This window comes from Gouania willdenowi, chromosome 7 (assembly GCF_900634775.1).
Source record: "Gouania willdenowi chromosome 7, fGouWil2.1, whole genome shotgun sequence".
NCBI classification, from domain to species: domain Eukaryota; kingdom Metazoa; phylum Chordata; class Actinopteri; order Blenniiformes; family Gobiesocidae; genus Gouania; species Gouania willdenowi.
In genome coordinates, this window is record NC_041050.1 from 11,036,756 (window position 1) to 11,311,755 (window position 275,000).

General features: G+C 37.8%; 6 protein-coding genes across 22 annotated transcripts; 2 read left to right on the forward strand and 4 right to left on the reverse strand.

Annotated features, from left to right (window-relative positions):
• Window positions 1-658: 658 nt before the first annotated feature.
• Window positions 659-53,491, reverse strand: dvl1a (dishevelled segment polarity protein 1a). Its single transcript, XM_028452929.1, has 15 exons — window positions 53,039-53,491; window positions 38,934-39,003; window positions 34,434-34,555; window positions 25,796-25,914; window positions 16,141-16,279; window positions 14,853-14,946; window positions 14,633-14,702; window positions 13,440-13,579; window positions 12,959-13,035; window positions 11,363-11,430; window positions 11,164-11,241; window positions 10,093-10,227; window positions 9,314-9,481; window positions 9,021-9,233; window positions 659-1,923 (listed from the first exon to the last, which is right to left on the reverse strand). The coding sequence occupies exons 1-15, from the start codon at window positions 53,206-53,208 to the stop codon at window positions 1,415-1,417; spliced, it is 2,172 nt and encodes a 723-aa protein (XP_028308730.1). The 5' UTR covers window positions 53,209-53,491; the 3' UTR covers window positions 659-1,414.
• A 3,930-nt stretch (window positions 53,492-57,421) lies between these two features.
• LOC114467150 (matrix remodeling-associated protein 8-like) lies at window positions 57,422-74,590 on the reverse strand. Of its 2 annotated transcripts, none has more exons than XM_028453230.1 (10): window positions 74,458-74,590; window positions 68,369-68,395; window positions 67,948-68,256; window positions 65,607-65,708; window positions 65,059-65,520; window positions 59,743-59,901; window positions 58,565-58,595; window positions 58,409-58,488; window positions 58,267-58,329; window positions 57,422-58,176 (listed from the first exon to the last, which is right to left on the reverse strand). In XM_028453230.1, the coding sequence occupies exons 1-10, from the start codon at window positions 74,483-74,485 to the stop codon at window positions 58,151-58,153; spliced, it is 1,287 nt and encodes a 428-aa protein (XP_028309031.1). In that variant the 5' UTR covers window positions 74,486-74,590; the 3' UTR covers window positions 57,422-58,150. The 2 variants fall into 2 exon arrangements, with proteins under 2 accessions (XP_028309031.1, XP_028309030.1); XM_028453229.1 differs by having other exon boundaries at window positions 58,565-58,598.
• A 2,419-nt stretch (window positions 74,591-77,009) lies between these two features.
• Window positions 77,010-82,766, reverse strand: aurkaip1 (aurora kinase A interacting protein 1). Its single transcript, XM_028453416.1, has 4 exons — window positions 82,677-82,766; window positions 79,321-79,425; window positions 78,763-79,226; window positions 77,010-77,291 (listed from the first exon to the last, which is right to left on the reverse strand). Exons 2-4 carry the CDS (start codon window positions 79,370-79,372, stop codon window positions 77,178-77,180), a joined length of 630 nt encoding a protein of 209 aa, XP_028309217.1. The 5' UTR covers window positions 79,373-79,425; window positions 82,677-82,766; the 3' UTR covers window positions 77,010-77,177.
• A 2,439-nt stretch (window positions 82,767-85,205) lies between these two features.
• On the reverse strand, window positions 85,206-166,369 carry LOC114466650 (rap1 GTPase-activating protein 1-like). Of its 15 annotated transcripts, none has more exons than XM_028452252.1 (26): window positions 166,218-166,369; window positions 150,622-150,657; window positions 121,952-122,045; window positions 110,962-110,997; window positions 107,618-107,665; window positions 106,076-106,114; window positions 105,799-105,990; window positions 103,648-103,751; window positions 103,128-103,206; window positions 102,988-103,041; window positions 101,377-101,460; window positions 98,621-98,721; window positions 98,315-98,444; window positions 96,002-96,157; window positions 95,845-95,916; window positions 95,666-95,752; window positions 95,430-95,570; window positions 93,838-93,969; window positions 91,221-91,298; window positions 90,320-90,429; window positions 89,769-89,891; window positions 89,523-89,640; window positions 89,338-89,449; window positions 87,435-87,502; window positions 87,240-87,287; window positions 85,206-85,844 (listed from the first exon to the last, which is right to left on the reverse strand). In XM_028452252.1, the coding sequence occupies exons 1-25, from the start codon at window positions 166,259-166,261 to the stop codon at window positions 87,279-87,281; spliced, it is 2,247 nt and encodes a 748-aa protein (XP_028308053.1). In that variant the 5' UTR covers window positions 166,262-166,369; the 3' UTR covers window positions 85,206-85,844; window positions 87,240-87,278. The 15 variants fall into 15 exon arrangements, 13 of the variants coding, with proteins under 13 accessions (XP_028308053.1, XP_028308051.1, XP_028308052.1 ...); XM_028452250.1 differs by having other exon boundaries at window positions 89,523-89,658; window positions 166,218-166,367; XM_028452251.1 differs by having other exon boundaries at window positions 89,523-89,658; window positions 89,769-89,888; window positions 166,218-166,364.
• Window positions 166,370-179,930: 13,561 nt separating this feature from the next.
• LOC114466651 (YTH domain-containing family protein 1-like) lies at window positions 179,931-192,727 on the forward strand. Of its 2 annotated transcripts, none has more exons than XM_028452264.1 (6): window positions 179,931-180,394; window positions 181,636-181,660; window positions 184,238-184,317; window positions 184,426-186,069; window positions 189,612-189,656; window positions 189,779-192,727. In XM_028452264.1, the coding sequence occupies exons 1-6, from the start codon at window positions 180,368-180,370 to the stop codon at window positions 189,803-189,805; spliced, it is 1,848 nt and encodes a 615-aa protein (XP_028308065.1). In that variant the 5' UTR covers window positions 179,931-180,367; the 3' UTR covers window positions 189,806-192,727. The 2 variants fall into 2 exon arrangements, with proteins under 2 accessions (XP_028308065.1, XP_028308064.1); XM_028452263.1 differs by lacking the exon at window positions 179,931-180,394 and adding an exon at window positions 180,406-181,160.
• Window positions 192,728-260,221: 67,494 nt separating this feature from the next.
• On the forward strand, window positions 260,222-262,751 carry bhlhe23 (basic helix-loop-helix family, member e23). Its single transcript, XM_028452278.1, has one exon. The coding sequence runs from the start codon at window positions 260,726-260,728 to the stop codon at window positions 261,407-261,409; it is 684 nt and encodes a 227-aa protein (XP_028308079.1). The 5' UTR covers window positions 260,222-260,725; the 3' UTR covers window positions 261,410-262,751.
• Window positions 262,752-275,000: the final 12,249 nt, after the last annotated feature.

Consider the following 275,000-nt stretch of genomic DNA (forward strand, 5'->3'; position numbering starts at 1 on the left):
TGTAGATTTATTCACTTTAACACATTAGAACTAATGTGCTATTTAATGTCAAGGTTTGATCACAGACGAGGATATGATACATTTAACATGACACAGCTAAAGCAGTGGAAGGAGACCACTGGTTCACAAATGCATGGATGTATATGTATGATGCCTGATTGTCTGTCAGTCAACCATCGTAGACAAAATATGACACTATCAATGCAACATGACCACATAAATAACATCACATAAACAAAAAAAAAATCATCCAGTGTACGGTTTCCACCTTTAAAACATTGGCAATAGGTAACGTCCTCGCCCATCACATGGCAACGCTCCAAACTAAAGGTTTTTAATAAAATTACTTTAAAGCAGCTGAGACAGTCATGCAACACGTCGCTTTTAAAAAGGTAGTTACAGGGCTTCCCTTGTCAAGAAAATCCCAAACTATTTGAGGTTAGCGTTTTAGTCGATGGCTGGTAAGACCTAAACAAAGGTAAAGGTTGAGCCACAGCGTTAAAGAAATGGGGGGTGGGGAAGGGTTTTGTTGTGAGAGTTTCATTAAAACACAAACATTAAAAAATAGTTCCAGCGAGATTCATTTTGTCTTTTTGAATAGTATGTTAAGTTGAGGTTTTGTTTATTCAGACAAGGTTTTTCAGAAAGATTTTGTCTCCCGACATGTTTCAACTGTCAACTGCCAGTCTTCGTCAAATCGCCTTTGATGGTTCCTTTGAAGTTTCACTTGACTTCTGTGTAATAATTCCAGTGAGATTCATTTTGTCTTTTTTTTTTAAAGTATGTCACTGGCAGCTGACAGTCGTAACATGTCAGGAGATAAACATTTTGTTAATTCAGACAAGGTTTTTCAGAAAAATCTTATCTCCTGACATGTTATGACTGTCAGCTGCCAGTCTTCATCAGATCGGCTTTGATGGTTCCTTTGAAGTTTCCTGAAAAACCTTGTCTGAATAAACAAAACCACTACTTAACAAAAAATTATCCAGTCGCATTCCCAGGTAAAGTTTTCAAAGTGTTGGGGTTGTAGTCGTCAGTCTGGGTCTGGGGGATTGAGATCCAGGCCCAGTCAGCAGAAAGGTTCAGCAGAACAGAAAAAAAAGTCCAAGGTTTGAGGTTACGCACTCCTAGGAACAGATGAGTGGTAACCGGAAGAAATCACCACACAAATTACCACTTAACAAACTGTACACACACGAAACGAGGAACTGAGCTCGAGTGTGAGACGACTGGCTCCGGTCCGTCCTCAGAGAGACTGATGGACGGACGGTAGAGCAACGTGGAAAGGACCCGCGCGGCTCCGTGTCTACATTCTCGTAGAAAGCGTAAAAAGACTCAGAGGAAAAAAGAAAGGAGCAAGAAGGAGTTTAGGGCGAGTTACTTGTGCTCACTGAGATTTAAAGGCACTGTCCTGTCACATGATGTCAACAAAGAACTCACAGGGGTTGCCCATAGCGTGCTGGAAGGACTGGCGACTGGCGGTGAGCTCCGGAGGAATCAAAGCTAACTCCCTCCCGGGAGGCGCTCCAGGGGGCGTGCTACTGCTGACTGAGGTCTTGGGGGCCAAATGTGCCAAACAATAAGGAGGGGGCAGACCTGGGGGGCCGTAGGAGGAGGCGTGGCTTCGCTCGCTCTGGCCACAGGAGCCCGGCCCCGGCTGGGGGAGGGGGATGTGTTTGTAGGTGAAGGAGGGGGCGTTCTTCTGGGACAGAGAGTGGCTCCTGTGACTGAGACTGGATCGGGCGTGGCTCTGACTGGAGATGGCGTGGCTGTGGTGACTCATTTGGCTGGTGGATCTATCACCTCGCCTTCCTCCCCGCAGGCCTTGCTCTGATTCACTGCACGTTGACCTTTGAGGCTTCTCCTGTGGGGATGAGCGTCTACCTTTGCCTGCACTGGGGTTGGATCCACTGCTTCGACTTCCTGGGGAAATAAAATACCACTTGAGTTCAGTTGAGGCATGGAATATTATCTTTGCTCTCTGATGCACAGTGAGTCGATGCGAACAAAGTACAGACTGAACCAGGCAAGAAAACATTTGGGTTTCAAGCTCCCAATGACGAGAATCAAAATCTGAAATTCAACCAAAAAACAGGGACAGAGTTTGAAGCCCTGGATAAATATCTGCAGTCTATCATGACTGTGTGCAAGTATTTTATTCTTGTTAATTGTGTATTGTTTTCATTACCTCTGCCAAGGACATTATGATTTTTCTGGTAATATTTTATTTATTTGTCTGTGAACAATCTAACTAAAACAAACAATGGACATATTTTGATGATATGTTCAGGGAGTATCTTGGGAATGATTCGGATGAATATCCCAAATCTGGATCAGTTTAACCATTTTTTAATGAATCCCTATGTTCAGCTGCTTGAGCTAGTACTACGACACATCCTGCTGGTGACTTTGCACATTACATGTCACATGTCCATTTCACTTTCTGTTGTGAGCATAAAACAGCACAGTCATGTGTTGGAAATGACTTACAAGCCTTTGAATTGTAAATGATCTAGGGTTCTCACCAGGAATTTTTCACAGCGTAAGGGGATCGCAAGGTGCGTGAGTGAGCGCCGCCGGCTCGAGTGTTGTAAGAGGGTCCGGACGCATCCCCCCCAGAAAATTTGGAAATGTATAACTCTCTGAAGGCCAAATGTTATGAAGTAAAGCTAAAGTGGTTGTTTTTAAAACTTTGTTACTGCCTCACTTTAAAGCCAAAAGCTATTTATTGAATTGGTGAAGGGTCATGATGAATGTAGTTACAGAGTTACTCATGCTTGGTATAGATCCTCTGCTAATAAATACTCACAGACATTGTATAGACAAGAAATAACATTTTATTTAAAAAATGATTCAAAGACACACTGTTTATATTGGATGGTGATAATGGGTTACAAAGCGAAGGATGCACACAGTAGTTTTAATCGGGCCAATAAAAGACCTCACCTGAGCCCAACAGAACACGGACCAAACCCGTCAGACCCGATTGAAGCCACTGTCTCTTGAATCCTGAATTTGTGCTCGCATGTAGAATGATCCATTGCGAGTTATAAACAAACATGCATGACGAGCCGCTTCATCAAGGTTACCAAGCAGAAAAGAGAGACGCCTGGAAGTAGTGTTGGGGTGGTCAAGACCGGTCTTGGTCTCGAGACCGGTCTCGAGACCAAATTTTAAAGGTCTTGGTCTTGTCTCGGTCTCTGAAGCATTTTGACTCGGTCTTGTCTTGGACTCGGGCTGCCCGGACTCGGGATTTTCCGTCAAGACCGTTCGAGACCAGCACTAATTCCTGCTATTTTTAACCTTTTTTATAATGTGATAATAACACGGAGAAGAACGGGATAAAACAATCCTTTAGTCATTATTTAATCCACCCCGTATAATGACCGCAACCTTCCTTAATGTGACTGTGTGTGTGTGTGTGTGTGTGTGTGTGTGTGTGTGTGTGTGTGTGTGTGTGTGTGTGTGTGTGTGTGTGTGTGTGTGTGGCTGCGGTGTCAGTTTGGACCGCGGAGCAGAAGGGAGATATGAACTAATCACCGGTAAAAATCCCAGTAAAACTCCAGAAAACAATCACCAGTAATAAATATTATCTCCCTGGTAAAGACAGTAGCTCTAATAACTGGTAAAATGATAAACTGATGATATTACAGCCTGTGAAGGATGGATAGGTGACGCACTTACTCTGCTTCTGGGTCCTAGTGCCAGCCGAGCGGTGAAGCCTGTTCCTTTTACCGTGTTTACTGAGGTCCGTGTGTGTTTAATAAGTCCGTGTGTGTTTAATAAGATCTTGTGTGTCCGTGTGAAAGTCTGCATGTTTATGCATCTGTCCATCCACTCTTTTCATTATATCCATGTCTTTTAAGGCTTTATTACATAATATCGGCTGTAGTCCGGGCCGCCGCCATCTTGGATTATGTCGTCACCAGCGCGTCATCGCCGCGCATCACAGAATGAGTCAAATAACTGTAAAGAGGTCTTATATTAGTCTATTATCTTTTAAAGTGGTGTTTTTTTTTGTGTCTTTAGACTCCAATTACATGTATGTATACAATATGTTCCCCACAATATAAACAGGTTCACAATATAATTAATTTTTATAGTTTCTGTTTCCAGAATAATAATAATAATTCTCAACAAGAACAATTGATTAATTTGTCACATGACTGTTCCAGGGTTTGTTTGTTTTATTTAGTTTCACATCTACCTGTAGCTCTATGTTTTTTACACTGATGACAACTTGTTTGTAGTTTTATTTCAGAAAGTTTCACTTTTACAGTTACAGTTGGAAACCTTTGTTAATTGAATATCCTAGTTACATTACAGCAACCAAATTAAACTATATCAACTAAGTGAATTAATAAAAATAACCTGTGTAAAGGCTTTTTCAAACTAAAAAATTATCTTATGAAATCTGTGACCTGTTAAACCTGAACAACTCAAAGAATCAGAATCAAGAATCATTATTTCTTGGCAGAAATGCTTTTAAACACTTGCTGTACATTCAGCTGACATAAAAATCTTGTTTTCAAATATGTAGAATAATTGTGAATTTATCAGTAGCAGTAGTAGTTTTAATATTTTAGTTAATTTTTTGCAGGCACCTTTTTTGTCCGTCAAATGTATTTAAAATAAACTAAAATTAAAGAGAGATGTTATTTAACTGTTGAACCTTGTCATAATTTTATTTGTTTATATATTTTTTTAAATTGAAAAAAAAATGCTTATGGTCTTGGTCTTGGTCTTGGTCTCGGCTTGTCTCGGTCTTGGTCTTGACTCGGTCTCGGCTCCCGAAAGTCTTGGTCTTGTCTTGGTCTCGGTGCATTCTGGTCTCGGGCAAGTCTTGGTCTCGGATAGTGCGGTCTTGAACACAACACTACCTGGAAGTCCCTTTTGTGTCCAAGTGTGCAACAATTATTACGACGGTACCGATTAAAAAAGAAAAACGCAACAGAAACGCCCCCTACGCTGGTTGAAACACACTGTATGCAGTCCCTACGCTTAACAGCACTGGCGAGAACCCTGTGATCATGGTACCATGATCAGGATCACTGATCCAGATAAATGTCAATATCTGCCAAAAAGAATATTTAGCGCTTGGTGGAGGTTTGCGCTCACTAGGTGCTTTTGTTGTAACTGTGTTGTTGCCCTTTAGCTCAGGTTTTCCCTGTACGGGAGATCCTTTCATCTCAATGGGACTAACCTGGGCACATAGAGACTATGAATAAATAAAACCAGGCTAAAAGGTCACACATTAAACAACAGCTTAGTGAAGCAGGTTCAATTCCTTCATGTTTGTTGAATAAACTGTGCTTTGATGTGACTAGACATTTGCAATCTAGCAAAGAGTCAAGGACAAACATGATTATCTCGTAGATTTCACCCCCCACCAGTTTTCCTGCAGCAAGTAACATTATGGGCTTCATGTATGATTCCTAAAACACAGAAACATTCACAGTTTGTAAATGTAAACGTGAAACACCTGCATCAGACTGTTGTGGATATTAGGGAAGAACCTTTTGTTGTGTTGCAATAATCACCTCTTTACTGATGATATTCTGATGAAGGTATACCACAGTTACAAAATCAAACGTTCCACCCTTTGCATTGAGCCCAACAGTACTGGGTAAAGTGGTGCGTGACTGCCCCCTATTGAGGAAATGATAGCACAAGCCTGGGACTGATGAGCCTGCATCATGCACCTCCTCCCAAACTGACAAACACATGCCTAGAGGTGCAGATAGGGAGAGCCACACACAAGATACACATAAACAGAGGCACAGACACAAGATGGGTGGAGTTTAAATTAAAAAAAAAATAAATTAAAAAGGCCTTTAAGCTACAGTATGATCGGCAGAGAACGTTGAAGACAGAAAGAAGACTGAGTGTTTATGACGGAAAGAGTGAAAGGAGAGAGCGGTAGAGGAGGAGAGGGGGTGAGCAGGCTTACCGGTTCCCCCAGAGTCCTGGGACTACCTCCTCCTTCAGTCTACCGTTGCCCAGCAAAAACAGAGGAACAACAGGATTACACACACTGACCTTTCCTGCTCCACAAACCCAGCCCGCCTCCTACCATACTCCTAAGTTCTACTGCTGAAGTGTGGGAGACAAAGTGCTCCTGTATGCACACATGCACCCAAGCAAGCACATACATAAATACATATCCACTATGAGAGAAAGAACCAAAGGATGTCTCTGAAATCATCAGGAACATAAACAAAGCAAAACTAAGACAATGTCTGGATGAATGAGAGGAAATAATAATAGTCACACACACACACTGATCAGCCAAACCCTTATAACCACATGCCATGATGATGTGGAGGAAAGAGCACTAACTTATCAAAGCTAGAGGTGTGCTGTGGCACCTGTCAACTGATGTTTAGCACCATTATTCTGTTCTTGCATCATCTCCAGAAATACATCTTGGCCTGGACACACCTGAACCTGACTGTAGCAATGTCTTGGTCAAAATGGTAACTGAGTTGACTTGTGATTGATTTTTGCACCTCTGATTACAGGGACTGATGGTAAATGAATTGGTTTCATTTAATGTTGGCTCAAAATTGGTCACCAGTTGGACTGGAACTGCCTTACAATGAAATGTTCCAACAATCATAATTTGGAGATTTTTTTTCTGCTGGCACATCAAATTTGTGAAAACAGAGTTTACTTAGCACGGGGGAAGATAACTAGGTTTTGCCTTTGCAACTACGTCGTTTTGACAGTGTTACCTTTTTAAAAAATCACATAAAAGTAAAATAATTATTGAGACGAACAGCCTCAATTTCCAACTCTTGTTTATTGTCTCACTTCTTTCTCTTACTTGAAAGCTGTTCATGGATCCTGTTTACGATCAATGGATCTCATTTATCAACTGCGTTCGATCAAATTCATGAAAACTTTGGTATTTATAAATTTTGACACGAGTGCACGCTACAATCAGATCTCACGTCGAGTCTGAGGTTGTGTACGTGAATCTGATTGTGAGGATTTGTGGTTCAGCACAGCAAAATGTGAGTCTGAAAAAAAATATTAAACTAACCTCAGCTGTTATCTAAGCATAAGTAGACACAAAAACGGATTATTAAAACGAATTACAGTAGTCACTCGCTATATCACGGTTTGCCTTTCCGGACTCGGACCTCGAATTTTTTTACAGTGCAATTTTGGATGCATTTTTTTTTACAGTGTATGAACTCGCATTGTGTTCTGCGTCCTGATTGGCTAATGCTGCGTTCACCCACCAGTGACACATTGAACTCGGTGAGTTTCACTGCCTGCTGAAGCGAGGAGCTGTGCTCCTTTTTCTCTTCTCATAAACATAAACCACCAGTGAAAAAAGCTGGTGTAATTAGCGGCTAATGCTAACCTAGCTCAGTGTTGACTTTCAAAGATGAAAACTACGGAGAGAACTTTTACCTGCTACTACTGGCTCCTCGCTGATTCTCCTCCACGCCTAATCCTTCCTAGTCTGGTCCCAGTTATAAAGGCTGTGTCATACAGCTCCAGGTGGTCACACACAGCTTCTACTCCATGGTTGAATGGGTGAACGGACCGGTGTCTGTGTTGAAGTGACGTCATCTCAAACAAAGACTGAATGCGTTCGGCATCAATGTCTGATCGCTAGCAGTGTGACTGTGAAGTGCAGTATGTTTGAAAAAAGGTTAATGTTTTAAAATCTATGATTTTTCCTTCCACGGAATACCTGACAAACCAGCTGGTAAACTCTAATCCTAAACCTAATCTTAAACTTCTGCAAATGTGATGCAGTATTTAATCAGTAATGTGATGAATTAAAGGTGAAATTGGCTAAAGGCAAAATAAAAGGAACAACATTTACTCTTTTTTAAGGTATCTTTAAGGGTTTTGCTATTTTTATTTTTTCTAATGTGTTATTCATTACCTAAAGTGTTCGGACAACTGATGCTGATATAAACGGTATATTTCCATGTGACTCTCAGGAATCTCTGCTGTGAAGTTGTATGCAGCACGCACAGGGCGGCAAACGTCACCTATACGCGCCTTTATACAGTGGTTGACAGGGACAAACAGCAAAATGCTGCAAACATAGGAATTCGGAAAAATAACACCTTTCAATCCAGCTTTCAACACAGTCAAAAAGTACATCTTTGTTTTGCTCCACCTCAGAACTGAAGATTTCCTTTCTTTTCTTGGCAGAGTTTGTTTGACCTCAGTGGGCGGGGCCTCCAAACAGGAATCTTTAAGGGTGTAACACGTTAATGATGATCAAATTCAGCTGCCACATTTATCAACACCCTACCATCTGTACGATGGGATTGGTCAGATACGAATGTTTCATAAATCACATGTTGGTCCTGTCATACAACCATAAGTGCACTGGGATTTGCACCTGTTTTCACGCAAGGTTGATCAATGAGGGCCAACCAGTGCAACATTAATGTACTCAGCATTTTCCCCTCGTCTTAAGATTTTGCTCTAGAGTGTAATTCAACCCCACCAACAGGGTCACAACGTTACGACTGCTCAGACACGTACATATGCTGGATATAATCTGCTCTATGTGATCAAAATAGTAAACAGTGTCCCGATGAAAACCATCTGCTACTGTATGAACCCTCTTCTCTCTCCTCTTTCAGTCCACATATGAAAATCCATGCATCACCATCACACTTTAAAACAAAATAATAATCTTCCACGAACAGATGAAGACGAATGACTGATTGTTTCAAGCTGCTGATTGATTAACAGTAATAATCAGAGTTTAATTGGTTTAACGTACACACCCAGTACTGCAGAGATGTCCGCTGATTGACTCATGATGCTCATGATTGACCTTGACGATACAGGATGCATTTATTGAGAATAAATTAGAATAAACAACTTAAATAAGTTGATTTTAAAGCAAACCAATGTTATGTTTCCCTAAGAAAGCTAGCAATGCTAGGGCTAGAGATACTTGGGTTAATAATTAGCTGAATTAATAAAAGGTGGAAACAATTAGTAAAAGTCTGTCTGGCCAGTCTTGTTGTGCTTACCCTCACTGTGCTGACTGCCGGCGCTCCCACTGTGGAAACTGTGGCACGGGTCCGAATAGCCCGGTGGGAAAATTGGTGGGGCCGAGGGGAAAGGATATGGGAATGGCTGTCCCCCCAAAGGCCAGGGGTTGCTGGGAGGAGGTAGTGGTGCCAACGTGTCCTGCTCCGAGCCCCCGCCGCTAGACCCCTCGTTTAAATTGAGAGACGCCATATCTTGATAAAAAGGAAGCAGGAGTTGTTAAAGCAAACATTTTACCCACAAATCACTGTGAAAGTGTGAAAAGTGTGTGTACTTTGGCACAGGTCCCCAAACGTGTAGTAACATTGTTCAGAGAAGGTGATCTTGTTGACGGTGTGTCTCAGGTAGCCGTGCTTCAGTAGACTGCTCGCGTACTTCCTTGCATCGCGTCGATCCTTGAAGCCCTCGACTCTGGAGTAAAGCCAGTCCACCACATCAGCACCTGACACACACACACACATACACACACAAACACGCATGAAGTTGCTAACTGCTAATTACGCTAAACAATTTCAAGGTTTAAGGTTCAAAATTCAAATGAAATGTATTTTTGTACCATCTCCAGTATCAATAAAAAGGAATAAAATTATACATATACCTACAGAGAATAATATATATTCTATAGCAGTGGTTCTTAAACTTTTTCTGTTGTACCCCCCTTTTAAGAATGGAAAATGTTCAGCCCCTCCATAGCAAGAACAATCTAACATAATAGGTAAAAAACCTAACCTTTATTGAAAAAGGTTGAAATTGTGACTATTCTTCTTCAAAAATTCACAAAAATTACATAAACTGTGAAATGACATATTTTATCACAGTAATGATAAAGTATTTCTATTTTTCAAGCTCACTGGGGATGTAACTGAGTTTGTGACTAATTAAAATGCAGAAAAATCTTACATTTCTGTTTGATATTTCTACACCTTCATTTTCAGATGTAATAGCTGGCGATTAGCAGCAATCTCTAACTACAAACTGCATGTACTGTAAGTCCAGACCTAAGTCCATCTCCACAGGGTATCATTAGGTTTGGCTTTGTTACGTTTTCCTCACCTATTACCGCATTGGCAATTGTGATCTTAAGCCACATCCTGTCTTGGATTTCTAGGCCGGAGTCTGGCAGCTGCATGACCTTCACAATGGTCGCCATGTCAGTCTTACTTGCAGACAGTGGCAAGTCGTCAAACTCTGAAGAAAGCAGAACATAGCAACAAACTGTAATTACTGTAAATTGTTCTTGTTCAGGGTATATGCAGGGATCCTGAGGTTAATTTCAATACCTTTTTAAGACTTTTAAAAAAAAAAAAAAAACCTTTCAAAAAATGGAAACCTTGTCGTTACTTTAAGCCGTTAGCAACACATCTTTACCAGTTGTAGTTTGCTATTTAACAGATATCATGTAAGCTGAGAAGGAATACAACTTGAAAGAATAAATTAAACTATAGCAGGTTTATTGACATTCCCCTCAGGTCACAACAAGCAACAACACTTATTCAAAGGCCAACTGGCAGAAAACAAGAACTTATTACAACATGATCAAAATGTAAAATATGTGGCTGAGATTGTGTGATTTGCTTTCCATTAGCTTCTCTGTGTCCATCAGCTCTTTGACAAATTTGGCGAATTAACATAGGGACCATCCATACTGACAGAGACAAGCTGCCTCACATTCAGTTTTGACTTCAAAATATCAGAAATGCCTTTGTTTGAGTTCAATGAGTGGTGATTCACTGCTGTGTTGAGACACCAGATAACCTCTGCACACAGCGTTGTCGTGCCGCCCATAGCCACCCTTATGTCAGCAGACAATGAAGCAGAGGTCGCGGTTAATGCTGTGTTGGCTAGCTCACCTGTTGCTGGTGGACCCCAGAAAGATGCGATCAACGGCTAATGCTGTCTGCGGCCAACAGTCGTCTATCTCCCATTTTTGTTTTCTTCTCGTCTGTTTTAGCGCCAGAACATTCGCTGTCATGTGATTTTGCACCCGTACGCGTGCGGTCCCGAGGCAATCTAGCTCTGAGTACGCAACCGAGTCAAAGCTTGAATACCAATAAAATGTAATACCTCATAAAATTGTGACTGTTTTGTTGTTTTAAATGGAAATGTATAATTGTCTGCGTGTACCGTAGTGTGGGTAAGGTCCTGTCAGCGCTGTAGTGTGTGAGATCCAGGCTGCAGGGTCGATGGGTCGGACAGGCTCAGCTGAACAACATGAAACACAATTTATTAACAGCACAACATCAGTTCTGCTGCTAACATAAAAAAAATATTTAAAAAATAAGATCATCAGACATGATATGAAACATGTGAGTGTTTTTCTCACCACGAGGTATTGTGAAGTAGCTTCTTGGTGAGGGATCCCAACATTTGGCAACAGTAAGACTAATAGGACTGAAAAGTACAAATCAATAAATCAATAACAGCTAATATAACATTTGATCTTATTTAAGAGAAATAAGGTAATCAATAGAAAGCAACACTAACTTAAATTGGTAACACTTTATAATAAGGTGCTTGTAATAAGCAGTAATTAATCTCTTAATAAGGACTTGTTAAAAAATGCAACTACATAAGAGCATTAATGGTATGTTCATAGACATTAATAATACTTGGGTAATGGATATTAACTGTAATGGCTTATAATGGCTATTAAATCCTCATTAACATATAATTACTGCTTATTACAAGCAGCTTCAGCGTGATAATAACATATATACATATATTAATTAAGCTTTATATTAACACTTATCTGGCTTGATTAATGTTAAATTTAATAAATTAAAAGAATATGCTATATATATTATACCAACTTAATTTGGTAACACTTTATAATCAGGTGCGGCCTCTTAATAAGGACTTATTATAGAAATCAATTACTTGTCAACAATAATTATGTTTATTGACATTAAGAATACTGTGTAATTGATAGTAATGCCTTTTACATCCTCAATTACTGCTTATTACAAGCAGCTTCAGTGTGATGACATTAATACATATATTAATTAAGTTTTTTTTAATTAACATTCACCATTAAATAAAAAAGGCCTCATTAAGATATTAATCACTGCTTATAGATTAAAAAGCGTTATTTGTCTTCGTCCGGTAGAAAAAGTGTTGCTGCTATAAATGATGATGATAATAATTAGATCAGCGGTTCTTAACTGGTCTAACCCTGCGACCCAATTTTGCCACCGTCATTAAATCGTGACCCACTTTTTTAAGAATTCAAACAGCCAAATTTAATCTTATTAATCCATATAATCTTTTTTTTTTAAAACATAAATCTATATATTTGCCTGTGCAACAAGCATTTCACAGCAGGCCTGTCAAAAGAAAAGTTTCTTTCAAAATAAAAGACAAGTCCAAACCAACATGAGAGACATTAAGTATTTTTTTATTTTTGACCAGCTGTCCACGACCCACTTTTGGGTCCCGACCCACCAGTTGAGAATCACTGAATTAGATAATAATATAATATAATATTAGATTTAAAATAATAGCAGGACTGGACAAAATACAGGCTAACATGATTTACTGTATATAATGACTCTTAGTTACAAACAAATCAAATATAACATAATAATATCACTTGATCTGTTCACTGGCTCTTTCAAAACGAACATAAAATGTTCTAGGACAAAATACATTTTGTAAAGCATTGTACAATGTAATCAAAGTCTGTCCGCTTTAAATACACGTCAGTATAAAGACGTATCATTTCTTTTTAACCAGGTTATTCCTAATGAAGCTTTCAGGCTAAGCACTCGTGGACCGTTCCATCATTTTGCTTCACATTGATAAAACTAACAAATAACCTGATTTTGCTGCTGAAGCTTTTTGCACGCATTGCTATAAAGCGACTAAACAGTGTTTTTAAAATACATATAATAACTAATGAGAGAGACCTTAATGTTCCTACCCAGTTTTGGAGACAATCTCTCTCAGGATTCTCACCGCGTCGTCATTGCTCATGTTCTCAAAGTTGACGTCATTCACCTTTGTTGAAAAGCAACATAAACACATCACATTGTTTGGTGTCCTTGCAGTTTTATAATCCACTCACCTCTATACGCACACAATAAACTGCTCTCTAAGAGATACTAAAAACAGTTGTTTTAAAGCAAGCGTCAGTGTTTAGCGTGCTGTGATTAAAGAGGAAGAGGATGGAAAAGGAGCTGCAAATCTACAGCGACAGAGGATTACAGAGGAATGAGAAAAAAAGAGAGAATAAAATCCTAAAAGGTGGTTATTAAACATCTTAACAGGCTACAGAACAGCACAGAGCAATTTAGTTGTATCTGTCATTTGTGATTTGTTAAAGTTACAATGAAATGACAGACAATGAGCAACAAAAATACAGATTTAAACAATAACTATGGCACATAATAATGAACAAGTACCTGTAGTAGCATGTCTCCTGGTTCGATCCTTCCATCAGCAGCTACAGCTCCTCCCTTCATGATGGAGCCGATGTAAATCCCTCCGTCTCCTCGGTCATTACTCTGACCAACAATACTGATGCCAAGAAAGTTGTACTTTTCTGTAAAAGGACAGTGAGAGTAATAACAATATTTCTTTATTTAGGCTTAAAGTGATCAATCCTAATATTACGACCATCTGCATCATCCAGGTTTGAGGTCAATTGCATTTTTCAATTACAATTCTGTCTTCAATAATCCATGTTCAATTACAACTCAATTATGATTACGATGACCATAATTTTTTCCAATTGCAAAAAAATTACAATGATTATTTATCCCCTGAAAGTCAATTACAATTCTGTTCTCAATTACTGAAGTTCAATTAATTAAGTGCAATTATTGAATCATCCCATGAAACATAACCTTCCTCTTGTGTTAGCTTTCTGTTAGCATGTCTTATGATAACAAATCAGTTTTGACCCATGTCTTAAATCAGCTTTAAAATACACAGACACATTATCTATCATCCAATTTGTTTTATACTCTTCTTATCCATGAAAATATACACAGCAACAACACAATCATAAATGCATTAGCTTAGAATTAGCATTAGCTAGCATTAGCACAAACTTAGCATTAGCCTAACAATAGCATTAGCACAAACCTTGCATTACCCAAGAACTAGCACTAACATAGCATTAGCATTAACCTAGCATTAATGCTCCCTAACCTAGCATTGCCATTATCCTAGCATTAATACTAACCTAGCATTAACAATAGTTTAGCAATAGCATTAGCCTATCATCAACACTAACCTAGCATTAGCATTAGGCTAGCATTAACACTAATCTAACATTAACAATAGCATTAGCCGAACATTAGAATTAACCTAACAATAACACTAACCTAGCATTAGCACTAACCTACCATTAACACAAACCTAGCATTAACATTAGCCTAGCAATAACATAAGCCAAGCAATAGCATTAGCCTAGCAATAGCATTGGCCCGAGTACAACAACAATTGATCTTTTCAATTACAATTACATCATAATTGTAATTATTATCAACTATGCAATTACAATTATCCTGGGATCATCTGCTTATTTATTCTGGGAATTCACTTCTAATGGATCCAGGGGTGTGTGTGTGTGTGTGTGTTGAGCATTTACCCATGTTGAGCGTGACGGTAATAATGTTGAGGCTCATGGTTGAGTCTGTGATGCTGCTGAAGGATGAAGACTGGAAAACAATGGGCAGGTAAGAATGAGCACAGGCGTAAACTGAGGTGGCACAAATTCTATATTCATCCACACTCTCATTTGTCTCCAATACTCAGCGTCAGGGTCAATTACTGTTGTGGCAGTGACGCCGTGTCTTAGATGTACTCACCCGATCTATCTTGGCCACTTTGTGCCTCCGTCTGCGTCGCTTGTGTCTGCGCATCAGTTGTGATGAAGAACTCTGTTCTGTGGAACTGCTGAGTCTGAGATGGAGAAGGAGAAGGAGGGATGGAAGAGAAATAAAAAAGGTGATGTGTGCAAATAAGCATTTTTTTCTAACTAAGAACAGAAGAGCTGAAATGAAATAGTTAACTGCTGTCTCAGAAAACTTCACTGGTAGGAGGTCGCCAGATGCCTTTAAGACACTAAGCATATTTTCTGAACAATTTGGGCCCATTTTTGCTTATTTTTTACCCTGTTTCTGAAACTACACCATATTTTAGCCTATTTTGAACACTTAATTTTTGCTCCTTTTAATACATTTTTGCTACATTACTCGCATCTCTGTCACTTCAAATCACAAATTACAATCCACATTTTATAAACCCTTTCCACCACTTTTCCCACCTAATGTCATATGTTGACCCATTATTGTCACTTTTAACCTCTTTACACCACATTTCATGCTAAACCACATTTATGATTTGCCCATGCAAAATCCCATTTCACCATCTTTTCCACCTTTTTTTGTCACTTTTAACACATTTTAATTCTGATTAAACAAGGATTTACATCTTTAAGATGACTATATACAATGATACAAATAATGCTAAACCTCCTGGATAACAGTGGACATTATTCAGATAAATAAATAAATGTGGTTATCACAGATTTATAATAATGGATCATAATTTTGCTGACTTTATGGATGGGCCCCAAAAAGCCTCCCTTTTATTCCCTCTTATAGATGGCCCTGTCTCCACGACTGTTCTTCAATGTTCATGTGTGTTTTAAACTACCGTCAGGTACAGTGGGGGTACCCGGTCTCTGGCACCTTTATTTTGGGGGTCACGAGCTGAAAAGGTTAAGAACCACTGTTCTATGCTAAGATTTCTGTGCTTTAGAGAGGTGAAAGACTCCATATCTGTTTAAAGACTATCATAATCCTAATTTCCTCTGAACAGGCACCATCCTTCCTATCTGCTGTTGTATGGCATGTATACATAAATAAATCCTGGCTGGTAGGCAGTGTACCCTCACCACAGCGTTTACCAATTATTATTTTAAGTCTAAGGTTTATTTATCATGATATTAATGTACTAAATATTTATTTAGTTTTTTCTGTATGGCATGTTTTGCAAGTCTGCCTGTTCCAGGCAGTTAACCTGCTCTCCATAACCAGGATTTTATGTTTATACATTGTGGAAATAATATATATTATAGAGGAGGGAAGTTACCTGCTTGCATCTTCGTCTTCTTCACTGTCAACAAATGAGCTGGACTCCAGCTCGCTGCTCATCACAGAAGCACTGTCGTAACCCATGGCTGAGTCCCTGGCAGTGCGCTCGGATTTAGAATGACCGTTGATACGAGGGACTGAGAGAGAGAGAGAGAGAGAGAGAGAGAGAGAGAGAGAGAGAGAGAGTGAGAGAGAGAGAGAGAGAGAGAGAGAATAAAAGAAAACAGTGATAAAAAATGAGTCAGTTCTCATGTTTAATGATCCTCAGACACTGAATACGGCACAAACCTATCACCTTTTCCCTCTTCCTGTCAGTTCTCATGAGAATAATTTCATCATTAAAAAAAACGATTAAATCGAGGGTTATACTGACACAAAAAAGCACAGAAAAACCTATATTTTTATGGATAAGAAAGCCTAACAAGTTAACCAAGAGATGAAAAAGAAATGGTGATAGATAATATATTTTAGTGTATTTTACAGCTGATTTATGACATTTAACGGCTGATTACAAAAGAACAAAACGAGCCAGAAACAAATAATTTTTTTGATGGAAGTAGAGGCTTCAATCTTTCAGAATCTGGTGTCAGATTTCTTTTTTTGGTGTCAGATTTCAGATAGTCATAGTAGAAAATATTCTGTGGGTCTTTAAAATCAGTCAAAATGCTCAAAAACGGCTGGCACTGAGGGGGGTAGAAAATCTGAAAATGGCTGGCACTGAATGAGTTAATAAAAGCAATGCTTACCACTAAAACAAACGTAAATATGTCATTTGTATGAGGAAAAAATAGGTTTTAATTGACGGTTTCAGGTCGGGCATGGATATAAATACCTAAAGTCTGATGGACCTGTAGGTTTCACTTTTGCTTTGTTGGGTTCTGGTCAAAGCTTGAATAAGGTTCATATCATAAATGATCTGTGTTTGAAAGCAAATCGGCACCACAAAAAGCCTCATCCTCCTCTGCACCTGCTCATTCATTCTACATTTTTTTTTTTTTTTGGTCGACCAACCATTTCCTTGGTTGACTACAGCCCTAGTGCACACGCCTTGCTCGGTTCAACATACTGTAGCTTTGATTAATTGAAGAAATTCATATCAGTCCAGATCTGGATTTCTTTCGTGACATGATGATCCAGCTTGACTTGGAATAGAGCCCAGGAGTTACTCAATAACAGAAGAGACATTGTTTTGGATATTCCAGAAAGATACTCATTCAGAGACCTTGTTATAAACATAACAATTCAAAACTCTTAGATGTTAGTGTAATGTTAAAGAAAAATCATGAATTCAGAAGTAGAATTTTTTCAGTATAGCTCTATTGCACATATTTCTGTAACCTTTGTCCAATCATCTCCATACATACACAGCCAATGAGGAGGCGCTGTCTCGGGATAGCAGCGCAGTGGTTGGAATGGTCTCAAAAGCTGAAGTGAGCACGACGGCCACTGCGTTCGCCGGGAGCGAGAAAAACATTCCAGCATTGTCACGGTTCCCATTGCTGACTCCGCCCACAAGGTGCTCTTTGGAAAACTGAGCCACCGCTGCTGCACATAAACACTCCAACTGTCAGGATCTACTCAAACGTTATTCTTTCCTACACTACAAAGAAGTGCAGAACATCTTTGACGTCTCCCACTCAGTCTTCACTTAGTGGGAGTGGGCTTCACAGCTTATCTACAACAGATGTAGCGACAAAAACAAATAAGCATGGCCATAGTTGACAATGAGCATTATGAAATCATTGCTATGACACAATAGTGCAGCATTATCATAGATATGATTAAATAGGGATTAATACAGCCATTTTGACAAAGGAAACATTCATATTTCATTCAGTAGTAATAAACTGCACCTCAGCCCAACACGCTCAGCACAAAATATCTAAATATCTCTTTATAACAACAAAAATTAAATATTTCAGCTAAACTTACTCTGCATCAGTCCAACCTATTTGCCTCTCTTTATATAAAACACCAAAACAATCGCTCTCACCACAGCCTGCCCCGTCTCTCCATCCGACGCACAGAGTGAGTGAGCTCAGAGTGAAGGAGGGAGTATTGCCCCCCCTCCCTCTCCTCCACACCCACCACCAGCCTCTACCCCACCCCAGGACAAACTGTTGGACACTTAATCTGTTTCCAACAGACCACACACTACTAGCTTCCACCAAAACAGAGGATGTGTGACACTCTAATCACTCTCACTCAGGTGAAAACACTATCAGGTTATCAACTACCAAAACACTTTCTCCAATATCCCATCCATCCATCAACATGATCATATTTTGTTTGTTTTTTTCATGACAGATGGGAGTTCACAGCGGCTTTTCAGCTTCGTGTTAATGCTGATAGAAACAAAAACAACATTTCAGCTGAGCTACATCTGCTCTAACCTTGTCCTTCTTTGGGATAGAGGAAACATTTAAATGGAATTATTGCTAAAAGATGATATGACATAAACCTTTCCATGTAAGGATAATAATAGACCAGTAAAGTAAGATATACCATATATGGAAACAACTAGGGCTGGGTGACATATTGAGATTGAAGATACAGTATCTTGAGTTTTCTATTTTATGTAATATAGAAAAATTACAGTATTGCCTATAATAATAATAATCTCAAAGTATATATAAAAACAGTAAAAACAGCATATTGAAACAGTAAAAACAGCAGGAAAAATATTTTAAAAATGCAATACAAAATAAGTGGGTTTTTAGTTTGTTTTATTTTATAGCTTATTCTGAATAAAAATACTTCTTTTAGGAGTATTTAGGAGAATTCATGTTGGGTGTGGGATACATATGTATGTGCATATACGTATATATGCATATGTGTGTATCCATAAAATGAAGAGTCCGTCCTTAAGACTGCTCTACTGTAAAGTGTCTTGAGATACCATTGGTTATGATTTGGCGCTATACAAATAAAAGATTGATTGAGATTGATTGAGTCGCTGCTTTTGCTTCTTTTCAGAACAGCATGAAAACACAGTTAGATGGATTTCTGAGTGCATCCTAACCCAGACCTACCACTAAACAAGTCACACTACAGAACTCACTCACATGTGCTGTCCATTAGATGAAAAAAAGACTAAAGTGGCACATATTCTGCAATGGTTTGTTAATAAATGTGCCTGTCTGGCTTCAGCAAATGAAACTCTGAATTGTCTTTCTGGTCAGACTTCATTTGAATTCAAATGATCAATATTTATATTGTGTATCGCCATTTTGAGAAAAAATATTGAGTTTTGGCCCAGCCATAGAAACAACACAAATTCAAGTAAAGCCTAAAAATACTTTTAAAATTAAAATACTGTTTAAATCCCATTTTAAAAACACTCTAAATACATTTAAAAAAAAAAAAAAAAATATTCATTCTGGCTTTTTATGTATTGCAATATGATTTTTCTATTTTTATTGTTCTTATTTTAAATGTTTTTATGCTAATGTTAACGTTTTATGTAATCTTTGACTCTTTCATATTTGTATCATCTTTTTTAATAATTTTATTAAATTACTTCTGAGTGCATAAGCCTCTAAACATTTTTTTTTAAAATAATGTTTTACTTTTGTCAATCACATTAGCAAATTTCTGTGAAGCACTTTGATCTAAAAATGAATTTGTAAGAAAGGTGCTATATAAATAAAGTTTGATTGATTGATAACATCATACCTTGATAGAAATGTAATGTACAAACAAGAACAACTCATCAGCTGTCATATTTGGTCCGTTTGCTCTATAATAACAAAAGTTACTATGTTATCTTCAGTTAGTACAGTAAACCCCCCAAAGGATTCATGTTTGATAAATGAAACTAACATTGTTTGCAATTGTTTATGCATATAAGATTTTGAACGGGAACTACCAGTACGTGTTCTCCAGTTGTGTGCAGCAATAAAAAAAACACACACACACACACACAACACTCAAGTCTTGTTTTACAAAGAGGCAGAGCAGCAAAAACCCAGGAGCCATGAAACAGATCCCGTTCCATCATATCGCCATGTTTGCCCTCTGGGTCTCACACCTGTTCACCTTTCTAAAAAAACTCAACTGTTGCATTATTAAGACTCAAAAGTTGCAACATAGTCAGGGGGAAAAAACAGAGCGGTATCTTTACAATATTTAACTATTCACTGTAAAGCAGCCAGTGTTTGGACTGAGGCAGAATCATTGGAAGCGCGTGGATAAAATGACTGGGGAATTCCTGCTGCTGCTGCTGCGGGCTGCAAGAAACTAAAGCATAGCACTGACAAAGAGCCAACAAATCACATTTATTACTTTCTGGTTTCAGCTACTACCCTGAAAAATATACTGCATTATTGATTTGACCATATTATGGCTGACAATCTAGAACCTAATAAGAAGATCAGCAACAACAAAGGGATACTGTTTACAGTTCATAATTCATTCATCTTCTCTGTCCACATGTACAAGCTGGAAGCAAAAGATCACCGATATATCAGAAAGCCCACCTCACACGCACATTAACACACAGTTAAAGCTGCAGTATTAAAGATATTTTTTTGGCGTCCATAACAACTATAAGTAGGGATGTAACGATTCACTCAACTCCCGATACGATTCGATTCACGATACTAGGTTCACGATACGATTCTCTCACGATTTATTTTTTGGGAAAAAAACTAGAAAATACTGTACTATTTTCCTTTTATTTTTCATTGTCAAAAGAATTCCTTGATAAACAATTCAAAACAATGCAATTTAACTAAAAATAAATTCTGGTTCTATAATAAACAATGTAAAACTGCATAATATTTCTTTTTCTTTTAAAAGTGCAACTGAAAATGTATTTTGTGCCTTAACAATTGGACTTTAAAAAAAAAAAAAAAAAACCTGATTACACTGATTTACGTCATATTTGTTTGGACCAGCAGAGGGCGCTGGTAACCCAGTGGTCGGTTGGCATGCAGATATCTTGAAGAGAAGCTATGCTAGCAGACAGAGCTAATAGAAAAACGTGACTTTTACAGATATTGAAGTAATATTACAGATATTCTTTCGGTGCTTAAGGGGTAAAGAATCATTTATTAACATATTTAAGAGTAGAAGGCGGCCAGAAAGAAAGTATTAGCAGACTCCGCCCGTCGCCTACACTTGTGGACACAGCGACAACAAAAAAAGTACTGCGATTCAATTTTCAGAAAATCGATATCAACCGTGATACCTATGAATCGATTTTTAACTGCCTTACGATTAATCGTTACATCCCTAACTATAAGCATAATGTAATTCAAAGTGTTCTGAAAGGACACTGCACCTCTTGGCTCTGCATTGAAGCTGTAGAAAATAAGCGATAAACGATTCATTGCATTTGCGATATTATCGCGATATCATAAAGTGCAATTTTTTTTTTTTTCTTGTCCTGTCTTGTATTGTCCTGTTAAGTTCAGAGATTGTTTAAGAAGTTCAGTCCACATGTTTACATGTTTCATGAAACGTGAAGTTAGTTAGATATGTTGAAGAGGTAAAGCCACACATTTGTTTGCTTTATTTTTGTAATCTGTGCTTTAAATTTGGTATTTTTTTTAGCTTCTTAAAGTTTAAATAAATCTGAAATTGTTTATTATGAAACAGATTGATTTATTGCTTGTGTTCAGTGAAAAATACATGACAAGAGGTCCTTGAAAAAAATAATCGCATATTAAATCGTAATAGCAATATTGAGGAAAAAAATCGCAATAAGATTATTTTCCAAAATCGCTCAACCCCAGCACCGTGATTTTATCGTTCAGCCAATCAGAGATCTTTTTACAAACCAAGTACTCCATCAGCTCTTTTGGACGTTACTATTGGCTGCTTGACTAAAGCTGTAATGACAGGCGTCCCGGCAGGAAAAGACCGCCATCACAGCATTAGGCTGTTAGGCGTTAGGATGTTGATGAAAGACGAGTGGATTCGAAACAGGAAGGGGAGTGGGGAACGTGGTTGTTGCCATTCCCAGTATCACAGATTTTACAAACTGAAGCTTTAACATGCTCGTCTACCATTTTTACCATTTAAGTTCAGTTTAAAATAATCTTTGGCGGAGGTTATATTTTCATCTGCATTTATTTATTTGTCTGTTTGTCTGTTAACAGGATCAAACTTACTGAACAGATTTTTGACAACATTTTAACCAATGATGAACCTTACGCCATGGAAGATTCCATTAAATTTTGGAGACGACCCAGATTAATATACTAATTCTGGATCAGTCTTAATGATAAAAAATCCCTATCTCTCAACACTGGTGACATTTCAATAATTCATATCTCAGTTCGTAACTGACCAAACTTTATTAAATTTGACTTAGTTATGTTGAGTCCGTCCCTCAAATACCCCGCATTCAGATTGCGTATTTCATTGTGATTTTTCAAAATAAAAAAAAGTGGGTGCCTATTTTAAGCGCCTACTTAATGGAGATACAAATTTCTTCCAAGCCTTTAAAGTGTGAATGATTATTGTACCATGATCAGGATGACTGATCCAGAAAACTGCCAATATATGGCTAAACAGGAGGTTTGTGCTCACTGAGGGCTCTTGTTGGGATTAATATGTAATTTTTAAGGCAGTGTCCATGCAGTGTCCATAACCCTCTGAAATACAAAAAGATCATATTTTTTCCATAACTAAAAACAGCTAAAGTGCATTTTTCAATAAATACCTGAATAAAATATTGTCTTAATGTGAAAGAGTCAAGATGTAAATAATTGAAGTGGTTTTGTGATGAGATTGGCCATTGCTTTCACATGATGTATTAGGAATACTTTGTGTTCTCCGTATATGATACCTCTTAAATTTGGTATTTTAGCAAATTAAACATTATTATATTGAATAAAATCTATTTAGAAAAATAAGAACATTTTATCATAATGGCAAAATATTCAATGGGTAACCTCCACTTACCATATGTTAATCATATTCATCTGTCCTAACGTTCCTTATTAAGTTTATCTGTTAAATATTACCTGGAAATATACTGATATAATTTCATAGGTTTATTGTATATTGTTAAATGTTTTCCTTTCTGCATACAATATATATTGTATATTTTGCTTTTACTTTTTATCTTTTGCTGCTGTAAGAAGTGAAAATCAATCAATCCGTTATATAATAGTCAGGGATTTCAAAAGAAGTTTGTCTTTCAAAGAGTCTCATGTTTTTACTGCCTGATGACTTTCTCCATAAAATAAAAATGTGTGATAAAGCTGACGAACTCAGTGGTGCATTGAAAACACCATTTTGTGGTACTTCTGTCCCACTAAACAACAACTGTTCAGTTGGCTACAAATCAAGAGTGTGATCATAAGAAGTACCTGAAAAAAATCCAAATGTCCACAATGTGATAGATCCATTTTTAGTTTGTGAGACGTTGACAGCTCTCTCCACTATCTCAACACTAATTACAGCACATAAATAATGAGCGTTTGGTTAATGAGCCTGAAGCGCTGGATACAAACAGCCTGGCACGCTGTGAAGAGGGAAAGAGGAAGCAGAGGAATAGAGCTGGGTTTTTTATTTTATTTTTGCTTTGAGTGCAAACACACTGTGAGCATTTCCATAAGAGCAACTCATTTAGTTAAAAATATCTGCTTAACAGCAAGAGCCTCAAAATTCTTAAATCCCATGTGTTTACTGCAAAACCATTTTTCCAATATAACCATTTTTTACTGTTTATGCAATGCAAATAAAACGTAGTTAGGCAGCACACCTGAAAGCTACTAAAGCACGAGTCAAACTCATGGCTCGGGGGCCAAATCCGGCCCTTTGAAGAAAGTCAAAATTACAAAGAAAACATGAGTCATTGCGTAAATGAAACTTAACACTGCTTATATCGCATGATTGCAGATTCAGATTTCCTTTATTTGGCATTTTACACTGTGTATGCATAAATAACAAGAAGACAGTCATCAACATCCCTCGCCAGATTGGTTCTCATTATAACTCACAACCTTTTCCTAAATGTCCTAAATCTAACTTAGATGTATACATAAAGAAAATATTATCACATCAGAATATAAAATGACTATCTTAAAGCCTCAAACAGAGGTATCTTCAAAAAAACAGCACAAGGGCAGTAACTCCAAAAGAAATATCTGCACACTTCTCATTTTCGAACTCCATCAAGGTATTGATACCCTGAAGCCACACACCAAATTTGGTTATCCTATCTTAAAAGGTTTCTGAGAAAAGCTGTCCCCTTTGAAGATACCTTGAACAAAGTCAAAAAAACGGAACAAGGGCAATAACTCCGAAGAAAACAATTGCGCGCTTCTCATCTTCGAACTCCATCAAGGTATTGATGCCCTGAAGCCACACACCGAATTTGGTTATCTTAAACACTTTGTGAGAAAAGCTGCCGCCTTTAACTCGGACAGACGGAGCTCAAACCTATATCCCCCTTCCACACATTGTGGCAGGGAATAATAAAAACGAGATGAAGTTCTCACCAGCTGTGCAGTCATTGCACTCATTTTTCACTTTCCTCAAATTATTACATAATATTTCCCTCAATTTAATAGAAATTGGTCATAAAATCAAAGGCATTTAAAGTGAAGATCCTGTTGGGGCTGATAATGTCTGTTTCTTACATATTTTGTATTTTATGTATATGTATAAGTGCAAACTAGGGCACAATAATGTTTAAATTACTCATTTTCCTGCATGAAAGTCTGTGGCCCACTTGAGATCAAACTGCTCCGTATTTGGCCCTTGAACTAAAATCAGTTCGATACACCTGCACTAAAGGTTTTAATTTATCAGTACGACTACAGCACAGCACAGACAGGGATGTGTTGGTGGATGTGGGATTTGACATTAGATGTGTCTCAATGACTCAAAATATACAACAGGAACTAACAATATATATGATTAAGGAATCTATAACCATATGTATAAGTCAATCCATCAATTCCTATACAGTAACTAAATTATCATTATATATATATAAATTTAAAAACCAAAAACAATTTTTGTCTTCCCCCCAATAATGTTCAACATTTTTCTATTTACACATATTTTAACAGAACTCCTTCAAACTAACAGTTAGTGATGTCACTAATTGACTAATTGTTAAACTAATCAGTCACTAAGAAATAATGTTTAAATTAGGGCAGCCCAAGCCCAAAGTGTGTAACAGCAAACCACACAGGGCGACAAACTATGAGAAATAATGTGTAATCAGTCAATAGAGAGCTTGTAAAATCAACATTTTGACAAGCCTGTTCATACACACTCCAGATTGCTCCCGTCTTAGTTGAAGAATTGCTGAGATACTGTATTCTTCTGACAAGGTGTAATCATTCTACCAAATTTGGAGAGTGGAAGTGAAAAACACCACCAACTGTGAACCTGATCTCCCTTCAGGAAGAACGATTATTGAGCAATGCCTGGGATTTTAAGAAACTTTGACACATAGTCTACTAATTCACTGTGACTGATGGTTATATGATGACAACCGGAGCTTATTTTGCGCCATTTGATCCCCTGGGAGTCTTTCTCATGTGCCTTCAATCTGCTGCTTCACTTACGGAGCGTAGGTTTAACCATGATAGTAATGTAATGCAATAATTTAAAAAAAAACCCCAAAGCAGGATATTTACCTTTTTATGATGTTTGTCATATATACACAAGATTAAAATACTCACGCTCTGTCTCTCGAGCTCTCCGTCGTGCACGCTCACGCTCGCGCTCTCTGCGGTGGCTCAGAAGCGACTCCGTGCCCGTCTCCGTGTCCAGGCCGTCCCGACTGCTCACTGCGTTGGCACTGAGACACCAAAAAAAGTAAGGTCAGATTCATAAATGACACACACACATTGATTGACACTCACATACTCTAGTTAAAGGCACTCTTTCTCTACTGCGTATGACTGAGAGGGAGATTTAGAATCATGTTATTGTTGATTTAATGATTTTGCTGCTTATTTTAAATGTGTTTACTGCTGATTTTAATGTTCTCAACATTATTTTATTAATAAGTCTCAGTGTACAATTAAACAAGAGTAAAATTCTTGTGCTTTGGTTCCTCTGTCTTGCAGCAATACTAACAATGAGAATAAAAACTTGGAGCTTGGAAATTTAAAAACAGCACAACAGATGTATAAATATATATATACAGTGCCTATCATACGTATTCATATCCTTGGATGATTTACCCTTTTATTGCTTTAATAAATAAATCAGGGTAAAGGAAATTTGCTTTTTTTACTCAAAAATGTACACAAAAACAGAAATGTCAATCAAACAATATTTAAAGAAAACAAATTGTTATTTTACAAATAGGTGTGTAAAGTGCACGAAGGTGATTGACTGATTATTAAACAGTTGAATGTTTTGAATGAAATTCACGATAGAAATAAATGTACCTTTCCTTGCCTTGAATACAACAACCAGTATCATTGCACTACTTTAAAACCATTCAGTGTCTAAAAAAAGAAAACCTTTATTTATCTATTATCTTGCACTATTGGTGTGTTTTAACCGTCATTAATGAACAGATATCCTCCTGCAACGGAGCCCTTTTCTCAACAATGCTGCTTTTAATGAGAGCTACTGAAAGCACAGATGGTGCTTGAACTTCAATTGGGGGAAATAGAGGGAGAAAATACAGGCCGACAGATTTGCACAAGAAAAAAAAAAAAAATTAGGGAGGGAAGATCAGGTGTGGGATGAGCAATGAGATGAACTGTGTTCTTGAGGTCAAGGGAGGAGTCTGGTTTTTTTCTTCAGGGCAAATTGTTATTCTGTCAGAGAGCTGGAGAAGCTGTGGCCTCAGGCGCTCGGGTTAAGGGACACACACGCACACACACTGGGAGTCTGAGGAAACCTAAAGCTGGCGAGAACTTCACTGAACTCTGTCAGTTTCACGCACGCACACGCACACATGTGCAATTTGTAGCTCACACTTGCATAAATAATCACCCAAGCATTCAAGCGCATAGAGTATACACAAACAAAGTCATACCCATAATAGACAAGCAGAACGCAAAATATCAAAAAACAAAACCTTGTGGACAAAACATCCTCCTGCTCCAATGACAGCGTGCAGATTATACGTGCAGATTATACGTGCAAATTTAAATAAAAGGACCCAGTAGCAGCCTTAATACTGAGTCTGCTGTGTTCACTCAGCAGGATAAAGTGCTCAATGGGGCATGCTTACACACTTCTCTGTGTGTGTGTGTGTGGGTGTGTGTTAATGGTTGCATCTGGGCCCAGTATCACCAGCACAGGTCACTGCATGTATGCAAATATGACGTTGGCATACATAGAATACATTTGTATAATATACATCTCAAACATAATACAAATATATACAGTATATAACCCAGTGATTTTCAACCTTGGGTTTGCCTGGAATGTCTAGTAATTGGTAAAAAAAAAGAAAAGAAAAAAACATACTCTATTATTATTATTTTTCAAATACACATCACACATAATAAACATCAAATAACTGCATCCTATACTTAAAATATCTGAGGTGGCACACTTGTCACTTTGTGCACTAATCTTGGCTACTGTGTATTTGTGACACACTTTAATAAACGTGATCAAAAACTGATTCGAGAAAAAAAAATGTGATATGTGATTTGTGATATCAATGTTGGGAACCTCTGGTATAACCACTTTATTTAAATGTCAGATCATTTTTTTTTTTTTTTTTTTTAGATTGTCATTGAGTGCAGACATAAATTTTGGTCTGGCCAAACAAGTTCATAAGTTGATTTCAATTAATGACACATCAAGAGTGTCTTTAGTTCAACAATAGACACTCCCTAAAATTAAAAATAAGAAATACTTACAAATAAACCATGACACGTCTGAAAAAGTCTCAAAAGTGTTCCTTCGTTACACATAATTCTTGATTCAGTTTCATAAGTAATGCTGCAGTTTCCTCATCAAGTTTAGCTAGAGAAGAAAATGATGGGTGGACGCTTACAAACTAAATAATAATTTAAATAATTGAGGTGAATGTGAGATCATCTGATTACTGAATTAAACTATTCTACCCTTACATGCTTTGCTAAACCCAAAGAAATGTTTTAGGAAACATTTAAAAATAATTACTGGTAGTAAAATAAACAATAGATTAATATATATATAAAAAACACTTATCATGAAAATGTTTGTATTAAAAAAAAAGTAATACTAGCTTCATGTCTTGTTTTACAGCTGATTTCTTCAAATAAAGTCATTGTTATTCAAGAAAAGGATGAAAACAGTTGGTCAAAATCTTTCTTGTTGTAATCAGTGCTTTAAATGTTTTATTTTTTTAGCTTCTTAAAGTTTAAATAAATCTGAAATTTATTATGAAACAGATTGATTTATTGCTTGTGTTCAGTGATATTAAATCGTAATCGCAATATTGAGAGAAAAAAATCGCAATAAGATTATTTTCCAACCTTTCAATGGTTCAAAAAAACTGCAACTGGCTCAATACAGGAATACACTGAATACAGTACTAGAAAGTGAGAATGCTGATATCAATAGTAATTTATGTTAAGAAAAAAATTTTGCATAAAAATTTAAAGCGACAAGAAAAGACAACTTTATAATTAATAATTAATTAACAGCAGCAATGGTTAGAAAACAGGATGCTGAAAATTAGATTATTTGTTACTGTAATATAGAAAAAAGGGGTTGGACTAATAGGTTTATACTTCTACTCACTCCCTTTCAAACAAAAAAAAGTATGTGTATGCATGTATATGTATTAATATATAGTTTTGTTTTTCTTTTTTTATTGGAGGTAAGAGATCTTGTATCATATCTTTTGTTTTGTATTGTAATATTGTTTCTTGCATTATTACGTTTGCAAATTGTTCAAAATAAATGAAAAAAACAGTATATGTATAAATAAGATCAATGTGTCTATATAGAGCCTAGGTTTCCAAAGTAGGGTACGAGTACGCGCAAGGGCACACAAATTGTCTTAGGGGGTACATAAAAAAATAAAAAAAAATAAAATGGAAACTAGAATATAAACCAGCAGTCAGGAGCCTCCATGCATTGCCACAAATTACAAGTTTCATTACATTATTAGCCGATGTCAGACTACACATGGTTACAGGTTATTATACTTTTTTCTATTATTATATATTGTTCCTCAACAGGATATGTGTAATTCAGAGACATTTCTCACTGTAGGCCTACATTGTATACGACACCTAGAAATACGTCAATTTACTGTGTATCTTGACTCGTGTTTTATGCCTCTGAATTTATTTTGTATTTCAAATGTAGTTTTTATCTCATGTGAGAAGTTAGAAATATTATTTTTGTCTGTACAGCACTTTGGTTCAGCTGTGGTTGTTTTAAAGTGCCTAACAAATAAAGTTGGATTAAACTGACATTACATCAGTGGTTACCAACTTTTTTTTTTATGTCATAACCGCATTTTAATATCACAAATGTATTTTTCATTATTATTTTTTTTAATTTTAGCTTTTGATAATGTTTGTTGTTGCCAGGATTAGTGCACAAAGTGAAAGCTCAGGTATTTCTAAACTGCATTTGAGAAAGTGAAAGTACAGAATACAGTTGTTTAAGATTGTTGTGTGTGTGGTGTTATAATTTAAAAAAGAACAATATTTAAAACATTTAAAAATATATTTTTAATCAGTATTTTTTTTATTATTATAAATTATTAGACATTTCAGGGACCTCATTTGAATTCCAGGTGAGCCCACATGGGGTCATGACCCCAAGATTGAAAAAACCCTGCATTACATTATGTTTTATATGTGTGCAGCAGTAGAGGGTACATGGTTTCAGGTTAAATATCTGAAGGGGTACGGGAACGTGGAAAGTTTGGGAACCACTGGTATAAAGCAGGGGTCTGCAACCTGTGGCTCTGGAGCCTAATGAGGCTCTTTGACTCATTTGCAATGGCTCCCTGTAGCTTTAAAAAAAAATACTGAAATAAAAAGTTGTCATTTTCTTACAGAGGCTATTAATGATTAATGACAAATAAAATCATGATATAACAATTTGTCAACATAAAAACAAATCACGTGCAATGACTCAGCACCTTCCTACTTCACCTCATAAAACATCTACAGACCATCAACTTTTCCTGCACCTGTGACTAACCTTAAGTTTTAAATCCCCGGTAAGATAATTAAACCAACAAAAACACTATTCTGGAAGAAAATAGAGATTTCAATTGTGTGGGAACAGATTCATTTATCCACCAATGTGCCAGTTAAATATGCATGCTTTATGTGAGGCAAATTAGCAATTAGCATGAGTTGACCGACGTCAATGTTCTTTATATAACATTGTGTTCATGTAAACTGAGATGCATAAGAATTTGAAGATGCAAGATACTTCTTGATGTTAATTAATTTTATTTTATTTTATTTTGAACTGTTTTTAAGTTGCCATTTGCATGATCAATATACATCAAATCAAATCAAATTAAATCAAAAATTATTCTATATAATTTTAACTGTATAGAATTCAATTCACTGTATTGTTTTCATTGAGAAGGTGTTTTTTTCGGCTCCGGAGGGACTTTAATCCAGGTCAGATGAGGCAAAATGGCTCCTTTGAGAGTACAGTTTGGGAACCACTGGTATACAGTATATGTCCCAATAAATAGAATAGAATGCCTTATGATCCATTATTATGCTATAACTCCACATCTGCCTGTCTGTCACTCCAACAGTTTGATAACTGCTGAGCAGCCAAGCGATAGATTTCCCGACCCAGAGGGAGATTATCTAAGGCGCTGGCCTGCAGCTGTGAACAAATATACACCCCCACCCCACCCATCCACCCCCCACCCCCCTGTTCTTTTATTAAAGCCGAAACCTATCGCCTGCCCCTCGACGCCCCGATCTCCGCCCCTCCCTCTTGGGAAATGGAGATGGGTGCTTTTAATGTCTTTTAATCCGGATTAACACGAGTAGCACATCGGTCTTGTCCCTTCTGAGCCAAAAACAGCTATTCTGCAAGCTCATCAAATAGAGCCATTCACAGCGACCAACACATGAGACGCATGAATAAAGCACAAAGGGAAAATGAACTAGTTTTAACATTCTATTTATTTACAGAGAGCAGTGAAAAAAAAAAAGAGAGGCAGGGGTGAATTCATTTCAGAAAAAAAAGAGGAGGTTTGGCTGCAGGGAACACACCACCATGCTGCTTCTCTTTGGAGAAAGGACTGCCTGTCTGACTCAAAAGGATAGAGAAAGGGTGGGTGGGTGAGGGAGGGGGAGGGAGGGTGGGGTGGAAATGACGTGACCCACACTGTGGTTTGGCTCCACCAGGTGGCGATCTTAAAGGGCCGGATGGAAGCACCAGTAAAACCATCAACGTAAGCGAGTCAAAGACTGGATAAACAGATACAGCAAGGCATGACAGATTGCATGTTCTCAATCAGGGTTGGGTTCAATTACAATTCAATTACCATTACAGTGGCCAGCATTTTTCCCCAATTACAATTAAATTAGAATTTTTTTTTTATCCTCAAAAAGTTACAATTACCTTCTTAATTACCAAAGTTAAATTAAAATGAATCACAATTACCAAGCCTGAAATAAATAATCTAATAAAAGTTAACCTTCCTCTTGTGTTAGCTTTCTGTTAGCATCTCTTATGGTAATGGGTCCTAAATCAGCTGTAAAATACACTAAAAACATCTATCACCTAATTTATTTCTTATCTATTGGTTACCCACTTAATCAATGAAAATATAGATTTTCATATTTTTGGTGTGGGCGTCTGAACCTTTTTTGTGTCAGTATACCCCTCGTTTTTAAAATAGTAAAATGTTGGAAAGCTTGATATGAAACATATTTCAATAATTGTTAACTACATGCAGAATGTGTAGAACTGCACACAGAACTGTAACATAGGGCTGCACGAATACGGCCAAAATGATAATCAAGGTTATTTTGATCAATACTGTAATCACGATTATAATCACAATTATGAATCATGTTAATCTGTATTTATTTTGCACTACTTAAAAAAATAAAAAAAAATCGTAATCACAATTAAAATTCGATAAATTGTGCAGCCCTACTGTAACGTGTGAAATTATTCCCCAGTTTTGTGTTAAATTATAATTGCCAATTTTTATAATTGTTCATGGCAATTACAATTACAAAGTCAATTATCCAAACTCAATTGCAATTTAATTACGATTACGACATCAACACATTTTAAAAATTACAATTACAATCATAATTAAACCATAATTGTATTTAATTACCAGTTACAGCTATAATTGACCCCAACCCTGTTTTCCATATAGCTTCGGTTATTTTGCTCCCGTGCACTAATGGCAACAACTCCAACCCCCATTGCCCCCAGCCCTGACTGCTATATTTAGCTAAAGAACTTCTCAAGCAAGTGCAGCTACGTACTGTATACTGCTCACAATCTGTTTCCATGGCGTCCAGGTGAGTGTGGTCACTCTGTGGAGACAATCATCAGTCCAAAGCCTTTAAGCCCCTATATGTTTTTAAAGGCCACGTGCGCCTTTATTAGCCGCGTATGAATGAGTGCACTGACTGAACACAAAGGTTCTCTCTGAGCACCAGTGTTTGCCTGAAGACGTTGATGCGGCGTTGAGGCTATTTCAAGAATCAGCAGCGCTGGCAACACACGAATCATGTTTACATTGATGAGATGAATAACGCCTTACTCTATGGTTGTGAAAAAGGGGGGGGGGGACACATGTACACACACACACACACACACACACACACAAGTGGAAATTCCTGGCACCCATGCAAGGCCTGCACTCAAGCTTTCACACATACTTCATGCTATGCTCACACACAGTGGCGTAAAAAGCCGTGTTAGAGCCCGATGTGTAACAACGACCCAAATTGCTGTAAAACATTTTTTAAATAAAACCCAAATGTTACAACTGGTAAATTTGAATTTTATTTTGCCAGTCTTCAGAAAAAGAAAAAAAAAAAAAAAAAAAAAAACGGGACAAACAACATTCAATTATCACACTAATCAGCCGAAAGGGTGTAGGCTGAAGCAAAAGCTTATACACACCTATAACCCACTACACAAACTAAACAAGGCTCTCTAGAATTCAGTGGTTCTCAAACCTTTTTTGGCTCAAGTCCCCCCTTTGTCTGACTACAATTCTGTGAAAAAAACAACTATAGAGCAAAATGAAAGAATGAATGAGTGATAACACTTTTAAAATCATCTCATTTTGTAAATAAGTGTAATAAAACATATTCAGTTTTAGCTTTATAGTTTTTGTCATTTACGGTCATGTGGGATTAAGATTGACCCTTGTCTTTTCAGTTCATATTCTAATCAAGATCATTTCTATCATCATTTTGTGTAATTTGTTGTTGTTTGTTATTATTCTGTATATGTTTCTCCTATTTTGTGTGTTTTTTGTTGTCGTTTTTGTGTGTTTTTGGTATTATTTCAATTATTCTATCTCAGTGTGCGTATTTTTGGTGTCATTTTTTTGTTTCTCATGTGGTTTTCTATGTTTTTTCTTTTTTATATTTTTTGTCTATTTTGTTGTGATCTCGTGTAGTTTTCTCTCATTTAGTGTGTCTTTGTTGTCGTTTTGTGTGTTGCTGGTAATAGTAAGTAGTTTTCTCTCTTTATGTGTGTGTTTTTGAGGTCATTTTGTGTATTTTGCCGTTGTCCTTTTAATTTTTCAGTATATTGTTCTCTTATTTTGTGTGTTTTGTTGTTGTTTTGTGAGTTGCTAGAAATATTTATTCTTATCATTTTAAACTAAAAATAAACATTATAAAGCCATACATTTTTAATAAGTTAATTTGTTAAATTTCCTCTCTTCCACTCTCTCTCAAGTACTAACGTATCCCTAAGGCTACACATACCCCCATTTAATAAACACTGCTCTAGATAATATGAAATATATATAATAATACAGTAACTAGGAAACTAATATTACTAGTTTTACAATATATATTCTACACAAAATTCTATAGATACAGTTTATACATGCACATCAAACATATATACATATACGTTCACACATACATACATATATACATACATTTTGGGTTCAGCATCTTGTTAATTAGTCATTTTGTGTTTTATTACATTTTGTTTTATAACATCTTGGTTCATTGTTACATGTCGGGCTGTAACACACCACCTACACCTCCTGTATAAGGCTGCGATGAGGAGTCTCTTCATGTTGTGATTAACACATATGGCATGCTGTGAAATAAAAAGATCTCCTACTGCACGGGACTGCGTGCTTGAATACATCTGCCCGTGTGCCATTGTGCATATATAACGTGCAGCAATCAGCCTACTTACTGGAAGGAGGGGGGTCGCGAGTCTCCGATGCCCCCTGTTCTCTCCAGTGGAGGAGGGAGCTCTGGGTGGCTCTCTGTGCACTGAGAACCTCCATCAGAGTGAGCGCTCTCTGCTAGCACCAGCTGACAAGCAAATAAGAAGAAAATATCCATTAAATATCAGACATGTTAATCTCAGAGAGAATGTACTAACTCGTGAAACTCATGAAGGTTTTCTTATATGCAAAAATGCCTGTACCAAAAAAAAACAAAACATCAGAACAGATAATGTGAAATACACTTGTGCGCGCACACATCACATAAAAAAAGACTCCTTCTAAGCAAATAGGCACACAAAGTGAAGAATAAATTGAGATGCAGCCAAGAAAGCCTGCAGAAAACTGGCCGTCGCATTACCTTGAGAAACACTGAAGGCGACACAGAATCATTAAAGACCACTCTGCTTTCCTCAGCTGAGTGTCAGTACAAAGAACTACGGACAATCATCCATCCTTTCATCTCTGCCTGAATAATGAAAAGTTAAGGCAGACAGCCCCTTATACACTGGATTGATCTAATGGAAGGCATTGGATATATGAGACTCACTGTGGTGTCGCTATAATCTTAAAGACAGGGCTGCCTTTTTATTTTTTAGCATTATTTAACGACATAGAGGCAACAGCACACCCCCACTACCCCTGAAAAAAGGAGCGTAAGGGTAAGAAAATAGATAAATGGAAGTTTAACGACATTGACATTCTTGTATTTTGCCATTTAGCTCAGACTAATAAAAATATAAATATTTAGTATTATTATTATTATTATTATTATTATTATTATTATTATTATTATTATCTGGATTTAGGTTGTAAAACAGTTTCTTCCCTCGTGCTGTAGACAATTTGCTCAAAAAGGTTTAGGTGTATTAAAAATGTGCGCAAACATCACTCCACGTGCTAATAAGGTGTACAAACCATACAAATATGGAGTGTGCATCTTCTGTGCATCACAATGCAACCTCAATTCATTGAGTGCGTTTCCCTCTGACGAATATGTAAAGTAGGCGGATCTCATAAGGGGCGCAAAAAAATGGGAGGAGGAAATGCAAATAAATTAATGCAGCGGGCGCAATGCAATTCATCAAACAAGGAAATGTTTGCTGTGATTGTTTTAGCACTGGAAAATAGTACGACTGACAAACAGGTGCAAACACACACGCAGAGATCCGCTGCAGTAAATGTTGACACAAAACACAGTGGAGATTAAAAAAAATGCTCCAGTTAACCTTTCCAGGATAAGAAAATATTTTAAATAAAACAATAGTCAATATTAACAGCCACTGAATAAGAAAATACAGCGTATAGTGTGTGTGAGGGAGAGAAAAAGCTGCACACCCACGGCGGTGCGTGTGTTGAGTCTGGTCTGGCTGTGGTGGAGAGAGGCTATGGAAGCACCGCTCCAGTGATGTTTTGACTGTCAAACTCTCATGTCATGCTGATGGAAGGAGCATCAGGCCAGAATCAGCTGATCAGATGCGTAATTTACGCAGTGATGGCACAATGTTCACATATGATATTGTGGTGACACAGCGCTCCTCAGGAGCCAGACCTTCTGGATGATGGTCAGTAGATCATCTTCAAATGGTGCAGACTGATTGACAAATTGAGTTGCTGCATTAACTCAGATCAATGGCAGATCAATAGGACGGTTTCTGTCCAGATCTGCCTGTTTTTCATGGACTGATTAAAGCAAAGTTACAGGACCTGACGGAACAGCCACATCAAATGATAAAAAAAGAAATAAAAAACATTTTTATTTGTTTATTTAGTCCATCTGTCTCCAATTTAACTTCCTCAAAAGTCATTTTGTGCTTCTGTGCACTCACGTCTCCACATTGAAAGATCAAAGCGCTCATTTAAATAGGGCGGTCTGCACCACTTCTGCACGTGCACTAATCATTGCTGCAATCCTAGTGAATTTCTCACAGCAGGTGTGGAAACTGCGTCACCAAAAGATTTAGGGACGCAACTGGTTTACCACCCTTTATTTCAGATCTTAGTGAATCCGCCCCTGAGAGTGCAAGGACAAACGTATTGTTTTAACATGCTTGTGCCTTTAGCTGCTACTTTTAACACTTGTCTTTATTTATAACTATTTACTTATATTTATGACCACATATTTTTCTAGAGTATTTTAATATTTCTGCTGTTTGATGATTGACTGCTGCCAACAAGATTTCGTTGTATTGTTTTCAGATCATTGACAATAAAGCTTCTATATTTCTAAAGATAAACATTTTCTTTTCTAGTATCACCAAATACTAGACATTTTAGTTTACATTAAACAGTTCATTTCTTTATGTTGCTTGACCGTGAGTCTTCATTATCTCAGGTTCAAACGACTCCAATTATTTATTTGATAGATATTTTAGGAGTTAAAATGTTGCTCAAAGCTAAACCAGTTGAGAACCACTGATGTACATGATAAAGCAAGTACAGAAGCGAACGATGTTTAGAAAAATACAAAACCCTAAAACATTAATGGTCTAATCCAGCACTTAAAGGGCGCTAGGTGGGGGGTACAACCCAGACAACCACTCACACCTATGGGTAATCTGGAGACTCCATTTAATGGGATGATGGGAGGAAACCAGATTTCCCAGAGAAAACCCACGTAAGCTTGGGGAGAATTTCGTAAACGCCACACAGAAATGACCAAAGTGTCCAACCCGAAGGCAGATGTGCTACCCACTACATTTCTATTCACTACACAACAAACAGTTCACTTTTCTCCAAAACAAAACTAGCTTTTTCAAACTTCTATGTGTTTACTTGTGTGCTCAGTTGTTCTGGCCTGGTCACTTTCTAGTAGGTTGAAGCAATGTTGGGCGAAGCAAGTAAAAACTATTTTTTTCCATCGAATATGACCCAGATACACCCTGATCTGTTTGCCAAAAATTGTTCTCTATTCAAAAGTCAGCAAAGCAATGACAAAGAATCATTTTAAAGAACAACACAAACATTTTGAGGGTGCCACGTTTATATAAAATTAAGACATCAACTACAACTCAGTTGCAGGGGTCTACTGAAAACACAGATAAAACACTAGCAGCAAGACTTGAACACACAACATCTGCAGAAGCAAAGCTTACGATAGCAATGATGAGCCCATTTTCCAAAGTATTTCTGTTTTAATGCCTTTACTTCTTTCATAAGTTGCCACAAATATTGTCATTTCAGATGAACTTTTGCATATATGAAAATAGGTATTTATGAATATTATCTTACTATAAAGCATACATGGCACATAATCTTCAACACCATAATGAATAATAAGAATAATTCCTCACTGATTTGTTAATATTTTTGGACAATCTTATAGATTACAAGTAATAACCATTATTAGAATTGTGGTTAGGTCTTCATGCCACTGTTTCCCTTCTGTATCCACCCTGATTACGGTAAGTGACACTGAGGCACACAGGCTCTAACTAGCCTCTAGCCACCCTGTGCTCACCTCTGACCTCCTTAAGGAGAGCAGTAAGCAGGAGGATGACTTGATCAATATTATGTGTCCATACAGGCTATTGTGTGCATCTATCTGTGTGTGGGGAAACACAAAAACACCTAGTAGACTAAATATGCAGCTAATCAAACTAATTTATCTGCCTCTCTACTTAGCTTTTAGTCCATATTTATAGCCAGAGCTGTGACCTGTGTCCTCTGTCTCATATGACAGAGTAATGATTAAGATGTAAAGTACCCACTTGATTTATTTTACTGTCCCTCGAGGCCGAGTAACTTGTCCTCATGGAGCTATTTATGTTGTGTGAAGAGAAAACACTATATAGCTACAGAAGTCAATAGGGTAACTAGGGGTACATATTGCCATGGACCTGATACGATATTTCCAGATACTAACCAACACAATACAAGTACAAAATGGTATGAAATACTTGTTTTTTTAAACTAACAAGAACAAGTAAAATGTAAATCAAGTACAAAATAATTAAAAAAGTGGTATGGTTATCAAACTGTCAAATTCAATTTTTCAAAAAAGTTAAACTTTTTAACTTCCACAACATACTATGATTCTGTTAAATTCAACTTCCAAGCTAAAATGCATTGAGGAATGAGGAAATGTAGTTTCACAAGGTCTTTCGTGGTTGACTGACACCTAGTGACCGTACGTTTACGTGCTTTGCATATGTTAGCGCAATCAAATTATTTTTTTATGTAAAAAATATCTGATTAAAAAAATGTATTTGGACATTTTTTTTTGGATTGATAGGATAATCACGCAGTCAAATATTGTGATATACCACCGAATCAATTTTTTCTTACACCCTTAAGGGTACCTGACCATTAATTTGAGTAAAAAACTATATCCATTGTATGTGTAATATCCACTGGCGATGACACTCCTCTTTTTGTTTTGAGCTGAATTTGCAAAGCCAGAACAAAAAAAGTGTAGTAAAAAGTGTAGTTTTGCTTTGTGTTGTGTGTGACTCCATCTAACTTACCCAGGACACGACTCTACCGTTAAAGCACGGCAGCTTGGCGTTGTCGTCGGAAATCTCTTCTTTGACAACCCTGGGGAACAAACAGACCAACACGTTCAGAATAACGCTGCAGAAGAAGGACATAGGCACAGAAAACACTTCTGCTTTCCTCATTTATTTTTTCACCTGCTTTTGCAACCTTGCTAGCATTGGTGATTGTACACTTAAAGCTGCAGTATGTACTTTTTTTGGCATCATTTGGTCAAAAATCAATAGTATTCTTTGAGCACATTATAATTCAAAGTGTTCTGAGTGGAAATTAAAACTCTTCTCCTTCTCTTGGCTCTGTAAATGAGGTTTAGAAATCTCATTTCTGATTGGAATTCAGCCAATCAGAGATATTTCCACAGAGTGCTACATGAGCTGTTTTGGGCATTACTATCATCTACATTCATCATGAATCTTCACCAATTCAACAAATAACTTTAAAGTAGGGCAGTAAGTAACAAAGATTTTTCAAAAAACAAAAAACTTTAGCTTTACTTCACAAAATATGGCTGTCAAAGGGTTATATACATTTCTAAATTTCACCACGCAATCCCCCTATGCTACAAAAAAGTCCTGGTGAGAACCCTACCTCCCATTGTCCTAAATTCTCAAAAGAATATAAAATGCATAGTTAATAACAGTAGTTGACGCGATTAACTCTATTTAGCATAGCCAGTAAAGTCATTTAAATGGGGAAAGATGATGAAATGGCAACAAAATATAAGTGTAAACTGATGCAGAAATGGGTAAACCCTAAAACAGGATTGGGTGAATTTTGAAAAGGATAATTTCAGTCGCTACTGAAGTAAATATTACAAAAAACAAAATCACCGTTAAAAATTACAATGGTGACAGCTTTATTTAGCATTAGTCATCAGGGAAGCTGTTAATAATAGCAGATCTTGCTAGCATGGGTGATTGTACACTTAGCCTGTGCCAGAAACCAGTGTTTCTCAAATGGGGGTACGTGTACCTCTAGGGGTACGCGATGGCACTACAGGGGGTATTTGAGAGAGAGTGGAAAATTAACAGTGTCAGTCTAAATGATAAAAACTACAGAAATCAATCTATTCAGGAGCCACTAAATGTTCATTTAATGGGGTCGCCTGGAGTTTAAATGCCTGAAATTTCTGTAAAAATTGAAATACATTTTTGAAATGTAAAATTTTTCATGTATTTATTTTTTAATAAAAACACCACATAATCTTAAAAAAAAAAAACTGTATTTCTTTACTTTGACTTTGTGAATATATATATATATATATATATATATATATATATATGCATGTGTGTGACCTCAACCTCAACTGAGAACCACTTCTGTAGATGATGAGATCCAAGGGTAAAGTCAAACAAAAGCATTTTTCATTTTACAAGTGCATTTTTTTGGTCTTTTTCTCTTCCCAAAATTATTGTATTGTTATCGCGAGCCCATTATAGTCTACTGTATCGTAGGGATGTAACGATTCACTCAACTCCCGATACGATACGATTCTCTCACAATTTATTTTACAAAATGAGACTGTAGACAAATGATGACTGACTTCGAAAATAAAAATACTGAACTATTTTCTTTTATCTTTCGCTGTCAAAAGAATACCTTGATAAACTATGCAAAACAATGCAATTCAATTAAAAATACATCCTGAATGTAATAAATAAAAGAATAGAAATAAAGTAAGTAAATTCTGGCTCTACAGTAAACTATGCAAAACTGCATAATAGTTCCTTTTCTTTTTAAAAGTGCCACTGAAAATGTATTTTGTGGATTAACAATTGGACTTTAAAACAAATCCCATATCAAGGAAATAATATAAACAAACTATGGCTTTCATTCTCTCTCTCTTGTTTCTCCCTTTCCTCTCTGTGCCCCTCTTACCTTGGAATTCACATGTTTAAACATGATTTAAAAGACGGTGGTGCGTCCTGAAATTCAAATTCTAAATAGATAGAACCCTTTGCTGTAAAAAAAATAACAAAAATTAAAACGATGTTAACCGTGACACCTTTGAATCGATTTTTAATTGCCCCACGATCAACCTTTACATTCCACTGTATCGTATCGTTAAGTTAGTGTATCGTCCCACCCCAATAGATAGATAGATAGATAGATAGATGTGAGAAAAACACAGCATGTCAAAGGACTGTGTATAAATAGAGTGATCTAGGGTGAGTTTCTCACGCAAATGTCTTCATCACAGGCTGTAAATTCCCAACAAAAATACCTCCCAGTTACCCTTTGACCTGCCGGGACACAATTCAGCAGCAACCAATCACTACACCTGCTTGGCTCGTGTCACGCAGAACCAGAGTCTAAATCTCACTAAAGCATGTGCAAGATGGGCACATAAACACCCGACGAACCGACACAGTCGCAAAGCGTCCAGTCGTTTGAACCAGGTTTCACAACAGGTTTGTGTAAAGATAAGCCGACCAAAAATGATACATTCAACCACTGTCCACATCTGCTTGTTGATTATAAACGTGGTCCATAATGAGCAAAGGGTAGGATGCACAAGCAGCAGGAAATCCTAAGCAGATTTGATGCATGAGCTCAGTCTCACATTCACTAAAGGACGTTTTTTTTTCTTGTTTGGCAGAAGTTTTCACCCACTGCTGAATTCTGTGTGTAGCTGCTGCTGTAGGAGCCATATAGCTGGGAGTGGTTGACATAGATAACGAAGTCTTGTGGCTGGAACCGACAACCACAGAGTCTGCTGCGGCCGTGGCTGGGAGTGGGTTTCCACCTCAGGGAGGAAAGGGGAGGCACTGGGACGGCTGTTTTTGAGGTAGGAAGTAGTGTTTGCATCCTCTCACTGGAGCCTTGATCAGCACTAAGGTACGATAACTGGTGAGGGAGGATGTGGGAGTGGTTTGTACTAATAAAATTCTTCTTCCTAATGTTTAACAGAGCTGCTGTGTTAACAGAGTTCACCACTATACTTAAGGATCCTGGTCTCCTTGTGTTATCAGAAGAGAAATAATTCCAGTCATACCAAACTATGTTTTCAGAAGCATTTATCAGATATCAAAGACCAGTCTTCCTTTCACTTCAGTGCTTTATTTAAAATGGACACACACCAACTCAGAGAAACTATAAGCTCTGTTAATGTCTTGTGTCACAGATCAGACTCCTCAGGGTCAAAAGAATCAAATGGGTCTTAACAGATTTCCTTGAATAATACCACAAGATTTACTCTGGCAACTGCAGGGTATACCAATGTACTGTATGTTTGTGTAGCTGGGAAATATTAAATGTAGACAGGAGATGAATGTCCAATATGAATTTAAAGCCAAAGTTTAGAGGCATCATCCAGTCAGTGAAGGGTTTAGCAGAGGTGGTTCAGACAAATTTCCCGATCTGTTTCCAATACTGAAGTCTTGATTCGATTACAAACCTATTTTCGATAATTGACAGTTATCGATCTGAATTGTAACTATTGATCTTCCATTTAACAACAATATGCTGCTGAATTATTTGACTTCACTTTTGAGCAACACCTCACAGCACCTTCAATAGTGTATAGTGTAATTAAATATCAAATTTAAGAGGAATCATCTGGTTTATTATTACAAATTGAAAAATGTAATAAGAGATTTTTGGCAATTTAATAATCGATTCAATAATTAAAAATCAGGATGAATCAATTATCAATTTTTTTCACCAACCCTAGGGCTTCGGGGGGCGGATGTAGAGCCTCCAATTTTCCATGACCGCAGAAAACAAATGAAAAAAAGGTCATTAATAACGGTTTGAAATGAAAAAAAAGAATATCTGACCTGATTTAATCAAATTTCTCTCTCTTTATTAAAAAATGGATCCCAACATGACACAAAAATGCCTCACATGCATGTTATTTTGGGACAATACCACACATTTACATGTGATATACATCACCGGTAAATGGGTGAATGAATGTCTAGAAACAGATATGTCCAATTCCGCCCATAATCCAGTTCAAAATCTCAGCCATTATCGTGTGTCTGAGAATGAACGCAGAGCTTCAGCTGAAGTGTATTTTTAATGTGTTGTGATGAAACAAGCGATTCAGATTATTATGACAGCTTTCAAATCTAAAAAGGCACTGGTGCAAAGACTGCGTTAGCTGATGGTGTATTAGTTGAACTGGTGATCATTTTACCTGGTGACTGACACTTCACGGCAGAAGTATCTCCAATCACATGGCTGCACCGGATTTCGTGCAAAACGTGAAACTGATTTGCCAGTTAAATGCAATTTAAGGTTTTACAAATAATGTTTGGGTTTCTTTCTCTCTTTCTTACTACAGACTTTTTATTCTGTTAAGCGCTCGGAGAGGACTTTGTTGTAATTTGCGCTATATAAATAAAGTTGAGTTGAGTTTCATATCACACATTTGCATGGTATTTTTCTGGTAAAATGGGTAGCTGAGGGTCTAGCAGTGTCGCTAATGGTCGTGTTAAACTGTTAAGCCCATTGTCCTAAATTCTCTGAAGAACAGAAAATGCTTAATTTAAAATAGCTGTTGACTCTATTAACCATATTTAGCATGTTTAGTAAAATTTCAGGAATTTTAATAGCCAGTAAAGTCATTTAAATAGGGAAAGATGATGAAACCGCTATGAAATGTAAGTGTAAAGTGAAGCAGAAATGGATAAAGCATAAAACAGAACAGGGGGAATTTTGAAACAGATAATCGGAACCCCTACTTATGTAAATTATGTTTAAAAAAATATAAATATTTGTTACAAATTGCAATGGAGACTGAATGGACTGAATTCAGTAGACAGCTTTATTTAGCATTAGTCATCAGAGAGCTGTTAATAATATGTGATCACAACATTCAGGTGATTTTTTTCATTGAAAACATTTCGGGTTGCCGCTTTGGTTGTTTAGCCGATGCCATCGTGGTCGACCGAGATTTTCATTGGTCGACCAGCAATGGTATCAGTTTCAATACCGTTTAAAAAAAAAAATTAAATGCACTTATTTAGATGATAAGGATTAAATATCAAATATAATGTATTTAATGCCTAGACATGATTTTATGTCCAGCAACAGCTGTGTAAGTGAGTGCTGGCTGTGCAGTATGCTGTCCTCAGAGCAGAGAGGGAACGAATTAAAACAGGCTTGAAGCACAAGCATCCACTATTGAATCAATCCTGTTTCTGCACAAGAACATGGTCTTGGTCGACCAACCATTTCCTTGCTTGCCCTAAAAACATCATTGTTTGTTATATATTACAAAGTGGTAGTCATATCTCAAGTATTACTGTTGATGGTTTGGCCCCTGATTTAAGTGTTACTAGAAAACATGTCAGCCAACAAAAGGCAAGTGAGCACAAATAGCAGAGGACTGCAGCAAAAAGCAGCACATTTCCGTCCAGCGACTACAGAGAATCAGCTCCACTTTCTCAGCTCCACAGAGATTTCTTCCCCAACAGCTCCTCATTTTCCGAGGCACAAACAAGACTGTTCCTTTCAGTCCTCCAGCTTGGCTGCCTTCTCCGTTCCAGGGTGCATCTGTGACTTGCATTATAGTGAGGACATTTCCAACCTGCTCAGTACTCAGTGGCGACGACAAAATAACACCATATTGTCACCTTGAAATCTCACGGAAATTAGAACCCAGTGTTTTTTTGCTCTGCGTGAGTAAGGCACTATCAATTAGTGTTATGAATGATAATTAATGAACATTGCTGGGGGTAAAAAACAAGACACGTCTGGAAATATTTTCAAGAAATGAAATGCACCACAGCTCCCGAGTTACATCTATTCCAAAATGAAGCATTTCATAGAGAAATGTGTGAGAAAAGGTTTACCAAATGTGTGTTACTGTGCCTAAAGAGCAGATCTGTCCAGCTGAAATGTAGTCCAGAAATCTCAGAAGTAAATGGCGTGGTTTTTCTGCACAGCGGGGGTCTACTACAGAGGACCTTGCACTGACTGCTCATTTACATTTCAAACGCCGTCTATAACTGCGAGGGATTTGATGTTTTCTCTCTCTGCTCAGCAGTCTTATTCCTTCCAAGCTAATTCTCCAGCAGCCATACTGTCTGCGTATGCAGTAAAGCCAGCATGGCTACCACAAAGCCCTGTTTTTCCCTCTCTGCCTTTGACTAAGGTTTTCTTCCATACTGTGCCAGCACCATACGGCACTCGCTGAGCATAAATATTCCCCCTTAACTCAAGAAGCAGAAGAGCAGAGAAAGAAGCTTGTGTCCATCTAATTCACGTGTTAAACTCAAGGCCCAGGGGCCAAATCAGGCCCTTCAGGGCATCCGATTTGGCCTGCAGGAGAAAGTGAAAATGACAGAGAAAACATTAATGATTCTGTAAATTACTAAATAATTCAGTTGTAAATTGTTGTCAATTTTTTTCCAAAACCCTGCAAAACCCTGTTATTGGTATTAATAAATAACAATGATGATATGTTGCTGCTGCCGTTGGTATTAATAATAACAATAATGATGACAATAATAATAAATAAATAAAATATGTTGCTGCTGTTGTTGATATTAATAATAATGATGATGATTATGAGATAATAATAAATTATAATATATACAGTATATGGGAGATAGGCACCTGCAGACCCTCGCGACCCTGAAAAACAGGTCTGAAAATGGATGGATTGATATATATATTTATATATAATCATATCTTGTCGTTAATATTAATATTAACAATGATGATAATATTAATAATACTAATAATTAGGGGTGTGTATTGCCATTTATCTGACGATACGATTTACGCTTTGCATGTCACGATACGATATAAGATGTATCCTAATACTAAACAATACGATACACATCACGATATATCGCGGTATCAACAATTACTCATTTTCCCTTTCCAAGTACAAAATGACATGAGATACAATTTATTTAATTTTTGTTTAAGCTTGCGAGAAGTAAATGGTAACTAACTGTAATTCAAGTACGAATATCAAAAACAAGTGGTATGTTTATCAAACTGTTAAATTACTTTTTTCAAAAAGGTTTAACTTTTTGAAAGATTCAGATTCTGTTGAGTTGTTAAATTGTATTCTTTCTTTTTTCTAAAGAAATCACACACATCTATAAAAGTGCTATTAGTGAGTGTAGTGTTATTAATATGTCATTCTTATGTTATTAATATAAAGTGTAATCAACTTCTAAGCTAAAATGCATTGAGGAGTGAGATAGCTTAACAAAGTTTTATGTGGTTCATTAAATTACCAAATAATTCAGCTGTAAATTGTTGTTGAACAAACTCAATTTTTTTTCCCCAAAATCATGACATTTTTCTCAAATTATTACACAAAATCTCCCCAAATTAAATGAAATTTTGTCAAAAAATAAATTAATCAAATAACATTTAAGTATTTGTCACTTATTGCTTAGATATTGTTGATGCCTTCCATACTTTGTCAAATTTATAACTGGAAGAGCAAACTTGGGCACATTAATGTTGAAACTGTTCATTTTCCCACCTAAAACCTAAGGCCCACTTGTGATCGAACTGATCCGTATTTGGCCCCTGAAGATGATGAAATCTAAATTTGCAATGTTAAAGCAGTGGTGGAACTACGTAGCGGTGCACAAGGTGAAGAGAGCAAACACGCTATGTTTGTTTCCATAATCTGCTTGTCGATCACCTGAGGCCCACAGAGCGGCGGAGCAGCCTGCAGTGCAGAACAGGCAGGAAGCCAGAGCTGGGGACAAAAGCTCCGCACCGAGCCCCCGTTCACTCACCAGGAAGAGCCTGCTTCCCTCGTAAGGTCAAGCTACACTGGAAATGTATGACGTCTGGCTCCTTAGACACGGCCTCAGCACTTCCTCCAATCATGTTAGTCATTACAGTAGAGGGAATAATGTGTGTATGACTGTTCCGACTGGAATGAAAGCAGGCACTGACACAAATATGTCATATTCAGCAGAGGACTGATAAAAACAGACCTCACTGACCAAGACAACCGAGCCTGACCGAGCCTTGATCTACTTTCCCAAACAAGTACAGTGTTTTATTGACTTTACACACACAAACTATTTATATCCAGTAAGTACATGTGTCAAACTCAAGGCCTGGGGGCCAAATCTGGCCCTTTAGACCATCCATTTCGGCCCACAGGAGAAAGTGAAAAACAGAAAATTACCAAATAATTCAGTTGTAGATATCTTTGCCCTTCTAAATACACTAATTCAGGGGCGTCAAACCCATTTTTGTTCAGGGGCCAAATACGGAGCAGTTTGAACTCAAGAGGGTCAGAGATTTTATGCAGGACAATGAGAAATTTCAACATTATTGTTAGGAGTGTCCCTATCCGATATTGATATCGGATATCGGTCCGATATCAGCCAGAAAATGAATATTGGATTCTATCGGACTGCATCTAAAATCTCCAATATAAGCGCTCCGATAAGTTTTTGTTGTTTTTGTCCCCGCCCTCAGTTGTTCCCACCATATACTGACAGTAAAAAATAACTGAAGTGAACTTGAATTGTTGACTATTGTTCTCTGTTTGAGTAACACATCATTTGATCAAGCATTTTCTAACATTCCACACTACAAAACAAGTAATACAAGTATGTATGATTCGTGCCGATATCGTATCGGGCCGATATCGGGTCAATATCGGTATCGGGCCGATATCGGGTCAATATCGTTATCGTCCAACATGCAAAGCTGCAATATCGGTATCGTATCGGAAGTGAAAAAGTTGTATTGGGAAATTCCTAATTATTGTGCCCTAGTTTGCACTTACGTATACATAAAATTAGACTTTACACGACCAGGATTTTTGGGCCGACCACCGATAAGTGAGTTTAAAAAACACTATTACCGATCATATGAATGCAGGTTGTTTTTTTTTAGGTACCGACCAAGTACTACTTGATACTGATTCACGGATAATGAAACGGTACCATGTTTCGGGACCTAAATGCAGCCTTGTGACAAGGATGTTGCAATACGATACGTATCACCAATACTTGGGTCACGATACGATATTATTGCGATATATTGCAAAATTCAACCCAGTTAATATAAAGATTAAACGTAGAGATTTAACATCAAGTTGCTGTATTATGTATATGTATATTGATCATTCAGAGGACAAAATGAGTCAAAACTGTTTACTTCAAAACATCCTATTTATTATTATATCTACGGCGCCATCTACCGGAGTGGAGGTGAGGAAGTGGCACAATTATCAAGGAGCTGGTCAACATGCCCAGTAGTTAGGCTGCTCTGCTGAGAAGTGACAATGTCTCCAGCAGTAGAAAACACACGTCCACGAATATGTGAAAAATACAATAAAAATTTTTTTGATTAAATATTGGGAAAAAAAATAATTAAATTAAAAAAAAACATTTTAAATTTTAAAATCGATTTAAAATCAGCACCCAAAAAAATTGCAATATATCGTGAAGTCCGGCACTCAGCCGCTTTCACTCACATTTGTGCACAAAGGTTGACACGTAACGCAAACAACTCGTCGGTGTGAATGAGATGATGAAACAATGCAATGGGAGCATCTACAGAAAGCTTCATTACGACAATGATGTCATTGATCAGATCGGCCAATTAAGACATTACAGCCGATCACATTAATTGCATAAAATGCAAAATATCGGCCAATCCGATATAGCCGATCAGATCTGTGTAAAGCCTACATAAAATACAAAATATGTAAAACACCGACAATATCCATATCAGTCCCAACAGGATCATCACTTTAAATTTCCTAGATCTTGTGACCAATTTCTATATTATTAAGGAAACTATCATGTAATAGTTTGAGAAAAATTGAAGGATTTTATAAGAATTTTTAGTTTTTTTAACAGCTTAACATTAAAAATGACTGTAATCATGCGATATAACCACAGAAAAAACTAGGGATGTCCCAATTCAACTTTTTCATTTCCAATATGATACCATTATGGCAGCCTGGCATATAGGCCGATACTGATATTAATCCGGTATCCGCATGCATCATACATTTAAATTAGGGCTGGGCGATATGGCCTTTTATAAATACCGCGATATTTTTAGGCCATGTCACGATACACGATATATATCTCGATATTTTGCATTACCCTTGAATTAACACTTTGATGCACAAAATCACACCAGTATGATGATTCTATATGTCTACATTAAAACATTCTTGATCATACTGCATTAATATATGCCAATTTTAAACTTTCATGCAAAAAAGGGGATATCACAACTAAGTCAAAGTTGACATAACTGTATTTATTAAACAGTGAGTGGCTCAAACATAAAATTGTCAACAGAAAGTGCACGTTCTGTGCAAAATTGTCACAGAGACATTTCAAAACAAGACATTAGTGCAGGATGCAACTCACATGGCATTTCAAAACACAAAATTAAAGTGCACTTTTTAATGCCACTACAATATTTTAAAACAAATAGTGCCCTTTTGTGCATGTTGTCATTAAGATGACATTTCAAAACAACACTAAATTTAAGTGCACCTTTTGTGCATAATGCCACTAAGATATTTAAAAAAAATAAATAAAAAAAAATCAAAAAAAAAAAAAAAAAAGTCCGCGAGTTTAACGGTATGGTCATTTTCAACACCGCACAGACTACAAGCTGCGATATATCGAGTATATTCGATATATCGCCCAGCCCTAATTTAAATCTTTATTTTTTCTTTAATAAAAAAAACAATAGTTACTTATTTTGTAGTGTGGAATGTTAGAAAAGGCTTGATCAAGTGATGTCACTCAAACAGAGAACAATAGTCAGCAACAGTAGGTATGAGGAAAAACTGACACATTTATTATTAACCAATTGGTTACATACATTTTAACCTTCAACATAATATCTACAGTATTCTACAATTGAATAAAATAAATGAAAAATATATGTATATATATATATATATCCGGAAATTTAAATCCGATATTCGTTTTCAGGCTAATATCGGCCTGATATCAATATCGGACCGGGACACCCCTAGAGAAAACTGTGAGCCCCTGCAAATATTGTTGAGTTTCATTCACACAATAATTAATATTTTCTCTATCATTTTTTTTTTTTTAAACTTTGTTCTGCTGGCCGAATTGGATGCTTGAATGGTCCGAATTTGGCCCTCAGGCCATGAGTTTGACATAAGCACTATTTCAATGAAACCCCACAATATTTGGATGATTAGCAATTTTCCCATGCTCTTATCACATTAATGCTGTTTTAAATCTCAAATTGCTCAAAGGACTCAATTTTCCTGAAATTATTTGTCATATTTTCCCAAAATTAAATTAAAAATTAGTCATAAAATCACTTGTTGCTTGGATATAGTCTACACCTTACATACATACTATAGGTGTCATTTATTGTATACGTCAAAGTGCAACTTGGGGAAATTATTGTTGAAATTGCTCATATAAAAAAAAAATTCCAGAATCATGTTCAATAAATTAGTAAATATCATATTATCATATCATTATTCCTGTTTATGAACAGCAAAAAAGCAAAGTATATACTATACTATACTACACGAGGGGTCATCTAATATTGAATTATATTATCAAGCATATTAGAGTAATTACAGTTATATACTCAGTAAAAGCAGGCCTGAGAGTGGCAGTAAAGTTGATGTGGCCCTTGGTGAAAATAAAGGTGTAGTTCCCCCTTAATACACTTCATTAGGCATGACATGGTTTCCCTCCGCAAAGGACACAGACATATGTGAATAAACCACTGCAATTTAAAACTCACGATCATGCTGGGAATATATCCACTAGAAGGGCTATTTTAAAATAATCTAAATAAAACATTTTGGCCCTGATGTCACATTTGTGTGACTAATCAAGCTTTACCGTAACATGTGCTGCAGCAGCAGACTGGAATAAGCTCTCGTGCTCTAAACCTACAACAGGTTAAAGATGAGTGACCAAGTAGTGAGTAAACACATGACTTTAGAGCAGGGATGGGCCACTTTTATCACTGTGGGGGCCACAATAAGGTGCTGCATGATCCAGGGGCCACAAATATCAGAATTACCCTTTCAACATTCATAATAATGAACTATACAAAGAATATTACAAGTTGTTGTTAATATTTTAGTTTGTCATATTTCTCATTTTGTGTGTTATTGAAGTCATTATGAAATTTGTGTATTTTTGTTGTTGCTTTATATATATTTTTCTGTTATTCAGTGTATTTTTGTTTTTATGCATTTTATGAATCATTTCGTGTTTGGGAGTCATTTTTGTTACATTTTTTGTGTGTATATTCATAGCCGTCTCCTGTGTTTTTTTAGTACATTTGTGTATTATTGTTGCCCTTTTAAGTTTTGTGTCATTTAAAAAAAAACGTTTATTCTTGCTGTTCTTTTGAGCCATGTTTTGACATTTCTTATATAATTTGAGTGAAGTTGTTGTAATTCTGAGTTTTGGAATAATATGTGTTATTGAATATGAATTGTGTGTGTGTGTAATGGTATATATATTATATTGTCTTTTGTGTCCTTTTTGTAATTTTGTGTATTCTTGTTGGCCTTTTGTGTCATTTTTTTTGTAATTTTGCGTATTTTTGCTGTCCTTTTAAAAAATATTTTGTAATTTCTTATATCATTTGAGTTTTGTTATTATCATTTTGTGTTTTTAAGTCTTTTTTGTTCTCGTTTTGTTGAGTTGTGTCCGTGTGTGTGTAATTTCATAGTTGTCTTAAGTGTTTTTGGAGTAAATTTGTGTAATTTTGTGCATTCTTGTTGACTTTTTGTGCAATTATTTGCATTTTCACATGATTTTTTTGGACACATTTTGTGTCGAGTAATTAAACTATCTTATAGATCCTGCATCGGCTGGGCTATGTAACAAGCTCTATTAATGGATGATGATGATGCTGTTAGGGCTGGGCGATATATATCGAGATTCAAGATATATCGAGTTCTCTATTTTGGCGATCATCCACAATAAAGAACTCACTCACACGTGCTGTCCCTTACAGGAGAAAGAGCCACTGTTTGTTCATAAATGTGCCTGTGTGGCATTTTTCATCAGCATATTTAACTCTGAATTATCTTTCTGCTCAGATTTAATGTGAATTCAAATGATCAAAATTTATATCTTAGAGCTGGGTATCATGGCCAATTTCCTGAATCGATTCGATTCCAAATAAAAAGGATGTGAATCGATTAATCACGATTCGATTTCGATTCAGAATTGATCTTTCAAATTTGACTAGCATATTAATAAGATGGTTCCAAACTTGGGGTGTCTTACCAAGCAGAGCTTCGTCTATAATCTGCCATATTTGCACTGAATGCACTCCTGCGTAGCACAGGTGCAGTAGTCGAAATTACTAATGCAAGACTATAGTGCTTTAGAGTAAAAAATAAATAAATAAATAAGAAATTTCAGCACCTATGAATCGATTTTGAAAAATTCCAATGAAATCGATTTTTTTCTCAGCTCTCCTATATTGCCATTATGAAGAAAGAAATATCGAGATATGAGTTTTGGCCAATTATTGCCCTGCCCTAGATGTTGTCTCAATCACTGACATGTTTCCATTTTCCATCTGTAGTTCATCATTACAACAGCTGGTTATAGTACTACACAACTTTATTTGCAAAAATAATAAATAACAACATCCCCTCCCTCAAAAAAGTGTGGAAAATGCAGTGTAACCCCTGTTTTCTTATGAGATTTCTCCTTATATAAATAAATATTTATATGTATTTCAGAAAATGACATTAGTGGCATCATCTCAGGTCTGGTTCTGCGTCATTAGGGCTCTGGACGGATGTGGTATCACTTCAAACACTGTGTGTGTGTGTGTGTGTGTGTGTGTGTGTGTGTGTGTGTGTGTGTGTGTGTGTGTGTGTGTGTGTGTGTGTGTGTGTGGCCTGTAATAATGAGCAGGTGCCACACACACTTAGTAGTTTGCACACATGTAATAAAGCAGTATTATCTTCCTGTGGCATGTGTGTTGTGTGTTCATAGCTGTGTCTAATAATAATAATAATAATAATAATAATAATAATAATAATACATAATAAATAATGCAGGTCACACTAAACCAGATAATCAATATGATTATGAGCAGGTGTGATAAAGAACAGACGGTGGATGCTTACCCGAAATCCTGGTCCATGGATTTGAAGAAGAATTTGTAGCTGTTGACGGGCCGGTTGTTGAGGACATTTTTAAAATCCGCTAAGGTGACTTTCTCTGGAGACACACACAGCTTCACCAGATACGGAGTCTCCTCCTCGTCAATGTGATAGATAATTTTAGTTTCCGCCATGAGCGAGTGAGGGCAGGACAATCATTGACACGGGAAAGAACAAGGAGCTATCAAACAGGCCTGCTATGGTATCACCAGCTACCCGGAGAAACACATACCCGACACGGTGTGTCTAGGACAGAAACCCGGTCAGCCCGCGGTGGAACCAGCAGCTCCGCGTCGCTGTGAACCGCAGCGGTAATGCGGACATAATGCCCGTCCTGCTGCTGCCCCGGTGTGCGTAGCTACGGTGGCTCTGTCGGCACTAAAACAGGAAGGACTGAACACATCCTAGCGATATGGAGCTGGGAATATTGTTATTTATCACTGGCTAATTATTTAGACAGTGCTGTCATCTAGTGGTGTGTTGGAACTGTGCGGTGAGATGATAATAATAATAATAATAATAATAATAATAATAATAATAATAATAATAATAATAATAATAATAATAATAATAATAATAAATGAATAAAAATTATGCTTCTGTTGTTGATATTAATAATTATGATTATAATTATAGTTGTAATGCTATCTTGTTGTTAATAATAATAATAATAATAATAATTATTATTATTATTATAGTTATTATTATATCTTGTTGTTAATATTAATGATGCTGATGATGATGATAATAATTGTCACAATACCATATATCCCAATATTAAACAATACAATATGCATCACGAGACAGACACTTATTAATAATAATAATAATAATAATAATAATAATAATAATACCCAGGGGTGTGCATTGCCATGATTCTTTTTTTTTTTTTCTTCTTCTTCTTTCTTTCTTTTTGTTGTTTTTTTTTACAGCATCCAGAATTATTCTTCATCATACTCTTGTCCATGTTGGCTGGCTGGCAAATGCAGACTGTCAGAGTCCAGTTTTACCCCCACAATGTCACCGGCCTTGCGGGTGGGTCTGTTGAGTTTCAAACTTATTAAAGCTGCAGTATGTAGAATAATGAGGCGCTCCATCCTTCCCCCTTCCCCTCCTGAAGGAACTTCACCCGGTCTTCTTGTGCATGCTGACTGAAAGCGGCTCGCTCGCTGTCCACCGCACACACCGACCTTGCGGACTGTTTCTCCTGAATTTGTTTGTGCCCTTATTCTGTTGTTTCTCCACCTCGGTCTTCCTTTTTCCTCTTGCTTTGCAACCACTGTGCCAAAAGCCGCATTAGAGACTTCAGCTGGAATATAATGCCATGGGACTGTCCCTACTCTCAGATTGAGAACATGCATTGCAGCACAAACAGCCAATAGTAATGCTTAAAACAGCTCATGGGATCGCCGTGATTGGTAGAAAGATCTCTGATTGGCTGAAGTCCTGTTTTTCTAAAGGTACTTTACAGGACCAGGTGAAGAGTCACTGCCCACTCAGAACACTTTGGATCACAATATACAATACAATATAATAAGATGATTTTGGATTTTTGACCAAATGAAACGAAACAAAAAAACTTACAAACTGCAGCTTTAAGGTGGTATTTTGCAGGGTTCCACAATGTCATTAGCGATCTGCTGCCACCTAGTGTTATTACAAGAATGACAAGTTTCTTTTTAAAACATGAATGAAACATCTTTTTCAACTTGACTTCCTACATGTGCTTAAGATTTGATTATAGTATACTTTTATGGATTTTAAAATGATCAAATTTTTTTGTTTTTTAGGTTTTCTAGGAAATGTATGGAGTCCTACAGTCTGCAGATAGATGAACATTTTATTAATACTATTTAATAATATTTTGTAAATGCATCTTAATCACCCCCTTGTAATTTTATTTTAGAAATACAGTATATCTTGTTCATTGCCTGCAGGGTTTAGTTTTACTTTTATTTAAATTTGTTTCTTTGTTGTATACTGCTGCAGTGGGAAACAAAAAAGAGTTTTCCCAAATGTAGTTTGTCTTGCCTTATATACAAAATGCATTTTAAAAACTAATTTCTGCCTTTATTGTTCAAGAGTAAACAGGCTATTAAAGGCAAGGCAAATGTATTTGTATAGCGCATTTCATACACAAGGCAACTCAATGTGCTTTACATGATAAAACAATCAACAGCTTAAAATCAATAAGAACATTTAAAATCATCAGTAAAATCAATTAAAATCTTCAACAAACACATCAACAACATGACCAAAAATCTCCCTCTCAATCATACGCAGTAGAGAAAAAAAGTGCCTTTAACTTTGATTTAAAAATGTTAAAATTTTACGCTAACTTCAACTAACAACTAAACGCAGAATCACCATGTTTACTGTGAGCTCTGGGCTCCACTATTTGACCTGCCTCCATAGATCTGAGAGACCTGCTGGGTTCATACCTGACTAACATCTCACTGATGAATTCTGGACCAAACCTATTCACAGATTTATACACCAGAACTTTAAAGTCTATTCTGAGGCTGACTGGGAGCCAGTGTAAAAACTGGAGTAATGTGTTCTGATCTCTTTGTTCTGGTTAAGACCCGAGCTGCAGCGTTCTGAACCAGCTGTAGCTGTTTGATGCTCTTTTGGGGGATTCCTGTCTGAAGACCATTACAATAGTCCAGTCTGCTGGAGATAAAAGCATGGACCAGTTTCTCCTGATCTTTCTGAGTCATTAAACCTTTCACTCTGGAGATGTTCTTTAGATGGTAGAAGCTGTTTTTGTGATAGATTTGATCTGACTGCTGAATGTCAGAACTGAGTCAATCAGAACACCAAGGTTTTTGACTTGGTCTTTAGCTTTTAAAGATCGAGACTCAAGATAATTGCTGACAGCAGTCCTCTTGTTACCCTTGTTACCAAAGACAATCACCTCCATCTTGTCATGGTTTAGTTGAAGGAAGTTTTCACTCATCCAGCCGTTTACTTTTTCTAAGCAGTCACACAACACCTCAATGGGACCATAGTCATCTGGGTTCAGTGATACATATAGTTGTGTGTCATCTGAATAGCTCTGATAATCAACCTTACAGTTCTGTAAAATTTGTCCTAAAGGAAGCATATAAAGGCTAAACAGAAGGGGTCCAAGAACAGATCCCTGAGGAACCCCACAGGACATTGGTAATCTGTCAGATTCAAAGTTTCCAATGCTTACAAAATAACTTCGCTCCTCCAAGTAGGACTTAAACCATTGCATTAGTTTTCCATTTAGTCCAACCCATGTTTGCAATCTGTGCAACAAAATTGTATGATCTACAGTGTCAAATGCAGCACTTAGATCCAACAGAATGAGAACAGATACTTTTCCTGAATCAGTGTTCAACCTTATGTCACCGATCACTTCGATAAGAGCAGTTTCTGTGCTGTGATGAAAACGAAAGCCTGACTGAAATTTATCAAATATTTTGTTGAATGTTAAGAATTGATTCAGTTGGTTGAAGACCACCTTCTCAATGATCTTGGCTATGAATGGAAGGTTGCTGATTGGTCTATAGTTAGCCAGTATAGAGGCATCCAGTGTTCTCTTTTTTAACAGAGGTTTCAAAGCAGCTACGTTCAGGGGTTTAGGTACGGTGCTTGATTGGAATGAGCAGTTAATTATCTGACACAAATCAGTGACAATTGACTTTAAGACAGTTTTACAGAAGAAGTTTGAGGGTATTGTGTCAAGGCAACACGTTGATAGATTCAGCTGCTGAACAGTTTCCTCTTTTGTTTTTGGGTTCACTGTAATAAACTCTAACATTGTAGTTGACTTATCCCTCAGTGGTTTAAGCTGTTCAAGCTTTTTGTTATTTTGCTGGTTTGTTCTGATGTTTGACCTTATTGATTGTATTTTTTCATTGAAATATAAAACAAATTCATTGCATTTTCCAGTTGACAGTAATTCAGGAGCTATCTGATCTGGGGGGGGGGTTGTGAGCTTTTGAATTACAGAAAACAAACACACAAACACACACATTGTAGATCACTTTTGCTATAATTTCTTTTCTCACAATAATGGCCAAATCCATGAGTAAACAAACCCGTTGGGCAATGAAACGATCCCATAGGGAATAAGATAAAATTATCATTTTTTTTTTTTTACCCTTGAATAATAATTATTTGAGCACAATTTCAATGGTTTTGATTCAAATAACTGGGAAACAACTCACTGTAGTGTAAATCTAAAACACTCTTTACTTTGTTCATTAATGGGCTCACATATCTTTGAATAATCAAAAAAAAAAATTGCTAATATTCATAATAAGCTAATATTAAACACCTTAATTTGGGGGAAAAAGAAAAACAACAACAACAAAATAGAGCAACTGGTTTTGTGAACTTTATTAGATACAATGATACCAGGAAAGTGGACATTGCAGTGAGCAAAAGAGAGCAGGATACAAAGGCAGAGGAAAAACATTAAAAGTACTTTTTGTTATTTAACATTACTGATGCAGAACATATTCTGTTTTCAAGCAAAAAAAAAAAAAATCTCTTGACACTTTGCTACGTGGTAAGTTTTTAACCTGTATCTGACCAGCAAATGTATTTCAAAGAACTCAGTATTTTTCCATAGACTGAGTGTTTTGTTTAATATTAAATAACCTTTCACCTGATAAATCAATCCAGAATAACACAATAAAATGAAATGCCATACTTTTTCAATTCAATTTTACAGCAAGATTTGTGAAAAGTGAGTGATTTGAAAAACCATTTGCAACTTGCACAATTCAATAATAATGAACAGAATGTGGTTCATAAACCTTACTGAAGGATGACCAAACAGCCCAAAGTAATCAACACAAACTATGAATGCCACAGGTAAAGGAAATGTTCAGGGTTTGTGATAAAAGCTTGTTGTTAACGTCCATACAAATAGTGTATAATCAAAAAATAGAGCTTTCAGTGAAAAAGCTCAGTGTGCTAAGCTTACAGCAGAGGCAGTATTCCTCCTGTCCTCTCCTGGGGTTTCCTCTTCTCTCCTCTGTTATTCACTCCTTCCATGATTGCTCTGGGCCTGCCAGTAGCAACTCACAAAGATCATACTCACTTCCACATTTTCCCATCGAACTCTAAAGAAAGAAATCAACATCTTTGATATTCTGCTCCTGTGTGTCGTCACTTTGTTTTCTGAAATGCGTTTTCTCATGCTGTTGGCTCACCCTTATTGCAGTCTTTTGTCATGTCTCTCTCTCGCAGCAGGTTGTTTTTGTATTCTGCAAATTCTGATAAGAAATCAAAGATTATGAGACACAATTGAAGAATTAAAAAAACAAAAACATTGTTTTTAATAAAGTAGGTCACCTGAGTTTAAAGGATCTTGGTTGCAGGTCCTCAGCTCTGTGCATTCTAAAGCTATTTCATCACCGCTGATAGCATTTGCCCTGCAGGTAAAATTAAGTGCTGTTACAAATAAATTACAAGTTAAGGCATGACACTTAATAGATATCAATGTCTTACCGATCACATCTACCAAGTGGGTACTCTATTCCTGCTAAAAAAAAACAACAACAACAACAACAAAGTAACCATTAATAATGTATATATGTATGGTATAGGCCAGGGGTCTGCAACCAGCGACTCTGGAGCCTAATGTGGCTCTATTACTCTTTTGGAATGGCTCCATATAGCTTTCAAAAATATTGAAATAAATAATTAGTAATTAAATAATAATTAGTATTAATGATAAATCATTTTGACAGCAAATAAAATCACGATATAACAATTTGTCAACAAAGAAATAAATCACATTGTGCAATACCTCTGCCACCTTCCTACTTCACCTCCTGAAACATCTGGAGACCATCAACTTTCCCTGTACCTGTGGTTAACCTTACATTTTAAATCCCTGGTAAGATAACTAAACCAACTAAAACACTTTTCTGGAAGAAAATAGAAATTTGAATGGTGTGGGAACAGATTCATTTAACCACCAATGTGCCGGTTAAAAATGCATGCTTTATGTGTGGCAAGAAATTAGCAATTGGCATGTGTTGACCGACGTGATCATGTGTTATCAAATTGAAGTTACTTTTTGTAGCCTTTAAAATACATTAACTGAAAGGAAAAAAAATCTTCTTTATATAACATTGTGTTCATGTAAACTGAAGGCAGACTGACAGAAGTGAGGTTGCCATAGTGCGCCATCGGCCCCTCCGACCACAACCAACACTCACTCACTACATTCATACTAGGCAATGTGGGTGAAGTGTCTTGCCCAAGGACACAATGACAGATACCACTGGGGCGACTGCCCCCCACTGTGGCACCTGGAATTCTCAGGGGTCTACCGTCCACATACTAACCAGGCCCAGACCTGCTTAGCTTCCGAGATCTAACGGGATCGGGCAATGACAGGCTGGTATGTTGCAAGAAATTGACTGACATTACATTATCAAATTCAAGTTATTTTTTGTAGCCCTTCAAATACATTATCTAAAAAAATATTATTTACATAACATTATCCAATATAATTTTAACAGTATAGAATTTTATACACTATGTTGTCTTCATTAGAAAGGTATTTTTTTCGGCTCCAGAATGACTTTAATCCAGGTGAGATGAGGCAAAATGGCTCTTTTGAGAGTAAAGATTGCAGACCCCTGGTAGAGGCCAAAATCAAATGAATAAAATAATACCTCTCTTTCTGCGTCGTCGGGTCAAAATGATAACAGCAGCAACAATGAACGCCAGCAGTAAGAATGTGGCCAAGAAGTATCCTAAATGTTGCACAAAGTATCCTCGATGCTCAGGGAGGAAGACGTTCACCACATGAGGAGCATCCACTTCATCTGTTCCTGTAGGGAATATAGCATCACATTAGTTCAGGCAGGCACTGAAGTCAAGCTAGCCCTGTCCCATCAGCTAACAGTAGCTGTTAGCAACTGACAACATCCATCCTCTAATTCAGTTAATTATCCAGCTGATCATACTCCACACTTCCCATTGGTTAGAGATGGTCACGGTGCTGTATTTAAACCACTGCAACACGCCTCGTTCCACACACTTTGTCCGAAAATGCCTCGCAACCCACCCCCACCCCAGTCCTCCTCTTTCATCTAACATCTGTGATTCTGTTCTAGGGGGTCCTGCTGACCGCTCTCTCTACTTATGCCTTTCCAGCTGGGCAGAGAGGTTGCAGAACAGAGCCTTAACGCCAAATCTAATCTGCATGCTAATAAACAATTTGACTGAAGTGATCCTGACTTAAATAGAGAATTTAACTATGAATGCTTGAATATTTTCTCATCTAAAATCACAACTTATAGGAACTGTTTTTGATGCACATAAAATAAATGAAGAGCTGCCTGGTTCAGCCTCTCATCTTGAAGAACTGGATATAATTATTGTTTTCCATTACTATTATGATGATGATGATGATGATGATGATAAGTATTTTTTTTTTTTTTAAATTATATTGACTTTTATCCAATAACTGATTCATATGTCTATCTAGTTAGAACTGGATAATTGATTTTCATCAAAAAACATGTTTGTGCTTGTGATTATCTATCTTATGCTTTTTAACAATTAGTAACTGTTCCTGAGTTCAGTATTTAAAACTTTATTAAATATTTTCATATTTATAATTGCTGAACTTTGGTTGTTTTGCAGCACAGGTGTAGAACTCAAGGTCCGGGGGCCAAATCCGGCCCTTAAGAACATTTAATTTGACCTGCAGGAGTTTCCCCTGATGCTTATATCATATGATGGCAGTCATTATTCATCTCATATTATCTATTTCTACATACAATTAGAACAAATTACCTTTAAAGAGACAGGGAGATATTGGTGTATTAAGAGCAGGACATAAAGTCAAATACATTCATCTTTTTGTGGATCTTGTAGCAGGACACTGGTAAACACATGCCCGTGGCAGCAGAAAGAAAAAAAAAAACATTTTAATCACAATAATCTAAACAACAAAACCCTAAAAAATAGTAAGAGAACAATAATCAGCAGTAAGAAAAGGGTAGAAAAGTCAGCTAAAACTTAAAATTATGGTCAACTAAATTGACTAAAATCTACTTAAATTCTGGATTGAACTAAACTTGACAGAAACTTGTCTTTATTTTTTCTGGTGGAAATAAATTACATTTTCTGTCAGAAGACAAGACCTATAATACATCAAACTGTTGCTGACACTACTGATGTAGGTGAGCAGAATTACAAATATTTACACTCGTATTTATTGATGTGCATTGTCTCTCTGAGTAATCAGAATAAATTAAAAATGTCCCTAATGATATTCCCCTCATTTGTTACTGAAAGTATAAAGGGAATAGTTTATGTTTAAATGCTGCTCAGCAGTAAAGAGTCTAAGGACCAGACCTGACGACATCATGCAGCTGTTATTATTTTTCCTCCAGACTGACTAGACAAAAAAGGAGGGGAAATGTGAAGAAATTGTGGCAAAGTCACACGCTCTGTGTCTGTGTGTCTTTGCTAGTTTTCCATTCGGGACTGTTTTGAGGCCTTTAACAAACCTACTGTCACACTTCTGGGTTTCATCTGTAGCAGCTTTAGCAAAGCTCGTCAGTGAAGTTTAAATCAGTGTTTATTTTGGCAACAATTTTTAAAAAAAAATTTTCAGCCACAGTCTTGTGGCTAAAATGCCAAAATTTAGTCATTGAGACTATTTCCGTTATAGTCTAATTTTAGTCAACTTAATGAAATTTAGACTAAATCTATTTCAGATATAGTCAAATAAAACATCAAGCATTTTTTAAAGATAAAATTACCATTTCATCCTATATGACAAAGTTATAGTTTTGTTTTTTATAAGAATCAGAATCAGAATCAACTTTATTGACCAAGTAATGTATTGAATACACACGAGGAATTTGTCTTGCTGAAAAGTATGAATATTCTGATATACGTAGTATATCATATGTTGTATGTAGTATTTTTTTTAATTCAATTAGTCATAGTCTAGTTATTGTCACATGTAGTCGACAAAAACGAACACTGGTTTGAATATATGTACCTATCTACATCTATAACTATATTTATACAGATATGCTACTCGTCAAATTGTCTTTTAGTGAATCAAAAGTTATTACCTTCACCAAAGAAGTCATTTTTTCATTGATGTTTGTTTGTTTGTTTGTTTGTTAGCAGGATTACGTCAAAAGTACTTAAAAGATTTCGACAAAATGTTTATCTAAAATCAGGTCATGGAAGATTCCAGAACATTTTGGAGGGGATCCAGATCAATATATTAATTCTGGATCAGTTTTAAAAATGAAAAACTATGCCTAACCCTTGGAAAAAAATGTAAAAAATCATATCTCGGTTCGTCATTGACCAATCTTTATGTAATTATAACTCGGCTATATTGGTTGGTTCCTCAATTACTCCACCGAGTTTCATCTGAATCAGATCTGAATTGTGCATTTTAATGCGATTTTTCTAAAAAATAAAACAATGGGGTGCCCATGCATTTGGACCTACTGTATCATTATAACTGGAGATATAACTTTCTTCCAAGCCTTTAAAGTGTGAATGATGATGGTAACATTATCAGGATCACTGAAAATGACTCTTTCGTCATTGCTTGTTTGCAGATTTACAGTTGTAGTATATTCATCACATTTTGTGTATTCGTATTGTTAGTCATCAGACATTTGTTACTTTGTGATCTCTAATAAAGCAACCCAGCCCAAACAAGTCCATAGATTTAGGGGGCATGTTACGAAGCGAGATTACCTCTCTAACTTCTGTCATTCCTTTTCTGTAACAACAGTGTTGTCTTTGGTCTGGATTATGGATTTTAATTATTCATAATTTTAAACTTAAGTAACACCTAACCTGGTCGGGTCGAAGTTATGAAGTGGATCAGATCAGATCGAGTATAAAAACTTTAAAATATATATTCAATATATTTGTTTAAAATGATAAACTGTTCCTCCATTGTAAAGAAGTCGCTCTGCCAGTTTTCTCCATTGTAGTGATTGGTCAGATGCTGCAATCTCCTCCCCTTTTATGTGAACGTGCACGTACCAAGGCTGAAATCACTTGGATTAAATTAGCGTGTTTGGTTAGGTGAAGCCCACTAACAGAGATTAATCCAGGATATATTTATCTAGACTCGTAGCATAGGGCCTTAATGGAAAATGAGGAAAACATGCAAATTATTACCGTTGACTAACCTTTCATAAGTATACTTTTCAAAAAACACCCACTTCTACTTATCACTGTGCAGATTGGTACATAATAATCATCTGTCCCTGTATAATGCATAATGTATAATGTAATGATACCTAATGTGAATACAAATGCCAAGACATGTTGAAGGTCATAGTCTCTATAGCCCAACTGTCCAGTGTGAGTCCCATTACCATTTTCCTGACAGAGCTGACACACGCGTGTGCGTGCTTGTGTGCTGAAATGTATTTAAGCTTGAAAGAGATTACCATGTGGTACTTTTAACCCAGCAGGATGTACATCATTTGCAATTCAGTGACTTGAAGCAAAGCATCTTCATTTCTCCAAGATTAGGCTTTCAGACAGCAAAGAACTGATCCTCTTTTTATGCAGTGAATATTTATGTTATTCAGAATAAAATTTTGGCAACCGGTAGAAATTTTAGTTTTCTATCTGGTCCACTCAACGCAGGGCAGCAGGAAACATTTATCCATGCGTGTATACCTCTCGTGGTGATTTACAAGATTATTTAAGAGGCTGTCGTTTTTTTTCAAAAGCAGGAGGAGCATCAAAAGCCTGTGGATACCTCTTATCCTCCCCTTATTTGTGCTCTTTCATGTCACAGCTGGTCCAGATGTTGAACAGATGTATCAGACTTCCTGTAACCGCTGGCAAACATGCCTCTGACACAAACCAGCAAAGAAAGTGAGCAAAGACGGGTGGAAAGACAAATAAACGGAACAAAATAAATTCTGATTGCAATTTGGAGTCTCTTTGGGGAAAAAGGGATCAAATAAAGCCAAAAAAAAAGACACGACATGTGACCGTCCACTCCCAAGTTTATGAGACGTTGGAGCCAACTTCTTTACTCAGTGCAGTTAAAGTAAAAGAAAGCTATAAATGAGAGAAAATTGGCTGGGGAAATAAGAGCATTTCTGACTGTAACTAATTTACTGCTTTCTAAAGAAAGACATCCAAATAGTCAGTCTGACTGAGAAGGTTCTCTTTTTGTTTTTGTCCTTCTTTCTGTCTGCTTCACTGCTTCGTCTCCTATATTGAAAACACAGAAACTGTGGGGACCACGAAAGTTGGCAAGAGAAAGAACTGACTTCACTGACTAGCTATGTCTATAAAAGGAATGAAAAATCCAGAACAGCTTCTCTTCTTCTAAAAACAATAAAGCCAAAAAACCATATGGGGAAAAACATTTGCCACATCCATCTCCGGGAAAAACAGATATTTCAATCGTAACTCAACCCCCAAAACCACTTTTGTTTTTTTGCTGAAAATAAATGTATTTGGGTATGAAGTAATCTTGTTGATCGATTCTTGACCAACTCTTGACATTTTAGTCAAAGTATTTCCATTTAGCATATTTTGTTGTAAAAATGTAAGAGTGACTTCCCTCAATGGGTTGAAACCTGGCTATTACAAAATAATTTTGCTATTGGCTGAGAATGGTGGTTTGTGATGTTTTGGTGGCTTTTTATGTCACAAACAACCACTGTTGGCCCCGCCCCTCCTAAAAAAAAAAACTAGCACTCTGGAGTCAGGACTCTGCAATCTGTGGCAAGCAGGTTGCATTGAGAGTATTGTGAATAGAAAGTATAGTGAGTATTGAGTAGGTAATTAGCATTGCATAAATTGTTATTCAGAGATTTCATAGTATAGGCTGGGCGTGTCTTAACTGCTCCAAGAGCCCCGCCCATAATCAAGGCATTTTTTAGCTTTCCAGCCTTGATGCAGTTCAGCCAAAACCTCTAGGTTTAGTTACTCTTTAGGGAGAGGAATGATTATTTTTTTCTTACTTGGTTCAGGCTCATCATTCGGGAAAGATCTGGGTGCAGTGGTTGGGGTTAATGGAAGTGCAGGTCCCACAGCGAGCCTGAAGATTCTCCTTTCATGTAGACCACAGTAGTGGTGGTGCAAGTGGCAAGAGTAGAGACCTTTATCTGTGGGTTTCAAGTCAGAGATGGACAGCGAAAAGTCCCCCAAGGTGAAAGCATCCTCTTCGACGCTCATCGTGTTCTGGGAAAAACGTTGACCATAATCCCGACGTTCCCCAGATGCATACAGGTCCACCAGTCGGTCGGCCCTGTCAGGTCGCACTCCAGGGGGCTGGAAGTCCCAGTGAGCCACCTGCTGCTGATCTTCCTGGAGACCCTCTCTCCAAAGAAGGCGCCGATTCACACAAGGTAAAACCACTGAACTGCCCAACAAGACCACAAATACAGTCTTCTCTCCATCCCAGTAACGCTTCTCTTTCCGAGCTGAAATTTGTAGAACAAAACGTACTTCTGATTCAATCTGATTCTGCACATCAGTAACAAAGGTCTGTATATCGAGGTACACTCACCTGACTTGGTGACATTCAGTTGGACTTGGATAGATTGGTGAATCTGGCAGTAGTGATGGTGCAAATTGCAAGTGTAAACTCCTTTATCAGTTGTTCCCACATCTATAAAATATGAATAAAAAGGATAAATAAAGTGGTAGGAGTACAAAAAGTATTGTCTTTAGGAAACAGCTACAGATCAGTACTTACAGCAATAAGCAACAATGTTCTGCAAATGCACTTATTGTTAATTGTAGGGTTAAATGAAGGTTTAAATGTAAGTCTCTAAATAGGCTCGGTCCATCTTATTCACCCAATCTGCTGTAGACATTTATTCACAATTCAGACCTGCTGACCAGCATTTGCTTACCTTACAGTGCCATCACTGAGACTTAAACAAAAGCTCAACCAAGTATTTTCCATAGTAGGACAATTATTAAGCAACGATCCGCTTCTCCAAATAAAGTTTTGAGTCAAGTTAGGCCTTATACCAGGGGTGGCCAAAGGTGGGTCGGCTTGGTCAGGGGTCCATGTATTTGGATAGACAACTTGCACTTTGTAAACTAGGTACTAGACCACATTTTGAAGGTTTTGGTCTTGTCTCGGACTTCAGAGCATTTTTACTCGGTATCATCTTGGTCTCAGACTGGCCGGACTTGGAATTTTCCATTAAGACTAGTCAGAATCAGCACTTATCTGCTATTCTTCAACTTCATTAATGTGATAATAATGAGAAGCACTTTTGAAGTGTACCTAAATAATTATGTTGTAATTTGACTTTAAATATTTACCATTAGCTATTGTTCTGCCTCCTTACCGAGTGCCTTATGTGTCAAACTCCAACATCAGTCCATTTTATTTCTAGCCAGAAATACCTCAACACTTACTTTAGGCCTCATTCATCTGACAAATCTTATTTTCAGATATTCATACTGATTCTGGATTTCTCAATGGATTTTAAATACATACAAAGATTCATGTGTTGCAAGATTTTAGTTGAACACATTTGTCAAGTCTTGAGAATTTTGCATGCTGTGCTTTGAAAGAGTTGCAGACACCTTGTATTTGTCTGTCAGATGTATTTAAAAGAAAACTAAAATGAAAGAGTGAATGCTCTTTAACTGTTCAAACTTGTCATGGTCTTGGTCTTGGTCTTGTCTTGGTCATGGTGCATTCAGGTCTCAGCCAATTCTTGGTCTTGGACAGTGTGGTCTTGAGTACAACACTACCAGGTACTGAGTAAACATGTCACCATTATGAACCATAAGTATAACACAAAACTTTGATGTGGTTTCCTTATATTATACCATTCATTCAGTGCTTAGTAGCTTCAGGCAAACAATTATAAGGGCTAACAAGGCTATTAAGGTTAATAGTTATACTATATTGTTTTTTTTTTTTTTTTTTTTTTTTTTTTACCTTGTCTGCTCATGCTTTCGAAGGTTAACACTACAAGAAGTGCAATCTTTTGACAGCAATGCATATTTTATTATTGCAATTAAATAAATTTATTTATTTCATTGCATAATTGTGACCGTCACCAGCCCTCCCTAGGGAAGGGTAAGAAATACTTTATTAAAGGGAGGATGTAAAAAAGAGAGGGCAGTGTTACACCAAGGTGAGGGGTTGGAGGGGGGTGGGGAAGTTAGCAGGGAAGAGGGATACAAGATAGGATATGGAATGGGTGAGGAATAGTTTTAAGTGATGCGATGTGAAATTGTGGTTGTGTATATTGTGTTTATTGTTGTGTTGTCAAGCCAGTTTGGTGACCAGTGTGTGGTTTAGGAATAATGGTGGTGGCTGTGAACAGAGGAAGAGGTGAGTGGAAATTCCATAAAACAGGTATTTGGGAACAACGTGTCTAAGGTTGAGCCCAGTATGAGTGTTATCCCACAGCCCAAGGCCAGTGCATCCATGACAAATGTATTTCCAAGTACCGCCACTGCAAAACCCAAGAGCCGCCCCCGGGCCCGAAGAAGCAGTCGGGCCAGCAGCAAGAGCAGGCAGCCTAAGGGCCCCCGGCGACCACCCCACGGCCAAGCAGTCCCCCGAACGCCCCCAAGATCCCAAGCCGAGAGGCAGCCATCGCCCCCCCATACACACCCGAGAAAGCCCCAAGGAGCCAAGGACCCAGCGCACCACGCCACCGATCCCACCCCCAACCCCTACTATATTGTAAAAATATGTCCTATGTGCAGTATTTTTTGTTAATATGTTTTTTTTAATTATTTTATTATTATTCTTTTATTTATTTATAAAACCTGGCCGGTGACTCATTAGTTTTAAACATGTTCAAGAGTTCTGACAATAAGTTTTACTTTAGTACTTTTAGTGTGTATGTATTTAAGTAAGAAAGTCTTACTATTAATGATCAGAGAGAAGTTCCCATCACTGAAAGCAGAACCAGGAACAGAGATGCGTCCCTTGTTAAAGCTGTTGTAGACCCTTTGGCGTGCTCCAGGTGACATGTCCAAGATTCGCTCCACAGAATAATCCGGGGTGCTATGGACCACGTCCCAGTGCACCACCCTCTGACGGTCCTTCAGTCTGTCCTGCGTCCACACCATGCGGGGACTTTGGCATGGCAGCACAGCCTTGGAGCCTGCTGGGAGGGTGATGTTCTTGGCCTCCACTACAACACCAAAGCTGGTGCTGCTGCTCTGGGCCCAAACTGAATTAAATTGAGTGAATTTACATGGAAACAACAGAGAGGAAAGAAAACATGAGCCACATAATGTTTTCTACAGTTGTTAAGGCAAGACATTAAAACAGGGATGTCTTACCTCCTGGCAGGAAGAGCACAGTAAGAACTGAAAGAGACAAAGTTATGGGATATTAGAGCTGTATCCGTCAAGAACTTTTCACTAATAAACTGGATATAGAAAATGTTAAAGCATGTAAACATTACATATCTTACTGAATGATGAAACTCTATATTCAACAGAAGAAAAAAGTATCATCCACTAATTATTGCAAAGTTTATAAAACATGTATAATTGTATTTGGCAATTGAAAATTGCCAATTGAAAATTGCCAAATACATTGTTTTCGTGGGAGTTCTTATTATTTTTTTCTGCAACTCCTTCTAGGCCAGTAATGCAGCACTAATGACACATATGTCATCTCATATGTGTCATTAGTGCTGCATTACTGGACATCTCGCAATGTCAAAGATGTGCAGTCGACCTTTTTTGGAGCCAAAATGCCAAGGTCAAGGTCAAGGTCACGGCAGGTGTCAAAAAACAAAATTTTCCATATCTCTACGAATAAAAAATGTTGATGCTTACAAACGCTCATCAAGTGGAGTATTTTATTTCATTGGATTGAAGACCTACTAATAAAAATATTGCACAAGAAAAAAAAAAATCCCTATAACTTGGCCACAAATTGAGTTGCAGTGCTCAGACTGGTACCATTGAACAACATTTCCTTTCAATGTGTGACTTTGACCTTCGCTCAAGGTCGTATTTAAGGTCAAGGTCAGTCTTCTGCATTATTACTTTCAATTTAATTAGTAAAAAGATCAAAATTTTCAACTAATCCAGAATCAGGTTGTCATTATTGCCAATTTTTTAAATTTATTTTGCTTGACATGTAATTTCCGGTCATTTTAATGAGGTCCACGTGACATTTAAAAAATTGTCTATATGTTGAAATCTGAGTGAATGAGTTTTCCTTAGGGAGGGGCTGGTGATGATCACAATTATGCAATAAAATAAATTCATTTATTTAATTGCAATAAGACGACATGCATAGCTATCTCGAAAAGATTGCACTACATGTCGTGTTGACCTTGGATAGCATGTGCAGACAAGGTGGAAAAAAGAAAATAGGGAAAAAACCTTCAGAAAATGCATTAAAGGTTTCATTACTCTCATATTTGACACAAGTGAATTGAACCTGTTTTCAGTAGTATTGTAGAAACACAGTATGATATTCAATGGGGATGTTTGGAAAATAACTATCCATATACTTTGAAAATCGTATGGCATTGTCTGCAAGTTTAAGGTTTGATCGTTTGCATGTTTGCAGTTAAATATTACAGAGTAGGAGCAGATGTGGCTTTATTGAGAAGACTGTATCAGAGAAGCTTTAAAAAGCAAAACATCAATATACAGTGTTAACAACACACCCGAGAGCCATATTTTTAGGTGTTTGTTTTCTCACTTTGGATATTTTCCATTTACAGTTTTGGTACTCGTAATGGAGTTTTTCCCTCAGTGCAGTTTAGTTGTGTGTTTGCAGAAAGGCCAGCGGTGACGCTTGCATCCGGCCAACACTTTACAGAGCCTCTATTCATGCTGCCTCTTCTGGCTTTCTGCAAAGATCCAGAGGAAAGAGTGAACCGGAGGACACCTGTGTATTATTTGTTGGCAGATAGTCAAGTGTGGTAATCTGTTTTTTTCAAACTAAATATATATGATAGGTAGAAAAAAAGTTTGTCTGTTTGCAATCCAATGTGAAAATAGTTGTTTTGTTCCAGCAAATGCCACTTACACAGGTTTGAGTTTTAAAACTATACTTAGTAGTAAATAGCTAGAAATGTCTTTCTGGTTATCTAAAGTACTTTAGTAACTCCCTAAGGAGATCATTGAGGTGTAAAAGAGTTTAGATTTTGAGAGATCACCATCGCCACTTGACAGGGCGATGGTGGTGAATTGCACTCATCTTGAGACTCTTTGGGTTTTGACCTGAATAAACTGGATCTGCTCCTCAACCCTTCATGTCTCTGCATGAAGAAGCAACATCATTTTTCTCCTCATGTGTGTTTCAAATGTCAAGGCCAAAGTGAGGCTTTAACCTGTGACCTACTTCTATTATCTCTACACTTCATGGCTTTACTCAGCCTGCAACTACTGTGCTTCACCTTGATACCAATTTGCTTTAGTGAAATATTTGTCAAAGGCAGTTGTTATATGGATAGTATAGATTTTTTTTTTTTTAAATTTAAAGCTGCAGTACGTACATTTTTTGGCTTTTTTTGGTCTAAAATCCACAATCACCTTTGAGCATATTGTAATCCAAAGTGTTGTGAAAGGACAGTGCACTTTTACATCTTCTCTGGGCCGTATAGATGAAGTTTAGAAATCCAGGAGTGTGATGCAACCTTTCAGCCAATCACAGATCTTTTTACAAACAGAGTGCCTAATGACCGACATGGAAAAGCAACAGTCTAACGATCCAAACATACTCGTAAGGACTGGACATATGGAGTGCAGGGCAGGGTCGGCCCCAGATACTGATTTCAGAAAGATAGTGAGAACAAACGAGATAAATCCCATGTAAACCTAAGAGAAACATATCCAAGGTGAAGAGAATAGACGCAATTAATTTTGCAGTCTGGATGCGCGAGTGATGTGGGCCTGTGTGAGCTGTATGGCGGGGAAGGAGCTCATGACAGCACCCGCTGCTCGGGGTAGTAACTACAGTGATTCATGTCAAAGTCTCTAAAACATCAGAAAACTTTTCCAACAACACAAGATAAAGTCCCTACATTTGTCACTAGTCCCTATTGAGAAAAACGTCGCTGAGAACTCCACAGTTGTGCGCGTTCGCAAGGATACTGGTAAAGGACAACAGTTTTCGAAACAGGGAGGGGAGGCGGGAGCGTGGTTGTTTCTATACAAGTCTCACAATTCTACATACTGCAGCTTTAACTTGATGCACACATAGATTGATTGATTATACTTTATTAATCACCGAGGGAAAATTGATGCCTACTGAGAGCTTAGTATTACAGTTATATGTACAAAGAAATAAACTGGATTATCGGCACACTTTGTGTCAACATGTAAACTTAACTGCACTGAAACACAACATTTTTACTTTCCTACTGTTTGTCAATACTGCCTTTTTTGTTTTTGTCCCTGCGTCCCTGTTGTTGTGCTTGTTCATATGTTTTTTTTGTTTTGATTCTCTCTGAAAAGTGTCTTAATATTAAATGCATTTCAAAAAGCACATTATTATTTTTATCTATGTTTTGCCAGTTTAATGAATAGTGGTCAAGTGCTACAGTGTACATGAAATAATCATAATCATCATATGTAGAATCTATTTATTCATGCTAAAAATCATAATTTGCGACACATAATCAGATGGAAGACATATCACACGAGAAATTATTTTCTCTTGGAACTTGTTACTTATCACTATCCATCCAAAGATAATTTGTATTCTGATAACAGTCATGAATTACTTCAATTTAAAGATTTTGAAAAAAATAAAAATATAAATTAAAAAAATATTGTGTGGTCAGATTTCACAGATGAGCTATTACAGCTAACAACAAACGCCCAGGACATATAATTATTTAGGGCAACTAAATTATTGGTAAAGTTAACCTCAGATGGCATATAATTCATTAAATCTGAGACAGAATACATAATAACATAATGTACTTGAAGCACACACACTTTAGAGACCTCAGGCTGGAAAATTTCAGTGGCTTTTTGATTAAGGGGTATAAACTTTCCCCCAGACAGTAAAACAAAGTGCGCACACACACACACACACACACACACACACACACACACACACACACACAGCTGACTCATCAAGGTGGCTTAACAGTAAAACCTAACAATGTGCCATTAGATTACTCATGATAACAGTTATTTTACAAACGATCCGTTATCTGTATCTCCAGGGAATTACTCACCTGGACATCATCTAGTTCTGGGACAAACAAGTGCGACTCAAACCTTAAGCATGCATTTACTCAGCATATTGCTTGTGATTCACGGCTGCTGTGAGTGTGTGAAGTTTACTCACAGCTCCCTCACAGATTCAGAATAAATCAAACAGATGTTTGCAGCTGCACAGTCAGCTAAACATCCAAACACTGAGGCCTGTTCACTGCTCTGTAGACAGAGTTCACACTCAACAGTTTCCAAACGCATGCAGTTTACTCGCCTAAAAGCATTATTACCAGCGTTCAGATTGTTGACTAAAAATGTTCATCTACGATGTTTTTTTGTGACAAATAGACTATGACTAATCGGGAAAATAAATAAATTGATGAATACATGTGAACAAAAATATATGAATATGATCAACTAATAGAAACTAAACTTAAATGCTCACATGGGATTAAATCCAATCAGAACTATGTTGGGGTATTTTGGCAGCTATCCAACAGAACTACTGTTATTGCATGGAAGGCGAGACAATCCTTAATACCATCTTATATCAGGTTGATAAATGTAAATTAAAGCTTTTAAAAAATGCACAAACTCTTATCCTGTATAATTTAGTTGACTATATCTGTAACCAACCCAACCGTCATCCATCATCCATCATCTGACCCCTTTGTTCCTTTTTCCAGGGTCGTGGGGGTCTACTGGTGCCTATCTCCAGCACTCATTGGGCGTTAGGCGGGCATACACCCTGCAGGACAACACACGCATAGGCAACCACCACAATCACATTCACTCCTACGGGCATTTTAGAGACTCAAATCAACCCAGTAGTCATGATTGTGGAATGTGGGAGGAAACCAGAGTAGAAAATCATACACAAGCACAGGGAGAACATGCAAACTCCACACAGAAAGGACTCAAGTGTCCACCACAGGGCTGGAACCCAGTACCTTCTTGCTGTGAGGCAGACATGCAGCCTATGCATTAAACCAGACATGGGCAACTGGCGGCCTGAGGGCCACATGTGGCTCTCAGTCTAATTTTTTGTGGCCCCCAAATCAAATCATTTTCAAGCCCCATTTTCTAGTTCTAAATGCTGACATGGTTGATAATGTGGCCCTTGGATCAGATAACCACATTTTTCTGTCCCCACCGCTGTGATAGAGTTGCCCATCATGAAACTATTCTGTTTCTTTGTATTTGTGATTCAGATCCTTTCCATGCTCTGCTGTCTGTCTGAAACCCCACCTCCTCCTCCGCAGACCCACTAGTGGGGAAACACTCATTACTGACACATATAATGACTGGCTGCTGGATTGTGCTGACTCCTCCAGTAAAACCACAGCTAACTGGAAACACATGGGGCCACAAGCCATAGAAAAACCACATAGAGAACAATGTAAACAGGGAAAAGGTTTTTTAAATGGTCAGAATGGGTCACTGCCTACGTCTTGTGCATCTGGGTCAGACAACAAAAAGCAGGAGTGGGCAACACTGTCTTTGATTTTATGTTTATTATGTGTACTGAGGTTGGATTTATACCAATGCACTTTTGTGAGGAGTTTTTTTTTATTTTTTATTTAAAGTCTTTACTGAACACTGAAAGAAAAGGCATTGTTTTATGTTTGCACGTGTCACTGTTTGTGTCAGCTCTGTTATGAAACAGAAAAAGGATCAGTGTATTTAAGGTCGTGTGCTTTGATGGTCACTAGACGTGCAACAGGATGGGTGCAGAAGTTGGATAACAGGATGGAAGTAACCTTTCCTTCTAACTTGGGGCTATTTTGTATTTTTTAAAAATGTTTAAAAAAAAAAAACTAAAAACTCCTTAAGGCACATCTGTTATTGTAGACACAAGATAGATGCATACCTGAGTGTCAATGAGTACAACAGTTCTTTTTTAAACATATACAGTATATACACACAGTAAAAACCATCCTTTTATGTCACTTTATGTCTACAGTGTGCATATGATTATTATAATTCTAGCTTATCAAATGCAGTTAAAAACAACTAACAAATAATGAACAAATGACACTTCTGAATTCAGTCATTTATATTCATATCAATAGGACAAATGACATTTTACTGATATGCATTTACTTAAATGGTGAAGACATGACAAATGAGTTCTGCTTTGGTTTAAGAAGAAATCCCTGACCTGGATTCAGACAAAGAAAACTTCCCTGCTGATCATTCAACTTCCAAAAAGGCAACACAGGTTGAACACTTACTGTGTAAGAGACTCATATCTGGGTGCATCTTCTTCTCAGGGCTGGTCAGTGGTGTAGAAACCCGTCAGAGGGTTGGTGAGAGCATGAACTGATGAAGAGAAAGCTTCAACCAGCAGCAGCAACTGGACTTTGTTGTGATCTTGCAATTTTCAGCCCATTCTTGCTCCGCCTCTGTCAAAGTGAAACCCAACACCTCAACAGTCTGAGTAGTCTAGTACTGGACCAGTTACCATGTCACACCATGTTTATTGTTTAGACAACTTTAGGAAATTATGTGCAACTCAAAGAATTACCATTATCAAAGGTAAAGCAATATGGTCTAAACACAGAGAAATCCTGTGCATCTCTAAGGTCTTTATTATTAACAAATTTTTCTTTTTTTTTTTTTTTTTTTTTTTTAATTATTATTATTGCTTTAGTACCATTAGAGCAGTGATTCACAACCTTTTCTGCCAGCAGAGAGCTTTTTGGGGTCCATCCGTTAAGTCAGCAAAAATGATGGTCCATTGTTTTATGAAATTGTGAAAACCACATGTATTCATTTATCTGAATAATATCCACTGTTATCCAGGAAGTTTATTATTATTTGCACCATAGAATATAAACATCTTAAAAACAGAAATCCTTGTTTTAATCAGGAAAAAAAATGAGTTAAAAGCGTCTAAAATTGGTGGTGAAATGAGATACTGAAAACCACAGAAATTGAAAAAAGGTTGCAGAAAAAGTGAAAAAAATGGTTCAAAGTGTCAATATTGGCAGAAATAGGGTGGGGACTTTGGGCCATAAGGTGGGAAAAGTGGTGAAAGGGTTTAAAAGTGCTGAAAATGTCTTGAAAGTGGAAAGAATGTGCAGAAAAGGCATTAAAATTGGATGCTGAAGTGGCAGAAATGGGAGTAATGTAGCAAAAATGCATTGAAAGGAGCAAAAATATAGCAAGAAAAAGTGATGAAAATAGGTTATAATATAACAAGTTTGGTGTAGTGGCAGAAAAAGGGTGAAAATTAGCCAAAATGGGCTAAAATTGTTATATATATATATATATTCTTAGTTCCTTGAAGAAATCTTGCGACCCCATTGTTGAGAACACCTGCATTAGAGTAGTCTCAAAGCACTGTTAATGTTAATCACATTCACTGTTGGGAATGAAAGGCCATTATTACTACAATATAGAAATGAATATTTGTAAAATTTGATTAAAAATATTTTTGCAAAATCGTTTTAAATATATATATATAGCACCATATAGCTGTAATGTGTCTAAAGGCTTTTGTATTAATTTTCAATACATTATCCAGACACATACAAATTAGCTTGACCATAACTATATAATATTTCAAAGTTCATAATTAAAATGAATGAATTAAATTGAGAAAGTAAATGCATTTACCTAAAGTACCAGGTACGGGTATATAACAATAATGACAAATGTCCCTGTTCTATTAGAGCAGTGGACATTTCTCAGCATTTTGAAACCTAATGGACATCCATCAATAGTATGCATTTATTTGTGGAGACAATACTTTTAAAAATGTACATGACAAAATACATATCATGTAAGATTATGTCATATGTGTAACTAGGAATATTTTGCCATCAACTTAAAAATAAAAAAAGGTGTAAATGTACTTTTGGGATGTGTGTATCATCTTATTTTCAAGATTTTAAGCAGGAAAACTGAGTTGTTTGTGTTCACTCACTGTGACCAAAGTGCAAAGATACACATTTTATTGAGTTCTGCTGGTATGCACAAGATTTAATTGACACAACTATTAAAGTGCTGCTTTTATCAAGATAAAATAAAGTTTTCACGCTTGATTATTGTAATTGACAAGCCTACATTTAATTTTCCTAATTTTTCAGGTCAGGACATCTACTTTCAATGTCCTCCAAAACAGCTTTCTATTATGAGCTCATACATTAATGAGATAACTCACCTTTGGTGACAATGTAATAATAATAATACATCAATTTTATATAGCGCTTTATCATAGACAGTCGCTTTACAGAATTAAGGCATTATTTTTTCACTCCACACTAAGTGGTGGTAAGCTACTATTGTAGCCACAGCTGCCCTGGGGCAGACTGATGGAAGTGAGGCTGCCATAGTGCACCATCGGCCCGTCCGACCACCACCAACACTCACTCACACTACATTCATACAAGGCAATGTGAGTAAAGTGCCTTGCCCAAGAACACAATGTCAAATACCACTGAAGCGACTGCCCCCACTGTGGCACCTGGAATTCTCAGTGTTCTCCCATCCAACTACTAACCAGGCCCAGACCTGCTTAACTTCTGAGATCTAACGGGATCAGGCAATGACAGACTGGCATTTACCCAAAACATTATGCTGGGTTTAGCAAACAGGGGAAATACTGCCCCCTACAGGACGCAACGTAAACATGTTGTGCCACCAAATGGAGAAATCTGTTGCACAAACATGAATGAATGTGGACACTCTCAATAAAGGAAGTAAATAAATAAAATAAAACATTCTGACAAACATTAAAACCTGCTGTAATATCCAATAAAGAATAAAAAAACACTAGTCATTTTGGAATCACACAGCAAAAGAATTTTACTGGGTTTTGTAAATACCACAAACACAAGATAATAACATAAAGTCAGAGACAATATAGATTATTACATCAGCAGCTTGTGGACTGTGCTAAAACCAGTGTTCCGCATGGGATGGAAATACAGATGAATGGAAGTTTTCCTCAGTTCTGAGATCTTCCATGTTTGATGAAAATCTTGGGTGTGTTCCATCCTTCTGGAGCTTGCTTTAGTCCAGCCCGCCTCCAGATCCTTGTTAAATCTCGCTCAAACCGTTTCTGTGTCAGAAAAAAAAGGCAAAACAAGTTTTACGACAATAAAAATCTGTAAAAACCTAACGATGTAACGATTCATCCATGATTAGATCGATGAATCGATTTATATTTCTATGATCCAACCACATTGATCTGTACTTGGCTAGTTGGCCTTCAAAATTACACATATCAATGTAAAGTAGATCGACATGAGTCGATTGTATCGATACAAAGAAATAACGCTTTGGATTTAAGCATGGCAGCCATTATATATATATATATATATATATATATATATATAAATATATGGATTCACTGCAGCAGCAGCACATGTAGCGTTAGCTCTGCAGAAGCTTTAGGACTTACAATCATGTTAAAATAATATTATATTGTAATTACATTAATATTGCATTACTTTTTCATAGAAAAAAACAAGCAGAAGAATGAGGTAAACCTAATATGTATTTTTATTGAAAATGAGAGAAGAAAATGTTAACATCCTGTTAATTTAAACTGAAGTGTTGATTGGAATTTAATCAAATAAAATGTGAAAACATTTGCCATTCAATGTTGTTTATGTCCATAATTAATGTGTAGATGATAACCTTACAAGAAACAACAGCAATCTAGGAAACCTTACCTGCATTGTCCACTATCCCAGTATTTATTTCATAATCACACTGGTTGAATTATTATTTTGGCTATAAAGTTACTGAATCGTTTTGGGGTCAAATCGTTCTAAATGAACCAATATCATCCATTAATCTGAGTCAAATTGTTGTTAAACCCGACAAAAACTGAATTCCTTCTTCTATAATATGCATACCTAAATTAATTAGGGTCCATCGCTTCATTGAAAACTTTATTTTATTAACTCACTTTTCTTTACTATGACAGTAACAAATCTCTGCATCCTATTTATGCACTTTTATTTACTGTACGTCTATTTTTTCATGAAATATGTATGCATTTGCTGTTTGAGCTTAATTCCCTGAAAATGATCATTAAAATTTCTATCAATGCATTGGAATGAAAACACTATTCTTCTTCTTCATCTTCTTTCTTGGTTATTAACGTGTTGCAACCAACTAGAATAGGTGCATATTGCCAGCTACTGTATAGGTTTTACATCATTACTCTTTTGGAAACTGTAGTTTTCTAACTTGTTCTTTAAATAAAGCATGACTAAACTCTAAAAACAATGCAAAAAGCTGCTCTAAACTTTCACATATTTAGACCTGAACAGTCTTCATCTGGATTGTCTTACTTTTCCCATTAATGATGGATCCATTATCCAATAAAAAAAATAGTAAAATGCTTTCTTTAACTTCCTCTTTTTGATAGATGCACACATACTGTACATATATATTTTTGTGAAAACTAAAGTATAAAATCAGAGTTTTTTAATATTTTCAGAAAATTTGAGGCTGATAATTAATTAAGTCTAGTAAAAAAAAAAAAAAAAAAAACAATGACAAAAAAGAGTTAAACTCACCTGTTTCTTCTTCCCTCTGCTCTCCAGCACCCTCCTCTTCAAGAACTTTGTCCTTTTTTGCAGCTTTCTGTATTTATGTCGATTCATTTTCCTGCGGCGGATTCGAAGAACATTCTTACACTGCAGAGGCGTCGTCGAACCTTCCCCATCTTCCAGAACAGGAACAGCCACTGGGGGCAACATCTTCTCCTCTAGCAGCTCCAGGTCCTCACAGGGCTGAGGCACCTCCAGCGTCGTGGGGAGGGAGTAGCGCAGCGAGAGCCAACTCTCCAGGGGACTAACGGACAGCTTCCGGGGCACGAGAGCCTCGTCTAGTTCTGGCTCGAGCTGTAGCCATTGTGGAGGAGACGCGTTGTCTGCTGCTGTGGAGTAGTTTCTAGGTTTTGGTTGAAGTGTAGAGCAGTGAGCAGGAATGACAGGGAGTAGACGACTAACGAAAACTTCTGCATGTGCTTGAATAGCACCTAATGAACGAAAGAAGAGTAAAACACATCAAAACATTTAAATATATATATAAAAAACTCAAGATAAATGCATAAATGTGCCACTCATACTTACATGATGCTTTCCGTAATACACCAAGACGAGGGACAAACTTTGAGACAAACATCGTTATTGATCATCCAAGAAAACCATGAGGATTAGTTTAACTGGTCACTGGTTCTGTTGGTGTTAAAGAAGGACAGTGAATTATTCCAAATTTTAAATTTTATCCCAATCTTCTTAACAGCCGTTCTTCAATGACAATCAAGATCATTAACTAGGGATGTAACGATTAATCGTAAGGCAGTTAAAAATTCATATCAATACACTGAAAATTGAATCGCAGTACTTTTTTTTAAACAGCAGAGGGCGCTATCTATTTATCCTTCTCTTGTCCAGAAGTGAAGGCGTCGGGCGGAATCGTCTACTACTCTTAATCATGTTCATAAATGATTTCTTACCCCGTTAGCACCGAAAGAATATCTGTAATATCACATGAATATCTGTAAAAGTCAAGTTTTTCTATTAGCTCTGTCTGCTAGCATAGCATCTCTTCTTCACCGCTAGATTAGCTGCATGCCAACCGACCACTGGGTTACCAGCACCCTCTGCTGGTCCAAACAAATATCTGGTGTAAATATAGTACAATGAAAGAGCTTTAAAAAGCTTCTTCTTCATTTGTATTATTCATTTTTAGTTAAATTGCATTGTTTTGAATAGTTTATCAAGGGATTCTTTTGACAATGAAAAATAAAAGGAAAATAAAGGAATATTTTTCAGTCATCATTTGTCTACAGTCTCATTTTGTAGAATAAATCGTGAGAGAATCGTATTGTGAATCGTTACATCCCTATCATTAACACAAAACAACATGCCTACACAAAAATAAAGCAATAATAATGAGAAGCCTAAAAATATAGTGAGCATTAAATTATTAGACTGCATTAGATATGAGACCAGGAACAAAATGTAACGTTGAATTAAAGCGCAAAAATAATGATTGAGGTCAGCATTTGACATGGAGTGGAACAGTAAACAAACTTTCAACAGTTGACTTAAAAAATGTATTTAGTTTTCTGTTTTCTTAAGCTTTTTTGGCAGCCTGCAAACTGTTTCTTTATTTCCTGTATTTTTGACTACTGCGTTTGTTTTTTAATGCAGGTGATTAGTTTGATTTATCTTTTGAGTTTTGATTTATTTATGAAATATGTTACTTGCAGTATGAAACATGTTACTTTTTCCCTGTTAGTAGACTTCATAAGTACCGTGCACTAAATTTCCACGTTTTATTTTCTAAAGGATTTTGGCACAGATTACAAACAATGTTTTGATATTAGCAACATTTTTAAATGTATTTTCTATGCAGGCGATTGGTTTAACAATAATAATAATAATAATAATTAAAGCCGCAAGCAGCGTCGTAGGGTCTGAAGAAGTGGCCGAGGTCGGTAACCTGAGGTCGCGTATCCCAATGTTGGAGATTTGGGTTTGACATAAGCAAATTTGGTGGACAACCATCATTCTGGCCTTTGGACCCTAATAATTCATTTCATTTATAAGCGCTTTTAAAAAAAACTCAGACACTTTACAGTTAAAACAATTACACAAGTACAAAAACAAACTAACAACAACAAAGGTAAATACAGAAAATAAGTAACAATCATAAGTTAAAAGCTATGGTAGTTTAAAAAGGTGAGTTTTGATGAGTGATTTCAAAGATGGAGGGTCAGTACAGTGTTAAATGTGTGCAGGGAGTGTGTTCCAGAGGGAGGGGGCCGCTATAGAGAAGGCTCTGTCCCCCCAGGGTCAGCGCTTGGTTTAATCAAGTTTTTGATTCATTATGAAACACAGTTTGTTGTTTAATACATTTGAAAATGTGTTATTTATTTGTCAGGATTATTAAGGGCTTGAAAGTTCACCTTTGTTCAAAGTGGAGAATACACAATAAAGTTTGAGAAGCACTGAATCAGTCCCAGACTTTCATATTGGTAATAAATACAAATATGGTACTTATTAGGGGTGTGTATCGCCTGGCATCTGGCGATACGAGTCCTATCCCGATATTAAAGTATAAGGCAATTTCTGCAACTTTTTTTTTTTTTTTTAGATATACAGTATGACTTACGAAACAACTAATCCGTAAATGTGTACACCTTCATGAGAACATTGTGTATGAAATATATTTTAATGGCATATTTTACACACAAAAATATTGGCTTTAACATGTCATGTGCCAACAACTTAAAATTAAAAAAAAATAATATACAATCTGCCTGTGGCTTTTAAACCAACTTTGCCTTTAGTGCAACTTAACTGAGGTATATGCCTGGAACAACAAATCAATGCAAAAAATTTGTACTTTGTTTTTTAGATTTCATTGAAAAAACACAAGCTGGTCAACATGCCCAGGTTTCAGCACACTTCTTTGTGCAGTTAAAATGTTACTGCAGTGGAAAAGACTTTCCTGGTTAAATAAAGGTAAAAAAAAAAAAAGGAAGATCTGCGAATCGAGCAACATAATATCACGATATATCGCAGAGTCTATTTTTTTTTTTTTTTTTAACATCCCTGGTAGTTGTTTCATTGAATTCTATTTCTTGGATTCAACAGCCCCTCTTCCTGGAGTCCACTGTGTTTGATTATTAAACATCTTACTACATGGTCAGTTTCACAGAGATACTTGGTTATTCACAGGAGACAAACAATACATAAGACTTGAGGTAAACAACAAGTAATATCACATCCAACACCAGTTCAGATATAATAGTCTATACAAGTGAGAAAAATGTGCAAGTGGGAGTATGTGCACACCAACATTATTTCCAAAATCTTCATCAGGATGATTTATTGCTATAAAAGTTATGGCGGAAGGAAATAAACCCAGTGTGGGGACATTAGCTTTTAGCTTTGGGGCTAATTACCTAACGTGTTACAATGTTGAGGAAGGGAACCAATGTTGCAGTAAAATACACGTATTAAACATAAAATAATGTGTACCAGCAGGTTATTGTCTAAAGCCTCATATTTTCCCTTTTAGTTGACCAGGCTTTCTAGATCATATTTCTGTAATTGGTCTAAGAAATGCCTCATACAAGCTAACGACAGATATATTTGCCATCTTTGAGTAACTGCCCATGATCATGTTATGATTGATCTTAAAAACGTCACGATATCTGCAACAGCTCGTGTAATTCACCGATATTATGAACACAACACTAGCAACAAACTGGTTTTTGTTTAGTTAGAAGTATAAAATACTTAATATGCTTGGATTTCGCTGAATGACTCGACACGGGGCAGCCGCTACACGACGCTCGTCACTCCGCTTAAATGTATAAAGCCGCACATAAATTTGAACGCAAAGGGTTTTTCTATTATTCTAAAATGAAGATATTTACCCATAAAAAAATCAACGAGTTGCCATTATTTACCTGGTAATGATCTGACCGTATTTGGAATCCTCAATGTGACTTTAGAACACCAGCTTCCGGCCCGTGCAACTTAAACTAGAATCATTTCCGGTTTCACGGAGCGACAAAGGTTCCGCTATTGCAATGTATTAAAAATAAATAAATGAATAAATAAATAAATAAATGAATAAAACAAGATAAAATAAAATAAACTCCACCTCCACTACAAAAAAAAAAAAAAAAAAAAAAAAACAGAAAACCTGACATCAACTGATGCAAAATGAGTGTGGTTTCCCCATGCAAATGTTAATAGCTTTATCGGATAATTGTGACAGGAGACGAATAGTTATCACAGATAATCATAAATCACAATTTGTAGAAATGCAGTTTTAATCTCATTTATAAATTGATAACAATATATTACATTCGTGACTATGCTAAGGAAAAGCCTTTGTCCAGGTTTATTTAGTTTTGAAAGACAAGAAAATGAAAACTGCCTGTTTCTTTTCCTGTTTTATGTTTTAATTTGTTTTATTGTTTTAATTTTAATTTTTTTTTTATTTATTAATTTTTTTAAATCTATTTTTGTTTTATTTATTTCATCTTTTTTATTTTTATTTTTTTGGGGGGGGGGTGGGGTGGGGGGCGGAGTGTTCACAGTCTGCTTTTTGGGGAATAACGTTACTTAATGAAATTATTTAAACTATAATGACCTGACGTGATAAAATATAGGTAGTGGAAGAACTAGAATTCAAGTATTGAACTGTAGGTAAATTTAGAATAATGACCAATCTGAGCATTGACACAGGATTGAAGAAAGGGTTTCTGTATGGTTTTGGAGGAATTTTGTGCATTTTTCTCTCATTTGTGTTTTGTGGTGTCATCTTGTGGGTTTTTTGAGCCATTTCATGTATTTATCTTGTCGATGGTATATTTTTCTTTGTTCTTGTGTTTTGTTTTCATATTGTGTTGTTGGAGTCCTTTATGTACATTCAAAAATAAGTTTTTTTTCCTTCATGTTGTTTTAATGTTGATTTTAGGGTAATTTTGTGTATTTTTCGTCGTCAGTTTGTATGTTTGTCATTTTTTGTTTTGTTTTGTTTACTTACACAATAACATTTCTTAGAGAAGGATGAAACCTAAAAATGACCTGGTCTTGCACATCTAAAAAAAACATTTCTCTCTTTCTCTCTCACAATGAGGTCATAGACATTCTAGAGCAGGTTATTATACTTTTCTTTTTCCCCCGCTTTGTGTTTATAAATTATTTCCATATGACAGCAGATTTTTCGATTGCATAAGTAAAGGCCTTTGTATAAAAAACAAAACAAAAAAAATTATCCTTTTGTTGCTAATTGTTCGTTCAATCTTTTTTCTGCGTATATGTGGATATGAGGCTTCCATGTGACAGTTGTATAATAGGGAATCCTAGACTGTCAAGTTGTCCTAGTTTTGCAGATGTGTGCGCTGTAACATCAAATCATTTATTCATGGGGTTTTCCCTCTCTGCTTTTATTAGATCGGACAAAAATGGAGCATTTAGAAGCTAAAACACACACTGTGGCTTTAACATTATTGCTTTTCTTTGAAAATACATAACGAAAGAACGACATGGAGGTTAACAAAGAAAGAAGGAATACACAATAAGGTCTAAAGTTCTTCAGGCCTTTATTTACAATGACAAAACCAAACCAAAAAAAAAACCAAAAACATTCATTTGAATGTGAATCCTTCAGGCTTTACGTCGCGTACACCATCCTTTTGTGAACTAAGGCAACAGAAATAATTAACTGGATGTACTGGTGAGATTTTCCCTTTTAAAAGAACAGTCTGAAGAGCTTTTAAAATAACTTACAAAACCTTTTAAATATAAGACCTCAAATTAAAAGTTAAAGAAATATAACAACACACCGTTATTGTCAATCTTCTCAAGGTGCTACCCAAGCTTATTTTCAATCAAATCTATACACAATAAACTCTTTACTCCAGCAAGTATCTATTTACAAAATCAGCAGTTTCTTTTTGAAAGGAAATAAATATTCAGTGTTTTTATTTTTTTTACCTTTGCTCTGAAAAAGATCTGATCCCTGAATGAAACCGAACGTAACCGGTGACAACACTTTGACTTACATCAAAGAAACACCTACAACATAAGCATACAGTATGACAGGATGCTGACAGTAGTACACTTGTAGTATCTTTGTAATTTGGACAGCGTTTATGAAAAACATTGAAGTAAAAAGCAGGCCAGGAACATTCCAACATCGTGACGCCTGCTTTCACTCCTCTTTCTTATCTCCTTCATTGCTCAAGTCAAAAGCCTGCACTTTTCTGTTGGCCCACAAAAATTGGGACATATGGGATTTTGTAGGCATATTTATAATTTAGCAGACTTTTTAGCACTACTCCCACAATAAAGCACAAGTGTGTTTAAAATGACTGCACATTAGTTTTATACTTCGCTCTTACTCAAAGGAAATTGATGTAAAGCTGAGAGAAAATATTTTTGTGTATAATGAAGTTAATTTTAAATGTTTACTTGTGACCTGCGTTGTATTGCAAAGATGTTTTAAGATTTTTTACAAAGACAATAATCATACAGGAACATCTGGAAGTGACATTTGAGATCAATGTTGATTAATTTTTTTTTTTTTTTTGTGAATAACATGTTTTGAATGATCTATTACAGTGTTTTTATTGGAGAAATGCATAAAGCCGAGACTTTGGTTCATTCAGTAAAACTATTCAGGTGAGTTTCTGACGCGTTTAGCTGCAACAGTCCCCACAGAGCACAATGGCACCATCCTCACCTCCTCTTATCAGCCATTCTATAACCAAAGCTCCAACAAGACATCGAAGACATGTAGACGTCGCTCACAGTTAAAACACGTACGGTACATTTGTTGATAGAATTTTCACTTCTGAACAAAGACTCAGGTAGAAAAAACAAGTAGGTAATAAAAGTGTGAAGAGGCAAAGACAAAAAAAAAAAGAAATGGAAGGAAGGAAACAATCCTGTGCAAAAGTTGGCCCCTGTTTTTTGGGCGTCATCCGCTCCAGTGTCCTTCAGGTTTGCTCAGGCCTCTGAGCTTTATGGACACGAGGGCTCCGCCCGCTGACTCCTCTTCCTCTTCTTCATCATTGAACAACAGAGATCTGCAGTCGTTTCTTCTCCCAGAGGGATAATGGCTTTTGGGAATGATTGAAATGTAAAATACCCATTAAAAACAGATACAATTCTTTTTGTTTTTTTAAAGGGATCCTTTACTGTTTTTACAAGTTTGGCCTAAAATATTTGTAATGTTCTTATTAAAAGATCTTTGCCGAACAAAATACATAATGATGCACTATATTATTTTAAAAATGGGGCAACTTTACAGATTAAGAGTCTGTGTTTCGCCATCTCGAAATCATGTGATTGATGATGTCACACAACCCCACTGCCTGTAAATATTCCTATGTTTTTTTTATTGGAGTAAAACATCCAGCCTGTTTTCTTAGATCAGTTAGCAGCTTTTTTGGTCAAAATGTCCACTTGTGCTACTTTGGATAACTCTAAATTAGGGGTTCTCAACCTGGGACCCACATTTTGCCACGGTCAATAAATCGTAACCCACTTTTTTTTTTTTTTTGAGAATTCAACCAATTATATTATTTTTTCAAAAATAGCTGTTGAGAACACACACATATATATATTATCTTTTTTAAAACATAAATCTATGTATTTTCCCATGTAACAATCATTTCACAGCATGCCTGTCAAAAGAAAAGTTTCTTTCTAAATAAAAGACATGTCCAACATGAGAGACATTAAGCAGGCTATTTATTTATTTTTGACCAGCTGTCCGTGACCCACCTAGTACAGGTCCGCGACCCACTTTTGGGTCCTGAACCACCAGTTGAGAATCGCTGCTCTTAATCAGGGCTGCCAGAGTCCAGTCCTCAGGGAGACATATAAACATCTCAGGAATCCGGCCCTCGAGGACTGGAGTCCCGGCACACCTGCTCTAAATAATCATGCACTGTTTAAGTTAGAGTAAAGGCCCTTTGGAGAGCTCTTCTTCTCTGCTTCATTGTCTACTACAAGACCGAATAGTTGTAACTGTTGTCCCCTGCGGTTACAGATTTTTTTTCGGGTCACAACTGTTTTTATTCTCTTTCAATAAACAAAAGAGGTTTACATTGGCATCTTTAGCATTTCCTGATTATTTAGAGCAACCAAAAGTAGCACAAATTGTCATTTTGACCAAAACAGCTGGCTAAACGATCGAAAAAGCAGGCTGAATGTCATCAATCACGTGGTTCAAGATGGCGGAACACATGCTCTAAAACTGTAAAGTAGTCCCATTTTTAAAAGGCAATAAAATGAATATGGTGCATAATAATGTGTTTTGTTAGACATAGATCTGATAAGTACATTTTAAAGATTTTAGGCCAAACTTAAAAAAACAGTGGAGGTCCTCTTTAAGAAATTGTACTTAAATGTATTAAATATTTGCATATACTGAATATTCCATGCGTATGTTATTATTATAACTAACTACAAATGTTAAAATTATAAAAGGGTTGAAAGAAAAATCCCACCTGTAGACTCAGTCTCAGGAATCCACCAGGTGAGGAGAGCTAACAATTCTGCAAAGAAATGCAAAGTTAGCAATAAAAAGGGATTAGAAACTATTTGTTTGTAGTGAAATAAATATATTGTGGACAGCTCAGTAAGATGCAATATTGTAGGTTAAACATTATTCAGATGTAATTTCATTATTTTGTCGTCCTTACTGATGTGGAGTGATGATCCATTTTGATACGAATATCTGGACCCTTCCCTTGGTCGGGCTTACTGGACCCTGGGAGGAAAAAGATCCGCATTGAGTTAAACACACGAACAGACTATAAAGTACTTCTCAATACCCATTTACACAGATTTAGTTGACTAACATGTAAAGCATAAGAACTTATGCATTTAAAAAAAAAAATTTGTTAACATTGATCAACCTGATATGAGATGATATTAATGTGTGTAAATATACACATATCGATTAGTTGAGGAAAGTATCAGTATACTATGATACAGTCATACATGTATTTTTTTTTCTAAAATTAGTCACAGTTATTGTCACTTAAAAAAATGACGAGGGATCAGGCTCCCTCCTGTTTTGCATTCAGGTGTGCATAATATATAATTGTATTAACTGTAGTTCATCTTTATTTATAGGCAGTCTCAAATAGCAGACACAGAACACAGTACTGGTATTACGGACGCTGCTCCCGTCTGCTGCTTCTCTCTGCACCAGGCTCCGCCCCAATGCACTGAATTACCACGTTTAATTGTTTTTGTCACTTCTAGTGACGCACAATATTATCAGCTGGAGATGTGTATTGCCTGGCATCTGGCGATACGATTCGTATCCCGATACATAGGTCACGATACAATACGGTATGATATATCCCGATATTCAAGTATACGGCAATTATTGCGATTTTATATATATATATATATGACTTAAGAAACAACTAATCTGTGAATTTGTACACCTTCATGATAACATTATGTATGAAATGTGTTTTATTGGCATATTTTACACTCAAAACATTGGCATGCCATGTGCCAACAACTTAAAATATAAAAATAACATACAATCTGCCTGTGGCTTTTAAACCAACTTTGGCTTTAGTGCAACTTAACTGAGGTACAGTATTTGCCTAGAACAACAAATAAATGCAGAAAGTTAGTACTTACTTTTAGATTTTATTGAAAAAACACAAGCTGGTCAATGTGCCCAGGTTTCAGAGCACTTCTTTGTGCAGTTACAATGTCTCCTGCAGTGGAAAAGACTTTCCTGGTTCAATAAAGTTAAAAATAAAAATAAAAACTTATTTTAAAAAAAAAGAAAAAAAAAAAATTCGAGAATTTGCGACGTAATATCGTGATATATCGCTGAATTGATTTTTTTCAACACCCCTATTATTGGCCTATCATCAGTATCAGGCGGTATCTGCCTTAAAATGAGGTATCGGATATCGGCCATTCTGCTGATACTGTATATCGGTTTGATATATCGGCTTCCTTCCTTGATCAACCCGTAGACATCACATAAGCAGACTGTGGGAGTGCTTGTAAATCATCAGAGGTAAGACTAGAATTATTCACTGAATTTATTGATTTCCAAACAATTAGACATTTCCTCATATATACTGTAGCTGTGACTTATAAAAATGCTGTTTTTACCATTCAAATACAACATTTAAGTAGGGAAGTAGGTAGTAAATGTTTTAAGTATGATATGCTGCAAGTACCTTCATTGTTAAATATGACATGTTTTACAGAACAAGTCAAAGTATTTCTCCTATTTTGCACAAGGACTGATTACTGTTACATAATTATCAGCTCCGTCTTATGTCGGCATTTGACAATGGTCCAACATAGTAAAAATATGAAGAATAATTTGGTATGTTAATTCCACTACAGAAACTAGATGATCTCTGCAATTAAGTGCAAGGGAAAAAATGTAGGTATCAGCATCAGTTATCAGTCAAAAAAGTGGCAAAATATCGGCCAAAAATCCAATATCGTGAATTCCTGTGTGTGCTTCTCATAAACAATTTTGCCTTACATAATGCAAAAGCAGTGGGAGTGTTTTTACACAGCTGTAGACAATGATGAATAATTAACTGAGGTCACCTGGGGAGCTACCACGGCTAGTGGCGCTAGCGCTGCTAATGCTGTCCTCCAGCCACGTGCTGTAGGAGAGGGGGTCCCGCTTGTGTGGCGTCCCAGCAGAGGACACGCTCTCCTGGAAGAGGAATTAAAACCTTTGTGTGTTATTATTCATAACTTTAATTCCCTGTCAGAATAATTTCTCCTACCATTCCAGTGTCATAGTCCTCTGTGGCTTCAGTCTCGTTCTCCTCCACCACGCTGGCGAAGCTGCTGGCGTTGGAGGACGAGCGAGAGAGATCTCTACCCTCAGGGATGGACGGAGCCCTGCCAACAAGATGAGAACTACACTTTGGGTTATTCAGCCGCCACACATCATTTCTGATTATATGCTAGTACAAACAGGTAAAGATACAAAAACCAGCATCCACGTGAAGCAGTAGATTTATACACACCTGTTCTTGGTGGTGGCGAGCACCTCAGGAGAGCTTTGATTGGACGAGTTGTCAGACTTGGGGTCTTGAGAGACGTGGCCACTGTCAGGAGTCTTCTGTGTGTTTGGGGAGGTATCTCTACTGCAAGGGATCATAACATACAACCAAGGTGAAGTCAGAGGCTGTGTTTGAAATCACATACTAACGTACTATACACTACAAACTCAATGAGTATATAATGTCTATTATATACTATAAGTAAACCTGAAGCACGCTGAGGCTAAAAATCTCTGTTGTTTCGCCACCTTTAAAAGTTCTGAAAGCATTTCAAGTGAGAAAGTGACCAAGTAGAATATCAACATGTGATCATTTGATCCATAAAACACACATTTCATGCCAACATTTCGTAGATTTTCTGAGACCTGCCATTGTATGACTAGTGTGCCCAACGTGCATACGTCAGACTTAGTATGAGTAGTACGTTATTATATGATTTCGATAACAGCCAGAGATGGAATAATCACAGCTAACACGTCCATAGGTGGATACAAATATCTTCATGCACTGCAGACCTTTTTTCCTGGACTTCTTGAATGTTTTCAATGCCAATGGCACTGCTTCTCCTTGAGCTGAAAGGACCCGACTTTTTCCTGGTTGGGCTTTTCCCTGGGATGATCAATGACTGGTAGGAAAAGGAAAGAAATATTTAAGTGTAAAAGTCCATTTAAATGGACTATTCATGAAATCTGTTGCTTTTACTGAGGTCATTCATTTGTTTATCTAATATTAAGCTATTGGTTAAATAGAGAAAAAATATTCAAAATTGTTCGAGAACTAGAATTAATGTCTATTATATCATTCCACTTTAAATAAACACACTTAGGTGCTTAATAACAAATGCTTAGGAGCTGATATTCCTTCTAAAGCTCAGACAACTTAAAAAAGCTTTTTTGTACAGCTTTAAAAAGCAGCTTTTATTCTATATGTTCTTCTGCAGAGGGTTCATTAATCTATTCATATTTAACATTCATCATTTTAAATAAATGTGGAATAAAAAAAATAGAGATTTAATCATGAAAAAAATGACGGAACATTCTAAAGGGTGAAGCCACATTTAAGTGAAGCAGAAAAGATAAGAATAAAAATGAAGACAGTTACACCATTAGCGTCATTTAGCTTTACTTCACTGTCAGGTCATTCAAAAGTCAAGTATGGCGATTTGTAAAAATGTAAGTTCTGCAGAGCAGCTTATCTTTTAATGATAATACCTCCATGGTGGGATATAAAAAAGCCCACGAATGCAGGAGCGATTAAGTCACTGAAAATGTGCACATGAATATCTACAGTATATTTGCACGACATTATGTGAGGTTATGATGTCGGAGAAACATGTTTAGCCACGATGCAATGAAGCCACAAACACACACAGAAAGGCCGGAAAAGTGAGTAGTTAGAGAGAATTAAGACATGAACCTCTTCTACTGTTCCTATCCCTATGGCACTGCCTCGCCGTCCATATTTACTGGGACTTTTACCTGGGACAAGTAACGACTGAGCAGTCAAACATGGGAAGAGAAAAGGAGTAGGGGGAGGTGAAGAAAAAGAGGGAGAGAGCAAATGAAGAGAAAAACATGAGAGAAATACAAATACATGAGTTTCCACGTTGTAAGTTGTGTTGGTCAAACCAAATGCAACGCATGTGTTAACTGCTGAGAGAGGGAGAGGCACGTTGGCTCCAGCAGCTGAATGGGAGAGAGACATGATAAACCAGTTATGTGAGCTGGGATGCCTGAGGAAAAAGGAGGTGAAGAGGTCAACACAGCAGAAAAAAAGACATACAGCATGTTATACATCAATAACCACGTCAAGACAAGGCTGTGGGCTCAAGCTTCAACCAGAAACGTAGCTTGTTACATTACACTGATCAGCCATAACATTATGCCGAACTGCCTATTGTGTGGCAGCATATACTTTAGATATTTGGTCATTTCTTTAGTGGCCGCAGTAGCCTGCGAGTAAAGATGACAGTTAATGATTCACATCTGCAGCCGTTGTGTAAAAAGATGAGAGCTTCACTTCTCAGGTGAAATATTACTTGGACACGACAAGCTGATGCCAACACCTGTTGCAGATACACACATACCGGCCCTCATTTATCAATCTTGCGTGAAAACGGGTGCAAATCTGAGTGCACATTTGGTCGTACGACCAACGTGTGATTTATGAAACGTTGGTATTTGACCAATCCCAGCGTACAAATGATTGGGTGTTTGTAAATGCGGCGGCTGAATTCGATCGTCATTAACATGTTTCACCCTTAAATCTTCCTGGTTCGGAGGCTCGCCCACTGAGGTCAAACGAACACTGGCAAGAAAAAAAAGGAAATCCTCACATCTGAGGCAGAGCAAAACAAAAATGTGCTTTTTGGCAGTGTGAAAGCTGGATTTAAAGGTATAGTTTTGCAGCATTTTGCTGAGAATTAGCTTCTGTCGGCCAGGGCATAAAGGAGCTCATAAGTGACGTCCGCCCCCCTGTGTGCGCTGCATACAACTTCACAGCAGAGATCCTGGAGAGACTCACGGAAATATACTATTTATATCAGCATCATTTGTCTGCACGCCTTAGGCAATAAATAACACCTTAAAAGAAATGAACAAAATACGTTAAAGACAAATTGTTGTCCCTTGTCTGTGTTTATTATGCCTTTAGCCAATTTCACCTATACTTCATCATATTACTGATGAAGTTTAAGGTATACTTTACATTTTAAAAGCATGAATGATTATTTATTTTATTTATTTTGTTTAATTTGTTTTAATAATCCATTTAGATTGGTTCTGAATGCGTGTCTGCTTATGCTCCAATGACAGCTGAAGCTTGCTTAATACTTTATTAGTCATATTTATTCAGTCATAATAGATTGTGCTGCACCACAAATCCACACACTGAGATTTGCGTACACGAGGTTAGACCTACCATGAGATCTGATCTTAGCGTACGCTCACGCCAAAATTGATAAATACCGAGGTTTTAATTAAATTAAATTCAACTTTATTTATATAGCGCAGAATACAACAAAGTAATCTCAAAGCGCTTAACAATATAGAATTTATAGTAAGAAAGAAAAAAACCCAACAAGATCCACGTGAACAAGTAAATATGGTATAATGCACGTAGTACGCTCAGATCTGAACATGCGAACAGTTGATAAATGATGGCCATCGTGTGTGCAATCTGCAGCAGACCCTGCCTACGATGTAAAACACCCGTTTACATAGAGCTAAATCAGTTTTCTAATTCCAGGTCACCGAAAAAGGGGTCAAACTATGTTTAAACAAAGCGGGTCAATGTTGTTTATGGCTCCGTGGTCCTTTTTTATTGATCACTTCCCCATTATTGGCACAATGGGCTATAAACGGGTCAGTATGTCTACTGCTGAGCATGAACACTCCAGAAAAGCTGCAGTTCTAACTTGAACAATAGGATCACTTAAAAACAAGCTCAGATCTTTACACTTAAGTCCCACTTACTGGCATGTGCCATGATGAGGAGATATTTGGTGCTAATCACTTGAGCTCAGTGGTGATAATGTTATGGCTGAATAGTGTAAATAAGTTCTACATGCATTCAGTCATGAATTATTACTTTTTTGAGCTTGAAAGGAACTCAAGACTGTGGGGGGAAAAAAAAAAAATCTTTAAAAAAAAATAAATAATGACATCACAGTGTTCATCCTGGAACACATTTGGGTTACACATTCACACAAAGAAAACTCACCCTAAAGTGAAGTAGATATTTATGTAGGACGCATTAGAAGAGGCTTTAACATATAGGATGGATTATTCTGCATGTTCCCGCGTCTATAAGTGCCTTGTAGTGGAGGAGACTTGCGTGCAGCCATCGCAGTGTGTGACCTGGGTATAAAAGCCTTCATCGGCTGAGTGTGCAGCCCCTCTGTGAGATGTTAGTGCAGCAGGCAAGTGAGGGAAATTGGGCCAGGAACACTATCTGCAGGGAGGGGGGAGGAGGAGGCAGAGGCGGCGAGGCTGGCCTCGTCAAATTAGACCACGACGAGCGGGACTGTACTTACTGTCCCTGGAAATTTGGGGCTCTCTGCGTGGTTGTGGTTAAAGGTGCTGCTCAGGCTAGTGGAGACAGTGTTTGGCTTCTTGAGAAAAAGACCCATGGCATCCATAGACTGGCTCCTGCTGCGGATCACCCGCTATGGAGAGAGACGAGGAGGAGACACTTTGAGAAGGTGCTAACCCTTTTAAAGCCTGTCTGTCAGCATCACTTTGGGGTTTTCAGGCTGACTGGGGGCCTCGGGGTCGGCCCATGAACACTGACCACTATAGGCAGAGAGCACAGGCCTGATGCTAATCCTGACATACAAGGAAGTGACGCTATTGCCTAAACAGGGCTCAGATGAGTCATTAGGTTTAGGTGGGTGGTAGGAGAGGAAAGAGGAAGTAGAAAAGCAAAGTGTCTCTCAGATATCTGACTGAACTAAGTATAAACCCAGCCAGGAGAAGTTTAAGGCCCAGTGCACCTCTCACCTTGCAGGATAAACTGAAGTGACGACCAGGTAGACAAAAAGACAGTAAAAGAAAGATTAAAATGTACATATAACCAGTGATGCTGATGCATGCAGAGAAGGAGCATGAGCAGCAAGGAAGCTGCAAAGCAGAGTGGTGAGTTCCAGCCACACAGGGCAGAAAAGCTTCTCTTCAGTCGGACTGATACAGATCGAGATATAGCTGTTAAAGACCAGCCTGCAGGTAGACAAAGAAGGCCTCAGAAATAGATACAAAGTCATCTGTTTTACATTCATGCTATAGGAAAAACTCCTACAGAGACTGCAGTGATAGTGTTCATAAGTGGTCCTGTTATGTCTCTTTACAGTATTACAAACTGTAAGCAGTGCAAAAACATTTGCAGAGATCCTAGATTTGAAATCTGAGTGTTCATCCATCCATACATCCATCTATCCATCCATCCCAGTGTAAGCTTTCTGGTTCTGAATAAATAATTAAGGAGAACGATATATCGTGCAACAAAATATTAAACATCTGTCTTTAGCATGAATAAGGTGTCATTAAGTGTCATTTGTTATCCTAACCCTTTGTTATGCAAACCCTAACCATATGTCACGATGGGGTGACATATGCTCCGCCTCCATCCCTGCATTTGGGTCTACACCTGCACATGACACCATAACCATAACCCTTCCTCACCCCACTAGGTCCTTCCACCTAACCCAAAAAATGGCAACAGATCCAAAGGTGTCATAATTTAGCCAAAGGTATCGTGATTTATTGAACGACACTTAATGACAGCCTTCATGACACCTTATTCATGCTAATGACAGGGTAACATCAGCCTTATGTATAAAACTTCATGCTTTTCATGCTGTTCTGAGAAGTAGTAAAAGCAGTGACTCCTATAACAAGTATTCTAATACAAAATAAGCTATACATATTGTAATTTTCAATATTGCCAAAATAGAAAACTCAATATATTTTGAATCTCGATTTATCGCCCAGCATCAGTGTATCGTCCCACCCCTAAAAAGGGGTGGGACGATACGAACTACTACAAATTTGACTATCCAACTTGTCAAAACACTTAGCACAAGAACAATCAGAAGGAAATGTGGGCCTCTGCTCCTTTCCCTCCTGTTACCTTAAAGGACTCAAATAAGCCCCCGCCTCCCGCATTTCCATTTTCCAATTTCTCCTCCTCTCCCCCAACACCCATGATGGCCTGGCTGTTTGCATGAAGCTCTTCGTATAGAGTCTCCAACAAGGCTGATCTTGTTCGTTCCTATGATAGGCAAAAGGTGAAAGACAAATGAAAATATATTTTGTTCATTCTTTGTTTAAAAGAAAAAAAGTGTTTTGAAAAGTTACTTCACTCACCTCCAATTTGGCAAATTTCTCAGCTTTGTAGCATGCATACTCAGCATTAATTAGCTTAGTGAAAAGAAATTCATGGAATTCAGGGCCCTGGATGAAAGGATAAGAGTGAGATATAAACTTAAAGGTTCCAAAACCAACGTATCCTGACTAGACAGTCCAAGACTTCATCTTTTTCTTACTTTTCTAAAAACAGCTGGGTTTGGAAGGGATGGACCAAAGAAGGGTACATCATCTCGTGCTGTCACTGATACCTGAAATAACAGGGAGAGTCGGTGGGTCACTAACTACAATATCCAGACTGAGCAATGCAAGTGGATGCTGGTGCAGACAGGATACCTTATAGAGAACGTTATCAGAGCAGGGGTTGACCACCTGGACCACAATGTAAGCATGAAGAAAGTTGGAAGCAATCATGTCCGGCACAAATGGAGTGTTTTCTTCTTGGAATACAATTGCGACAATGTCATTTCCTATGTGCCTTTTTCTCTGTAACTGCAACACAAGAACCCAAAAGTATATTAGATATTTCAGTTTCTAGATGGAAGAATGAACAATAGTTTTAGTAAAGAGGACAGGATGACTAAAAAAACGCTTTCTAATTTATGCACGAGATTTGTAAATAATGGGCCTGTACTACGAAGCTGGATTTCTAAGCTGGCAAGAGCCAGATTAATGTGTACCCTCCCTTTAACTCGACTTCTCCACATCGATCTGGGTCTGTGTCTGGTGATTCCTTTTGGAACCAGGGAGGGACATGAACAGAATGCTTGAAGCTGATTGGGCGAAGCGCCTGTGCACCATGATTAGCTTTAGCCAATCACACGTCAGAGACGCTGCTACGGCTACAACAACAACAAGGCTCCGCTGGTGAAAACATACGTCTTTGCCGTCCAAAAATGCACAAAGCGCTCTCGCTTCTTTTAAAACTGAGTTTATAGCAGCTTCCACACGTTCATCCTCCTGCGTCGGCATCGTTCAGTTTTGATTCAGAGCTATGCTAATAGCGGTAGCCAAGCTAGTTCCTCTCCCAGCAACTGCGCATGCGCCAGTTGTGCTTCAACGCTTCTGCCTTCGTCACACCCATATCCCGCCCTAAACCACAACACTGCCTCATGATTGGTTCTAACTGGTTTGCTTCGCTTACGGAAGGTAAAGGCTGGAGCAGCACAAGATGGATTCTCCTGGTGTTTGTGAACACCAGGAGGTTACAGGATTTCCTCTTATCGTGCTAACCTCCAGGATTTGTTCTGTGTGTGCTGTACTACGATGCTGGTTAACTTCTTACGGGGCTAAATCACTGTGGAAACTTAGGCTGACAGGAGTGAGAGAATATATAAACATTGATGAAATCCTTTCATTTGCCCAATAGGACACACATAGATTTTTATTTGATGGACTGACCTATAATAATCAGCTGATAAAGCCTGGGTGCGTCAGGCGCTTTCAGACCGATTAATTAATCATTCATTCATGTATTCTGTGGCGACAAATAGTGTCCATTAGTGTTATGATGTAGGCTGAGCTGTATGAACGCAGCATCAGAGCCACAGACAAGGTGAAACTGATTACAGTGTCTCCCATGGATTGATATTGTATAATCTCACAAATGTATGCAATAACAGTCATCAATTCCTGCATTTGTTTCTTCCTGCTTATGCTGCAGCAACAGTGTTGTTTTTGGTCTAAATTATAGATTTTAAATCTTCATATTTTTCAAGATTTATTCCTCATTTGTGACCTAAATTGCTGTGCACCGTTTCTCCGTGTTTGTGATTGGTCTGATGCGGCAATCTCCACCCTTTTTCGTGGGAGTCACATGCACGTAAACAGCATTGTATCACCTGGGTTAAGTGAACGTGTTGATATGCTGCTTAGTAGTACAGCTGCTCTGTGATGGAGAATGTTTGGTAAAGTGAAGGCCGCTAAGGGATATACTTATCCAGCTTCATAGTACAGGCCCAATATGATATGATGAATAATGAAATGTTTAAAGCCAAGCCTATCACATCTCAAATGGATGATTTTGATTACAAAACTGGCCAAAATAAATAGATAAATGTGAATAATAAAAAAAAAAAAAGACAGTTGACAAAATCCAACAGATTTCTTTATTGACTTATCTGTTAATTTGCTAATCAATTATTATTATTAACGCTAATTTTGACAAAAAGTTACATTTTACATGTTGAATCTTTGTCTTTATTTGTTGAGATTGCATGTTCTCCATGCATTTAGCTAATTTATCTTCTTTGGATTAGTAGGTTTGTTTTAAAATGCTAATTTTTCCCAAGCTCCAAGGAAAATGAATGGACACCTGCGGTAATATCCGCTGTATGGTTCAGTAGAGCATGCATACACACATCCTGAGATGACTCAACATTATTAGTACGTGGTGCTTGGTTCATGTTGTTAAACCTATGATCCAGTGTTTGGAAGAAATGACACAGCCAGTGATTGATGTCAGAGTGGTGCAGCATCTGAGCCTTAAATCACAGCAGGGTGGTGTGCTGGTGCCAGCGCTCAAACATACAGATATAAAGAGTATGTGTATATTTCATTCATGTACTGCACTGTAATAGCATGACATCTATGAACATATGTGTTTTGTGTGACATTTACGCAGCATGCATGAATAATGTGTTGCTCTACCTGCTGCGTGTCTCCCTCTGTGTAAGGCAGCTTCGTGGACACATGGAACATGACCTCCTTGTTGCGGTAGTTGCAATAGACCGACTCTGTGCCCGTCTGCCCGTGAGTCACATCCAACCCCCCACGGAAACTGCAGGCGAGCAACACACAACCATGTCTAACAGGATACTGCCCTGTCATCACAGCAAGGCCGTGACCATGGTTCCTGTAGCTTCTCTGATGTGATGCAAATTGCACATGGCATCACGTATAAAAACGCATAGCGCCGATATATTTATTACTTTCCATCTGCTGGGAGTCTCTTACCCTTTAAAGTTGTGAAGTTCAATTTTTTCTCCAAGAAACTCAAGAAATTCTACAAAAGCTGGACCCTCGTCACTGTTGCCAAAAAGCTCCTCCTCTGAAGTCTGGAATCAGTGAAGGCAAAGTAAATACTTTACAGTCATAAAAAAAGGACAGCAATTTAACAGCAGTTCCTGTTCATTTCATAAATTCTGAGTGGATCAAACTTTATTGTCCATCATATCCCATGTGACACTTCACATCTATTATTGTGTACAAAGTTTGCTTAAAGGTGCAGTCCGTAACTCTTATAAAAGTGACTTTTTGTCATATTTGCGAAAGCTGTCACTATGTAAGGATAGCCTTGCATGAAACTAGTAGTTTGTGTGAAAAAAACATTGAGTCCCCCCTGCTGCTGCATTTGGCAGATTGCCACAATGCACCGCAACCGAGCAAAAAGAACCAATCAGAGCCAGGATTGTGTTTGATGGGCTGTCTGACAGCAGTTGCTCACAGCAACCACCCCTCTCCGCCGGGGTCAAAACACAGCAATGCTCATAGCAAGGTAGTGCCTGGAGCGCCAACTTTTTTACAGTGTATGGTCTGGAGGAGTAGAAGATAGAATTAGTGACTTTTCTGCTTGAAAGGTAATTACTGCTCTTGATTTATATTATGTTTGATTTGTAATTGTTACACTAGAACTCTGTAGTGCATGTGTTGTTCATGTGCGCGCTCCATGTGGGCTGCTGTGAGTGACACTGTGCTGTTACGCTTGTTATGCTGCTAGATTGGTGTGTGCACATGTGATGTTGCTGACGGGCTAACGTTAGCTTGTTGGCTTCTCTGAGGGAGAGACTTTGAAAAGTTTGGAGGCAGGGCAAGAGATCAGCGGGGAGAGAGGGATCTGAAAGTTACGGACTGCACCTTTAATGGCAAAGCATGCTACTGTGCTAAATTGGATCGTATTGGATCATAATATTTTAAGGTTTCATTTATTCAGCCAACTTTTTTTCAGGCATCTAGTGATTGCTTTGATGTATTCCACTAGATGCCTCTGAAAAAGACTGAAAGTTGGCAGTCGAAACATGTCAGTTGTCTGAATCAATGAAACCACATTATCCAAAAAAAAAAAAAAGAAGAACCTGCTGGAATTCTTATTGGATCATATCTGTCTGCACCTAAAACCTTATCATTAATTTTATTCAATAGTAGAATAATCTTAAGTGTAAGGTTAAAATGTCTATCACTTCATCCAACCAACATTCAACACTACAAAAAAACGAATCATACATACTGTATGACTCGTGCTGATCTTGTATTGGGTCAAAATTGATATCGGCCAACACGAAAGCCTGCAATATCGGTATCATCTAGGAAGTTTTGTAAAAAACCAAATGGTGGTACTTTATTTGAAGTTTTATACATAAGGCTGACATTACGCTGTCATTTTTATTACACAACACCTGTCATTAGCATGAATAAGATGTCATGAATCGCAGTACTTCAGGACGCACCACCGTGTTTTAAATCAGAAGTGTGGAAGCATTTTGGCTTCCCCAAGACAAAATGAAAGAGTTGAGGAAAAAAGAACACGTGAAATCCAAGGTAAGAGGGGCACAGAGAGGAAAGGGAGAAACAAGAGAGAGAGAATGAAAGCCATAGTTTGTTTATTTAGATTATTTATTTGATATTGGATTTGTTTTAAAGTCCAATTTTTAATCCACAAAATACATTTTCAGTTGAAACTATTATGCAGTTTTGCATAGTTTACTGTAGAGCCAGAATTTAATTGAATAGGCGTCTTCTTCATTTGTACTAGTTCTTTATTTATTTAATTCAGGATTTATTCTTAATTAAATTGCATTGTTTTGCATAGTTTATCAAGGGATTTTTCGAAGAAAAAAAAACCGTATCCTGAACCCAGTATCGTGAATCGAATCGTATCGGGAGTTGAGTGACTCGTTACAACCCTACTAATGACATAATGACAGCGTAATGTCAGCCTTATGTATAAAACTTCAAGTTAAGTGTTACTAACCAAACTATAAAGATAAAAAAATATATATATTTTGGCATTGGAAATATTTTTTTCAGGCATGTGAATGTGTGACAGATTTTGTTTAGCAATGCTTTTTATTTAACACAGACAGATATGATATGTAATCTTGCTTTGATCTAATAAGTTTGTTCAGCCCTGCAGGTGTAACGTGAGACTTTCAGACATATGCTTTAGTAAAGCTCATCATTAGGATTAGTTATGATAGACAGTTGATCATTTATTCCCAATACACAGTCAGCCACTAGACAAACACATGAAAACAAAGCCTGGTGAGCTCCATTCACTCAGTGTGAATTTTTTCCTTTGTTGTCTTTGTGTCATATGCCCACTTGATCATCACGCCTTACTCCACTCGGCAAACTATCTGCACAGAATCCAGTACGTGTTGTGTGTCTCCGTGAATCTGCTCGATTTGGCTCATTTGCTTTGCATTTAACAATACATGTAAATTAATGCATGTGTACATCTAGATGTGGTAATTCAGATGTACGAGCACACACAAAGCATTCAGAAAAAAGCCTCCTCTGCCCACTACAAAGTTAACAAGAGGGTGGTGATTGTCTCAGTAAATGAGAGTGTGTGTGCTGGACACAATGACTATGCTTGAATGAAAGCCATAATTAGCGGCTGAGGAGAAATGAGCACAAGCAACTTACAAGTGAAAATCAGAAATGAGAGTATAGAGCGGAAGCAGCTTCATCACAAGGCCTTTGTAGCTCACCTGTCCAAACTTGTGATAGATTACGCCAAACTTGAAATTGTTGCTTATCACGTGTTCGTCAAAAGTGACAATAAGTCTTGATGCCTGAAACATATTTTTTAATATTCAGAGTCAATCAAGGGGGGCGGTGTCAAGTAAATGAAAACAAACAAAGAAATGAAAAAGGCTTTCTGGCAGGAGAGCTGTTTAAAGACCACTGTTAGATTAAAGTCGGCTTTTATTGAGAGAGTGTAAAAGCTTATTAGTCTCAGTGATCTCTGGTGTGGTTTAATTACATCATGTAAACAGATGATCCAGGGAATGGAGAGGAGCTGAACCAAAGAGAAGGTGATATTACATTTGGGTGACCCAGTCGCTTGTCTTTCTTACTGCTTTTTGGATACTAGATATTTTTGTGTAAGTATTAAAACACCAATGAAAGCCAACTTTTGATTAAAATGCTTTTTTTCAGGTTTAAATGGTGTGCAGTTGTAGCTACAATGTGGCTTTCTAAGGCGCAGTGTGAAAGAGAATCAATCAAATGACGAGATGATGTTTTCTAGCGTTCTTTGCTTGCAAATACCACAACAAATTTACATTTTTGAGCAAATCACTTTTACAAATGCCACAACAAATTTACAATTTGGAAACAAATTTACATAATTTGCTAAAAAAAAAACAAAAAAAAACAAAAAGCGACTTTTACAGATGTTGAAACGGATTAACAAAAGTTCACTCTAAGTGTAAAAGTGTTTTCATATTTGTTAATTTGTTTTGATTTTGTAAAAAGTGTTGCTGTAATTTGTAAATGTGATTTGCACTCGCATTATCGAAACTGGTGTGAAAATGTCACTAAACACGTTGGACTACCATGCTTTTAATAGTAATATATATATTTTTTTTTAAATCAGATTAAGACATCGTATAGGCCATATTGATCAATAAAACAAAGATCTCTTATTGACGTTGTAGTAAAAGTTTCATGCATTGCATTGCATTGTGGGAAGTGGAGTTTTTCCGCAACTTTCAGTCAGCGAAAACACCATTAATGTGTTGGGAATTCAATTCGACAGAGTTTTTTGCAGGCAAACGCAAGAAATCAGGGTAAGAATGAAAACTTTTATGCAGCCGTGGGCGGGACTCCACTTCCCACAATGCAATGCGCAAAACTCAAGAGCTCCTAGTTTTCCCACAGCATTAACTGTCACTGATCTCCTCCCATATCACGTTTCTCCTGGTAACACTGAGATGTATTTGCTGTAAGTCAATCATGTGTTTAATTGCTTCTTCTACCAACACCTGCAGTTCTGCTGCTTCAACTTTCATATTTTGCGTCTGTGCACTCAGCTCTTCTTCACCCTCCACTTTCAAAATAAGATGCACTAAACACTCCTTTAAATAGGGCGGTCTCAACTGCTTCTACACCTGCACAAATATTGCTGCAATCTTAATGACTTTGTCGCAGCAGGTAAGGAAACTGCGTCACCAAAGGATTTAGGGGTTTACCACCCTTTATTTCAGATCAAATAACTGAATAAATTAATATAACTGATCGTCTCCAGCAGCTTTTAATTGTAATAGGTCCAGCTTAAGAGAGTTACAAATAAAAATACTGTATAAATCAGAACTCACTTTTGGGTAAAGGACAGGGAAAAAGCGGTCCACATTGACTTCTTCACAGACAAGCTTTAGTATAGAAAAAAAAGAAGAAAGTTGTATCACATCTGCATCCTTTTATCTGCACTTGAGTTAAAAACACACGCTTCTCTCACCTTGGCCATTTGCACGACATTGGGGAACTCTGTGAGACAGGAAATGGGGATCACGTCTTGGCAGGTCTTCAGTTTGGTCCTGGTGAAGCCATAAAGCCGTCAGTTGTGCGCGTTTCAAGCCACATAACATGACACAGCATTTCTGGGAACTTATCCGATGGAAAAGCTATGATCCGATCAGGACCATTATCAAGCTTCCCCGCCTTCGTCTGTCTCTGCTAACTCCCCCCCCCCCCCCCCCCCACTCACTGGCCTAGATGGTCCATCTGTTACTCTGCTATATGGACATGACAGCGCTGTTGACACTCTCTCCTGCTTTACAACTCTTGTGATAACACCAGCGGACGATGTGTTTATCCTGTCAACACTGAGCATTTTACAAAGGAAAAAAAAAAAACCATTGTCCACATCCCTCGCTTATCGTAAATGATGCACATCTGTTACTCTACATGCTGATGTGTGAAGCGCGTATGTGTCGTCGTAGTAGTGGCTCATTTATTACAAAACTGGCATTATATACCTGAGCATTAGACGAAGATGTTCCTGGTCGCCGATCACGTCGTATTTCAGGGAGAACACCAGATGTCCGAGGGCAGCGTCTACTGAATAGTAATTAAAGTGCTCCTGAGGGCAGTGTGAAGAAACAAACGTTAGGATGGGTTTCAATCAGACATGCAGGACACATGGTGGGGGGGGGGCTCCAGCCTGTTCCAACCTGTTCCATCACAGCAACCTTTTCTCATCATGCCCTCCAACAAAAAAAAGCACATCAAATTTGTTCATATTATGTCTGCCTAGGAACAGATGGCAGAGTCCCATGTATCTTCATTAGCATTGGTGAGGCAGGCTGCTACAGTAATGGTGCACTCTGCTGGGAATTGGTTTATGTCTTATTATTCTAAATAGCATAAATAGGCAATGAGGTAAAAGTGACTGTGGATATATACAGAGGTGTAGAGAGTACTGATATCAGGGTTGGGGGCAATTACATTTTTCAATTACATTTATATATTCAATTATCCGTGTTCACTTACAAATACATTATGAATAGGGTAACCAGCATTTTTTTCCCCATTATTTCCACTCCACTCAAAGTCAATTACATTTACGTTCTCAATTACTAAAGTTCAAATTCAATTAATCACAATTACTGAGCCTGAAATAAAAAAAACCCATAAAACGTAATCATTAGCATCTCAGGTCAGTGTGACCCATGTCTTAAATCAGCTGTAAAATACAAAAACAATTATTATCTTTCATCCAATTTGTTTGTCATCTCTTGGTTACCTTGTTAGGCTTGATATAAACATAGTTTAATAATATTTAACTACATATGTAGTTAAATATTATATTAAGCAATAGAACGCCAACATGGTTCCCCAATTTTGTGTTTTAATTACATTGTAGTTTTTATATAATTTCCATGCCAATTACAATTACAAAGTCAATTATCTGAACTCAATTACAATCTAATTACAGTGACAGATGTTTTCAATTACAGTTAAAATTATAACTAGACCGCATTCCCTGAAGAAACTGCAAGTGAGGATGCAGGTGCTGGCCTGCGTTGCACTGCATTAGCATAGCATAGAATTCTGACATCATCACTGTCGATGACCATAATTGTAATTCATTATCAATTACGCAATTACAATTATAATAAACCCCAACTCTGACTGATAAATCATACTCCAGTAGAAGTACTGTTACTTGATTGAAATCGTACTTAAGTATAAATACAAGTAAGTCATGCATAAAATACTCAAGTACAAGTAAAAAGTAGCTGAATTAAATAGTACTCAAAGTAAAAGTTACTAGTTACTTTCACCCTCATGTTTATTTTTAAATCTTTCCACGGTTCCCTTACAGACAGTAATCATCTCACGTATAAACTTAAAAAAGAAGAGACCAAATCTTGCACAATTAATTTATTTTCCACAAAAGCATCTGTATAAAATAGAAAGTTTGTCAAAATGTCAAATAACACCAATTAATTCAATTCAAAATAAACAAATTCTATGAACTCTATAACTGAAAAAACAACCGGCATATAATGTCGTTTTGGTGCGGTGCATTACATTTAATCTGATTGGTCGGCTATGACGTGGTGCATTTGATTGATGTCCTGGTCATTTCATTTTTTTGGAGTTTCACAATGTCCTTTCATCATTTTAAAACAAAAAAAAAATTATTTACTCAGTAACAATTGGGTGTAGAAATGCTAAAAATGACTGTACTTCTTTAAAATAGTAAAATACACTCAAAAAAGCAACTCAGTTAAAGCAAGGTGAGTACGTAATCTGTTACTTTCACCTCTGGATATATATTATGTTGACAAAACAAAAACAGCAAACAATTCAAATCAACTTGATACATTTATAGTGAAAAGAAGCATTTTTTTAAACTATTCATGCAGATATAATTTAGGGTATAGTAAGAAGATGGTGGGTACTGACCCCTAAAGGCCAGATGTCAGAAGAAGAAGAAAACGGAGATGTAATATAAAATCAAATCATTGGAAAGGATTATAAGATTTTAGGGAAGATTAAGTTTGAATTCAAATGAAAAACAAAATCTGTTTAATAATCAGTGACATCCCAATAATTTTCAGGACACACATATGCACTAAAACTAAAACTAACACTAAATGTAAAAAGAAACTCTGGCTCACCTTCCCCAGGAAGTGTTTCCTAAACAGTGTGGCGGTTGTGTTACATTCCAGCTTGGTGCGAGTGTTTGGGGACGGCGGTCGGAGTTGCTCCGTGTCTGACGTGTCACTAAGTTTGTGGTTCGTTCCCTCAATCCAGTAACCCCCAAACTGTGGAAGGAGGATTAAAGGAAAGGAGCCTTTTCTGCCCAACACCTGTTTGAAAAACGCATACAAGTGTGAAGACTTTAGAGAAATGCTGAGAAAACAAATTCCTTCAAACTAAAATATAGCTTCCTACCTCATGAACACTTGGGTATGGAATGTAATCCTCTTCAGTCTGAGAAACAACAAAAGAGAAACCAATGTTTTTAGAGCAAAAGAATAAATTATGCACTTCATCCAGCTTTGTAATCCCAATGGATGCCGTTTTCTTGCATAACACTTATGCAATGAAAATCTGCTTAGTGAAGACATATGGGTCAGTCATTAATGTACAGCTTGATCAAGGAAATGCAATGGATTTGTGTGTTAACTGGTGTTATGGTAAACTACGTGTTGCTCTAGACATTTTTGCGGTTTTCATGCATGCATTAGAGCAGGACTGTCAAACTCAGTTTAGTTCAGGGGCCAAATTTGGACCAGTTTGACCTCATGTGGGCCGTAGATTTTAGGTGGGAAAAAAACCAACCACTGTAATCTTATTGTGCCCTAATTTTCTATATCAAACTTCAATTCACGTCAAACGTTCTTGAATTTGTTACCAATTTTTATGTATTTTTGAGAAATTTTGTGGAATTGTTTAAGAGAAATGGTAAGATTTGTGGAAAAACTATTTGCAAATAAAAATGACTGCATTCATGTGATATAAACAAAGGAAAAATGCAAGCCCCTAAATATATTGTGGAGTTGGTGAATTTGAGTTATCTACAACTGAATTATTTGGTCATTTACACAATAATTCATGTTTTCTCAGTCATTTTTACTTTCTCCTGCAGGCCGAATTGGATGCTCAAAAGCAGAGATGGGCAACTTTGTTTGTTTGATCAAAGGGCCACATTTTCAAATTTCATGTCAGCATTTCGTATAATGACCAATCTGGGCATTAACACAAGAAAAAACAAATAGTTTTTATAGTAATTTTGTGTGTTTTTCTGTAGTTCTGTGTGTTTTCATTGTTGTCTTGCTTGTTATGAGGCATTTTTGTTTATTTATGTTGTCCTTTTCTGTATTTTTCCTGCAAAATATATGTTTGTTAGAGTCATATTGTGTATTTGTGTTGTCTTTTTGCGTTTTTGGAGTCATTTTTGTGTATTTCCGTTGTCATTTTGCTTGTTTGTTAGTACTGTGGGTTTTCTTGTCTTTTAGTGTGCTTTTGCTGTCATTTTCTGTTATTTTAATTTTTGTGAGTCATTTTATGTATTTTTATTAATGTTTCACAGTATTTAGCATACTTTTGTTTATTACTGCTGTTGTCTTGATTAATTTTGTAGTATCGGTAGTTTTGTTTGTTTTTGGAGCATTTTCTGTGTTTTTCATGTCTTTTACTGTACTTTCCTGCAATGTTGCAATTCTTTGTATTTTTTTTAAGGTATTCTTGCTGTTTTGTGTATTTTTCTGTCATTTTGGATGTTTACTTTGGGGGCCACATTAACTTAGGACTGAAGGCTGCATGTGGCCCCTGGGCCTTGAGTTTGACACGTGCATGTGCGTGAGTATGATGATAACACTGTGCAACATGATTCACTATTGTAGCAATAATATCCTGTATGTCAGTGGATCATATGAGTAGTAGTGATGGAAAATGATGATATTTGTGCATCTTTAAGAAGTAAAATAGTACCTTAAGAGTTGGAGGAAATGTGCACCGCTGCTCATCCATCCTGTTACCCTAATATGAAAAATATCATTGAAATAAAAAGGCAGGATATGCAACATTTAGAAAACGTTGAAACCAATTATCAGAATTTGTACAAAATCACGACTCAGGGAAAATGATAAAAGTCATTACATCACAGAAATTTCCCCAAGAGAAGTAAAGTAAGCCTCAGGCAACGAAGCACAGTCGAACAAAGACACATGGAAAAGCACAAAAGGAGAAACTGCTTCCAAACAGGGAGAAAAGGTCTGAAAAGTAGCTGTTACAAAAAAGAACACACTCTAATGTGTGAAGACGCACAATGGCTTAATATGGCAATGCTGACGGACGTGGCACACGGCGTACACCGGAGGGAGAGGATCTACAGAGACCAGCGAGATCTGTAGGCAGACGGTTGTGTTCACCTAGGGTATCTGACGTTAAAATGTAGTTATATTCTCAATCATATTTTTCTGGAAAACCATCCTGTTTGACTAAACTCATCCTGATTGGTCCCATCACGGAAGTTGTGCTGAATCAGCATCTACATCTTAGACTTTGACTTCCTTTATTTTCATTTACAGTACAGAAAAGAACGAAATTTTGTTGAATTGGCTCATATAGCAGGATAAAAACAGGATTAGCAGCAGCAAGTGCTTACATAAGGTAAGCAGTATTAAAAAAAAAAAAAAAAAAAAGAGATACGGTGCAGATATAAATAGATATCAAGAAGGAAATCTATGTGTAAGAATCCTATACAGATAAGTAATCAGTTATCAATTATCAGTAAAACAGGATAAAAAACAGCAGCAAGTATTCACATAAGGTAAGTAGTATTTAAAAAAAAGATAAGTTGCAGATATAAATAGATATGAAGCCCAAACTAAAGAAAAAAAACTAAAATATGACTACTATGCTACAAATGAAGGTAATGTTCAAAGTGAGAGTTACAAACGTGCAAATCTGTGGTTCCTTTTAACTAAGAAATGTTAACAATAGTGCTGATGAATCTTAAGTGCAATAATTCATATTGCAATCTGACACATTTATAACTTCAATCTCTTCACAGAGCACCTGACTTGTAAGTTAATTCATGTAAATATTAAGTGTCTAGGAATAGAAATTTTTTTTTTTTTATGAAAATAAGCAAAACAACAAATTAGCAGCTCTTCTACTAAAATAGAATAAAAACACAAACATAGTATATATGTGTTTTTATACACACACACACACCAATTGTATTGTGTAGCTCAATACCAGTATGAAGTTAGCCCATTCAGCACTTAATGCACTTAAAAATGACTGCAGACATCAGATATATTGTCAAAAGTGCAACTTTATTGCTGTGATTGTCCTCAAGAGTTAAAATACATAGAACAATCCCAAAATAAAAAGTAAATGAGGCTCTGTCATTCAACTATTTCAAGCTTTAACCCAGGTTTAAACAACAGGAACTTCACAGTAGCTTCAATTTTCTAATAAAGAAATCAGATAACTACATATTTTATAACATATAACATTACAATTAAAACAATAATAAACTCTCTCCTTAGCATCTGAGCATAGTGTGAATAAAAAAATGAAAACTAAACATTTTTTTTTTTAAACTCAAAAACTCAAAAAATTGGTTTTATCTACAAATTCGATAAATCGATTAAACCTATTTTTTGCCCAGCCCTAGGTACAGCATCTAATATACAATATTAGCCTGATTCACAGTGTTCATTAAATGCCATTGAGAGATCAGGGAATAGTTACACAGGTATAAGTTATGTTCTGCAAATTGTTGTTTGTCAAACATACACTACAGCATACTTTTCAAAAACATACATTATGCAAATATACATTCAACCTTCCAGGGATTTGTAAGCCTTTAAATCAGCCAGTGTATAAGCACCCACTGTGTGTGTTTCGTAGGTAGATGCATAAGAAACAGCTGCTAAAGCATCTGATACAGGAAAATATCCTTTCCAATGAGCTGTAGTTTCTCCAGATGTCTCAGCCTGGCAGTGTTATCCAGTGTGTCAACATTCTGCCCAGAACATTTGCAGGCGTTTAGCAGCTTTTAAGACACAAATCAGTGGTCGGCTCTTGGTGGGGTGGGTGGATAATGGGCTGGATGGGGTGTATTTTATTTTACTTTTCTTTTATGCATACTTGTGTTGTAATGACTGCAAACAGAGGGACAGACTTATCTGAAGGGCCCATGTTACGCTAAATCAACTGTTCTCTGCTTTAAACATCATAAAGTGCTATTAGGGCTTCATACACAGGCCCAAAGTGTTTTTTTTCATGGATTCCCTCAATCGTTAGTTAGAGGGTGATTTGCTCCTTTCTCACTGCAGCTCGAGCCCAAACACCTCGCTCCAATTTGATGACGCGTTCCCACGTTGATGACGAATTTGACGTGGCACTGAGGTGGAGAAGCCGCGCTTCCAGGAAGCTCTCTGCTGTGATTGACATGCAAACCGACACGCCCACGAAGGTGAGCAGTTCAGCTTCTTTCGTGCAGTGCTATGTATGTATTTTCTACAGTTTATGTATGTACCGGCGAACGCCCCGCCCCCACGCTCTGTTTCTTGTTTATAAAGCAGCATGAGCTCTGTTACGGAGTGGGTGGGAGGAAGTCAGTGTCTCGTCTATAGACACGCCCACTCATTAAAATCAGCCTGTTTGTGTAGAGTTGCTCAGAAAGTGACTTTTCAGAGGCTAAAACTCTGTAAAACAGGCGAGTTTCGGAAATAAAACCTCAAATACTATGTTTTTGAGGTTCTTAGAACAAATGGAAAGCATGACATGGAAACTTTAATGTTGCATGCTTCATTTTGACCTGTCACCTATTAATCCTTTGTTCAATATTAATAATATTAATGACGCTATGAACCTTTTTGAAAATAATAATACATTTTTTTTTTTTAAAGTCAGTGGTCGGCTGGTAAACACAATAAGCGCTGCTTGGCAACCAGAGGTGTGGTCACGTGGGTTGTGAGGTCAAGTGAATACTCTGTATTGAAAGCTGTGTGACTTTTTTTTTTTTTTAGAAAAAAAAAGAAACAATAGATATTCATTATTTTTGATGACACAAAACATCACGTTTGAGTTCCATTTTTTTTTTTTGGGACGGGCGAGGTTGTGTGAGGGAACTATAAACACGTGAAAGTGTCATCCTGCCTTCTACCAGAGAAGCTGTGACACATGTAGGACTCTACAGTGTAGTCAGATAATGAATGATGTGAAGAAGAAAGTCAAAGTGCTGCAGAGTTAGAAGAGCCACACTGACTGGTTAGTTACTTTAAGGAAGAGGTTCGACGATCGATGAATAATCTTACCTGCATTTTTTCAATCATTGCAAATAAATCAGTGGTCTGCAGAGAGGAAATGAGATGAGTGAGTGCATTTGTTGACAGGTACCTTTAGTATATTTTCTTTTAGCTAAGGAGGTGAAGGACAGATTTGTGTCACACTGCGTATGGTGGAAGGAAAACACTTAATTCCTAAGACGCTGGCTTTACTTTCCCAGTGGGGTTGCCTTGCATTACACCAACAAACCACCTGTTTGAAACCACCCGATGATGACAGAAGCTGCAACACCTGATGTCTTAGCTGATTTACAATACGACCATGAATAAACTCAAACCTCAACACATTCAATCACTAGATATGGGCTACATATGTTGAAATATTAATCAGATGTAAAGATCAGTGCAATAATATTTGCATAGTCATAGTATTTAGAGTCAGGATGTGTGTGTTTTTTGGAATAATTTTGTATTTTTTCCCTTTCATTTTTGTAAATTCTTGTTCTTGTTTTGAGCATTTTGTCGTCATTTTGTTTTTCTTGTCGTTGTCGTGTGTTTTTTTGAAGTAATTTTGTGTGTTTTTGTAGTAATTTTGTTAATTTTTTCTTTTTTGGAGTCCTTTTTGTGTATTCTTGTTATCGTTTTGTATACTTTTGTGTATTTTTGTAGTCATACTGTGTGTTTTTAGTCATTTCAGTATTTCTGTGGTCCTTTTTGTATATATTGGTTTTTTGTGGTTTTTTGTTGTCCTTTAATAGATTTTTCAGTAATTTAGTATTTTTTTGGAAGTCATATAGTGAATATGTGGTGTCGTTTTTTGTATTTCACTACTGTTATTCTGTGCGTTTACTTTGGGGGCCGCACAAAATCATAGACTGAGGGCCGCATGTGGCCCCTGGGCCGCCAGTTGCCCATGTCTGTTGGTAATACTCGGGTGCGTTTGTGCAATGAGGTGTGTATATTTGATTATTTTTGTGTGTGATTTATGAATACATGTTGCTTAGCAAGACTAATGCAGTTTGTTCCTCTAGAGTTTTGGTGTCCCCTTTAATCTGCACCATTTGTGAAACACTATTACTTAAAAAAAATAAACTACTTAGACATTTTTAATTGTATTCTAATATATTTTAGAAGATGTCATGATACTGTAATCTGTTTTATAGCATTATGGCATAAATGTTCATGAGTGCCTTTAACATACAGTATATGATAACTCATCATGTCAGTAGACGTCAGTACAAAGCCTTATTAAGCTGTACTGAGGTGTGAAATGATTATTTGTGCACTGCAGAACAATTTTCACTACATAAAGTAGACTGTGGCTCAACTAGGGTTGGAAATTGAAAACACTGGATATTATCTGTGACCATTTGCAGCTAAAACACCAGAGAACAATTGAGACATGGTGCGACTAGACTTCTGACAGTATGCTGTGGTATCTGGAACAAGACATCTGTAGCAGTCCAGCCACATAAACTACAAGAACAAAACCAGTCCACGTAAGGGTCGAAAGGTTTAGCCTGCAAAGACCGACTGAGACAAACACTTGACAGAATTCATGTTTGAAAATGAGTAAAGTCCTACGCCAAGAGCAAACAACAGTCCGCCACAAACCCTGAAGGTCAATAAACCTGCTTTTACACAGAGATTAGACCAAGAGGAACTGAAGTTATCCATTAAAATCCAGCATAACAAGTATGAATCAACTGAATGTTATCTCTTCTTGATGAAATAAACAAACAATGCCTCAAAAACACACATTTTATCAGCTCATCTTTTTTTCTTTTTTTTTTTTAACAAATAATTACTCATCAGTTTCAAGAGACAATAATCTAAACATACTAATAAAATGCAGCCAAAATAACATTTTTATGTGAGTTGGTTAATATTTGGAGAGAAGTTACTTACATCTGTTGGTTTAATCCACCTTGGAACGAAGTCCTCAGGACTATTAGCCATTGTTTTTTTGTTTTTTTTTGTGTTTTTTTTAAATCTCTCCTTAAACAAGTCGTCTGCTTCCAACAATGATTCAGTCTCTCTGACACGGATGTGTTTAAACTAAACTCTCCATGCTTTGTCTGATAATAACCGACTGACACCTAAGGTAGATCTGTATCCCTGCTGGCTGCAGACATGCCTTCTTACAATGTGTCACGTTACACAAAGTTTGCAGACTCTCCTGTCATGCGCTCTAAACATACATGTTTATCAGCTGAAGTGACTAAGGTGGCATCCGGTGGACAGCTGGAAAGCTACTGGTTGAAGCTAGAGGTGAACTGACATATTGCAGAGCAAGATTCAAACCAGGTTCCATTTGATGGTTGCTTGAAGTGTCATTTTAAATAAGAGGAATAGTGTAGCAACATTTTAAGCTATAAATTGTGGTTGTAGCTGCAAGATTAAAGCTTCGACAGCAATTTTCCTCGAAGTTCATGAGCAGCAGCTGCCACACCCTAGCAGACCTAAACAAGTCAGATATTATCATTGTCACTAAGCAGCAGAACATTTTGATATTTGAATGGTGTAAATCGGTTAAGATTTGGATGCAGCATGACAAGCAGGGTCAGTGTCTTGAGTCTTGAACTTTAAAAGCTAAAGAAGTCAAAAACCTTGGTGTTCTGATTGACTCAGATCTGACATTCAGCAGTCAGATCAAATCTATCACAAAAACAGCTTCTACCACCTAAAGAACATCTCCAGAGTGAAAGGTTTAATGACTCAGAAAGATCAGGAGAAACTGGTCCATGCTTTTATCTCCAGCAGACTGGACTATTGTAATGGTCTTCAGACAGGAATCCCCCAAAAGAGCATCAAACAGCTACAGCTGGTTCAGAACGCTGCAGCTCAGGTCTTAACCAGAACAAAGTGGTCAGAACACATTACTCCAGTATTTACACTGGCTCCCAGTCAGCCTCAGAATAGACTTTAAAGTTCTGCTGCTGGTGTATAAATCTGTGAATAGGTTTGGTCCAGAATACATCAGTGAGATGTTAGTCAGGTATGAACCCAGCAGGTCTCTCAGATCTATGGACGCAGGTCAGATAGTGGAGCCCAGAGCTCACAGTAAACATGGTGATGCTGCTTTTAGTTGTTATGCTGCAAAGAAGTGGAACAAACTGCCAAACTGACATTTTTGGTCATGTTGTTGTAGTAATGTGTTTGTTGATTATTTTAACTGATTTTACCGATGATTTTAAATGTTCTTAATGATTTTAAGCTGTTGAACGTTTTCTGTTGCACTTTTTGATCATGTAAAGCACATTGAGTGGCCTTGGGTATGAAAATATGCTTTACAAATACATTTGCCTGCCTCGCTTTTAAAAATCTATATAAATTTAGTTTGTCCGAGTTCATAGATTTGTAGATTAGAAAGTGGACAACTATTTGGTGCTAAAAGTGTGTCACTGTTTAAAATTGACAGCGAGCATCAAACTTATTACATTAAAAGTAAAAGTGGGGGGCGGTGTTTAGCTCAGTGGGTAGAGCGCCCGCCCCATGTACAGAGGCTATAGTTCCTCACCTGCAGCGGGCCCAGGTTCGATTCCCGGCCTGGGACCCTTTCCTGCGTGTCATTCCCTGCTCTCTCTGACCCCTTTCCTGTCAAGCAACTGTCATATAAAGGCCACTAGAGCCAAAAAAATCCTTTAAAAAAAAAAAAAAAAGTAAAAGTGTTAGCATTTTGCAAATTAGATGACAGCATCGTGACGAAGCAGCGTGACATTTTGATATTTGAATGGTGTAGATGGGTTAAGAATTGGCAGGTTAAAATATGGTCGGAAGAATAACAAAAAAATTGCACTCCCACCATTACCCTCTGCATGAATAAACCTGTGAAAGATGGTGGACTCTATATTGTATTGATCTCTGTCCTGTTTAAGAAAGATCTGAGGCAGAACACATGAATTTTTCAAAATTAAAGATAAAAAAGCGAATGAAATTGAATCAAACTAAAAAATAAAAAAAAAGTATTGAGCCTGCAAAAGAGATAATGTAGAGACGAACATCAACGCCGTGGACAAAAAAGTCAAATAAATGTGTGCAAGGCAACATATTTTGCAGCACTGAGGGAGTGTGGTTGGCTCGTAGTGTAGATTGTGCAGCGATTTCTCATCAACCGATTACGCTCATTGTTATGACAAGCGACACATTAAGTGAACGTGACACTCTCTCCTCTACACTTGTCGCTCTATGGGCCCTAAAAACACAACAGGAAGCTGGAAACATGCCCAACACAGGTCTCTGCTGCTATGCATACACATTATTGAGCGCCAAATTCCACACAGTTGGTGGTGACCTATAATAGATGTATGATTAAACACCACCAACATCATTACAAAACCACAAAACTTAGTTTTTCACACTTTCACAACTCTCAGCAGATATTTTGTGCTTTCAGCAGAACTTAAAACTGCGAGAGAAGACATTTTTTAATCAGACAAAGCCAGCGTAGGTCTCATAGATCAATAAATCCAAGATAATTTGCTTAAAAAAAAAAAAAATCATGTAAAAGGTTGAAACTGCTGCTCGAAAGTTTGTTTTGATCTCAACTGCAAACACTTATTGTTGGGAAAGTTGTGTGCATTGCATTGTGGGAGTCCTGCAGACGGATGCATAGATACCATTTTCCACACCACCGGGATTAAAATAATGACCTTAAAATTTAATAGAAATATTTTTATTAACGAGAAAAAGGGGAAAAAATACTCTCTATTACAACATAAACAAATTAACAGACACAAGTTAAATAATAATAATAATAATAATAATAATAATAATAATAATAATAATAATAATGAGTTGTGCAAAAAGAAACTTCAACTATGATAACAAGTTTCAGGTAATCCGTAGTAGTGCAAAAAATAAATAAAACTAAATAAACAACAATTAGAAGAATATTTTGAGGTAGTGCTATGGAAGACATCTACATATTAGATTAGGGGAGGTGTGTACGGTATACTGCTGCTGAGTGTGAAAAGAAAAGAAGAGTGGGGGTGTGGTTAGTTTTAACACTTTTGCAAATAAGCATCATATCCGTATACAATGTTTTAGTATCGATACTTTTTTGAATGTTGATAATTTTGTTTGTCGCTTTGTTTGTTCCCAGTATTCCCTGTGACATCACTTCCTAAAAGAGACATAACATTCTGGCCAGATTTGGATCTTTCAGTGTAGGTCCTGAAATACACATCCGCTATGGTTTTTTCCTTAACGTCCGTAAATAAAAGTCCGTGTTTTTGTGGCAAACAAGAAATCGTGACAAGAATGAAGTATAAACACTTCTATAAATCCGTCTACATAAATCCACATCCCACAATGCAATGCGAGAAACTTTTCCAACAATGTCAATAATAGAGATATCACGATCCGATATAGATATCGGTCCGATATCAGCCAGAAAATGAATATCGGATTTCATCGGCCCGCAACTAAAATCTCCAATATATATTACATTTATTCAATTGTAGAATACTGTAAATATTGTGTTGAAGGTTAAAATGTATGTAACCATTTGGTTAATAATAAATGAGTCAGTTTTTCTCATACGTACTGTTGCTGACTATTGTTCTCTGAGTGACATCACTTGATCAAGACTTTTCTAACATTCCACACTACAAAATAAGTAATAAAAGTATGTATGATTCAGACTGTAATCGCATCGGATCGATATCGGTATCGGCCAATACTCAAGGCTGCAATATCGGTATCGTATTGGAAGTGTTTACAGTTGAGATCAAAACGAACGGCAATTTCATTCTTGTACACCTTTAACATCTTTTTATTGATTTATTAATCTATGAGGCTTGCATTGGATTTATCTGATAAAAAAAAAAACATATACTATGCAGAATCAGAATTCCTTTATTAATCCCAGGGGGAAATTGCTTATGTTACAGTCACAGAAAAAAAATCACAAATAAAAGAATACAATGTTTAACAAACACGAAAGAAAGCAGTAAACGATAAATAAGTGCATAGTTATGTAAAAGACTGTAAAAAAATAGGGATCAGATACACACACACACATTACAGTAGTAGAAAATAAAGTAGGATAGATAATACTACTACTAATAATGATAATTAAAAAAAAACAGCTTTAAGTTCTGCTGAAAGCACAAAATATCTGCTGAGAGTTGCGAAAAATAGATTTTCACATAAAACAAAACCTCAATCTAATCAGTTGGTGCATTCAGAGTGTTTTCATGATGTAAAGATATAGTCATCCCCCCAAAAATGAAAACTAAAATAGTGAAGCAGCAGCTCCCCCTTTAACAGCATCATAAACCTCCTGTTATTATGCTTTAAGTAAAGCTGTTCAAAAAATACACAGTCACCACAAACTATATGACATTAGTGTTCCCTGATACTGCTCATCTCACTCAAATAGTGCAGCGTGTTTCTACATTTGTGTTCAGGAGGCAAAGTGACTAATGTGACAGCTAAATGGTGTGCTATGAATTAGGCAGTGACCTAATTTCCATGTCTTTGCAGAGCTCTGATTAAATTGATTGGAGACTTGCCCCAAGAAGCCCATTTTGTAGAACAAAGCACCACATTATTACCCCGTCACTCAATATACTCTGCATGATCGCTTCTTTATTTGGATTTAGATTAAATACAATCATTTTTCTGACTCAAGAGATCTTGCATTTAGAGCAGTTTCTTCTCCCGTTTCAGCGGAACATAGAATACACTTGGGATGTACAAACAGTGGAATCTTATTTTATAATAAAATATTAAAACGTCTTTATTTTTATTTTGCAATAATGATCAAATATATTTTTTTCGAATAAGTCTGCATTCACAGATGTTACAGTTGGTGAACAAAGGCATGGTGTGAGGTGGTTTAAGGCTTAAATCTGGGGTGGAGTTTTCAAAAACTTTTTTAAAATGTTCTTTTTCACATTATATTGGATAATTCTGTTAATGCCTCTTTGTTTTTCCACTGAATGAAATGCAAGTTAAGTTAAAGCAACCTTATTATTGGTAGAAAAGCCTTGCAATAATGCAGCATTCAGCTGCATATAACAGGTTAATCTGCAGGTACTGTAAATGATGATGTGTACTAGCTGTAATGTAATCAGTAAGCATTCATTAGATTTATCCACAAAGAACAAAGTCTGTATAAAATCCTTAAGAATGGATCTGCTTGGAAAGCGTTTTATAATATTTCATTTCGCAGGGATTTTGAACCTGGGCTGATGTATGTGTGATTTGATAAACTAGGTCAGACCTGGAAGTTATCTGATGATTATTAGTGTGTGGCTCATATCCAGGGCTCTTATTGTGAAGGTTGTGTTCTGTGTTTGCAGCTCTTGAGTGGATCCGACAAAGCTGAAGCTCTTCTCTGTCTATTTCTGTGTTTTTTTTCCCTCCTGAAAGAAGTCCTTGTGCAGGGTCCATTATTGCTTTTTCCTCACACTCATATGGAATCACAGGAGTGCCAAAATTAAAAGGAATAAATGTGGAAATTTATTAAAAAAAAAAAAAAATCAATAATAAAAATATACAAATGTTTTATTTTTCCATTTTTTCTTTGCTTTTTCCATTTTCCATTTCCTTCTTTTTGAAGGATCTGTCATGTAAAAGCAAAGTCATAGCAATGTCATTCTGTCCAGGGTGACTAGTCAATACCTGATCACACGATTCCTACGTGCACTGGCTATGTATGTGCTATGTTTATATGTCTCTTTTACTCCAGATAAATGTGTGTGCGTGTCTACTTCCTGTCCGTGACGCTACTTCCGGTCACCCTCGCTATGAGCTAACATATTAACATAGCAAATACATATCCACTGCAAGCAGGAATCGTGTGATCAGGTATTGACTAGTCACTCTGGAAGGAAAGACCCGCCCATGTCTTCAGCCATCAAGTAAAAGTAATGTCAAAACGCAAATGGAAAAGACAAAGACAAAACAGAAAAAACAATGACAAAATAGAAGTAAAAGCAAAAAAGAAAAAGAAAAAAAAAAAGGAAAAAGAAAAGACTACATTTGTATATTTTTTATCATACATTCTCTTTATATTCCCACATTCCTTTCTTTTAAATTTTGGCACTCCTGTGATTCCATACACTCACACTGTCTCCTTTCTCTCTCCGCGTCGACGTGTTCAAGCCTAGAAGACCATGAGAAGGGTATAAGCTCTTCTCTAAGTGTGAGTGACCTAATGAAACCAATTTGTCATGAGGGAAACATCACTTGCCGTTAATCAGAGTTGAGCTGAGCTGAGATATTTGTTATCTGACCTTCCATGATATCCCCAGTGTTCCACTTCTATCAGTCACTTATGATGATTAGAGGTGTCACAGGAAGAAGAACCCACTAGTCCTGAGCAGTGTCATAGCTTTGGCCAACTGCATTTTTAAAGTGACAATAACTAGACTATGACTAATTAAAAAAATACATGTGAATCAAAATATATTGATATATTTGTTAACTAATAAAAACTAAACTATAATTTCATCAATCCAATCAGAATTCATGTGAGCATGTAGTGTTACGCATTGATCACATCAAATCTGTCCATGTGTATTAGCAAATGTTAAAGGTACGGCAGCTAATTTTCGAAAACTAGCATGATTTTGAAAGTAGCATCCTGTGAGTGCTCTGCTTTCCTCTTTATTTATTTTCTTGCCCTTGTTAGCAGGACAAGCAGTCACCAGTAAACGTGGAACGGGTAAGTTCTCCGCCATTCTACGGTCAACTTGCAGAGTCAACGCTAACTCCGTTTTAACTCTGACACCGGTGACACGCTTTGAGTGTGGGCTCGTGCACGCAAGGGGTCGAGAACGAGCGGCAGACAGGGAGACGTGATTGGTTAATAAAAAAAAACGTCTAACGACATTGGTTGTAGTTTTTGCAGGCTGACAGCTGCTACAGATGACCTTGACACATGTTCCTTTTTCAGAGCACTTAAGATTAAATTCTGTTAGGACATAAAGACAATTTCAACCAAAACCTGAAAAAGTGTATCTTGAGGAAAATTACCAACCCTACCTTTAATATAATCCTTTATCAGGTTGATGAATGATAATTGAATTTTTGAAAAATGCATCAACTCTTATGCTGTTTATTTTTGCCGACTATCTGTAATCTTAATGTTAATTAGTTAACTAAAACTAGACTCAAAATGTCATACCAACATACTACTCATACTAAGTCTGAAGTCAAAATGAGTATAATAATAATAATGATAATGGCTTGGATTTAAATAGAGCTTTCTTCGAAAAAGCACGTTACACCAGTGACTCACACAGTCATACCAGTGGTGGTAAGCTACAATGTAGCCACAGCTGCCCTGGGGCAGACTGACTGATTTCGTGCCTACGGCCCCTCTGACCACCATGCACAATTCACTCATACAAGGCAATGTGGGTAAAGTGCCTTGCCCTTGTACACAACGACAATGACTCGGTTAGAGCGGGATTTGAACCCCCAACCCTTCGGTCACTGGACAACCCACTCTACCACTGAGCCACTGTCGCATGTAGTGAGTTCACAATAGAGTATGAAAAGATTGAGTATCTGAGAAACACCCAGATGTATTTTGTACCCATTGATACTTTTATTAAGTATGCATGGTGGGCACACTAGTCATACTCAACTGCCCCATGATGCATTGCGTGCAGAATGTAAAATCCCTTTTCAAAACAAAAGCATCGCTTCATGTGTTATTAGTGTAATTAATGCTTTTGTAAATAAGACTCTTGTTTTGAAGTTAAGCAAAAGTTTTGTGAGTAGCACAATGGCGGGTCTCCGAAAATCACCGAAATGTGTTTCCGCAAGTTTTATGGGTCAAATGACCACACGTTGATCGTCTACTTGTTCACTTTCTCGCTTAAAATGATTTCAGAACTTTCGAAGTCGGTGAATCAACGGAGATAATTAGCCTCAGCGTGCTTCAGGTGTTTGTCGTCGTAAGTTTGAAATGCATCTTGGGAAACTTGGAAGTATTTTTCAGTGGGAACAGTCATCAACGGTCATAATCCATTCCTAACCATACGATAGTAATAGTTCATAATAAAATAATCCTGATAACCAAATTTTGACTAAGTTGCATTTTAGTCAAAAGACTATGACTGAAACTAATTAATTGTCAAAATCAACACTGGTAACAATAAATCTACTGTTTTCTTAAGCTTCTCATGCATCCGTTTAAAATGTTCTCTTTATGTTTAATTAATCCCTCTTACTGTACATGCTGTGTATAAAATGACACCAACTGTCAGCAGTTATAATGCATTGTCTGTCAGAACGTTGGTCAAGTGTAGAAATTCTGCAAGACGGTTCTGGGTTTGAAACTTTGGGGCAACATGAGGGAACCTTTAATGTGGAGGTTGCATGTTCTGCATGGTTAATGCATGCACGTTATGTACTTAGTCAAGCTTGTCCAGATGTGGCAGCCCGGTCACAGCAGTTGCAGATATAATTGGTTAGATGGACTATAATGCTATTAGACAGGTCTGAAAAAAGCAACAATCGACACATTTCTGACGTGGCACGTAAGGCTTTTCGTAATGACAATCTATTGCAAAGCAGCAAATATTCAGAAAAATAATATTTGCATTCACAGTTGGTTAAAAATCTGAGAGAACATGTAGAAGGTTGTCTTATGGGTTCAGTCAAAGAACTACTCGCTCAGGCTCTGTTTGCTTTGTGACATCATCACGGCATCAGACTCTTTCCAGCTAAAAATAGGTTTATATTAATTGAACCCATCCAAAATAATCCCTCCTCACACTGTGCCGTGGTTGATCCAATCTCACTTGATGCACTAGAGGAACACACGAAGGAGAATCAAAGCAACGGAGAAAGCAGAAGGGCTGAGTCTCAACACTTCACAGGAGATTGAATAGAGACAGAACAAAGAGCAACTCCTTCCAAACAGGAGCAGGTGCAGAGACAAGATGAGCAGCGACACCTGACAAAGATCACCAACAGGGAAAAGCACCAAAGGTCCACAAGAAAAAGGCGGAAGGTCACAGTTCAAACTTGCCCTGGCCCAGTTTCCCCCTCCTACCTTATGAAATGGTGAGGCGGTGTAGGGGATCGTGGGCTGGACCAGCTGGGACTCTAGTGTGGCAGAAATCCGAGCGTCACTCCCATCTTGTTTCCTACAAACGGGGCAGAAGCGAGATGGTACATTCAGTCAGAAAAGGTCAGCGAGCAGGAGGACAACCAAGGGTGATAGTCCGGTAAGTCCTGCTGAAGAAACAGCGTAGGGCTCGATGCCTGAGGCGCAGCCACAGCTTTGCTGTGTGATCACACTCTTTCAGTTGAGCTCATTTAATATGTTAACGACCCGTTTTTCATAGAGAGAATCATGATGAAGCAGCCACATAAAATGAGACTTAATTCTCTAAAAGGCTGAGAGATCCGGCTTCGAATCAGATTAAAAACGCCATCAATCACATTAAAATCTGTTTTTCACAACTATGACCCACCCTCCCTGCAGGCAGCATAAAGCTTGCCAACTACCTCAAAATATTTCATGTGTAAAAACCTTGAAAAAAAGAAAAAGAAAAAAAAACCCACAAGCAAAAATGTTGCCAGAATGCCAGTTTATGCTAAAAATTATAAATAAATAAAAACCATACATTTCAATTTTGAAAATTAAGTTGTAGCTTACTTTAGATGACTTAAAAAGGACATTTTAGAGATTTTATTTTTTCATAATCTAGAACTGGAGCTCTGGTCTTACATTGAGACCCACATTTTGCCAAGGTCATTAAATCACGACCCACTTTTTTTTTTTTTAGAATTCAACCAACCAAATTTTGTCTTCAGCTGTTGAAAATACACATCTAAAGTATTTTTTCAAACATAAATCTACATATTTTCCTGTACAACGTGCATTTCACAGCATGCCTGTCAAAAGAAAAGTTGATTTCAAAATAAAAAAACAAGTCCAACATGAGAGACATTAAGTATTTATTTCATTTGTCTGCGACACACCCACTTTTGGGTCCCTACCCACCAGTTGAGAATTGATGATCTAAAACACATCAAACTCAAAGCCCTGGGACCAAAGCCGGCCCTTTAATAATAACAATAATAATAATTAGGGATGTAACGATTCACTCAACTGGGTTCACGATATGATTCCCTCACGATTTATTTTACAAAATGGGACTGTAGTCAAATGATGACTGAAAAATATTCCTTTATTTTTTTTTTGAGAAAAAAACTAGAAAATACTGTATTATTTTTTTTATTATTAATTGTCTAAAGAATCCCTTGATAAACTATTCAAAACAATGCAATTTAACTAAAAATAAATCTTGAATGAAATAAATAAAGGAAAAATACAAATGAAGAAGAAGCTTATTAATTTAAATTCTGGTTCTATAGTAAACAATGCAAAACTGAATATTAGTACTTTTCTTTTTAAAAGTGCAACTGAAAATGTATTTTGTGCCTTAACAATTGGACTTAAAAAAAAAAAAAAAAAAAACATCATTGCACTGATTTACGTCAGATATTAGTTTGAACCAGCAGAGGGCGCTGGTAACCCAGTGGTCGGTTGGCATGCAGCTAATCTAGGGGTGAAGAAGAGATGCTATTCTAGCAGACGGAGCTAATAGAGAAACTTGACTTTTACAGATATTCACGTAATATTACAAATATTCTTTCGGTGCTAAAGGGGTAAGGAATCATTTATTAACATGTAACATGTAAGAGTAGAATGCGGCCAGAAAGAAAATAGTAGCAGATTCTGCCCGCCGGTACACTGCTGGACAAGAGAAGGGATAAATATATAGCGCCCTCTGCTGTTTAAAAAAAGTACTGCGATTCAATTTTCAAAGTATCGATGTCAATCGTGATACCTATGAATCGATTTTTAACTGCCTTATGATTAATCGTTACATCCCTAATAATAATAATAACGGCTTGGATTTATATAGAGCTTTTTTCGAGGAGTCTCAAAGCACATACAGAAACCATTATTCATTCACAAACGTTAGTGGTAAGCTACAATGTAGCCACAGCTGCCCTGGGCCATACTGACAAAAGTGCGGCTGCCATTTTGCACCTCCGGCCTCTCTGACCACCACCTACATTCATGCACAATTCATACCCATTCATACAAGGCAATGGAGGTAAAGTGCTTTGCCACAACGACAATGACTCAAATAGAGTGGGATTCAAACCCCCAACCCTTCGAGTGTTGGACGACCCACCCTACCACTGATCCACAGTCGCCCTTTGTGGAATCCTAATTCTGCCCACAAGAGAAAGTAACAATTACAGCAAAAACAATATCATAATTCAGTTGTAGATATCTCAGTGACTCCAAATACTGACACAATCCACTTTTCCACCAAAACATCCAGAAACTTTTTTATTTTTGGTTACATTGTATTTATACAAAGTCCTTATTCTGCCTGTATACTGTAGTATACTCCAGTTTCTAATGTTGTTTCTTCCTCCTGATGTTACCATTACTACCATACTGACCTCTTTATCTGATTATTACCTCTGCCAAGGAGGTAATATTTTCAAAGCCATTTATTTATGTTTGTTTGTTTGCTAGCAGTATAACAGCAAAGGTACTTCACGGATTTTGATAAAAATGTAATCAAAGAAAGACCTTATGTCATGGAAGACTCCATTAAATTTTAAAGGGGATATGGGTCTCTAGGATTCTGGATCAGTTTGAAAAATCGTAAAATCTATCTGTCATCATTTCATTTCGGTTAGTAATTGATCAATTTTTATTCAATTTGACTCAGTCATGTTGGGTTGTTTCATTAATTACCCCACCAAGTATCATCCGGATCGTACCAGGATTTTTAGAAAAAATGGGGGTGTCCATACATTTAGACGAGTGCACCAAAAATTCGTCCACCAAAAATATCTGGCCGAAATGTTTTTTAGGTTTTCGGCTGAAACACTTTTATTCAGCGAAACACGATGTTGTGAGATGTGAGGCTGCATGTCAGCAACATGAATTTGGATTTAGAGTCTGTCAGCACGTTTCACTACACATTTATAGCCATAAATGCAATGGTACTAATAATTGGCAAAATAATTGATTTCAGTTTTCGGCCTTGGTTTTCTCATTTTCGGGTTTCAGTTTCGGCTGAGAATTTTTATTTCGCTGCAACCCTAATTTGAACCTACTGTATCATTATTGATGGCAATAAAAATGTCTTTCAAGCCTTTAAAGTGTGAATGATCAGATTCTAGATCTGGAAAAAAGGATATTTGCTCTTGTTCAATATTAAAATAACTGGTTGGTCATGCGTCTAATGTATTTATGTTTATAAAGCGTAGTTTTTTTGGGGGGAAAGTTAGAATCACAAACTCTTTTTACCAGTCACGCAGCACTAATGGTGATGTTTTGTCCTAAAAAAAAAAAAAAAAAAATTAGATATCTCACGACACAATAGATCTAATTTCACTTTTATTTAAAAGGAGGGTTTCCCTTCACTTAATTACTGGAGCCAGGCAGCAGACTGCTCATTCAAAAAACAGAACTGTCACTATACAAAATTCAATATCCCTACCTTGATGGCGTTAACTCTGCGGGATCCCTGATCAATAGCCCTGCTGAATATGGGACATTATTGACACTGACAACTGGCCTGTTTGCACAGCAGGCTTTTAGTTTGTATAATTATTTCAGCTGCATATAAAGTGATTTAACCATTATAGAAGCAGAGCTAGTTTGATTGTTAAGTGCATAATGACATCTTAATAAGGCAGCTTGTACAGCTGCTCTCAAAAGATGCAAAAGGCAAACATAGTTGAAATGATTTGGTACGTATATGTAACAAAAATGATTAACCACGACATCCAATAGTCAGAGTGTGTGTCTGTGTATGTAGATGTATGGAGCAGGCGGTTCAACGCTAATGTTGCATACATTAGAAACGGCTGCTCAACAGAGAGAGAGAGACAGTAGTTGAGATATAAATCTGCTTTTGCGTTCACTGAGTGAATCACCCAGTTCAGACTCAAATGTAGGTGAAGAAAACAGAGCATGAATCATTAACATACAGCCTGGCCTCCCTGTTGTTACACAACCACTGAGTGCTTTATCAGGGAAAGTCCTGCAGCAGCCAAATGAAAGAGGAACAATTACAGGCTGATTTTTCTTTATAGCATCCTCGATTTATTTAAAACTATAGTAGGAGATTGGGAGCATCAGCTTCACCTGCTCTTAACTACAACTGCTGTACAAATAAACGCACAACTCAGACAGAGACATATGACAAGTACAAAAAGGAAAATTATTTCCACAAACTAATAACTGTCATTTATCTATTATACAAGGATCGTCTGTATGTCTGCGTGTGGAGCAAATATCTCCCCGACGCGGTGTCTGTTCGACCTGAAACGCCGAGTGTGTGCATCCGTTATTTTGGACTTATCTGGTGATTACGAAAAAGTTGATTTAGCGATACATCGGGATATTACATCACGCGATTCTCAAATCAATTCAAAATGCATCCATATATATATATATATATATATATATATATATATATATATTTTTTTTTTTTTACCTTTATTTAACCAGGAAAGTATTTTCCACTGCAGGAGACATTGTAACTGCACAAAGAAGTGCGCTGAAACCTGGGCACGTTGACCAGCTTGTGTTTTTTCAATAAAATCTAAAAAGTAAGTACTAACTTTCTGCATTTATTTGTTGTTCTAGGCAAATACCTCAGTTAAGTTGCATTAAAACCATGTTGCACTAAAGTCAAAGTTGGTTTAAAAGCCACAGGCAGATTGTATGTTATTTTTTTATTTGAAGTTGTTGGCACATGGCATGTTAAAGCCACTCTTTTGAGTGTAAAGTATGCCAATAAAATATACTTCATACATAATGTTATCATGAAGGTGTACACATTTACAGATTAGTTATTTCTTAAGTCATATATATATATATATATATATATATATATATATATATATATATATATAAATCACAATAATCACCTTATAATTTAATATCGGGATATATCATATTGTATCATATTGTGACCTATGTATCGGGATACAAATCGTATCGCCAGATGCTAGGCAGTACACACCCCTAGTAGCGAGACACACACCTTGCATTAAGAAATGTTAAATGCTAAATAAATAGTTTTATTTGTACTAATTTATGTCTTTTATCAGATTCTACCTAAATCGCCACCTTGGTACACACTTTATTTATCAATTTACCATGCACATGTCCCATAGAATTAAACCGCTATTTTACTTTGCATCCACAAATAAACCCCTTTATAACACTACAGAGTATGTACACCTCTTTGTAGATCCAACCTTCAAACACATACTCATTTGGCCATAATTGACAACTCTACTTAAGCTTCCACATGAATACATACTTCCGACGGGCACTGTATTAGTTTATTTTAATGTTTGATCACGTGTGGAAGATTAAAACACAGTGGTTTATTTATCTGTAGCAATTAGGGGTGTGCATTGCCATGAATCTGACTATACGATACGATTCAGGATTTGCATGTCACGATACGATATATGTAGATATATTCCAATACTAAACAATACGATGTACATTGCGATAGATTGCAATATTAATAATTACAAATTTCACCTTTACAAGTACAAAATGGTATGAAATACAATTCATAACATTGCTTTTAAACTAGCAAGAACAAGTAAATGGTAACTAATTTAAGTACCAATATCAAAAACAAGTGGTATGTTTATTAAAGTGTCAAATTACATTTTTCAAGTTTTGCCTCTACAACAGATTCTGATTCTGTTAAATTCTTTTTTTTTTCAACAATATCTTTATTGTTTTTTTATACAACAAGCCTAGAGCTGTACAAAAACATATCAGATCAGCCCACCCCTCCCTCACCACCCACCCCTACAGGTTCGACCATACATTCATACAGAGTGTCTACCAATACAGATAAAAAAAGATAGAAAAAAAGGAATTAAAGCAAAATAAAGAGTAAGAATAAATGCAAGCCTTCAGTATATCATAAAATAAACTGACAACACAATAACATAAACCAGACTGTTGCAGCGCAGGAGTAAACTGCAGAGAGAGTTAGGGAATAAAATCAAAGTCAATAACAATCAAGCCAGAAACAGTACCAATGGTTGAATAAACATTACTGTCAATCATATGAAATTAGAGTACAATACTCATTACTGTAATGTGGACTTCGTGTCTAAATATGTTAGAAAGTCACAACAGATCATTTGAAACTAGGGCTGTTCCATTAATCAAAATTCGATTACAATTTCAATTATTACACCCAATGATTACAAAAACAACATAATCGAGAAACAAACGATTATTAAAAAAATAAATGAATAAACATATTTTTGTTACAAATATTTTATTCGCTAGATAAAACAAAACCACTATTTTGGACATCTACAAATAATAAAGCTTGGCACACACACATGTTATTAATACTAACTTTGAGTTGTTGAATCCACGCACATGCAAGCTCCTCCCCTCCGCCCCGCCCCTCTCAAAGCCAAAGCTAGCCTTCAGGCCAACACGAGGAACGTTGCTGCTAGCGGTCTTGAAACATGGCAGGAGAAATGCAGCAAAAATGCTTGGTAAACAAGCAAGGCCAGTCAAATTCTCTGATATGGGAACACTTTGATGATGAAGATCTAGAGCAAAGACACATCACATGCAATAAGTGTTTTGTTTTGTGCAAAAGTGAACATACTTGATTTTAGTGTTTGAAAGATTTTATTTTACTTTCTGGTCGACAAATAATTGTTTGAATAATCGTGATTTCAATTATGACTAAAGTAATCGTGATTATTATTTTTTCTATAATCGAGCAGCCCCATTTGAAACTCTCCAGGTTTACCCTTCAGATTGTACATAATCTTTTCACTTGGTATGCACGATGCTACTTCAGTCGTCCATCTAGTAAATGTAGGTGGTAATACATCTTTCTAATGCATCGCTATAAGTTCTTCAATTCTTAAAAAAAAAGTAATCATATACATTTATACAGTAAGTGCCCAGCATGTTTTATGAAAATAACGTGCATTTAACGTCCAAGCTAAAATGTATTGAGGAGTGAGACAGTTTAACAAGGTCATCTAGTGACCAGGCACTTACGTGCTGTGCATACATTAGGACAATTAAATGTCTTTTTTTCCATTAAAAACATGATAAAACAAAATCGATTTTGACATTTTTTTGGCTCAATACAACAATCGCGCGGTGCAATATTGTGATACATATCGCCAAATCAATTTTTTCTTACACCCTTAATAGCAATCAATATAGTGTGAAAGCTTTTTGTTTGTTCCTGATCTTGTTTGGTACAGGCTGGGGATACACATGTCTTTTTGTCGTTTAGATTAACCAAACAAGCCTTTTCACACTCAGTGAGAGCATGTAAACCCTAAATAAGGTAAAATAAAATGAACTCTTTTTTTTCCCCCAGCAGGTGGATATGTGCCTTCAGCTCATGAGACATGGGAGGTCTACAGGCTAGAAGAAATAGCAATATAAAGACGTGATTAAATCTCAGTGCACATTAAAGAATGAGAAACACTACCACAGGGGTTAGAGTCACTCTGCACATTAAAAACCCAGTTTATCTCAGTGGTTTTAGGCTTTTTTATGCAAATAAAAGTCTACCAAGCATGACTTGGGAACAAATCCATGAATTTGTGCCAGTGAGGGAGCTACAGTATATGTGTCTGCACACAGCAGTCAATAAGCCTTTGAGAAAGCTCTTAAACTGTGTGGGGGAGTAAAGTACACGTAGAAACGCAAAGAACAGTTTGATGAGAACATGCAAACTCCACACAGAAAGCATAGTGGAACCGAAGCTATTGGTATTTGGATTAAAGGAAGTTTTACTAATCTCGGATCCTGTCTCAGTAAGGAACTGTTTTTTTTTTTTAAATATGCATTTGCAGCCCCTGATTCCCTTGATTTCAATGAGCTGTGAACAAATACTTCAATCATATTTAACATATTAATGATTTTTCTTTGTGTGTGTGCGCGCTCAAGTTTTTATGTGTGAATTAGTCCAATTCAATGAGCTGAGCTTGTTGAAAAAGGACATGTCCATATCTTAAAGGCACACTGCGGGGCTGGGCTCGCGCTGCGGCTGGAGGAGCGTCGGTAGCGCTCCCCCCCTACTCCCTGGCCTCGCCGCCGACGTCGTCGGCCCCCTTCGCCAGGGGTCGGTGCTGCGGTCGGGGTGGCTGGGGGACAGGCGACCTAGCGTGCTCAGGGCGGTGTCCGGCGCCGGAAGGTGGGTCGGCGGTGGGGGCCGGGTCTCGGCGGTGTCTTTTTAGGCTCCTCAGACATTTTGCTTGCCTCGGCCATGACCAGGCGTCGAACAGGCGGAAAAATACAAGCAAAAGCCTTCGCCCAATGAGTATATCAGAGTATGTGGTCACGTGACTGCCGTAAAGTGTTACGTGTTCCAGGCATTCTCCAGGTCACATGACCTGGCCAAAGACGGTCCGTCTCTCCAAACTTACATGGTCGGCATTTCAAGAGGGAGCATTGATACCATCAAGTGCTGTATATTGGCCTGAGGAATCATTTAAAATAACTTCTATGGGTCAACTCTTTAGGTCCAAAAGTCCACGGTGTGCCTTTATGTCTGGGAAGACTGTGCTAATTTGATTTTTGTAAAAAAAAAAACAAAAAAAACAAAAACAAGAATGTCATGAGAAATTGGTCTATTTATGTTATTGTTTATTTATATTGTATATTCACTTGTAGGGATGTAACGATTAATCGTAAGGCAGTTAAAAATCGATTCCTAGGTATCACGGTTGATATCGATTTTCTGAAAATTGAATCGCAGTACTTTTTTTAACCAGCAGAGGGCGCTATCCACAAGTGTAGGCGGCGGGCGGAGTCTGCTAATACTTTCTTTCTGGCTGCCTTCTACTCTTAAATATGTTAATAAATGATTCATTGCCCCTTTAGCGCCGAAAGAATATCTGTAATATTACTTGAATATCTGTAAAAGTCACGTTTTTCTATTAGCTCTGTCTGCTAGCATAGCTTCTCTTCGTCACTGCAAGATATCTGCATGCCAACCGACCACTGTGTTACCAGCGCCCTCTGCTGGTCCAAACAAATATGACGTAATTTTTTTTTTTAAAAGTCCAATTGTTAAGGAACAAAATACATTTTCAGTTGCACTTTTAAAAAGAAAAAGAACTATTATGCAGTTTTGCATTGTTTATTATAGAACCAGAATTTAAACTAATAGGCTTCATTTTGATTTGTATTATTCCTTTATTTTTTTCATTCAAGATTTATTTTTAGTTAAATTGCATTGTTTTGAATAGTTTATCAAGGAATTCTTTTGACAATGAAAAATAAAAGGAAAATAGTACCGTATTTTCTAGTTTTTTTCCCAAAAAAAAATTTGTCTACAGTCCCATTTTGTAAAATAAATCGTGAGAGAATCGTATTGTGAACCCAGTATCGTGAATCGAATTGTATCGGGAGTTGAGTGAATCGTTACATCCCTATTCACTCGAGTTGAAAAGGTTATATGTAAGTATGTCCAGAGTTATAGTCAAATAAAAGCATGAATATTTTTTCCAATTGCAGTTTTTTTTTTCCCCCTTTTCTAAAAAATCATTTCGTCTCATATATTGTGAGCCCAGTATCGTATATATCGCCTTGTCTGTGAACTTTGTATATCGTCCCATCCCTATAGATGTCTCTGTAATGGACCCCACTGTCACAATGCATCGACATGTGAGCAATGACACATGATGGACATTTATGTAAAGTTCATGCAGGACAGTGGGTTGTTTATCTATACTAAGCTGGACATACACAGGCAATTTAATATACCATCATAATCTGTTCCAGCTCTGATGGAGCTATCAAGGCAATCCATAAGCGCTGAAACTGTTACAATATAATAAATGCCCATTATAAACTCATTTTGAATACCTAACATGTGTTGCAGCATACGCGCACACGCAGCTGCCGCGTCCCATACAGCATGTGTGTAAAGCCACAAAGCTTCATCCAAACAAACGCCACAACAAATTACATAACACACTCCAGCTGGTTAGCAATGCACCGCACAATTCAGTCGAGAACAAGATAAATAAAAAAAGAGAGAGAGATGAATAAATAAATCACATCCACAGTCTGTCTATGGGAGCTGATGTCCCACAGCACTAAACTTACCGGCTGTACGCACACTGAAAGCCCGGGACAGCAGACAGGGGACTGGGGCTGAAAGGTCGCTGTTTGTCCCCGGGATTAAGCCTCTCCTGCCGGCTGCGTGAATAGTTTGATCTCCGGTGTAAGTCAGCTCACTCTCCCTCCCGGTGTTCACCTGCTCCTGTTGTCCTGATGCGTCGTGCGCTCAGCCTCCCATTGAGCTGAGCATCCTCTGTGTTAGTGACCCGCCCCTCTCTCCTCCCACTACTCCCTCTCTCCTCGCACTACTCCCTCTCTCTCCTCCCACTACTCTCTCTCTCCTCCCACTACTCCCTCTCTCCTCCCACTACTCTCTCTCTCCTCCCACTACTCCCTCTCTCCTCCCACTAGTTGTCACTTCCTCCATCCCCACCCTCACCCCCTCTCTCTCTCTTTCACACACACCATGCATCACACACGTACCCGAAAAGAAAAAAAACGCACGACCCCACACCCCCATCAGTGCACGGATACGACCCTCCCCCTCTTTTAACTGGTTTAGTGAAGAAACCAAAGGATCATGAGGGTTAAAAGGACTGTTGCTATGAAAACCATCATTCAGGGACATGAACATGTAAATGTGCCAGATTGTATAGCCGCTATGGGGTTGCCCGTGCTAAAATAAACTGCAACGTTTAGCATCAAACCACATTTAAAAAACGCATGAGAATTTTTTTTAAGTTACTTTTGACTAGGTTTACAGCAATACTTGTTAAATTAGTGATTTTTTTTCTTCTTGTAAAAATATAATATCAATGGCATGTAGCTAAATATTTAGTTTCACCCGTGACATTTCAATTGAACATTTCGATTTAGATTTAACATTCAAATTTAGAATAACATTTAGATTTAACAATTAGCATATAGATTTAGTATTTAACATTTAGATTTAACATTTACATTTAACATTTATATTTTGATTTAACATTTAAATTTAACAATTAGATTTCAATTTACCATTTCAATTTAGATTAACATTTAGATTTAACATTTAGCATTTATATTTAGATTTCACATTTACATTTAATATTTGACATTTATATTTAAGATTTAGCATTTATATTTATATCTAGCATTTACATTTAGATTTAGATGTAACATTTAGATTTAGATATAATGTTAAACATTTAGATTTAATGTTAAACATTTAGATTTAACATTGACATTATTTTTCTATGAGAAAGAAAAAAAATATTGCTGTAAATCTAGTCAAAAGTAAAAACGTTTTTAAATGTGGTCTTTTGCTAAATGTTGCAGAAACTTGCTGTTTATTTTAGCATGCGCAACTTCACAACTGACACCCCATAAGCCCCAAGGTAGTAAATTACATTTTTAAAAAACAGAAGGAAGAAAACCAAACAAACATCTCCAAAATATGACAGCATGGACAATACAATAAAACAGCGATTCTCAACTGGTGGGTTGCGACCCAAAAGTGGGTCGCGGACAGCTGGTCAAAAATAAATAAATACACAATATGCACATAGCCATATTGCACATTGTTAATATTAATAGATGTGTTTATAGTTAAAATGCTAAAATTATTGCACATAGCCATATTGCACATGGTTAGCATTAATATATGTGTTTATAGTTAAAGTGCTAATATTATTGCACATAGCCTTATTCCACATTGTTCGCATTAATATATGTGTTTATAGTTAGTGTTAATATTATTGCACATAGCCCTATTGCACAAGTATTAATAGTATTAATGTATATTATTGCACCAAAAGAGAGAAAGGAAAAAAAAACAAAACAAAGTATTTATGCATCTATATATTTAGATGATTAGGCATGGTCACAATTATGGTTTGTCCTGAGCCACACTTTCAAATTACCCTTAAAACCCATGAACATCAGCCATGCAAACGCATTATCAACAAAAAAAAGAGCCCCACACAATCACGTCCACGTTCATTATAAGACAACAAGAACAAGGTGATTATCTTTATTATTAAGCTCCCAGAGGCGAGCAGCCATTGTAGCCTTTGCTAATGCTCATTGTGTGTGTGAGCAGAGAGAATGTGTGGAAAGGTTTTTAATTACTGTAATGAGTCTCATTCAATCACTGGACATGTGTGTTTCCTCCACTAAGCTGCCAGCCACAGTTCCCAGCAGAGCCCCTGGGATAGACTTTCCCCCTCTTCAAATCCCTACTAAAGTAATACCCCGATTTTACCACCTCAGAATTCTACACTTCTGACAGATTCTAAAAGTAAGCAGCAGCACAGCAAAGCAGTGTGTGACTGTCTATGTAGTATGTGTTCCTGCTGCAGGCTCAAACAGATACAGCACATTATCAGAGCTGTGCATCCAGTAAAAGCCTGTACTTCCTGGTGAAAACAGCAAAAAAAAAAAAACCAAACAGAAAACTTTAAAAATGCTCAGATTAACAGTGTTTTACTGAATGCCCATCTGCTGCGTGGGAAATAATCTCCATTTCATTGCTAAACCCATTAGTAAAAGAGCTGAACGAGGTTTTAATAAATAGGTCAGAGCCAGGAAGTTTGGGTTTTAAAGTGAAAACATTGAGTAAAGTGGCTTGATCTTTGGCACATTATACATAAAATCATATTATCCAGTATATGAGCAAATGCCAACTAAATGTCCCACTTAGAATCCGATTAGTATGGAGAATTCTTCTTTTTATTTCATTTTTTAGAGCCCAAGCTTACAGGACGTCCATAGAAATACTCTTTTTTTAAACAATTTTTCTCATGTTGTATTATTAGTAATGTATACATATGGAACCAACGATGCACCAATAAAACATAACTTCCATGTACAGTATATGATATTGAACATGATGCTTTGAAATTGTGCAAAAAAAAGTACTTCATTAAAAAAAAAATATTAATTTTGCTCTTTTTGCACTTTCTGCACATAATTAAATTGTACACTTGTCATTTTATATATGTACAGTATAGTTATATTTATGTTGTTTTTAATAGATGTGGCTTGTGTATTGTTGTATATCTGGAGCTGTAACGAAAATTATAATTTCCCCCTGGGATTATTAAAGTATTTTTGAATCTGATTCTGATATTTTCTTGGCAGTGGCTAACCGTACAGTTGCCGTATCGATAAACCAACATTCTATCTGTACGCAGCGCCCCTCTTGGGCCAGTTTAGGTCACATGACTAAGACTAAACCTAACCGTAAACCTAACACTAAAAATTGTTGCGATATAGGGTTATAACCTAACCCTAAACCTAAGACGCTACGTACGTGTACTTTGGTAACGGTACCAATAGCACCGGGGGTACAAACAGACACTTTTATATTTTCTTTCTTTGTAATGCATTAAACACATGTTATGTTATATACTAGATTAGTACAGGTACTCTTTAAGTTTATTTCTACTACAAAGATATTAAATATTTAAAGGGAGATGTTGTAATTATAGATCATTTATGATATTTAGGGCTAGATTAGCAATAAACTGTGTTTAATTGAAGTGAGGATTATGAGGTCTTTGAAAAAAAAAATATAGTTGTCATTTGTAAGGAGTTCCTGCATAGTTTGAGAACCCATTATCTGATTCTTCTTTGAGATTTAACGCTGAATCTTTAAGTGGAATAAGAAGGATTGGGGTGAGCTGTAAAATTCAACCCTGTGGGCTGGAAAAAAAAAAAAAACGATCCCTGGAACTCACTATGCGTACATATGAAATGCAAGCAGCCCCTACTGCTGTGGGTAATAATCAGTGTAATATGTGCAGGAGAGGAAACCAGATGATGACCTCTCAGAGCTGCAGGTTTAAGGTCACCAGTCAGAGACACATACACGTCACAGGTCTCCCAGGCAGGTTGACACGCTGCCTTTCTGAAATATGAATGAATAGTTATTTATGCATAACCAGTGTGTGCGTCTCCCACAGGATGAGATTTAATTAGTGGTTGTCGACCTCGGGGGGGGGGGACTGGGATGGTGGGTGGGGAGGTGTGGAGAAGCAAACTGTGCTGAGAGCCACAAGAGGAAACATTAATACTGAACCCGTCTCACAAGGTATCTAATGACTGTACTTGAATGCATCTTTGTAGTTTGCTGTCCTCATTTCGTGACTGTAAACTAAGAATGGAGGAGGAACATGTGATATAAAAAGATTACTGGGATCAGAATACATGAAGAACATAATCATTGTTTTTTAGGAGGGTTTTCCTCACGTTTCCATAACTGCATTCAGTTAAATACATATTACATTTTCCAAATAAAAAATCCTCCGAGTGTTATTTTACTAAATGCTATTTTTTATATTTCAACTTTTTTAAGCAATGACACAGAACAATCTGCAGTTAAAGAGCCTGGAAATGATTTTTCTTTTGTCAGATAAATCCATAGTGTAGGCCTCATAGATCAGGGGTGTCGAACTCATTTTAGTTCAGGGACCAAACACTGCAGTTCATCTTAAGTGGGCCATGGATTTTAGGTAGGAAAATGAGTAATTTAATGTTTATTGTGCTCGAGTTTGCACATCCACAAATAAATAAATGATAAAATATGTACAGCATCGATAATGTCAAGGCAATAAGTTACAGATATCAGTCCCTGCAGGAACTTTACTTTGAATGTTTTAGATTTTGTGGCCAATTTTTATGTAATTTGGGAAAATTTTGTGGAAAACTTGAGTTCTTTTAACAATTTCAGATGAAAAATGACTGCCATTATGTCATATAAGCATGGGGAAAATGTCAGCCCTGCAAACATTGTGGAGTTTCATTGAATTTGTGTATTATTTTGGAGTTATTTACAACTGAATTAGTTGGTAATTTACACATTGATTCATGGTTTCTCTGATTTTCTGCTGCAGGTCAAATTGGATGCTCTAAAGGGCTGGATTTGGCCCCCGGGCCTTGAGTTTGACACATATGTCATGGGTCAACAAATCAAAGATCATTTGCTCATAAAAGAAGATGTAAAAGGTTGAAATTGCAACACAAATGTTTGTTTTAATTTCCACTGTAAACATTGTTTATTGACATTTCTAGAAAAGTATCACGCATTGCATTGTGGGATGTGGAGTCGACGGATGCATAGAATTGTGTTTACAAATGGAAATACTGTCTGGCCTTGTCTGGTGGAGAAACACAAGAAATCATGGAAAATTCACTTCATCCCACAATGCAATGCGTGAAACGTTGCTGATAATGTCATTAAGAGAGTGTTTTTACGGTGGAGATGAAAAAACTTCGAGCTGCAATTTTAACCTTTCACATATTTTCTTTTCCAGTAAATGATCTTTGATTCTTGCGCTATGAGGCTTACACTATGTCTTTATCTGATGAAAATGTTGTGTCTCCAGCAGCTTTAAGTTTTTCAAATTAGGTAAACAAACTGAAGAGATTTGCATGTTTAACCTGAGCTTGTTTGATGTGCTGCAACTCCCTGAAACCCTGAACAGGATGAACCAGTGGAAAATCAAGTAAACAGGTTTGATAGCTTAAGTGAACTCTACTCATATTTTGATCCAATATCTGTCCTCGAGTCATATATAATTGTCTATAGCAATTCAAAACTGACTAATCGGTGTGAAATTTTACATATTAAGTATATAATAATAAGGTTATCAGTTGAGCCGCTCAATTACAGAGAGGTCAGTGATGGATTATATAAAGCTAAAAGATAATGGGAGCCAGTCAGTCACAGCCTTGGCAATTCATTACAGTGGTATAAGATTTCCTGACAATGCAGACGGACGGATGGAAGGATGAAACACAGTGCGTCCTATTTATTTTTCATTCCAGGATTTGATCATTAAAGCCCTATTCGCACGGGATTAGTTTTACCTAGGGTCCACATGCGATTTGTAATAATTGCGTAAAATGTCTGATCTTAATCCCGTGCGAATCGGCCATGTCAGTCACAAGTTACCTACTATATTTTGCTGAACTCCGAGGTCCTGTGATCATACTAATCCAATGCGAATAGGCATCTCTGTGATTTGGACAGAAATGGGCGGGATCTGATTACGCGTTGTTTTGTTTACTTTGTCACGGTCTGAGTTTACCTTGTACTGAGATCGATTATGAGTACATTTGCGCATGCGCGCACATGCAACCCTAACCTTAACCCTAATCCAATAAAACACGTGTCCGTTCACTTTGAAAACAAACAAAACTGAATTATTGTTATTTTTTTAGCAACAATTAATTTTCCGGTAGTGCGCATGTGCATATATGCTCATAATCGATCTCAGTACGAGGTAAACTCAGACCCTGATACCGAGACGCATGTTTATTTACTTTTGGCGAAGAATGGAGGCTGCATTGGAGTGTTTAGAAAACCTTTTGGGTCCCGGGCCAGCAAAACCTTATCGGCCGGTAACGTACGGCAACAAAAAGAGAAGGAGCAATATCAGAAGCAAATGGTGGATCATGTCCTGCTTTGCACTGTGTGGTAAGAATCATTTTCTGTAGCCTAGCTAGCGCTAGCAGTAACACAGCACCGAGCTGTGGTCAAAAGCCTGCAAAGTTGTTTTAACATCATCTCACGCACCGTTTCAGGGTTCAGTTATCCCTTGCGAATGCACCACATAAAAAGCAGACATTGGGGGTCATTTATTTATTACATGTGGTCCCTAGGTAAAACTAATCTAGTGCTTAAGTGTCAGATAATCTGAGTTAATGTTTTATTAAATGTTTAATAAAAATACAAAGTTTGCTATTGTTCCATACTGTCTTATTAGATAGTTTTTTATTGTCATTGTACAAGACAAGACAGAAAACTAAATTGTAGCAGCTTGGAATAGTGTTACGACACATAAAAAAAACACAAATAAAATCTTAATAAATTAAAAGCACATAAATATCTACGTACAGTGCAAAGGTACAGCAGTGCAAATGCTACATAGTGCAACAAATGTTTATTTCCTATACCTATAACTAGAGCCCTCAGTGTGCGCAAACCTCCGGGAAGCGTCAAACTACTCTCTTTGCCAGATATTGGCAGTTACTGTATCTGGATCAGTGATCCTGATCATAGTATCATGATCGTTCACACTTTAAAGGTTTGGAAGAAATTTCTATCCTCTTTAATAACAATATAGTCCAAATGAATGGCCATTTTTTTTAAGAATCTAAGAATCACAATGTCATTAAATGTACAATCTGGATCAGATCCAGATGAAACTCGATGGGGTAATTGATGAACAAACCCAACATAACGGAGTCAATATCGATAAATTAAAAACAGATGTTTTTTGAAATAAGGTCAATGATGATAGATTGGGATTTTCTTGATTATTCAAACTGTTACAGATTCAGCGTATTGATCCGAATCCCTTGCAAAATTAAATGGAATCTATCTTTGGTAAAAAATCTAGCTTTTTCTGCGAACAGACGAACCAACAAACAAATAAAACCCGGTTAAATTACCTTAAAAACGATTGACCACATTTTTGAAAAGGCAAACAAAAAACCTAGTTTTGTGTTAAATACAAAATGAAGATTAAGAGCTAAACCTACCTTTTATCTATGAGGTTACACTGTGATCATATATCCACTGCTTGCAGATTCGTAAACCATATTCTAAACCATTTATCCTTGCACAGGTTCCCTTTTTCAGTAACAGGTCAGACTTAAACAAATTCAACCAAGCCCAGTTTGTTTGCAAGGCAAAACAGAACATTTACTGCAGATCATTCTGCAACTCCCACCATCACTGCTTTGATTTATAAGCAACATTTGAACTTGTGATGAGATGATTTCTAGAGGGAACCAACACCCAAATGAGGAATGAAATGATACTGTTAAAAAACTTTAGTCCTATTGTTGTGCTGAGTTGATTTACGTTTGACTTTAAAAAAAAAAAAAAAAAAAAATGAAATATCTTTAGCCAGTTAGGGTTGCAGGTTTAATCTAACTTTTATCAATTCAAACAGTGTGAATATTTTCCTTGTGGTTGATATTTAGCTCAAATCGTGCTTGTCACATAGAAAGTTTTTAATCTTCCGATGTCCTCTTTGGTCTCCTCTGCTGTGGCGTTCTGAGATTGAATTTTTCCCTGTCGCCTCATAAACAACACTAATGGCACAGTGCATCAGATCTTAGAGGCTGGTCTCCTTCTTTAAACTCATCACAAAGCAGCATCAGATCTGGTTTCTTATTCTCAATCTTTCTTCAACAGCCAGAGATAAAAGAAACCCCTCAGTGATAAATGACAACACAATCAGATTCTGGTCATTCTTCTGCACCCCTGCACAGCTGACCTGGAGGGCCTGTGGCAGCATCAGATCATACGTCTCTACTTGATGTTATTCAAGTAGACCGTGGTCCAGGTGGTAGAGGGGTCATCTTCTGATCGAGAGGTTGGGGGTTGGATCCCAGTCGATACCTGTCTATATGTCGGAGAGTGCTTGGGCAAGACACTGAAACCTAAGGTGCTCCCAGTGGTCGACTAGCGCCTTGCATGGCAGCTCAGTCCCATTAGTGTGTGAATGTGAGTTAAGGATTGTGTTGTAAAATATGTGCTTTAAGGGACACAATGAAAACAATGAAAAGGTTTTAAAAAGTCTTGAAGTGAAGAAGAAGAGTGTTGTTGTGGAAAATGAACCTGAGCAAAAGTACATGAAAAGAAGGAAACAGCTCTGTGCGCCGTCTCCGTATCGTGATATTGAAACGTCAGATGAAAAAAAACATACGATCTACTATACAAACCAGATTGTTATGATTTGTTTTTATTTTTAAATTCCTCGAGTTTAAAAACAAAGGGGTGTCCTGATGCAATATCGATAAACTGATTTTGATGTTGAAAAAGGTCTTATATCAGCAAAAAAAAAAGATAATCACATAACGACCTAATGATGATGACGCATCTAAAATTGCCAATAGAAGCACAAAAACGTTTTTCAATTCTTTTTTATTGGTTTTATTTATTCATTTTGTATTCTTTGTGATTAAATAACTTGGTTCTTATTTTGAAGTTTTATTACATAAGGCTGACATTAGCATTAATAAGGTGTCATGAAGGCTGTCATTAGGTGTTGCTTGTTACCCTAGCACTTTGTTACCATAACCCTACCTAACCCCACTCGATCCCTCCACCCAACCCAAAAAATGCCAACATAGCTCCAAAGGTGTCATCATTTTGCAAACAACACTTAATGACAGTGTAATGTCAGTGTGAGCAATAACGTATTTGTTTTAAGTTGATTATCGTGGTTGTTTTGTTATTATTGGATTACATACACACATATATTCTATGTTTAATTAATTTCATTATATTGTACAATATTCTTATGTTTAATAATAAAATGTATGTAAACCATTGGTTAATAGTAAATGGGTCTGTTTTTCTCATCCCTATTTTTGTTGTCGATTGTTCTTTGTTTGAGTAATATTTCATCAAGTCTTTTATAACATTCCACACTACAAAAAAAGTAATACAAATATGTACTGTATGATTCGTGCTGATATTGTATTGGATTTATATAGATACCAGCCAAGGCTGCAATATTGGTATCATATCACAAGTGAAAAAGTTGGATCGGGACTCCCTACAGTATGCAAGTACGTCCAGAATTAACGTAAAACAAAAGCATGGTTATTTTTCTAAAAGCACTTTTTCTGTCTTTTTTCCTTTCCAAATACATTGCATTGTATGATAATTGCGAGTCTATTATCATCAATCGTATCGTATCATGAACTCATTGTATCGCCCCACCCCTAGCAACTACAATATGATAAAAATGTAGTTCATCTAAAGTTGTGCAAACAGCCCCAGAATTACTGGTTTGACTGTTTACCCATTTCTACTCTTTTGGTGGAATTATCCAACATTATAGTTTTTGTAAAACTACCAAAGACCAAGATCAACAAAACAAGTGAAAGATAAAGTCAAAAACTCCAATAAACAGACAGAAACAATGAAAACGCGTGACACAAAAAGCCGACTCTAGAAAATCAAACAATAAAAAAAAGCCTGCCACTGTGTGTGCTTTAAGTATTGAGACAATATTACACATGCCAGTGCAGCTGTATGTACAACTTTCCCTGGTTTGACTTGGAAACTGCGTTAGTCGTCTTGTCCAGAGCAAATATTGAACTCTAATCAAAAACAACCTATTAAAAGATTACATGTTTGTACATTTTGATAATCTATGTTTGTCAGGCAGTTTAAGTGAGGAAACTGACAAAACTACTCAAATCTAGCATCCACAGTTATCAGCGAGAGAAACCAGCAGACCAGGGTGCTTTAGGTTCGTTCAGCTCAATATTAAAACGAGCCTGTCTGACTCATCAATTCCCAAAAGGGGAATATGTTTGCATACCCCAAGCGTAACCATGAAATAGCAACGAATCTGGTATTGATTCTTGCTTTGGTTTCTTTTCTGCATTTAGACGATAACATTCTGCATTGCTGTAGCCATCTGAGATGTAGAAAGATAACTTTAAAGCCCTACAATCAAATGCTGCATGCAAGGGATGATTATTAATAAAATATCAGCACGGTCTGAGGGAGGAGGAGAATAATTGATCCTCCTGAGCCTGAATCTCCAACGCACAGACACACACGCACGCACGCACACACAGCTGGCTGTATTCATGAGCAGTGAAAGAGCATAGCAGGTGTGTTTGAATAAAGCATGTTCTCCTGGTCCATGTGTCCTGATTTCCAGCTTGTTCATCCCTCACATAGTCACCGTGCAGAGATCCTTTGAAACAAACTCCTTAGGGAAATCACAGCCGTTGAGAAGTGACTTTTCTAAGAGTAAAGGTCACACTAGATTTTTTATCTGTAGCTGTTTTAGAAGAAATGTCAGTGTATTTGAAAATGCCAACCTATTTATTGGTCATGTACAGCTTCTGTTGGATGTCCTATTGTAAAACTTCAGTTGGTGTTTTCCCTCTTATTGTGAAAAACAAGGAAGCACAAAGGCTGAGTCTGGGTATCACATTCTGTTTAACCTGTTTCTAATCTACATACACATTCACGCACAATTTGAGTAAATACCAGTCACAGTAAATCAGGGGAGTTGAACTCATTTTAGTTCAGGGGCCAAATGTGGATAAGTTTGATATGAAAAATGTATAAATGACATAAAAGTATGTAATATGATATAAGGCACCAACAATATCCAAGCAATAGGTGACAGGTAGTGACTATATTTATTTCATTTAGGGGAATCTTATCAAATAAATTGAGGATTGAGCAAGATTTTGGAAAAATTAGGTTTCTTTCAACAATTTCAGATAAGAAATGCATAGGAAAATTGTGAATTCCTGCAAATATTGTAGTTTCATTGAATTTAGGACAAATTCAATGAAACTCTACTTAAGTAATTGTAAAGTTCTACTTCCAAATACATCCGTGTTAAGTTGCTTTGTTAACGTGTATTATTTGGCATGGATGACAGTATTTATGTTTGGATATGATACAGTGATTTAAAATGACTCACAGTTTCTGCTTAATTTCTAATTTCATTCCCATGAACACTTTTTTTTGAATATTGCCATAATTCCAGAACTTAAGTTCCTGTGGATATTTTACGCCCCTTTGCAACCCTCCTGCTAAATCCACAACTAAATTATTTGGTCATTTTCACTGTTTTCTCAGCCATTTTTACTTTCCCCTGCGAACCGATTTGGATGTTTTAAAGTACTTGATTTTGCCCCCGGACCTTGAGTTTGACACGTGTGAAGTAAATGATAACGGGGCTTCATCGTACAGCCCGTTTTACCACAACATGTGCTCTTCAAATGTTTTATATTAAGGAGCCAAATCCACATCAATGTTGATTAAGTTGCAATTCATTTCATCACCACTTTCAAGTCACGAGGTGTTTGATGACATCAGCAGCTTAAATCAAACACTAACATTTGATATCACAGCATAACCGGTGTAAGCAGCAAAAGCATTGGGGTCAGGGGCCACTTCATTAGCAGTAAAACCTACAGCTCCAAGTGTGTTATAACCTCTTTTATTCTCAAAAGCAAAGTCACACATACAGAGCAGCAAAATAAATAAGAAATACAATTTTTAAATCTTAAGACACAGTTCAACTCAGAGGTGTAAAGCGTACTGATATATCCTACTCAAGTAGAACTGCACTTGATTGAAATTGCACTCAAGTACAAGTACAAGTAATACATAAAACAGTAAAAAGTAGCTCAATTAAATAGTACTCAAAGTAAAAGTGGATGTACAGTAGTTACTTGCCACGGTTCGCTTGCATACAGTAAACATCTTAAAACTTAAAAAGGAAGAGACAAAAATCTTGCACAATTGGAACTTAATTTTCATTTCACACAGGGCCATCTGTATGAAATAAAAAACGTTTGTCATTTTAAATAAAATAACACCTAGGCTCAGAGTATAGCTACATTTATTAACTCTAAAACAGTGCAATGCCAAATTTGCCTTGTGGGTAACAACATAATAGGTAGAAATCACAATCTAAACCCAAGAATTGATCAGAAATGTCACAGTTAAGAATATCAATTATGTTCTAACAACAATAGAAAAACTATCAAAAAAAAATGTACTCAGTTATGGTTGGGTGTAGAAATGTAATGAGTAACTTTACTTCTTTTAAAAGGTACTTAATACAAGTAAAATTATTGATTTAGAAATATACACAAAAAAAGTACACGTACCAATGAAAGCAACCCAATTACAGTAACGTGAGTGTTTGTGATCCATTTTTTTCACCTCTGGTTCTATTGTGGTTCAAAACCAAAGACCAAGTGACTGAAACGGTTAAACAGCAGCAAATCAGCGATTATCTTGACAGTTTCTCCTTCGTTATAGAAACAAATAAACTTGATCTGTCATAATCTACTGTAACAGAGTACTCCCAAATAGCTGTTTGTCATATGAGCATTATAAATCAGGGATTAAACCACCAACCCTGAGGTCAGAGGACAACCTACTTTACCAACCAAAGCGGTTGAGTCTTTAAAACAGGAAAAACAGGAAGATCCAGCAGCCCAACCCGAAGTAACTTCAGGAAAACAAGTCAAAATCAAACTACTTTAGTGGAACTTGATCTGTGATGAAAACCTTCCACTAAACCTCAAACTGCTTCCTTTCATACTAGCCTCATATTTTCTAGGGGACATCATGTGCTGGTAGTGGATGGTGGCTGACAGGTTGGGGTTTGGAATATTGAGTCGGTAAGAACCAAGGGCGATCTTGTCACTTGGATGCTATATTTGGTCAGACAGCAGGAGATTCACAGAGAAGCCATTTAGTCTGATCAGACTTGACAGTTTGCTCTACCACTTTGTCTGCTCTTCTACTCAACTCAGCCTGACACACACAGATGAGCGTGCACAAGGCAACATGACACCAAGCCTGAGCCGCAGAGGTTGTCGCCAAACGCATGTGCAAAGAAGACGGGTAGAGGACACAATGCAAGATGACGTCTCATGGGAAATCAGCAAACACAAACTAAAGATTGTGCAAAGTGGCAGTATGTACAGTAAGTGGTCTGTGTTAGAGGAGAAATAAAAACAGAACTTAAAGAGCACAGCATTGTAAAATAATGCAACCAGCCTGATCCGATATGGAGTTTTTAGGTCTACTGATATCCGATGTATCTGCCGATGGCAGTATATGAAATAAAAACATACATGTACACAGGATATATAAAGTACATGAACACACATTTTTATCATGCCAAAATAATTCAAGACAAAGAAGCAGAACAATGTTAAACACAGTCAATATAAAGACTGTAGGGCGACTATAGGGCGACCGTGGCTCAGGTGGTAGAGGGTCGTCTTCTGATCGAGAGGTTGGGGGTTCGATCTCAGTACCTGACTATGTGTCGAAGTGTCCTTGGGCAAGACACTGAACCCTAAGTTGCTCCCAGTGGTCGACTAGCGCCTTGCATAGCAGTCCTGTCCCACTGGTGTGTGAATGTGAGAGTGATTGGGTGAATGAGCTGATATGTAAAGCGCTTTGAGACTGCTTCAGTGTGGTGATAAAGTGCTATTTAAATCAAGTCCATTTACCATTTACTGTAAAGCCGCTGATAAAAGAAAAGTATTTCCAGAATACAAAATAAACATGGATACATCAAAAAAGGCAAATTGTAACTGTAAACAATTAACTAGTGCACTTAGTGGTTTCATATTACAATCATTACTGCTGATTCATTCAATACATCAGTTACACATTAAAGCCCGACTGATTAATCGGCCAGGCTATTGACCGATGTTTATTAGCTAAAATCGGCCTGATTAATTGGTCGGGTTCTACTTTTTGGTAATAAGTAGTGTTGATTGACTGATTCTTGTCCATCTCGGCGCGCTATTTCAATTTGGCATATTTTGTTGTAAAAATGTAAGAGTGACTGCCCTCTATAGGTTGTAGCTCAGCTATTACAATACAATTTTGCTATTGGCAAAGAATGATGGTTTGTGATGTTTTAGTGGCTTCTTAGATCATGAACCATCACTGTTGGCCCCGCCCCCATCCCATAAAAACTAGCACCTGTTGACTTTACAATTTGTGGCGAGTAGGTTGGATTGAGAGAATTGTGAATAAAGAAATACGGCGGGTAAAATGAGTATTGAACAAGTCGCAATTTTTCTCAGTAAATATATTTCCAAAAGTGCCATTGACATGGATTTTTCACCAGATGTTGGTAACAACCCATGTAATCCACATATGCAAAGAAATTCAACCATAGATGTCCATATGTTAAGTTATGTGTAAAAATGTGAAATGATACAGGAAAAAAAGTATTGAACACATGAATAAAAAGGAGGTGCAAAAAAACCAAAAAAACATAGAAAGCAAAGACATCAGATGAAGTCAACCAGTGATTAGAAAGCACAGGAATGTATTTAATACTTACAAAAGCTTTTGTTGGTAATGGCAGCTTCAAGATGCCTCCTGTAGAGAAACTAGTCGCATGCATTGCTCAGGTGGGATTTTATCCATTCTTCCATACAGTCTTTAAATCTTAATGGTTCCATGGTCCTCTTCTATGAACTATGATCTTTAGTTGATTCCATAGATTTTTAATTGCTTTCAAGTCAGGTGATTGGGTGGGCCATTTCTCTGAAACCAATTGAGAGTTTCCCAGTCTGTGTTTTTGGGATCATTGTCTTGCTGAAATGTCCACCCTCGCTTCATCTTCATCATCTTGGTGGATGGCAGCAGATTCTTATCAAGAATATTGCTGTAGAAGTAAAACAGACCATGGCACCATGATGTCCCCACCTCACAACTTCACTGATGGTGTGGTGGTCTTTTGAGAGGGAGGAGGCTAACCCACCGATTTGGTGAACATTTCATGTCAATGGCATCTTTATAAGTATACTGTTTTACCCGCTGAGTATTAAGTAGGTAGTTAGCATAGCATAAATTGCTCTTTGGAGATTTTATAGTATAGACTGAACGTGTCTTAACTACTCCAAGAGCCCCGCCCATAATCAAGGCATTTTTTGAATTTCTAGCCTCGCTTACATCAACCAATACCTCTGGGTTTACTCTTTAGGTACTAGCATACCAGCACACACCTGTTTTAAACAAAGGTTTTCAGATCTTATATTTGATAATCCGACATGTGACCAACATGTTCTGCTCACTTTAGTTGAGCAATGACATTTGATTAGTTTCCACTGTCAATCATTGTTGTCAATTATATCAGTGATGATAAAATTTATTTTAGTTCAGGGGCCAATTACAGAGAAGCTTGATCCCAAACGGGCCACAGATTTAATGCGGAAAACCGAGTAATTTCAACATTATTGTGCCCGAGTTATATTTACAGTATACATAAATTACTAAATATGTAATAAACCGACAATATCCAAGCTATAAGTGATAGATATCAGTCCCAACAGGATCTTCACTTAAAATGTTCTAGATTTTGTGACCAACTTCTGTTTAATTAAGGGGAATAATGTGTCATAATTTGAGGAAAATGTAAGTATTTTGTAAGAATTTTGAGTTTTTCAACTGTATAACATTAAAAAAGGACTGCCATCATGCAATATAAGCGTTGAGAAAACCTGTGAGCCTCTGCAAATATTGAGTTTCATTTACGCAGTGATTCATGTTTTCTGTGTCATTTTTACTTTCTACTGCAGGCCGAATTGGATGCTCCCAAGGGACGGATTTGGCTCCAGGGCCATGAGTTTGAAAAATGTGCCTTCTTATATAAACAAAAATAATATAAACTAAGATCATTCATGTAGAGGTAGGAAGTCAAGTCTGTTTTGAGTTCTCAGAAGGTAAATGTTAAGGATGGGTGTTAATTATATGTGCCCACTTTTAAACTGGACACTTGTAGATGTCAAGCTCCTTAAGGTGTCATCTATGTCCTCTCTTGTCAGCAAAACTAGCTCCTTAGGGCGATTCAGAAGTGAAATCCAGTCTTCCATAATAATCAGATGTGCTGAAGCACGGTAAGAAAGCGAGAGAGGTGGCAAAAGTCATTTTGAAGAATGGCCGAGGAGGATATACAGTGCAACGGGCAGCTTGCAATGCTAATCCATCACGCCTCAGGGACAGTGAGGCACATGTAAGTGTGTTAGTGCTTAGGTTTGTCCGTACAGGGCAGAAAGAGAGCAGGAGATAAGCTTTCGTACTATATCTCAGTTAAGCCGCTATCTTCACAAACCTTTTCCTCTCATGTCTTCTCTCCATAGAGTTTAGCAAAACAGGATTATCACCAATTACAGGCTCTGGTGTTAGTCCATGTTACAAAGTTTACATGTCTTCCCGAGTGAAGAAACCCAAGCTTGAAAAATATTTTGATAATAATTTGGGCTTAGGTATGATTTAAAATGTATGCATTCACAGCTGCTTTTGTTTCTTTATCCTTGCACCAAAGGTTAAAAAATCTTCAGATTTCAGTATATTGATAATTCATTTCAATGGCCAACACCGTAGAAAGGGAAACGCCACCTCATCAAGACGTATTTGAAGATGTGTCTTTGAAGAAGACCATGACGGACCAAAGAATAAGCCGTAGAGGATCACATAAGACTGCTCAGACTTTTTCTTCTTTGATGTGATTTTTAGACACTTTCACCCAATGGAGTCACTTTCTTTTTCTTTCCTATCCTCCTTCAGGGTTTATCCTCTTTTCCTTCTCGTATCCACTTTTATTGTCCTTTAAACCAATTGTTCTCAACCTTGGGGTCTCGACCGCTTTTGGGGTCGTGAGATGCCTTCAAGAAACGAGGAATATTTTTTTGAACAATTTCAGCCCATTTTGATTAATTTGACCCTTTTTCTGCAACTACACCAAACTTGTCATATTTTAACCTATTTTCATCACTTTTTCTTGCAATATTTTTGCTCCTTTTAATGTATTTTTGCTTCATTACTCACATTTCTGCCACTTCTCCATCATATTTTAATACCGTTTCTCCACATTTTTTCCACTTTCAAGACATTTTTGGCCCTTATAACCCCTTTACACCACTTTTCAACTTAATATCACATATGTTAACCCTTTATTGTCACTTTTGACCTCTTTTCACCAGATTTCATGATTATTTTTGCCAATTTAACTACATTCATGATTTGTCAAGCCCATTATTTGCCAGTTTAACATAATTGTTCCTACTTTTTATATCACATTACCCCAAACCCACCTATTTCTGCCACTTTTAAGCCAATATTGATACTTTGAACCCATTTTTATCACTTTTTCCTGTCTGTTTTGGCCACTCTAATTTGCAACTTTTAACCAATTTCTGTGGTTTTTAAAACCCCATTTCATCACCTATTCCAACATTTTTGGTCAGTTTAACCCATTTTTTTTCAAGGATTTATAAGCAAGGATTTACCTCTCTAAGATCACTATATATTATGGCACAAATAATAATAAACTTCCTGGATAACAGTGGATATTATATTATAAATAAATAAAATAAATAAATGTGGTTATTACAGATTTATCTAACAATGGACCATCATTTTGCTGACTTTATGGATGGGCCCCACCTTCCGGTACAGGAGTGGTCCCCGGTCTCCGACAAATTTATTTTGGGTGTCATGGGCTGATAAGGTTGAGAACGACTGCTTTAAACAGAGGTGAGCGGACGCTCTCCAAATTACATGTGCATCACCTATGTTGCAGTTGAGTAATGCAGACCTTACTGTGTAATATATAATAATATAGTTCACAATGCTATTTTGTTGAAGGATTCTATTAATATCCAGCTGATCAGAGCAGGAACACCTGTGCAACCACACCTACAGCATTCATAGATGAGAACATTCATCTGCAGTGGCAGGAGGTGTGTGCGCGCTGGTCCCCGTCTGCTTCTTTAAGCATCAGCTTTTCCAGCTCAGCCACCATTGCAGAGATGGCAGCAGCTACATGGTATGTGCCACTCCTCCCACCGACTCATTCATCTCACTTCCAGTCTATTCAGTGAACTGAGTCACATGTTACAAACCTTCAAGGCCAGGGTGACATTGAGCAGGACTCCATAGAGCAACACGTGTAACAAACCACAGCTACATAAGCTTCATTTGCACTGATTGATGAAGCTGTGTTGCCTCAGCTCATAGTTTAATACAAAAACAGATTTGAAAAACTCACCATAAGCTCCGGGCCTTGGAAAAGGTCTTGTCCACTCTGAAAAAAGAGATAAAAAGCAGATATTTAGTCAGATATTCATGCTTTTCACAGCTATAACATATTAAAAAGAAATACTGTATTATATGCAGTAAACACACAGACTTTTTGTTAAACAAACCATTGCCAAGAGTAACAGATTATAAGTAACCGCATTACTGTAAGTTGCTTTTATGAGTACTTGTACTTTTTGGAGTAGGCTGTATTTCTTAATCAGTAATTTTACTTGTACTTAAGTATGTTTTAAAACAAGTAAAGTAATTTATTGCATTCCTACAACCAACCGTTGGAGTAAATTATTATTTTTTTTGTTTGAAAATGATCAATGGACATTGTGAAACTACAAAAAAAGTGGCTATACTTAGAGCCTGAGATTTTTATTTATTTATTTTGAATTGATTGCATTGGTGTTGTATGTAGCTGTTATTGTGATAAGGGAAGAATATTATATTGAACTTGAACTTTTGAGTGTGAAGATAAGTTTCTTTTTTCTGCCTCTTTGCTACTGAAACCAAAGTTTAATTTGTAATTGCGTTGAGCATAACTGCGGTACATTTAAATGTTTGTGTTGTATGTGCGTTTGTAAATTGATATATAAAACTATGTACACTTTTCTTTTTGTTTTCTTTTATTCAATTATATTATTTTTGATTTTGAAACATACATGGGAAAGAGGGTGATTTGAACCTCAAAGGAAAACATTTACATTTCTTTGTTTTCCAAGTTTATTTTATTTATTTATTCATTTATTTTATTTCCCTCTTAGTTTTGTTTTTTTTTTTTTTAAAAAAAAAAAAAAGAGGACTCATAAAGACCACAGGCATCTATTTACTTTATTATTGAATCTGTCAAAGTGTGTTGTATGCCACCCTTTGAAAACTTTGTGCAGTTGTTCAAACAAAAATATAGAAAAAAAGAATTAAACTAAAATTAAAATTCGTAAGGATCGAAGAAACATTAACAGACTGCCTTTTTCTGATATACAAACTGAGCTGTCAAACAATAAACTGTCATGATATAAGCTTATATAAGGTAAGTAAGAACAAACTGTGTTAACATTCATTATTATTAGACATTAAATCATTGGATACTATGAGCAGATAATGCTACAATCCTAGGATGATGTGCAGAGCATTATCGGCCAATAGATGGCACCATCAGTGCAGAGGAAACTCAGCATTAGCTTCATGTCTGAAAGGTGGAACCCTTCATAAACTACTGGAGCCTTGTTAAGATGCATATTTCTTGGCTTCAGATTATTTGTCATAAAGCAATTTTTCGAATTATTTATGCTTAATGCAACTCAATCTTTTTCTGCTGAACAGAAGATGGAGGATTGACAAAACCTAAATATTCAACAATAAAGATTCACCTCACATCCTGACATGTCCAGTGTGTCATGGCATCTGCATCAGCACCATGATGTCATTCACTGACCCTTCAAAAACACTGGCTGATTCCCCCCTAAACCCAAATCACCATGAGATAACACAGACTGTAGGGCTGATTTATCTTCATCCCTCCCTTTGCTGTCCACCCTGTCTCATCCATCCATCCATCCATCCATCCACTGAGTGTGTGTTTCTGTTCCCTCCATGCCACTCCTTGCAGAGCCACCAGGGTTGCTCATTGTTCTATGGATAAATGTGCATGACGCAGCAGCACCCAAAGGATCAAATCATTCTGGAGAGAGATCTGACTAACAAGATCAAAACAGCTTCTTAAGTGCTTAATGCTGACACTAAGCACAAAACAAAGCACGGAGAGGAGATTTAAGCTGTGTGTGGTTGTGTTTTGTTATAGAGTTACATTTGCTGTTACATTTATACTGTTGGACACGTGAGCAGAGTAATCTTCTTGTATGTACTCCTACCGGATTCCCACAATGCAATGTACGGGGCGCTGATTGTAAAGTTGCGAATGCTAAAATAAACAGCAACCTTTCGCAACATTTAGCAACAAACCACGTTTTAAAAAAATCAATGTGAATTCTTTTTATATTACTCTTGACAAGATTTACAGCAATATTTGTGAAATTTGTTTTTTTTTTTTCGAGTAAAAATGTGTCAATGTTGAATCCTATTGATAAATCTAAATGTCAATGACTTTATTTTTGGTACTTTCAGTGAATTAGCATATTAGCTAAATATTTAGTTTCACACGTGACAGTAAGATTTAACAGTGAACAGTTAGATTTAACAGTTAGATTGAGATTTAGCAGTTAGATTTAGATCCAACATTTATTATTTAGATTTTTCATTTACATCTAAATGTAACATTTAGATGTTACATTTAAATGTAACATTTAGATGTAACATTTAAATTTAACATTTAGATGTAACATTTAAATGTAACATTTAGATGTAACATTTAAATGTAACATTTAGATGTAACATTTAAATGTAACATTTAGATTTAATATTTAGATTTAGATTTAACATTTAGATTTAATATTGTAGTGAGGATGAGACAAGAAATAAGGATTACTGAAGCCTTGTCAGAAGTCGCTTTTAATTGCTGGATTCAGAGCAGCAGAACAATCACACACAGTGCTGTCACACAAGCACCCACACTGTCAGAACATGAACTTACTCTCCTCCTCCTCCCGCCAATCACGTACTAACTCTCGTTCTACTACCGCCAACCAGGAACTAACGCGAGAGTGAGGACAGCCCAAAACAGAAAAAAACATTAAAGTCACATCCACTAGTTCAGGGCGGCAAATACACACGGGAACATCAAACACCATGTACACACACTAGAACAAACACAGAACAAACACAGCCCGCTAGATTCACCGGCATCACAATATTAAACATTTAGATTTAACATTGACATTGTATTTTTACGAGAAAAGAAATGTCACAAATTTCACAAACAGCTGTAAATCTGGTCAAAATTAATATTTACATACATTTTTGAAACATTGTTTGTTGCTAAATGTTGTAAAAAGTTTACAAAACTTTACAATCAGTGCCCCATAGCAATGTGCAAAACGTTTGACAAATTCAAGTCATAGAAGCATTTACATGAAAGAAGATCATTTGTGATGGAGTCAAAAACCATTTTGCGAGTGGCATTTTTGACCTCTGACATTTCTTTTATGAGGTTTTTCAGATGAAATACCATTGATTTATTGCTCTATAAGGTCTACATTATGTCTTGAGCTATAAAAAAATGTTAGCTAACATTCCCATCAGTTTGAAAATAGTCTAGCCCTATATATGTTAATGTGAGATTGATGTGTATGAGTAATGATTGGATGATTTAAGGCTGTAGTTCCCAAACTTTTCTCAGTCCCGTACACCTTCAGATATGTAACCTGAAGCCATGTACCCCCTACTACAGCTCACTTAAACTACATAATGTAATATAAGATACATTGTAGCCATACGGTGAAACTTCCTCCAGAGTTTTACCTATCCTGTTGAGGAATAATATATAAATAATTCATAATAATAATTCCGTTCTTTTTTTTTTAAAATGAACATTTGTTGATTGAACACATAGCAGTACAACATATTCATTAGCCTGAAACTGTGAAATACAACTCGTTGCAACGTTAATGAGAAGGTTAGGTTGAGAAGATGTACACCACTCTGCAATGTTTGGCTTCAGAGATTCTGAGTCTTTAATCGTTCTCCACGCAAAGTCTTCTTCTGTATTTTGTTACCAAAAGGCTGCATGAGGGGGCACTTGCAACTTTCCTGCCTCCGACCCAGCAACAAGACGCACTGCTTTACGGCAGCTCAATACAAACTAATGCTAGATTATGAGCACACGGTTGTCTACAAATTCACTTTTCTCAAGCTTATATCATGGCGGAACCAGCAAAAAAAAAAAAAAAAGGCAGAAAAGACCTTTGTCTGAGGAACGGAGAAACTCCATGCAGTGACAGCTCAGCAGCAACACACAGCAATCACACACACTGTTGTCTCGGCGCCGCGATTGCTCAACAGGCACGCACACACACTCGCAACCTAGCGCTCCATCAGGCAGCACACACACAAATATCCATCCATCTATCCATCCATTTTCAGAGCCACTTTGTCAGCACACAAACAAACAGCACACATTTCCACACTCCCTTCCGTATTACTCCCACATCATTCATTTATTTTACCTGTCTTTCTTCCTCATATTGTTCACATGGTACTATATGCGTGAAAGAACCCTTAGTGTCACTGTTGTATTAGGATTTTTATAGTGATCGGTTGTTACTGTCTTGGGAAAGCAAAGGTGCACATGTAACTGTGGGGTGGGGCAGGCGGCAGGGGGTACAGTGTTTACGACAGTGACATAACCAAAAAGGACCAATAGGGGGAGCGCTAAGTGCAAATTAGTTCTTAGTTCTGCTTTAATAATCTGATAAACAGAAAAATCTCAAACCAAAAGAAACCAAAAGTTAATTGTTTATTCTTTCTTCATTTGTAGAAAACTATGTAAGTGAGTGCAAACCAGCCCTGGAGAGTTTGTTTGCTCATTGCACTCTGGAGTCAGATGTCTATGGTGGGTTGACTTCCCTCCATGCAAAGAATAACTCCTCATTTTCAACCCAAGGCATCACTGGGACGTGACCTATTTGGAATTGTAGTGCTGTTATCGCTCAAATCTACCATCAGTATTAATTTCAATCAGACCAATATACACGTGTGCATACATGTGTGAACTGAACTCCATCTTTAAGTGGAATGCATGCTGGTCCTCGGGAGGATGCCAAAATACTTAAAGGCTGTCGGTTCGTGAAGAAGGGCTGAGCTGTTTTCATTTGCACAGCATTACCAAGAATAACACTCACAGAGTGACCATCTATACTCAGGTTTCATGAAATTCCCATAAAATGAAATCAACCATGGGTGTGTCGGCATTATAGGATAAAAGCTCCACACTGAGACTCCGAAACCAGTGTGAGACAACTGAAGTAAAACACACTCCCAGCTACACAACAGAAAGTCATACACTAGCAACATAGTGAGGGCAGCGATGGGATAAGAGTGACATGTAGCAGAGTTATTGATCACCGTGCACTTTTGTTGTTGTCCTCACCTCAAAGCTGTTACTGAGCATGATCAGTTTACTTTTAAAATGGCAACAAAAGACTAAAAGCAAGATAAAGCTGCTCGTCTTCATTCCTAAAATGACCTCACATAACTCCCTTTTATCTGAGCTTCAGTAAAGCATCTCAGGTGTCACAAGTATAGATCGCCAGATAGAGTGCAACAGCATCTTATGTAATTGAACAAACAGCCCATTTGTACACTTTGTTTAATGCTATTCTCATCACTGATGCACAGTTAATAAGCACAGCAAATTTGGACTGAGCAGAAGGAAACACAAATGTAGGGGAAGCAGCAGAGTTGACTAAAGTCTCTCGTGACAGGAAATCCAAGTCTACGCTAAAAAACAAAGAATATCATTATTTGGGTGGAAAAGAGCAAATTATGACCAATTTGTTTGCACCAATGCATTTTGCACATTCAAATCTGATGAAAACATTGTGTTGATGGCCTAAATTTACTAAAAGAAGATCATTGTGCACTCCCCCACCCCACCCCAGTGGTCAAAAGTTTTCATTACAGTTTTCCCAAATTCATTTGAAAAAATACAATTCTTAATTATAATGTACATAGTGTACAAATACTGTGCCATAAAACACAGTGACTTTACAAAATACCAATATAAGTTTAGAGTGAAATGGTCCCAAAACTTTGAGACTTTAGGTTGGTTCTTCTTTCGTCAAGAAATTCTTCTTCACAATGTAAATGGTGAAGCGACACTACGCCCGGCAGTTCATATATGATACCATAGCAAAAATAAAGCAGAAAGTGGCCACCGGCCTGATTTTATCATGAATTTAAAACATTAAATGACACATTCACACCAATTTTTGTAGTCGACATTATCAATTATGTTTCTAATCCTTTTTGCATTGTATATGTTACACACATTGGGGTTGGTGCAAATCTCGAAACTGTCTATATATTTAATTCTATTTATTTATTTTTTGCCACCCCCTGGCAAGAACCTCAGAAGTCACCAGGAACTACATAATTTAAATGAAACATAATTTTTTGTTGATGCTAAAAGAACATTTAAGTAGCCCAAGACATGAGACAGTAGTTTTTTGTGTGTTTTTGCAAATTTAACATGGCCACACAAAGAAAACATTTCTCCCCTCCACAGTCATGCTCCCGGTCTGAGAGATACCACAAACTAAATAGCATTAAATAGTGTTGAAAACGCTGAAGGCAATTCTAGGGAAGTAAAAGCCTCGCTATGTCACCTAACAATGACTTAATTCAATCCGATCACACTTTAGCGACACAGAGGAGGAAATGACTCGCTGTAGTCTAAACTATTTTAATGCTTTTTCACGCTAAAATCAGCTGCAATATTGTACATTAAGTCAGCGACACCCCTAATGGCAAGTAGGTCAGCAGACAGTGCTGAGGTGTCAGCCTGGAGGAAATCCAGATTAATGCAAACAAGTTGGTTGTTCAGCTACAAATCTGCTGAAGCAACATGTTCTAAAACCACTAAATCTATATCGGACACATAAGAGGCATGTTGATTTTAGACTAATCCAGATGAAGAGCAGCATATGTCCCACCACAGTGAGGATGGGGGTGTGATGGTGCATATCACCCAGTTTCTGCTGAAGCCTTTCAGCATTTCATCGTCTGTTGTACTTTCGAGTGAACACTGGCTCACACAAACACACACTGAAACTCCCTCTATAACTCAAGAATATGGCTCTAGGATATCAACGCTAAACAGTGTTGCTATGAAAGATAAGGCACTGTAAAATCTTTTGGTCTTTACCTCAAAACATATCAGACGTACTCATGGTATGGATCCTACGCCATGTTTGAAGTGTTGCCCACACCAAAAACCTCCTTTATCAGCTCCACTTCAGATTCTTCTTAAAATAATCTCCATTTGTAGAAATTAAACTAAGCTTTAAAATTCTTGGTCATTCATGTTCTCATCTCATTTGTAGTCTTTGAACAGCTCAAGATTGAGGTTCAAATTTCACCTTAAAAAGGACACTTAAAATAAACATTCAAGCTAACATGCTAACCTATGCTATTTAAGTCCATATCTAGCTTTTAGTCAACATAAGGTTTTATTTTTTATTTTTAGTTGTTTAAAGAAAGGGTATACAGTATGTAATTTAGAATGGATCAGTCTAACAGTTTAGTGCGCATGAAGCTCTCTACTCCAGGTATTTTGCCATATCAATTTTATTTTTTTCTCATCTTTTTTGGTTAAAAAAGTAGCTCTGTGACTATACTTCACTGACTACAATGTGTGATTAAAAATACTGCCTCAGTGCCATAATTCAATGGTTTTAGGTTTTGATAGAGTTAATTCTGCATGTTCTCACAAAAACACCCTTTCCTTCTACAGTCCAAAATGTGGATGTAAGTTTTAAAGTGTATCGGTGTCTCTGTTATCACCTTTACTTAGCTGCGATAACAAGAAGAGTGTAGCTTTGTTTTTCTTTTGCAAACATGTTCAAAGGCGAACGAAAAAATAAAACGATTACATTTCTTTATTGAAATTTCTTTCAGTATGAATACAATCGTGCACATAAATGACAAGATAACAGTAATTGCATCTATACAAATTAAAAGAACAACAGAAACCTGAGTAAAACACCTAAAAAATATTTTAAAAAGAACAAAAAAAAAAAAAGAGCTGTCAGGTTGTTTGAAGTACCTGCAGGGCTTCATGTTTTGCCATTGACAAGTCACAGAAATCGAAATGCCACATCATGAAAGTGAATCCCAGCAAAAAGGGACTCAGTGTTTTATAGGGTTTACAAACAGCACAACATCCAAAAATCAATGCATTAGGTTTACATAGTGTTTTTCAGACATACAAAGCACTTTACATTACAAAAATAAATTAAAATCAAATTTTACACAATAAAGCATCCTTACTACTAAACTAGACAAATAGTGCAGAGTCTAGCACATATATGTGTGTGCTTTTACACACTGTGTCTCTGTGTACTGTAGTAAAATGAGGACATTCATCATATGCTTTACACTAATCTCTGTCAATGGCCTCATTCAGCACACAGATACTGTAAGCATGCAGTCTGGATCTGATCACTTCTAATATTGGGGGAAACTGATTTTTTTTTTTAATGAAGAAATTATCAACGTGGTGTCAGAATATCTATTTTTTTAACATTATAAACAAAAGCCTACGAAGATAAGAAGGTTAATGATTTGTTTAAAAAACAGTTTTTCATAATTGCAAATTATTTATAATAATAATTTTCATTTATAATTGAATCTTACACAAACATTTTGCTGAAAGTCTGAACAAGCTGTATGAGATTTAGTTTAGGACTTGTCTTGAATTTGATTCTAGTCATTAGATTTGTTTTGCATGTCTTTTTTCTCTCCATTCTGTTCAGTTTGCTTATTCTTCCAACTTTAACTTCACTACATTTCTTTCTTCTCCAGCATGGTTGTTTAATGTGTTAAATGGTTATAAAGCATTGGGAATTGTGACTGCCTGCAGGAAGGAAGTGAAATATAAATGCTCTTTTGCCACAAAGCTTTTTAACAGTGTGTGTTTCATGAATGGTGATGACGTATAATCTGCTGTGCCAAATCATTATTGAAAGGTTTTGATATCCACCTGTTTCCAATGATTATTAGAAACAGAGAAAAACCCTGATTGTCCTTTCTGTAAAAAAAAAAAAAAAAAAAGGCAATTATAACGTATTCAGAGTTTTCCATGGCAAAAGCAAATGTATTCTAATGTTTTTAGGAATGCTTTTTACTATAAATAGATAGGAGGACAATCTGTGAAAATGGACAGACAACATTCAAATATCACGGTTAGCTTCGGTTGTCGTGATTAGCTAAATATAAAACAAAAATTGGGCCCAAGACTGAAGGAAAATGGTGAAAAAACCGCAGGGAGGCCCTTCAGAACCCAATTCGGGTTTAGAAGAGGTCAAGGAGATGATACGCGAGGGTCTACAAAACCTATCTGCCGAGATAAAGTCGTTGGAAAAGATGCTGGAAAACTCACTGGAAAACCTACAAAGCGAAGCAAAGGTACTGAAAGAAAAGAATGAAAGAAATGCTGAAGAGAAAAAATTGTCGAACGCCAGGGTTGAACAGCTGGAACAAAAGGAAAGAGAGAAAGATGTCATCATCACAGGCCTAAAGATAAAACCCAGGAGTTACGTGGGTGACGAAGAAACAAAATCGATTGAACAACAGGTCATTGACTACCTGGAGTCGAAGGACATTGTCCTGAACCCTGACAACATCAACTCCTGCCATCTCCTGCCAAAGAAAAATGATAACAGAGCTGTAAAAATAACCTTCACGAATATGAAATTCAAAGGAGAACTACTGAAGCAAGGAAATAAACTGAAGGGAACGAAGGTGTACATCAATGAAAACCTGACGAAACAAAATGCAAGCATTGCATGGAAGGCACGCCAAATAAAAAAAGGAGGAAAAATTGTGAGGACGTGGACAAGAAACTGCAAGATTTTTATCACACCACTGGGAGAAGAGAACGGAAAACCAATCCTCATCAAAACGATGGAAGACTTGGGAAAATACGAAGGATCCACCTAAACAACATTACTGATGGTAATCATGGATATGGACCCAGATCTATGTAAACACTGGAAACAAAACTCAGACTGTGATTATTTTACGGAGACTGAATTAAATGTGGAAACCAAGAGTAAAAAAGGTCTGTCATTTATTCATTTCAATTGCTAGGTGGTGGGGTGATTAAGGATTACATTAAATTTAAATTCAAAGTGTTTATTGTCATATGTGCAGTTAGAAACACGTTTTCCTGTACAATGAAATTACTACCTTGCTTATGAACTAAGATATAATACAATGAAATTACTACCTTGCTTATGAACTAAGATATAATGTGTTTATACAAGTTAAATCTAACAGTGGAAAATACAACACTGCCAATAGAACTAACAACAACTGGATTAACCTTGATGTAGAGGCAAAACAAGCTGCAAACTTGTGTGTCCAAAAGAGACATTCCCGAGTGGTGACATTATGGATGAAAAGGGAAAATCCTTCCAAACACCTTCGAAAGAGGAACTATTCTTGAACTGGAGGAATGCTAACAACGTCTGGCAGGGAACAAGGCCAACACGAACAACGATAGAGAGGAGGAGGAATAAAAAAAAAAAGACAACACTGACTACAGATGAGAATACACAAAAAAGGACTGTTCAGAACAACTCAAGAATGTTTGACCAGAGAGACATGTAAACCCATGTAAATTTGCGATGGTAAAACAGGGGACGGGACCCAGATAAGCAAACTGCTTCTCTCGTCTCCTTTTTCGGAATGCACAAAAAAAAAAAAAAAATGTAAAAAAAAAAAAAAAGTGAATGTAACCATGTCGGAAATAAACTGAATGAAATAAATAAAATGAATAAAATATAGAATAAATAAGATTTTCCTCCACTTTCCAACTGTGAAAAAGGATGGCATGATGGCAATGTTACATTTAATTCAGATTTACATTCAAGTTTGACCATGTGTTGTTTAGCTATTCAAATTGTGCTGTTGGTAGTGGAAATATAATCTCTGAAATGTGGTTATGGTGTGAGGTAGTGATGCACTCTTTTCAGAATATGTCTATCTGCAGGACAAAAAAAAGGGATACACTCTGGACAGGTTGTCCAATATAAGGATCACATACAGTGATCAGTCAAACTCATTTTCACACATGCATCTACAGCCATACAGTCATTCATCATTCCTTCAAATATTCATAATAAAATACCCCCAAAAAATAAAGATTAACTGTAGTTCATATCATGAAATTCTTATTTAATTTCCCCTAGTATTATAAACATGAACCCAAGTATAAATATGCACTATGGACTGACTGAAGCGCTCTCAGGTTGCAACACAGGTCCTGCCTGTTTTTCTCTTACCCTTTAGAAATCTACCTGAACGACTTCCTGCTCTCAAGTACTCCTGCCTTGAAGTGCAATCATTGTTTGCCATGTAAACATTCACTTTTGTCCTCATGATATATCAGCAAATGGAAAAACATACATAAACATCACCTTTTTTTCTTCACTTTGTCTGCACATGCTGTCGAAGGTCAACATTACAAGAAGTGCAATCTTTAAGAGAGCAATGCATGTTTTGTTATTGCAATTGAATAAATGACTATTTTATGGCATAATTGTGACCATCACCAGCCCTCCCTAAGGAGGATACAAAAAGAGAGGGCAGTGTTACACCTAGGTGAGGGGGAAGGGAACAGGAGGTCAGAATAGGAAATGGAAGGGCACCCAATGGGAACTCCCGAGGGTGAGCTTCCGTGCAAAGCCCCTCGAGGACAGCGCCCCCCCAGCCCACAAACCACGACATCACTTTAACATATTGTGCTGTTGTTTACTTGTGGGTAAAACATTTTTACACCAGCTGGCTGCACAAAAATAGCAACTTGTTTGAGTGTCAAACAATAGCATTTCACCCTTTTGTTGTTTGATAGAACTGGCTCCTCCAGTCCTTTTTATAGAACGCTGCAACATATATTATTATTATTCACACTGCCTGAAGGCCTCGTCATTGAGGTCACGGAGTGACAAGCCATTCAGTTCATTTCACAGATCGTGGCTGTATTTTCAGTGATGATTTCAAAGGAAACATCATTTGTCAGTGATGACAAAAATATGTTTCTGCAGCTTTTTGATCAAGATGAAGAGTAGGAACTACACACAGTCAAAAAGTTAAATGCTGCACTCTTAAAGCTGCTACCCCTGATAACTTTTTATTGATTAAATGCAGTGTAAGACTAAATGAATAAATAATAATTGACCAAAATAAAAGGATGTAAAAGACATATGCATGGTGTTTTTTAGTTCATTCTGATATCACGGGAAATACCGGGAATAAACTAGAACAAAAATGGTGAATCACTGTCCTCCTTAATTGTCCAGAGAAGAAACAAGAAATCACAGCAAGAATGAAGTAAAAACACTTCTATGGATACGTTTACGGGACTCCACATCCCACAATGCAATTAATGAAAATGTCAAACTTTATTTGGTCAAAAATCTATAATCATCTTATTTTATTGTATTACATAATGTCATCCAAAGTGTTCTGAGTGGACAGCGAAACTCTGCTCCTTCAAAATACATGATGCTGGACTTCAGCCAATCAAAGATCTTTCTACCAACAGCGTGATGCCATGAGCTGTTTTAAGGGTTAATATTGGCTGCTTGAACTGCTCGTCAAAAGTCAATGCACATTCTCGATCTGATTGTAGGGACAGTCCCATGGCATGTCTTCTAGCAGAAGTCTCCAATGTGGCTTTTGGCACAGCGGTTACACGGCAAAGCAAGAGGGAAAAGAAGACTGAAGTGGAGACGCAACAGAATAAAGACACAAACGTGTTCAGGAGGAACAGAGTCTGAAGAGTCTGTGCGCGGTGTGAAGTTCAATATAAAGAGGATTAAAAAAAGTACATACAGTAAATACAAACTTGAACGTGAACAAAGGAATTTTTTCTTTGTGTGAAAGAGAGAGTGATATAAGACGGAATAAATAGCTAATTAAAAATAATCTAAGGTGGAAAGAACAGACCCAATTGATCTGCAGTGTGGTCGGAGTCTGTCTGCTTTGATCAGTTGAGATCGGCTGCAGCTCGGTTGCTTGCGTGTGTGTGGAGTGGCTCTGAGTCTCTTACTATCCTTACAGCAGCAAGTGATACTTCTGATACTGTTTTCAAATCTCCAAAACAACAAAACTCTCACACAACACAAGATAAAGTCCCTACATTTGTTACTAGTCTATGGGGAAAACAGTCGCAAAGAGTTCCACAGTCTCCGCGTGCGCAAAAAGACCGGTGAGGTTCCTTCAGGATTCTACATACCGTAGCTTTAAGTAAAAGAATTATTGGGGCAACAGCAAATCACTGTTGCCCCAATAACATGAACATTTAATTTTCATATTAAATTATATTATGAAAAGGAGGTGTATTTTTATATATTAAAAGTATACAGCATTCAGTGCAAAAGAAAGGTTGATCCGTCTGAACAAAGAGGATACGATCCCTGAAGGCCACGGGATACAGAATGTGTTGCATATCATATAATAAAGCACCAGCTTTTAGAGCCACTGCTGAACAAAAACAAATTTGTTTTGTACAGGAAGCTGACCCCCTTCCTTCTGCATCTCTGATCAACTGTGTCACAGAGCCAACAATAAAAACTAATAATTACTGCATCCATCTGACATAACTGGACATGTATAAGGCAAATGTTTGCAGAAGGATCCAGAACTTTTCCATTGTCTGCCTTTTCAGCCAGAATTTCAATCCATCTGTTTGTCCGTCAATCCATCATCACGCCAATTTTAAGAATGTCTGTCCTGAGTTTACTTCTTTGTATGTTTGTCATGTGATGTCATATTTACTGCCCTGGGTTGTTTAGAAGGTTCTAGTTGGATGTTTTTAAAAACTTATGTTACGTAATGCTTAGAAAGTAATATTTTTTTTGTAGAAGGTCATGAAGACGACATGATTTGGTTTGAATTTTCGACTGGCATTAATTGTCGGCCTCTGTTCTTGAGTTCTATTTGCAGAGATACACTTTAGTGGGAAAAAAATGGTCCTATTTACAATAATAATAAGTTATTGTTATATATACTCTAAGTGTGGAGTGCAAGAATAATGCCATGTAAAGTGCTTTGAGTGACCAAAATAAGGCACTATATAAATCCAATGCATTATATTTACTGTACACACACTGAGTTGGAAAGATTATACATAAGTATATATAGCGTTAGTCAAATAAAAACTGCATTTGGGTCTTTTCTCTATATCGTCTCATGAACTGTAGATTGTCCCAGCCCTATTATTGGTCTTCTTACCTCTTGCATAGAAAAATGTGACATGGTATTCATTTAATGTTGTGTTCCCAGTCTGACGCGATACAGTTTGTGCTGATACTTTAAACTTGACATTGATATGCTCCTTTTTTCATGGTCTGAGTCAAAGTCTGCTGAGCACACAAATACCAACACGGGCTGAAAGTGACAGTCCATGACAGACGAGAGCTTGACAAGCATTGAATATGATGCTGATTAATATAGTAATAACAGCTTTGTATTAAATTGTCTGTTGGAATGTTGCAGTATATGAATATTTTATTGTGACTAAGATTAAAAATCCCCTCTAAATTTGCTGTAGTCTAGATACAAAACATATCTTTTGTTTTTTTAGCTTAAACTTAGCGCTGAGACACATTGTGATGGTTAAAAACAAAAGATATCTATCCCAAGGGATCCGCTCAAACCCAAACTACGCTCTGTTGGTTGTTTAAATCTGTTAATACAAAATTAAACACATTCAGGGATAAACATGCACTAATTGATTCTGATATAACATGATAATGTTAACTTAAGTTACATGTATTGAACCTTTAATCTCAATACAGTCTCTGTAGTGGCTAAAAACAGAGCTACTGCAGGCTAAAGTGATTGCAACAAAACTAAACGAAAGCATTCAGTTAGTGCAAACCTCCGTCACATATTGGCAGTTATCTGTATCAGTGATCATGGTCCCATTATCATTCATACTTTACCGTAATTATGAACTGAGAAATATTGTTTAAATTTCAGCAATGATGAAAGATCTTTTAAACTGATCTAGAATCAGTGTATAGATCCAATCCCCACCAAAATGTTTTGGCATCTTCTATGGTGTAAGGTCTATCTTTGGTTAAATATTTGCCAAAATCCATTTTGACAAAATCCTGCTAACAGACAAACAAACGCCAGTGAAAATATGACCTTTGTGAAGTTAATAAATAAATCAACAAATGTGGAAACAGAAAAATTGGACATTAAGTTTATGTATTGACCCTGTGTCCTGTACAACTAATGGGTTAATACATTTTGCCTTTTTGTATTATGTCTCCACACAGGCTTAATACAAAAATAAGTGCTGCTGCTGTTGTCAATATTCCACATGACTCAGCCTGATCTGCTCTTGTATAATTTCCAAACCTTCTTTAGGCTACAGACAGAGACACACAGTGCATTGTCAGGCGTGCTTCACTGGTGGCACCTGTTCACTTTTTGACCCTCTCAGCAAGACTCTGCTGACTCTGTGTCTTCAGTTTGGTGTCAAGCAATGTCTGAAGCAGAAGAACATGGGACACATGTCTCGGCTTCATCAAAGTACTACAATAAATGATAAATCCCCGTTGACCAAAGAAACAAGATCAATCCCATAGATTTCACTGCATGACAGGCAGTTTTTTTAAGCCTAATTCATGAGTGATTAATGTAACCTAAATGATATGTTGTTTGTATCAAATATAAACAGCCACAGCAGGAATCTTAGGCCTGGTTAGGAAGGAAAAATAGCCACAGATGCAAAAGCTTGTTTTGATAACATTCCAGCACAAATACAGACCCAGAAACTGCACTGTCATCAATGCAGATGCCAAAAAATGGACACTCATTCAGAATTCCCATCACACTTATAAATATTCAAATTCCTAATCTTACCCTCCATAGGCTCCAAATGTGAAACTCCTTTTTCTGTGCGGCATGGTGTGTGTCAGATAGCGGCGAGTCACTCAACTCAGAGCTGAATAGAGCCAGCACTTGTCACTTACGCTGACTGAGCATGTGTGTGTGTGTTTGTAAGGTTTACTCCACTCCCTCTAGCCCAGGCTGATGTGCCCTGCCTTCTTCCCTGCTCACACGCCTCCTTCACAAACAGTAGAGGAAAGGCGAGAGGATGAAGAGGACAAAAGAGGAGGGGGAGGAGGCTGCTGACCAGCAAATAGTCTCCCCAGGAATCATAAGAGTCTAGGCAGGCAGCATTTCATATGAGCAGTGTCTCGCAGGCACATAGCATTTCTTAATAGACTTGCTCCATAATGGCAAAAATAAATTAAAAATGACCTTGATGAAAATCACTGGGGAGACTTTGTTTAAAACAAGTCGGGAAACACTGGTACTCCCTCTCTTTCACTGGAAAACAGCTGGTTAAACAAGCTGCAGACGTCAGACAAATAGTCCATCATTCTTCTGTGGAGTCCTAATCACCAAGTTAGCAGCTCCACTGTGGAAGGAATGATCACCCAAAGTGTTTTCCTCTTTTTTAAAGCTCATTACAGCTCTAGCAAAAAAATGTGTATAGTAAAGAAGGTTTGATGACGAGAAGTCTGTCAAAAATGTCTGAAGCAGCCAAGAGTACTGAGAATCTGACTTCCAGGAGGGCTATGGTTGGTCAGCACTATCTTTACTAGCAACGCCAAGTCAGGATTGTGATTGGTTGAAATCATAGTATTGTCTGATTGGCTGAGCTGAACAAAGTGCCGCAGATAACCCATCATTGGCCAGCGCTGGGTCACGTATCTAAAAAGGGCGGAGTGTATTGCAGCTCAGACAACCAATTCTACAACTTTAGCCAAGTACAATCCTTTGACTAACCCCAAATTTCCACTGAATACATGACTGCTGTGTATCTGCTACATAACAGCAACGGATCTGACATGTTTCCATTAAAGTCAATGTGTCAATTTCCACCGCATGCTTACACGGCCCAGCAGAGCTGCGTAACCTCTGCAACCCTTCTATTTTTGCCAAACGCCGGAACAATGCTGCATGAATTCAGCAAAGATAATCCCATGCGGGACAAGATATAGTGCACAGACAGAATAAAATATCCAGTTTATTTTCAAAATAAAACACTACGCTGTTGCGTCTTCAAGTGGCGATGACAAGCCAACTTCCTGTCAGGGCAAAAGCGATGTCAAATCAATGTACTGCCGCGTATGCATTACACTTTAAATGTATAAGTTTACACGTGACGTGTTAAAAATATGGCTCAAATTACAATCAAACTGAGATGTTTGTGGTTTGGACAAAAACTACACATCGTTTTTCTTCCAGAGATCAGTTAAGATATATGTCAGTCTAAGACAGAATCCAATTTTGTTTGGGTGTGGAACTTAATTGTTTATTTATGTCAATCCTACTTTCTTCAGTAACCATCCCATCTACTTTCTTTACAATTCAATTAGCTAAAACAATTATGCTTGTGTGCGAGAGAGAGAGAGAGAGGTTTCAGTCAGTGCAGACGATGAGGTGTGTGGTTTACGATGGGGATCTTCAGAGCTGCTTTTATGGTCCAGGAAATTTGCTCCATGACAAAAGTCCTGCAACTTCCAAACGAAGTCAGGCTACAACACTTTAATCCTTTTGTTCTAGAGAAATGTTATTACCTCTGCCAAGGAGGTAATATTTTTTCCAGCATTTATTTCATCAAAAGCACTAAACAGATTTTTATTTTTTTAAACAAAAGATGGAAAGATGGAAGATATACTGGCTGAGAAGGCAGAGCTATAATAGATGCCTGCAGCTCGTGTGACTGAGTTGAACACTCAGCCACTGGCTACTGTATACATTGTAAATATTTTCCCGATACTTGACTCAACGAGGAGTACAGATACCTGTGTGTTTCGAAAGGCTGAGTGTGTGAAAAAGGGGCACCATACAAATATTTGAAACTAGGTCACATTCAAAGAGGAATTATGCTTTAAAACAGGAGGAAACAGGCAAAGATTGATCTCACTGACTGTTTCTTTTAAATTACACTTCTCCAACTTCACAATTACTCACTGAGCGCAGCCAAGCACATGCAATCATTTAAAGCCATTTGTTATTCTTGGGTGTCTCATATTACCGGTCAACTCAGTCTGGACCAAATAATGTCTGTAACTGAACCTTGAGTTATGTTACTGCTATACCGGAACAGCGCCGCTTATATTCGGTTCGTCGTTTTGGGCCTAATTTCCATGCTTCTTCAGTTTCTGATGCATGGGAAGCTGACCTTTATTGTAAACAGCTAAAAAGTAACACAGATGCCAGGGAGTGACAGTGAGCACTTCTGACTTTAAACGAGTGGATGAGCTCACTGGACCGTCGTCCTCCCGAGGTCACGTACACCCTTCGGGCCCCTGGGAGCAACTGCAACACCGTCACGCACACACGGACACACTGTGGCCTTTCATAGCCTCAAAGTTTGAAGGCTGAGATGATGTTGTGGACACTAACTGCAGCCTGTTCATAATGAAGGAAACCTACTGGGAATAAAGAGTTATTTTGAAGTTCTTGTTGGACGAGCAGCGTTTCCATTAAAGAAATCTATATATATTGATGTCTATTTCTTTTACGAGTTGAAGACTTGTTATGACGAAGGTGCGCTTGGGTGCTTTATAAATATAATGATGAGGTCTGTTTCTAACTATTTGGGAGGTTTACACCAGAAGAACAAATTAGCATCCCTGATATGTCAAAAAAAAAAAAAAAAAATACTTTGAAGTGTCATTTGTATATAAAAGGTTTTGGGTGACATGCATCTCACATGGAAAAAGAAAGGGTTTATTTGTACGGCTGCCATACAAACAACCCCTGGTGCTATTGGTACGGTCACCAAAGTACATGTAGCGTCTGATGGTTAGGTTATAACCAGTGACGTGCAGTCAGGCTAGGCAAGGTAGGCAGTGCCTACCCAAGGGTGAATTGATATTTTGATTATTTGTTTTAATTACAATTATTTATTTTATTCATTTCCAATAGCCTCCAGTACCTATAAGTTTGAAAGTGTCCGTATTTTGTGAGTTTCATAGCCCAAATTACTAAACAGTGCTATTTCCTGGAACGGCTGCCCTCTCACTCCGCTGTAAGGCAGGAGGAGGCCATGCCCCCTCCCAAAAGCACAAGGCTGCCCTGCCTCTGTCCCCATATCATGTTTACGCATGCGTGCTCAGTTCCCCAAGATGACAACCATTTACGTCCAAAGGCAGCGTAGAAAGCTGCCTTTGGACATAACCGCGCTATGCTAAATCCTATACGTAAGTTCACAGTGCATTAGTGAATTGATCCCATGTAACCGCTGCTGCAACGTTCACTCTCGCTCCAGCTAGTGGGCGGGATAACACTACAGGCAGGATGACAGCGCTAGAGAAACTTTTCTTTGAGGAAAAACGACAGCTTTTAAAAGATGGGAGACCATCACCTGAGTTACCAGACCTTCAGCTCAGGTAAGGTCAGAAAATGTTTCATATTTTTCTCAGTGAATGGTACAAAAAGAAGGATTGGCTTTGTGGATGAGCCTCACTGAGGCTGTTCCAAGTTGTCGCCATTTTCTCTGTGTTTGTGTTTCCAACACAAACAACGGATGCACTGCCGTGTCATGAGATATATCTTGTTGGGAGAGTATGGAGGCTATATTGAATAATTGGTTCTGTTTCTTTAATGGTGTTTTACGATGTTGATTTTGTTAGGTAGCTAAATCCTTGTTCATGTGGATCTTGTTGGGTTTTTTCTTTCTTATTATGAATTTTATATTTTGATAAGTGCATTGAGATGTCTTTGCTGTAAATTGCTTTATACAAATAAAGTTGATTTGAATTTAATTAACACCTGCCAGTAGAACATGTGAAATTGTCATTGGTGGTCTCGATTTGCAACGTGCCTACCCAACCCTAGTGGTCACAGCATATCACTGGTTATAACCCAATATCACAACAATTTTTAGGGCTAGGTTTAGGGTAAGGTTTAGTCTTAGTCACGCGACCTAAACTGGCCAAATAAGGGCGCTGCATATGGATAGAATGTTGGTATAATGATTCGGCAACCGTACAAACAGCCACTGCCAATTCGAAAAATGCCTTGATTATGGGTGAGGCTTTTGGGGGAGTTAGGACAAATAGTATAAAATCGCCAAACAACAATGTATACCTACATAATACTCACTATTAGGGGTGCAACAATACACAAATCACGTTCGATACGTACCTCGGGTTTGAGGTCATGGTTTGGTTCATTTTTGGTACAGTATGGAACAAAATGTTTATTCGTAACTTTATTGAACCAACAATGTATTTAACATTACACTGAATATGAAAATAAATTTAAAAAAATACTTGTAAAGTGCTGCCTGGTAATAATATTAAACAAAAAATACATTAAATATTATAGAAATGAACAAAATGTACTGGTCTACATTAAGTGCAGATCTGCCGGCAGTTACAAATGCAAAACATACATTTGTTTGTATTTAACATTATACAGAATATGAAAATAAAGTTTAAAAAAATATAAAAATATTACTCAAAAAAAAATAAGCTCACAGCTTGTTAACAGCTTTTATCTTGGCCAGATCTGAATTGCTAGGCAGAGGCTGCTTGAATGTTGAAGTCAGCTGCGTTTGCACTAAGGACGTTTTCTTTCTTGTCGCAGTGATATTCGCACTCGGGTGGTGACATTTCAAGTGAGTTAGCATGTTCGTCATGTTCCCGGAAACATACCCAATCTCAGCTGAACATTGTCGGCACACTGCACTTGTTTTATCCACTGGTCTTTCTCCGTTGCAGTATTTCACCCGGGAGCCGAAGTGTTCCAAAGCAAGAGACTTTAGCGACAGGTGAAGGTCCTCCAGGTCTCGTTTCTCGCTAGCCATGACGTACGGGCTTGCACATGTAGCTGCAGGCGGAAGTAAACACACTCAACTTCCGTTCTGGAAACTCAACTGTGCACAACCCTGTACCCGAACGTCCTGTACCGAAATGGTTCAATACATGTATTGTTACACCCTTACTCACTATACATTTCTATTTACAAATGTCTCAATCCAACCTACTCGCCATGCATTGCACAGTCAAAAGTTTTTATAGGAGGGGCGGAACCAATGGTGAAGTAAGTAGCCACTAAAACATCACAAACCACCATTTTCAGTCAATAGCAAAATTCAATTGTACGGTAAGAGCTTCAACCCATAGAGGGCAGTCACTTACATTTTTACAGAAAAATATGTCAAATTGAAATGCTTTGATTTTTGTCCAACTCTTGACATTCTAGTCAATCAAGAACTCTACTTCCAGAAATGTAAAGAGTACTGATATATCCTACTAAAGTAGAAGTACTGTAACTTGATTGAAATTGTACACATGACTTACGAGTATGAGTAAATCATGCATAAAATAGTCAAAAGCGAGTAAAAGTTACTATCTACTTTCACCCCCCACATTTATTTTTGGTATTAAACCTTGCCACGTTCCTTTGCATACAGTAAATCTCATTTATAAACTTTAAAAAGAAGAGACCAAATCTTGCACAATTGGAACCCAATTTATTTTCCTCAAAGGAATCTGTATAAAATAAAAGGTTTGTCAACAACAATGCAATCAATTAAAAATAAATAAGAATTATCAGGCTCTAAGTATAGCTAAATTTATGAACTGAAAAAGTGCAATGCCAAATGTACCATGTGTGCAACAACATAATAGATAGAAACCCCAACCTGAACCCAAGAAAATGGCTGGCCATTGATCAGAAATGGCACGACTAAGAACATATGGATTAATTCAATTAAAAAACTGCTGACCTGAAATCAGTACAGTACTCACAATAAACTCTTACAACAACTGACGGATGATCATATAACGTACAATCGGCATTCAATGCATTACGTTTAATGTGGTTGGCCGGCTTTGATGTGACGCATTTGATTATCTTCTGGTCATTTCATTTTTTGTAGTTTCAGTGTTCGCTGATGATTTTAAAACAAAAAAATGAATTTACTCAGTAATGGATAGGTGTAGAAATGTAACAAATTACTATTTTTAAAAAGTACTTAAGCACAAGTAACAAGTACCCATAAAAGTAATTGAATTACAGTACTGTGAGTGCTGGAAATCTGTTACTTTCAACTTTGACTACTTCATACGATACATTTGTTTTCAGTAGGAAAAAAAAAAAAAAAAAATGTATTTGGGGTTAAGTTACACTTTAAGTTCTAATAGGCAGATGTAAGAGGATGTTACTGCCTTTAGTGCAAGTTGCTAATGCACAACTAATGTAATGAAACATTTTAGTCATTGTTATAAGGAAGTGCTCTTGCAGCACAAAATAACCTGCCTGTCAGTTTTACATTCATCATCCTACTTCTCTTACATATCTAATTTAGTATCAGCTGGGTGATTTCAATGCAAAGCTATTCCATAACAATGGTCTGTTCATTTCACAGCGCTGACTATGAGATCCATTACTCACAGCAGCCTAGGTATGGCTCCTTCAGATGATCATAACCTAACAGAGGCAAAAGGAGCAGCTACACTCCAGGAACATTAAGCTCATCTGTTCTGTGGAGAATAGATCTGTTTCAGTGGCTCTCTCCACTGTGTGTCTCAGTTCAGCTGCATGATGGATGTCTTCTCTGAGACTGAGAAGGACTTTGTCTCAATGCCAGGTGATCGATTGATGATCGACCTCGGTTCGGACAGACTCAGGTTTCCCACTCAGTTTTAGATCCTTGAAGTGTTGGAGGAATGCCAAGTAGCACCAAGTCATTTTAAATGTGCATTTTATGGGCTCATTTCCACTGTTACTAAGTGGACAAGGTTGAGCTTTAGTGTCGTCATTGATATTGTCCCAGAAAAGTGTATCTTTGTAATTTAAAAATACTCATAAGAGTGTGTGAGCATTATATATTACTGCACTGGGAGGGAATGGTCACTGTGTCCTCTAGTACAGTGATTCTCAAAAGTGGGTCGCAGACCTGTACTGGGTGGGTCGTGGACAGCTGGTCAAAATAAATACCTAATATCTCTGTTGGACTTGTCTTTTATTTTGAAAGAAACTTTTCTTTTGACAGTCATGCTGTGAAATGCATGTTACACAGGAAAATATATAGATTTGTGTTTTTAAAATTATATAGGTGTTTTCAACAGCCATTTTAGAAAAAATAAATTTGGTTGGTTGAATTCCAAAAAAACCTGGGTCACAATTTAATGACCATAGTAAAATGTGGGTCCCAGGGTGAGATTCATTGCCCCTGCTCTAGTAAACATTCTCACTACACACTTCCACAGTGTCCTCTAGTGGACATGTGTTAAAATGACTTTTCATTGAAAACCTCATCTGCTGTTATTTTTGTCCTATTTTAGTCATTGTTACACCAATGCTTGCATGCAATACAAGTACTTTATCACTGCAATACTTATACAAAAAAAAAATAATAATAACATAATATAATAAACATTATTATTTTTAGGGGTGCACATAACTTTCTTGGCCTGGTCCTCGGTGGAGCACTTCAGGTTGTAAATACATATTTTCTGTATCCCACCTCTCAGGATAAACACAATGGAGGGATGCAAAGATAACCTGACATTTGATTATTAATTCAAACTGACAATGACTAGAAGCACATCATGTTTGTTTTTTAAAGCCTCAAGTAAAAATATGCTTTAACACAGAAACGGTTTTTAAACCACTGAAGATTATATGAAAATCAAAAAAGATTTTCAAAAATTAAAGAAACAATAGAATTGAAGAAACCAACTGTCAGAATCACAGAAGGTTAAAACATCAAAAACAGAGGACGTGAAGAAAACTCACTCAGTGTTCAGGGACTTCTTTAGTAGTGGACGAAGGACATTAGTTGATAAGGAACACCTGGGTGGAAATAGGAAAAAAAAAAAAAATGGAAGTACCTTATCTCTCACACAAACTTGAAATTAAACTAAACCTATATTACAACAACTAAAAGACAAACAAAACATGGCGAGTACAGTAAATAACAGCCAACAGGACTTGTGTTGAACCAAACACCAAATCTTCACACTGGCCCAACAGAACTTCTTGCTGAAAATAAACCATTCCAACCACACGGTTGTCATGCTGGGAAAGTGTGGTGGAGGATGACCCAAGCACAGAAAAAAATAAGGAGGCAGCAGACAGGTGTAGTGTTCATAAAACCAGTCCATGCCTATGAATTAAACTAACAAAAAAACAAATCCAAAAGTAGCACAAGGAGGCAACAGGAAAACACAGTAGAGTAACATTCCCAATGAAGCAGTAATTATTCAGTGTTCAAACACTCAGCTAAATAGTGAGGGAGGCCTGATTGGGAACAAGCTACACCTGGGTGTAAAACATGACTCAGCTAATTACTCACAACCCAAACACAGTGACATCACTGGGAGGTGGGAACACAAAGAACATGGGCGTAGGACAGTGTTTTTCAACCTCAGGGTCGGGACCACATGTGGGGTCACCTGGAATGAAATGGGATTGCCTAAAATGTCTAGTAATTGTTAAAAAAATAATAATTAAAAAAATAGGTGAAAACTGATTAAAATTCTTTTTTTAATTATTATTATTATTATTCAAATACACATCACACACAATACCAAATAACTGTATCCTATACTTTCTCATATATAAATCTAGGTCAAATAAAATGTAGTATGAAAATATCTAAGGTGGTGTATATGTATAGTTAGGGCGACCGTGGCTCAGGTGGTAGTGGGTCGTCTTCTGATCGAGAAGTATCAATGGGTACAAAATACATCTGGGTGTTTCTCAGATACTCAATCTTTTCATACTCTATTGTGAACTCACTACATGCGACCGTGGAGTGGGTTGTCCAGTGACCGAAGGGTTGGGGGTTCAAATCCCGCTCTAACCGAGTCATTGTCGTTGTGTACAAGGGCAAGGCACTTTACCCACATTGCCTTGTATGAGTGAATTGTGCATGGTGGTCAGAGGGGCCGTAGGCGCGAAATCAGTCAGTCTGCCCCAGGGCAGCTGTGGCTACATTGTAGCTTACCACCACTGGTATGACTGTGTGAGTCACTGGTGTAATGTGCTTTTTCGAAGAAAGCTCTATATAAATCCAAGCCATTATCATTATTAGGGCGACCGTGGCTCAGGTGGTAAAGGGTCGTCTTCTGATCGAGAGGTTGGGGGTTCGATCCCAGTACCTGACTATGTGTCGAAGTGTCCTTGGGCAAGACACTGAACCATAAGTTGCTCCCAGTGGTCGACTAGTGCCTTGCATGGCAGTCCTGTCCCACTGGTGTGTGAATGTGAGAGTGATTGGGTGAATGCGCTGATATGTAAAGTGCTTTGAGACTGCTTCAGTGTGGTGATAAAACGCTATATAAATCAAGTCCATTTAGTTTTATATAGTTTTTGTTCATCTTATTTCAATTAGTCAGTCTCTTTATCGTCTTTTAAAAACATGTACCAGTAGTCGAAAATGTTTAGTCGAGCAAAACACTGCCCATGATACAAAAGTTTAAAACATACTGTTTCATATATAGGCGTACCGATATCGTATATTGGTCCTATATCGATATCGGTCCGATATCAGTCTGAAAATGAATATTGGATATCACATTCAAACTTCCAAATTTATGTTGAAGGTTAACATTTATGAAACCAAGTGATTAATAATAAATGGGTCAATTTTTCCTCATACCTATTGTTGCTGACTGTTCTCTATTTGAGTAACATCACTTGATCAAAGCCTTTTCTAACATTCCACACTACAAAATAAGTAATTTTTTTTTTTTTTTTTTAAGAAAAAACAAATAATAAAAGTATGTATGATTCATGCTGATATTGGATCAATATCAGTATCGGCCAATACACAAGGCAGCAATATTGGTATCATATCGAAAATTAAAAAGTTGTATCCGGACATCCCTAGTGTCATATTTTATATTTTCTGTTATAAACCAAATAACATTAACAATAACTTTAACGTACCACAGCGTGCTGTAGCTTCATGTATTGATGCTGGATCAGGTATAGGGGAACAGAGCAGCTATGATTCTACTTATAAACTACATGTGCAATGTGAAACATTGCCTCTTACCTTTCAAGGTTGACATCATGATCTTCTGTGTGGGATCCACTTCTTTGTCATGACACATCATGTGTCACAACAAGCGTTGAACCATTTCAAAAGCAGTCAACATCCAGTGCTCATCATAACTTCCGCAGATATAGCGATCTTAAATTAGAACTAGAATTGTATCTCCATTGTTTCCTGCAGCCAATAATCACTGAGGATAGATGAATACTGAATTGCAGCTATATTTATAATTGCACATCAATGTGACTTTAAGTGCTGCGTAATAATCATTTTCCCAGACAAAAAGCTTTAAATGATGCTTGTGCATATTTAAGCTTTTGCGAAATGCAATTTAATTTGTTTCAACCTCCGGAAAGACAAAAAGAAAAGCAATCAATATTCAGCAGCTTTTGGTTAATGGGAAATAAATTATACTTTATTGAGTTTGTCTTTTTTTATCTCCTTCAATCTTTGAAACATCTGCTGTGGACAGAAGAAAAATTAAGGATGAATTAATAGTTGTGTCCTCTTTGTTCAAGCTAATCCTGCAGCAATACTACAATGCACTTTGTTGCATGTAGATATATTTAGTACCCAGACGTTGCACATTTACATAAATACAGTTTTTTCACCCTGTTAGGGTGGATCTACAGTAGGTCATTTATCCTCTTAGCCACTAGATGGGCAAAATGAGCAGAAGCAGAATGTGTCAGAATCTTAATGCATTGTTCAATGTACCAGTTTTTACACCAAGTCCTATATAAGATAACATGTATTGATCGATATAACTTTGAATATAATCAATGACTGGTCATAGAAGAGGTTTTAAGGCACAGAACCTGCATCTGATCACCTAAGATACAAGAAAAATATACAAGGATGCTCGTAATAACTTTGCCATGTAAAAGATGTAATTTTTGAGTTAATAAAATGTTTCTACATACCATAAAGATGTGTTTTTACCAAAGTTCATATCTATCATAATATTTGTATCTTCACTGCTTCATCTCTTCTTAACTTATGTGGCATCCATTGTGGACAGCAAGTAAGTTTATCATTGAACAGGGAAACACGTTTCTTTACTGTACTGTTATGGTTCTTTGAATCTTGAACATTGTAAACAAAGCCATCGTACACCTGCTGATTATTATCTTCATAGTTGCTGCTTTTGAGTTTTTTTTAACCCTCTAATTATCCTTGGGGTCAATTTGACCCATTCAATATTTATCATTCCAAAAATACTAGTTGAATTTATTTATTTTTTGCTTCATATTTCATGATTTTTCCTGCAGGAAAGGTAATATCATCACCACAACCAATAGGTTCATACTTTTGTGGTCATTAATGTTGTCAGTAAATTTGAGATGAAAATTATTCAAGAAAAATTATTTCTAATTTAAAAGTTTAACCTGATGGCGGCACTAGAGAACAGGTCAAGGGTTTATTATCAAGAGGTTATTTATGTATTCAACAAAAAACAAAGTGCCTGAGAAAAACTTGGTCAACAATTTTCTGAAAATCATTTTCTGGAGGCAAATATACCTAGGGTCAGAATGACCCCAATGGTAAAATGTGTTAGAAATATTTGAGGTTAATAGGAGGGTTAAGCCTTCTTAAGGATGAAAATCAGGTCTGTTTCTGAAATTCACCAGTTGCTCCTCACAGCAGCATGGTAGACAGTCTCATCTGACTATGAATGCGCATATCTGCAACCTGGTGATAAATCATTCAAAAGGCAGGAAATTGGTTACTCCAAACTCCCCATAAAAATCTGTTTATCACTGTGAAGCCTTGTTTGAAACTGATATGAAAGTTACATGATAAAAAGACAGCAAGGGAGGAAAATGTATGTGGTTTCAATCAATGTAATGGTTTTAAAATGATTACTTTAAGTGCCTGTATAGCAAGAGTAAAGTCTCTCTAATCACATTATTAGTTTTTCATTATTCAAATCTTACAAGAAGAACTGATTGCAGGCACAGCAGGAGATGATAATTACAGTACATAACTATGTATGACTGTTCCTCTCATTTCTGCTGGTTTTCTTCAGTGTCTGGTATAGGTTTGCTGAAAATTTTAACAATTAAACTTTTAGTTTGACGTTTAATTGTGTGATTTTGCACATTTGAAGCAAACTAACTCTATCTTTACATGAATAAATTCATGGTTTATCGTGGGAAAAAGGACTGAGAGCCCTGCAAATATTGAGACTTTTTATCGAATTTGTGTATTTGGAAGGGCCGAGATATCAACAACTGAATTACGGTAGCTGGTAATTTACCAAACGATTCATGTTTTCTTCTGCGGGCCGAGTTGGAGGCTCTAAAAGGTCACATTTGACCCCTGGGTCTTGAGTTTGACACATATGATTTAAATCAATTTATGTGAGCGCGTACCAATGTGTCTTCAATCTCGCCTGGATACTTGAGCTTAAGGCTTCCTGCAGCCACCAAATACAGCTTTAACACTCCTCACGATGCCATAATCATAATGGAGCTGAGAGGAAAGCTGCTCAGAGCACAGTCTGGAAGTCATCACAATCTTCTTTGAGAGTGATTTGACATTGAGAAAGCCGCATGACAGTGAAATCATCGCTATCAGTGCATAGTCGGGGACCATCATAGTCACAGTGCGAAACAACACCTGAATAGAATCATAAAAATTAAAGAAAGCGTCTATTTGTACGGTTGCCGTACGGACAACCCTCGGTGCTATTGGTACGGTTACCAAAGTACAAGTGCGTAGCGTTTTAGGATTAGGTTTAGGGTTAGGTTATAACCCAATATCGCAACAATTTTTAGGGTTAGGATTAGTCTTAGTCACGCGACCTAAACTGGCCAATGACTGGACTATCACGTGACCTAAACTGGCCAAACAGGGGCGCTGCGTACGGATAGAATGCTGGTATATTGATACGGCAACCGTACGGATAGCCACTGCCAAAATTAAATGACCCAAAAACTCTTGGCATTCAAAGTATTATTAATTATTATTACTATTACTAACGAGATTTATACTTGACAAAGTGAAATTATAGCATACAGTTATTTAAGATTGCATGTTGTTTTATTTATTTATTTAAAGTATATACGTTGAAAAAAAATATTTCTAATCAGTATTTTTTTTTTTAAATTATTTTTCGCATGAAGTCAATAGACATTCCAGGAAACCCCATTTAAATTCCAGGCGACCCCATGGGGTCCTACCAACAAGGTTGAAAAACACTGGCTTAGAATTATCAATGATATTGTCATAAATAAGAAATAAAGGTTCAAAATGTGCTATGTTAACAATAATCTTAAGTTCAATACAATCTAAAACTAAAAGTAGTAAAAATAAATAAATAAATAATGTAATGTACATGAAAACATGACATTTTTTAGTTGACCGCTCCATTAAAGCAAGGTTTAACATGAGACAACACAAAAACTGGAGGGTTAAGGACCGTTACTCTAAATGATGAGGATGTATACATATATTCTGTTATAGTGATTGAAAGAAATGTTGGAGCTGTTGAATAAAATAGTGATGAAAGTTGAGCCACCCCGCGGGGAGCCGCGTGTACTACAGCAGCGGTTCATCGCCCGGATGGAGCAGCAGCCATTGGGGAAGTGAACGGGGCTTTAACGTAGCTGAGCAGGGCTCTTTCTCTCTGTGGAATAATAAAGACAAAGTAAGAGCCTACTGAAGACAGCAAGCTACCCGAACCTTAAAGCTCCACTCAGCGGCACACACACCGAACACCTGGAAGTACCGGGACTCTGCTGCTTCTCAGTCTCGGTCCATCCGAGGCGACACACTTGAACTGTGGAAGTTGGGACACAGCGGAAAATCTCCAGCTGAGCCTGCGCCGCCACTGCTAGCCACACGCTAAGCGGCACCAACTAGCCTCACGGCTAACTGCTACTGAGCTGTGAACTTGCCTTTTAATCACGGGGTGTGAAATCCAGTCACAAGCTAAGGCCCTGTGAAAATCCACGGACTTGCTTAATGAATTATGTCTGCCACAAGCATTGACCCTCAGGTAGGAAGGACGATGTACCTCTTCAGCTCAGCTAGCTACCTGCTAACGATTTATTGGGCTATGACTATTCCCCGGCGCAACGCTAGTTAGCACCTAGCATGTTACCGGTGTTGGAGATGTGCTGGTTTCCAAAGGAGCTTGTGACCGACTTTTGATTGATTCACTGGGCACTGCTATTTAGGGCCAAATTGTCTAAGTTTATGTTTCTAGCTGCTTCGTTTAGTGTCGTTTGATTTGTTGTGAAAATGTGTGAACTGTGAACGTGTCACGTAAGAACCGCAGGAAACAGGAAGCTAAAAATAACCTACTGTAAATCTGGATTTGTTATAAGACTGCAGTCCTAACTCTTAATTTTCATTTAATTTTATTTTTTAATTAATGCTCTTTGATGTTATTTATTTTAGTTGTAGGCTTCGAAGTAAAACAATTAACTAAATAAATAGCACTTGTATGCTAATACAATCCCACGGTGCTAGCAACAGTAGTTGTTTTATTTCAACCTAGTGATTATTAAAGTTCACCTATTGTGGCGTCAAGCTACTTTTTCCATAACACCCTCCATAACTTAAATTCCCGACTCACCCGGAAGTTAGTCACTAATTACATTCGAAACTAGTAGATCCACAACAGCAGGGGCACGGAGTTAGCAAGTTAGCGCTAAATCCGTGATTTTATAACCAGTTTTGTTGGGCTTGTTAAAGAAATGACGCCTCTGAGTGATGGTCCAAACCGTTTTCGCACTGGTTTAACTGGAGCTGTGTATTTGGTAACATATTTTGGTCGTATAATCTATCTATTGATGCGTACATAAAAGCTGAAGCCTGATAGCGTTAACACATTGACAATAAATGTTTAGGCTGACTTATTGTGTAGATACGATCGGGTTCATATGTTGAACTGCGTAGTTTAATCGACGTTTCTGACGTTATATTGTACTAAATACAAATGTACATTTCGTTAGTTAGCCAAATTCGTACGTGATTTAACACCGCCTGTGGTTTTAACTATGCAACGTGACTTTTTTCTTTAAACAGTCCAATGCACCACAAAAAAAGAAAAAAAAAGACCGATTTAATGCTTTAATCACGTCTTTGTTTACTTGAAAGGGTTGGGTAAATGTTTGTACTGTATTTGTTCAGACAGTAGTCTTATGCTCAATCCAAACCCATACATGAGTCTAACACTGCCCTCTCTGCTTTTGTTTCTCATCTCTTTTTGTTGTTGTTCAATCCTAAATATAGAGATCAAAGGGACAAGCATCAAAAGGTGAGTTGTAGATGATTCATACAATTTCCTTGGTTCATTATTTAATTACTGACTAAGACTACAAACAGTTATTTGGTAACTGAACTTGTTCTGGATTTGTTGAGGTTCAGTGTGATGACCTGGCTTTCCATCAGGGTGTAACTGGAATTTGTGTCTTGTTAGAGCTAGGCAATACATCAAGATTCAAGATATATTGAGATTTCTATTTTGGCAATATAGAAAATGACAGTCTCGCCATATATATATCATAGCTTATTTTGTATTAATATATTAGTTTTAGGAGGTGCTGCTTTAGCTACTTCTCAGAACGGCATGAAAAGCACAGTTAAATGGGTTTCTGTGTGTGTTCTAACACTACAGAACTCACTCACACATGCTGTCCCTTAGAGTAGAAAAAGGTTAATAAATGAGCCTCTGTGGCATTTTTCATCTGAAAATTTAACCCAGAATTGTTATTCTGGTCTGACATTATTTTAATTAAAAAATGTTGAGATTTATATCATATATCGCCATTTTGAGAAAAAATATATTCAGAGATGAGTTTTGGTCCATATTGCCCAGCCCTACCTCTTGTTGTGTTGGACAAACTGAAGCCGTCACAGTCAGCCTATACCAGGCCAGAGTGGCTATGGAAAATGTGAATGTGCACAAGCCTGACAGATAATTCAATTCAGCTGTTCCAACCACTGAAATGGCCACATGTGTAACACACCTGGGTCCGCGCACCACTTTTACAAACTACTGAGAGTGTGAAAGCATCTTTTACACCAATATAGTACAATTAAGCATGGCTCAATGTTAAGTTCCATCCTTTGGTTGTTCTTGAAATTTCTACACTATATTTGCTCTGATGTACGACGGCGTATTAGGGGCACATTAAAATGAAAAGAAATGTGAGCACTATGAGAATAAAGCCGTCATATTTTTAGATTACATTTGTTATATTTTGAGTAGTCATAATTTTATGAGAATAAAGGAGTATCTTAAAAAACCTCGTAACGGTATAGCGCTTAGAATTCCCTGTTGAAGTGAACGCAGCTAACACTGATATCCCTTAAATCGACTACTTCCAACCAGTTCCTCCTCCACTAAAGAGGCTATTTGCGCCAAATCGGTCTGGTTTTTTCATAAAAACAAACGCTAATGTCTGCAAAGTCGCTTTAAAGTCTTTATACTGATAACAGTGTAGTGATCATGTGAAAATGACGTTTGAAACTTAAGAATAATCTCACTATACTCCACATTTACATTTTATTCTCATAAAATAACAACTTTATTCTGGAAATATTATGGCTTTAATCTTGTAGTGTCCAGATTTTTATTCTATTTTAATGTGGCCCTAATACCTCGTCATATTGATGAACTCCAGAGAACGTCATGGTGTGGGTTATGTGGGGAAGGTTCACCACTATTGGCACTGTAAAAGAACCATTCCAAGACATTTTGCTCAATTTCATGTTCTCTCACAACCTAGTGGAAATAACTGGAATTATTGTTAGTAAACTGCTTAACAGCATTAACTTCTAAACAACATGTGCACAGAAGTTAGGAGTGATTTTTTGCTTAATTGTTGCTTCTGAGGGACTTGTTACAACAAAATCATCTTTTAAATAAAACACTGTATTGAAAGGTGTTTTCAATGTCCTGCACACATTTTGTATTTGGAAAAAAAATGTCCCTTTCAATTTGCAAATATAGGAACCAAAAAACAAGGCATTTAAATATTTGATATTAATGCCAGTTTCATTCAAATATGCAGTAATATTCATGTTGTACTCATATTCACATTGGCACACCCATCCATATTCCACAAATATAGATGGATAGGCTTTATTCCAGAAACGTAGTCCATATTACAATAAACGGACAATGTATACAATATGTTCATCAAAACACTATCTTAGAGAAAGGAACTTTATTTGGTTACACTGTCTCCATAAGGACTGTAAAGCCACTGATAAATAAGACAAGGCAAACTAATGCAAACTGTATTTCTGGTAAAAAAAAAAAAAAAAAAAATGTAAAAATATAAATATTAAAAAATAAAGTTGCTCAAACATGGATACATTTAATAAAAAAGCAAAATGTAAACAATGATCTAATGCACTACTCCCAGAGCCACAGAATTTCCACACAGCAAAAATGTTTATACATATTGCAGCCTGAACGATTCGTCATCTGATATGGATTAGTCGGTAATTATTAAAATTGTTTCATATAATCTGCTTCACCAATTATTTAGTTCAGCTCTTAAGGTTTCCAATAAGTTTGAAGTTGCAGTTTTTCGATAGTTTTGGATATTTGATCAGATCAATTATATGCTCAATGCTAATACTAGAAACAACAACAATGAGACAACTTGACTTAGTTATCAAGGTGATTTTTGTTTCAATTCTTATTACATTTGTCCAGCTTCCAGATTTAAATAGTATTTCCAACATTTTGTGATTAAAAGTTCAGTTGTTCAAGTGTACAGAGAAAAAAACAAATTATGTATTCATCACCACACTCATCTTTCTCTAAAAAACACATTCTGTAACTGTGTGTTTTTCATTTGATGTTTTGTTTTGTTTGTAGTGCAAAATGGTTCATTGCATCAGAAGGAGACTGTCCATGACAACGATTTTGAGCCGTACCTCACTGGTCAATCTACTCAGGTACTGTCGGCAACATTTATCAAATTATACTTCATAGGGGATACTATTATTCTCTTATCAGAATTGTTAGGGTGAAACTGATTTTCTTGTGGTTTTTCATTCCTTTAGAACAACAGCTACCAGTCTATGACCGACCCCTACCTGTCCAGCTACTATGCTCCTTCCATTGGATTTCCATATCCCCTCAGTGAGGCACCCTGGTCCACAGGAGGGGACCCCCCTATTCCATACATCACCCCTTATGGACCCTTGAGTAATGGAGACCATCACTTTATGCCGGACACAGTGTTTGGACAGCCCGGGGGCCTGGGCAGCAGTATCTACCCCCATAGGTTTAACTTTTTCCCTGAAAACCCTGCCTTCTCTGCTTGGGGCACGAGTGGCTCTCAGGGCCAGCAGACTCAAAGTTCAGCCTACGGTGGCAGTTATAGCTACCCACCCAGCTCCCTCGGGGGCACCTTGGTGCCTGATGGTCAGACGGGCTTTCACAGTGACACCCTGAACAAAGCCCCTGGTATGAACAGCCTGGAGCAGGGCATGGTTGGTTTGAAGATTGGTGGCGATGTCACGGGTCAGGGTTCGGGGGTGAAGGCGGTGGGGTCTGTGATCGGGGGACCCGTGGTGGCACCGACTGGTAACGGAGCCACGCCTATCGGGATGCCACCACCCAAACCCACCTCCTGGGCTGCCATTGCCAGCAAACCTGCTAAGCCCCAGCAGCTGAAAACTAAGGTGAAGCCAGGGATGCCTAACCCAGGTGGGGCCCTCCCCCCACCACCCATTAAACACAACATGAACATTGGGACCTGGGACAAAGGCCCGGTGACTAAAGTAGCTCCAGCTCCCCTGCAGCAGCAGCAAGCTCTTGGCCTCACTCATGGCATGCAACCTCAACCCCCCATGCAGCCCCCACCTCCCCAGTCCTTAGTGCAACCCCAGATGCAGCCTATGGCCTTACAACCCCAACCCCCACATCATCATCATCATCATCAGCACCACCAGCCCCCACCTCAACCCTACCAAAACCACACCCAGCCCCCCCAACCCCAAACCCGTTGGATCGCCCCTCGTAACCGCAACCAAGGCTACGGGCAGGGTCCCGTTCACGATGCTACTGGGATGATGGGTGTGGTTGGAGGGGGCAACAACGGCCCCCAGACGTCTGCCAGCCAGGGACCTGGTGCAGAGTCCCACCCTGTGCTGGATAAGCTGCGCGCCGCCCACAGCTACAACCCCAAGGAGTTCGACTGGAACCTGAAGAACGGCCGTGTTTTCATTATTAAGAGCTACTCCGAGGATGACATCCACCGCTCCATCAAGTACTCTATCTGGTGCAGCACGGAGCACGGCAACAAGCGACTGGACTCAGCTTTCAGAACCATGAACTCCAAAGGTCCCGTCTATTTGCTGTTCAGCGTTAATGGCAGTGGTCATTTCTGCGGTGTGGCAGAGATGCGTTCACCAGTGGACTATGGAACCAGTGCTGGTGTTTGGGCGCAGGACAAGTGGAAGGGCAAGTTTGACGTGAACTGGTTGTTTGTTAAGGACGTGCCTAATAGCCAGCTGCGCCACATTCGCCTGGAAAACAACGACAACAAGCCCGTCACCAACTCCCGTGACACCCAGGAGGTTCCTCTGGAAAAGGCCAAGCAGGTGCTGAAGATCATCGCCACCTACAAACACACCACCTCCATCTTTGATGATTTCTCCCATTACGAGAAGCGGCAGGAAGAGGAGGAGGAAGTTCGCAAGGTGTGTAATGTTGTCCATTTTAGTTTTTTCAAAGTTGTGGGCTATGTTTGAAATCGCATACTGACGTACTACACACTCAATGAGTACATACTGTCTACTACAGGGGTCATTAACTTCAGCTACTTGATAGATACTGTATAGTCTGAAGGGATACTAGCCAAAAGCATGTATTAAATACCACATTTTTATGGTTTGACATTAATTAGAGAATAAAATAATAGGAAGGGTAGCAGTAGGGATGGGAATCAAAAACCAGTTCTTATTTTGATAACCGGTTCCCACTAATCCAATTCCTAGGAATCGTTTGTTTGCTTGCCTGTCAATTCCGCTTATCGGTTCCTCTTACGTCGCAAATACGTGATGACGTCAATTTTTTCACGGAGATCCACAGAGTAGACACCGTGAAGTTAAACGGGCACTGGTGGCTCTGTATTTAAGAGTCAGTGATGATTTGCGTAGTTTTTTTGGCAGTTTAGGCGGTGTTTAAGGGTGTACTCACTCTGGCAACCGGGGCTGTTCCTAACCAGCTTTGTGCATGTGTGAAACCATGGGGGCCATTGTCTGGCCTGCGTAGGTGTGAACTGCACCACGGGGGGGGGGGGGGGGGTGACAGCCCGATGGTCCTGCTGGAAGAGGTGGTCCAAACAGTGTGCCAGATTGGCACGGTGGGCCGCGCATGCGCACACACAACTCGACCCGCGCGCAAAATGTGATGACATTGGCACCGCGCAACGCTTTAAGGCATATAAACATACGCATTCTGCAATGATAGCGGTGTCAGAAGTGCTCGTTAGCCGATGAAAAGTTCAGAGTTGGCGTTACCTGATGTATATGGACAACACCACAGAGAACTCATGGAGGAAGAGGACAACATGACCGTCAGGACTTCTCTTTGCTCAGCCGACAGCGGGACTGTAACGGAGTGTAGCAGCTCATCATCAGGTCCGGGTATTTCCGAGGGTATAAATATACATATAAACTAGGGATGTAACAATTCACTCAACTCCCGATACGATTCGATTCACGATACTGGGTTCACGATACGATTCTCTCACAATTTTTTTCATTTACAAAATGGGACTGTAGACAAATTTTTTTTTTTGGGAAAAAAACTAGAAAAGAGTGTTATTTTCCTTTTATTTTTCATTGTCAAAAGAATTCCTTGATAAACTATTCAAAACAATGCAATTTAACTAAAAATAAATCTTGAATTAAATAAATAAAGGAATAATACAAATGAAAATGAAGCCTATTAATTAAAATTCTGGTTCTATAATAAACAATTAACAATTGGACTTAAAAAAAAAAAAAATTTACGTCATATTTGTTTGGACCAGCAGAGGGCGCTGGTTACCCAGTGGTCGGTTGGCATGCAGATGTCTTGCAGTGAAGAAGAGAAGCTTTGCTAGCAGACAGGGCTAATAGAAAAACGTGACATTTACAGATATTCAAGTAATATTACAGATATTCTTTCGGTGTTAAAGGGGTAATGAATCATTTATTAACATATTTAAGAGTAGAAGGTGGCCAGAAAGAAAGTATTAGCAGACTCCGCCCGCCGCCAACACTTCCGGATAGTGCCCTCTGCTGGTTAAAAAAAGTACTGCGATTCAATTGTCAGAAAATCGATATCAACCGTGATACCTATGAATCGATTTTTAACTGCCTTACGATTAATCGTTACATCCCTAATATAAACACATACTACTGGTATAGTAACCCATATAAACCAAAAAATATGGAAATGGGACATTTCACTGCTGCAAATGTGTAACATATTACTGGTATTTTGTGGACAAGACACATGTGGTTGGCCATTATATAACCCAGAAAAAAATGGAAATTGGACATTGTACTGCTGCTAATGTATAAATAATATATATATATAAATTTTTTCTCCACCTTTGAAAGTTCTGATAGCATTTTAAGCGAGAAAATGACCAAGTAGAACATCAACGTGGTCATTTGATCCATAAAACTCACGTATACACCTTATTATTCCATAAAGCGGGTTACGTTCAAACTCTGTTTTTGGGCTCAAATGAGGGAAATTCTTAGTATCTCATTCCTAAACGCGAGGTATGTTCTTCTCTGAGTATGTTACCATGGCAACATTGTCTGTGAACTAAACCTGGTCGCTGGCAGGTTTTATCAAAGAAACCCTGGGTTTCTCCTTGGCTCCGCCCACCTGAACACCGTTTCTGAACACTTTATTGTACCTTAACACTCTTCTCTGAAACACATTAGTAACATCACACACCACAGACGTGTTCACATCATTTCTAATGTTTTTTTTTTTTTTTTTAATTAAACGGTAGTTTTCTTTCTAACATTGTGGATGCAGATCATTTAGTGAAAGACACTGGGAGGTTGATCTGCATTAAAACACCTATACTGATGTCTGTAGTAAAGTTCACTGAATACAAACCTGTGGATAATATAAAGGAGGAGATGACAATTTAAATGAATCTACTTTTAAGGCTTGATTGTTGTTTTATATTGTTATATAGTCAAATCTGTAGGTTACGCATCTATGAAGGTATGATGGCGTGGTAAATTGAAACGATGGGTTGCAGGTTCGCATCCCACTTCAGTGTTTTTTCATGACATTTTTTAGGACATGGAGATGACTCTGGCGACAATATCACATTAAGAATTAATGTAAATGATTCGATATCAAGCGGCAGTCACTGTCTTTATATCCAGTGTAACAGGAGGGCTCTCTATGCAGCCATCCTATGTTGCTGACACGTCTCCTCAAACACATTTTATTCATATTATTCACCGCTCATCATGTCACTGAAGCGATAAAGTGATGAAGCGACCAAAAAGTGTGACTAATTACGGGTGATTCAAGCCACTATAACCACTGAAGACTGAACGCACCTTTAGAACAGGCTCATATTCCTCAAACACCGGCTTATTTCACCCATTAGGGTAAATAAATCAATCTTTTCCGTTTGGCTGTCATGGCAGTTTGAGTATTCTCTGATCCATTGATGATGGCTTTTTATCGCGCGCGTGCACGTAAGTAGCCCAAGGTTCACACACTGATTGACCCACTTCATACCAGCCGTAATGGAATCCTATACCCAGAGTTTCCCATTGCGGGGTTTGTTGACCCAGAGTTTATGGATAAACTCAGAGTTTGTTAACCCTCCTTTACTTCAAAACAAAATCCCTATTTACAAAAGCGTTAAAACTAATGGAAGACGAGAAGAGATGCTTTTGTTTTGAAAAGGGGATGTTTGACTTACAGATTGAAGCCGGTCCCAGGACGATTTTACGTTCCGCTCGCAATGAGTATAACTAGTGTGCCCACCGTGCATACTTAAAAAATGTCCTGATATAGTGTACATCCAGGTATTTCTCGCATATGCAGTCTATCCATACTATCTATACACTACATATTAAATTTGACGTCAGACTTAGTATGAGTAGTATGACATTTTGAACACAGCCTTTAACAATGAAAGTTTTTGTTCACGTTCACTAATGGTTCATTATAATTTTCATGGTTTGACTGATTCTCTTTTTGACAGACTTTTGAACCTGCTCCAATACAGAGCCGCTCTCGGTTGGATCAGGTACGCATTTGTCTTGTTTTCTTGTTGTTTTGATGATAAAATGTAATTATTTTTCTGTACTTTGATTCAATATCTTTAGAGCGTTTCTCCAATGTAATCTTCTTTTTTCTTCCCCTAAACAGGAGCGCCAAAACAGGAGTAAACAATAGAAGACATTTATTCATGGCTTGATCAACAGTTACGTTAGGACTTGATTATAAAAAGACAGAAGAATATGAAAATGCGACCAAGCCCTTCTTCTTTTTTTTTTTTTCTTTTTCTCCCTATTTAACCCCAGGTCGATCTCTGCCAGTGTCGAGACTTGTGCTTTTTCTGCCCCATGTACCACCACCTCTTGTGCAGGGATTAACAAGCTGATTTGATGTATTACCTAGCTGCCACCTCACTTTTTAGTTGAAGTTATTTTTTGAACACATTCTTCCCTTTTCACCACACTCTCTTCACCCACTCCCTCCTCTTTCCAATTGGAGTCAGAGTTCGACTGCACCACGGTGAAAAACAAAATATCTGCCACTTTATATTTTCAGTACAATCAGGAACGGATGTGTCCTGCCCCTTTTTGTCCATGTGGGGGCAACATTGCCATGCTACAGAGGTTTAACTGTGCCAACAGGGTTGGAGGATCCCGAAGGCAATAGTGGAACTGTTTGATAAACTTCAATAGTTTATTTTTCATTCAAATCAACAAAATCTCTATTTTTTTGGGTGTACTACTGAGAGTTTTCATTTCAGAAAACCTGTTTTCTGGAGCCTTAATGTCTTTTTTCTTTTCTTCTTCTTTTCCCTAATTATTTGGTGACTTCTCAAAAAGTACTGCTCAAACAGTGACACTGCTGGAGAAATCAGGGATAGTGTGAAGTCACACGGGACTCGAGACATTTCAGAGGAGGAGCTGCAAAAAAAAAAAAGGCCTCTGGGAAAGTTTTAGCGGGTGTGTTGTCCACAGCCAGAACTCTCACCGTTCAAATCAGAAAATTGTACGATTGCCATTGTTCGCACCCCTACGCTTTGCTTTCTGTCTATGTTGGTCTAGAATGGGGGTCTTTTTCTGTGTTTCATCATGTGTACACAACCCAAGTCTGTGAGAACTGTCGCATCACCATTTTTAATTGCTTTACTAAACTTATGTAATGATGTATCTGCCACATTGAATGAATTGATGCCGTTGCGATTTTGTTCCACAAAAAAGAAGGGGGAGGGTTCACATATTTGTCCATTCACCGTCATTCTGTCTTAATCCTGTTTTCGTTGAATTTCTTTTTTTTTTTTTTGGTCTACCATGTTTGTCGTGATTCTAAGCTTTAATGTAGGAGCCTATATATTCATGGAGAAAGCCTAAAAATGTATAACCTAAAATTTAATGTAACTGATTTAATATCAAGTAAGAAGAAATAAGAATGAAATCTGGTTTCTGTGTGTTTTTTGGGAAATAAGTTTAGACTGAAAACACTGATCACGACACGGGGAAGTTCTCCTAAATATTTAAATGACAAAAATAACAACTTTAGGATATTTAGAAAGGTATATTTAACAACCTGCAGCTTGTCCTAAATATGGGAATGCTGTTTTTGGTAACACTTGACGTTTTATACATGATGTAGACATTACACTGTCATTAGCATGAATAAGGTGTCAAAGGCTGTCATTAAGTGTTGTTTGCTTAAATGATGACACCTTTGGAACTATGTTGGCATTTTTAGGGTTAGGTGGCGGGATCTAGTGGGGGTGGTTAGGGTGTAGGGTATCGAACGAAACTTAATGACAACTTAATGATAATGACTAGGGGTGTAAGTCATCTGTCTCATTCTGATACAATTATCAGAACGATTCAATATTTGCCGATGTCACATAGCCTGCCATGATTCCATTTAGAGGCCTGTGATTGTCATCAGACAAGAATTTATTTATTTTTTGTTACACATTAAAGGAAAACAATATTGATACATATTGAGAATTTTATTGCCGGCATTTACATGAAAAACATTCTTGGAAAAACCTTTTTTCTCACCAACTAAGGTTTGGTGTTTTAGCAAAAAAATGAAAGCGGAAGGCAAAATGGCGATGTTAATCAATGTTTATACTTGAGATCGATTTGACTAAATCATTGATCAATCGATTAATCTTTACACCCCTAATAATGACGGCCTTTATGTATAAAACTTCAAAGTAAAGTGTTCCCCTGTTTTCTTTGCCTTTTAAATATGCAGATACGCAGAGCGCGCTGATTTCAGTGCGTTCAAAAAGAAAGTGGATGATGTCTACGGTGAACTGGAGCTATTAGGCTACGGTAATTATTTCTGTATTTCTAGGTCGCAGTGACACAGGTACACCGCCGCTTACTTTTGTTTTAAAGACAATTTTGTTTAATTTGGGTTGAAGATTTATCAGGGTTGAGCCTCAGAAACCAAATTAACTTTGATTTTCTGCTTGAGATGATCAAATATATTTATCTGTCATTCTGGTTATGGTATATATATAGCACATCAAGCTGTTTAGTCACGGTAGATAGTGTATGAGCGGTGAGCCTGGAGTCTGTTAAAGCTGTACGTGTTAACGCAGGTAAATGAGTGCATTGTGTTCCTGGCCAGTTTGTCTCCTCCCTTGACCAAGAGAACTTGACCTCTCAACAGTAGCCTTTCTTTTTTTTTTTCACCACCTTCTTACCTGCACTGCTGGGTTCGATCCAAGCAATACGGTGAAAGCTACTCAGTCGTTTGGCCCTCACAGGTGTAAGCAAGTTCGGGAAGCTGAAGAACGCGATCAAAGTCTGTGTCACTGTCACAGCCGTCTTAGCCTCAGGAAGCATAACGTGATTCCAAGTGCAGATTCAGGGCTTACGTTCACTTTAACCAATAGCTGTTGGAGGACGTCTGCTGTGAGTGGGGTGTCGGGTCAGCCATGAACGTATATTTATCAACACTATAGAAGGATCTATATACTAAAATAAATTAAACTAAAACTTTGAATATCTTATAAACCACAACTGAAGTGGGCGTACCTTGTTGAAAAAGACCCATCTTGGTTTTTCTGTAGAAGAAATCCAGCCTTAATAAAGTGTCCGATCAAAAATCCTTTTGTCTGGATCTGGTTTATTTTGCTGTCATAAGGATAATTTAAGTTAGCGCAGAGTAAAATAGATTAATGTGGAGGTGTAGGTATGTGTGTGCTGCTAAAGTGAAGTTGTGTGTGTGTGTGTGTGAGCGACAAACGCAAACGTCTGTATGCCGTGATCCAAACAGGGACCTACAAATCAGTGACACCTTCAAAGGCCTATATCTGAATATTATGTCATTTATTGATACATGCTCCAAAATCAATTACATTTATTTACATGCAGCTGAAGGAGCCACATTCTCATTCTCTGATTGGGAGCTGTCCATGGTGCTGATTTCTCTTTCGATGAAGCTGCCATTGAACAAATCATTTGAAATTCTTGTTATTTGCAGCAGATAAACTGTTATTTATGTTTAAAATAACAACTGATTTACAACAAGTTCACAACACATCATGCTTGAATAGTTTTAGTGGTTACAAATCGATAGAATATTTTTAGTGCAGTTCTACATGACAACATACTCCTTTGTCATTTTAAATTGCACATCACAAACCTTTACACACGTGTGTAAAGGTAAAAAGAATTCGGCAACATTTGTGCAGTTATTTGTTTAAAAAATAAAATAAAATGAATGACAAGAACAAGGAAGAAGTGGCAACAAAGCTTTTATTTGTCACATTATTGCAAAACATTAATCAAACATTTCACAGTAGAAGGAAGAAACTGCTTTATAATTAAATTTGATCACTTAATCAGAGCTCGGTTGGCTATGTTACAGAATTGTTGTGTTTTATGGGGTGTTTAAGGGTATTTTAATTAAGTGCTGTTAGTGAAACAACTTCTAAGAACCTGGATCGAGATTTTAATGTAGGAGGAACCTGCAGGTAGGAGATTAAGTTACCTTTTTTTTTTAAATCGAGTTTAATTTAATTTACCTCAAGGTTAATGTGACTTCAATCAAAACTATGAGCTGGATTTAAATATTCTCCAAACAAAACCATCATCTGAAACCCTGAACGTGAGATTTATCAAGTGACAGTGTTGTGCTTGAAATATAAACCTTTAAAAAATAAATCATCCAACGAAGTGAAACGTTATTAAACTGTAAAATTCAACTAGAAACATTGTTACATTTGCACCTTGCGCTCTCGGTGCAACGTACGATATGCATTGCAGAGAGATGCCTGTAGGTGGCGCCAAAACACGTTTCCTGTTAAAGCTGCTTCCATCTGAACGTACAGACTGCAGCCATCCTCATCATCAATGTCCCTCCAGCCTCTACTGCGGGCCTCAGTTCTGACACGCATGGAGGACGTTTACCACTGCAGGCCACATTGAATAGTCACATTTTACTTTTGTTACAAATGATCTAAATCGGGTTTTTTTTTTTCTTTTTGTTTTTATTAAAGAACTATCGATACGATGATGATACAAGCGTATTTAAGAGGATGAGGCTGAAAAAGAAGAAATATTTTTACTTTTAAGACAATCCGCGCAAAAACACGAACCTGTGCATTTTACATACCCTCATTTTTTTTTTTTTTTTTTTAATTGCTGATTTGTGTCACATCTTATTTCATTTTCCAATGCGCAAAATCTAAAGGCGCAAAAATAGCAACGATAAATCTTGTAAAAAATATCCACAGCTTGAAAATCCAGAAGATCTCGTATTTGTCATCATGTTTAGGCATTTGACAACACTACAGCATCCCAATTGCTATTTGACACTAAAACGTCACAAACCATTCATGCTTTTTTTTTTTTTTTTGCAATTTAAAACCCACAAGTCTGATCAGGAACGCAATGGAAACGTTAAGTAGGTCTATCCAATTTGGCTCAATAACAGTCTATTAAAGTGCGCACTGTGTCCGTGTACACACACACACACACACACACACACACACACACACACACACACACACACACACACACACACACACACACACACACACACACACACACACACACACACACACACAGCTGACTATTGGAACCGGGCCTGCATTAATCGTAGCGTCAGGAGGATTAAGGCGCGTGGTTCTGCTGAAAGCTGGTTCAAACATGATGCGCTACGGATTCCTCTCTTGGCATTCACCGCGTGCCTTAATTGTTTAGACATTAAATCAAGGTCCGCTGTGAACACGCAGAGTGACAACCCCCGGTTTAAGGAAAAACTCTCCTCCTCGCACTGCAGATGGATCTGCTCTGACGTCCACGCGCTCAGGGCAAAGACTGCACGATTAGAGCGCAGCAGTAACAGCAACCGCGCACGCACGCACGCACACTCACACGCAAACAGAAGCCACCGCAAACGTGAACTCAAAACCTCGAAGCCGATTTTGAACACGCACGCACGAATACACGCACGTAAATCCGATTTATATCCTGCACACACACACACGCCATAAAGCGCGCCGCCGTGCACTCTCTGCTACACGCAATCAAGACACATTGACATCGCTGCGACATCACAGTTCCGCACCAACCAACCCCCCCCCCCCCCCCCCCCCCCCCCCGCTGCGCTGAGCGCGCGGTTCACAATCACAAACGTTGCACCTCACCACCGGAGCGCGGTCCAATCCTGTGGCCGTGCGTCTTTACGCAGCGCCTGACAGGTGAAGCTGCACGTTATAGCCTGCCTGACACACCAACGATGAAGGTGGAAAAACAAAATAAAAAAAGGAAGGTGGAAGCACATCAGAAGGCTTTACGTGTCCCATGGAGAACAGAACTGTATGTTCCACTTTACACTGCGCGAATCCGCTCATCCAGTCCTTCCACCATCGACGCCCTGGGTGCTTCTCTGTCCTCTGTCCTCTCCCACGGCTGCTTTTACACGAGGTTACTCTTCAGAAAAACCCACATCGCTCTTCTGTGTCTCTGCACCTGCGGGGAGGCTGGTTTTCTCCTTTCTTTGAGGAAGCAAAATGGCTTCCTCTCCTCTGTCTATTACTCCAAGAGTCAGCCGGCTCCGTGTCTTTTTAATCTGACCCATTTTCAAGCACAATCCAGCCCTGGATGCTCCCCCCTTTCTCCCCCTTCGCGCTCTCTCTCTCCCTCTCTCTCTCAGCGGGCTGTGTGATCCACTGTCTCCGCGCCCCTCTCTTCCCATCCTAGACAATTGCGAGTCTCCGCTGATTGGGCTACAGAGCAAGAGGATTACATGGGCGCACAATGACGTCATGGACCAGGGCCCAAGCCAACCCCCCCTTAACCTACCCCCCCCCCCCCCCCCCCCTCCCCTCCCTCCCTACAATCCCCCATTAAAACCAAATCTTATCAGCCCCAAATGCCCTTGAAACCACCGACCCGACTTTCTGCAACGCGCATGCATGAAACGCACGCACTGGTTCACAGTCACAGCACTGGTAAAGCGCACGGATAATGAGGATGGGAGCAGCACAGTACACACACAGAACCAGAATAGAAGTGGTGTCACCTACAGCCCTGCTCTTAAACTCTGTGTTAAATGACGTTTCTATCATAGTTGTCTGTGCTTGTGCTGTGTTCATAAGTCTGTTTGTGGCCTAAAAAACAAACACACATCACTGACAGTCCACGACTCAGATAAATATCTGATCTATAAATAATTCCTTTGCAAATGCACATTTGTCTTGAATCTGCTACACAACATTATTTGATCACATTTACCATTTTATGTCTGCGCTAACACATTATTCAGGTCAAATAATTTAAAGGTACAAATGGTAACTTATTCTGTAGCAGATGCACCAACATGATAGGGACAACTTATCTACAATAATAATAATAATAATAATAATAAAACATGTTTAAATCATCCTATAGTCTTTGGTGTGAAAGTTTTGGTTCATTTGTTTAAAAAAAAATAAAATAAAAAAGCCACTTAAATATTTCACAGGTTGCTTTGATGCACTGAATTTGGCTTCTATTTATATTACTAAAAAGATATAATTATTTTTGGTGAATACAATTCTGTAATTAAGTTTTCCACTGAGTGGTATTAAATCTAAACAGATGGATTTTATCCGACATACATAAGTGCTAATTGAGACAATCTAAGGATTATTTAGGGCACGGGATCCTTCAGGAATATTTCAATTCACTTGATTTTTTTTTAAAATAACGTTTCGTCTGTCCTCCATAAATCGTGTGTATACCTCCCACTGTTGGATGAACAAAGAGATCTGGAGGAGGGACCGTCAGGATGAAACCAGCTCCCACCCTCGCTGGCTGCGCCTATAAAATCTCAAATGCGCTCTTTTTGGGGGGTAACAACAATATTATTATTATTTATTTTTTTTTACGAAATATGCATAATGCCGCTACAAATGCATGGTCATATACAGTCTTCATCTGATCAGCTTCGACGGCAGTGATTCCATTGACGTGCGCGTAAGGCCTGCGTGCGTGAAGGACTGCATTTAAAAAAAAAAAAAAAAGAGGAAAATGTAAGGAAGCCAAAAGCTGCAGTGCGGCCATGTGCACCTGCTCCAGGAGACGCGTCCTCATGGCCCAACACTAGCCCACACTGGTACATCCTCCTCGGGCATGGCCTCCTTTGTTCACTGCCTTCCTTCCTTCTCTCTGGTCGTTGCAGACATGCTGCTGCAGATATCCACAAAGTGCGCGCATCACACGTTATGTCCATCTTTAGGGTTTCCTCTGCGTAAACGCAACAAACGCAGCAGCAAAGAAGCCTAAACTTTAGGTACAAAAAAAAAAAAAAAAAAAAAAATCCTCCACATGCACGAGAAGCACCGTTATCGAGTTGGAGGGTTCAATTGAATCTGAGCCGTTTTTTTTTTTTTTTTTGTTTTTTTCTTCCTCCAAGTCTCTCCCTCTGCCGAGCAGAGCGGCCTCCACATCTTAAGCCTGAATGAAGGGGGAGTTGTCCCTGTGCATTACAATGACATTCAGGCCCCATTCATTCAGCCACTGTCTAACGGTCTTTGGACAGCAAATGCACCCCCCATCGGGGGGTCGAAGCCCCCTCGTTACACCCCCCACCCCAATCTCAACTCACAGCCCCCTACAATATGCCCAACAAAAGAGAGCAGAGAGCGAAATGCGGCCCCTGAACTTTTGAGCAAGGCTGGGAAACTAAACTATTCCCATATATGAAGATGCACATCGTCACATAAATGTGCAGGATGTTTTAAAATCCCTACCACGTTTGTGAGCAGGTACAGCAGACTTCCCTCTCAGGTTGGAAGGTCTGTTTGTGACGTGTGCAGCGTTATTATAGTACTGCTCTGCAGTGCGCAAACTGCGCAAAGAGGAGAAGAAATGCGCGTAATTCTCCCCAAACCATAAAACTATAACCGCAATACGAAATATGTGCAGACGTTGCGTCTAATTTCGAGGAAAGCTGCAAAAAATAAAATAAAATAAATAAAAAAATAAGATAAAACATTTATTTCCAACCATTGGAAAAAAAAATGTGAAAATGTAATAAAAAATTATATTCTCAATAAAAAAGATGTTTATTAAACCCTGATATAATAATAATAAAATAAATAACTGAATCAAAAAAAAATATTAGGGCAGTTTGAAAATGATGACTAACATATCCAATGCTTCAGAGATAAAAAAAAAAAAAACTTTCCCAGGGAATCATGTCGATTTCCAAAATGCTGTTGAAGGCCTGAAAAAGCACAGCTGGGCATCCGCTTGGGCCCGTTGATCAGGAGGAGGAAGAGGTCAGCAGGCCGTGCACTTTATACTTCAATGTTGTCAACACAAGCCACGCGCATCATTCTGGGTTTAAAACACAATAAATACCATTTAAATCAACATATGCGGTCCATTTTTCTGATACAAATTTTTATTTAATTACATTTTTTGAAATTGTTTTTTTTTTGCTCAATTTGAATATTTTTGCCTTTTTTTCTACAGCAGATTTATGTAAAACCATTAGATATCACAACAACAAATAAACCACATTATAAAGATTTTCTAAAATTCCCTTTAAAAACTCGAGTTTATCAAAGAGAAGCATTTTCCTCTTAAATCACTTTCTTAAGTGCAGAGAGCCAGAAGAACTCTCCAGTATTGTCCAGGAGTAGAAAGAGAAACACGTTGACAAAGGAGCCCATTGTTCCCAGTGAACAATTCAAGGGGCCTAGTAAGCTGTCCTCCACGATCAGGCAGCCGGCCGCTGATTTCAATGCTTGGGGCCCCTCCAAGGAGAAATGGTAATATATGGTCACATACAACAAACACTGGCACGTATTAAAGCAACACACACACACACACACACACACACACACACACACACACACACACACACACACACACACACACACACACACACACACACACACACACACACACACACACACACACACACACACACACACACACACACACACACACACCTTTGTTTTTTTTTTAAAAATTTTTATTTAAAAAGAGCTTCAACAATAGGTCTGTATGGTCACAGGTAAGCCACGCTGATGCACCAATATGTTCTCAGATGACAATATTTCAAATGTATTAATATTTAAAAAACAAGAAATCTTTAATATATTTCTTGCAAAAAACAAGAAAAAAAAAAAAATCAAACAAAAAACCATATAATTTTATGACTAATTAACACAGCTAAAAATAACAGATTTCAAAGTGACAAGATTTATTTAGAAGAAAAATAAACTGTATATTTATTTAAATTACATTTTATTTCAAACATAAATATATAATATATTGAATTACAAATTTTCCTCAAAAACATTGCATGTATTTTAAATTTACATTCAAAAGATTAAGTAACTCAACTTTGGTGTTTATTATAATTTATTTTTAATAAGGAGGAACATTCACATTTCCCAATGTAGCTTGATTTTTTCAACCTTGGGGTCGTGACCCCATGTGGGGTCCCCTGGAATTTAAATGGGGTCGCCTGAAATGTCTACTAATTGACCACATTTTTATTTCAAATGACTGATTAAAATTATATTTCCAATTTGTTTTAATCGTTATTCTTTTTCAAAGTAAAACACCACACAAAATGTCAAACGACTGCATTCTATACTTTCACTTTCTCAAATATAATGGTTCAAATTAAAATATCTGAGCTGGTGTATCTTGTCACTTTGTGCACTAATTCTGGCTACTCGTAACACATGTATATAACGGATAGGATCAAAACCTAAATCTATAAGGAGAAAAAAAAAAAATGTCTCTTGCACGTGATATTAAAATGGGGTCACAAGCCAAAAAAATTGTTTGGAACCACTGCAGTATAGTGTGGTGTATGACACACACACACACACGCACGCACGCACACGCACACGCACACGCACACGCACACGCACACACACACACACACACACACACACACACACACACACACACACACACACACACACACACACACACACACACACACACACACCAGATCAGTGTGGATGGTTACATTAGGTTTCTGTCCTTGCTTTTTGGACTCTGTATCAATAATGTAGAGCCACTTGATGTGCAAGGTGAGCATCAGCACTAATGTGGAGGTCCTCGACTCTATCTGATAAATGTCACGAGCTGTTTGCATTGATCTGTTTGTCACACAACCAGTGAAGGAGGGTCATTACCCCGTCTGTTTATGTACATTTGTAGAAGACAGCTGAGCTCTACACCTTGTTGGTGGAGTGTTGCGTGTTTCCTCTGCAGATATGTCACTATACATGAGCTAAAGACAACTTAAATCGATATCTCTAATTCAAGTTTGTTATATGGAGATTTAGCTTGCAGTTGTGCACGTTGATAACACTTAATGTCGCTCTGCAGTGAATGCTAAACATTTATCTGAATCAATGTAATTCATGTGATTTTCTTGCTCTGTAGATATACGATAAACACTATCCATGTATAAATGGCGCAATTAGCTGCGCCATGAGGATTTACTCGAGAAGTTACAAGGCCGGAGACGATGCAGGACTCACAGAATAACAAGGACGAGTACTGAAATATGAGATACTGTTACTTGATTGAAAAGTACATGTACAAGTAAGTCATACATAGAATATCCAAGTACAAGTAAAAAGTAGCTCAATTAAATAGTACTCTAAGTAAGAGTTACTAGTAACTTTCGCCCCCCACGTTTACTGTTGGTTATAAATCTTGCACGGTTCCCTTACATACAGTAAACATCTCATGTATAAACTGAAAAAGTAAGAGACCAAATCTTGCACAATTGGAATTTCCTTTAATTTAGTTTCCACAAAGGTATCTGTATAAAATAAAAGGTGTGTCAAAATGTACAATTAAAATAAATAAATAAAATAACATCAATGAATTTAATTAAAAAAAAAAAAAAAAAAAAGTATAAATAAATGTATGTAAAAAATGTAAAAAAGTATTACAATAAATAAAAATCATTATTTACTCAATAAAGGTTAGGTGTAGTCTGTCTCTGTAGCACTTTGAGATTTCTAAATGTAAAGTGCTTTACAAATTAAAGTTATTATTATTATTACTTCTTTTAAAATGCACTTAAGTACAAGTAAAATGACTGATTTAGAAATATACTCAAAAAAGTACAAGTACCCATAAAAGGGTACTACAAGGGCAACTCAATTACAGTAACGTAAGTACTTGTAATCCCTTAATTTCACCTCTGACTATCATCTATAAATGGCGCAGTTAGCTGCGTCATGACAATTTACTCGAGAAGTTACAAGGCCGGAGATGACACAGCAGGAGTCACCGAACAACAAGAACACACCAACCACAGCAGTCAAAACCAGTCAGACTAACTTATCTAAAGTTGTGGCAGCTAACGAACGTTTATTCTGAGCACAGATGTGACGGTGGTGCTGAAGTGAGTCCTCACATGTCAGTCATTCACATGAAAACAAAGGCGCACGCTTAACCTCCTACCAAAGCATTGCTCTTACTGATGCTTGTCCATGCTCAGCCATGCACACACGCACACACAAATATAAGAATGTACAAAACATTGCTCAAAAGGACAGCAAGAATACACAAAATCAAAATCTCAAAAAAAATGACAAAAGCGCAACAAAAAAACACAAATGTACTCCAAAAACAAACATGACAACTATGAATACACACACAAAAATAACTCCAGAACACAAAATGAATTATAACATGCAAAACACACACATCTGCAAACAAATTTAAAGAACTTATGCACAACTCATATCCCATCTTCATGTTTTGCAGTACACGACCCCTCAGTTAACTTCACAATGAACCCCCACCTCAGCCAAACATCACCAGAGGGACCAGGACAAGCAGAGGAAGACGTGGTGAGAGAACCATGAACCATGACGGAAATAACCTTTAATGTGAAAAATATATATAATTCTGTTTTTTTTTTTTTTTTTTAAATAATAAAATGTTGAAAGCTCATATTCATATTTCTTAAAACACAACACAACCATTGAGCTATTTTAATGTGAGAGATGAGTTGTGGATACATAATGAGGCTATACAGCATCACCTCTCTGACCTGTCCCATCCCCCCACTTTTTTCTCTCCAGACTGGCTATAGGCTTCAGCTGAGGGAGGTTCGACTGTTTGGAGGGAGCATCAGCAAGGTTTTGCATACAGCTGTATGCACGTCCAATGACGATGGAAACGAAAAAAAAAAAGCTTTGAGCCAACGTCACTTTTTTTTTTTTTTTTTTTTTTTTCATAGAACTGTGATTACATTAGGTTGAACCTTAGCAAAAATGGAGGATATAAACAGTGGAAGGACAGTGTGGCTGACATTTAATCATCCCTTTTATGTTATGGCCGGGACAGAAGAAGTGAGGTCAATGGATTGAGGCTCGAGTCTAAGGTCAAATATAATATTACGATTCAACATAAAACTGAAACAGCTAATCAGTGGTTTTCTGCTCATGAACTCAAAGAGAATCAAATAAATGGCACCATGAGAATGTCTATTTACAGAGAATCCTGTGTGATTGTTCTGCTGAAGACAATGTATTATCCAAATTGTGTTAAATGTTACCGAACAATCTAAACTAAACCGATAAAACCAAATTGAAACCCTGAAAACTCGCCGCGATGACAACAATGAAGCCTGAGTTTGACTTTGATGGATTTGTACATGAATGTCGCTGCTTGGCCTTTGTTTTCCTCCGTTGATGCAGTGCTTATAACTAGTATAGTGTGCTGTGCATTGTGTCCACTGAGCATTTTGTGGACTGTCTGGGGGAACGGTTTAGTCCTCCCATAAGAAGATTAGAGATGATTGGTTTTATTGACTGGTCTGTGCTTGCGGGGCCGTTCTCGGAGCACGAAGCCACGCTTTTGTCTGGCCCTCATTGTTCTTGGGCGGCCCCAGACCTGACTAGTGATATGAATTTGATATGACAGTAAAGTGCCAATTATATACATACATGCAAGGCCTCGTTTGTGGAGTGAAAAGACAAGGGGGCGAAGAAGCGAGAAAAAGGAGAAGGAAACATCTCAAAGGGTTAGCCCCGTGAGTTTTCTGGATAATTTGCGTCTGTTATGTCAAACGTGGAAAACGTAATGAGATTCGCAGATTTAGTCCGTGAAAAGGTTATTTTTATCACCAGCAGTCAGGACGTAGTTCATCATCATCATTACTGTCTTGATTTTTGGTCGCAGTTACAGAAATTACACATTTTATTGAATGAAATAGTTTGCTTTGACATATTGATTTGGCAATTATACTTCTCTGGTGGATGGAAAAGTGAGCATTTACTCTGCCTATAGAGTTGCAAATGATTTATAGATTTACTGTATAAAACAGGGGTATGCGTACCCCTAGGGGTACAGGAGCACATTGCAGGGGGGTACTCGGAAAGACTGAACAATTAATTTAAAAATAATCAGGAAATGTTCCCAGCTCCTTTTTGGACAAATTCACCACAAACTAAAAGTACTATTGCTCAATAAAATACTATATTTTCTTGTAATTTATTGGAACAGGATTATTTGATGCTGTAGAGGCCATTTTAGCACACTTCTGACAATTGCAAACAATTTGACATAGGAGAATATCAACTTACTATTGATGTAATCACATACAAGTTGCAATGTTATTTTTTATTCATTTATTTTTAACAAATTCCACTCATTGTTTTGAATTTGTAGATTAATGTTCAAGACAGAGTTAGGGGTTGATAGGAGAGCTCGCTGTTCCACAAATGAAAAAGCACATGAGTCGATGGAGAGGGTACACATGATTTGAGAAAAATGCAAAGGTGGTACACAGGACAAAAAAGATTGGGAATTATGAAGATAGAAATGTGACTTTAAATAGTATGACCGAAATTTTAGATGAAATATACATTATCTACCATTCCACGCATAATAATGACCTTACAGGATGACAAACCTTACTGTAATGCTACTTGACATTTGCTCTTGCATTGGACTTTGTGTGCGTTTGTGTGTGCGTCTGTGTGTGTCTGCCATTTGAAATTAAAGTCAGCGGCAGCATGCAAGTCCACTTTTAGCTCCTCTTACTTTTGTCCCGCTTTCCTCCTGTCGAGGAAAAAGGGTGTTAAATCATCTAAATTATTCTGTGGCTATTATATCCAATTAATGCCTCCTCATGGTGTTTTATTGTGTTATAAACTGCTATTGCTTGTGGTTCAACAGACAAACACAATGTGTGTCTGTACCGCCTGTCACAGTAGAAGGCTGTGGCTATGCTGGGGAGGGACAGTGGGAGCGGGGGGGGAGACTTGGCCACTCTAAATCAGTTAGTTTTGGAGGCGATCCGAGTCGGCTTTTTAAGAGGGTCCATTATAGGCTTGTTAATGCCTGAGCTGAAGAGGAAACTCTACTAACTGCACTCAGTCCCACTCACATGCACCCAAAAGGAAACAAACTCACACTTTTGGTCCTTTTGTGTTTCTTATTCACATGACACGCCCATCTCTGCCTCTGTTTTCTTGACATTGAATTTCATGGGCTTGGCCTTCACCGATATGACAAAGTCTGCACCCCCTTTCTTCCACTGAGTTGTGTGTGTCATTTTTGTGCTACAACCATTGGCGTGTCCGCCTGTGTGTGTGTGTGTGCGCGCGTAGTGTGCACAAGGCGGTAAGCAGATTGAGAGTTTCTTTGAAGATGCATTTTGGAGCCTTGAGGGGGAATTCTGAAGTGTGTTATTGCATATTTAGGACAGTGCGTGTGAATCTTTTGAGAGTGCATGTGTGTGAAATTTTTATTCACACTAAAAGCGTGAAGTGGCTTAGTTCTTTTTTATCAGAAACCCAGAAAGCGGTTTCAAGTCCCCACGTGTCCTCTGATACACCCCGCTATGAAGAATCTGAACTAAATGCTAAAAACAAAAGCCAGAAAAGTTCATTAAGTAACACTTACAGAGAAACTGTCTTTCCTTCTCGTTTCGGCCATGTTTTCCCCATCTTCGTTGTGCCCATACCTGTCAAGTTTTGGATTTGAAAATATTGCACCCACTACAAGCTGTCCCACCACACCAAACCAAACCAAGCTCCAGTATCCCTTATATTTTAAAACGCATGTACAAGAAATCTAAAATACCCACTTGTCAACCACTTGCTAAACACAATTAGGTGATTTGAATGTGGTAGGCCTACCTTTGTTGACAGTAAAATGCCATGAACATTCCTACATTATAATACAGCCTAAATGAAAACATAAAAGGGTAGATTAAAAACTTTTTAAAAATTTAATATACTTACAGTTCATATACAAGTCAATACATTCCATCTTTACAGTTAATTTCATATTGCTTATCTTTAAGTTAGACATTTACATTTTATTTTGATTTATTTTTTACATGTTTTCTTTTATGTATATATATTTATTATGATTCACATTCAGCTCCATTCATTACCCCACTTGCACAACACCCTTCATATTTGATTTTTTTTTTTTTACCTTGTACATATCTACGTATCTTTATTACTTTATAAAATATTATAATTATTGTTATTATACTTTTCTTTTCTTTGTTTTGTTCTTTGGTTTCAAATTTGTTTGGTTTTTTCTGTGGCATCCAGTGTGGACAGTAAGAATTTCATTGTGCAGGGAAACATGTTTCCTTACTGTGCACATGATTATAAACACTTTGAATGTTGAATATATGATATTTTTCATATTTCTCATGCTCACTGATGTGGTTCTCTGGCATTCACTCATGACTTATTATACAGATTTGTTGCAGACTTTACATCCTTTAACACTTTTTTGGAAGGAGTGTGCATTTGTGGCGCTTGTGCTTGGTGGATTTTTCATGCCGATTTAAGTCGTTCCTTCCCCCATGGGAGACGCTAAAATGTAAATTACAAATCTTACAGAACATGCAACTGTGCCCCATCTTGCTCCTCTTTAGGAAGGTACATTTGGTGTCCCATTTTTAAAAGTATTTACACGACTGTTTTTTCGCAGAAATGCCTTCTTACATCCAACCATCCCTCTTCTTAGTTGTTTCCGGGTTTTATTCCTGGTAATCTGGTGGGAACTGCCACCCAGGCCACTTCAGGTGGCAGAGGATTTTTTAATTTATTTATCTTTTAATTATTACATTATAATACGTGATATTTATGAGAGAATAACAATACGGGAGGATGGCGGGAAAGAGGGGTAAAATACAGGAGTTTCCCGGTCAAAACAGGAGACTTGACAGGTATGGTTGAACCATGTTCTATATTTTCCTTTGCAGTGGCTTTGTTCAGCCTGTGATTGAGCTATAGGCACCAATGTAGCCACACCTAAGTTGCAAGCTAATGCCCTCCATCATAGCATTGTGAACCGTCGTCAGAGAAAGGTGCCTCTCAGTCGCCCTGGAAACCATGCCTCCAAGCTTGCTTTGTGTGAATGACAGGAGAAAGGTGTGACAGGAGAGGCTTTTGTGCAAAAATGGACATCGTGTGAGCCGGACCATTAGCCTTTTTAATGTTCATCAGCACCATCGTACAAACCTATAACCCATCTCCTTGACCTGCCTCACTTTGTCCAAACAACTTTATTATTATTACAAACAACAGTTCTTCGCTGTCAATTCTGCTCAATTGCTCAAAGTTAAAAGGTAGGTCACACAGATGTGTTGTAATTATCTTGTTTTTCTCATGTCTGTATTTCTTTTCCTTGGGGATAAGAAGTGCATATTTTCTACTACAATAGCTGCAACATAATTTTGCCGTTGAAAGGAGGGAACGAGCTGGATAAGTGGCTGCCATGATTGGTTACAGCAGTGGCAGCCTGTGTTTATCTCACTCCCCTCTGTGCTTGCTCATGCAAGACGCTCCCTGAGTGTGTCCTCAGAGAAGACATGTATGTCCAGGGTGTGCACGTGGAGCATTTAACTCTGAATCAAGGTTGTGTCTGATCATACTGTTGTAGGTTTAATGTGGGTTTTCTGACTAAACTGTTACCAACCAGGTGAAGGGTCGGGTACGGCTGGGTGTCAGTATGAAACTCTCATCATACTCAATGTGTTTCATCAAAGCCTTGATCAGTATTAATTTTGACAGTAAATTTTGATTTAGTTTTAGTCACAGGGCCAGATCTACAAAGAATGGAGCACAATCACTATTAGCGCCACGATTTGCGCGGCGTCTGCGCTGACAGTCACTGCTGTTTTAGCGCAGTGTCCTAGGAAGGATGTGCTCTTACTATATTTTGAAAGTCGAGCTCACGTCACAGATGACGTTAGCGGTGGTAAATAAACAGGCGCCATCTTGAGATGGGGGGAAATTACTCGTCCGCGTCTTGTATGCTTGATGACATTTATTTAAATACTGGAGTGATTTACTGTATATCTCTGTATTATTATAAAATGCAGGCATACAATTCTAAAGACACACTACCAGAAGAGGCCAGGGGATGATAAAAGGCCAAGGTAACAGTGCTAAGGATATCTGAGTGCCCATACAAAGTCCCAGCCAACACTTGAATGAACAATCCAAAACATTGGCCCAATTTCACCCACCCAGATCTCTACAATTACCTCATAAATTAATATATGACAGTGTTCAAAATGGACTTGAATACAACATATTCCCATCTAGAATGAAAACGAAACCCACCGAGATGCTCCTAAAATCCTCAATCCTCATTTCAGATCCTAACTTTTGACACGGTGTAGTGCTTTTGCAGCATAGCGCAACATGAGTGTTCACCTGCATAAAGTCAGAAAGACGCGAGTACAGATAGCAGGTGACTGTAACGGAAAGGTTTTTGTCAACTAAATCAACATTGGTCTTGTTAAAGTTCAGCGTAATGATCTGCAATTTGCTAGCCAAGCAATCCTTGAAGTGAATGGTTTTAACTTTCCATGACAAGAGCAAAATCAACAACACTTCATCTGACCACATTGGCTTTTTAGGGAGCAAAGCTTGAACAGATCTATACATGAACTTCAAACACTATACTTAAATAAAGCTTCTTGATTTCATCAATTCAAACTCAACCTCCCGCCCCCAGCCAAACACTGATCCTTAAGGCTGATTGCACTTGCTGTAAAACTTTAACAACCTTCACTCAGCTTCTCACCCTCCCAACACAGTGTTTGAAAAATCACTACAAATTCTCCATTGATCTCAACTGAAAAAAATTGATCATTAATCGTTAACTGAATTAATTGATTCTTAAATTACAAATTGTATAATTAAATTTTTCAAAGCAAAAAAAAACGAAAAAATATTGCTAATTTCGATATTTTAATTACACTATACAATAGTGAAGGTGCTGTGAGGTGCTACTCAAAAAAGAAGTAAAATAAATCAGAAGCCTACTCTTGTTAAATGGCAGATAAACAATCAGCAATGATCAAAAATTGAATCAATAATCGTTGATAATTGAAAATCGGTTTGCAATCGAATCTAGACTTCAATAGTCAGAATAAAATCGAATGGGGAAATTGGGCTGTTTAACCACCCCCACACAACACCCCACCTCGTTCCATCATTCACACGTTTTCCCAGCCCATTATCATCATCACCGTCTTATCACCACTTTGTCATTAGCTGCCATTAACCGTGATGGATGCCTGTGGTATTTTCTTGTCTGTGCTGTGACTTTAAATATTTTCCATCAGGGTTTGATTGGACTGGCTGTTGGATTAGGTGTGAAATTGTGCTCTTAAACAAGCGTAAACACACTTTGTGTTAGTGTTTGTTGTGATGGGGATGAATAACCTTGAGACTTTGTAATTGCGTAAGTGGAAAGAAATTCCTTGATAGAGATTGACCACATTTTTATAATTTTTCAGACATGTTGGGGTTGGTTTTTGTGTCATTTATTCTTTTTTCTTCTTTATCATCATCCTCACTTTTTTTTTTTTTTTTTTACTTTTTAAAAGTTGATTATCCCACTTCATCTCTCCGTCCTGCATGCCTCAGCAGCATCTCCTTCCTGTCGGTCTGTGTTGGCATGAGCCTCCCTGGCTCTGCCCCCGCCTGTCCGCACTTTATGCTGATTGGACCAGCTGTTCCACTTAAATTCACCATGGCAACCACAACTTGTCGCCTAGCAACCCTGCTCTTCTCCCTGGTTCCTGTCAGTGTTCTCCACAGGCAGACGGCGAGAGAAAAGAGAGAAGAAGGGATTGAAAATTCCCTCAGATTTCTTTTCCTGTTTTTTTTCTTTGGGCACTGGTGTGTGTGTGCGTGTGTTCATGTGTGTCTCTCTCTAACACATGGCTATGTTTGGCTTTGCATCTGTGAGTCAGAAGGAAGTGTGTGGAGTGTGCAGAGGAGATGGTTAAAGGCAGCTTGTGTTTGCATGTAAGCCAGAGGGAGCCTCAGTTTAACTCGTTGGCTGCGAGGCACAGATGTAAGCACCACATTAGGCTTGTGTGATTGTGTTTGTAATTTGGGCTGTTGACTGGTCTTCTTTAGGCATGCTGAAAGCGGGGCATCATGCATAGCTCATGCTAAAGAATTCATGGCGCTGCTGCTCTCAAAAGCTCCTGTGACAGCTACTACCACCATCATGGCTCAGGCATACTAATACGACACACACACACACACACACACTGTTTTGCCGCGAGTGTAGGCCCTCCTCTCCACTTTTTCCTTTGAAACAGTGGCAGATTAACAGTTGGCTAATGGACTTCCCCTGCAGCCTGGGAACCAATCCCACAGCCAGGTAATCCCACAGCTCATCCCCAGAAGATGAACTCTTACACCAGGGAGAGCACCAAGCTCTGCTTCACCTCTCATAATTAGATCCCGTACAAGCCTGAAGTAGCTGTCAGGTTTGTTCTCGCTTCCTCACATCTGTGTCATGAACAGATCAAAAATTTCCACAGTACTGTGTTTTAATATAAGATGTTTCCCAGCATCCCTTCGCTGCAGTCTATATAAATGATCATACAACAGTTAGTTCCGACCAAGTCATTTGATTGGATGACAGATATTCCAAGATTTCGTACGGATCATATCGCTCCGCTGTACAGCTGATCCGTTACATTTGGGCTACATACTGTAGTACGCTGTCACACTGCAGGTCTTAATGCACAATTCAGATTTTTGTGTGTGTGTGGTCGTTCATATTACACATTAAATGCATCTTTAAACAGTTTGGAGTCTGAACAGAATGCAATGCTGAAGTGATCCGCATGCGCAGAAGAGGTCTAAGGTGATACATGACCCCACAAGCACGTACAGTGTTTACGGGAATAAATATGGAGGCGTCCAGTATAGGACTGCGCGTTGTGCTGAGAAAGTTTCTTTCCAACAGAAATAAGCACTTCATAACTTTGAGGAGACTGAAAAAGAAGAGAGCCAGGTTTATCGTTCTAGCCGTTTGCTGTGATGGCCGCTACATCTTTACAGTGGACTGTTTGGATGCAGAGGTGGAGTCAACAGTGGTGGGATAAGCATATCTGCGGCTTCAATGATGCAGAGCTCATTAACATTGGAATTGTGCTGTTTAAACCGTCTTTAACAGCACGGATACAGGTAGCATTAAAGCAAAAAGATCGGATTTGAGTTGCATTTGCCTGCAGTGTGAACGTAGCATGTGTACTTTCCAATTGTGGATCTATTTTTGTTGGAGGAGCCAAATTATTAAATAAAACAAATCATAATCTCTCGTCACTTATTACTGTTAGCTCATAAAATGTGCTTGTAGAAATGTTGTATAAAAGCAATATCACACTCGAGGTCGTGCTGTTGTGTGAGCGACCGAATCACACCAATCCTGATATTTCACACAACTAGACTTCCTCTTATGTGATGTTGCCTAATTAAAGCTGTAATATGTTTTTTTTTGTATCATTTGGTCAAAAATCCATAATCATCTTTGAGCATATTGTAATCCAAACTGTTCTGAGTGGACAATGAATCTCATCTCCTTCTCCTGGCTCTGTAAATTACATTTATAAATCTACGAGCATGATGCTGGATGTCAGCCAATCAGAGATCTTTCTACAAACACGTGTGCTCCATGAGCTAATTTGAGCTTTACTATTGGCTGTACCTGAAGTCAGGCACCTTCAGGTACTATCGGTAGTAAAAGTGTCATGACGGACGTCCAAGCAAAGGTCTCCTCAACAGTGTTTGACAACAGTTCCTCTGCAAATCAAGCAGAAAAAGGCAGACTGCGGTGCAGAAACAATCTGACTGTGTGAGATCCGCCCCACACACACACACAGGTGTCAGAGATTGATAACAGATGGGATAAATTGCGTGTGAGAAGCTTATTTCAGGTGAATTAATTTTGTAGTCTGGATGCGGAGTGGTGGTTGTCAGCTTGCACAGAGTGGCCACCAGGCTACATCACAGCCGCAGCTGTGTGAGCTATCTGGCGGGGATGAGCCGACGGCAGCAGCCGCTGCTCAGAACAGTAACTAGAGTGATACGTGCATTCACGTTAGAGTCTCTAAAACACCATAAAAATCTCAAATAACACAAGAGAAAGTCCATAAATTTGTCACTAGTCTCTGTTGAGAAAAATGTTGCTAAGAGCGTTCATAAAATATACCAGTAAGGGAGGTTAAGTTTCAAAATGGAGCGGAGAAAGGATTCTACATATTGCAGCTTTAAAGCACATGAAAATGAGAATCAACCAAATGGTCATGTTTTTTACCTGTTGTGTCTCATTGCCTTCATCGCTTCTGAAGAAATTAGACAATTTTGCCTGTTAATCTTAAAATGGGATAGTTTGGGTCATGCTTTAAAGTGCAAGTACACCCCCAGGATTTTGCTGACATGCCACTAGGGTAGGGGTGGCCAATCCTGGTCCTCAAGAGCCACTATCCAGCATGTTTTAGATGTTTTCCTCTTCCAACACGCCTGACTGAAATGACCAGGATCATTATCAGGCTTCTGCAGAGCTTGATGATGAGTTAATCATTTGGAGGTGTGTTGGAAGAGGGAAACATCTAAAACATGCTGGATAATGGCTCTTGAGGACCAGGATTGGCCACTCCTGCACTCGGGGGTAATTAAAAAAATGCCTTTATTATGGACTGCACAGTCCCCAATGGAGCTAACTTTTTTCTTCTTCAAAAAAATCACAATAAAATGCGCAATCCAGATCCAATCCTGAAGAAATGTAGGGGCGGTAAATGAGGAACCAACCCGACATAACTTACTTACATTTTATGAAAATCGATCAATTACAAACCAAGATGAGTTTTGAAATTTCGCCAATGAAGAGAGATAGGGATTTTTTTTTAAGTGATGCAGATAAAGTATATTAATCTGGATCCCCTCCAAAATTTAATGGAATTATCTATTGCGTAAGGTCTATGTGTGGGTAAAATTTTTGTCCAAATCCTTCTGATGTAATCCTGCTAACAGACAAATAAATACATTAATTAACTGGTTAAAATTATGACCTCCTTGGCGTAGGTAACGCTAACATTTTTAGTGAATTAATTTATTAACATTTTGTGGATTCCTCATCCCTAATTCTTGCTTTTTCTCACCTTGCAGATTTTTTTTTTTTAGATTGGATTACTGATTGACTGTGATAGCTGTTTTATTAGCAGGATCTGTAAATCAAGAGTATCAAAATAAAAAAAAAGTGTAATGAGTGACTTTTGGAAAATGTAACAGATTGAGAACAAATACATGGGTCTTATAAGGTTTGCATACATAGTATAATGCAAAGAAAATCTTGTCATATACTGTATATTTAACAGAAAGTGCCCTAATGTACAACAGTGCATTTTTCCAGTACTCATCGGTAAACACATTGTGAGACAATGGCATTTTGAGATGAGGATCAGATTCATAGCTCTGATTAGTCCCAACTCTACCAGGCACCACGATCCCCTGACAACGCTACTATCAAAAGATGACGGTAAATAGTGAGCCTGATCCAAACATAACATAACAGCAGTGTGCAATTATTCACAGTGCACACGGAAGTTTGGCTTAGTCACCCATTCATTCCCACATCCTTTTAAGCTCATCAGGTTAGAAAGGCACATGGAGCATGATCACTCATGTTCCATTTTGGTTTTAAACAAATTTACATCACTGTGGTCTATGAATTTTGGACAGGATGCAGTGCACATAATATATATATATTCAGGGAAAATCCCCTTTGACAGAGAGGAGGGGAAAAAAAAACCACCTTATGTAGAAGAGGATGATTTAAAATAAAATTAGGACCGGACTTGGGCCAAACAATTGGATAACAGCTTAGAGTGTTAGATTTAGCTCGGTGTGCTTTAACTAAGCAATTAAGAAAAACCCTGTCATTTCCAGAGCTGCTTGATGTACACAAACTCAGATTGTACAGCGTGGATATGATTTTAAGCTGTAAAAGGCAGTCAGTGAATCCTTCACTCGCTTGTCTTCAGCGTGTACCAGAGGCACATGCATTAGAGCTTTAATTGAGCCAAAAAATGAATACCCGGCCCAAACCCAACATAATACGACCCGAACCTGAATAAAGCCAATGTCTCCTTACGCATGAACCTGTTTCAACCCGACACATCGCATGTAGAATGATCCGATGCGAGTTGCTTGCAGCTTTATTTACTAGTCCCTTGTTCTGCATACAACTACAAACATGACAGGCAGCTTCATGTGCTGCTACAGACTGTACGTGTGTTTATTTACCACATGACCCAAGCATGTGGTATAACGATCAAAATGAAGCCCGAACCAGGTAACATGCATGTGTGATTCTTCTCTGAGCTGGTAGAGCCTAAATATGTTAAAACCTCCGTATTCTGGTGAGTTTTCTACAAACACTCATAAGCCTGACCCTCCTCACTCCATGTCTGAATATGAGCCGGGTCAAAGTTGTTATATTTGAGGTTTTATACATAAGGCTGACATTCTGCTGTCATTAGCATGAATACGGTGTCATGATTTTAAGTGTTGTCTGATAAATTATGACACCTTTCACTAAATTTAGACACCTTTGAAGCAATGTTAACATTTTTGGGTTGGGTGGAGGGATCTAGTGGGGTTAGGTAGGGTTAGGGATTAGGGTAACAAATGATACTTAATGACAGCCTTCATGACACCTTATTCCTTCTAATGACAGGTGTCGTGTCATTAAAACGACAGCCTAATGTCAGACTAATGTATAAAACTTCAAGTTTTACCATTTTTTCTTTGTATTGCAGAATAATCCAACTTCATGAGCCACACTACACATGTCAGAGCTAGTGCGAATCTGATAGGTTTGTATCCAGAATCCTTTTGAAAATATGCAGAAATACAGTCAAAATGAACGCTGGGTACAAACAGAAGACCACATCTGGATTTAATCTGTGTATAATGCTAACCAATAATATGCCTTTGTCATTTCTTAATTATGAAACATTAAATAAACATGATGGACAGGTTCTTGGTCACCTGCAGGACAAAGAAAACACAGACAGACAGTTTGACTAACAATTATTAAACAAGCGTAAAGCAGGCAAACTCCTTTAAAAAAGAGCTTAAAGTGGGAAATCAAACCTAGACTTAACTGTGGATTTCTCGACTGATCAGCTGTTCATTGTTTTATTGTGTGTACTGAAATGATCATGTTCCCTTATAAACAGCATCGAGAAAAATGTGTAGGGAATAATGGCTGTTATTTTTCACAGCTCTCAGACAAGGGTGAATCAACAGGTCACAAACACACTTTAACTAAACCCTCTAAAAGCAACTTCACAGCCAAGAAGAACCTTGATACAAGTTATTTGCATAAAATGTTACATGATTGTCCATTATAGAAGAGAAAGAAGGGAAACAAGCCAAGGCTCTTATGGTAATTGAAATAGGTTTCCTGAGAGGCTGCCAGTGAGTGGAGAAGGAATATTTGGTCCTCTGTGTCAAACGAGGCCTCAACATCAATCTGCCTGATTGGAAGTTCAAAAGCGTGAAGGAATCGCCCTTGCACACAGACAGCCAGCAACTGAAGTCATATCTTGACCTCCACTGCGAGCTACTGCACAATATGTGCATCAACACAAGCAGTCCAACAAGCTTCAGTAGGTAGATAGGCAGAGACACAGTAAACAATGTTAAGGGTGAAAAGTATATGGGACGATACATCGAGTTCACAATATGATACGATAGATGATAATGGGCTTGCGCTACGATACAAAATTGCTAATTGAAAAAAACATCACGCTTTAATTTTACTTTAACTTAGAAACTACATACCTATGACCTTTAAAGCTTAATAGAGAAAATAAAAACAAAAACAAAAACACATCGTAGCAATATGGTGAGTAGTAGATTGTGTGGATTTTTTAAAAAACCTGACAATCTCCTTCGTGATACCACTTGTACCTTTGATGACGATTTTGTAGATCTACAAAAAATTTTAATGTTTGGACATAGTTTGCACAGATTGGTATATTTAAATTGCATCCAATCATAAATAAGTCACAAAAAAAAGCTAAAGACATGAAAGACAACCAAGCATTAAAATACAGGAATGGACAAACATTCCCATTTGGCAGAAAATAAAAAATAAAATCCAATAAACCATAATAAAGGCTTGGATTTATATAGTGCTTTTTTCGAGGAGACTCAAAGCACATACAGAAACCATTGTTCATTCACACAAGTCAAACTGGTGGTGGTACGCTACATTGTAGCCACAGCTGCCCAGGGACATATGACAAAAGCATGGCTGCCATTTCGCACCTATGGAAGCTCTGACCACTATCAACATTCATGCACAATTCATACCCATTCATACAATACAATGTGGGTAAAGTGCCTTGCTCATGGACAATGACTTGGATAGAGTGGGATTTAAACCCCAAACCCTTTGGTTACTGGACGACACACGGCCATATTTAAATGTAGAGTGGATACCAGAATAAGAAATCAAGATCAAGAAGTTTGTTTGGTGGAACTTTCTCTTCCACACAGAGCAAACACAAAAGCTATAACTATGGTCATTCTGAGTTTACGGTTAGGTGTAAGATGAACATTCTCTCTCTTGAGGATTTGGGCAAAACTTGCACTGGACTTTAAAATTTAAATAAGGAACATCTACTCAGATATAATACAGTAATTAGGAGGTGTCCTCTTGTCACCCTCTCCACAGTGTGGATGTCTAAGAAGCAAAAAAGCAGGGTGATGTTCAACCAAGAGCTCATGTGCCACATGTAGTGTGCACACGTCACTGTGGAACATAAAGAGACATTACTTGATCAAGAATTGCACAGAAAGAAGAACAGGATACTCCATATGCCAGGCAGGGACTACTACTTTTCTCCATAGAAGTCGTTTTCTTCCATCTGAGTTCCTTTATCTACTGTGGGCCGCTCAATAGCCATCTTCACCTTTTGTTTCTCTTGTTTAGTGTTGGGGAGAATTAGAAAAGGAGGGCTTCTTACAGGGTGTGAGGTGTTTGAGGATTACTTTAAAAGAATGGGAAAAGGTTGGTAAATAAAAAAAAAGATCCAGGCTTTGCTTTAAAGCAGCTATAAATGATGCTTTGATTGCAAGGACAGATTTTTCTTTACAATGAAATTCCATAATGGAGAATCGACCGGGTGCACGAAAGCTCAAGACCCCATTTGCGGAAAGGTACACTAGATGGAGAGGTGTGTTTGCATGAGTTTGACAATGTTAGAGAAAAAGCTATGACTTTGAAATGTAATGATCTCACTCAGACTCTTATTGGTTTAAATATACAAGTTTTCACTGTTAAAAAAAAAATGTCTGAACATTCTTGTTTAATATTTTGCCACCTTTAAATGATGATCGAGACGAATAAAAAATCTAAGCTCTCGACCATCGTTTTATTCCAGTGCTTGCAATAAAAATGACGTTGCCTGAAATGTCTAATAATTGATAATAAAAAAAAACTGATTAAAATGATATTTTTTTCATTATGAATTAATTTTTATTATTTGATTATTATTCTTTAGAACAGACAATCTCAAACATAATTATTCCATAATTTACTTTCTCAAATATAATTGTAGTTCAAATAAAATGCAGTTTTAATTTCAATTATCTGAGCTGTTGCATCTTGTGCATCTTTGTGCACTAATTCTGTATAACAAACATGATCAAAAACTAATTCTAGAGGAAAAATGTCTCTGGAGTCAAAATTTAGTCATCAGGAATATTTCAGTTATAGTCTAGTTTTAGTCGCCTAAATTTGTTACAGATATAGTCGACTAAAATATACAGGATAACATCTTGTGCATTTTTAAAAGATTTACCATCCCATACCCTCCCATATCAGTTTGATAAATTCCCATTATCAACCTGATATGGGATACACACGGACAAATTTGATGTGATCACTACGTAAGACTACATGTTCACATGAGTTGTGAGTGGAATTTGTCCCATATGACAAAATTATAGTTTTATTTTTGTTAGTCAACGAAAACTAAATAATAAATGTGGATATAGCTTTGTTAGCATGTATTTTTTTTTTATAAGTCATAGTCTAGTTATTGTCATGAAAATTATGACGATGATTTAAAGACAAAATGAACACTGCAATAAAGGAATAAAGAGTGCTATTAACTATCCCTATCAGTGTTTATAATGACATGGCTGTAATCTTTAGTTCAGTATCAACCAATTAAAGAGGAAGAAATATATTTTAATGATAAAAGAACATGTGCTTCCTCATGCTGGGTAGCGTCTCAGTCGATACGTCACTGAGAGCCTGATGGTGAGGGGCCCTAATGTTCACCCAAGCGTCTGGAGAACAATAATAAGCTGGGGGCCTTTCTGCCATCTCAGCTCTCTTTTGTCTTTGTGTGCAGCTTAGCTGACAGATTGCAGGGACATCCTGCCATATTTGTTACCTTTCCGAGTGACGTCCAACATGTACTCTTTTCTGCTGCCTACCACAGAGAGATGGCAGCTGTCCATCCCTCTTTCTGCACCTCCCAGCACGGATGCAACCCACACCGACACCGCAAAACAAGCATAGCAGAAGAGAAAGAACGAGAAATATTGTAATTATGGCACAAATAGGAACAGATTATTGCATAACTCGTTTAATTTTTGTTCTGAAAGCTTCTTCCTTCCTTGCTTCAACAGTGGCTATGTTTACATGAAAGATTTACTTCCCCTTCAGAATAAGATCTGAATCCTCTTTAAAAATATTAAAAATCACCTTGTAAGCACCTAACTTTTTACACATAAATCCGAAGTGGTTGGTTTATTTTTATTTGAATTCAGAATTACATAATTCCTGGATTTGGTAATTCCGCTAAAAATCAATTCAGGTCGCTCTGTGCATACTCGTCCTGTCGCGATAGCGCACTGGTGATGACATAATCCAAGATGGGCACCCGAAGCAACAGTTGGACTCAAGCCGAGACTCTTTATTTATTAAGAGCCTAAGAAGACATGTGGATATAATGAAAAAAGTAAATGGACAAAAGCATAAACATGCAGACATCCATCCACGGACATATTACACCAATCAGCAAACGAAACAGGCTTCATCGGGGGGTCATGAAGCCCTGCAACAGGACACAGTTTCACAAATGTTGCGTGGGTCGTGCACTAACTACTGGCTTTGATTGACCATGAAGTACGATCTTCTATCTCCCTTCTCCTCCTCAGCTGACGAAAGTGAAACAGTATGATATTGACGAGCTGCTGCTTCAAAACTACAATCAAAATAAAAGTGAAAATAGATTTTATGTGGTCTTCTTTGTTGTAGCCAAAAAGAAAAGGTTTGTTTTGTGTGTTTTTTTTACGCTGATGGGAATACGTCACATTCGCCCCGTCTTATCAGAACCCTTCCCAACTAGTCCATGGGCCCAGACCAGATTTTTCACTTATCGGTACCACATAAGATGGTAAATTGTAGTCAAATATTTTGAAAGAGACTTTCTCAGTTGTATTATTATTTGATGAAATCTGTTCAAATATAGATTTTTGCTTCAGCTTTGATGGTTTTGAGTTAGTGCATTCGTCATCATTTTTCTGTGACTAAGCTGCCCCTCTGAAATGGCCATCACGTCAAAATATTTTCTTGAGATGTGGTCCCTTTCAAAACACTTGACGAGAATTTGCCACCTTAGGTGGTACCGATATCTGCTCTGGCTCATGACCTAAACCCCCAGACCTAAAGTGGAATTGAATAAAGGCAAATAAACATGTTTCCATGTAAACCTCAATTCGGAATTACTATTTCCTTATGAACACGAGGCAGAATACTTTAATTCCGAATTAAGATCATCATTTAAATGTAGCCAGTTTAACGTGAATACAAATTAAATAAGCCTAGGCAGTTGTGATGGAAATATGCGGGAATTACAGAGATAAAAATGACATCTTGGTGTATCTGTGTGCTTAACATGCATGTGTTCCTTTCCTTGTGTGATTTATAATCGCACAGCTCTTGCAAGGCCTTTCGAAGGCAGATCGAGGGGAATTGGTCTAATTTGTGTGAACCGCTGTTGATTTATAGCCCGGTCAGAGGTTAATGACAGTGCCGCTCATTGCCGCTTGTTCTTTCCACTGTAATGTCGTTAAAGGACGCAAAGCCAGGACCCTGCGGGCATTGTATCCTTCGCTGCTTTACTCCCACTGACCTCTCTGTCCTCCTCTCTTTACCACTTTGCGCTGCCACCTCATCTCACCTCACCTCATATCTCCACTGTTCGCGTTGATGGTGATGTATTGGAGAGCGGGGTTATGACTTTAAACAGGCCAGTGCAAACTCTGTGACTTTGTCGTCTGAATCAACAAAAGATGTGAACAGAAACTTTCAGGTGGACTTCAGTCAATTTCTTGTAATGATAGAAGTGATAGAACGTCAGTGGAAAAAAAAAAAGATCAAAAGGTCAAGAGGCAACGAGTAATCAGGCAAATAGGGTATACGGTTGATTTGAAAGTGTTAAATTAGATTGTGTCATTATCAACAGTGGAAGGATGATGTTAATGAGTTTTATTTGATCCAAGGTCAATAATGAATCACCACTAATCATTTTAATGTAGCAGTTGGTTTAGTCATGCGCACTTGCTCACTTTAACATTATTACTGCCCCACGAAACCCTTCCCCCACAGATCATAATGTAAGGCAAGGCAAGGCAAGGCAAATTTATTTATATAGCGCATTTCATACTCAAGGCAACTCAATGTGCTTTACATGATAAAACATTCAATTGTTTAAAATCAATAAGAACATTTAAATCAATAAGAACAATTAAAATCATCAGTAAAATCAATTAAAATCATCAGTAAAATCATCATTACATCAACAACATGACAAAAAATCTCTCTCTCAATCATATGCAGTAGAGAAAAAAAGTGCCTTTAACTTTGATTTAGGTTATAGAAAGGCTTGGTTTAGATAGGGCCAGATGTAAATGGCAAAGGCCTTATTAATTACTGCCCAGATCAAAGAAAACATTGTGACATCTGATGATTGTTGGTTGGAGGCAGATTATTTTTTAATCTATTGTTGTTTGATGTTGGGGTTTTGAAAGCACCTGACGAAACACAAACTAGATCTTCCTTTAGGTAATCACAGGACCCCAGTAACGAGGCATTACAGATAAATAATTTTATCTATGCACAAAATGATGTATATACAAAAAAAATACACAAAAGAACAACAAATATACACAGAAATATGAAAAACATACAAGAGTACTCAAAGTAGCTGGTGCTGTAGAACCAACCAAACATCCACATTATACTCCAAAATGTATTCTGAATACTGTATCCACAATAACTGTCGGATCGTCTCCAAAATTTAACATGTTCTTCCTTCTGATATTGTCTATCAGCTAACCATATTTCATTCAAACCCGTTCTTGACTTTTTGCGATATCTTGCTAACAGTCATCAACATTAACAGGCAGACGGACAGACAAATGCCAGTGAAAATATTTCCTTCTTAGTGGAGGCAACAACAAAAATACACAAAAAAACCTGCAGAAATAAACAAAAATGACTCCAAAAACATGTAAAACAACAAATATACACAAAAATAACCAGATAATGTACCAAACAAACAACGAAAATAAAAAAAAAACAAAACCCACAAAATCTTTGTTTTTTTCTGTGTAATGATCAGATTGGTCATTATTCTAAATACTGATATGAATGTTGATAATGTGGCCCTTAGCTCAGATACAATCACAGTTTTGTGGCCCCGCTGTGATACAAGTTGCCCCTCTCTGATATACATGTTTAAATAAATATGTGGCTAATGAAAGAGCATGTGGTATAGAAACATCTAACAGCAACAGTTTTGAATTCTCCAGGTCTCAATGATTTTGAATTCACTCATTTTCAATGCATCCAGCCTTTAAGGTAAATCTAAAGTACTTCCTGGATGGAGCTTTGAGGATTTGCATCAAATGAGGAAGATGCTGAGGAGTTTGTATCCCAGCAGTGATACAGCTTCAGTCAGCACAAAAGACCCAACGTGTTTACACGTTCTATTTATCTGCTTCCCTTCCGTTCCTTATCGGTTTCTTTTCTTCTCATTCTCTCCTTGCCCCCCTGAGAAAAATTAGGTGTAAATGTCAAACCTCTTTCACCAAGCCTTGTCAGGACAGTTATTAAATATCACTGAACAAGTGCAATAAAGAGTCAGACGATATCGGTTTCCATTGTCGTTACACATTGAGCTGTGACACCGACTGGGTCGTGTCTTTCAGAGTCTGTAGAACTGCCATCTGTCGTCTAAAATAAGGAAATATTAATATAACAGTAGTTTACAGTTTACTGAACCAATGATACGCATCAGTGGTGAATGTGAACTAAACCAGAAGAAAGCATCTATCAGAGTAAATTATTATTTTATTTATTTATTTATTTATTTATTTTAAAATACCGATCAAGAGAAGAAAACAAAGGACACACGATGTTGGGACTTTTTCTGTCTTTCATGGAGAATGTTTTCATGTCACCTTGTTGTCCATTTTTAACCTGTAAAGATGGATTATTTGCCTCGGGATGCAGAAAGCTTTAACCATGCAATCAGGTACCACTAAAGCCACAGACTATGTGTCTGGTGAACTGAGAAACTGCCACAAGAAGAGATAACACAGACACTTGGTGCCTAAATGCCAAAGAATGGGCTGACGGTGCTGTGACACAGACTCACTGGGACCAGAATTTAGAAATATGTGCGTGGTTTTTGGAGTTACTTTTTCAGAATTTAGTTATTTGGGTTTGATAGTCCTTTCTTATTTTCAGCGTGCGAATGACAATAAAATCAGGAGCGCGCTCGCACAACCAACGCTCTTGACGTGCGGATCAGACCGCACCGCCGCACAGGAAAGATTTTGCATCTGGGACGCATCTATCCATTGACTTTGTATGTAATCTGGACGTACAGACATTTCGTTACGCATTTGGTGTGAACGCAGCATGTGTCATAATTCAGTTGGGACTCAGACTGTTTTTCAATTATTATTATTTTACTTTCCCTAGTTGCTTTTTGGTTTTCTTTTACTGACGGGAATGGGCTTCCATAATTCTCAGACTGGGTTAGTGACACACATACATTTAATTACATATAGGTTGTACCACCTGTCAGGCAGTTTTCTCTATGAAATAGCCACAGTGCAAATGTTTACTTATTTATTTTTTTTGCTAGACATCAGTGCAGTAGATTTATTAAAATGTCTTTGGTAAAAGTAAAACTGAAGCTTTTTCTTTTTTTATGAAACAGGGAGAAAAATCTAAAAGCACAAAACTGGGGAGAGAAACAAGATAGTCAGGAAGGTGCTATGTATGTTTGCTCAAAAGCATTCGGCAGGAGGCGACATAGTGCGACAAGGTGCCCCTGCCAGACTGCTTTCGCACACGCACACACACACACACACACACACACACACACACACACACACACACACACACACACACACACACACACACACACACACACACACACACACACACACCATCTGTTACAGACACTCTGCATGCGTGTGCCTGATATTTGCTTCACGTGACACTCAGACAACCATGTCTAAATATCAGATTCGTGGAATGTTTGTATCTAAATGACATGATTTTACTTTTGTTACAGAGTTGCTGAAAATAAGTGATTCATATGATAACAGGAATTCTATAGATATTCTATAGCTGGTATTAGGGGACACATAAAAACCACTATAAAGGTGATACTACCTTTAAATCAAAACAGAATTATTCCATCAACAAATGTGTTAGAATTGTGGTGTTAGCAGCATTTTGCCATTACCATAGTGATAATGTTCAGTGAGGCTTGAGATCACCAGGCTATACATTCACAGGTTAGCAGTGCCTTTCTCTCAGCTCGTATATATTGAGGTTGAGTTTCTGCTCCCTTGCTTGTTCTCTGAGTGCTTCCACCCACAATTGGCCAAATAAAGCAAGTTTATTAGGTAGATAAGAGTCTCAATGGAGTCTCTTCTTATTAAATTTCTTTTCAATAATATTAATGTATCACATCCCCTTTGGATGTGCTGTACAAGTGCAAATATTCATTAAGTTAGCCAAAACGAATGAAGAGCAGCTCTGAGGGAAGAAGTAAAGACATAATGATATAATAGAATTCCCCCAAAATGTATTGATGTGACTTGATTATATTAATGCTTCAGTTAATTTCCTATGAGCATTTTGATTTTGATTTCTAAACTGTACTCTTGTATACAAAGTCAGAGCAGCTACAGTTGCACTGCAGATAAGCTCATTTTCCTCAAGCCGAGCTTGCCAAAATGTGTTTTCCACAGCATAATAAGGCCAAATATCTCAAGCGTGCAGCAAACAGCTTGTCTGAAAGCATCCCATCGATTCCTGGTTGACTTGCGCTCTTCTCATTATGTGGTGTTAGCATTTCAGCGTCAAAACTTCCAACAAAGTTTTTCAAGTTAGCTGTATGTTCTGACCCAGATGTAACCTACGCAACACATAATGTAAGACCAAATGTTCTCAAAGAGATAAAACAAAGTGGTGGAAAAGGAAACATGCAGTTTCGTTGTATGGTGCATGTATCACATTATTAGCAACCGATCTTTATCCCTAAGCGTGGTGAGTTTGCCAAAGTATCCTGTGCTAGCTTGATTTAACTGCAACAACCCTGATGAGGCTAAGCACCAGGGTTGTGGTCAGTTACATACATACATTCAAATGCCATTGCATCTTCAAATATCCATGTTCAATTACAACTCAGTTACGATTATGGTGACCAGCATTTATTTTCCAATTTACAATTAAAATTAAAGTTAAAATTTCCCCCGAAAGTCAATTACAATTACATGATCAATTACTATGAATAACAATGACTGACCCTTTAATAAATAACCCCATAAAACGTAACCTTCCTCTTTTGTTAGCTTTCTGTTAGCACCTCTTATGATAACAAATCAATTTTGACCAATGTCTTAATACAGCTGTAAAATACACAAAAAAATTATCTATCATGCTACTTGTTTTTCATCTCTTGGTTACCTTGTAAGGCTTCGTTATCCATTAAAATATTGGTATTCATATTTTAGTTGTGGGTGTCTGAGCCTTTTCTGTGTCAGTATAGCCCTCATTTAAAAAAATAAAAATACAAATGGTTAAATGGTCCTCAAGAGACCCGACAGGTAGTTGGAAAAGTTTATATGAATCATTTTTTAATAATTGTTAACTGGGTATGTATAAGCCACAGAACTGTAACATGGTTCCACAGGTTTGCAATTAAATAAATTGTAAATTACAGTTTTTATAGAGTTTCCATGCCATTTACAATTACGAAGTCAATTGTTTGAACTTAATTACAATTGAATTATGATTACAACAGCAACATATTTTGCCTATTAAAATTAAAGTTATGTCATAATTGTGATTATGATTTATGCAAATACAATTATAATTTCCCCCAACCATGGTAAGCACAAATAGAATGTTTATTATTTGTTTAATATACCAAATATATTGCATTTTGTTCATTTAATTTCTAATTGTAAATCACAGCTGTTTTTACACATTTTCACTCACCAAGTGGAATGTACACATTTTAAATAACCCAAAGTAGTGATGTTTGATGTTTGCCAATATTTATCGATACAGATATATATACAGATCCCCTCTGCACACACTAATTTTAAGTCACATAATACACATATCCATGGAAATAACAACCAACTAACTGAACAACAATGATCTCCCTTGCATATGTATGCCATTGGATTTCTGCTGCTTTGATGGATGACTATAGCTTTTTCTTCTCCTGATTCATTATCTCTACGCGCGCGCGTGTGTGTCGGGCGGGGTGTGTTTGGCTCCTGATAAACTTTAGTTTGGGTCAGGACTGTAGATCTGAAGGTCAGAGTTTAGCAGCGGTTTTAGGCAGTGTTGTGTCATGTGTCCTTTGTTGGTGAATCAGCCATGCCTTCTGCCAGGGTCAAGGTTTGGTTAAGGTCAGGGGTCACCAACAACAGCGGGTGTCTTATGGGGCAAGGTGCTGCGTCTGTTAAGTCTGCTGCGTCACACACACGCTTATGAACAAAGCCTTATCTAGCGGGTGTAAAACACGTAACAGCCAGACCCCCCGATTTTAACGCTCACGTTTAAAGTGCTGCTTATGCTGTCTGATCTCCATATCTAATTGTCACCTCCCCCAGCGCAGTGCAGCGCACACCCCAACCAACACAGACACACACACACACACACACACACACACACACACACACACACACACACACACACACACACACACACACACACACACACACACACACACACACACACACACACACACACACACACACAATGTTTTTCCATCTTATTTTACCTTCCCTTGTATCTTGTATAAATTGTTTTCTACAGATGATTTTTTGTGATATCCTAAATTGGTAAAAATAAAAATCCTACTTTGGTTTCTCTTTCCTATACCTGCCCTCCCCCCACTATTATTTAATACTCCATCACTGCATCTCCATCAACCCCCCCCCACCCACAGCTGAGCCTGCTGACACCACGGCTGGGTCGAGATGGAGGTCTGTGTGTGGGTGAGGGGTAGGAGCAAAGGGAATTCGGGGTTGCCGGTGAAAAATGAGGTCGTCTGAACATGTGACACGTGCCGGGGCGACTGCTGAGGCCCGCTGCTGATTCATACTATCACCACTGCACCCCCCCCCACACTTCTATTTAAATACACAAGCTGGCGCACACAAATGCACACACAATCAAGCCTCTCACCCAGCCACCCCCACCATCACTCCTTTTTTTAATTTCATCTATTGGAGCACAGAGACCCAAGACTAAAACATGCCGGGTCTCCACATAAAGACACACAGGAATATGCTCACATGCATGCCAGGCGCATCCTTAATCCTGGTTGGCTGAGCAGAGCAGAAACAGACAGAGGGGAATTAGGGTCACATGGTTTGCTGGTGTAATTCTTTACTGCACTCAAGGACACACTGGCCTCCAACAGGCAGCCGCAGCAGTAGCAGTCGCCCATGACAGGAATGAGAATAGGAAGCATGGTTATGTGTGGGTGACAGCGCATGATAACGTTTAATACAAACAGTGTTGTGTATACACTGGCAAAATGTTTGTGTACATGTATAGATGCTGAGAAAGAGGAGAGTTCACTGTATGTTGGGGTTGGGTTTGAGGTGGTGTTATGGTCGTGGGGGGTGAAGGTGGGGGTGGGGTGTTGTTGTACCTGGGGAGCCTGAGGTGACAGATCGGTACGCTTCTCACTCCACTAATTCCACTTGCCGCCTGCTGCCTCATGTACACCCTCAGCTCTACAGTCAGTTGCTATAGAAACAAGATAAAGGGTGTATATATTGGCAAAATGTACATTAAACATGTGGTGATAGACAGAGCCGAAAAAGGCAAACTGCAATAGTGCTTGTATGTCTGACTTATTTAGTTGTCTGTTTATATTTAAATTTATAGTGCTGTATATTTGTGAGCGTGTGTGTGTCCTTGCCATTCAATAAAAGTGTGTCTTCCAGAAGCCCAAAATTGCTTTTCCCAAAGAAAATATAACTGAGGATGCATCGGTTGAACTCCTCGGAGTCAGTATAACCTTCATTATAAGCCCTCTGAGCCAGAATTACCCCTCAGAGTCAGTATAACCCCTTGGAGTCAGTATTATTAACACAACAAACTGTACTAACTGCTGTGTTCATTGTTCAAAAAATTTTATCTTGCAAATTAATCAATAACTTGAGAGATATTTTTTGCCCACTCACAAACACATGCTTACACTTAGCATCGCAAATGGTTTTGAAACACCGCGTCCCATACACCGCTGCATGTCACATAGATTACTGACACAGGATAGGGAGCGGGGAGCCCAACAAACAAGAAGGGGTGAAGAAGCCAAAACCTCACTCTCCTTTGGCTTCCAGAACCCATCGTGAAGGGACTCAGCGCTGTATAGTCTTCTAATAAATAGCTTCAAGTATATTCCTCAACTTCAATTTTATTATAAGTGTAAGTTCTCCTCCAGCATTAAAGAACCAGGCAGATTTTCAGAGCCGCATGTATACGAAAAACCCAACAAACCAAGTCAGTACTAATAATACAGTAAACTGTATAATATGATGTAACAGCAAGGGGTATGTGTTTACTGTTCCAATAGGTTTAACTGGGAAAATGTCAATATATTTTTGCCAATTAATCAATAACAATTACACTTACAAAAACAGCAGAAGATACCAGGAGTGTTCTTACTATTTCGTACATGGGTTAATGACGTGACACCTAGACATTCTCTCCAACTGCATTTTTTTTTTTTTTTTTTTTTGTTAAAAAAGGTTTAAATGCATAGGAAGAAATATGAAATATGTGGTAACTTAGTACCGGTATATATGAGCTGACTTTTATTTCATTCATTTTTTTATGTTACTTACTAAATGACTTCTGTAATTTATTCTGTTATTCAAAGTGTCAAAATATCATGTGGTGCGACTGTCTGCTGTTTTAAAATTGCTCTAAATATATTCAAATTTTTTCTGCCCAATTATTGTCCTGTATAAGATTTCAAAGTATTTCTATTTTTATTTCCATCATAATATTCATGAAAACCTTCCGAGATGATGCCCATTTTCTGAAATATCATGTAGTGAAAATCCTGCATGATATTGACCCACAATGGACTAAAATTGGGTGACGAGCTATCAGACAATCATCTGTTCTATAATAATAAAGTCACTAATATAAATCAGACTTGTGTCTGTTATATAAAACTATAATATGGGAATAGGAGAGAACAACTGAAAGTGAAAAGGCTGGTTTCCACTGTCTGAAATCAGTCCTAAGGATTATTTTCATAATCATGCTTCTCAAATTATAATTTCTACTACACATTTTATTAAAAATGCTTGTTATCTGAATCTGCATGTTGACATGGATTGCTACAATTAACTCCAGTTTGAAACTTGCTTAGTACATAATTTTCCACTGACAAGCACCACATGCTGTTATCTGCCAGTTTATGGTTGGCATACTTATTAATTCAAAAGTTATTTATTTAAATTGTAATGACAAATCATCAGTTTTTTGGAGCAAATGAAAAGTTAACCATTTAAGTTTAATGTAGTCCATTGCAAAAGTTGTACCATTACATTTTCTTTGATGAAAACACTTGATTATTATAGTTAATGTAATCAATGGTGAGCATGGCAGGGAAAATCTAAGTTTTTATAGATTCACATTTACCAAGCATAGCACACTCAGGGAGAACATGTAACTCAGCTATGACTTTCTAGCTCAAACGACATTGCTATAGCCTTCAATGAGTGGCTCTATTTAACGTGTAGATCAAGTGTAAAAATGTCATGTCAACTCTTTCTTCCTCCTCATTATAAAACCTGAACCGCTCTAACAGTTTCAAACAAAGCTGAACATTATTCTATCAGTAAAGGCGGATTTTTTTTTCCCAGGCAGAACTGTTGTATGAGATCAGACCTGATTTTGCAAAGTCAATTAATGAACTGGCTATGGAGTGCAATTGCATTGTACCTGTAACACCAGGGCTCATCTGTGTCTTACAGTTTGTTCAAGTACAGTGGTGTGAAAACAGTGTTTGCCCCCTTCCTGAATTCTTACTTTTTTGCACGTTTTCCACACTTAAATTTTTCAGATCATCAAACAAATTTGAACATTATTCAAAGATACTGTAACACAAGTAAACACATAATGCAGTTTTTCTTTTTTAATGAGGAAGAAAAAAATTCAAAGCTGCATGGCCCTGTGTGAAAAAGTGTTCGCCCTCCAGCTCCTGTTAAAACATAACTGTGGTTGATCACAGTTCAATTTCTGTAGCCACACCCAGGTCTGCTTACTGCACACCTGTTCTCAATCTAAAATTAGGACTAGGACCTACCTGACAAAGTGAAGTAGACCAAAAGCTACAGACATCATGCCGAGATCCAAAGACATTCAGGAACAAATGAGAAAAAATTAATTGAAATCTATGAGTCTGGAAAAGGTTATAAAGCCATTTCTAAAGTTTTGGGACAGCAGCAAACCACAGTGAGAGCCATTATCCACAAATGGCAAAAACACAGAACAGTGGTGAACTTTCCCAGGAGTGGCCGGTACACCAAAATTACCTCAAGAGCACAGCAACGTGCTCATCCAAGAGGTGACAAAAAGACCCCACAACAACATCTAAAGAACTGCGGGCATCACTTGGCTCAGTTAAGGTCAGTGTTCATGACTCCACCATAAGAAAAGACTGGGCAAAAATGGCCTGCATGGCAGAGTGCCAACATGTGTCCCATTACATCTGGCGTAAAAGTAACACCGCATTTCAGGAAAAGAACATCATACCAACAGAAAAATATGCTGGTGGCAGTGTGATGGTCTGGGGCTGTTTTGCTGCTTCAGGACCTGGAAAACTGTGATAAATGGAAGCATGAATTCTGCTGTCTACCAAAATATCCTGAAGGAGAATGTCCGGCCATCTGTCCGTGACCTCAAGCTGAAACGAACTTGGGTTCTACAGCAGGACAATGATCCAAAACACACCAGCAAGTCCACCTCTGAAAGGCTGAAGAAATAAAATGAAGACTTTGGAGTGGCCGAGTCAAAGTCCTGACCTCAATTCTATTGAGATGCTGTGACAGGACCTTAAAAATGCGGTTCATGTTCAAAAAAGCCCTCCAATGTGACTGAATTACAACAATTCTGCAAAGATGAGTGGGCCAAAAGTCCTCTACAGCGTTGTAAAAGACTCATTGGAAGTTATCACGAAAGCTTGATTGCAGTAGTTGCTGCAAAGGGTGGCCCAACTAGTTATTAGGTTTAGGGGGCAAACACTTTCACACAGGGCCACGTAGCTTTGGGTTTTTTCTTCCTCTTAATAAAACCCTTTATTTAAAAACTGCATTTTGTGTTTACTTGTGTTATCTTTGACTAATGTTTGACTTTGTTTGATGATCTGAAACATTTAAGTGTGGAAAACATGCAAAAAAGTAAGAAATCAGGAAGGGGGCAAACACTTTTTCACACCACTGTACATCACTATAACAAAACCATTATAAATGTTTTTTTTTTATTTTTTTCATAATAATGCCCCTTTAATACTGAAAGGTAGGGAACCAAACAAGCAAACAAATGTGTGCATGAATTCCTTACTTTTTTCTTTTTTGTGTGAAGTCTTGTTTTTCAGACAAGGGAGAGAGTGATTCGACAACATTTTGGTTCAGAAATCATTCAGCGATGATTTTTGTCCACCTTTGTGTCAGAATGAAATAAAAACACGATACATCTGTCTCCATGACTCCACATCCCGCAATGCATAAAAATTTCAACAAAGGGAGTGTTTATAATGGAGATGAACAGAAACTCTTAGAGGAGTATAGAGCAGGATCAAGAAATCAGGCTCCATAGTGACACGGTCGTTAGGGTAACTGCAGCCGATACTGTGACTGGAGGATGGATACCCGACGGGACCAGACACCGTGCGCCTGTTTGTGTTTGATATTCGCTAGTTACCCTGTGCACTGATCTGATATTGACATTAACAGTATTTTGTTAATAAAAGCCACTAAAACAAAGATAAATATGTATGTATATATTTGTATGAGGTAAAAATTACATTTTAAGTGTCGGGTTTGGGTCAGATATAAATACCTGAATGCCTGTTGGGTTCGGGTCGGACAAAAAAATGCAGCCCGATCCGCTTTACAACTGTGACATGGTTATTTATTTATGTGACTGTTTACTGCAAGACCTCATTGCATGCCCCCACGGAACCAAACAGTAGTTTTGTTCACTGTGCATGTCTTCTTTATTTTCGGCAGAGTGGACGCCTCTCCAAGCCGTTGAGAATGCACATTATTTGACTGCAGGGCTACACGGGAAAATTTGTGCCCAGAATTGCAGTACAAAATGGTCATTTCAATTTTTTTTTTCCAATCTTTTTGCAGTAAATGATGTTTTAAATATGTATAGTAGCTTGAAATCTTTTCTATTTTCATATTAGCAGTATATCAACACTATGCTGTTGTTAAAATATATCGTATTTTTCACAATCATATTTTAACTCAAAGTGTAGACCAACAGGTTTACACACCCCCAGCTCCAACATTAGTAGCATTTACAATCAGTACCAATAAAGCAGTTCCGCTCTCATCGTGCACATCCACCCGTCTACAGCTTTTCTCTTGTTCTCTCAACATTTGTTAAAGAGATGAGGAATCCAAACTTAAAATCAGAATCTCGCTAACTTACTGTCTCACAGAGCTAATCAGATTTGTATTGATATTTACGCTACATGTGTGTGCAAATCAATTTTTCACTTAAACTTCTGTGTATCAATGTTCGTGTGTCATTTGCCCTGAATCAGAGGACTAGTAGTAAACAGAAGCACGAGTAGTTTTAATTACAATGTTAATTGATGGTAAACAAAAGGGGCCTAATTAGGTGCAATGAGGCAATGGGTACAGTGGCTCTGTGGACTGAATGATTCAGTGCACAGTCACACACACACACACACACACACACACACACACACACACACATGCTCACACAGTGTGTGAGAGTACAACAGAAAATGCACAAGGGAAGCCTGGAGTGGGGAGAATGCAGCGAGGCAAGATTCTAAGTTGCCATTGTCATCTATTCATCATGCCCGTGCTCGTTAACAATTTACTTAGGTGCTGTTGTTCCACATACTAATGTGGTGGAATCACCAGAGAGCAGAGGAGGAGCGAGCACTGGGGGGGAAAAAGAAATCAGTGCAGCAGCAGCAGCAGAAAACGCAGCACAATCAATATTTTCCAGTCACAGCTGGCATCAGCCATTGGAGACGAAGTCAGCTTGATAAACTGCAGAAAAAACGACAGACAAACTCCTCCAAGATTATTCTCTCAGGAAGGCGTTTATGTGACACTGAGGTAACAGGGTGTTGCTGTTTTGCTAATCTAAGTACATGTTTGATGACTTTTTCTGGGAGAGGGGCTCCCTCCCTCCCTCCTCCTTCCTCCCTGCTGCACTCTTCTTCCTTTTCTTTCCCCTCCTCTCATCCCATGCAGTTATTGCTGTGAAGGTTCTTTTTTTTTTTTTCCTCCTCTCTCCCAGAAGTAATTTGGCTTGTGAAATTGCACCTTTTTCCTCACCCTCCCTCCCATGGTGTACTCCTCTTCGATTTCCTGTCTGGGTGGTTGCAATCACTCTCGCCTTGTCCTTGGTCTGCGACCTTGACTGCCAACATCGACTCCAATTTATCGTCATGGAGATGACCCTTCATCTATCACCGTGAAAACAACCTTTGAACAGAGGTGTGCCACACCCACCCCGAGGGCTGAGCGAAGTGACCGGGGCTCATTAAAATGCACTCACACACTCATTGAGAAGGTGTTCATATTGTCTCCATTGGTGGGTTTTCTGCAGAGGTGAAAGTAATGGATTAAAAGTACTCACGTAACTGTCATTCTTTTGAGCACATTTCTTAATCAGTTGTTTCACTTGTACTTAAGTGCGTTTTAAAAGAAATAGTCATTCATTACATTCCTACACCCAACCGTTACTGAGTAAATTATTATTTTGTTTGAACAGACATTGTGAAACTACAAAAAATGAAATGACCAGACAACAATCAAAAGCATCACATCAGCCGACCAAACAGATTAAATGTAATGCACCGTGCCAAAACAGCAATGAATGCTGTTTTATTTTCAAGAGAATTGTACATTTTGACAAACCTTTTATTTTACACAAATGCCTTTGTGGAATATAAATGAAGTTTCCATTGTGAAAGATTTTGTATCTACCTTTAATAAAATTTTTTATTAAAAATAAACGTGGGGGGGTGAATGTAACTAGTAACTTTTACAATGAAATTTGTGTTGCTCTGTAACATGTGACAAATAACATTCTGATTGTGATTACTTTGAGTACTATTTAATTGAGCAACTTTTTAATTGTACTTGAGTATTTTATATATGACGTACTTGTATTAGTACTTGAGTACAATTTCAATTAAGTAATACTCAAGGAGGATATATCAGCACTCTTTACACCTCTGGTTTTCTGATTATCTGAGAGCAGCATCATGGAGCTCAAACAGAACTTTCAAACAAAAAGAATAGTGCATCAATAGCCCTCTCTTAGATGTATTTGTCACACTGATGCACTTTGATTAAAAGAACAGATGGGGATAGAAGAAGTTTGAGGGAGAGTCCAGTGGCTCTCTGGGCTGTTTGATTAAATTCTCTGAAAGCAGTACTGCTTGTTCTATTTTCAGACATTACAATCAACAAAAAGCCCAAAACAGAAACAAGTACACATGATTATTCTCCTCTTTGTTTTTGTAAGCACTCCTTATTTGTATCATTGCTCTGATCAACATGGTTGTCAACGACACTCTACAAAATGACAGGCAGAATTTTTTTTTTTTTTTTTTTTCCCTGGTTCCTCATCACAATCACCTCAATTAGTGAGGATGCAGAGGCAAATGCTAATGCTAGGCTAATGCTATTGCCAGGTTAATGCTAGGCTAATGTTAATGCAAATGCAAGGTTAATGCTAACAAAAGCTAATGTTAATGCTAGCTAATATTAATGCTAGGCTAATCCCCATGCTCTTTTTTTCTGATTCCTCATCACAATCACCTTAATTAGTGAGGATGCAGGAAGTGAATGCTAATGCTAGCTAGTGCTAATGTTAATGCTAATACTAGGCCAATGCTAGGTAATGTTAATGCAAATGGAAGGCTAATGGTAGGTTAATGCTAATGCTAGTTAATGCTAATGCTAGGCTAATCCTCATGCTAGGCTAATGCTAATGCAGTGTTCAATGACGCGGACCAGCACCTGCATCCTCACTTTCCTAAAAGAAAGCTCCAATGATTGGCACTAGAAGACTTCATAAGAGTACAATAACATGTTTTGATAAGGAGATCATTTTTCCTGTCACACATACTTTCTCAACACTTCACTGTTCAAGATCAGTCACTTCTAACTGTCCTTATTTTCAGATGTCACCATTATCTTGTGTTTGGAAGCTGTGCCAAATTGACTTCCGCCATCTCTTTAGCTAAAAGCCCAGAGAGTCTCATGGCATGTGTGCATCTCTTTTTGCCTCCAATTCGACACTAAAACCCCAGAGAAAACAGAGTTGGCAGTTGGACGAACAGGAGAGAGAGAGAGAGAGAGAGAGAGAGAGAAAGGTAGAGAGAGAGGGGGGGAAAGGATAAAAGAAAAGGGTGAAGCCAGAGAACTAAAAATAACACCACCCCTACATTTACACCCCCAACATCAGCTCCTCCCTCTCACAAAAAAGCGAGGGAAAAATCTATGGACCCCTGTTGGAATTACCAGTACCGCTCAGGCGCACTTTTATGCAAATGCTGCTGTGTCTGTGTCAATGGTTGCCTTGTTAACAGGGGAAGCTGTGCAAGGCAAGGCCCTCCTCACTGCCACATCATTTGTTTAAGTCATCCAAACAAAAGCCAGGGGAGAGAGGCACATGATTGGTGAAATATGCTTGTGTGGGACCACTGCAGTGGAATAATGATTGCAGCATTACTTCTGCGTGTGCCAGGGGCTGTGTGGCCATTTCATGCCAGCACTGAGTGAATGTAAGGGATGTTTATTCATGAGGTGGGGGAGCGAGGTAAAAAAAAAAAGGCTGGGTAATAAAGGACTGTCAGAAGGTGGGGGACACTGATATTACTCCTCTGTGAGCTGTCTGTAAAAGCATAAACTGAACCAGCAGAGGGAGGAATTGTAATGTGAGCAAAGCACAGACAAATGCAATTAATATATGCCATTCAAATGAGAAAATGTTTTTAATAACTTAAATAGCAATATAACCTGAGTTGGACAGAAATGGCATATGTTTTTGTTGAGTAAATGATGTGCAAATTATTGATTTATGAGGCCTACACCATTTCTTTATCTGATAACAAAATTATTGTGTCCAGCATTTCCGTTCCCCCCACCACCACCACCTGGAACTTTTTTTTCTGATTTAGATCTACTCAAGGTCGTCACTCGTCATCTGACTGTATCAGGAAGGAAAGATTATACTTCAACACCTCCTTCGGCCGGCCATCCGTCCACCTTCCCTCCCCGCAAGCTATAAGGGCGGCGGGTGAAGCGCCCACAAGAGGCTGCACGCCCACACCCCCCAGAAGCTGGCAATCCTTTTTTTTTCCACCCTGGACCCCCCGACCCTCACAACCCTTTTGACACAGTAGACCATCAAGCCCTTCTTTCTAAATTGACTCACTTTAACTTGGCCGAGCACACTCTTGCTTGTTTTACATCTTACTTGTCGGATAGAAGAGTGAGTGAGTGTGGGTGGCAGCGTGTCATTTCTAGAATGCCCTGCAGGGGTCCCACAAGGTTCTGTATTAGGACCTATACTTTTTTTCTGTGTACATCAATGCCCTGCCAAATGTTTGTCAAAATGTCCACTTTCAAATGTACGCACGTATGCTGTAATTTTTACTCTTGCTAAAACAACTAAGGAGACATTATCTACCCTCACAGCAGCCCTGGTAGACACACAGCAGTGGCTCACCAACTCCAATGATGTTCACAAAAAAAAAAAAAATCTATTAACCTGGATAGGTCCAATGTGTTCCTTGGAGACACTGAGCTTGACCTTGCTGAGGAGTTAAAATATCTCAGGTTACTCTGGATTCAACACACTCCTTTAAAAAACACATCAAACTCACTGCTAATACAATAAACTTCAATTTGCAGAACTGCAAAGAAATCAGGCCATTTATGACAAATTCAGCAAAGATGTTTTTACATTCAATTATGTTTTCACACAGATTAATTACTGTATTACATTCTGATCACTCACTGGAGAAACAAATATCAAACCCATAGAAATCCTCTGAATCACAAGCGTTGGTCATATCACTGCACAATATCCTGGAAAAATATAAAATTCTCAATTTTAAAAATTTCATAAATTTTAAAAACTGTTGCCTTGTTTACAAAGCACTTCATGATCTTGCCCTGCCCCACTCTCTAACTACATAAAACTTAAACTGGTGAGGGGTCTCCGCACCAAAGCCTCCTCCAGAGGAGATGTGGTGATCCCAAACAGAACAACAACATTTGGACAAACTGTGCTGTCCATCAGAGGAGGTCAGTTTTGGAACAGCCTTCCAACAAAAATACTGTAAGAGAATGCCCGACTTAAACACCATCTTAAAGTAAATCAGTCCTGCACTCATTTTAACCAAAATGTAATTTATATAGTTTTTATGTTGTGTTTTGTATTCATTGTATTACTTGTGTTACCTGCCTCAGGACTACAGATGTAATTAGCAGTTTTGCTATAATCTGGCACATTTATAAATTGTGTACAACTTGTATATGATTGTTCATTAATGTATAATGTCCCGATCAAATAAATATGTTTCTGTGTGACTGTTTTGCTTTCAGTGCACATATGCCGGAGAGGTTTTTTCCTAGTTTTATACTGTCCTCCCCAATAGGGAAATCGGTTTAAAACCTTCTTCTTCCCCTCACCTCCTGTTGCTCTCCCACTTTTTATCTAAATAGGGTGAGCCGCCCTTGTGGCGACCCACAGCTGTCTCGTTCTTGGCCTCCCATGTTATATGTGATTGTCTTTTCATGTTTCTTTGGATGGGATGAAACTGAAAATAAATTATGTTGCTCTATAACATGTGCAATGACAAAGCTGATTCTGATATAACCCAAAAAACAATATCGAATCAAAAAAGGATTTGTTTGGCCTAATATCTATCCATGATAGCTGGTGGAAGCCAAACAAAGATGTCACCTGTCTAATATGTAACATAAGGTGTAATATGAATGAACCATGTGGATAATCGTGGAAGGAAAAAAAATACCTTGAATCCAGGAATGAGAAAGAGTGTCAGTCTCACGAGTCACGACACGGTCATATTACAGATGGCTTGTTGAAGATTCTTTGTAGAAATTGGAGACAAAACCCACGAAATTGCTGTTTTGACAATTCAATCTGCGCGTTTGTGTCCAAAATTGCTCCAGTTGACATGTGCCATGTGACAGATGCAGCTAACAGTTGCTTTGGAGTGATTTATCCAATAACTGGAAGGTGAGGGGCTCTGATACAGTTACCCGGATGTTGTGCGAACCTTTGTGAGGTTGTTGAATTTTACGGGCTGTAGACAAACAGTGTACAATGAGCTCAAGGCATGACACAGACACCATTTTGGAGAATAAATAGAGAAGATGAACATATCTACACCTACGGTACGGATTATTTTAAGTCACAAGTTCTTGCAACCAACTTGCAAACCCCTCTTTTTTACCTGATTTAAAGTGAAAACCACGCAAAAATGTGTGGTTTTCATTTGGTTTGCAATTTCCGACCTCTGTGTCACCAACAGTTTTCAATAACATCTGCAAAAATATATGTGATCTTTGTTTTTGGATAATGGCCCTCATTCATCAACCGTTCGTATGTTCAGATATGAGCGTACGACAAGCGTTCGACCATATTCACGCAAACTTTGGTACTGAAAATAAAGTATTTATTATTGATACCACTTTGTTGGTTTTCCTTCCACGGAATACTGTATAACCCCGCTAATAAACTGATACCGTCCGAGCAGGAGTGGTTCAACGGTGCGCGCACACACTCGCACACACAGGAATGCAGCTGTGAAACATTCATGCTTTTAAAATGTTAAGTTTACCTTAAACTTAATCAGTAATAGGATGAAAAATACGTGAAATTGGCTAAAGGCATAATAGACAGACAAGGGACAACAATTACTCTAAAGCTTACTCTAAAGAGTAAATTTGTTAATTTCTTTTAATGTGTTATTTATTGCCTAGAGCATGTGGATAACTGGTGCTGATATTCGCGTGTCTCCAGGATCTCTGCTGTGAAGTTGTACGCAGTGCACACAGGGGGGCAGATGTCAACTATTATACCTTTATACAGTAGCTGACAGAGGCAAATGCAGAGCAGACAGCAAAATGCCGCAAACACATGAATGCTGCAAAACTATACCTTTAAGTCCAGTTTTCACATTGTCAAAAAGCTTTGTTTTGCTCCACCTCAGATCAGAGGATTTCCTTTCTTTTCTTGCCAGTGTTTGTTTGACCTCAGTGGACAGGGCCTCCGAACCAAAAAGATTTAAGGACGTAACATGATGACGATCAAATTCAGCCGCCGCATTTAACACCCGATCATTTGTCGGCTGGGATTGATCAAATATCCATGTGTCATAAATCCCACATTGGCCCCGTCGTACGACCAAATGTACACTCAGATTTGCAGCCGTTTTCACGCAAGGTTGATAAATGAGGGTCAATGTGTGTAGACTGATAGGACATTAAAACATGGCATGTATTGACATGAAAAATAATGCATGATTAGTAAAAATTCTAATCACATGGTCACCCGAAAGGAAATAGATTTCTAGAGTCGCACACTTCGGTTTATCTCTTAAATAAATTTTCCTCTTCACATTTGGCACCAAGCTAATTACAACGTGCAGCAAACAGTCTCGCTAGGATGATCAAAGACACTGAGCATGGGTGTTTGTTCATCGTTGGAAAGATGTAATACCGCCAACACACTTATTTGCACACAAAGTGAACACTTGTGATTGGCAGCAAAGCACAATTAGAGACCTGCCTATCAGTCATCTGCACAATGACATGCATATTTTTGGCTTTTCCTTCCTGCACTCAACCTCTTGTCACACTTCCTCATTCACTCCTCTTCCAGGTTTGCCTCGCTCACATTCCCTATTCATTATCAGCGTGAGAAATGACATGATCTCTACCTGTTCAGTAAATATTCCACCAGTGTGAACTCATTTGCAAAATGGGGTCCATGCCACATGCAGTGATGTGTCCATGGAAAATGGATTATAAATAGACTTATCTCTGCCTAAAAACAGTGCATGTTACGGATGTGTGTGTTTTTGTAGAGCACCAAAGGTGTTCCATTTTGATCCCTGCTGTTACTGCATCTTCCTACATCTTTCTATATGTAGGCATTATTTGCTCAATTGCAGCCCAAAGCGATGCGGCATCAAAGGTATATGACAGCCAGATAAGGTGTTGTGACTATGTAACAGAAAGACCATTAGATTGTAGATATTAGTCACTACAGGAGGTCTCTGCCTCTTTCACTTACTATACTCATCGCCATAGAAAGAGGAATATGTTTCGTTAGAGCAGGTGTTTTTCCATCAGTGAAATAATTGGGGAAAAAAATGGGTTTTTTGTTTTTTTAAAATGATTTTAATGAACTTTCAATGACTGATGAAGAGTAAAGGTCAGTGCACGTGTATGAGCATTGCTCTTCTCCTCCCAGCGGACATCTCCAGGCCTAGTGGCACATTTAACCAGCCAGGTGTGAAACATAGAGCAGACCAGATGAGGAAAAAACTGCCTTTAAGTGGAGCAGAAATAATGCTGCTGCATCGCCTGATAGCCAACAGCAATCCTTACAAGCACACATACAATTTGCTATTTCTATTGCTCTTGTGATGGCTTTATAAGCCTTATATATATGGAACAGAAGCCGGTGTTGACAATGTAAAGCTTGACTGTATATTAAATTGCTTTCTGTTGAGTAATCCAGTTATTGCTGTCTGTTCTGCTGAGTAAAAGTGCATTAACAATAAGAAAGGACTGAAAGACAAACACATTGCAGCAATAGAATGATATTTTTGTGGGCCATGAGCTACAAGTAGGCCTCCTGCTGGCATTGGTAAATATGTGAATATCATAACAACACTGGGTAGTTCAGATGAGAGGACACAGTTACCGGTTCTCAATATATTATAAGCTAGTGTTGGCTTAGCAAGCCTTTGTTTGGGATCTGAGGCTTATGTAGTATGTGAGGGTCTCTGTCGCCTCCATGTGAGCTGTGGAGGAAGAGGACAAAGGCACACACACGCACACACACAAACATGCGCGCACACACAGAGAGAAAGATTGAAAAAAGAAAAAGAGCGAGAGAGAGAGAGAGAGAAAGCTCAGCTTTCCCAAGTAGTATTCTACATGAAAAATATGTAGATTTTACAATTCTGTTAAATAAACTTAAATGGAATATCTCATTCTAATCAAGATACTGTGCACCCAGTATACTGACAAAGAGACAACACCACATATTAAAAAGCTCAGTAACTTTTTGCATCACGTGCACAGAATGAAATGCACCCTGCAGTGATCCACAATAAGTTGTGGTTAAAAAGGTTTCTTGGCTAGTTATCGTGAACAAGAAGCAAAAAAAAAAGGCATTTGTGCTTATCCTCAAAGGTGACTTTTTATTTGTTTAGAGTGTGCTTATATATTTGTAATAATGTCTTAAGTATTCATTGCAAAATGCTATTAATTAAACAAGCACCATTAAAGAAGCATAGAGTAGGATCAAGAAATGTCTCCATAGTGACACGACGGCCGCTAGGGCAACTGCAGACATCAGCCAAGCCAGTGCAGGAGCGTGCGTGAACTCTTTATAGCAGTGCAGTTGACACTGTGACGTGGTTATGTATTTAATCGCTGTTCGCGTGACTGTTGCGCCAAAACCTCTGTGCATGCCTCCACTGAACCAAACAGTAGTTTGGTCCAAAGCACTTGTCTTTTTCCAGTCCCCAAGCCGCCGCCGCCTTCTTTATTTCCCGTAGAGTGTACGCCTCTCCAAGCCGCCAAGATCGCGCATCAATGTGATTTGACGTCACGTCTGCAGGACTGCACAGTATGAATTGTCAGTCTCTAGTTTGTGCGTTCTATTTGCAGAGTAGCACTTTTTGCACTTTAAACAGGAAAAATTTGTCTTATCTATGTTATTGCTTTTTTTTTTATTCACTTGAATTGAAAAGGTCACACCCAGAGTATAAGTATTCCCCGAGTTAACGTCAAATAAAAGCATGGTTATTTTTCAAACTCCTTTTTTAAAAAAACTTGTATTCCATTTCCAAAAATATCGTTGTGTATCATTATCGTGAGCCCAGATTTATAAATCTCCTTGTGAACTTTGACTATCGTCCCACACCCATTACTGTATTGAATCTTTTCCTTTGCTGCCAGTTGCCCTGTTTTGAGTTCAGTCAATCTGGCATTTACTGCTTAGAGTGTTGCATTTGGGTCTCCTTCTATCTGGTCTGATCTTTAACCTTGACACACATCCAGCTAGAAGATTGTGGAGGTTGGATTTTCAGCATCTTGTTGTCCGTCAAACACACTTTTACTCCAACAGTCAGTTTAGACACTGAAATAAAACTGCTAAACACTGATGGAAAAACAAAGATGTTACACTGACATTTCTTATGCTCTAACCATCGAACACTCAACCACATCAGTCATTCCTGCTTTTCTTTCTATCACAACATTGTGTACTTTGACACCGAGATACCAGCTAGCTGGTCTGGCACAAACTGGTTCTCCACAATCACCATGGAGAAACTCAGTACTCCTCCTCTCTCTCTCATCCTCACAGCATGGATCACACATGAATAATCCAAATTTTATCACTTCATTCAAACCTACTCGAGCCCAGTGCTCCATGCCCATTTTATTTTCTAGTTCAGTGTGCTCTGTCTATCAATAATTGAACAAAGCGACAAGATGGAGGAGAATCTTAGAGCTTGTTCCTTTTTATGGTTGGACGATTAAAAGTGGGGACTGTATTTTGTTGGACTAATTATTGTGTGTGTGTGTGTGTGTGTGTGTGTGTGTGTGTGTGTGTGTGTGTGTGTGTGTGTGTGTGTGTGTGTGTGTGTGTGTGTGTGTGTGTGTGTGTGTGTGTGCGTGCGTGTGTTGAATAGAGGCACCGAGCGCGCAGGGTTTTGACTGTGCCTAGTTATCAGCCAGGGCCAGGCACGCTACGGTCTCACTCGGCCTCACATTCAGTAATAGGAGAACTAAAGATTGGCGCGAACCCTGTCAGTCACACACACGTGCACACACGCTTTTCCACATGCATGTCTATGTTTGCAAAGTACAGGCAAAAGCACCAATAACAGCGGATAAATAAAGCTGAAATGTGAACATTTCTACCTTTTAGCCCAGAAGAGAAAATTGATGGATTTAGTCATTCAACATGAAAGCAACATTCTTGTAAAATATATTTTGAAGATGGCTGTAAATCAACAGATTTGCCTTTCAGTCACGACGTGTCTTGTTCACTGCCATCAGACCCTGTTTAAAGATTTAACAATGATGCACAACTAAATCATAAGCTGCCAATAAGCAGAAAGCAGCATGCATGCAAGCTTCAACACAAAACATGTTTACAGGTTAAGTGACATTCAATGTGCTGCACAAATATTGTCAAACTTGTTTGTATTATATATTAAATCTAATTAAAAGGACAGTGTGTACTTATCAGGCAAAACAAGTAAAACAATCAAGTACAAATGAAAAATCTACAAAGTGCAAATGAAAATGCAACAAAAACAACCACATTTCCGGAAATAGACCGACTAGGAGAGCCAGGCATCTGACCAATGGCAAAGCACCAACAGGCACACAGTACGTAAAAACATCTTTAAATAGTGAATAAAGGTAATAAAGCACACCCGAGTGAAAACAAGAGGGAGCCTTAACACACAAAGTACACACATACTGACAAGACAGTGTGAAGACACCAAAGCAAAGACAATGGATAAATAAGCATTAAAAATACAAGAACAAATAAAGAAATCACAAATACTAAATCATTACGGGTTTTAACATATGACCAAAATAGCAAACTAAACTCAGGGCACCACAGAACCAACTAAACAGATCATAGCCAATTTAACAGAAATACAAGTCCCAATAACATAATTATGTGCGATAAGCCATATAGCAGTGACATTAAAAAAAGCAAGATGGTGCACCAGATTTAGCAGAAAGCTAATTACCACATGTAGTCCTTGCACATTCAACAAGAGCACTCAGAGTGCAAAACTCTGTTGGTATAGCATCCTCACGACTGTTTTCTGTTTAATTTATCATCATCATAGAAAAGATTCAATAACTTGTCCCATATATTTTGTCCAATTTTATTGACCAGGGTACTCCAGCGTTTAGAATATACTAGGACACTCCTGCTATCTTCTGGTGTTTTTGTAAGTGTAAAATATAAAAATATATTGACATTTTCCCAGTTAAACCTATTGGAACAGTGATAACATACCCCTTATTATACAGTTTACTGTATTATTAGTACTGACCAGGAGGGGTCATTCTGTCTCTGAGGGGTTATACTGACTCTGAGGAGTTCTGCTTATGCACCCTCACTTGCATTTTCTTTGGGAAAGGCAGTTCGCTGAGTTAACATTGATATCATCAGGGTAATTGACAGAGGATTACTCTATATTGACAAACGTCAGGCATTGGCTATCTCATTGATACATGCATTTTAATCACTTTAATGGTTACATAATTACATTTTTTTTTACTACCAAACATTCTACAGTGAACTGTAATATGTATCACTAAGTGGTAACACATGTAAATTGACAGAGCACTGTTATTAGTGAACAGAGGTAATGTGACAATCACTGGCATTTTGTATTTATTGTTTGATTGGTGTTTTGTTGTGTCTTTGAATGTCTTTCTCTATGTGGTAAATGTATTGATTGTGAGCAGCACTGCACTCATGTCTACTACACATTTCCCCTCGGGAACAATAATGTTGATCTTATTTTATCTCATCTTAACCACTACAAAGCTCCAGTTCTCACGAGGCCTTTAGATTAGCTGAAGAAGGGTACGTAGCAAGCTTCAAGGAATGGGATTCCATTGACAAGCAACTGCATCTTAAACCTTACATCACCAAGTGCAATCTAAGGTGTTGGATGAAGTAGTTTAAGGCATAAAACTGATAGAACATCTTTAGGTAGCATGAATTGGAGAGCAGGGGATGCTTTATTTATCTCTGCACTGACACTCTTACAGCACAAAAGCCTTAGGAACCAACATGTGCCTTAACCTGAAGTCACTCACCACCTTAATAAATTATACTCAGCTCATTAAGACAATGAATCCATTATAACAATTCAGGGATGTCGCGGCCCCACCTCGGAAACATTAATCGAAATCCTGAAGGTACATCATACAGAAGTGTGTGTGACTGATCCCTTCCCAGATACACCAAAAAGATAAGCACTGTTTCATATCATTAGCATAAACAAATTAGGGCATCGCTCCCTCGTTAGGCCAAATATGTCTCATTAGTACCACGGCTGAACAAACCTCCTGATTAGACCTCACTGCCTCCCTTTGAAGCACATAAAAGGAGAGTCTATTTTTTAATTAAGCTCATTTGCATTTACAAATGAGAAGCTAATTAATGAGACTCATTTTCTGGGGCTTTTAGTTTGGCGGGAAACAAGGAACGTGGTTTTTACCTGCATATTGCAAGACAACATGTATAAAAAGGGACAGGGAAAAAAAAAAGTAGCATAGAACTCAAACTATCCAATAATTAATAGACCTACGCCGACAAATATCTACATGTGGTCATTTGATCCAGAAACCTCGGGGAAACATTTCATGCCGACATTTCACAGATTTTTGATGACTCGCCATTGTGCTACTGACCAAACTTCCGATTAACTTCAAAACAAGAGCCCCATTTACAAAAGCTTCAAAAACGAGTAGAAAACAAGATATGCTTTTGTTTTGAAATGGGGATGTTTGACTTTTAGCTTGAAGCCGGTCCCAGGATGATTTTATGTTCGTTCGCAATGCATCATGGGGCGGCTGAGTATGACTCGTGTGCCCACCGTGCATACTTCAAAAATGTCCCGATATAGTACATATCCCAGCATTTCTTATGTACTCAATATTTCCATGTCATCTAATGTGAATGCACTACATACTAATTCTGACGTCAGACTTAGTATGAGTAGTACGACAGTATGCTATTTTGAAAACAGCCTTGGTCTCGTCTCTGTCTCGAGATTTTCACTTGGCCTTGTCAGGGCCCCGGACTGGTCAAGACCAGCACTGATCTGCTAATCTTCAATGTCATTAATATGATAATAATGAGAAGCACTTGGAAGAGTTCCTGATTAATCAATGTTGTATATTCACCAAAAACACTTAGCGTTAGCTCACTGATTGTTCTGCCTCTTTGGAAATCTTTTTGAGTGCCTTGTGTGTCAAACACCTGCCAAAACCCAGACATCAGTCCATCTTATTTCTAGTCAGAAACACCTCTGAACACTCACTTTAGGCCTCATTCATCTTACAAATAAACATCTTATTTTCATCTAAAATAATTCTGGACTTTTAATGGCTTTTAAATACATATAGGATTTTTTTTGTTGTTGCAAGACTTTAATTGAAAAAAAATGTCAAGATTTGAGATTTTGGCATGTTGTGTTTTGAAAGAGTTGCAGAAACTGTTTTTGTCTGTCAATGTAATCTAAAAAAAAAAACTAAAACTAAAGAGGGGATGCTCTTAACAGTTTTTAATCAGATTTTTATGCTCTTGGTCTCGGAGTCTTGAAATTCTTGATCTGGTCTTCGGGCGAGTCTTGGTCTCAGAGAGCGTGGTCTGGAGTACAACACTACAGGTTTCCTACAAGTTTTTATCAGATATTATGTTTTAATGTAAACATCAAAAATATAAATGTCCCACTTTGAGGGACTTCAATAGGGTACATGTTACCCCACCTGAGAACAACTACTCAGTTAAATGTGACAGGATTGTTTTTAGCTTGGATACTTGTAAGGGACTAGGCTGGAATATTTTATTTATGTTCTGATACTAGCTATTGAGTCACCTTGCTGCCAGTGGCCACACTCAAACTTCCAGCCTCATAAAACTCTGAGCTTCACTCGGTGGGCAGGATGGAGTACAGAGAAATGTGGGTGGTGTGTCATGCAAGGATAAGAAGGTGACAGGGCAAATACAGAGTGCCGGAGTGTCACCATGTGTGTGCCTGTGTGAGTGCAAAAAGATGGAGAACAAGAGGAAGAGATGGAGTGAAAGAGAGGTGTGATATCATCAATTAAATAACCCTCCCACACAGCATCTGGTGCTCCCTCTCAGCCCGTCTGTCTCTTTCCTAACCATAGCACCACAATTCTGTGCCTCCCTGTTTCTTCTGGGCTTCTACAGCATGATGCGTTTCGTGCTAGTCAGTTAGCACCTGGGCTAGAATGTGCAGATTAACCTTCTTTGCATAAGTGAGCTTGACATATCCCCATATTTTTGACAGAAAAATCTTAACAGTTTTGCCAAAGCGCAGCATCTGATTGGCAAGATGACATGAAAACAGGCAAGAGATAATGTAACAAAGTGGAAGAGTTAAGGGCAAAATCAGTGACCGCATGCTAACCAAACAGATGTGTTCACTTCCATTAAGTTGCTGATGAATTCCTAACTCCTGCTACCAGACTGCCTTTGAGTTCACTCCATGATTGAATAAAACACTTTTCCATGCAAATGAGATGACCGTCCTCCGTGTCCTCCGCTGCTTTTCTGTCTTTCTCTCTCCAACTTATGGCGGAACGAGGCCAGTTCATGGACATTGTGCTCAGGCTAATAAGAGATTCAATGAGGAGGATAAAGAAAGCCTTTATATTAATAGGCAGAATCCAATTATAAAGTTGAGTGAACTGAGCTGGCTGGTAAAAAATGAAATTTGCATTTTAACATTTGGTTTGATGTTCGATTCAGAGATGACAAAGAAGGGGGGGGGATTTAAATGAAAAATGGGGGAATTACTGAATGTGCATTTTGGAGGGAACAGATCAAATCAGTTTTCCAATATTTCAAGATAAGAGGAGAAGAAAGATGAGATATTGTAACTCATTTGGCTGAGACATAGGGTTATATATATTTTTTTCATGTTTTAGTTTTTCATGTGGATGCATGGTAATAAATAATTTCCTCTGCATGGACCTTCAGTTATTGTAATTAATCTGAAGATGCTACCCCCGTCTATATGTCCAGTGCAAATACATGTCTATGCAAAACAACATCCATGCACACAAACTCAGAATGACAAATGTGATCCAATTTTTAGATGTGAGCACCAGTTTCTCAACAAATATGGACTGCTTCTGACATTGAAATAAGAAAAACAAACGGCTGACAGAAAAAAAAAAACACATCCTCTACAAATGAGTGCATTACCGTCACACAGCAGTTCAGTGCAGATGAATGACACCAGTATATGGGAAAGAGTGGGATTTGACGGTGTCTGTCCTTTGTAGTAGAGAACACTCAGCTAATGATATGCCTCTCTCATCAACCCCGAGTCTCAGGCTTTCTCCTATTCTGCAAACGACAGATAACGAGGGTGCAAAGCCCAAAAAACTTTGCAAATAGAGGAGAGGAATCAGCCCAACGAACAATCTAAAGCCTACACTTGGAGAAACTTTCTTTTCTTCTCTGCCTTCCATCTCCCCTGTCTATTTCCTGACAGTCTTCAGATGCTTTCTTTTAAACTTGTTCAAATGCGCCTGCTGATATGGCAGGGGAGGGCTGCACCGTGCAGCTCATAGGCTGTTTGAAAGTAGCAAAAAAATACAAAAAATAATTTGTGGTTTGCTCAGGTTAGGAACTACGACTTGGTGAAAAAGACATGTTGGGTCTGACTCATACTGTAAAAGGGGCTGTTTGGAGAATGTGTGTGTTGCAGCTATTGCATGAGCCTTGCACATTTGTGAACAAGGTTGAATGTAAGTTTGATGGCGAGATAGGATGCCAATGGACGATAATGTGGAGTGACACACGGGTGTCCCCCGAGGGAGAGAACACGGACAGGGAGGAAGGGAAGGGTGTGTGCATGGATGTGTGTGGAGAGGGGGGAGGTCGTTGTTCTAATCCTCTCACAGCATTGCAGAGAGAGGAAAAGTGGCACTGAACCACCCAATGAATAAATAAAAGCTTCAGCCTCCCACCCCCGCCTCTATTCCTACCCTCTAGCCCGATGCCTAGTACAGGAGCACTTAAAACTGTTTTAACAAGAGAGCCACGTCATTAAATATGGACTCCTTATCCACGCAAACCCTAAAAGGAAAACTTCGGGTGACTTTTTTCTTTTGTAAAATATGGAAAAGAAACTCGGGTGTGAAGGGGAGGCAGAAAAAGAACGGTGTAAGAAAAACGAAGGGGGGAAATAACAGAGCGGGAGATTGAAAGGATAAGCAGGATGAGATAAGAAAAGCAGTGAGTTGAAAACTGGTGAGAACCTGTCAGATCTCTCTAAATTCGCAATGAGCACACACCAGGCAAGTTTTGCATTCACACGTCATTTTTGTTTTTATATTTGCGTGCATTGTGATCTTATTCAAAGTCCAAACAGGAAAAAAAGCCAGAAACTGAAAACAGTGACAGAAAGAAGCAATGTCAAAAAAAAAAAAAAGATAAAGAGCATTCTGCCCTTTTAATCTGGTGAAAATTGGAATTCATCGTATCATGAAGGCAATACGTTCTGATATATTTGTATCAAATGTAATTGCTTCCTTTGCATTTCCCAAAGCCTTTGCTAAAATGGCTTGGGGTTAATTTCAGAGTTAGATTATGAATAAAACATTACTTATCAACTGTTTGTGTTTGTGTTCAAACAGAATGACAATAAAAAAGGAAGTTATCACCTCTGAGTGTTTCTCAGCCAGCAACGTTTTACAAGTCGCCAAACCAAGTTCAAGTGTCGTCTCTTCTAGTCAGTGCAATGTCAACAGTTAATGTGAGGAAACATTGACTTTTTTCAAATAAAACTTCTGTTGTGTATCCAACAATTTGTCCAAACTCATTACGAGGCTGGCACACGTAACTCTACGACTGTTAATACATTCATTAAAGTATTTGTATTTCCCTCACAAAACTATCACAAGGATGCAAGTGCAGATCTTATTGATTACTAGACTTAACAAATGATCATCATAATCAAAAAAGATGGTATTGAAGAAAGAAATGTTTGTTTTAATAATAAATCTGATTTATATTGATAAAAAATGTATTCAATTATTGTCTTCTTTCAAACGTATTTACAGTTATGCGATTCCATAGTCAATTTTCTATATTTGTATTCATTGCTACAGTAAAACATTTACTGTATACTTATCAGTTACATCAGTGGTTCTCAAACTTTTTTGGTTTGTGACCCCATTTTGATAACAAATATCTGGCAACCCCAGGAATTTTTTTTTTCTTCTAAGATTAGTTATTGATCATGTTAATTAAAGTGTTACATATACTTACACTGGATATTTTTTTAAACTAGCTTTATATTTTAGAAAGTTTAAGTGTAGAATACAGTTGTTTTCATAGATATTTCAGGCAACCCCCTTTTAATTTTAGGTTACCCCAAGATTGGAAAACACTGAGTTACATTATCATACTTCCCTTTATAAATAACTATAGCCCCAAAAGTTATTGTGAAACCATTTGGGGTCTTTGGGTTTAACACCAGATTCTTAATGTGAGTTAGATTTTCCTGCAGACTTTACACTTAGCTGACTGGCATGTGCTTGAGTGAGTTACTTTTGAGACATATTTCCAACTTTCCTATTTATCTACAGTAATAAAATGGGAGGTTGTGAAACGTGCCTTGAGTAAAATCCCTATAAATGTTACTGTTAGTCAACTGTTGCATGCATTGATACTGTATATAACTATAGTTTTTGTTTAAGGAAGAAATGAAAAAATCTATTTACACAATTTGCAAACAAATGTTGCAAAAATATTCCTTCCTCACAGGTTTTTACATGCGTGAAGGACCCATTTTTGATTTCCATTCTCTCAGAAAACCTGGTGAGTGGGCATTGTGTTAATATTGTTAAGTGAAGTCAATCCCCATATGGTTTCATGGATAGGTGTGGAGATGCATCTGACAGCTGAGACCTCACAACTCACTTGTGAAATTGTTTCTCTTCACGTCTTATATTGACTCAAAGCAGAGTTAGGACTGCGGCACCTTCGCAATGGGCGACAGGGACTCCAAAGTGGGTCAGAGTAAAAATATCTTCAACAATTATTCATGGGACTCCGCCTATCTCCAGCATTCCTCCACCCAGCGTAAAATCTGCATTGCGCTGCAGCAAAAGCAAGACAAAATGGAGAAGGAGGTAAGCGAGGACAGACTGAGGAGACTTTTTGGGGGAAAACTGAGCTTGTGATGAAATTTGGATGCAACAGACAAAAGAACAAAGTACAATGTGTGCTCTGCAAAGACTTCCTTTCATAGTTCCAACATTTGCTCATGTTGTCAGCAAAACCTCCCACCAAACACCAACACTCACCAATTCAAACGGCTACCATGACTGAATAAAACATTTACTACGGTGATCAGAGGCATTGCACACACACACCGACTCTGTCAGTTCTAAGACAACGCACTAAATGCTTGGATTCACTTAAAAGGCTTTGTGTGGGAGAAACTTAGCACAATCTCTGCGATTGGCCAGGTAGAGTGTTGCATTTGGCGATTTGCAGAGCTTTTTGTGAGACTTTAGGCTTGGTGCTTAAGGCTGAGTGAGTGGAAGGCTCTGATTTTTTCTTTTTTATGAGTACCTGTAACGCAAAGCATCAGGACTGCAGCAATGACAGATGTGAAAGGCTGAAATTATCTGAGGAGAAAACTAGATTCCAGTGCAATGCAGGGATGTCATGGCAGCCAGGTCCCTGTAGGTCCACACTGTAAATCCACACATTAATCAGAAACGGCAGGCAGAGATCAAAGGAGCCTGTTCCATCTTTACTCGAAGCAGCACTTTGATGTGTGCGCACACATTTTGGAGTGTTTGTGTGTATGTGTGAGAACGAAAAGGGGGAGATATTGAAACTGATAGAGTCTTGCTGAAAAATAGGGCGTGAGAGACTTTCATATGTCCTCAACACAGCATCTCAACAATAACAAAGACCTGCATGCTGAAACCTTGATTATTAATGAAACAAACATTTCCTAGCAGGATGTTGTTGTTTAAATCTTTGTTACCTAGTGTCAGCTGTGATTATTTATGACAAAGACCCAACAGTGTCACCAACAATGCACATGTTTTGATCAATAGTTTCAAGAAGTGATCTATCAGAGTGAGATTTGGTGACATGACTTTATACCCTGTTGAAGGTATACTAGATTGCGCTGTGGTCTATGCTTAATTATTCCTAAAGTGTGCTAAAGATTAGCTATTCTCAACTGGTAGGTTGGGACCTAAAAGTGGGTCACGGACAGCTGGTCAAAAATAAATACTTAGTCTTATGTTGGACTTGTCTTTTCTTCTGACAGGCATGCTATGAAATGTATGTTGCAGTGGAAAATATATTGATTCAAGTTTTAAAAAAGATTATATGAGTGTTTTTACGAGCTTTTTTTTAACGTGTGTCACGATTTAATGCAAAATGTGGGTCAAATGGTGAGACCAGTTGAGAGCCCCAGCTATAGCCTATAACTGTGTTTCCATTACAGTTTTACGCAAAATAAAAGTGATATTTCAAAAGTTTCAACAAAGTATAATTGCACTTTGAACATGTTTCCAATGACGGTTGTTTTGGGCAGGAGCCTCGTAACTCCTGTGAAATCTTGTCCTGCGAGACTTCACTGCAAAAAGTTATACACTCCAAAACCTTCTTATAATACTCATTACTTTGTCGTTTGCTCTCTAATGTGGCAGTAATAAAGAAATGTCTCTTCTTCTATCCAGACGTACCTCAGAGAGAAGTGGTCATGTGACCAGCTACATCACGTTCTGTGACAGGTAACTGCGGAAAAAGTGTTTCCGTTGTGCTTTTACAATACTTTTCAATATTGAAATGTCTGAAATACCTCCTCATGAAAGCATAAAAGCTTTTAGCAATATTTGAGTGTATTTTTCGAAATTCAGGCATTTCCATTATAGCATATTCCATTTATTGCCCTGTTTAGATTTCCATTACTCTTGGAAATGCAGTTTATGTCAGTTGAGGGATTAAACTAAAAACATATGCACATAGACATAGATGGAGGTTTGCTGGCTTTTATGGCCCAGTTTGCAGTTTCTCACCTGCAGGAGTGTTCGATACCTCTTCTGTTTCAGCCTCTCCCTAGAATATATAAAACAGGTGTGAGTAAATCACATGCAGTAAACGTTTGATAAATCACCCACAGAGTCCATCCCTGAATCACCTCCCCCGTATCCTCTGTGCCTGCAAACACATGCACCCATCAAAGTTTTAAAATAAACTGCACTTTTTTCTTCTATACTCACAATATTGTTGACCCTGATAACTTATTATGGCAACACAATTACACCTCTAGAGACCACGCCCTGTTTTTCTAGTTGTCTAAGGCCAGGGAGTCCTTACAAGGGAGAAAACTTTACAAGGACCCCCTCAAATTTGGTTGGTTGAATTCTCAAAAAAAAAGGAAAAAGAAGTGGGTCGTGATTTATTGACCGTGGAAAAAATGTGGGTCCCAAAGGAGACCAGTTGAGAACCCCTGGTCTAAAGGATGTATCTGCTGTTTCATCCATCTTCTATCTATCATCTATGTTATGGCATGGCGGTTTTGAATTAATGAGCAAAGACGAAGTCATGCTTTAGGGTTGTTTGGTCAGATGCGGACAAGGTTTATTATCATAGGTTGTATCAACAGACAGACTGGTCATAGATTTGCAGGTTAACACCAGGGAACGTGTGTCTCTGCATCTGCTGTCATTTGGTGCTCTATACTTTTATGTGAGCTGCTGGTAGCGTTAGTCAAACATGCTGGAATCTCCATGCAGAGACCTTGGTTTACATCATCAGTGTGCTTTGCATCAGGCCTGCTTAAGGCAGTCTGACAAGTGAGAGTTCTGTAATTTACCATATCACTATTGTCTTTCTCTGTTGGACTAGAGGCAGTCCTGGAGCATTTTTATGCTTAGATATTAATGTGGTTTGCAAGGCTCCCCTTGTTGAATGTGTATTTTCAATTGACCTTTGCTGCAAATGTAAAGAGTGCACAGCTCAGCTAAGAACCAAAAGCAATATTGTTTTAAGGACATATGGAGCTCATTCTTGTCCTATTGGGCCCTTGCTGTGAAAGGACCTCAGTGCAGCCACTGCACATATGCTCCGTTCATCAAAAGTCGCCCAAATTTTTGGGGGAGATTTTTTAGAAGCAGTGTGAACACTCAAATCTGACCCATATCTGATTTTTTAAAGCCAGACTTAAAACACTTTCAATACGACCTCAGGCCAAGGTGGATTTGATGCGTGTTTGATATGTTGACGTCACTTTATAGTGACACACCCAGCCAGAACCTTGCAAAAATGGGTGATAGGGGACTAGTCAGGTTCGGTCACATCCTTTCGCGCAGCGTTCTTGGCTTTCCAGCAGCAGAAACTGTAGCAGTGAGCGCAGCTTCAGCATTGCATGCAGGACCATGGAGCAGAGGAGGACAGGCTTGAAGCCATCCACTGTTGAATCAATCTTTTTTTCTCCACGAGAACATGGATAATCTTTAGTTTTGAGGATTATGTAAGATCTACTGGGTCTCTTGCACGCACTGCGCATCTGTTTGTGTGTGATGTTCGCTTGTTGTCCCATGCGCTGATCAGATCTGTTGACATTAACAGTTGTTCGTTAATAAAAGCAGGCTTACCACTAAAACAAATGTAAATATGTCATTTGTATGACGTTTTAACTGTCGTGTTCGGGTCTCCGAGAAAAAATGTGGCCCGATCCGCACTGTAAAGCAAAGCTTGAAGTTTCATACGATAACGATCTGTGTTTAAAAGCATATCAGCTCCACAAAAAGTCAAAACAGCTGGAGATAGGCACCGGCAGACCCTCGCGACCCTGCAATAGGATAAAAGCGGGTCTGAAAATGGATGGATGGATGGATGGAAAAAGCCAAAACAAAATACTTGGCCTTATCCTCATCCTCCTCTGCACCTGCTCATGCATTCTTCGGCTCTCATTGCACAAAAACAAATGCGAAAATGCACAGACAGTTTACGCTGGAATCTGATACAGGAGAAATTTTAAGTGTGAATGTGAACATCCAAACAAAAAATCGGATCTGAGCAAAAAAAATCTGAATTGTCTGAACATAGCCACAGAAACTACAATCACAGCTCATTCATAGGGTGACTTTTTGTAACAAGTTTGTTTGAAATGTGTTAATTTTAGAGTGATATGCTGTGTTCTTGTACAGTTACAATTTTTTGAAGTCTACACAAAGTAGATTAATGTGGAGTGAGATGAAAGGCCCTAAATTCTCATCGATCTGTGATGCCCTAGTAAACACAAAGATGACTGTATGTGAAAATCTGAGTAGAATAGCTAATCTTCTGGAGCCAAAAACAAAAATACTACCATCAAATGGAGATAAATCAACTCCTATTTTCCTCCCCATCAATACAGGATGTCCATACGTCCAAAAGACCAATGTCCATCCAGTGCCTGTTGTGATAATATGGGATACCAGTATATCAAAAGGGAACCCAATGTGCATCACAAAACAGTGCTGGAAACACTTGTTTGTGTGAACAAGCAGTTAATAGTTAAATAAGCAACAGTGTGCTTTTGGTTTGCAGGGGTTTAAACATACAACTACAAACAAACTCTTGCACACAATCGTTCCAATGTTCTCAACCATTGTTCCCGTCATATTTAGCACTCACCCAATTTTGGAGCCATGCAGAACACTTTCCGGCCACGTGGTGGTCCTCCTTCCTCCGCACACCTCTCATAGACACAGGTCTACCATCGCTTGGCAGCTGAAGCCCCAGTTGCTATGGTGACACAGAGCTGCAGCACAGGCTTTCAAGCGTCATGTATTATTGGTTAGCATGGTGACACTTTAGAGTTTCTTCCACTCGCAGTGAATCAGAAGCTTTGAGTGTCCAGCTGCTTTTGAAAAGGTGTGCTGACAATGATAAGCCTGAGGAATGAAAGTCAGTCTGTTAAACACGTTCTCAAGGCAATTTGTGCACTGGATCAATAACATAACACGATAATTACCATTATATCATTAAATGTATGTCTTTGTATTAAAAATGTTGTGCCACATTGGTGTGATAACACTTACTAATGGATTGAAATCCAAATCTTTACTGATCTGCAATTTGACAACAAATGCTATTTTCTCTTTGGTTTACATTTACTGTACTTTTACTGTGTTTTCTGATTAAATGGTCCATTCTGCCATCTGCTGGTCAACTGGTTTTATTGCACATTTAAGCATAGGGAAAATATATCTGGGGTATTGTATAGGGGTTCTTCTTTGGTTGTAGAACAGGGTTTGATATAAATTTAACAAAGTGCAGGGAACAGTTTATAAAACATGCAGAACGGTCGCCCCTGAGGATCAGACATTAAGACACAGGCTCGGGATGGAACTTAAAGTTCCGTCAGTTTTATTTTAGTTATTATTTATTTTTAGCTACCCTGCTAACCCTTTTATTTTTGCCCTAACCATCCCTAAACCTATCCCTAACCGAGGAAATACTCTAAAATGTCTATTTTTTTTCATATATGTAATTTTAAAGGTGGATGTTTCTGTGTTAAATATGTGAAAATGAAAAAAAATATATGTCAAATGTGGAGTTCGAACCCTGTGAAAACACAGGCACATTACGCTTATGTAGACAAATTCCGGCAACGTCATCTTTCGTATGAATAGATTGCCAGTATATAGATACGTATTACGTACTACTAGACACTTTCTTTCTAAATAATAATGCTGATCATTAATTCTAACCTCTTTGATGTAGGGCTGGGCAATATATCAAGATTCAAAATATAATCGTTTTCTCTTCTGGTGATATAGAAAATTACAATATCGTCTATAACAATGTATTTTTATTTTATATCTTATTTTGTATTAAAATACTCATTTTAGGATTCACAGCATGTAGAACACAGGTACAGAACTCACCCACACATGCTGTCCCTTACAGGAAAAAAAAGACAAAAGTGGCTCATATTGTGTATCAGCAAATTTAAACCAGAATTGTCTTTCTGGAAAGACTTTATTGAGTTAAAACTATTGAAAATGATATTGTACATCGTCATTTTGAGAAAAAATATTGAGACGTGTTTTGGTCCATATCGCCCAGCCCTACTTTGATCTGATTAAATAGATAGAAGGCACATGTACTATAAACACATCACAGACAGTGAATATTAATATACACGTGAACAGTCCTTTAACAAACTTCAGTAAGAAAAGACATGTAATTTTTTTTTTTTTTTTTCACGAGTCAAAGCATTAGTTTTAAAGATCAAACTAGGTTGTTTTTTTTTTTGGTAAATTTTAATTATTTTTTTTAATTTTTTTAAGTTATTTCTGCAATGACTGAGAATCCTGTTCTACTGAACCAAAAATCACCTCAACAGGGAAGCATTGGCGTTCACTGACATAACAGCATGTAATTATTGCAACACTGCCCTCTCTTATCAACATTCCCATGACACAAAGGAGGATAGTATTTACAAAATTGAATTGTTATTTATAAAATTGTGTTTTGAAAAAAAAATAAAATAATAATAATAATAATTCCCCTACCTGTGGGTCCTCAAACACTCAGCTACCGTACATAGTGAGGGAGACTTAATTACAATTGGCCACACCTGCAAACTAATCACTCACAACCCAAACATGTGACGTCATTGGGAGACATGAGCTAGGAAGACCAACGGAAACACAGAGACACAAGAAAAGAATAAAAAAAAGAGTAGAAACTGAAACGACACAAAAGTAAATAAACTATGACTTACTGAAAAAAATAAAAATAACAAAGACTAAAAACACACAGGCTATAACAGACTCTGACACATGTATAGCCTATAAAGAATAAAGTGAGATATCAAGCAATAACGATGAAACAAATATAGATTATAAGCAGGGCTTATTTGACGTTACCTGCCAACTGGCCAAATGCAGTGAATTCCACCATTGAGGGGTCACACCGTCATTCCGACCCTGACCAGACACGATGGCGGGTTGAAGTGTATAATATGTATTTTTAATTGTAGTTTTTTCAAACGGTATCTGAAATAATAAACCAAATGCAACGTGAGACTATGACACTACAACTCCCATGAGCACTGGCTGCACACGCTGTTTGCTCATTGGTCTATTCGTGAAGCCTTTTGCTGACGTCACTAGAAGGAAGAGGAGACGAAACAGAAAATAATTTTAAGTAAATTCCACATCCATAAGTCTAAATTCCAAAAAACTAACCCACACTTTACAGCATTCAACAATGAGTGTAAATATTACATTGAATTCATCAAATTAATCAATAATAAGAAGTCTATCCACAATGAATTTGATAAATGGTGTATTTAAAGATTAGAATTCTGACTGCTTTATATCCTCTTTAATCTAGACTGAACTTCCTTTTTTTTCTTCTTCTAATGCCTTTTTATTTATTTTTCTTTCTATATTGTCTATGATGTCATGTTCTATGCACTTGGGTTTACTGTCACTGAGAAGCATGAATGTACTGTACATAACATTCAATCAAAAAAGACTATAATAATTTTAAAATAACAATAATAATTTTAACCAGCTCCAGCCATCAATCAGCAAATTTTATTTATTTCTCCATTTGTCATTCTTATGTAAAAAGTGGATTTTTCTGATGAGAATTGCTGTTTTGTTTGGTTTTTTCAGTTTTTATCTGCTCAATAACTCTTCTATACATCTTTATTATATGAACTTTATTTCATTTTTTTAAATATAGATTTAGTGCAAATACACTTCAGCATGTCGTTAGCTTTAATCATATTGAACATAACTATCCAACAACAGAATTGTGCCAATAGCAAAAATACTGAGTGGCTAGTTAGTAACTCTGGAATACCAATCACGTCCTGATTATAAGTAGTGTAAAGTGAAACACACCCACTACAAACTCAGTGCTTCCTGTTACTGTGTAGAGAGAGTGGCTGACAGCCAAGTGCATTACTTCACCTGCTGTCTTTAATTCATCCACTAGATGGCACTACCGCACAAGACACGTTTCACTACTGAGGGAACGTTCTTTAGGGTTGTAATGCTGCATACTGAACACGTGGTGGCACTATTCTATTCACATTAAATATTTTGACACTTGTTCCTCAGCTCAGAGATATGTTTTATTTACAAAACCCGCACCTTGTTGAGTTAATGTTGGTCATTACAGTGGTCAGTTCAATGGATGGTGAAAATCCAGTGCTGTTTTTTTTTTTTTTGTTGTGTTGTTGTTTCTAAAACCTTTGTTTAAAAAAAAAAAAAAAAAAAAAGTCAAAAAAGTTATTATTTCTTGTGTAATTCTGTGTTTAGATTTCATATTTTCAGTGAAGACAGTTGCATACCACACATTATCTTTGGCAGAGGTGGGGCTTAGAAAACACACTTTCACCATTTATGTTAAGGTGATTTGTGCCTTGGAATTTGTACTGTTTTCTGTTCAGTGTAAAGCTAGATGCACTTTTCTTTTTTTTTTTAAATAAGCATACAAAAGTTTTTTGTTTTTTTTTGTTCCATGGGAAGCTATAGTTTGTGTAATTGACAAATGCAGTTTAATTTGCTTTCTTAACCTTATTATAGGAATCCTATTGCAGGGTGGCAGTGACTCAAAACATGTTTGTCTATGTACCTCATAGAGCCCTTTTTGTCATGCATTGGTCTATATCACTCCACAGGCAGTGTTGTACAGGTACTTCTGTACTCATCATTCCAACTATAGTATAGGGAAATCACTTCATCCATGTCTCAAAACATTACAAAAAAAAAAAAAAAAATGTGATAAGTAGTCTGAAATGTCACATTAATAATATCACAGATTGTCCATACCAGTTTGTTTACGGTGCTCTTGGTGTGCCGATCATGATGGTCCAGTAAAAACAACTGTTGTTGTTGTTGTTGTTGTTGTTGTTTTACTAATTTATGCATGTCCAACATTTTGAACTATTATCCTATGTTAGTAATTATTTTACTTCTTATACTGTGTTGGGGATCAATAAAGGTATACACTATTCTATTCTAAGTAGCCTATTGATTTTTCATGATTAAAAAAAAAAAACAAAAAACGCGAAGATTTATGGCTGAGCTTGTATAATAAAAATAAAAAATTCAGTCAATTTATATATGAAACAGGTCTGAAGTAGCTATCAATGTCGAGGTGTATCTCATGAGAGTAGAGTAGAGTAGAGTAGAGTAGAGTAGAGTAGAGTGTAGAGTAGAGTAGAGTAGAGTAGAGTAGAGTAGAGTAGAGTAGAGTAGAGTAGGGTAGAGTAGAGTAGAGTAGCTTAATTAATCCCACAGTGGGGAAATGTATACGGTCATTACAGCTCAGATAAAGTGCAAGGGAAAAAAAGACAACAGAAGGCAACACACATATACCCTATATTAAATATTACTATTATTTACATATAGTACAGTAAACATCCCTTTTCGTAAGGATTTTTTTCCTTAACACCCAAAAGTTTAAGAAACTCTGTGTCAAGCTTTGGATAAAGCACCACAACTTCAGTCTCCAAGTTGTATCCGGTCTGTCAGTGCTGTCACCTCGTCTGTCCTGTCACTTTTCCTCCAACGAACATATTCTACATTTAAAAAAAAAAAAAAAAGAGTCTTTTTTACATCAGAAACAACCCAACAAGCCTTAAGTCCTGTCAGTATTCCTCTGCTACGAGTCCCTGATCTCTATCCAGACAGGTGAGTGGGCTGTTTGTTCTGTCTGTGTCTGACACTGCTCTCCACTCATTGTTTCCTCTGTGTGGGAGATGGGAATTGTCTTAAAGAGTGAGCTCAGCAGAGCCTTTTTTTTAGGGGAGGGGTAAGACCGTGTGTTTCTTCAGTATGTCACTTCACGTGTGCATCGAGTAGTTGAAATTGGTGGCGAACCCGCGCGCGCCTCCTGAGTTAATTAATACGCCCCTCTGATTGGACGGGCGGTTAATCCCGACGGCCCCGCGCGCTCATACTAAGCAGCGCGCGGACGGTCAGAGACTCAGTCACTCACAATCCGCCCAAGGCGAGGGAGGGCAAGGACAAGGCGCCACGAGAGCAAAACAAACCAACTGTGCGCAAAGAGAGAGGAGGACGTGAGCGCTCCGGTCCCACCGTGCGCAATTAGAGACTGAGCTGTAAGAACGTGGGCTATGCGCACAACCAGGAGGGAGCGCAGAGTACAGAGGCGGTGAACGCGTGTAGAGGCTCAGCTTCACATCCACAGCCTCACTCACAAAACTCCTGGAAAACAGACAGAGCAGGGAGAGGAGAGGAGAGGAGCGCGCGCAACTTCTTCAACAACTACACAGGACAAGAACACAAAAAGAAGAGAAAGAGTTTACCCCAACAGCTCTGAAAGAAAGAGGAAGGGAAACATGAATGTCAGCGAAGAGAACCTGATTAAATCCATCAGCAGCGATGCGCTCCTGGACCTGACGCAGCGCTACGGGCAGTCCGCGTTCGGCTTTGGCGCTGGCCATGGTCCTGGAAGTCCCGGTCGGTTCCCGCTAACACCGGCCACCGACTTTCTCTCGGGGCAGACAACAAAGTCCAACGAGAGCGGAGGGGAGCACACAAGTGACGAGGAGGACGGCTTCGACTCATTGGAGTCCCGAAAGAGAGGCCCCCCCTTTGGGGAGGAGAAGCCCGTGGGGCCCCTGGCAAAAAAGTCCAAGGAGCAGCGGTCCCTGAGGCTCAGCATCAACGCCCGGGAGAGGAGGAGGATGCACGACCTGAACGACGCGCTGGACGGTCTGCGCGCCGTCATCCCCTACGCTCACAGCCCCTCGGTGAGAAAACTCTCCAAAATAGCCACTCTCCTCCTGGCCAAGAACTACATCCTCATGCAGGCTCAGGCTCTGGAGGAGATGAGGCGACTGGTGGCCTATCTGAACCAGGGACAGACCATAACTTCACCCATCCCCACAGCCCTGGCGCCCTTTGGACAGGCGGCCGTCTACCCGTTCTCCAGCTCCGCGCTCGCCACTTGTGCCGAAAAATGCAGCACTTACTCTGGAGCACCGTCGACTCTCTTCAAACACTGTAACGACAAGCCTTGATCACACACTGTCCCTGTTGAACTTTTGTCTTCACTGCATCCATGTTGGTCTCCTTCCCTCTCCAATTAGTTTTAAATCAATCTGTGGAAACGACTTTTTAGTCTAATGCATAAACTTCAAATAAGATAATTAAAACTGCGATGTTTGCTCTAACAAAAGCTTCATAGAGAATCAGACTGTTTAGGCCTCCTTTTAAGAAGCCATCTGTCCTTCTGTCGCTTGTACTACACACACACACATACACACACACTCACAGGCCATGGCCAAATATTGTTTTGGGGGGGAAATCCTCTTTCGTGAATTGTTTGTAACCTATGCAAGAATCAGTAGAACTAAAAAAATGATAATATTAATAATAATAACACAAATCAATTTAATATATTTCCAAAAATTAGAAAAAACATTTTTCCTCCATTATTTCTACGATGCTCATTCTGATGTGTTTGTTTTCTGATATACTTTCTGGATGTGTTTAACTCGTTGATTATTTATTTACAGTTATTGCACACTTCATGATTGTATATTTCAAGTTTGGGGAAGAAAAAAACCACTATATTTCTTTAAGGCTCAGTTTTAATGATCGTATTATATCTGCTGCCCGGAGACCCGTTTTTTGGTTGTGTTGCAACTTGGATTTCATATAGTTTATATGTCTTTATAATTAAAACATATCTATGCTTGGATTCTTTTTTATTTGTATTTTTTCTTTATTTAAACTACATAAATATAAGCACCAACTGTTGTTACAGTTTATTGGGCACCATTAAATTAAGTGCTGTTGTTTTCTTATTATAATTTTTTAAATTGGAGGTAAAAACACATTTGAGAAATTGAAAATATTCCTCCCATATTTAGGATCAGAGTCCACTTCCAGAGATGAGTTGGCAACTTTCTTGCATGAGAACCGTGTGACATGTAAAGATGGGTCTAAACGAGCTCAGCGGGGCTGGTGGGGCCCGTTTGGCACGCAGCCTGTCCGGTGGCGCTGAGGGGGAGGACGCATCATCCGCCCCGGGCACCCAAGACCTGTCTCTGGGTATTTGTGTGATTTCGCGGGGCATTCCCTAACCCGGACAGCTATTAACACGATTTCTGCCCCTGTCCTTTTTGCTAGAGTTAATTCACTGACCGTCACATGGCCAGTTTGCCTTTGCAGGTTAATATGCACGAGGATGAGAAAAGTGAAGGTGCAGGATTGTCTTTGTATTTGACAACAGACATACATGGAAATGAGGGACACAGGTCATTGACTATTATGACTATTATTGTTTTATTTCTTAAATACTATATTCCTCTTTGTGATTTAATTTGCATTAATAAATTTACATGACAAAACCTGGGAGATTTTGTGTATGCATTAGCCACAACTATATATATATATATATATATATATATATATATATATATATATATATATATATATATATATATATATATATATATATATATATATATATATATATATATATATATATATATATATATATTCATTATAATGGCTTCAAAAAGCAATGAAAAATAGCAATTAATTCCCTGTATATGTGTCTTAACCTATTGCAGTTTTTTTTTTTTTTTTTTTTTTTTTACATTTTTACATTATCTAAACAAACCAAACAAATATTTTCTTGATATTTCTAATGCTTTCTTAATCATTGTTTTGTCTATATAAACTAAAGGTGGGAAAAATATCAATATTATTTTGTGACGATATTAAAAGTCAATGCATCTTCCTAGAATCCAGTTTCTTTCTTTTTTTTTTTGAAAAAATAACAATAATATGTTGTTGATTTTTTTTATTTTTTTGCCATGCCATAACATACAGTGTAGTGGACTTTCATGTTGAAATAAATGTCAGACAAACTAACTGACTTGTAATGTGCATTGTTTATTTGTTTTTTTTTAACTATTACTCATATTTTGTTTGAAGTGCATGATTCAGCTTTTGTTTTTGGAAAAAAGAAAACAAGGAAATTAAAATCTCAATGATCGCTACAATGAATCACATTGTATATCCAATCAGCACACAAGTGTTGTATTAAAATCGAATGGGGACAAAACCATATCGTTGCAGCTCTAACACAAACTATGACATACTTCAGAAGTCATTAGTTCAGATGTTCACTGCATAGTGAACACCCAAGTATCATCTCTCTCTTACAATTTAAACACTTGTCACAACAACAGGCCACCCATGGCATTTTAAGTTGGCCCTTTGATGACACACGCCTTGTCTGAGGCCCTATAAACCAGTTGGGGGAAGCAGGGATGTAATGTGACAAATACTGCCACTGATGTGAGGACTGCGGCTCTGCACTGCATCACTCCATCTGCAGCCTAATAGCCATAAATGAGACATTTGCATTGACGTGTGGTTGGCTCGGGTGGGTGGTCATTTCTCCCCATATAGGCCTTGGATGATGACCTGCTCATGTGTACATGTTTCATTGTGTCAACTTATTATCCCAATTGTCATCAGTGTACATGGTGGCAGTGCGTTGTTTGTCAGACTGTCTATACAACGGAACAAATTAGGCTTTTGCTGGTTCCGTTAGGTCACTTTGTGTCTTGTCAGCCGTTGTAATAGAAGAAATAAAGCAGCTTTTACCATAACCCAGCAATTAGTTTATTTTAGATTGGGGGTAGGTTTAGGTTTAGAGGTCGATAAACTGTAACTGTGAATGTAAATATGGTTTTGAAGATTTAAAAATGAAGCTTTAGCTTATTTACCTTTTTACTGAATGATAAAGGTCATGTTTTTCATGGACAGCATCAACAGCAAAGACTAAATTACATTTATTTTTAATGATGTTATACAAAAAGATGTGTGTCTGCCTGTGACAGATGCAACACAACACTTTGACTCATTCCAGCAAGTTCATTTTGTCTTCTTTTATAAAAATAATATGTTGAGATTTAATTTATTCAGACACTTTTTTCAAGAAATTTACTTTGAAATGTACTTTAATCAAAGGAGATCAAAGTCAAATTCAAAGTGAATTTAAAAGTGAATTTAAAAGTGAATTTCCTGAAAAAAGTTGTCTGAATAAATGAAACCTGAACACACGTGTCAAACCCAAGGCCCAGGAGCCAAATCCAGCCATTTAGACCACCCAATTTGGCCCACAGGAGAAGATAAAAAAAAGATAGAAAAAACATGAATTATTCTGTAAATTACCAAATAATTAAGTTGTAGATATCTCAGCCCTTCTACATACACAAATTTAGTGAAACTCCACAATATTCAGAGGATGGCAATTTAATCAAAATATTTCACATAATTTTGCCAAATTGGATAAAAAATTGTCACAAAATCAATGAAATTTAATATGGGATACCAACTTCATTTTGGTTGCACCTGAATGTTCTTCCTACATCACATTTAGACACAAACATAAAAACATTTAACTTGAGTCATAATGATTCACTTCAATTTCCATATATAGTTGGATAATCACAGGAAGACCTAATTCATTGTTTTTTAAATAAAATGTTAAGGTTTAATTTATTCAGACAACTTTTTTCAGGAAACTTTGATCAAAGGAGATCAAAGTACATTTCTTGAAAAAAGTTGTCAGAATAAATAAAACTTTAACATACTTAAACGTTTGTTTGTACCTGGGTCATCTTAAAACATATGTGAAGATGTTTACCACATAAACAAAACAACAACCAAACCAACATGAAAATAGGAGATTTCAGAATAAGATCCTGCAAAGATTTCAGGATCATGTAAGAAAAATTCTTACAGTATGTAAGTAATATGCTCTTAATATGGTACCAACTCCGTTTTGGTTGCACCTGAATGTGGAGTACACCACGTTTAGACACAAATGAACATAAAGACATTTAACTTGAATCATCATGATTCATTATTCACTTCAAGGTAGTAGGGCAATCACAGGAAGACCTAATTCATCGTTTTTGAAATAATATGTTAGGGTTTCAATTACTTTGATCAAAGGAGATCAAAGTACAGTTCCAGAAAAAAGTTGTCAGAATAAATTCAACCTTAACATATTAACGTTTTGACGAGTTTATACCTGGGTCATCTTAAACCATAAGTGAAGATGTTTACCACAACCACAAAAATAAACCCCAAAAAACCATCCACCACATTTAAACACAAACATAAAAACATTTAACCTGAATCATCATGATTCCATTTCCAGGTAGTAGGACAATCACAGGAAGACCTAATTCATCTGTTTTAATCATCTTTGTCTTACATTTGCACTGCAGCCGTTTCATTTCACAAAGGGAAGAAAACACTGAATACTAAATTACTTTGCACGCAATCTGTTGGAAGACAATATTATCTCCGGATGAGTGACTAAAACAAGATAAAAGAAATCACATCAAGCCGCATCACAGAGAACTATTGTCGACAGACATCTTTCTGCATTTTCTCACCTTTAGCCTCTTACTGAGAGTGTTTTTTTTTATTCCGACCATCTCCCTGCACCACAGTCAGAGCTGAGCAGCTCTCTCACGACAGCCCTGTGTGTGCTGCACGACTTACGGACAGACTGTGTGATGTCTGCAAACATTTGTGTTTGCTCTCAGTGGGATAGAAAGGGAGTGATTTCATTAGCATGGCTCAGAGCTTTGAGGTATGTTTGTGTGCTTTTTCCTCCCAACCGATGGTATAGAACTAAAACCATATGCCCTTAAGTGTGTACCTCTGCCTAATGCATCTGACAGCGCTGTTTTCTCAAATTAAGTTCTCTCCATGTGTGAGCTCATGTGTCTGATGCACATTGTAACTCTCCATCTATACACACACAGCTGTTTATGCAACTGCAGGGGCCTTGAAGGAAAAATCAACACAAATCAACTCTGATTATGGCTACAGTGTGGAAACGAGGACTTTATACCTATTTTGTTTAATCATTTTAGCTCACTTAATTTGTAGTGGTGGCCTCAGATGTGAAGAGTTCTTAAGCACTTGTCGTTGGGCGGGTTTGTAAGGAGAAAACATGCAAAAATGTTAAATAAAAAGCCGGATGCCCTGGAGGAGTGGAGTAGAATAGAATAGAAAAGAATAGAATAGAATAAAGATTTTATATCATTATATTGCCATATATATGTACATGTTAAAAAGAACAGGCACAGTGGAATTCTTGTGCATGTCCCAGAGTCAGATTGAAAAAATGACAAACAACAAATCAGCCAAGACAGTATAATAGTAGAAGGAGCAAAACAAGAAAAAATAGGACGTATACTCTACAACCTAGGTTCCCAAAGTGGGGTACAGGTACCCCTAAGGGTACGCAAATTGTCATGGGGTACATAAATACATTTCAAAAATTGGAAACTAGAATATAAATTGACCAGCAGTCAGGAGCCTCCATTCATACCCTGTATATGACATTACATTAGTGGTTCGTCGTGAGCTTATTTTAATATCACATTTTTTTCTTTCCTGAATTAGCTTTTGATAATGTTTGTTGTTGCCTGGATTAGAGCACAAAGACATTTCCATGCTGTATTTTATTTGAACTAGATTTATATTTGAAAAAGTGAAAGTATAGAATACAGTAGGTTGTTTTGTGTGTGTGTGTGTGTGTGTGTGTGTGTGTGTGTGTGTGTGTGTGTGTGTGTGTGTGTGTGTGTGTGTGTGTGTGTGTGTGTGTGTGTGTGTGTGTGTGTGTGTGTGTGTGTGTGTGAGATTAAGTGTTGGGCGGTAGCATTACTACGGTGCATTTGTCCGTTACTTGGTTAGCTGCAGTGTACTTCCTGTTTACAGTGGCGCTACATATTTTTGCGGGATGCCGTGCCAAACACAGTAAAACAGTAGAAGAAGAAGCATTGTCAGCATGTTTCTGTTTACATCACGTGCTCCAATCATGGCGAGTCAATGTGAGAACAGGACGAGCTTCTCAGAGTGGAAATACACTCATTATTTTTGTCTCCAAAAGATGCATCAGTGAAGTTAAGCTAACGCTGCGGCTGGATTTTAACGGACTGTGACTGTTATCCAGGGACAGGTCAGCCAAACTATTTCACGGTATGTTGTTGTAAATAAGAAGCCTGTCGCAGCAGCTCATTAGCCTGATATGTTTAGCATTGTGTAGCTGAGAAAAATGCTGTGAATTAGTTTTTCCACATTTATTTTTATAAGCATTTTCAACAGCAGAATGTGCACCTGGAATACGCACAGCTTACTTTACATTACTGTGCTAAGGCTGAAAAATTACTGTTTTAATTTTGGAGCAGCAGTTTTGTGCTTTATATGCACATCATTTATTGTTGTTTTATAGCAGTTGATAAACAGTGGATTATTATATTATTACAGCACTGATATGAAGTTGTATGGACACAAATGACCCAAAATAAATAATACATTCTTTAATTCTAAGTAACTCAAAAGTTACTTTTTCCAGTAACGCTATACTTTTTGGTGTAAGTAATCAAAATAGTTACTGAGTTACTTTGTGAATGAAGTAACTAGTAACGTAACTTGTTACTTTTTTTCAGTAACTAGCACAACACTGGTGTGATGCCCACTAATGTGTGGTCACATGTAGGGTATTGTATTTTTTTTTTTTTACAACCCCCTCTGTCTGATTAAAAGCAGTGTTGGACACACTGTGGTACCAGACCAGAAGTGTGGTGTTCTAAAACCTTTGACTGGTATTTTTTGTGAGAAATGTTTTTCTACATTTATGTCAAGTGATGACATTGGTAATTCAGCATAGTAATGCAAGTAAATAAATCATATGGAGAAAATGTATGTAATAAAGTCACTGACATAATAAACAAAGTGACTGACATCCCATTTCTGCCTCTCTTCCTTTTATCTGTTTAACAGTCATACAGTGTCGTCTGGGATCAGAGACAGAAAATAAACAAAATTATTAACTGTATACATGGTCTTCACTCTGAGACATGTAACAGTTTCTTGGGGGCTTGTCCGAGATTGACGCCATCACCACGCTATGGGTCCTCACTCCAGTGATCATTGACCTGTGGAACACCTGCAAAGACGTCAGAGCAAGAGGTGTCCAGCAGCCAGGAAAAGTAAACATTGATGCAGACACTCTCTCTCGACTGCCACTTGATATAACTGAGTATGTAGCTGCCTGTACAGAAGAACTGTCAGTCAAAGGCAACATGACAGTCAAAGAAACATGGGATGGTAGTCGAGTAGCAAAGGAAAGCCTATGTTGCAATGTTGAACTTGTCCAAAGAAACAAGACTGCACACACCTGGTTCCCAGTCGACCATCAGTCATGAAGACCTCATGAAGTCACAGAGAGAGGACGCAACTATCAATGTAGTCATCAAACTAAAAGAAAAGTACACTAACCTAACAAGTCAAAACAGAAAAGGCTTCAATAGTCAAGTAAAAAGACTCCTCCACGAGTGGGAAAGGCTTCAACTGGAGAATGGCTTGCTGTGGAGAAAGACACTACAAAGAAGGCAACTGGTGCTACCCAAAAAGTACAGAGCCATCGCCTTGACACATCTCCATGATGAGATAGGCCACGTGGGAACTGAAAGAGTCGTAGCCATGGACCGATTCCACTGGCCTTTGTTGAGAGAATTTAAAACTTCTCACCACTGTTTTACTAATTTACTATTTTGCTATTTTACTGTCTTTGCTAACAGTTCAAATTGTGCCTATGTGCTATCACTCATTTTTTATTGTTTCCATTGCCTCAGTTGTCTGCAACATATGCTCTGTGCACACCACAACGCCTTAGGATGTGGTAAGAAACGGAACACAAAGTACAATGTGGGTTCTGTATCTACGCTTCAAACATACAGTATGCTCTGCCATATTATGAAACCAGAATGTGACAGATGCATTTTGTGTATTATGTGGTACATTCGATAACTTACAATATGCTCTGTTTTATTGATTTTGGTCACACGATGTTTGCTTGCATGACGAGTGGAATATATAAGCCAGCCTGCTTTTAACCTTAGGATGGCGATGGGAAGACAAGCTCAATTTTGAGATTGTGCTTATATGATATCTCTCTGCAGAATTGTATGCTTTATGTAGCTATTATCTCTATTGGAGAACCCTCAGAGGGATTCTTAATGCACCTTTTACTTGTTTACCTATAGAAGGATTTTTTACTTTTCATATTATCCCTAACCGAAGAGAGATTGTATGACCTGTTTATTGTAATATAAAATAAAAGGATCTCCTGTCTGAGGACAACTCAGATATATCCAACTAAAAACCTTTTGTAGTCCACTTTTCTTTAACAAGAAGAAACCTACCACCCAGATTGACTGCATCCGCTCGAGATAAGCATAACCCCAAGCCTCTTTAGCAACAGAGAGCAACTTAGTGCATTGACAGGCCACATAGATGAGATACTGTGGTTACTGGATGTATCTTTGACCTATTGGGAACTAGATAGGGCAACCACTAGTGAAACAGAGTAAACTGTATGACAAATCCCACCACACTGTAACCCGTTCCAGATCTCACTGGACAATAATGATTAAAGAGAGGTTTACCGACAAAAGAATAAGGCTCCGCAGTAGGTAGAGTGATGGCGCGAGAGTGCGCACAAGCGCCCGGCCCGGTTATCCAACCCCTTACATGGAGAAGGAAATTTAAACATAAGTAACTCAAAAGAAGCCTGTGTCACATGTTAGGGCACCAATTGGGTCCATTACCACCACCGCACAGCTTGAGTTAGTGTCTATCGACAACCTGGAGCGGAGTGTTGGCGGATTTGAGTACATCTTGGTAGTCGTTGACCACTTTACCCAGTTTGCTCAAGCGTATGCCACTCGTAACAAGTCAGCAAAGGCCGCAGCAGGTAAGCTGTTTGACGACTTTATTCGACGCTACGGATATCCAAAACAGCTCAATCACGACCAGGGTTGTAAATTTGAGAACAAATTGTTCAAGACCTTGCATTGCCTCTCAGGAAATGGGTACTCCAGAACGACACCTTACCATCGTCAGTGTAACCCTTCAGAAAGATTGAACAGGACCCTTCTGCAACTAATTTGAACACTGAAAGACAACCACACCCACTGGTTGAAACCAATGTGTTGTCATCAAGCAGAGCTTGAGTCTAAATGTATCAGGAATCTGACCCTGGATGACTGGAGTTTGCCACCCCTGCTTTAGGTAAACCTTTTTACCAGCCACAAGGTAGCGGTAATGTTGTTAGTGCCAATGGAGTATCACACATACCTATGTGGGACATGTAGCCACAGTTCATTGCAAATCAGTCAACCTACATTGCAATGCCCTGCCAATGGTTCCCTTGTACTTTTTTATGCCTTATGATACTGCTACATACTTTAGGTATATTGAGGTGTTTAAGGTGTGTAACTAGTTTGTTGGGAAGTATGTGACGCCCACTAATGTGAACCATTGGAGTGAATGGAATTGTAGCTACACTCTCTCTATACGGCTCTGGTTTTTATGAACCATTAAGTTACAGACATGGAGATTGGTTTGTTAGGATGGATGGACATTTACAAAATGTCAACAACAGAAGACTTGTCCATCCAGCCTTACATGTTACAGCCAGAGTCGGACCCGGCGGAGCGAGATGAAAATGAAGATGATGAACCTGCAGAACCCTAACAAGTGAGCTAACACAAGCACCGAGCTAACGCTAGTGCCTAGCTAACGTCACGAAATGCATTTTAATACAGTCTTTTCTGAGACAAAAACGGCAAAATGAAATGGCAAAACTTTAGACTTAAATTAAATCACGTAGGCCATATCATCAAGGATCTAAAACGAGCACACAGCGCTAACATATGAAGTCTGAAGACGGTGCAACTGCTAAGCAACTGCTAATGCTAACAAAACAATGACAGAGACGTCTTAGCATCACACTTTTTAGCGTTATTTACAGCTTACCGAAGTGCTCTGTTCGTCGTCTCCAAAGATAGACTGGTGAAGCAGCCATCCTTGAAGTGCTTCGCGCACACAAAAATGATCTTACCCACAGATGTGGGTACATTTCCGTGAAAAATAAAACTCAACCAGGCACTTTGAAAAGGTTCTGATGCTGAGAGACGTTGTAATGAAGCGTGTGGGTTACTACATCCAACAACCGAACATTTTGACTTATCCTCTCGTAACTTCGGCATCCTTGAGCTTGGACTACAAAATAAAAGGGAGAAATAAAAATGGCGGATTGCTCGAAGTGTTCGACCTGGAGTTGATGTACTAATTTGGCAGTTCCGCTGCAAATGCTGTGACGTTATTGTTCAAAAAACGTAATAGAGAATAGAAAAATCGAAACAGATTGAAAAATATGAGCAAAACAGAATATAAAGATATCTACGGAGCACCTGAAGAGACTAATTTGAACTTTTCTGTACTTCTAAACACTAAATATACAACAAAATGCATTTAAGGGCTAAAAAAGTGGATTTAGCATGATGTGTCCCCTTTAAGTATGTAAAGTTAGTGCTACGTCCGGAATGCTAACATGCTAATGGTTGCTACACATTAGCTTCAGGTTTTGTTAGCTCATGTACTGAAGTTTATATATGTAAGTTTAGTTAGTTTTAGTGTTAAAAATCTCTTTATCCTGTGTATTACTGCTCAAAGGTCTTAAAAGATGCACTTTATTATTTGAGCTTAGTGTTATGTGCCTGCAGTGTTCATGGTTACACATGTGCACAGGCTGGCAGACGTGTACACACGCACACAGTTGGTTGCATGTATTTGGTTAAGTTAAATAGTTTTCTCCAATGTTTACTGAAATGAACCAGCAGGGTTTTAATAGGAAACATTTTTCTAAAGTAAGGATATGTAAATGCTTAAAGGTCTACATTGTCTACAAGACATATGGTGAAATTGTTTTAGATTTAAAGTTAAAGTTTAATTGTTTATATATATGTATGTGAGAAATGTTTTTCTACATTTATGTCAAGTGTCAACCATGGTAGTACAGCATAGTAATGCAAGTAAATAAATCATATGGAGAAAATGTATATAATAAAAATGGATTGTGTTTGTGACAACAAAGTGACTGCCAGTCTCTGCCCCGCTTCTTTATAACTGTTTAACAGTCATACAGTGTCGTCTGGGATCAGAGACGGAAAATAAGTAAAATTATTAACTGTATACATGGTCTTCACTCTGGGACCTGCAACATGTGTGGTGTCATAATTTGAGAAAGAATAATAAATTAAACCTTTTAAAAATACATTTTTAGTTAGTATTTTTTATTTGTGTTATTATTCTTAATTATTAAACATTTAAGGGGACCCATTTGAATTCCAGGCGACCCCAAGGTTGAATAACACTGCATTACATTATTATATTTTTTAAGTGTGCAGTGGTAGGGGGTACATGGCTTCTGGTTAAATGTCTGAAGGGGTACTGGACTGTGAAAAGTTTGGGAACCACTGCTCGACAAAAAGATGAATAAATAAATATAATCTGAATTGAATGTACAAATTATTGCACATAGGAGAGAGTGAGGTATACAATGTCCAGCATGTGGGATGAATTTTTCAGTTTCTCAATGCTGAGGTATTTGCCCTCTTTAAGGTCCTGAACTCACATAAAACTGCTGACCCAAGTGTTTTTAATTTGTCCTGTGATATCGGGTTGTGGTATTATAGTGAGGGTGTGAGTTGGTAAAAATATATATATATATGTAGAGGGTGTAGAGGGAATGCATATGAGCTGAAGAAAAGAGTGCCCATAGTGGCACCGCTGTAAGGATGACACCCTTGGGCCACACACACACACACACACACACACACACACACACACACACACACACACACACACACACACACACACACTCGTTTGCCCACCCGTGACCCCCCCACCACCACCACAATCCTATGCTGTGCTATGACATCATCATAGTTGGTCGTCCCTCCCAGTCCTGCCTTGTCTAAAGAGATGAGCGGGTGAGTCAGTTGGTTCTGAGGAGCCATGTGATTCAGGGTGACGTTGCTGCAAGTGTAGCAGGACGGGCCCTTTATTTGCTAATCAGACATCTGGGGGGGGGGGGGGGGGGGGGGGGATGGATGTCTGTTTGTGTGTGTCTCATTTTGTGTGTGTGTGTGTGCATGTATTTTGTGCTCATATGCCTGAAAAGCCTCAAAACATGGCAGCCGCGCAAAGCGTTTTGCCTATCGCCACAAGGCACCTGACACCATGCACAGTAAACCCAGACAGTGTGACGGGGGCCAAACTGGGCCTGATGGGAGTGAGGGGAGTTAGAGCAGGGATAGTCAACACTATTCAACACTGCAGTTAGAGCTACTGGTAAATAAAACCCACTGCATTCATCCCCTTCCTGCCGGAGTTTCCCCGTACACTTTGTCTCTTTTCACTTTTCTCTCCTCCTAATGATGGTCCACATGTCGTCTCCTCCCACCATCCCTCCCCTCGCCTCCTTCCTATCACACTGATCATCACGTTCATTCTTCCTCGCTCCTCAGAGAATATGAGCTGACAAACGGGGGCATCCGTTATTGTAGCACGACCTAATCTCTGTAATGGCTCTACAGATACAGGACTGGTGGTGAGCAAACACACACACACACACACACACACACACACACACACACACACACACACACACACACACACACACACACACACACACTGGGAGTGGGATAGCATTGAACAAAAATTATTTCTAAGGCCAACGTTTGATGATTTTTAGATTCATTCAACATAAATTTACTTTTGGCAGCTCTGCACACACGTCAGGCTAAGTTATCAATTTTCATAGCGCATTCAGTGGCTAGCACTTCTGCTACCCATAGGAAGAAGGCCCTGGATTGAAATTCAAAGGAGGACCTGATGACTTTTGGTGCAGGGTTTGCATGTTCTCCCTGTGGAAAGTGCATGCATGGGTTTTTCCCACATATACTCCAGTTTTTCCTACAATCAAAACCATCATGCAAATTATTGACTTTGGATATCCATATGAAGAGTAATTTCAATTCAATTATTGTGCCCTAGTTTGCACTTTGAGTTATACTTAAAATCCAAAATATGTAATAAACTTACAATATACAAGCATTTTGTTTCCAATGTCTATTTAATTAAGGGAAATATTATGTCATAATGGAGAATGAAAAGATATTGTAATAATTTTTTTGGTTTTTTCAACAGTTTAACTGAACTCAAGTCAACTTTATTTATATAGCTCAATTTACAACAAAGTCATCTCAGTGCGCTTAACAAAATATAAAGTCCGTGGTTAGAAAGAAAGAAAGAACCGAACAAGATTCACATGAACAAACATTAACGACAGTGGGAAGAAAAAACTCCCTATTTTTCATTAAAAATGACAGCCATCATGCGATATAAGCACCGGGAAAACTGAGCCTCTGCAAATATTGTTGAGTTAAATTTACACAATGACTTAGATTTTTTCTGTCATTTTTTGCTTTAGCTTGCGGGCCAAATTGGATGATCCAAAAGGCCGAATTGGGACCCCGGGCCTTGAGTTTGACAGATATGGTTTAGGTTATACGAGTCAAGTCAACGTTTAGGGGATTTGACTAGATGAGAGAATATCACTCCCTAAAGCCACTCAATTTACTAATTTAACTCATATTACCTATATCAGTGTTTCTCAAATGGGGGTTTGTGTACCCCTATGGGTATGCAATG

Excerpts from the sequence above, each read along its gene's own strand:
- dvl1a (XM_028452929.1), bottom strand. The coding sequence starts at position 53,208 with ATGGCGGAAACTAAAATTATCTATCACATTGACGAGGAGGAGACTCCG. Across the intron at positions 25,915-34,433 it reads TCGCGACCCCCCTCCTTCCA|TGCCAACGCAGTGAGCAGTC; the intron begins GTAAGTAGGCTG and ends TTGGTGTCTCAG. Across the intron at positions 16,280-25,795 it reads GAGAGCTCGAGAGACAGAGC|TCCCTCGTATCAACGGTCAT; the intron begins GTGAGTATTTTA and ends TCTCTCTCTCAG.
- LOC114467150 (XM_028453229.1), bottom strand. The coding sequence starts at position 74,485 with ATGCACCCAGATATGAGTCTCTTACACA. Across the intron at positions 65,709-67,947 it reads CTTCTCTCTGATCATTAATA|ATGTGGGAACAACTGATAAA; the intron begins GTAAGACTTTCT and ends CATATTTTATAG. Across the intron at positions 58,330-58,408 it reads CCAAGATCCTTTAAACTCAG|AATTTGCAGAATACAAAAAC; the intron begins GTGACCTACTTT and ends ATTTCTTATCAG.
- aurkaip1 (XM_028453416.1), bottom strand. The coding sequence starts at position 79,372 with ATGTTTGTCTCAAAGTTTGTCCCTCGTCTTGGTGTATTACGGAAAGCA. Across the intron at positions 79,227-79,320 it reads TGTATTACGGAAAGCATCAT|GTGCTATTCAAGCACATGCA; the intron begins GTAAGTATGAGT and ends TTCGTTCATTAG. Across the intron at positions 77,292-78,762 it reads GCAGAGGGAAGAAGAAACAG|AAACGGTTTGAGCGAGATTT; the intron begins GTGAGTTTAACT and ends TTTCTGACACAG.
- LOC114466650 (XM_028452250.1), bottom strand. The coding sequence starts at position 166,261 with ATGCCGCACAGAAAAAGGAGTTTCACATTTGGAGCCTATGGAGG. Across the intron at positions 110,998-121,951 it reads CCGCCTCACCATTTCATAAG|ACCACTGATTTATTTGCAAT; the intron begins GTAGGAGGGGGA and ends TCCTCTCTGCAG. Across the intron at positions 107,666-110,961 it reads CAATGATTGAAAAAATGCAG|GGTAACAGGATGGATGAGCA; the intron begins GTAAGATTATTC and ends TTTTCATATTAG.
- LOC114466651 (XM_028452263.1), top strand. The coding sequence starts at position 181,098 with ATGACGCCTCTGAGTGATGGTCCAAACCGTTTTCGCACTGGTTTAACT. Across the intron at positions 184,318-184,425 it reads TCACTGGTCAATCTACTCAG|AACAACAGCTACCAGTCTAT; the intron begins GTACTGTCGGCA and ends TCATTCCTTTAG. Across the intron at positions 186,070-189,611 it reads AGGAGGAGGAAGTTCGCAAG|ACTTTTGAACCTGCTCCAAT; the intron begins GTGTGTAATGTT and ends TCTTTTTGACAG.
- bhlhe23 (XM_028452278.1), top strand. The coding sequence starts at position 260,726 with ATGAATGTCAGCGAAGAGAACCTGATTAAATCCATCAGCAGCGATGCG.